Source organism: Periplaneta americana, chromosome 5 (assembly GCF_040183065.1).
Source record: "Periplaneta americana isolate PAMFEO1 chromosome 5, P.americana_PAMFEO1_priV1, whole genome shotgun sequence".
In the NCBI taxonomy this organism is placed as follows: Eukaryota; Metazoa; Arthropoda; class Insecta; order Blattodea; family Blattidae; genus Periplaneta; species Periplaneta americana.
Window position 1 is genome coordinate 17,350,065 of NC_091121.1, and position 288,358 is coordinate 17,638,422.

Sequence of the window (288,358 nt, forward strand, 5' to 3'; positions counted from 1 at the left end):
TTATTGGTATTGTTGTCCTCTATGGTATTTGTTTGATCATAAGCATTTCTTAATACATTCTGAGTGCAATAGTGCACCTGAAATATTGGTTTTTGGTGTCAGGATTGTAATTTGTGACATTGATAGCTGGCTTACATATGCGATGTCCAATTTTGACAATGGTTTTCTGTTGTTGTTGAATTATTATTTGTAGAATGGTTTTGAATGAATGAAAGAATTTAGTGTCCATTTCTCTAATTTGAAGAATCTATTGCTTTAAGTGATACATTTAGTGTATTACTTGTCACTGTTTTTCTAGTTGCGGTTTGTGTTTGAATTTTGGTGTTTTATTGATGTTATCAGTAATGATTATGTGATGGATGGATTTCAGTTGCATTATTGCTGTGATATTTATCATTTACTTGTTTTAAATGGTATAAATTTGGAATTGTCTTCTGGATAGTCCTCTGTTTTATGCAGTTTATACGTCTATTTTCACTTAGTATTGTGAATTTGATATTTTTCAGTGTTGTATTTTATTTGTTTGGTGTTGCTGGTTTTGACCATATTTCTGCGTTTATTGTTGTTGTCGTCGTCGTCGTCGTCGTCTTCTTGTGATGTATTGTTGCATATTGATTGTTGTATCATGAAATAGGACGCCATTTCATGTGATATGGCAGTTGTAGGATGCATACTGGTGGCATGATGCTAGGACATTGCTTTCTATTGTTGCAGTTTGCCAATCCATTCAGCAGCTTCGTTATAGGGTTTTTGTGGGTTTGAATAGTGTTAGGATTGTGCTTCGTTGAAGTGTAGTGACTTTGCATTAGTAATGTATGATGTATGTAGATTTTGAAGAAAATAATAGTATGATTGTAGTTGCATGTGTTTGTAGATTAGTGTTGGCCTGCTCTTTCCCACCTTACCTGCTTTGTCCAGAGTCTAAGTCCTGCCGGTATAGGCGGCAGCGGAGAGCTTTGGTGGATTCTAGATGGACTAAGCAGAAGTCCGTGTGGAATTGATCAGAGTTCTCCGCTGTTTTCTATATCTGTTGGACTTTGATTCTATTCCTTGTGTTCTGCGGATGTAGGCTGCAGTAGAGAGCTGTGGTGGATTCTGCATGGACTATCCGGAAGTCCATGTGGGATCCATCAGAGTTCTCTAGTGTGGTGTACATCTGTGGAACTTAAGGGGTTAGGTACAGCTTACAGGATAAAAATTTTTGAAATGTTGAACATGTGTTTCCTTGATTACTGTATCTTGTACAATAATGAAAATGAGTATGTGTAAACACTGTTGTTCTGCTATGTGAAAGAAATATTTAGAGAATTGAAAAAAAACGTATTTATCACAAATGAAATAACCAGCATAAAAAAAATTAATGTTTAAATAATTGCAGAAATATTTAAATAATGTAAGAAATACTTAAGTAATTGAAGAAGTATTTAAATGATTGAAGAAATACTTAAATAATTTCAGAAATACTTAAATAATTTTAGAAATACTTAAATAATTTGGAGAAATACTTGAATAATTGAAGAAATACTTGAATAATTGAAGAAATACATAAATAATTTAAGAAATATTTAAATAACTGCAGAAATTGTAGAAATATAAAAATAATGGAAGAAATATTTAAATGCTGTAAGAAATAATGAAATAATTTAAGAAATATTTAAGTAATTGAAGAAATAGTTAAATAATTTGAGAAATAGTTAAATAATTGCAGAAATATTGAAATAATTTCAGAAATACTTAACTAATTGAAGAAATACTAAAATAAAAATTGCAGAAATATTGAAATAATTTCACAAATATTGAAATAATTTCAGAAACATTTAAATAATTGCAGAAATATTGTAATAATTTGATAAATATTGAAATAATTGCAGAAATATGAAAATAATTGGAGAAATATGTAAATAATTGAAGAAATATTAAAGTGTAATTGAAGAAATATTGAAATAATTATATAATTAGACAAATGTTTGAAGAATTGAAGAAATAATGAAAGAAATATTTAAATACTTGGAGAAATATTGAAATAATTGAAGAAATATTGAAATAACTGCAGAAATGTTTGAATAACTGCAAACGTTCGTAAGTAATGAAAAAGCTTTGAAATAATTTCTTGAATTCTTAAATAATTTCTTGAATTTGTAAATAATTTATTGAATTTTAAAATAATTTCTTAAACTTTTAAATAATTTCTCAAGTTGTTAAATAATTTGTCAAGTTTTTCATTAATTAATTTCTCAATGTTTTAAATAATTTCTTAAGCTTTTAAATAATTTCTTAGTGTTTTAAATAATTTCTCAAGCTTTGAAATGACTTCTCAAGGCTTTTAATGATTTCTCAAAGTTTTAAATAATTTGTCAGGCTTTTAAATAATTGGTCAAGCTTTTAAATAACTTCTCAACGTTTTAAATAATTTCCCAGGCTTTTAAGTAATTTGTGAAGCTTTAAATAACTTCTCAAGGTTTAAAATAATTTCTGAAAGTTTTAAATAATTTGTCAGGGTTTTAAATAATTTGGCAAGCTTTTGAAAACTTGACAGTGTTTTACAAAATTTCTCAAGCTTTGAAATAATTTCTGAGGCTTTTAAATAATTTCTCAAGCTTTGAAATGATTTCTCAAGGGTTTTAATAATGTCTGAAGCTTTTCAATAATTTCTCAGCCTTTAAAATAATTGGTCAAGCTTTTAAATAACTTCTGAAGGTTTTAAATAGTTTCTCAAAGTTTTAATTAATTTCTCAAGGTTTTAAATGATTTCTGAAGATTTGAAATAAGTTGTCAAGCTTTTAAATAATTTCTAAGGCTTTGAAATAATTTCTCAGGGCTTTAAATATTTTCCCAAAGTTTTAATTAATTTCTCAGGGTTTGAAATAATTTCTGAAGCTTTTAAATACTTTGTCAAAGTTTTAATAAATTTTTCAAGGTTTTAAACGATTTCTGAAAATTTGAAATAGGTTGTCAAGCTTTTAAATAATTTCTAAAGGTTTTAAGTAATTTCTGAAGCTTTTAAATACTATCTTAAGGTTTTAAATTAATTTCTGAAGGTTTTAAATGATTTCTGAAGATTTTTAAATAAGTTGTCAAGGTTTGAAATAATTTGTCAAGGTTTTAAATAATTTCTTAGGGTTTTAAGTAACTTCTGAAGCTTTGAAATAATTTCTCAAGGTTTGAAATAGTTTCTCAAAGCTTTTAAATAATTTCTCCGGGTTTTGAAATAATTTCTGAAGCTTTTAAATAATTTGTCAGTGTTTGAATTAATTTCTGAGGCTTTAAAATAATTTCTCAGGCTTTTAAATAATTTCTCAAGTTTTGAAATGATTTCTGAAGGTTTTAAATAATTTCTCAGGCTTTTAAATAATTAGTCAAGCTTTGAAATAACTTCTCAAGGTTTAAAATATTTCTGAAGGTTTTAAATAATTTGTCAGGGTCTTAAATAATTTCTCAAGCTTTTAAATAATTTCTCAGTGTTTTAAATAATTTCTCAAGCTTTTAAATAATTTCTCAAGCTTTAGAATAATTTCTTAAGCTATAAAATAATTTCTCAAGGTTTGAAGTAATTTCTGAAACTTTGAAATGATTTCTCAAGGCCTTTGCTAATTTCTCAAGGTTTGAAATAATTTCTCAGGCTTTGAAATAATTGGCCAAGCTTTTAAATAAGTTCTCAAGGTTTAAAACCATTTGTCAGGATTTTAAATAATTTCTAAAGGTTTTTAAATGATTTGTCAATGTTTTACATAATTTCTCGAGGTTTTAAACAATTTTTCAGGATTTTAAATAATTTCTCAAGGTTTGAAATAATTTCTGAAGCTTTCAAATAATTTGTCAGGCTTTGAAATAATTTCTGAAGCTTTGAAATGATTTCTCGAGGCTTTTAATAATTTGTCAAGGTTTTCATTAATTTCTCAGCCTTTTAAATAATTGGTGAAGCTTTTAAATAACTTCTCAGGCGTTTAAATACTTTCTCAAAGTTTTAATTAATTTCTCAAGTTTTGAAATGATTTCTGAAGATTTGAAATAAGTCATGAAACTTGAAAATAATTTCTTAGGCTTTTAAATAATTTCTGGAGCTTTTAAATAATTTGTCAAGGTTTTAAATAATTTCTAAAGCTTTTAAATTATTTCTCAGGGTTTTAAATAATTTCTGAAGCTTTGAAATGATTTCTAAAGGCTTTTAATAGTTTGTCAAAGTTGTGAAATAATTTCTGAGGCTTTTAAATAATTGGTCAAGCTTTTAAATAACTTTTGAAGGTTTTAAATAATTTCTAAGGCTTTTAAATAATTGGGCAAGCTTTGAAATAACTTCTTAAGGTTTTGAAATAATTTTTCAAGGTTAAAAATAATTTCTCAAGTTTTAAATAATTTATCAAGGTTTTAAATAATTTCTCAAGCTTTTACATAATTTGTCAAGGTTTTAATAAATTTCTCAAGGTTTTAAATAATTTCTGAAGATTTAGAATAAGTTGTCAAGTTTTTAAATAATTTCTCAAGGTTTGAAATAATTTGTCTGGGTTTTAAATAATTTCTGAAGCTTTTAAATAATTTCTCAGGGCTTTAAAGAATTTGTCAAAGTATTAATTAATTTCTCAAGGTTTAAAATAATTTGTCAGGGTTTGAAATAATTTCTGAAGCTTTTAAATAGTTTTTCAAAGTTTTGATTAATTTCACAAGGTTTTAATTAATTTGTGAAGGTTTAAAATAAGTTGTGAAGCTTTTAAATAATTTCTCATTCTTTTAAATAGTTTCCAAAGCTTTTAAATAGTTTCTCAAGCTTTTAAATAATTTCTCATGGTTTTAAATAATTTGTTAAGGTTTTAAATAATTTCAGAGCCTTTTAAATAAATGGTGAAGCTTTAAAATAACTTGTCAATGTTTGAAATAATTTCTCAAGGCTTAAAATGATTAGTCAAGGTTTTAAATGATTTGTGAAGGTTTTGAAATAAGTTCTGAAGTTTTTAAATGGTTTCTCAAGATTTTAATTAATTTCTGAAAGTTCTAAATAATTGCTGAAGATTTGAAATAAGTTGTCAAGCTTTTAAATATTTTCTCAAGTTTTTAAATATTTTCTCAAGGTTAAAAAATAATTTCTGAAGCTTTTAAATAATTTCTCAGGGCTTAAAATAATTTCTGAAGGTTTTAAATAATTTGTCAATGTTTTAAAATAATTTCCCAAGGTTTTAAATAATTTGTCAGGGTTTTAAATAATTTGTGAGGGTTTGAAACAATTTCTGAAGCTTTTAAATAGTTTCTCAAAGTTTAAATTAATTTCTCAAGGTTTTAAATGATTTCTGAAGATATTTAATAAGTTGTAAAGCTTAAAATAATTTCTCAAGGTTTGAAATAATTTGTTATTGTTTTAAATAGTTTCTGAAACTTTAAAATAATTTGTCAAGGTTTTAAATAATTTCTGAGGCTTTTAAATATTTTCTGAATTTTTAAATAATTTCTCAAGCTTTTAAATAATGTCTCATGGTTTTAAATAATTTGTCAAGGTTTTAAATAACTTCTGAGGCTTTTAAATAACTGGTGAAGGTTTTAAATAACTTCTCAAGTTTTAAATAATTTGTCAAGGTTGAAAATAATTTCTCAAGGTTTTTAAATGATTTGTCAAGTTTGAAAATGATTTCTCAAATTTTTAAATATTTTCTCAAGGTTTTAATTAATTAATTTCTGAAGGTTTTAAATAATTTCTGAAGATATTAAATAAGTTGTGAAGCTTTTAAATAATTTGTTAAGGTTTTAATTAATTTCTGAGGCTTTTAAATAATTGGTCAAGCTTTTAAATAACTTCTCAAGATTTTAAATAATTTCTCAATTCTCAAGTTAGAAAATAATTTCTCAAGGTTTTAAATAATTTTTCAAGCTTTTATATAATTTGTCAAGGTTTTAAATAATTTCTCAGGCTTTTAAATAATTTCTCAGGTTGTTAAATAATTTCTCAGGCTTTTAAATAATTTCTCAGGTTGTTAAATAATTTCTCAGGCTTTTAAATAATTTCTTAGGTTATTAAATAATTTCTCAAGCTTTTAAATAATTTGTCAAGGTTTTAATTAGTCTGTGAAGGTTTTAAATAATTTCTGAAGATTTTAAATAAGTTTTCAATCCTTTAAATGATTTCTCAAAGTTTGAAATAATTTCTGAAGCTTTTAAATGATTTCTCAAAGTTTTAAATAATTTCTCAAGCTTTTAAATAATTTCTCAAGGTTTAAAATAATTTGTGAAGCTTCTAAATAACTTCTCAAGGTTTTAAATAATTTCTGAAGCTCTTGCATAATTTCTGGTGCTTTAAAATAATTTTTGCAAGTTCTAAAGTAATTCCTCAAGGTTTTAAATAATATTGAAATTAGTAAATAATTTTTCAATTTTTTAAATACTATGTGAAGGTTTTGAATAATTTGTCAAGTTTTTAAAAAATTTGTCAAGTTTTTAAATAATTTGTCAAGCTTGTAAATAATTTCTAAAGGTTTTAAATAATATGTCAAGCTTTGAAATAATTTCTAAAGGTTTTAAATAATTTGTCAAGTTTTTTAAATAATTTGTCAAGTTTTTAAATAATAATGTCAAGCTTATAAATAATTTCTAAAGGTTTTAAATAATTTGTCAAGCTTTTAAATAATTTCTAAAGGTTTTAAATAATTTGTCAAGGTTTTTAAATAATTTCTAAAGGGTTTAAATAATTTGTAAAGTTTTAAAATAATTTCTAAAGGTTCTAAATAATGAGCAAAGTTTTTAAATAATTTCTCAAGCTTTTAAATAATTTCTAAAGGTTTTAAATAACTTGTCAAGGTTTAAAATAATTTGTCAAGGTTTAAAATAATTTGTCAAGGTTTTAAATAATTTCTAAAGGTTTTAAATAATTTGTGAAGCTTTAAATAATTTCTAAAGGTTTTAAATAATTTGTTAAGGTTTTAAATAATTTGTCAAGGTTTTAAATAATTTCTCAAGCTTTTAAATAATTTCTAAAGGTTTTAAATAATTTGTCAAGTTTTGAAATAATTTTTCAAGCTTTCAAATAACTTCTCAAGTTTTTAAAGAATTTCTGAGGTTGTTAAATAATTTCTCGGGCTTTTAAATAATTTCTCAGGTTATTAAATAATTTCTCAAGCTTTTAAATAATTTATCAAGGTTTTAATTAGTCTGTCAAGGTTTTAAATAATTTCTGAAGATTTTAAATAAGTTTTCAATCTTTTAAATGATTTCTCAAAGTTTTAAATAATTTCTCAAGCTTTTAAATAATTTCTCAGGGTTAAAAATATTTTCTCAAACTTTTAAATAATTTCTCAAGGTTTAAAATAATTTCTCAAGCTTCTAAATAACTTCTCAAGCTTTTGAATAATTTCTGATGCTTTAAAATAATTTTTCCAAGTTCTAAAGTAATTCCTCAAGTTTTTAAATAATTTTGAAATTAGTAAATAATTTGTAAATTTTTTAAAAACTATGTGAAGGTTTTAAATAATTTCTCAAGTTTTGAAATAATTTCTCAGGCTTTAAAATAATTTCTGAGGTTGTTAAATAATTTGTCAGGTTTTTAAATAATTTGTGAGGTTTTTAAATAATTTCTCAAGCTTTTCAATAATTTGTCAGGCTTTTAAATAATTTCTGAGGGTTTGAAATAATTTCTGCAGCTTTTAAATAATTTCGAAAGCTTTTAAAGAATTTCCCAAGCTTTTATATAATTTCTCAGAGTTATAATAAATCCTCAAGCTTTTAAATAATTTCTCAGGGTTTGAAATAATTAGTGAAGCTTTTAAATAATTTGTCAAGCTTTTAAATAAAATCTCAGTGTTTAAAATAATTTCTGAATCTTTGAAATAATTTCTCCAAGTTGTTAAAATAATTTCTCAAGCTTTTAAATAATTTCTGAAGCTTTTAAATAGTTTTCTAAACTTTTAAAATAATTTCTCAAAGTTTTAAATGATTATTGAAGTTTGTAAATAATTTCTGAAGCTTTTAAATAATTTCTCAAGGGTTTAAATAATTTGTCATTGTTTTAAATAATTTCTCACACTTTTAAATAATTTCTGAAATTTTTAAATAAGTTTTTAAATAATTTCTCAAGTTTGTAAACAATTTCTCAAAGTTTTGAACAATTTCTAAAGTTTTTAAATGATTTCTAAAGGTTTGAAATAAAAATTACGATGTAAAAAAGAAAATTTTTTTCATGAAGCAGAATTACAGTGTTTTACACTTAATAATTTTCATTATTGTGCTGGATGCAGGAATGGAGGAAATAAGTGTTGATTGTTTCGAAAATTTTACTGCTGTAAGCTGTACCTGAGCCCTTAAAAAAAATTTTTAAAGTCCTGCAGGTATAGGCGGCAGCTGAGAGCTCTGGTGGATTGTACTTGGACTATGCGACAGTCCCTGTGCAATCCATCGGGGTTCTCAGCTGTCGTCTATACCTGTTGGACTTGAAAAAATTTTTTTTTTCCGTTTTCCTGGTGTAGGCAACAGTGGAGAACTCTGGTGGGCTGTATGTGGGCTATCCGGAAGTCCACGTACAGTCCACCAGGGTTTTCTGCTGTTGTCTACATCTTCCTTCCCATGTTTGCAGGATGTAGGCAACAGTGGAGAGCTATGGTGGATTGTATGCGGACTATCCGGAAGTTCGTATACAGTCCATCAGTGTTGTCTGCTGTTGTCTACGTCTGTGCATGTATATACAGAGTATTTGGGGAGGAATAGTAAATATTTTAGGGGGTGATAGTATGGACTGCTCTGAGTAGAAACGTTGATATAAACATGTGTTCTATTTTGATTGGGTACAGAGGTACAGCTGTTAGAATGTAATCCAAGAAGGTGTTAAGCAAAGGAAAATGCACTTTCGTTTCGTGTGTTGCTACTCCAGCTGCTATGGACTTATTTATCAATTATCATTTTTGTTTGGAAGCCCAAGTTATGAAATAATGCTTTAATTTACATAATTGAAAATTTTCAACTGTGATTGTGATTTGTTGGTCAATTCTACTATATCGTTTAGGCATACTGCACGTATTTACAAATGATGTTTATGCCGATATGGTATATTTTGTGTATGGGTTTCCATTACACAATATATTCCATATTGGCATACTCATCATTTGTAAATACGTGCGGCATGCTTAAACGATATTTTAGAATTGTCGAACAAATCACAATCACAGTTGAAAATTTTCAATTATGTAAATTAAAGCATTATTTCATAACTTGGGCTTCGAAAAAAAATGATAATTGATAAATAAGTCCATAGCAGCTGGAGTAGCAACACACGAAACGAAAGTGCATTTTCCTTTGCTTAACACCTTCTTGGGTTACATTCTAACAGCTGTATGTCTGTATCGAATCAAAATTGGACACATGTTTATATCAACTTTTTTACTCAGAACAGTCCATACTGTCACCTTCTAAAATATTTACTATTTCTGCTCAAATATTCTGTATATACAAAAAAAAATTTCCCTCGCCAAATTATTAGACGCACGTTTACTTTGCAACACAACCCATATATTATTTAAATAACACAAGTTAAAACACTTTGAAAGCAAGATAAATATTTTAAAAATAATATTTTTTAAAAATATTTAAAAAATAATTATTTTCATTTGAAATGTTTAAAATAACATAAATATTTTTGGAATAATATTTTTAAAAAGATATTTTAAAAATAATAGTTATGAAAAAATATTTTTAAAGCTTGAAAATATTTTAAAAATAATATTTTTTAAAGAATATTTTAAAAATAATTGTTTAGAAATAATAGTTTTTGAAATAACATAAATATTTTTGAAATGATACGTAAAAAAATATTTTTAAAATAATTTTTATCAAATAATGTTTTTAAAGTTTAGAGAAATGTGAAAAAAAAATATATATATTTTTAAAATAATTTGTATAGAATAATATTTTTAAACTTTGGTAAATATTTTTGAAATAATATTTTTTTACAAAATGTTTTTATAATAATTTTTTTCAAATAATATATAAAAAAATATTATTTGAAATAAATTATTTACAAACATTTTGTAAAAATATTATTTTAAAAATATTTATCAAAGTTTAAAAATATTTTTTCATACAAATTATTTTAAAATTAAAAAAAAAATATATATTTTTTTAAATAATTTGTATGAAAAAAATATTTTTAAACTTTGATAAATATTAATAAAATAATATTTTTTTGAAAATGTTTGAAATAATTTTTTCAAATAAAAATATTTGAAATGAATTATTTAAAAATATTTTCTAAAAATTATTATTTTATAAATATTTTTATTTAAAGTTTAAAAATCCTTTTTCAATACAAAGTATTTTAAAATTAAAAAAAAATATATATATTTTAAAATAATTTGTATGAAAAAATAGTTATAAACTTTGATAAATATTTTTTGAAAATAATTTTGAAATAATTTATTTCAAATACTTTTATTTGAAAAAAATTATTTGAAAACATTTTAAAAAAATATTTATCAAAGTTTATAACTATTTTTTCATACAAATTATTTAAAAATATATATATTTTTTTAAATTTTAAAATACTTTGTATTGAAAAAGATTTTTAAACTTTGATAAATATTTTTAAAGTTTAAAAATATTTTTCTATACAAATTATTTTAAAATTAGTTTCACATTTCTATAGACTTAAAAAATATTATTAGATAAAAATTATTAAAAAAATATTTTTTATAAGTATCATTTGAAAAATATTTATGTTATTTCAACAACTATTATTTCTAAACAATTATTTTAAAAGTATTCTTTAAAAAATATTATTTTAAAAATGTTTTTCAAGCTTTAAGAATATTTATTTCATAACTATTATTTTTCAAATATCTTTTTAAAAATATTATTACAAAAATATTTAAGTTATTTTATAAACATTTCATTTGGAAATAATTATTTGTAAAATATTTTTAAAAAATATTATTTTTAAAATGTTTATCTTGCTTTCAAAGTGTTTTAACTTGTGTTATTTAAATAATATATGTGTTGTTGTGTTGCAAAGTAAACGTGCGTCTAGTAATTTGGCGAGGGAAATTTTGTTTTCATAAGTTTCTAGCGCTTGTGCTGTGCTGATGACGTCAGATGTCTAGGTCTCGTTTGTATGGGCAGAGGTGGCGGCCTCAGGTGGAGGGAGAAGGAACTCTTCTAGTTCCTTCTCTCTCCATTGAGGTCGCCACCTCTGCCTATATAAGCGGGGCCTAGACATCTGACGTCATCAGTACAGCACGAGCGCTAGGACTTATATATAAATAGAAAAGGGAGGGTATAAAAGCGTGGACAACTCGCTTATATATTAAGTTTTTTGGCGGGAAAAAAACTTTTTTGAAACCAGGTAACAGGAAATGAGCAAATTCAAATTTTTTAGTACAAAAAACAAGACATAGAGGGTGCAACATATACATGATTTATTCAAGAAAAACAAAGAACTTAATATACAAAGATATACACAAGAAAAACATATACAAACTATATATATAAATTAACAGAAAAAAAAAAAAAAAAAAAAAATATATATATATATAAAAACATAGGGAAAAATACATAGGAAAACAAACATAAGGGAGAAAAGAGAGGAAAACAAAGGGAAGGAAAAAACATGGGGAAAAAAACAAAGGAAAACACAGGGGGGGAAAAAGACAAACAAAAATATATTTACAACAAATAATACATCAAACAACTTAGAAAAAAAATCTATACATGACAAAACACGCAAAATAAAAAGATATAACATATACACCAAGGAAATAACACAGAAAACACAATTGCACAACATTTTTATTATCAAACCAACAATTTATACAACAAAATACACTTAAAATAAAGCTGAAATGAAAAGACAACATATATCTTTATTTTGCGTGTCATTTTCGTGTATATTATTACTCTGCCGTGTAATACACATTACCATATTCACTCGTGTAATAGACGCAATTTACGCAATCATCTCTCGATTAAACGTCTACAATGCTAATTACACAATTATCTAACATAATCACAACGCTACTACTATTGAAAATGACTAAAGTGCCTGTTTCTACTACAAATTCAAGACCTGCCACCCGATTTCCGTCAATTTCTGCAAATTTAACAATTTCGAACCTCAAATTTGCATAGTAATACACTTATTACGGTTCATTATGAAGCAAAACAATAATTACAGACAGCAAACAACACGACACTCGACATTAATCAATAGATTAACCTGTACTGCTAACATTACACACCGACAGCGTCTATTTCATGAGTAAATATGGTATCACAAAACAATACATACAATTACAGCTGTCATTTCATAAAATATAGTTACACACACAACAATAAATCATTATATACTTTCACGCTTTCCTCCTAAACAATGAAATGTTTCTACAATCTCAAACAAAACGAATGTAAGGAAAGCTACAGAAATGAACCCTGTCTCTAGCAAACCAAGACGAAATATCATACAATGCTTTAAAAATATAAACCAATCGACAAAACTCAAGAAAACGAATTAAATACACCTCAATCACAAGACAAAACACGTTCATTCCGAAATATATGCACAAAAGCAAAAAAGAAAACTTGAGTACAACGAATTAAATACATCCTCACATCAACAGAAAAGATGCTAAATCAAAAATATCAATAAAACCAATTAATCCCTAAAAGTAGGGCCACAAATACACGAGATATACACACCCTGACCACAAAAGGAACGACGTTCATTTCAAAATATAACCTCAAATTATTCTCTGAAAGCAGAACACGAGACATAACACAAGTATCAACAAAAATGAACGGTAAACTGAATAAAACCAATTAATCTCAAAAAGTAGGACCACAAATACACAAGATACACAACCTCACAACAAAAAAGACCAATCACAAGTATAAACTCATCGACAAAAGCTGAATAAAACGAATTAACCTCACAACACAAACGACGCCAATTGGAAAACAAACCCATCGAGAATAGTAAAGAGAAAACTGACTAAAACGATTATGTCTAACAAAGTTGTGACACAAATACACAAGATACCCACAACAGAAAACACATTCATTCGGAAATATAAACCCATGGGGACAATCGTAGAACAAATTAATCTTAAAAACATTATTAAAAACAAGTGCCCGAAACACCCTTACCGCAACAGGAAAGACAATGAGTGAAAAATATATAACCTCACCGACTAAAACAAATTAATCTCACAAAGTAGGGGCATAAACACAACAGACAAGACTATGACTAAAAAATATCAACCCATCAGCAAAAACAAACAGTAAACTTAGTAAAACGAATTATGCCAAGAAATATACCCCCATCACAAAAGAAAAGACGTTGATTCAGAAATACAAGCCCATGGACAAAAGCAAAACCAACTCATCTCAAGAAGTAGCACCATAAACACACAACTCAAACGACATTCAATGAAGATACACAAATATCCATCCCAATCACAACAGAAAAGACACTGATTAAACAATATAAACCCACAGAAAACTGCGCAAAACTAATTAATCTAACAAAGTAGAAACACTAATACACACTGATCGAAAAATACCTCCTCATCTACAAAAACCTCTCAAAAAGTAGACAAGACACATACACCCCAATCATAACTCAAATGACATTCAATGAAAAATTTATACGTAACAACAAAAACAAACTGTAAACTCAGTAAAACCAAAATCTTACAAAGTAGGAGCAGAAGTACAATAGATATACTCCCTCAACACAAAAGAAACGTCATCGATTGAAAAACATAAACCCAGCCAGAAAAACAAAGACAAGACCAACTAAAAGGAATTTATCTGACAAAGTAACAACATAAATACAAACCAATCGGAAAAAAAAAACATAAGTAAAACGAATTAATGTTAAAAACCACAAACAGATATATAACCCGACCACAACACAAAAGGCACTCATTCAGAAATACAAACCCCTGGACAAAAGCAAAAAGAAAACTGAGTGAAACAAATTAATCACGATTGAAAAACATAAACCCATCAAGAAAAACAAAGACTAGACCAACTAACAAAGTAAGGACAGAAATACAAACCAATCGAAAAAAAAACAGAACTAAGTCAAACGAATTAATGTTCAAAACTACAAACAGATATGTAACCCAATAGAGTGCGCGTGTATGAAATAGTGTGTGTCGGTTAATAGTAGTTTTAAAGTGAAGTTGCCAGTCAATATTACTGTAATAAGGGCAGGAAGGTCCATTGAATGTGCACGGGTGTTAGAGAATTGATACTTATTATACATAAAGAGATAGAAAATATATAAATATATCACGAGGAGTAGGTTGGGGATCGCCATCTTCTATTTTTTTGGAAATCGTCAACGTCAACAACACCAGAGATAATACAATATGCTCAAAGGCAATACCAACTGCAGTATGAGTACCACAGGAACTCAGAACGCAGACAGTGCTAACTGCAGAACATGCGAACAACTAATCTCCAAGGATGACCTGTCCGTGGGATGTGAGGGCCAGTTCCACAAAGACTGTAAGGGACTGAGTGCAGGAGACTACAGTACACTCAAGAAACCAAGGTGTTCTCTCATGTGGCATGCAGAGATGACCTAGCCATGATGAAGAACGGGAGAGAGGAATTGAAGGCACTACGTGAAGAAATAAGCCTAATACATTCAAGCATCCAGGAAACGATGGCTACGGAAATAAGAAAGGCCTTAAAAGAGGTTATAAATACACGGCCAACAGTTATTGCAAATACAGGGATAAAGCAGAGAGAGAATAAGAAGCAAGCCCCAGAACCAGCAGAGAGAGACAATGAAACTAATCACCAAGCATTGGATCTATTGGGAGAACAGGAAATACGTACAGCGAGTTACAACAAGCACCTTCCCCAGAAACCGAGTATAGTAGGGCTGCAGAATAAGGGACTTCATCAATAGATGACACAGAAGAAAATCCAGAGCAGGAAGACCCAACCCGAAGAGGATGGAACGTTGTTGCAAGAAGGAAACCAAAGGAAACACCACTGAGCACAAATACAAATCTGCCTCAGGATGTAGGCAGTAACCGCGATAGTAATGAGTACATCATTGGAGCAGCCAAGCATGGGGCTAGCAGAATACAAGCCGCACAGCAAGAAGATGACAACAACCGCAGGGCTAATGGACACATAATTAGAGGATTAAACAAGGTACACACAGACTACAAGCAGCAGAGAGAATGGGATGGTTGTACATAGGAAAATTAAGTAAAGAAACGACTAGAATACATGGCTGAAAACAGGTTCACCAGCAGGATCATCTGCGACATGGTGAGCGACAGAGAAGTAAGCAGAGCCTTCAAGATAGGTATTCCCCTACAAGATATAGAGCACATGCATAATGAATCATTCTGGCCGACTAACAATGTGTCGGCCCTTTCGTCAGCCATGGAAGTACCGAGGTCAGAGAATACAATATTAAACTCATGAACCAGAATGTAGAAGGACTAAGAGGAGTACTAAATACGATGCCAGAAAATATATTTACCGACTACGACGTGTGTATACTAACAGAGACATTTGTAACAGAAACAACCATAGTAAACGTAGAAGGTCTATGTGCATACATTTGCGACTCAGGAACTCAGAGGAAGACCAGCAGGAGGAGTAACTTGCCTGCTAAAGGCAACCATGTCACCGTTCAAAGTGATAACTTAATAATGGTCAAGGCAGCATTAGCAACAATAATAGGTGCATATTTCCGACCAGAGTGCAGTGCAGTAGACATAATAGAAAACTTAGGTCAAGCACTGAACAACGCACCCCAAACAGACCGCATAATTTTGGCGGGGGATCTTAACTGCAATATAGAGAAACAAAACAGGAAATCAGAGCGAGTGCTGGAATACCTACAAAGTGAGGGGCTACAGTTAGTGAACAATAGGGAGTGGACATATATATGTCATAACAGAGGAAGCTGCATAGACCTAATATTCACACGCGGCTATGATGTATTAAATACAAGCACACTGGCTAATACACAGATCAGGAAGCACCTGCCTGTAAGAGCGACACTGGGAAACGCAGTTAGTAAAACTACGAGCATCAGAAACACGGAGAAATCCGAGAGTAAACTGGATCTGGAACAATGGCATACAGGAAGACATCTGCAAAGGAAGCATAGATAGAGCACTAAAAGAGATTCAAGATTGGATTAAAGCATGCTACAAAAGCAGGTCAGAGACCATATCATCCCTACATCGAGTTCGGAAAGAAAGGACCACTCATCAAAGAAACAATATAAGGAGCTATTGAGACAGAAAAGAATAGAGTATAAGGAGAAACAACACCAAAAAATGATAGAGGATATAGAGGTTGATCCATACAAACCTATACATACACGGCAACCTAGATTCCCAGCAGATATTCCGAGAACCACATAAAAGATATAATATGCCAGAGAGAAACAAGACCCTTGAAATGCAATGATGAGACGATAAACAAGGAACCCCCATTCCAAGTAGACGAAATAGATAGAGTTATTGCTACAGGAAGGAACAACAGAGCCCCAGGTCCAGATGGAATATGTAATCAACACCTCAAAATGGCAGCACCTATTCTGACGGAAACATGGACAGCCCTGCTCAACAAATGCCTGGAAGAAGGAAAAATCCCCGAAGAATGGAGAAAATCCAAGCTGAAACTTCTATATAAGGGGAAAGGGGATACCAACAATCCAGATTCATACAGAGGGATTGCACTGGAGTCCGCAGGACTTAAAGTTCTTACCAGAGCCATTGCCAACAGAGTAATCAGACAGATAGAACCACTTCTCCCAGAAGAACAATTCGGCTTTAGACCAAAGAGATCGATCCTGATGGCTGTGAGCAATCTTCTGCAGGAAATACAGAATGCAATTACAGAAAAGCAGATGAAGTTATATGTTCTGTTTATCGATCAGAAGGCGTTCGACTCAATAAATCGGCAACTACTTGTGACAAAACTAGAGGATATGCTTGGACGATCAACCCTAACAAGACTCATTGGAAATATAATGGCAGAAAATTACACCCAGATAAACGATAGTGTGGGCGAATCAAACTGCATCAGTCGAAAAAAACAGTGTATTACAGGGCAATCCTATGAGTCCAATACTGTTCAATATACTAACGCACGACGTGGGAATGGCAATAAAAGCAAACACCAAATCGAGTATATACATATACGCTGATGACATGGCACTAGCATCGGAGAATGTTGAGGACCTCCAGAAAGCCACGGACATACTAGGGAAGTGCGCAGCAGAAAATGAAATGAAGATAAGACCGATCTTGTAGTATTTAGAAGGAGAGGAAGAGTTACAGAGAGAGAATAATGTGTAATGGGAAAATAGTCAACCGAAAGAGTACCTTCAGATATTTAGGAGTAACAATACAAACAACAGGGACGACATTCGCTGTGCACTTAAAAGAGAAACAAATAGCCGCAATAAGGAGCATCAACAGTATTGCAAATCTCTCAGATATGTCCATGAGCTCAGCGATGAAACTTTTTGAAGCTAAAATCTGGCCTACCTGCACATACGGTCTGGAAATGATATGGGAATATCTAAGCGAAAAACAAATGAGACATCTGGAAAGTATAAAATCAAGATACTTCAAGAGGGCACTCGGACTCTCCAAATACTCATTGTCAAGGTACGCATACAAGTTAGCACAGGAAACTTTCTTTCTGGACGACTTAAGACTGAGGATGCTACTACCAGCCACGGAGAGCTACAAGAAAGTAGTGGAAGAAAGAAGACAGAAACGGAAGGAGATCACAGAGGATTTCTACACAACAAATGCAATGATACAGCGAGACTGGGCAAATGCCGGCTACGACACAAGATGGCTGACCACAGGGCTAGCGACGCACGGATATCATCACAGAGTGTGTGCAACCAAGAGATACCACCCCGCAAGCGAAATGTGTATCTGTGAACTGTGCGGGGTCCAATGCGGGAGATATCACATTCTCGAGTGTAGAAAGCGTGTGAAATCTATCAGGGAAACAATACAGGAGATAGTATAACCGTATTTATGCACAGTGTGCGCAATCCCAAACTATTATATATAACCCAACCACAATACAAAAGACACTCATTCAGAAATACAAAAGCAAAGAAAACTCAGTAAAACAAATTAATCACGATTGAAAAACATAAACCCATCGAGAAAAACAAACACAGGACCAACTAACAAAGGACAGAAATACAAACCAGGGGGGGGGGGGGGGGAAGGAACTAAGTAAAACGAATTAATGTTAAAAACTACAAACAGTTATATAACCCAATCACAACACAAAAGACGCTCATTCGGAAATACAAACCCCAGGACAAAAGCAAACAGAAAAGTGAGTAAAACAAATTAATCTCAAAAAGTAGTGCCAAAAATATACACAAGATAATACACCCTGTCATCAACAGAAAAGACACTGAATTAAAAATATAAACTCACCATGGAAAGCCAACGCAAATTTCAATAAACCAAATTAATCCCAAAAAGTAGGACTACAAATAAACAATATATACACCCTGACCACATCTGAAGAAACACTGATTCTAAAATATCAACCCATCCAAAGAAAGCCGACACAAGATGTGCACCCCAATCACAACAGAAACCTACCGACAACAACGAATTAATCACAAAAATTAGCAGCAGCAGCAGCAGAGAACAATACCTAACAACCCACATTATGGCACTTTCATCTAATTCATTTCTAGAATGAACACGACAACCCAAGAAGATGTACATCCAACAAGAACAACCAACTATACCTAAAACTCCTATCTTCATCAATGTCAATCATGAGAAATGACCAAAAAAAAAAAAAATATATATATATATATATATATATATATATATACATACATATGCCAATACAGACAGTAAGCGCACACTACATATAATTGTATGTACCTAATTGTTACAATTTATTGTTGTGTGTGTATCTAGCTTAACACAATAACAAATTATCACATTTACTCACATTATAGACACACTTTTTCCCCCATAATCTTTGCATCAAAAAAGATATACCAGTCAATAATCACACCTCATTTCCACATCAGACATTCCATTAATATCCTCCAACTTCTCCAACAGTAACTCACTTCACTTTGCAATCTGCCATTCAACTTGTATATTTACACTGACCAGGTTTCATTATAAAGTTACTTTTTTTTTTTTTTTTTTTCGGATGTGATCCAGTTATAATTTATTTATACAACAATTTGTAATTTGTATTTCAATGTGAAATTGGTAAGCTATTTCCAATTTTGAAGAATATTCATATACAAGTATTACAATACTATTATTCAATCTTTGTCAATTTATGTAATCTTTCCTTGCAACAGTAAAAAAAAATAATAATAATAATAATAATAATAATAATAAACTAATAAATAAAAATAAACTTTCCAAACTCACCTATCCTAAATGATCAAACTTTTCTTTCACAATTTTCACATGACAAGTGCATCCAATAATACATGTAGCAAATGAAAATTTTATCCTTACATTATGAACAGACTCCCCTATATTACTGCCACAAACTGGGCTGCATACATTTATCCACTGGTGTCTATAATGTGAGTATATACAGTAAAGTATCAACTCAGATACAATGTATATAATAATATGAAAAATAATCATTAGCAGTGTCATTTCATTATAATCACTTTACAATCACCTCACTCATGAAAATACTTTCATTTCAGTTAATATTTCCTACAACAGAAACAAGTAATTTCGCACCCTCACCCAAAGTAACAAATAATTATTCTCCCCATCATTAAGTAAATAAACTCATAATTCAATCTCATTTAACTGAAACGAGGACACTCCATTGCCTTCTACATCAGCAGCAAAGACAAATTATCATTCTCCGCTTGCACTGCTCCCCCAAATTATGCATACATCATTCATTGTCACACACACCACACATACAATGTGATCTTTTAGTCCCTTCACAGTACTGCAGATGTAGAATTGCAGTCAAGCACCCAAAAAGCAGTTGGTAACACTGTTAAGATTTGGCCGAGGTCAACGAACTTTATACTGTTTCAACATCCCCATTGTGACAAGCGTTGCAGATAACGGTCGTGCCGACTGTCTTCCAGAATGTAACACGTGTGTTCTGACAGACTTGAAATGTTCACGATAGAACAACATGTTTTTCTAGTGGAGAATGTGTTTACAAAAGGCAGGCAATACACGGCAAAAGTTCAACAATTTCTAGAGCAGTTTCTAAACTCCAAATTACCATATCACGCTCCTATTTACAATTTCATTAGTAAATTTCGTCACACCAATTCTGTACAAGATTCTGTGACCAGTGGCAGGCCCCCCCCCCCCCCCTGTGTTAACAGAAAATAAGCTTTTAGATACCTCTGATAGGAAGCTTAAAAATCGTTGAAGAAATTCACTCCACTGACAAACATTTCCTATATTACGACACATAAAGCACTGAAACAAGAACTGCACGAATTAAAACCTGCCGACGAGAAACGTATTCATTACTGCAAACAGTTTCTGACAATGATTCCACACCATGGTGTTTTACAGATGAAGCCTCACACATTACATTAATTCCCAAAATACCAGAATTTGGTCATCGTGTTATATCACATGTCAATTCTGAAGTTTACTGTTCCAATATTCTTTCCTTTTATTCCAAGTTAAAGAACAGTTGCCAAATGGTTTTTTCAACAGGTTAATGTTACAGCTCACATGTTGATTAATTTCTTACGAGACATTTTCAGACAGAGGATAGTTTCGCAACAACTATGGCCTCTGGGATCCCCTGATCTGACTCCACCCGATTATTTCTTTTCGGGTGCTGCTAAGTCGACACTACATCAAGACAACCCTAAAATAATTCATGACCTAGAATTGGCAATAAGAAATTCTACAAATTCTGTCACAAAACAATCTTTAATTTACATGTTTCATAATCAAATAACACGTGTCAATCTATGCCTTCAGCACAATCGAGGACTCTGAATCTTATTTGAATGGGTAAGTTAATTTATTATTATTATTCCCTTGCTTCTCATTATTTATTTATATCATATTTGCTTTTCTCTCTCTTTACAGTTTCCTCTATATTCATTCATTCACACCAGTCTGCCACTGTCCCAATACCAAACGAGTTTCATACTCATTCCTGAAGGATTCATTCCGCTCAATGCTAACACTACATTCCTCGTATCTACTGGGTTCTCACTTATTCCACTACTGTGGAGCAACTTAAAGATCACACTGTATTACATTATGCTCAACAATGAAATATGTACAATTCTCTATGAAAACCTTGCTTCATTCAAGATATCATAATTATCAAGTAATATTCTCTATTTACAACCACGTTCCAAAAGATTTCACTCATATCAATAATCCCAACAAATCACACTGCTAATGGTCATTTACAATCACAAAGACACAACAAGATCATACACTAAACAAAATTCACTGCCCCTGGAAAAGAACACAATTGCATTCTCTCATGCACCATTTCATTTTCCACTACACTATGCCAGCTGATATTTTCAACTACATACAGTTATGTTCACGAAAAAAATCTCTAGAAAACCAGCTCTGATACAACTTTCCTGCTCCTATTGCATTATCACTAAAGAGCAGAAAAATGTTACAAATTTCCCAAATATGAACATCAACAATAAACTATATTCACAAAGCTGCTATATGAAATCCGGCAGCTATTCTAATTTCAAATATTTTTTACAAACAAGGAAAAACTATGACGTACCATTATGTTCCAACAAATCTATTACTAGGTATATCATACAGGATGTCACCAAAATATTTCAGAACAGCAGCAGTTCAGTTATCATTAATACATAATCATACCAACGGCCAGAGTGGGAGAAACAACACAGCTACAAATCAGCTAGGGCAAACCAAGGTTACAATGAAAGAGTAATGGAACGGAGAAAAATTCTCTCCGGCACCGGGATTTGAACCCAGGTTTTCAGCTCTACGTGCTGACGCTTTATCCACTAAGCCACACCGGATTCCACCCCGGCGTCGGGCACAATCATCTCAGCTTTAAGTTCCAACTCCTGGATTCCCTCTAGTGGCCACCCTCTGCACTACGTCATAGATGTCTATGAACATAGGACCAAAGTCCACACATGTGCTGAGGTGCACTCGTTATGAGTGACTAGTTGGCCGGGATCCGACGGAATAAGCGCTGTCTTAAATCACAAAGTGATTTACACATATCATATATATTATTTTAATGTACCGAAGTACACATGATATTTCCATGCAGATATTCTGCGCCATCATACGATGAAAGAGTAATGGAACGGAGAAAAATTTTCTCCGACGCTGGGATTTGAACCCAGGTTTTCAGCTCTATGTGCTGATGCTTTATTCACTAAGCCACACTGGATACCCACCCCGGCATCAGAAGAATCGTCTCAGTTTTAAGTTCCAACTCTTGGGTTCCCTCTAGTGGCCACCCTCTGCACTACGTCATAGAAGTCTATGAACATAGGACTGAAGTCCACATATGTGCTGAGGTGCACTCGTAATGAGTGACTAGTTGGCTGGGATCCGACAGAATAAGCGCCATCTTAAATCACGAAGTGATTTACGCATATCATATATATTATTTTAATGTACCGAAGTACATATAATATTTCCATGCACATATTCTACGTCATCATACAATGAAAGAGTAATGGAACGGAGAAAAAGTTTCTCCGGCACTGGGATAATCCGAGGTTAGTCAACAGACAAGACAGGGGCACAAGAGCAAGGAGATATTCAAAAATGCATCAACAAAGCACAAAACATCAAATAAGTAACACAGATACAAGGAACACCACTGCCAGAAGAGAGTCAAGAGTTAGTTGATCAAAAATGTGTACGTGATACAAAAGAACAAGGCCAGCCAATGTACTTACACAAAGTCAACAATGAGAATGCAAGGGATAATAGCAATAGAAAATTAAATGCAACTATAAATATATAGTAACAAACACAAAGATCAAAATATGGTAGAAATAAACAGCAATCAGGACTAGTACTATATATTAACAGTGTACCAATGAATAGTGAAAAGTAAAAGTCAAAGTGGAAGAAAGATCAGAAACAAAATGTCAAAATTGTACATCAAATACAGAGACATCATTTTATTTTTACTTCAATTTTTATTGTACCTGAGTTTTTGAATGTACTTCACTCCCACCCCTTCTACTAGTAAACTTCCAACCATTCACGACACAGAGCCGAGGGCGCATAAGCAGTACTCAGTTAGTGAGTATAGTACATTCCAGAAATATGTTGGCGTTTTCCAGTGACAAAAGAGTTTTCAATATTGAATCATATTTTCGCACAAGTACTGTCGTCCTTTTGCCTACATCACATCCCAGTTTCCCCCCACCTGCTTCTATTCGCCCCTCTGTAAAGTCTAGTAGCTGGGCTGTCTTAGCTCTTTTCTGAAAACATTAATTTAGGAATTGGACGTCTACGTAACATTATACAAGTGTTTAAAATAACTTAAATAAAAGGGCCTCGTTAAGTAATTAACTGTCACGTGATTCCCCCCCCCCCCCTTTCTACGACCCTGCGACAAAACCACTTGAACGGACAGGACATAGCATTTCTCAGTAATTTTATCTTTTCGGATCAGACAGAAGTGAAGACTGAATTTACAGTACGTAAGGTACTCTTTTATAGAGTAGGTACAGAATTATTTCAACATGAGTTACCCATACAAAGGACAAAACTGGTAATTGCAATTAGGTACAATAGTCTAAGTGCGATAATATGCAAAAAAGAACTGAAGCTTGTATCAAAATGAATGGCCACCATTTTCAAAAATGTGTTTAAATATCCATATTATGATTATTTTTCAATTTAACTTCATTCTCTATATTGTACACTAATGTGCTGTAACAGTACAATATACACTGCATAATTAATACGTCCAAATAGCTCAATGTGTGAGTAAAAACACCAAGTGTTAATACAGTACTGTATTTTGATTAAACAAAAACCTAATGAAAATTATCAAACTCAAAATTGCCATATTCACTTACTTACTGGCTTTTAAGGAACCCGGAGGTTCATTGCCGCCCTCACATAAGCCCGCCATTGGTCCCTATCCTGAGCAAGATTAATCCAGTCTCTACCATCATATCCCACCTCCCTCAAATCCATTTTAATATTATCTTCCCACCTACGTCTCGGCCTCCCCAAAGGTCTATATGCATTTCTGGATTCGCCCATACGTGGCAATATTTACTAGTTTACATAAATGGATCAACTACTTTTCTTCCATCCTATACCTAGTAAAGTGATTTCTATTTTACACCAGTATCATCCAACTCCAGTCATGGAAGAGGTAGCAAACGGTGATTCCTGTTTCAATCGTTAATAGAAACCTATAGCCAGATTAATATTAAAAATGTTAGTAAAAATAAAATGATGTCCCTCTACTAAATCATAAATATTACATAATCAATGATTTCACTAGTGCAAATACTTCCGATAGATAAAGCAGCATATAGTCAAGTGTGACAGAGAAACTAAAAGGCACCTACAAATTCATGAATAGTGATAACTACAAATTTTACATCTACTTGTAAATGGTGCATAAAAAAAACTGCATGCTTATGGACAAAACAGGACCATGGAAAAAAAACTAGGATACAATTAATATATAACAATACAAAGAGTAGACACTGCTATAGATGGCATTTACAAAGATCAAATATTAACATCATTGCATAAATAGCAAATAATTAAAGGAGTGTACGAAGGGTATTAGAAATAAATACCAGAACAGCAATTAAACGTAAATAAAGTTATGGTGTCACCTAAATACACAAACGTTAAGGCACACCATTATGGATACTCATGGTGTTAAATCTCACCGCAATCAGCTGGCATATGGTAAGTCAATATCTAACTACTTTGTCTTTCCTACTCAATCTACAAGGTAAGAGCACCAGTAGTCGACATGTTAAGGAAACATGTACTGTTTTCTTTTTTTTATCCTCCAACTGTACTTTACTCTAAGAAACAATTTTAAAAATTGACATCTCCAAATCCCTACTTTAATCTACATATGTGTCAATATTTTTATATTGAAAAATACATTTAACAATAATCTCTTAACATGCACCTATAATTGACACATTTTTTTTATAGTCTCAAAAAATTATGAGTGGAATACACAATAAAACACCTTATATAACTTATTAAGCTTTTATTGTAACAACTTTAATTCATTTAATACAAATACTTTAAAACACCAATATAAAACAAAGAAAGATCTAATTATTTCTCCTTCACTTTCACTGGCTTTTTCTAAAGATATCTTATAGTCCACTCTTGAGTCTCCACATACCCAATTATGTCATTCAAATATATCCAAGAAATTTTATTTTAATCTCCTTCAAATTCTGTTCTACTTGCATTAACACTTTTCAACCCTTATTTTTACTTCAACAATACAGAGGTAAGTAAATCTCGATGTATTCCTCTTTCCCCTAACATATTTCACCAGGACAATTTTCATTCAATGTTTCATCAATGTCAGACTCCTATCATTAATTTAATAATATGCCTCATCAGCACGTTTTTCTTAACATGCATCACAAGCATTTTCTCCTATATTCCCCATTCACTATCTTTTTCCCTACCGTGGATCATGAGTGTGTACACCTAACATGCTGATTCTGACATTTCTCTATCTCTTTCTTTCTTCCCTTCCTACCTTTTTTTTTTTTTTTTAATACATATTCTAATGCTTATGGTGAGGTATTTTGATGCTTTTCTTTCAACAGGGCAACGTCAAAATGAAGTCCTTTTCAACAGTAAACAGTGAAGACACAAAACCGTTTCTTGTGAAAGCCATACTTGGTTCTGATTCAACTGACTGTGCTTCTATTTGAGGTTGTAGCTTATCTTTCATTCTATTTAATAACTTGTATTCGTTTCAAACTTACTAGCAATAAAATAAACAAAAATAAAAAATACATTCATATCTACTGTTATGTTTTCTTGTAGCTGTAGGGTCTTCACTATCTTTCAGAGAATCCTCTATGGAGCAGGCTATATTATTTTCCTGCAAAGTTTTCAATTTGTCCATCAAACCACACTGCATGTTTCTCCAACAGACATGCTTCACCTCTTAATTGCTGGGAATATTCTTCAATAGTTTCACCTAAAAAAATGCTTCGTCTTCTTCAATATACATCGGGTACTTAAGGTTGACAGCACCTCTCAACTATAGTTTCTAAGAGTTCCAGACGAAAAAAAAAAAAGTATATTTATGCACTCCGTGAGAAGCATATTTAAACTAGCTGTAAAATGTAATATTACGTTGATATAGCTGCGAAAAGAAAACACAAACTCATTCTAAAAATTCGTGTCAACTATAAGTGTCCTGCCCACTATAGGTGCTCTTACATCTACAGGGTGAACCGTAAGTAATGTCATTAATTTCAAGATATTCAGTTCTTTAAAACAAACAATTTTATAATACAATTTTGTTCCATTCTGCTTCCTTTTCGAGAAAAAAATTTATTTTGGGAAAGCTATTCAATTAATATGCTCAGTCACTTTAAGAGAGGAGTTTATTATAATGATAAATGAAATGTACACAAATTTGATCCAAACCAATCAAAGCACAACACTGTAAAGCTGTCTGCATAGATGCAGCTCATGTATGCAACGAAAAAAGAAACATACGACAATTGCTTTCAAATATGACTCTGAAAATTTCATTTCTTCCATGTAAGTTTACCGAATACTACTTTACAATACTTAGAGTTCACCCTATATATAATCTGTTCTAATGTACTGTGCATTATAATTCTTTCAGACCTTAAGCTCAGGACATTCCTCTTCAAATCCTCCACTTCTCAAGTCCTCTTCAAATCCTTCACTCCTTCTGATGTCCTCTTGAAATTCTTCACTCCTGATGTCCTCTTCAAATTCTTCACTCCTGATGTCCTCTTGAAATCTTCCACTCCTTCTGATGTCCTCTTGAAATGCTTCACTCCTTAACAATCTTGCCCACTGGTCTCAGCAAAACCTGTGGTCATCCCCTGGCCGCCAGACAAAACATCTGCAGGAGAAATTCACAACAATGTCAGCTCAGTGTTATTCAAAATGTCACATCTTACTTTACAATTCCTTTTTTTCTATTTCCTCATTACTTGTACTATTAACTTTCTCTAAACAGACATCCCTCCTTTCACACAATTGTCCCAGTGTCCCAACAAAAATTTCACGACACTTGCATTTCTCACATTTCAGTAGAGATGCGAAATACAATATTTCCTCTATTATTTCATTTTATCACTACCAGCAGCACAAGAATTGCAATAAGGTATCGAGAAAAAGTATTTCACTAAACAGAACTGCACGCAGGTAGAAATAATTTCCACAATACCAGGAGACTTAATTTGATAACCCACCCCCTCACTAACATTAAAATGCTCTACCAATACCCACAGTGCAAGCGGCACGTTGAGTGGCAGCATGGATGAATCACAAACGCCTGTTAGCAAATGCAGCTGGCCATAGTGTGAGCAGAGCGGCATTTTGGAGGGGAAGTTGGTTCAAGGACAATGCTACATGTCGCTGGCCACTCACTCTTGTTTGAGATTTTAGCAGCGCCGCTCACAATTGAAAGTCATGAATTGCCAAGAAATGAGAAACAAGTTATCATTTAAGAAGTGAAAACCCGAATATTCCTGTGGAATGACAGAGAGAGAAGAACTTCGAAAACCTCTCCATGACAAGGAATATGTAGAAAGAAATTTTACTAAACACGAAGAATATTTTTGTAATATGCCAAGTGATAACAATAATAATAATAATAATAATTATTATTATTATTATTGTTGTTATTGTTATCATTGTCACCATCATACTTCGTACAATATTGTCGGTTAAATACTCAGTATTTTGTACAATATAAACATATTCTAACTCCGAAATAAAGATACAATTATATGATTTAAATGTTTCTATTGTTACGATTACCCATCGTTAATGCAAATAAATACGATTAAAACTATTAGGTAAAAAGTAATTATTTACAATCTCGTACAAGAATATTGACACTTTTGTTATGAAAAAGCACAATCTATTAAGTACAAATTATAATGTTATATTAACATCTGCAACTGATGCAAATAATCAGTCAAGTTATTCTTATTTATCTAGCAAATTCACTGCAACTATTATTCCTACAATCTGAGTTCTAAAGAGTTTGCACATGATCAGTTTCTGTCAATTTGTAAAGTTGTTTCATGATGATGCAAATCATTGTTTGTTACAATCTTTTTCTCAAATGGAAGATTATATGTGCTGGCTCATTTCTCGTTTCATATTTGTGTCAATATTTCTATTCATGAATCGCCACTTGGCACGCAATATTCCGAAAGCATATTCCATATATTATTTTTAGAACATTAGATAAACGTTACTTAAAATTTTCCCTTCTACACGTTAGTTCTCTCATAAGATAAAGTTTTAGATGGTAGGCTTCATCTCCAAAAAGTACAAGTGATACCTTTACATGTGACTTCAATAGTTCAGGCCGTTGCTTACGTGATTACACAAGCTGGCGCATAGCACGATCGAGAGTAGGTCTCTGTGAGTCATGACAATTTCTGCCGCTAGGTTCGCCTCTCTGCCCTATGAAATGATGAATAGTACCATTACAAAGCATTGTGCATCGTGAAAATAGTTCGATTAATTGTGCATTACTCATTGAGTACGAATATTACAAACATGCCAAGCATATTACAGTGTTATTTGAAGTTTGTTCAGCTAAGTTATATTCGAAAATTGTCTGTGTTTTGCTATATGAAGAACTCTGTACCAACAGGTCGTATATTTATAGGTTAAGGTAAATGTCAAAGTTCTCTCATATAACAAGCAATGCTATGTTAAAAGTGGCGAATTGCATTTTCCGACTCTCGAATGATGTGACCCGAAATATAAAATAATTTTATGCATTGTTTCACTTACCAAGCATTACTGATATAGGCCTAATGAAAATGTGGACGACGTGATGTAAACATTGAAGATAATGTTGTTACTGTTTTCCCTTTCTCTTTTAGAAAATACCGACAAAAGTAATGAATTATTTTCATGCTGTACTTATTAGGTAATTAATGTGTATTTGTCTGTATTTTAGACCTGTGTATTGTTACGTAAATATCAGTGAATTAGGTAAGAGAACTTAACAAGGTTAGTATGAGATTAGGTAATGCACCTCAAACTGGTAACTAATGGCTGCTGCGAAATAGGCTGAGGTGGTTATCGTGTGAATCAAATTATATCTAGAATATCTAGTTTCATTAAATACGGATACGTAAAGTTTTTTTTTTTTTTTTTTTTTAGCATTTGTTTGTAATTTTGTGAGGTTATGTCTAGCCTAATTTCTTTTTATTCTTGTATCATTACCAATACATTAATTTATTTTATATTCATTTCAGGTGTTACGGAGGTGTTACATCTATGGTGGCAACTCTACTTATGTTAGGATATGAAGTAACAGTATATATTCAACTTCATCATTTGCTAAAAATTAAAGAAAACTGTATGTCTTCGACTCATTCCATCGTCATTTTTTCTTACGTATGTGATCCACGTTCATTCTAAAAGTGCTACATTAAATGAACACTATAGACAACGTGATGGAACAATTTACAAGTTACTGTTAAAGTGCTCAACATTTTCAAGTGGTGCTATACCCATTGTTTCAAAATGTACATACATATTTTTACATTTCTATAAGAGGTGTCATAAATTAATTCAGCATATTTGTAAATTCTTCAAAATTAATTCTTCTAATTAAGACCATAAAGTAATGAAATAATATAGCCTAGGCCTATATGTGATTTTATACTACCGGTATTGATGTTGATCTTGCTAAATTAATCCAATTTCACAGTGTTGTCTTTTGTATTGTGGTTCATAACAATTATAACAGTACGTACGTGGAAATGTTTTTAAAATAATAAATCCTAGCTCATGATTTTAAGTGGTCGTTTCAATGGGAGGTTATATTGGAAAGATGATCACAAATGGATAATTTACTGCAAGATACAAGAACTGAATATAAGTGAGTGTTCCGTTGAAAGTGAAAGTGAAAATTTCGTTTTACAAGAGCTAAGTAGGCGTAATATTTATTTTAGAAATTATTTGAAAGCTACAGAATATGAAGAATAGACCTGTAACCATAGAAATCAACTGCGAATGGTGAGTGGCCAGGTTTCATTAATAATTGAAAGCAAGTAAAAATTATTTTCTTCTTATCATCCTGTTTTCAATATTTAAATTTAAGCACCTTTCTCTTCCTTGTTATTTCGTGAGAGATTACTTCATACTATCACGTAAGTTAAATTTTTTCTGTACAGATAATAAAAATTACATACATAAGTAGGCTACTTGAATACTGACGATACAAACTTCATATACATACCTCATCAGGTATATTCAAGAAGACATCTAATGTACTGTAACCAGCACATGATTAAAATACTGATCAGATGTCCAAAAGTTTGGCACATAGTTAATGAAAATCTTGATCAGGAAATCATTCATAAAAAAGTTAAATGTACACGTTTAAAACTTTCCTATAACATAGTGCATCCTCATTGTTACTTTTAAATTTTAGGAATGTACGCTTATAACTGTATCACAATCTGAAATAATCATAATATTTATAACACGAGGGTCCTTGTAGATAGTCAGTTCCAGTGTTCTATATGTAATTAAGAAATGGCCCAGTTTATTGCACTTTCAGCACTTTTCTATTTAGGGGCTTCTGATTAAGTTTCCTAATCACTTCGTATTTACTGGAAATATCTTTGGCAATATTGTCCAGTAGTGGCTTCACAAGTTTTCCCAAAAGAAAGAGGGACATTTCCTCATCTTTACATGTGTCGCACTTCAGTTCTTGCGAAAATCTTGGCTTCAGAAAAGAATACTACAGCATTTACTATTACTATGCTCAATAGATTAATCAATAGGCCTATAGAAATGTTTTCACCACTGCAAGAAAAAATCGCGTAATAATTATACTTCTCAATTATTGTGACGTTCGTATTTTTTTAAAGAGAGGGAAAAGTTAGGCCTTCTTGCAAATGCTTAATTATGAATTCAAGGAAATTAAAGATAATGCAGTACCTTAATTAGTTGCAATGTCTTATTTAATAACAATATTAATAATATTAGGTGAAAAGGGTAGGCTATAGTGCGTATATGTAAGATGTTAAGTTAATTTATTTCCGGAAATGTTTGGTGTATGAACTCAAGTACAGAGCAGACAGTCCCTCAGTTTATATGTAATATGTTTTAACATCAAGAATGACAGCCTTTTATTGTAATATAATTGAGGAGTAGAAGTTTGCAAATTACGTCTATTGTCCATAAAATATTGTACGAAGCATTTAATAAGCAATGGTGAGTCCTTTAAATGTCCCAAATGTCAATGTCTTTTAAGTGTTCTGCTATGAATATATAGGGCAGAACAGCGCTCCGAGCGGCGGAATTGGCATTACGAGGGAACCACTTCAGACTCGTTTTTCAAGCTCTATGCGCCAGCTTGTGTAATCTCGTAAGCAACGGTTCAGGCACATTGAACCTGTTGGTCTCCAACAAATTGACAAGTGTAAAGTTGTGAAAATGCTTCCATCACTCTGTTTTCCTCTTCCCACCAAATCAATGGTTAAAAAAATTTTTGTCTGCGCCAGCAACATTCTGTACTAATATTATGTAAATTAAAATAGCTGGAATCGAATTTATCAGGACCCCTTATCTGACCATGCTTTTCATCGTTTGTTACGAAGCAATTACAGAACCACACATTCCTAGTAATCACTGACCACTTTTTTTAATTTCTCTTTATTTGGTTGTGGTATAAATTCTTTAATCGGTTCATTCTACTTATTTTAACATAGTAGAAGACTAATAAAGGTAAAGGTATCCCCATAACATGCCATGAAGGCACTTGGGGGGGGCATGGAGGTAGAGCCCCATGCTTTCCATGATCTCGGCGCTAGAATGAGATGGTGTGGGTACAACACTAATATTAGAATATATTTATATTTTAATCACTAATTCATTAAATATTCACTACTGCATTCTATTTCACAAGACGTAGCAAAAATAAGTTGTACAATTTAAAAGAGAAATTTGAGAAGGTACTCCAAAGATACAAAGCGGTTCCAAAGCTCTCGAATCACTATGTTATGCCCCAGGGCTAAAGAACGCCCTGTAACATGATTTCCGTTTCTCTGTGGAATATTAAATTTGAAACGTGGAACCGTGTCAGCAGAATACACAGTCAAGCTGCTTAGCCAGCGATATAGACAGTCTTGTCGGGCGTGTGGTCAAATCACTGCCTACAACAAAAGTATTCTTATGCTTCAGCTCGTTGCTGGCCCAATCCCATTGGTCCAGTAGGATTACACATGCATTTTAATTGGTCAAATTATATCACGCATTGTTCGGACTCATTTCTTGCGCGTAATCTCATTATAGTGACAAGTCATTAAATTAAAATTAAATATAAGAAATGATTGATTAAGACGATATTTGTAAGTACGTCAAGTCAAAAGTGTTTTAAGACCATCTCACTTGGTGGATGGCGTGGTCGGTACCCCGGGCGGGAAACGGGTACCAAAACATAAAAAAGTGTTGGAAAGGAAACACAGCAGTTAGTTAGTTAGTTGGTGAAGACTGGCGAGAGCGTGAATCTGAGCAGCATGGCGTCATCTGATGAATTACCTTGTAAGTAACTTTGTATATTTTTCTAAATATAGAATAAATCAAGTAGTGTACAATAACGCAATCATTTTCAGACTTAGTTTAGTAGTCATGTAGTTTCCTATAGTATCCTGAGAGCTTCAGTTATTCCCGAAAAGTAGTTTTCCATTCTTGTGTACAATGGTGGTGTCAGAAATCCTGACCAGAATGAGCAGAAGACGAACACAGTAGCCATCCGGCTAGCAATCAGTGCGACCTAAGTGACGGTCGCACAACAGCTACATCGTTATGGGCGTTTTTCGACCTGACAATGTTTATGAAGGACATCGTCCTTTCCGGTAGGAACATAGGAAATCTTTCTTTCAGAAAATCCCATCGACTCCAAACAGCCCTGATTTGGGGGAAAGTAAAAGACAATTGTCAGCGATGATAACGTATCACTTCAGACAAATATGTTTTCGAATGCCTCAGCACCAAAGCCAAGGGCTCAAAAATGCAAATCAGACAAATTGATGAAGAGAAGATGCTGAAGCTTGAGTAATAATAACCTAACGGCAAGAGAGCATTTCAGTGGTCCAAAGCACAATTTTTCATGTATCTTCTGCTGCAAAAATTATAATTGCACAGCACAGTATTGTAACAAGTTTTAAAAGCAATAAACCAATATGAATAAAATGAAAAATATTCAAAACTGTGTTTATTTCTAATGTTAAATTTTCGTAAGTACAGGGTCCAGCAGAGAAACCTCACGGTTTTTAAATTGAAATAACAACTACACAGAAAGGTTTATATTCAATATTTCATTTTTCAAATACAGTTTAACTCAAAGTATTTGCATAAACTGCTTTACTTTTTGAAAATTGTATTCTGAAGGTGTCCATCATTGTCAGCACATTGTTGGATCCTCAATGGGAGACTCCGCATTACTCGCTGCAAAACGTTTGGACAAATTGCTGCCACTTCAGTCCTATGTTCCGCTTCAAATCTTCAATTGTCCTTGGTCGGTCCTGGTACACTCTACTCTTGAGATAACCACAAAGGAAGTAATCGCAAGCTTTGAGGTCGGGCAATCTTGGAGGCCATTGAATGTCCCCTCGGTGTGAGATCACTCTAGCTCCAAACATCTCTCTCAATTCGCCCATCGATGCTCTTGAGGTGTGAGCAGTTGCTCCATCCTGCTGGAACCACGTGACATCTGCAATACCCCGTTGCCTTAACTCGGGTGCAAAAAATGTCTGCAGCATGTTGATGTAACGCTGTGAATTTACAGTTACTGCTCTCCCTTCTCCATATTCAAAAAAATTGGGACCAATTATCCCAAACGACGCTATCCCACACCACACAACAACCTTTTCGCTGTGTATAGGTCATTCATGCATCTCTTGAGGATTGTCCGATGCCCAGAACCGACAGTTGTGAGTATTCACATAGCCACAAACGTGGAAATTTGCCTCATCTGTCATGAGAAGCTGGTTTAGAACCTGGTCATTCACAGTAGTCAGCAGTTCATTACAGCAAACACTTATCCCGCTCACTGAGTTCTTCCACCGTAACAATTTTGTATGGATGAAAGTAGAAGTCCATATGCAAAATTCAGAGCGATCAGAAATCCCTAGAGCACTTGCCTGTTTCACTGCCGAACGTCTAGGACTACAAAGAACAGTGTGACACACTCGTTCAACATTCTCCAGGGTTCGAACAGTATGCTGTTTCCCTGGTGGTTTCTTCTTTGTGGCACAAGCCGTTTCCCGAAAGTTCCTCACCCACAACAAGATGGTATTGCGGCTTGGAACACTGTCATTTTGATGAATGTCAAAATGCTGGCGAAATGCGCACTGAGTCACAATAACTGAACTGTTGTTTTTAAAAAATGTCTCCACTACAAAAGCTCGATGTTGTACCGACCAGCGCTCCATTCTGACTGAAATGGTGAAAACATGTGATCAAGGTCAGTCACTGCTGCCACTGTCCCGTCCCGCCTTCTCTCTCTCGCAGTCACCCCACTCCATGCACTTATGCGCAATCCTTTCAAACTGTTGTTATTTCTATTGTTGAGGCTCAAACAATGTATTGACAGTAAATACTTTGAGTTAAACTGTAATTCTAAAATAAAATATTCAATATAAACCATTCCGTGTACTTCTTATTACAATTTAAAAACAGTTAGGTTTCTCTGCCAGACCCTGTACAAACATGTGTTTTCTTTTTTTTGCCATGTAAGATGCAGCCCATGCAATTATTTATAATGAATGCAACTTAATTCCATCAACACAAAAATTTAAGGATTTATAGGATTATTCTTATTTCATTTAATTTAATTTACAAGGGGGATCCAGGAAATAACGACCATTTTGTTGTAATAATTAAAAACAAAAAAAAAAACAAAGTCTGTTACATAACTGAGGCTTCCTTTACTTCTCTACATAATCACCACCTACATTTAAACATTTGTCGTATCTGTTCACTAGCTTTACAATTCCCGTGTTATACTCCTCTGCCGCCAGTTCATTAAGCCAGGTGTTCACTGTCTTCTTCAACTCTTCATCACTTCCGAAATGCCTACCACCCAGAAAGTCTTTCAGCTTAGTGAAAAGGTGAAAATCGCTAGGAGCAAGGTCTGGACTATAGGGCAGATGATCAAAGATTTCCCAACCGAATTGATCCAGCAATTCTCGAGTTGAAGCAGCAGTGTGCGGGCGGGCATTGTCGTCAAGAAGCACAACTCCTCACCTCTTGTTTTGGATGGCTCGCCATAGTTTTCGTAAAGTCTCACAATAACGATTTGCATTGATCGTAGTGCCTTTTGGCATGAAATCCAGCAAAAGAACACCTTTGCGATCCCAAAAGACACTAGCCATGACTTTTTGTGTTGAGAGAGTCTGTTTGAATTTTCTCGGTTTCTTGGGTGATGAGGGATGATGCCACTGACATGACTGGCGCTTGGTCTCTGGGGTGTTGTGAGACACCCAGGTCTCATCACCAGTCACAATTTGATCAAGAAAGGCGTCTCCATCTGTGTGATATCGCATCAAGAATGTCAATGCTGAGGCCATTCTCTGAGTTTTGTGTTGGTCACTCAGTTACCGTGGAACCCATCGTGCACAAATTTTGTGGTAGCCAAGATGTTGTGACACAATTTCACCAAGCAAAGAACGAGAAATGTCAGGAAAGGCAATATGCAATTCGTCGACTGATGTGCGCCTGTCTTGCAAGATTCTGTCGTTCACTTTAGTCTTCAGGTCTTCTGTGATGAGTGATGGGCGTCCGGGTCGAGTTTCATCGTGGACATTTGTTCGCCCATTGTTGAACATTTCCCACCATTTTCTCACATTTCTTTCATTCATTACAGTATCACCATACACTTCTTTCAATTGCCGGTAAATATCTGCAGGTTTCAAATGTCGGGCATTCAAAAATCGAATCACACTCCTCACCTCACAGTCGGCGGGATTATCAATCACGTCGCTCATTTTGAAGTAACACAAAATGCACAATGGCGACTTGTTGCAACCAGTACTCACAACATTATGACAACACATGTTAAGGAAGCCAGTTGACCTTCAAACAAGGAAGGGGAGTCAGCTGCGCGCCAGGTATGCGTGAAAGGTCATTATTTCCTGGATCCCCCTCGTATATGCAGTATAGCCTATCTGCATCATTGCTCAAAGAATGCATGATCCTGTGTCTTTAACTTAAAATAATTTTACCTTAATGTAATGATTAGCCATTGTGCAATAGTGATAGATCTCCGAAATTTGATGGCTTGCTTGTTTTTATTTGGAAAATAGTTGACAGTTGTAAAAGCCATGCGAGTATACTTCAAAAATCTATCTGGAAATGTTCCTAATTCTCCATACAAACAATAAAATTCTCAGAGTTTCACATCTCTCATTACATGGATGAACACAAAATTCCCTACCTTTTCAATTTTAAGCTCTTCTTTCTAGATAAGAATTGCCTAAAAGCAAACACTGCCATGAACTCATCTCCACGCCGCACTGCTCACCGACTCTAAGCTATATGGCCACACCAATGCTCTTTCCTACTCACTCCTCAATTTTTCGAAAGCGGTACTGTCCCACTTGCCGCTTGCACTGTGGCCAAAGCCTAAGTAAACTTCAAAATAGTCTTTTCCTTTACAATTGTATGCAGGCACATGGATTTCAACTGTACCATAACACTGTTCCACATTAACTAAACATATTCAAGTCAGCAGCCAAATTCTAAAATCTCGGCAGCATTGAAAACAATATCCATGACTAGGCAGCTGTCAACTTTTCTTTTACAATTTTAAATCAATTGTACTGTTTCCAAAAGGTCTTAAATCCACAGCTGTGACCTGTGTAAGTGACACAGTAATCTCACTAGAGGTTTTGATTTATCTAGAGACAATCAAAACTAGAGTGGGATTTAATTGACTATCACACAATTAGAAGAAAGTATATAAAATATTAATTGACTTACGAAAATACAAAACTGTCTTCAAATTTGTACCATCTCAACATTACAAATATTACGCAAGTAGATGGCAGTAGTGTGTTATGGTTATTGTTATCAGTTGTGCCAGCTATGGAATCTTCACTGAACTCTGTGGACGGTTACTGGTCAAGACGGCTTTGTTGATTCAGTTTCATTTTTATTAAAACAGTTGCATTCCACTTCAATTATATCGATCCCAGTAATCAACATCACTTGACAGATGATTTTCAATAAATCTTACTATTAAACAATCTCTGATACGTGACTATTCATAATATCATATAGCAGAAGCTACAACATAACCTAAATAATATAAACAAGTGTTGAGACGGTGTCAGGTGGAGTTCCCAGGTAGCTCTGTTGGGAGAGCACTGGTACGTTCAACCAGAGGTCCCGGGATCGATACCCGGCCCCGGAACAATTTTTTCCCTTGAAATTATTCAAGTGTTAGAAAAGTTTTCATTACAGATGATGAAATAAACAAGATATGTTTTAATTAACAAAGATGACATGAATAATTTTAAAAGAAACAATTATAGATAGTACAATTTTCTAATTTGAATGTTTTAGTGATTGGTGGTTCAGTTGGACACGTGCGTAAAGGAAGTGAACTCATTGATGTCTTCAATTATTTCAAAAGTGTTTCAGGGAAGACGCATAGCTATGACCAATGATTTTTATTAATTCTTCTTGAATGCCAATGGAAGTCATATTTCAAAGTGCTGTGCATTGACTGGAGTGGTTTGCTAATTTTCTATTTTTTGACGTCCAGACCAGTGCAGTTTGAAATGTTGGCAAACAAAGAAACAAATGCTACGATAGTGATAAAAATAAACGAATGCTAGGGACGCGATAAAATTAAACAAATGCTAGGGATGTGATAAAATTGTGCCCTAAGCAGCCATGATTGGTTGAAAGACGTCCTTTTGTACCGTTTTATTGGTCAAAATTAATATGACGTAGTAAAAGTGTAATAGTCAACATAAACCATACTTTCAGCATACACTTGCCAAACAACCCTAAAGTGCAGCGATGCAAAATATCCCTCAAAGTTTCATCACATTGTAAATGCATTTTTAATAAGTTAATTTTGTACGTTTTTAAAACAAGAATTTTTCCCACAAATGACAAAGCAATCATTTTTCGACTCATCTGCATTCATATCTTGCCTCAATACTCGATAGTTTTACCGTACGTGGCATTCAAACTTTACACACTCATTAGGCATTACATTTGACTTTTTGGTTACTTGCAACCTAAAGATTCTATTCTCCAAATTAATGTAGTCATACCCCTATCACCCTATACAAAGAATCTATAATCCAAATCCAAGTTCTACACAAAGCTTTCAAAGCACGACATTTTAATACTAGTTAGTAATTTATATTTACCAGTTTATGCAAGTTTCCTGACTGGTATTTCATCCATAGCTGTTTCCCATCTCCTGTCTCAGAGCCAGTTCCAGTCCGCAACTGCCCCAAAATACCCTGCAACAGGACACATGACAATCACATTTCTTTGCAAGTGACTTACATTTTCCGCAACCTATAAAAAAGCGGAACAACTGGATAATACCCATGGCAGAGCAATGTCGATAGTCGATGTTACTTGCTGGCCACTAGTCACCGAGCCCTGCCAAACAAAACACAATCGAAATGGTGGTAGTAAAATTCGCGACTATATTCTTAAATAATTCACAGCATTAGTCATGTGCAAGACTTCTGGCTTCTGTTGCATTCAAACAATTATAAAATACGATAATTTGGTCCAGGGAGCATCCGTTTTTGATGCAAAGATAATTTGTTTGCCTTGTTTCTTAAATAAAATTACGAAATGGCGTTCCTGTGCTTAACATTTAATAAAAAAAAGAAATATAGCAAAACTGTTTTGTCTCGAGACTCTCATCCAAGTCACGTAATCTACTTCAATATATTTGCGCAAATATAGGCCTATCTTGTAGCTAACAGTGCTCCTATCTCTCAGTAATGTTCACAACAAAGGAGGTAGAGAGAGAGAAAAGAAACAAATTTCTCCCTCCAACGACGCCACACACCAACATCATGTTCTTATGTTGGCGAGATTGTCTATTTACTTAAATTTGGTGCTAAACGTAACGGCACTGTTCTAAGATACCGTGGGAATTCTCCAGTTTAGCGAAAAAGCAAGATATGCAAACTGCACTGTTAATACAACATGCAAATCTTCACAAAGCTAAATACACAAAATTTAATTCTTAACCATATTCTGTCTTTGTATTATTACTGCTGCTAATTTATTGTATTTCAATATAGACACTACTTAGTAATTCATATTTACCAGTTCATGCACATCTTCTGACTGGTATCTGAACCACAGCTGTCTCCCATCTCCAGTCCGCAACTGCCCCAAAATACCCTGCAAAAGGACACATCACCATCACATTTCTTTCCAAGTCCCTTACATTTTCCGCAACCTATAAAACAGCAAGATATGCAATCTGCACTCTTAATACAACAAGCAAATCATCAGAAACTTAAATCCACTCAATTTAATTCTGTGCCTAATTTACTATGTTTCAATATCGACACTAGTTAGTAATCCATGTTTACCAGTTTATGCATATTTCCTGACTGGTATTTCATCCACAGCTGTCTCCCAACTCCTGTCTCAGAGCCACTTCCAGTCCGCAACTGCCCCAAAATACCCTGCAAAAGGACACATCACCATCACATTTCTTTCCAAGTCCCTTACATTTTCCGCAACCTATAAAACAGCAAGATATGCAAACTGCACTGTTACTACAACAAGCAAATCTTCAGAAACTTAAATTCACTCAATTTAATTCTGTGCCTGTATTATTGTTGTTATTATTATTATTATTGGAACAACTGGATAATACCCACGGCAGACCAATATCGATAGTCGACCCTACTCGCTGGCCACTAGTCACCGCGCCGTACCGAGCCGTATCAAACAAAATATAATCGAAATGGTGGTAGTCAAATTCGCGACTATATTCTTAAATAATTCACTCCATTAGTCAAGTTCAAGGTTTTATGTAGTACAACGGCGGTTTTTTGAATGCATTAAAAGAAAATGAAGATGTAATAAGATAATAAACTAGGTTATCACAAGGAAATTAACAGGAAAAAAGGTGTGTTTCACGGAATACAATTAAAATGACGGAAACTAAATTTCCGGTTAATGTTCGCCAAAGCGTAAAGTACGTAATTATGACAGCGTTGCTGTTTTATTTCTGGCCTATAGAAAAATACCTAGCCTTTTACGAAAAAAAAAATTTAAGGACCATGAAATTATTCACCGCTTTCATTATAGGCCTATTATTTTTCAACAATATTACGAATCAAAAACTGTCATATTATATAATTTTAACTACTACATGGACGAATCAAATCAAGCTAACCTAACCAAAGCTAACCTAACTTAACCAAAGCTAAGCTAACCTAACCAAAACTAATCTAACCTAACCAAAGCTAATCTAACCTAACCAAAGCTAATCTAACCTAACCTAAGCTAACCTAACCTAACCTAACCTAACCAAAGCTAAGCTAACCTAACCAAAACTAATCTAACCTTACCAAAGCTAATCTAACCTAACCAAAGCTAATCTAACCTAACCTAAGCTAAGCTAAGGTAATCTAAGCTAACCTAACATAACATAACTTCGTAAATGCAAGGCCTGTAACCGGAGCAAGAAGGGATCTCAATCATTTAATCTGCAAGTACACGCAAAAATAAATTCAAGTAAGGATCACGCTCCCACTGCATGAGAGGTCCGCGCATGCGCTACAGCAAAACTGTTTCTGTCCCGAGCCTCTCATCTAAGGCACTCGTCATAATTTACTCGCAATATTTACGCAAATACACATTGTCGCTAACAGTGGTGCTATCTCTCAATAATGTTCAGAACGAAGGCGGTAGACAGAGAGAGAAAAAATTTCTCCCGCCAACTACGCCACACACCAACGTCATGTTCTTATGTTGGTGACATTGTGTATTTACTTAAATTTGGTGGTAAACGTAATGGCACGGTTCAAAGTGACCGTGCTAATTCTCCAGTATAGCGTTATTATTATTATTATTATTATTATTACTACTGCTGCTAATTTACTATGTTTCAATTTCGACACTAGTTAGTAATCCATGTTTACCAGTTTATGCATGTTTCCTGACTGGTATTTCATCCACAGCTGTCTCCCAACTCCTGTGCCAGAGCCGCCTCCAGTCCACATCTGCCTCAAAATACCCTGCAACAAGACACACGATAATCACATCTCTTTACAAGTGGCTTACATTTTCCGCAACCTCTGAAACACCAAGATATGCACTGCTAATAGAACATGCACATCTTCAGAAACCTAAATCCACACAATTTAAATTTTCAACTATTTTCTGTAACTGTATTATTATTACTGCTAATTTACTGTATCTAAATATCGACACTAGTTACAAATTCATGTTTACCGGTTTATGCACGTTTCCTGACTATATTCGATCCACAGTTGTCTCTTATCTCCTGTCCCAGAGCTGCCTCCAGTCCGCAACTGCCCCAAAATACCCTGCGATAGAACATATGACAATCACATTTCTTTACAAGTGCCTTACATTTTTCGCAACCTATGAAACAGCAAGATATGCACTGATAATAGAACATGCATTTTTTTTGTGCTAATTTACTGTCTATAAATATCGACATTAGTTTGTAATCCATGATTACCAGTTTATGTATGTATCGTCCACAGTTGCCTCCCATCTCCTCTCACAGTGCAGCTTCGCTACCATGCTCATCTTTTGTGTCACTCCACAGAATCAAACACCTACTCTCAAACTGCCCCAAAATGTCCTGAAACATGACAAAAGTCGTTTAAATCTTCGGTAACCTATGAAACCTCAAGATACAGGAACTGCATTTACTACTATATGCATTATATCTTCAAGAATATTAATCCGCAATATTTTTTTAGTACGTTATTTTACGACGCTTTATCAACATCTTAGGTTATTTAGCGTCTGAATGAGATGAAGGTGATAATGCCGGTGAAACGAGTCCGGGGTCCAGCACTTGCTCGTATTGGGTTGAGGGAAAACCCCGGGAAACACCTCAACCAGATAATTTGCCCCAACCGGGAATCGAACCCGGGCCACCTGGTTTCGCGGCCAGATGCGCTAGCCGTTACTCCACATGTGTTAATCCGCAATAATTTATTCTCTATTTTATATCACAAGTCACTCAAAACGGACAAGATGGCGAACTATAGACCAGTAGACCTACACGTCATATAATTAAGTTATACGTCATCTACACATCATATAATTAAATTACACGTTATCGTCGCGAAATTACGATACATTCATCAATATTACATTACAACCCATTGCTCCAGAAACCTCGATACGAATTACCTATTGTATGCCTCAACTTTACTCAACGGTTTCTCAAGTACCTCTAACTGATTTATAACTCTCACAGGTCAAAATTTTCCCAAATATTCTTACCTGGCATACTTATATCCATTTTGTGTTTCAAAAAAACACAGCACAATAAATTTACGCACCTCACGAAAGTCAGCCATATTCATTTTCCACTCATTGCACTGCATTTCATTATTGCCAACACACCTATCACAAAAAATTCCTAAACAGTACTACAAAATTCGTCTCATTCCTTATTTTCAATACAGAAACCATTATTTTCTAGCGTCAAAAGTTTCTAAATCTCTATTTCAGCAAATAAAAGACAAAACAAGTTGTTGGCAAAAAAAAAAAAAAAAAAAAAAAAATTATCAATAATATTAAACAAAATAGCTCAATTGGCAACATTGGCTAACCGTCATCTCGGACTCTTCGAGACGCCGTCTCGCGAACAAACGAACCATCGGAGTCCATATTTCATTCCATGGCGCACAATATAAAACTAATAAAATTTAAACTAAAAAAAACACATTGTCGGTATTAATTATTATTCCCTCTATTTTCTACTCTATTATCGCCTCTACTTTCCATGTATTTTCACCTTTACTTTCAACTCTATTATCATCTCCATTTTCTCCTCTATTTTCCCTAAATTTTCAACTCTATTACACTCTCTATTTTCTACTCTATTATATCTCTATATTCTCCTCCGTAGTCTCTTCTGTATATCCCTCCTATTTTCTCCTCCAATACAATTCCCTCTACTTTATACTCCATTATCCCCCTATTTTCTCCTCTACTGCCCCCTCTATTATCCTCTCTATTATCCCTCTACTTTTTCCTCTATATCTCCTCTCTTAACTCTTCTATTTAGCCCATATATATTTTCTCCTCAGTTTTCTCCCAATTTTATCGTCTACCTCTACTTTCCCTCTATTATCTACTTCACTTTCGCCTCCATTTCCTTCTCTCTTTTCCATCTATTATCCTCTCTATTTTCTCACTCATACATTTTCTTTCTATATCGATCTATTTGTCCTCTATTTTCCCGGGGTATTTCCCCATCTATTCTCTCCTCTTTGTCCTCTCTATTCTCTCAATTTGTCCACCTACATTCTCCTTTATTATCCCATTTATTTTCTACTTTATTTCCTCATCTATTATTCCTCCATTTTCTGCTCTATTTTTCTCTACTGTCCCTCCCTTTCCACTTCTATTATCCCATATATTTTCCACTCTATTTTCTCTTACCTTTTCCCCCTGTCCTTTCTCGTCTATTGTTCCTCTCTTTTCTCTCTATTTCGATCTATTTTCTTCTATCTATTCTCCTCCATTTTCCCCTGTATATTATCCTCAATTTTCTTCTTTTTCCTCCTCTATTATCCCTCTAATTTCCTTTCCATTTCCTCCTCTATATTAACTTCTATTTTCTCCTGCATTTTCTCTCTATTATATCCTCCATTTTCTCATGTACACTTTTATATTCCTATTATCCCTTCTATTTTCCATTTCTTTTCTCTTAATATCCACCTATTTTCTCCGCTATTTTCCATCTCTCTATTCTCCTTTATTTCATTTTATATTTTCTTCTCTACTACCCCCTCTAATTTGCCTTGTACTTCCTCCTCTGTTTTGTTCACTCTATTATCCCCTGTATTTTCTCCCCTATTATCCCCTTTATGTTCCCCTCTACACTCTCTATTTTCTGCTCTACGTTTTTCCCTATTTGTCACTTCATTATCTTATCAACTTTTATTATATTATCCCCTCCACTTTACCCTTTACTATCCCCCTATATTTCGTCTATTATACCTCTTCACCTCTCTCCTCTATTTTTCTATTCTTTCCTCTAATCTCCTCTCTATTTTCTCTTCATTTGCTCCTCTACGTTCTCTCTGTATTTTCCCTCTACATCCTCTATGTGCCAGTGTATTTTGCCTTCATTTTCTTTCTATTTCCGCCTCTAATTTCCTCTCCATTTTCTCCTCTATTACCCCTCTGTTTTCCTCTGTACCTTGTCATCTATTTTCCTTCTATTTCCTCTAGAGAGATAAGAGAGATAACAGACAAGATAAAAGTTGAGAAAATAGAGGGAAAATACTGGAGAAAATAGACGGAAAATGGAAGAAGAATACAAAGTAGATAGAAATTTGAGCACAAAATAGACGGAATAATAAAGCAGAAAACATAGCAATAATGGATAGAAAAGATGCAGTAATAGAGGAGAATATACAGGGTAAAATAGAGGACAAAACGGAGAAGAAAATAAACGAGGAAATAGAAAGTAAACAGTTGATAGGCAGAAAATAGAGGTCAAAAAGAAAGGAAAATACAGGCAAAAGAGATAAGAAAGTAAAGCAAAGAATACACAAGATATTGTAAAACAAAATAGCTAAGAAAATAGAGTGGAAAATAGATGCAAAAATAGGGAACGAAATGCAGAGAAAATAGAGATGAAAACATTAGGGAAATAAAGGAGAAAATAGAGCAGAAAATACGTGCCAAAATACAGGAGTAAATAGAGAGGAAAAATTACAAATTATAGACAAAACAATTGAAAATTACAGGGAAAACAGAGGACACAATATACTGGCGAAAGAGCAACAATAGAGGAGGAAATACATCGGGAAAATAGAATGGAAACTAGAGGGGATAATAAAGGAGACACTGGAAAATACAGCACATAATACAAGAGAAAATAGAGGGGACATTTCAGGGAAAATTACGAACAAAATAAAGCAGAAATTGAACGAAAAATAGACGGTACATAAACGAGGTATTACAGGACAAATAAATGGAAAATAGAGGAGATAACAAAGGAAAATAGAGTTCAATATAAAGCGGAAATAGAGAGAAAATGCAGAAAAAATACACTGCAAAATAGAGGACAAAATAGACGGGAAACCAGAACACAAAAGAGGCACAATACTCAACCGCACAAAATTGATGACAAAATACAAGAGAGATAGAGAGAAAATGGAAGACAAACTAGACAATAAAATAACGGGAAAATAGTCGGCAAAATATATGACAAAATATAGTAGTGACAAATAAAAAATTACTTCTAAGCTAATAAAATGTCCTTGCGTAAATTGCTACATCTCACTTACATTAACTTGTGTACGAAATAGCATGACTGTAATCACAATATGATTTCAGAAAATTTAACATTTCAGTAAAATAACTTTCAAGTCTACCGGAAAGCCTCATTTGTGTCTTTTGGCATTTAAATACTAAACACACGCTATTTTTTTATAATATTGCCCACATCCTCCCCTTTAAGGAAGAAATGGGTGAAATTATGTCCATTATAAAAACTATTTCCCTTTTTTGCAAACAAATATAAATAGACATCTTTCATTTATACGTTCACCACATTTTATCAACATAATCACTCTCAGAACTCATGTTTCACTTATTTTTCACAATCACAAATAAGTTTTCGTCACAGAAAATCGACATTTTAAAGTCATATTTCCAACTTTTATTTTCCTGCATTTACTCACATTCAAATTCTATATGCTCCCACAAATTTCATGCTAAGAAGCTGCAATTTTTACTGTGTGTCCTGCAGAACATTCACTCCTCGTGAAATACGGATATCAGAGACATGTGGTGGCTATTATGTCTTCAATGTTTGAGACCCGGGCATATTGCACCTCTTCGTTCTTCTAACCTGTACGTAATGAAAGGACAGGAGGAGCAATGAAGCACCAGCAGTCCGGAGTGTACATAAAGTGGAAGGAATAACACGAAGCAGCCCCTTTTGCGCTTTTCAAATTTCAGAATAATTAATGCTTTACAATTCAAATATATCTACATATGGTTGCAAAACGGTATTTGTCAAATACAGGGGGGAGAGCCATTAATCCTTCCCATTGAAGGCTTTAAGGAACCAACCTGGACAAATACCCAATGTCCCATCCCTACCTTCCCGTGGTGCAGCTGTTAGTAAGCATAATTTCACGAGCTCAACTAAAGGGACGGGCTACTCATCAATTAGCACTGGTCAGCTCGATGAGTTAATGACCGAATTTGGTATAATTTTCCTCTATTCAATACCTAATTCTCTCTTTACCCTTTCCTATCCAGTCCTCTGACTGAACTCTTACTTTCTTCGACCCCGACAGTATTAGAGCATTCGAGGCCTAGGGGTTCATTTCACTTTCCTTCCTACCCTTCCTACTTTTCTGTTCCTAGTGCTGACCTGCTATGGCACTAAAATCGTCCTCCAGTGGCTTAAGGAGGGAAAGTTGGTGATCAACAACATCTCCCAGGGTTGTGTGTGAATGAAGTAGCCACCAAAACATTAAAATATGGTGTTCACTTAAATCGGCTACAACTTGCCATTTAACCACTCCAATATGAAATGAGTATACCATTAAGGTAAAATTATCCGGAGGTAAAATAGTCCCCCAATCGGATATCCAGGCGGGGACTACTTTAATGGTACAGAATCAACTAAACATCTTACAATGGAATGCTGGTGGTATAACATCAGCTAAGAAGACCTAACTAGCCAAAATACTTCATAAGTGAAAGTCTCAGGAATCTTCTCTCCAACATCAATAAATTTAAAAATGCAGTTATATTGTCAGACTCCAATGCAGCTATTCTATCAATAGTCTCCAGACACACACCTTAATCTCAAATAGCAGAAATAAATAAAATGATCTCTCAACTAATAACACTCAATAAAAGAATTGTATTCCAATGGATACCATCCCACTGTGGAATCCTGGGAAACGAGAATGCGGATGCTTTAGCAAAGAAGGGCAGCACTGCTACTTACAGACCTGTTACTAAATCTACGTATTCCTTTGTGACAAGATTGATTAAATCTACATACTTACACTTCAACAAACAAAATTTGATAACACAATCTCAAGGGAAAAAATGGAACTCTCTGCATCATAATCCACAGTTGATTCCTGATTTACCACGCAAATCGTCTGTAGCTGCATTTACATTGGCAACGGGCCATGACTGTTTGGCCAAGCATCTGCATAGAATTGGAATATATCAGTCTCCTAATTGTCCATTGTGCAACTCAAATCAAGAAATGGATTCAGAACATCTCAAAATCTGTGCGTCAGTGGCTAACCATGACAATATCTTTCAAAAATATTGGAGTGCAAGAGGTCAAATGACTTTATTGTCAAATGCCTGGCATTAGAAAACAACAACAACAACAACAACATATTCATAATTGTTTGGTTACATGGATATATATATTTTAATATATATCGGTATTTACATTATTTCCTCCATCCTAATTGAACTTAAGCTTCACTTCAGTCTACTGACATAGAGATATTCTTCTTATGACTTACATTACATTGCAAATTCTTCTTGGTTCTGATAACTATGGTCACATCCTCTGCCGATTTAAGTTCACCTACGTCCACAACTACTGTGTCTGTCTGCTCTGTTAAGTTTCAACCATCATACAAAGTGGATTTTTTTTTTTTTTTTTAAGTCTAAGAGTACCGTCAAAAATACCAAATTACAAGAAAATGTAAGAAAACAAAACCTATTGACTCAAATTTGATTATATGATAAAGCCATTTTAAAATGTTCGTTTCGAAGAGAAAAATATAAATTGTGTCATTTTATAAAACAAAATACTGTATACATTAAATTGTAACATTTCTGCAACATTTACCATTCCAACATAGTACACAGAGCGTAACATTTACAATCTGTCAATAATGTGAGTTAGAATTTTAGCTATTTCGACGCCCGATGGATGCCTGTAGTTTACTCTTGAAAGGTTAGCTTTCAACCACTAACATGCACGGCAACAAACTACGCTCCAGAAGAGATGATACCTTACAACATTGAAAGCTTTCATTTACAACAGGGTTCGTCTCTATAATCACCAGGAGCATTTTACATTTTTTTTCCAATTCGTTTTCTCCATATTTCAACATAAATTAATTTTTAATAATTCCGAAAACTTCTGACCGCCACTGTATATTGAACTACAGTTTATTTGTTTTAAACCACATACTCATGCAGTCAGTTTCAAAGTCATTTGTACTTTTGTACATTATAATAACACAAATATCATCTTACTTACTTACTTACTTACTGGCTTTTAAAGAATCCGCAGGTTCATTGCCGCCCTCACATAAGCTTGCCATTGGTCCCTATCCTGAGCAAAATTAAGCCATTCTCTATCATCATATCCCACCTCCCTCAAATCCATTTTAATATTATCTTCCCATCTACGTCTCGGCCTCCCTAAAGGTCTTTTTCCCCTCCGGCCTCCCAACTAACACTCTATATGCATTTCTGGATTCGCCCATACGTGCTACATGCCCTGCCCATCTCAAACGTCTCGATTTTATGTTCCTAATTATGTCAGGTGAAGAATACAATGCATGCAGTTCTATGTTGTGTAACTTTCTCCATTCTCCTGTAACTTCATCCCTCTTAGCCCCAAATATTTTCCTAAGCACCTTATTCTCAAACACCCTTAATCTCTGTTCCTCTCTCAAAGTGAGAGTCCAAGTTTCACAACCATACAGAACAACCGGTAATATAACTGTTTTATAAATTCTAACTTTCAGATTTTTCGACAGCATACTGGATGATAAAAGTTTCTCAACCGAATAATAACAGGCATTTGCCATATTTATTCTGTGTTTAATTTCCTCCCGAGTATCATTTATATTTGTTACTGTTGCTCCCAGACATTTGAACTTCTCCACCTCTTCGAAAGATAAATTTCCAATTTTTATATTTCCATTTCGTACAATATTCTGGTCACAAGACATAATTATATACTTTGTCTTTTCGGGATTTACTTCCAAACCTATCTCTTTACTTGCTTCCAGTAAAATTCCCGTGTTTTCCCTAATCGTTTGTGGATTTTCTCCTAACATATTCACGTCATCCGCATAGACCAGCAGCTGATGTAACCCGTTCAATTCCAAACCCTCTCTGTTATCCTGGATTTTCCTAATAGCATACTCTAGAGCAAAGTTAAAAAATAAAGGTGATAGTGCATCTCCTTGCTTTAGCCCACAGTGAATTGGAAACACATCTGACAGAAACTGACCTATACGAACTCTGCTGTACATTTCACTGAGACAAATATCATCTATAAAGATAATTATTATTTTAGACACTGATATCTTTCTGTTGCAGGAAATACGCCATAACAATCTAGAGGGTTTCAATTGTTATTTATTTATTACATTTACTTAACAATTATTAAACTTTAAAACTCAAACAATGCAGCTGTTAGTGGAACTACTTCCTTCCACTCATCTCATAAAAACGATAGAGCAACATCAAGGACAGCAGTTATTTTCGACAATGGTAAATCATGCATGAAACTCACCCTTCGCTGTGAGGTAGACGATCATCTCGTCCTGCCTGAAGTCATTGGATGCTGAACAGCGTGTTAAGGACTCAAGGTGCAATTCTGCTCTGACTCCGTGCAGTGTCTATCTCTCCATGGTCTCCGTGTGGCTGTGACTGAGGAATCCATGAGAAGCCGATCATGCCACATACAGTGGTAAGTCACCCTGTGCCTCGCAGACCAACACCAGTCTTTCTCCCGCCATGCCGCTTTGGTTCACAGCTCTGGATTTCAACTGTGCTGGCACTGTAGTGCAAACAAAACGTTTCGAATGTATAGAAGGTGATGTTTCTTTTCAATACAAGCACTTTCCTCGAAACTTCACAATTACCTTCTCACAGAGGTGAGCCTGCCTGGGAAGAAATAAAAAATAGGTTGCAACCGCCAAATTACTCTTCAAGGAACGACCACTCACATAAATTGAGGGAAAGAAGACAAAGGACGGACACTGGAAAGTTTTCTTTTCTCAATCGTACTATCAGGGACTGGAATTCTTTACCTGCAGACTTACTAAAGGCTTTACCAACAACCAAAAACGTATTTAAAAATAGGCTTAAGGACTTTACTGATAGACAGTAATTATACACAGTATGTAAAGGATGTAAATGATATTTTGTTATTGAAGTGTTGTATCAGTGAAGAATTATGTTGTGTCAGTAAAGTGTGCTGTGTCAGTGAAGTCTGTTCCTGTCAGGGAAGCTTTATAGTTTATAGTGGCAGTGCAAAGTATTTGAACAGTGAAATGTTTTTGAAGTGTTAGTGAAATCAGGATAGAATCAGTGAAATATGTCGTAGTTCCAGTGCAGTGAGTTGACAGCGAAATGAGTGTAATGTGGAAAGGTACTTGTGCAGATATGAACATATCATACTCGTGGGTTTTAGTTCGAACTTAGGTTTAAGATACAAATTAGATTTATTTTAAATGTTATTTTAAGTAATCATGCTTCATTTAATTTAGGATATTCCCTATTATCATTATTATTATTATTATTATTATTATTATTATTATTATTATTATTATTATAAATTATTGTTAATATTAATTATTTCTATTAATTATTGGTATTATTATTAAGTGTATTCTTAAATAACAAGTTTATTATTGTCATTATTGAGTGTAATTAGTTACCACTGCCATCAGGTATATACCCATTCCAGTGTGAATAAATGCATGCATGCATACATACATACATACATACATACATAACATAACATAACATAACATACATACATACATACATACATCAGCGAGAGTGATGTCACATATCAGCATAAAACAGGATTAACATCATCAACAGCTGAGGTTTATGTCTCAAGATGCTCTTCATTTCACATCGTTGTTTAGTCAGATGCTTCGAACAGAATGCTCTATACCAGTGGTATTCAACCGGAAGTATAGAATATCCTTCAGGTACACCAACACAAACCAAGTGGTACATTAAATTTTAGTAAAGATATACTGTACATACTATTTCATGATAAACACTGAATGATCACAGTCAGGGTTACCCACAGCAGACCTGGACGTAAGATCATGCAATTTTTAACGCCATATTCTCTGCCAAAACAAATGTTTATTATTTCCTAATTCCACCGTTATTTACGCAATATCTTGCAGCTCTGCTCATTACAATTATATTATTGTCATTCTATAAAAAAAAAAAGGTGCTATTTCAACTGCCTATTAGTAAATAATTAAATGACACTTGTAAAATCTCAAGGTACAGTTTTCGAAATACTTTCCAGAAATTGTGAGAGAATTTAACTCCCAATTACAATCCTTTTACACTTAAAGCTTGCAAGGACCCCAGTGGATCATTGCCGCCCTCACATAAACCCACCATTGGTCCCTATACCGAGCAAGATTAACCTCGTCTCTACCATCATATCCCGCCTCCCTCAAATCCATTTTAATAGAATCCTCCCATCTACGCCTCTACGTCTTATTCTCTCTGACCTTCCTAATAACACTCTATATGCATTTCTGGATTCGCCCATACTTGCTACATCCCCTGCTCATGTCAAATGTTTCGATTTAATGTTCCTAATTATATCAGGTGAAGGATAAAATGTATCCAGTTCTGCATTGTGTAACTTTCTCCATTCTCCTGTAATTTCATCCCTCTAAGCCCCAAATATTTTCCTAAGCACCTTAATGTCAAATACTCTCCCTGTTTCATCTCTTCTCCTTCTGTTCCCCCTGGGATATTCTTGTCCTCTCTGTTATCTCCATGTCCCCTCAGTTTCTCCCTGTTACCTCTGTGCTCTCCCTGTTTCCTCTGCATGCTCTCTCTGTCCCCTCTGTGCTCCTCCTGTCCTCACTGTACTCTCCCTGTCTCCTATGTGCTCTCTCTGTTCCCTTTCTGCTTTCTCTGTCCCCTCTGTTCTCTCCCTGTTCACTCTGTGCTCTCCCTGTTCCTTCTGTGCTATTCCTGTTCCCTCTCTGTCCCCTTTGTTGTCTCTCTGTTGCCTCTATTCTCTCCCAGTCCTCTCCCACCCTCCTCCGTCTTTCTCTGACCCCTCTGTTCTCACCCTGTCCCCTCCGTTCTCTCCCTGTTCACTCTGTGCTCTCCCTGTTCCTTCTGTGCTATTCCTGTTCCCTCTCTGTCCCCTTTGTTGTCTCTCTGTTGCCTCTATTCTCTCCCAGCCTCCTCCGTGCTCTATCTGACCCCTCTGTTCTCTCCCTGTCCCCGCTGTTCTCTCCCTGTTCACTCTGTGCTCTCCCTGTTCATTCTGTGCTCTTCCTGTTCCCTCTCTGTCCCCTTTGTTGTCTCTCTGATGCCTCTATTCTCTCCCAGCCTCCTCCGTGCTCTCTCTGACCCCTCTGTTCTCTCCCTGTTCACTCTGTGCTCTTCCTGTTCCCTCTCTGCCCCATTTGTTGTCTCTCTGTTCCATCTATTCTCTACCAGTCTCCACCGTGCTCTCTCTGACCCTTCTGTTCTCTCCCTGTCCCCTCTGTTCACTCCTTGTTCACTCTGTGCTCTCCCTGTTCTTTCTGTGCTCTTCCTGTTCCCTCTCTGTTCCCTCTATTCTCTCCCTGACCTCTCCCAGCCTCCTCCATGCTCTTTCTGACCCCTCTGTTCTCTCCCAGACCCCTCTGATTCTCCCTGTTCACTCTGTGCTCTTCCTCTTCCCTCTCTGTCCACTTTGTTGTCTCTCTGTTGCCTCTATTCTCTCCCAGCCACCTCCGTGCTTTCTCTGACCCCTCTGTTTCTCCCTGTTCACTCTGTGCTCTTCCTGTTCCTTCTGAGCCCTTCCTCTTCCCTCTCTGTCCCCTTTCTTGTGTCTCTGTTGCCTCTATTCTCTCTCAGCCTCCTCCGTGCTTTCTCTGACCCCTCTGTTCTCTCCCTGTTCCTTCTGTGATCTTCCTGTTCACTCTCTGTCCCCTTTGTTGTCTCTCTGTTGCCTTCATTATCTCCCAGCCTCCTCCGTGCTTTCTCTGACCCCTCTGTTCTCTCCTTGTCCCCTCTGTTCTCTCCCTGTTCACTCTGTGTTCTCCCTGTTCCTTCTCTGCTCTTCCTGCTACCTCTCTGTCTCCTTTGTTATCTCTCTGTTGCCTCTATTCTCTCCCAGTCCTCTCCCAGACTCCTCCGTGCATTCTCTGACCCCTCTGTTCTCTCCCTGTTCACTCTGTGCTTTCCCTGTTCCTTCTGTGCTCTTCCTGTTCCCTCTCTGTCCCCTTGGTTGTCTCTCTGTTCCCTCTCTTCTCTCCCTGACCTCTCCCAGCCTCCTCCGTGCCCTCTCTGACCCCTCTGTTCTCTCCCTGACACCTCTGTTTCTCCCTGTTCACTCTGTGCTCTTCCTGTTCCTTCTGTGCTCTTCCTCTTCCCTCTCTGTCCCCTTTGTTGTCTCTCTGTTGCCTCTATTCTCTCCCAGCCTCCTCCGTGCTTTCTCTGACCCCTCTGTTCTCTCCTTGTCCCCTCTGTTCACTCCCTGTTCACTCTGTGCTCTCCCTGTTCCTTCTGTGCTCTTCCTGCTCCCTCTCTGTCTCCTTTGTTATCTCTCTGTTGCCTCTATTCTCTCCCAGTCCTCTCCCAACCTCCTCCGTGCATTCTCTGACCCCTCTGTTCACTCACTGTTCACTCTATGCTCTCCCTGTTCCTTCTTAGCTCTTCCTGATCCCTCTCTGTACCCTTTGTTGTCTCTCTGTTGCCTCTATTCTCTCCCAGTCCTCTCCCACCCTCCTCCGTGTTTCTCTCACCCCTCTGTTCTCTCCCTGTCCCCTCTGTTCTCTCCCTGTTCACTCTGTGATCTCCCTGTTCCTTTTGTGATCTTCCTGTTTACTCTCTGTCCCCTTTGTTGTCTCTCTGTTGCCTCCATTATCTCCCAGCCTCCTCCGTGCTTTCTCTGACCCCTCTGTTCTCTAATTGTCCCCTCTGTTCACTTCCTGTTCACTCTGTGTTCTCCCTGTTCCTTCTCTGCTCTTCCTGCTACCTCTCTGTCTCCTTTGTTATCTCTCTGTTGACTCTATTCTCTCCCAGTCCTCTCCCAGACTCCTCCGTGCATTCTCTGACCCCTCTGTTCTCTCCCTGTTCACCCTGTGCTCTCCCTGTTCCTTCTGTGCTCTTCCTGTTCCCTCTCTGTCCCCTTGGTTGTCTCTCTGTTCCCTCTCTTCTCTCCCTGACCTCTCCCAGCCTCCTCCGTGCCCTCTCTGACCCCTCTGTTCTCTCCCTGACCCCTCTGTTCCTCCCTGTTCACTCTGTGCTCTTCCTGTTCCTTCTGTGCTCTTCCTCTTCCCTCTCTGTCCCCTTTGTTGTCTCTCTGTTGCCTCTATTCTCTCCCACCCTCCTCCGTGTTTCTCTCACCCCTCTGTTCTCTCCCTGTCCCCTCTGTTCTCTCCCTGTTCACTCTGTGATCTCCCTGTTCCTTTTGTGATCTTCCTGTTTACTCTCTGTCCCCTTTGTTGTCTCTCTGTTGCCTCCATTATCTCCCAGCCTCCTCCGTGCTTTCTCTGACCCCTCTGTTCTCTAATTGTCCCCTCTGTTCACTTCCTGTTCACTCTGTGTTCTCCCTGTTCCTTCTCTGCTCTTCCTGCTACCTCTCTGTCTCCTTTGTTATCTCTCTGTTGACTCTATTCTCTCCCAGTCCTCTCCCAGACTCCTCCGTGCATTCTCTGACCCCTCTGTTCTCTCCCTGTTCACCCTGTGCTCTCCCTGTTCCTTCTGTGCTCTTCCTGTTCCCTCTCTGTCCCCTTGGTTGTCTCTCTGTTCCCTCTCTTCTCTCCCTGACCTCTCCCAGCCTCCTCCGTGCCCTCTCTGACCCCTCTGTTCTCTCCCTGACCCCTCTGTTCCTCCCTGTTCACTCTGTGCTCTTCCTGTTCCTTCTTAGCTCTTCCTGATCCCTCTCTGTACCCTTTGTTGTCTCTCTGTTGCCTCTATTCTCTCCCAGTCCTCTCCCACCCTCCTCCGTGTTTCTCTGACCCCTCTGTTCTCTCCCTGTCCCCTCTGTTCTCTCCCTGTTCACTCTGTGATCTCCCTGTTCCTTTTGTGATCTTCCTGTTCACTCTCTGTCCCCTTTGTTGCCTCTCTGTTGCCTCCATTATCTCCCAGCCTCCTCCGTGCTTTCTCTGACCCCTCTGTTCTCTAATTGTCCCCTCTGTTCACTTCCTGTTCACTCTGTGTTCTCCCTGCTCCTTCTCTGCTCTTCCTGCTCCCTCTCTGTCTCCTTTGTTATCTCTCTGTTGCCTCTATTCTCTCCCAGTCCTCTCCGAGCCTCCTCCGTGCATTCTCTGACCCCTCTGTTCTCTCCCTGTTCACTCTGTGCTCTCCCTGTTCCTTCTGTGCTCTTCCTGTTCCCTCTCTATCCCCTTTGTTGTCTCTCTGTTCCTTCTATTCTCTCCCAGCCTCCTCCGTGCTCTCTCTGACCCCTCTGTTCTCTCCCTGTTCACTCTGTGCTCTCCCTGTTCCTTCTGTGCTCTTCCTGTTCCCTCTCTGTCCCCTTGGTTGTCTCTCTGTTCCCTCTCTTCTCACCCTGACCTCTCCCAGCCTCCCCCGTGCTCTCTCTGACCCCTCTGTTCTCTCCCTGACCCCTCTGTTTCTCCCTGTTCACTCTGTGCTCTTCCTCTTCCCTCTCTGTCCCCTTTGCTGTCTCTCTGTTGCCTCTATTCTCTCCCAGCCTCCTCCGTGCTTTCTCTGACCCCTCTGTTCTCTCCTTGTCCCCTCTTTTCACTCCCTGTTCACTCTGTGCTCTCCCTCTTCCTTCTGTGCTCTTCCTGCTCCCTCTCTGTCTCCTTTGTTATCTCTCTGTTGCCTGTATTCTCTCCCAGTCCTCTCCCAGACTCCTCCGTGCATTCTCTGACCCCTCTGTTCACTCCCTGTTCACTCTATGCTCTCCCTGTTACTTCTGAGCTCTTCCTGATCCCTCTCTGTACCCTTTGTTGTCTCTCTTTTGCCTCTATTCTCTCCCAGTCCTCTCCCACCCTCCTCCGTGTTTCTCTGACCCCTCTGTTCTATCCCTGTTCACTCTGTGCTCACTCTGTTCCTTCTGTGATCTTCCTGTTCCCTCTCTGTCCCCTTTGTTGTCTCTCTGATGCATTTATTCTCTCCCAGCCTCCTCCGTGCTCTCTCTGACCCCTCTGTTCTCTCCCTGATCAATCTGTGCTCTTCCTGTTCCCTCTCTGCCCCATTTGTTGTCTCTCTGTTGCTTCTATTCTCTCCCAGTCCTCTCCCAGGCTCCACCGTGCTCTCTCTGACCCCCATGTTCTCTCCCTGTCCCTCTGTTCACTCCTTGTTCACTCTGTGCTCTCCCTGTTCCTTCTGTGCTCTTCCTGTTCCCTCTCTGTCACCTTTGTTGTCTCTCTGTTCCCTCTATTCTCTCCCTGACCTCTCCCAGCCTCCTCCGTGCTCTCTCTGACCCCTCTGTCCTCTCCCTGACCCCTCTGTTTCTCCCTGTTCACTCTGTGCTCTTCCTGTTCCTTCTGTGCTCTTCCTCTTCCCTCTCTGTCCCCTTTGTTGTATCTCTGTTGCCTCTATTCTCTCCCAGCTTCCTCCGTGCTTTCTCTGACCACTCTGTTCTCTCATTGTCCCCTCTGTTCACTCCCTGTTCACTCTGTGCTCTTCCTGCTCCCTCTCTGTCTCCTTTGTTATCTCTCTGTTGCCTCTATTCTCTCCCAGTCCTCTCCCAGCCTCCTCCATGCATTCTCTGACCCCTCTGTTCACTCCCTGTTCACTCTATGCTCTCCCTGTTACTTCTGAGCTCTTCCTGATCCCTCTCTGTACCCTTTGTTGTCCCTCTGTTGCCTCTATTCTCTCCCAGTCCTCTCCCACCCTCCTCCGTGTTTCTCTGACCCCTCTGTTCTCTCCCTGTCCCCTCTGTTCTCTCCCAGTTCAATCTGTGCTCTCCCTGTTCCTACTGTGATCTTCCTGTTCACTCTCTGTTCCCCTTTGTTGTCTCTCTGTTGCCTCCATCATCTCCCAGCCTCCTCCGTGCTTTCTCTGACCCCTCTGTTCTCTCCTTGTCCACTCTGTTCACTTACTGTTCACTCTGTGTTCTCTCTGTTCCTTCTCTCCTCTTCCTGCTCCCTCTCTGTCTCCTTTGTTATCTCTCTGTTGCCTCTATTCTCTCCCAGTTCTCTCCCAGCCTCCTCCGTGCATTCTCTGAACCCTCTGTTCTCTCCCTGTTCACTCTATGCTCTCCCTGTTCCTTCTGAGCTCTTCCTGATCCCTCTCTGTCCCCTTTGTTGTCTCTCTGTTGCCTCTATTCTCTCCCAGTCCTCTCCCACCCTCCTCCGTGTTTCTCTGACCCCTGTGTTCTCTCCCTGTCCCCTCTGTTCTCTCCCTGTGTACTTCGTGCTCTCTCTGTTCCTTCTGTGATCTTCCTGTTCCCTCTCTGTCCCCTTTGTTGTCTCTCTGATGCCTCTATTCTCTCCCAGCCTCCTCCGTGCTCTCTCTGACCCCTCTGTTCTCTCCCTGTTCACTCTGTGCTCTTCCTGTTCCCTCTCTGCCCCATTTGTTGTCTCTCTGTTGCATCTATTCTCTACCAGCCTCCACCGTGCTCTCTCTGACCCCTCTGTTCTCTCCCTGTCCCCTCTGTTCACTCCTTGTTCACTCTGTGCTCTTCCTGTTCCCTCTATTCTCTCCCTGACCTCTCCCTGCCTCCTCCGTGCTCTTTCTGACCCCTCTGTATCTCCCTGTTCACTCTGTGCTCTTCCTGTTCCTTCTGTGGTCTCCCTCTTTCCTCTCTGACTCCTTTGTTGTCTCTCTGTTGCCTCTATTCTCTCCCAGCCTCCTCTGACCCCTCTGTTTCTCCCTGTTCACTCTGTGCTCTCCCTGTTCCTTCTGTGCCCTTCCTCTTCCCCCTCTGTCCCCTTTCTTGTGTCTCTGTTGCCTCTATTCTCTCCCAGCCTCCTCCGTGCTTTCTCTGACCCCTCTGTTCTCTCCCTGTTCCTTCTGTGATCTTCCTGTTCACTCTCTGTCCCCTTTGTTGTCTCTCTGTTGCCTCCATTATCTCCCAGCCTCCTCCGTGCTTTCTCTGACCCCTCTGTTCTCTCCTTGTCCCCTCTGCTCTCTTCCTGTTCACTCTGTGTTCTCCCTGTTCCTTCTCTCCTCTTCCTGCTCCCTCTCTGTCTCCTATGTTATCTCTCTGTTGCCTCTATTCTCTCCCAGTCCTCTCCCAGACTCCTCCGTGCATTCTCTGACCCCTCTGTTCTCTCCCTGTTCACTCTGTGCTCTCCCTGTTCCTTCTGTGCTCTTCCTGTTCCCTCTCTGTCCCCTTTGTTGTCTCTCTGTTCCCTCTATTCTCTCCCTGACCTCTCCCAGCCTCCTCCGTGCATTCTCTGACCCCTCTGTTCACTCACTGTTCACTCTATGCTCTCCCTGTTCCTTCTTAGCTCTCTGTACCCTTTGTTGTCTCTCTGTTGCCTCTATTCTCTCCCAGTCCTCTCCCACCCTCCTCCGTGTTTCTCTGACCCCTCTGTTCTCTCCCTGTCCCCTCTGTTCTCTCCCTGTTCACTCTGTGATCTCCCTGTTCCTTTTGTGATCTTCCTGTTCACTCTCTGTCCCCTTTGTTGCCTCTCTGTTGCCTCCATTATCTCCCAGCCTCCTCCGTGCTTTCTCTGACCCCTCTGTTCTCTAATTGTCCCCTCTGTTCACTTCCTGTTCACTCTGTGTTCTCCCTGCTCCTTCTCTGCTCTTCCTGCTCCCTCTCTGTCTCCTTTGTTATCTCTCTGTTGCCTCTATTCTCTCCCAGTCCTCTCCGAGCCTCCTCCGTGCATTCTCTGACCCCTCTGTTCTCTCCCTGTTCACTCTGTGCTCTCCCTGTTCCTTCTGTGCTCTTCCTGTTCCCTCTCTATCCCCTTTGTTGTCTCTCTGTTCCTTCTATTCTCTCCCAGCCTCCTCCGTGCTCTCTCTGACCCCTCTGTTCTCTCCCTGTTCACTCTGTGCTCTCCCTGTTCCTTCTGTGCTCTTCCTGTTCCCTCTCTGTCCCCTTGGTTGTCTCTCTGTTCCCTCTCTTCTCACCCTGACCTCTCCCAGCCTCCCCCGTGCTCTCTCTGACCCCTCTGTTCTCTCCCTGACCCCTCTGTTTCTCCCTGTTCACTCTGTGCTCTTCCTCTTCCCTCTCTGTCCCCTTTGCTGTCTCTCTGTTGCCTCTATTCTCTCCCAGCCTCCTCCGTGCTTTCTCTGACCCCTCTGTTCTCTCCTTGTCCCCTCTTTTCACTCCCTGTTCACTCTGTGCTCTCCCTCTTCCTTCTGTGCTCTTCCTGCTCCCTCTCTGTCTCCTTTGTTATCTCTCTGTTGCCTGTATTCTCTCCCAGTCCTCTCCCAGACTCCTCCGTGCATTCTCTGACCCCTCTGTTCACTCCCTGTTCACTCTATGCTCTCCCTGTTACTTCTGAGCTCTTCCTGATCCCTCTCTGTACCCTTTGTTGTCTCTCTTTTGCCTCTATTCTCTCCCAGTCCTCTCCCACCCTCCTCCGTGTTTCTCTGACCCCTCTGTTCTATCCCTGTTCACTCTGTGCTCACTCTGTTCCTTCTGTGATCTTCCTGTTCCCTCTCTGTCCCCTTTGTTGTCTCTCTGATGCATTTATTCTCTCCCAGCCTCCTCCGTGCTCTCTCTGACCCCTCTGTTCTCTCCCTGATCAATCTGTGCTCTTCCTGTTCCCTCTCTGCCCCATTTGTTGTCTCTCTGTTGCTTCTATTCTCTCCCAGTCCTCTCCCAGGCTCCACCGTGCTCTCTCTGACCCCCATGTTCTCTCCCTGTCCCTCTGTTCACTCCTTGTTCACTCTGTGCTCTCCCTGTTCCTTCTGTGCTCTTCCTGTTCCCTCTCTGTCACCTTTGTTGTCTCTCTGTTCCCTCTATTCTCTCCCTGACCTCTCCCAGCCTCCTCCGTGCTCTCTCTGACCCCTCTGTCCTCTCCCTGACCCCTCTGTTTCTCCCTGTTCACTCTGTGCTCTTCCTGTTCCTTCTGTGCTCTTCCTCTTCCCTCTCTGTCCCCTTTGTTGTATCTCTGTTGCCTCTATTCTCTCCCAGCTTCCTCCGTGCTTTCTCTGACCACTCTGTTCTCTCATTGTCCCCTCTGTTCACTCCCTGTTCACTCTGTGCTCTTCCTGCTCCCTCTCTGTCTCCTTTGTTATCTCTCTGTTGCCTCTATTCTCTCCCAGTCCTCTCCCAGCCTCCTCCATGCATTCTCTGACCCCTCTGTTCACTCCCTGTTCACTCTATGCTCTCCCTGTTACTTCTGAGCTCTTCCTGATCCCTCTCTGTACCCTTTGTTGTCCCTCTGTTGCCTCTATTCTCTCCCAGTCCTCTCCCACCCTCCTCCGTGTTTCTCTGACCCCTCTGTTCTCTCCCTGTCCCCTCTGTTCTCTCCCAGTTCAATCTGTGCTCTCCCTGTTCCTACTGTGATCTTCCTGTTCACTCTCTGTTCCCCTTTGTTGTCTCTCTGTTGCCTCCATCATCTCCCAGCCTCCTCCGTGCTTTCTCTGACCCCTCTGTTCTCTCCTTGTCCACTCTGTTCACTTACTGTTCACTCTGTGTTCTCTCTGTTCCTTCTCTCCTCTTCCTGCTCCCTCTCTGTCTCCTTTGTTATCTCTCTGTTGCCTCTATTCTCTCCCAGTTCTCTCCCAGCCTCCTCCGTGCATTCTCTGAACCCTCTGTTCTCTCCCTGTTCACTCTATGCTCTCCCTGTTCCTTCTGAGCTCTTCCTGATCCCTCTCTGTCCCCTTTGTTGTCTCTCTGTTGCCTCTATTCTCTCCCAGTCCTCTCCCACCCTCCTCCGTGTTTCTCTGACCCCTGTGTTCTCTCCCTGTCCCCTCTGTTCTCTCCCTGTGTACTTCGTGCTCTCTCTGTTCCTTCTGTGATCTTCCTGTTCCCTCTCTGTCCCCTTTGTTGTCTCTCTGATGCCTCTATTCTCTCCCAGCCTCCTCCGTGCTCTCTCTGACCCCTCTGTTCTCTCCCTGTTCACTCTGTGCTCTTCCTGTTCCCTCTCTGCCCCATTTGTTGTCTCTCTGTTGCATCTATTCTCTACCAGCCTCCACCGTGCTCTCTCTGACCCCTCTGTTCTCTCCCTGTCCCCTCTGTTCACTCCTTGTTCACTCTGTGCTCTTCCTGTTCCCTCTATTCTCTCCCTGACCTCTCCCTGCCTCCTCCGTGCTCTTTCTGACCCCTCTGTATCTCCCTGTTCACTCTGTGCTCTTCCTGTTCCTTCTGTGGTCTCCCTCTTTCCTCTCTGACTCCTTTGTTGTCTCTCTGTTGCCTCTATTCTCTCCCAGCCTCCTCTGACCCCTCTGTTTCTCCCTGTTCACTCTGTGCTCTCCCTGTTCCTTCTGTGCCCTTCCTCTTCCCCCTCTGTCCCCTTTCTTGTGTCTCTGTTGCCTCTATTCTCTCCCAGCCTCCTCCGTGCTTTCTCTGACCCCTCTGTTCTCTCCCTGTTCCTTCTGTGATCTTCCTGTTCACTCTCTGTCCCCTTTGTTGTCTCTCTGTTGCCTCCATTATCTCCCAGCCTCCTCCGTGCTTTCTCTGACCCCTCTGTTCTCTCCTTGTCCCCTCTGCTCTCTTCCTGTTCACTCTGTGTTCTCCCTGTTCCTTCTCTCCTCTTCCTGCTCCCTCTCTGTCTCCTATGTTATCTCTCTGTTGCCTCTATTCTCTCCCAGTCCTCTCCCAGACTCCTCCGTGCATTCTCTGACCCCTCTGTTCTCTCCCTGTTCACTCTGTGCTCTCCCTGTTCCTTCTGTGCTCTTCCTGTTCCCTCTCTGTCCCCTTTGTTGTCTCTCTGTTCCCTCTATTCTCTCCCTGACCTCTCCCAGCCTCCTCCGTGCTCTCTCTGACCCCTCTGTTCTCTCCCTGACCCCTCTGTTTCTCCCTGTTCACTCTGTGCTCTTCCTGTTCCTTCTGTGCTCTTCCTCTTCCCTCTCTGTCCCCTTTGTTGTCTCTCTGTTGCCTCTATTCTCTCCCAGCCTCCTCCGTGCTTTCTCTGACCCCTCTGTTCTCTCCTTGTCCCCTCTGTTCACTCCCTGTTCACTCTGTGCTCTCCCTGTTCCTTCTGTGCTCTTCCTGCTCCCTCTCTGTCTCCTTTGTTATCTCTCTGTTGCCTCTATTCTCTACCAGTCCTCTCCCAGACTCCTCCGTGCATTCTCTGACCCCTCTGTTCACTCCCTGTTCACTCTATGCTCTCCCTGTTACTTCTGAGCACTTCCTGATCCCTCTCTGTACCCTTTGTTGTCTCTCTGTTGCCTCTATTCTCTCCCAGTCCTCTCCCACCCTCCGTGTTTCTCTGACCCCTCTGTTCTCTCCCTGCCCCCTTCTGTTCTCTCCCTGTTCACTCTGTGCTCTCTCTGTTCCTTCTGTGATCTTCCTGTTCCCTCTCTGTCCCCTTTGTTGTCTCTCTGCTGCCTCTATTCTCTCCCAGCGTCCTCCGTGCTCTCTCTGACCCCTCTGTTCTCTCCCTGTTCAATCTGTGCTCTTCCTGTTCCCTCTCTGCCCCATTTGTTGTCTCTCTGTTGCATCTATTCTCTCCCAGTCCTCTCCCAGTCTCCACCGTGCTCTCTCTGACCCCTATGTTCTCTCCCTGTCCCTCTGTTCACTCCTTGTTCACTCTGTGCTCTCCTTGTTCCTTCTGTGCTCTTCCTGTTCCCTCTCTGTCACCTTTGTTGTCTCTCTGTTCCGTCTATTCTGTCCCTGACCTCTCCCAGCCTCCTCCGTGCTCTCTCTGACCCCTCTGTTCTCTCCCTGACCCCTCTGTTTCTCCCTGTTCACTCTGTGCTCTTCCTGTTCCTTCTGTGCTCTTCCTCTTCCCTCTCTGTCCCCTTTGTTGTCTGTCTGTTGCCTCTATTCTCTCCCAGCTTCCACCGTGCTTTCTCTGACCCCTCTGTTCTCTCCTTGTCCCCTCTGTTCACTCCCTGTTCACTCTATGCTCTTCCTGCTCCCTCTCTGTCTCCTTTGTTATCTCTCTGTTGCTTCTATTCTCTCCCAGTCCTCTCCCAGCATCCTCCATGCATTCTCTGACCCCTCTGTTCACTCCCTGTTCACTCTATGCTCTCCCTGTTACTTCTGAGCTCTTCCTGATCCCTCTCTGTACCCTTTGTTGTCTCTCTGTTGCCTCTATTCTCTCCCTGTCCCCTCTGTTCTCTCCCTGTTCAATCTGTGCTCTCCCTGTTCCTACTGTGATTTTCCTGTTCACTCTCTGTCCCCTTTGTTGTCTCTCTGTTGCCTCCATTATCTCCCAGCCTCCTCCGTGCTTTCTCTGACCCCTCTCTTCTCTCCTTGACCCCTCTGTTCACTTCCTGTTCACACTGTGTTCTCCCTGTTCCTTCTCTCCTCTTCCTGCTCCCTCTCTGTCTCCTTTGTTATCTCTCTGTTGCCTCTATTCTCTCCCAGTTCTCTCCCAGCCTCCTCCGTGCATTCTCTGACCCCTCTGTTCTCTCCCTGTTCACTCTATGCTCTCCCTGTTACTTCTGAGCTCTTCCTGATCCCTCTCTGTACCCTTTGTTGTCTCTCTGTTGCCTCTATTCTCTCCCAGTCCTCTCCCACCCTCCTCCGTGTTTCTCTGACTCCTCTGTTCTCTCCCTGTCCCCTCTGTTCTCTCCCTGTGTACTCCGTGCTCTCTCTGTTCCTTCTGTGATCTTCCTGTTCCCTCTCTGTCCCCTTTGTTGTCTCTCTGTTGCCTCTATTCTCTCCCAGCCTCCTCCGTGCTTTCTCTGACCCATCTGATCTCTCCCTCTTCACTCTGTGTTCTCCCTGTTCCTTCTGTGCTCAACCTGTTCCCTCTCTGTCTCCTTTGTTGTCTCTATTCTCTCCCAGTCCTCTCCCAGCCTCATCCGTGCTTTCTCTGACCCCTCTGTTCTCTCCCTGTTCAGTCTGTGCTCTCCATGTTCCTTCTGTGCTCCTCCTGTTCCCTCTCTGTCCCCTTTGTTGTCTCTCTGTTCCCTCTATTCTCTCCCTGTCCTCTCCCAGCCTCCTCTGTTCTCTCCCTGACCCCTCTGTTTCTCCCTGATCACTCTGTGCTCTTCCTGTTCCTTCTGTGCTCTTCCTGTTCCTTCTGTGCTCTTCCTCTTCCCTCTCTGTCCCCTTTGTTGTCTCTCTGTTGCCTCTATTCTCTCCCAGTCCTCCGTGCTTTCTCTGACCCCTCTATTCACTCCCTGTTCACTCTGTGCTCTCCCTGTTCCTTCTGTGCTCTTCCTGCTCCCTCTCTGTCTCTGTTATCTCTCAGTTGCCTCTATTCTCTCCCAGTCCTCACGCAGCCCCCTCCGTGCATTCTCTCACCCCTCTGTTCACTCCCTGTCCACTCTATGCTCTCCCTGTTCCTTCTGAGCTCTTCCTGATCCCTCTCTGTACCCTTTGTTGTCTCTCTGTTGCCTCTATTCTCTCCCAGTCCTCTCCCACCCTCCTCCGTGTTTCTCTGACCCCTCTGTTCTCTCCCTGTTCACTCTGTGCTCTCCCTGTTCCTTCTGTGATCTTCCTGTTCACTCTCTGTCCCCTTTGTTGTCTCTCTGTTGCCTCCATTATCTCCCAGCCTCCTCCGTGATTTCTCTGACCCCTCTGTTGTCTCCTTGTCCCCTCTGTTCACTCTGTGTTCTCCCTGTTCCTTCTCTGCTCTTCCTGCTCCCTCTCTGTCTCCTTTGTTATCTCTCTATGGCCTCTATTCTCTCCCAGTCCTCTCCCAGCCTCCTCCGTGCATTCTCTGACCGCTCTGTTCTCTCCCTGTTCACTCTGTGCTCTATCTGTTCCTTCTGTGCTCTTCCTGTTCCCTCTCTGTCCCCTTTGTTGTCTCTCTGTTCCCTCTATTCCCTCCCTGACGTCTCCCAGCCTCCTTCGTGGTCTCTCTAACCCCTCTGTTCTCTCCCTGACCCCTCTGTTTCTCCCTGTTCACTCTGTGCTCTTCCTGTTCCTTCTGTGCTCTTCCTCTTCCCTCTCTGTCCCCTTTGCTGTCTCTCTGTTGCCTGTATTCTCTCCAAGCCTCCTCCGTGCTTTCTCTGACCCCTCTGTTCTCTCCTGGTCCCCCCTGTTCACTCCCTGTTCCTCCTGTGCTCTTCCTCCTCCCTCTCTGTCTTCTTTGTTATCTCTCTGTTGCTTCTATTCTCTCCCAGTCCTCTCCCAACCTCCTCCGTGCATTCTCTGACCCCTCTGTTCACTCCCTGTTCACTCTATGCTCTCCCTGTTCCTTCTGAGCTCTTCCTGATCCCTCTCTGTATCCTTTGTTGTCTCTCTGTTGCCTCTATTCTCTCCCAGTCGTCTCCCAACCTCCTCCGTGTTTCTCTGACCCCTCTGTTCTCTCCCTGTCCCCTCTGTTCTCTCCCTGTTCACTCTGTGCTCTCCCTGTTCCTTCTGTGATCTTCCTGTTCACTCTCTGTCCCCTTTGTTGTCTCTCTGTTGCCTCCATTATCTCCCAGCCTCCTCCGTGCTTTCTCTGACCCCTATGTTCTCTCCTTGTCCCCTCTGTTCACTTCCTGTTCACTCTGTGTTCTCCCTGTTCCTTCTCTGCTCTTCCTGCTCCCTCTCTGTCTCGTTTGTTATCTCTCTGTTGCCTCTATTCTCTCCCAGTCCTCTCCCAGCCTCCTTCGTGCATTCTCTGACCACTCTGTTCTCTCCCTGTTCACTCTATGCTCTTCCTGATCCCTCTCTGTCCCCTTTCTTGTCTCTCTGTTGCCTCTATTCTCTCCCAGTCCTCTCCCAGCCTCCACCGTGCTCTCTCTGACCCCTCTGTTCTCTCCCTGTCCACTCTGTTCACTCCTTGTTCACTCTGTGCTCTCCCTGTTCCTTCTGTGCTCTTCCTGTTCCCTCTCTGTCCCCTTTGTTGTCTCTCTGTTCCCTCTATTCTCTCCCTGACCTCTCCCAGCCTCCTCCGTGCTCTCTCTGACCCCTATGTTCTCTCCCTGACCCCTCTGTTTCTCCCTGTTCACTCTGTGCTCTTCCTCTTCCCTCTCTGTCCACTTTGTTGTCTCTCTGTTGCCTCTATTCTCTCCCAGTCCTCTCCCACCCTCCTCCGTGTTTCTCTGACCCCTCTGTTCTCTCCCTGTCCCCTCTGTTCTCTCCCTGTTCACTCTGTGCTCTCCCTGTTCCTTCTGTGATCTTCCTGTTCCCCCTCTGTCCCCTTTGTTGTCTCTCTGTTGCCTCTATTCTCTCCCAGCCTCATCCGTGCTTTCTCTGACCCCTCTGTTCTCTCCCTGTCCCCTCTCTTCTCTCCCTCTTCACTCTGTGCTCTCCCTGTTCCTTCTGTGCTCGTCCTGTTCCCTCTCTGTCTCCTTTGTTGTCTCTCTGTTGCCTCTATTCTCTCCCAGTCCTCTCCCAGCCTCCTCCGTGCTTTCTCTGACCCCTCTGTTCTCTCCCTGTTCAGTTTGTGCCATCCCTGTTCCTCCTGTTCCCTCTCTGTCCCCTTTGTTGTCTCTCTGTTGCCTCTATACTCTCCCTATCCTCTCCCAGCCTCCTCCGTGCTCTCTCTGACACCTGTGTTCTCTCCCTGTTGACTCTGTGTTCTCCCTGTTCCTTCTCTGCTCTTCCTGTTCCCTCTCCGTCCCCATTGTTGTGTCTCTGTTGCCTCTATTCTCTCCCTGTCCTCTCCCAGCCTCCTCTGTGCTCTCTCTGTCCCCTCTGTTCTCTCCCGGTTCCCTCTATTCTCTCCCAGCCTCCTCCGTGCTCTCTCTGACCCCTCTGTTCTCTCCCTGTCCCCTCTCTTCTCTCCCTGTTCACTCTGTGCTCTCCCTGTTCCTTCTGTGCTCTTCCTGTTCGCTCTCTGTCCCCTTTGTTGTCTCTCTGTTGCCTCTATTATCTCCCAGCCTCCTCCGTGCTTCCTCTGACCCCTCTGTTCTCTCCCTGTCCCCTCTGTTCACTCTCTGCTCTCCCTGTACATTCTGTGCTCTTCCGGCTCCCTCTCTGTCTCATTTGTTGTCTCTCTGTTGCCTCTATTATCTCCCAGTCCTCTCACAGCCTCCTCCGTGCTTTCTCTGACCCTTCTGTTCTCTCTCTGTCCCCTCTGCTCTCCCTGTTCCTTCTGTGCTCCTCCTGTTCCCTCTCTGTCCCCTTTGTTGTCTCTGTGTTGCCTCTATTCTCTCCCTGTCCTGTCCCAGCCTCCTCCGTGCTCTCTCTGACACCTCTGATCTCTCCCTGTCCCCTCTGCTCTCTCACTGTTCACTCTGTGCTCTCCCTATTCCTTCTCTGCTCTACCTGTTCCCTCTCTGTCCCCATTGTTGTCTCTCTTCTGCCTCTATTCTATCCCTGTCCTCTCCCAGCCTCCTCCGTGTCCTCTCTGTCCCCTCTGTTCTCTCCCGGTTTCCTCTATTCTCTCCCTGTCCTCTCCCAGCCTCCTCCGTGCTCTCTCTGTTCCTTCCCTGTCCCCTCTGTTCTCTTCCTGTTCACTCTGTGCTCTTTCTGTTCCCTCTCTGTCCCCTTGGTTGTCTCTCTATTGCCTCTATTCTCTCCCAGTCCTATCCCAGCCTCCTCCGTGCTCTCTCTGACCCCTCTCTTCTCTCCCTGTCCCCTCTGTCCTCTCCCTGTTCACTCTGTGTTCTCTCTGTTCCTTCTGTGCTCTTCCTGTTCACTCTGTCCCCTTTGTTGTCTCTCTGTTGCTTCTATTCTCTCCCAGCCTCCTCCGTGATTTCTCTGACCCCTCTGTTCTCTCCTTGTCCCCTCTGTTCACTCCCTCTTCACTCTGTGCTCTCCCTGTTCCTTCTGTGCTCTTCCTGCTCCCTCTGTCTCCTTTTGTTGTCTCTCTGTTACCTCTATTCTCTCCCAGTCCTCTCCCAGCCTCCTCCGTGCTTTCTCTGACCCCTCTGTTCTCTCCCTGTTCCTTCTGAGCTTTTCCTGTTCCCTCTCTGTCCCCTTTGTTGTCTCTCTGTTGCATATATTTTCTCCCAGTCCTCTCCCAGCCTCCTCCGTGTTTCTCTGACCCCTGTTCTCTCCCTGTTCACTCTGTGCTCTCCCTGTTCCTTCTCTGATCTTCCTGTTCCCTCTCTGTCCCCTTTGTTGTCTCTATTATCTCCCAGCCTCCTCCGTGCTTTCTCTGACCTCTCTGTTCTCTCCCTGTCCCCTCTGTTGTCTCTCTGTTCACTCTGTGCTCTCCCTGTTCCTTCTGTGCTAGACCTCTTCCCTCTCTATCCCCTTTGCTGTCTCCCTGTTGCCTCTATACTTTCCCTGTCCTCTCCCAGCCTTCTCCGTGCTCTCTCTGACACCTGTGTTCTCTCCCTGTCCCCTCTGCTCTCTCCCTGTTCCCTCTCTGTCCCCTTTGTTGTCTCTCTGTTACCTCTATTCTCTCCCAACCTCCTCCGTGCTTTCTCTGACCCCTCTGTTCTCTCCCTGTTCACTCTGTGCTCTCCCTGTTCCTTCTGTGCTCTTCCTGCTGCCTCTCTGTCTCCTTTATTGATTCTCTGTTGTCTCTGTTCTCTCACAGTCCTCTCCCAGCCACCTCCGTGCTTTCTCTGACCCCTCTGTTCTCTCCCTGTTCACTCTGTGCTCTCCCTGTTCCTTCTGATCTCTTCCTGTTCCCTCTCTGTCCCCTTTGTTGTCTCTCTGTTGCCTCTATTCTCTCCCAGTCCTCTCCCAGCCTCCTCCGTGTTTCTCTGACATCTCTGTTCTCTCCCTGTTCATTCTGTGCTCTCCCTGTTCCTTCTGTGCTCTTCCTGTTCCCTCTCAGTCCCCTTTGTTGTCTCTCTGTTGCCTCTATTCTCTCCCAGTCCTCTCCCAGCCTCCTCCGTGTTTCTCTGACACCTCTGTTCTCTCCCTGTCCCCTCTGTTCTCTCCTTGTTCACTCTGTGCTCTCCCTGTTCCTTCTGTGATCTTCCTGTTCCCTCTCTGTCCCCTTTGTTGTCTCTCTGTTGCCTCTATTCTCTCCCAGCCTCCTCCGTGCTCTCTCTGTCCCCTCTCTTCTCTCACAGTCCCCTGTGTTCTCTCCCGGTTCCCTCTATTCTCTCCCTGTCCCCTCTGTGCTCCTCCTCTCCTCTCCTGTCTCTGTTGTCTCCCTGACCCTTTGCTTACTCCCTGTCTCTTCTGTGCTCTATCTATCCCCTCTCTTCCCTCCCTAAATCTTGTGTCCTCTCTCTGTTCCCACTCTTCTTTCCCTGTACACTCTGTGCTCTTCCTGTCCTCTCTGTCCCCTCCCTTCTCTCCTAGTCTACTCTGTGCTCTTTCAGTTCCCTCTGTGCCCTTTCTGACCCCTCTCTGTTCCCTTTGATCTCTTCCTGTTCCCTCCATTCTCTACCAGTCCCCTCTGTCCCCTCCCAGTCTCCTCTGTTCTCTTCCTGTCCTCTCTGTTGTCTCCCTGTCCCCTCTGTTTCTCCCTGTGTCCTCTGTGCTCTCCCTGTCCCCTCTGTTCTCTCCCTGCCTCCTATGTGGTCTCTCTGTCCCCTCTGTTCACTCCCTGTCCCCTCTTTTCTCTCACTGTTCCCTCTGTGCTCTTCCAGTTCGCTCTGTTCTCTCCCTGCCCTCTGTTTCTCCCAGGCCTCTCTGTGCTCTCTCTGTTCCCTTGTGCTCCTCCTGTTCTCTCTCTGTTGTCTCTTTGTCTCCTCTGTGGTCTCCCTGTACCATCTGGTCTCTCCCTGTCTCCTCTGTACTCTCTCTCTGTCCCCTTTGTTCTCTCCCTGTGTCCTGTGTGCTCTCTCTGTCCCCTCTGTTCTCTCCCGGTCTCCTCTCTGCACTCCATGTCCCCTCAGTTCTCTTTCTGTCCCCACTGTGCACTTCCTGTTCTCTTTGTCCTCTCTCTGTACCCCCTGTTCTCCCGCTGTCCCTTCTGTGCTTTCTCTATCCCCTCTCTTCTTTCCCTAACCCTTCTGTCCTTTCCCTGTCCCCTCTCTGTTCCCTCTGTTCTCTCCCTCTCCCCACTGTGCTCTTCCTGTTCTCTCTGTCCTCTCTCTGTAGCCTCTGTTCTCTTCCTCTCTCTTCTGTGCTCTCTCTGTCCCCTCTGTGCTCCCTATTTCCCCTCTGTTCTCTCCCTGTTCCCTCTGTGCTTTTCCTGTCCTCTCTCTGTCCCCTTTCTTCTCTTCCTCTTCCCTCTATTCGGTCCCTCTCCCACCCCGTCCTCTATCTGTCTCCTCTGTTCTCTCCCTGACCCCACTGTGCTCTGCCCGTTCTCTCTGTTCTCTCTATGTAACCTTTGTACTCTCTATTTCCCCTCTGTTCTCTCCCCGATCCCTCTGTGCTCTTCCTGTCCTCTCTGTTGTCCCCCTGTCCCCTTTGTTCTCTCCCTGTCCCATGTCTTCTCTCCCTGTACTCATTGTGGTCTTCCTGTCCTCTATGTTCTCTGTCTGCCCCCTCTGTGCTTTCTCTGACATCTCTGTAGTCCTCCTGTTTCTCTCTGACCCCTCTGTTTTCTCCTGGTCTTCTCTGTGTTCTATCTCTCTCCCCTCTGTTCTCTCCCTGTCCCAACTGTGCTCTTCCTTTTCTCTCTGTCCTCTCCCTGTGCCTTCTGTGCTCTCTCTGTTCCCTCTGTTCTCTCCCTGTGTCCTCTGTGCTTTCTATATCCCCTCCATTCTCTCCCTAACCCCTCTGTCTTCTCCCTGTCCCCTCTGTCCTCTCTCTGTTCCCTTTGTTCTCTCCCTGTCACCTCTGTGCTCTTCCTGCTTTCTCTCTCTCTGTCCCCTCTCTTCTCTCCCAGTCACCTCCGTGCTCTCTCTGTCCCCTCTGTGCTCTCCCTGTACTATCTGGTCTCTCCCTGTCTCCTATGTGCTCTTCCTGTCCCCTCTGTTTCTCCCTGTCCCCTGTGTTCTCTCCCTGTACTCATTGTGCTCTTCCTGTCCTCTCCCTGTCCCCTCTGTGCCCTCTCTCTCCCTCCCTCCCTCCCTGTCCCCTCTGTGCACTTCCTGTCCTCTCTGTCTTCTCCCTGTCTCCTCTGTGGTCTCTCTGTCCCCTTGTGCTCTCTCTATCCCTTCTGTGCTTTCTCTGTCCCCTCTGTGCACTCCCTGTCTCCTCTGTTCTCTCCCTGTCTTCTCTGAGCTCTCTCTTTTCCCTCTCTGCTCTCCCTGTCCCCTCTGTGCTCTTCCTGTCTTCTCTCTGTCCCCTCTGTGCTCACCGTGTCCCCCTCTCAGCTTTCCTTCTCCTTTCTCTGTTCCCTCTCTGCTATCCCTCTCCTCTCTGTGCCCTTCCTGTCTCCTCTGTGCTCTCCCTGTCCTCTCTGTTGTCTCTCATTACTCACTACTTTCTCTCTCTGCTCTTTCTTTCTTTCTCTCTGCCCTCTCTGTTCTCTCTCTACCCTCTCAGTGATCTCATTATCCTCTACTTTATCTCTCTTTGCTCTATCTGCCCTCTCTTTTGTCTCTTTGTCCTCTCTACTTTCTCTGCCCTCTCTTTTGTCTCTTTGTCCTCTCTACTTTCTCTCTGTGCTCTGTGTCTCATCTCTGTACTCTGGTTGCCCTCTCTGAACTCTACCTACATTCCCTGTATTCTATTTACGTCCTTTGTACTCTCTCTGTTCTCTCTATTTCCACCCTGTCCTCTATCTTCCCTTTCTGTCGTCCCTCTTCTCCAACTGTCCTCTCTATTCTCTCCCTGCCCTCACTGTGCTCTCTCCGTCCTCTCTGTGTTCTCTTTATCTGTGCTCTTTCTGTACTCACTGTGCTCTCTCCTTTCTCCTCATTCTGCTTTCTCCGTGCTCTCTTTCCACTCTCTGTGACCACCACTGCAGCTTGCCAAGTGTCAATATTCAACACTACAACACCAAACAACCAATGGAATGTAATAAATCTTGGTATGCATTTGCAAAGGATTAACATACACATTAGTATTTATAACTGTTCTATAACTATTAGCGTAAAATTAGTTATTATATCAAAGCACTAAAGAAAAGTACTGCCACATTGATTGTAATTGGCTCATTAGCAAGCCTTTTTATGATAAACAAAATTTTTAACTCAAAGGTATATTACACTATTTCAGGGGCTAAAGACTGTCATGTAAAATAATAATAATAATAATAATAATAATAATAATAATAATAATAATAATAATAATAATAAATATATACAACGGAGAGTAAAAAAGTAACCTTAATAATTGTTTTATTAATTGAATATGTACATAAGACTACAAACACTTCATCACTTTTCAACATAGTGCTCACTATATTCAATGCAAGTCTTCCTGTTATAGCCTACTATGTTGAAAATTGATCAAGTGTTTGTAGTCTTGTTGTACATATTCAATAATGAAACAGTTATTAAAGTTACTTTTTGACTCTCCCTACAACAGCTAATGCATTTAGTGTACCAGCTACACATTTTGTAAAGCACAGATGTTTATTAAGGATGAATACTCGAACCAATAATCCATAACTTTCATACGAATCTAATCAATGTCTCTTTAACGAAAATAATTATGGTGCTGCCACAAGTTCATTATATTGACATTAAACTAAATAAAGTAATAAATACTGTGTCTCAATTCACATGTCAATTCAAAATCTCACTTGTTTACTACCCTTCCACACTACAAGTATGAGGTTTCTAAATTGAAAATTTCATACCAATTAAATCGAAATCAGTCGACAAGTACCAGTGACTTAGTGCTCGAAATTAACCATCTGTGCAATAGCAAAATACATAATTCAAAAGTATAAATTCCGCAAGTACTGTATCTACACAGAAAACTAACCTTTTACCATCAGATACATACATGAACTAATGTGTGTTTCTGTATCCCCAGGTTTCCACCATGAGACGACTCTCCTCACTGCTTCTTTCTTCTTCTAATGTATCTTCTGTTTTTCTTTGGAATAATCAGCTTTATACAGCCAACCAATCTGGAAGGAATATTTAAGCTCATTAAACATAATGCAAAAAACATTCTAGCCTCCACTGTAATTATGATGTTTATGATAATGATGATGATGATGATAGTTACTTATGTCAATCTTCGTCTTAACAGTATTTATTTATTCAATCTAATCTTATTCATTTATGTAATTCAATGTAATTAAATCACTTTATTTAATTTAATCCAATTAAATCAATTTACTTCATTTCAGTTATTCATTTTTTTATTCATTCATTCATTCATTTATTTAAATAATTTTAGCTACTAATGTTATGTTATTTAATTAATTATTAAATTAATTTCATTTAATTCATTTATTGCATTTTATTCATTTATTCCATTTAATAATTGAATTTAGTATAATTCACTTATTTATTTAATAAAACTTAATTAATAAATTTAATTATCTCATTCTATTGATTTATTTTATTATAATTAATTCATTTAAGTCATTCCATTTTATTTATTTATTTATTTCATATATTTAATTCATTTATTTTAATTTAATTAATCGATTAATTAAATTTAATTAATTTATTCAATTCAATTACATTTATTATTATTATCATCATCATCATCAAAGACTTTCCCTAAACAGGGATTACCTAGAAGACAAAATATACCATTTACAAAAACAATAATTTGTTATGAATATAAAACAAAAGCAAGAAAAAGGAAAAGAAATTACAGTGCAAAGTCTTATCTGAAGTGATTTTTTTAACAATGTAATCCAGCCTTTAGTTTAATTTCTTGTTCAAATTTATTTTTTCTTTAATTTTTTTACTACACACGAATCTACACGGCATGCTGACATAATACTAATTCACCGAAATAAATAAACTGGCTTCATTCTTGACCCAACAGTAAGGTTTGAAATTTATGAAGATCAACCAAAGCAAGTAGGGCCTACATGAAGAGAAGCACGCTATTTACCTTCCATGCTCTGATGATCTCAGTCACAAGTATAATATTCAAGATTGGAATATCATTGGGCTTATGTTTGGCGCGCGAGGAACAATTCCCAAATTTACATTGGAGATCCTCAGAAAATTAAAGGTTCCTGAAAAGACTCTTCAGACAATTGCATCAACCATTTTAAAATCTTCATTGAACATCATCAATCACCATCTCTATTCATCTTTATAATATTCAATGTATATTATTTATTTTCAACATCTTTTTATCGTTTTCATAGCTATTACATCTTGTCGCAGAATATTATTACTTTTAATTGTTTTATGTATTTTTTTAACATTAATTTACATTTTCGTTCTTCTTCATTTCAATTGATTAGGATGTTGATGTTTTAAATCCAAGATTTGGATGGCTATCATGTCGATATACTACTTCAAATTAATTACTTTTATTTTATTATATTACTTTATTTTATTTTATTTATTTAATTTTTAATTTATTTCTTCAAATTAATTTTATTTATTTAGTTATTTATTTCATTTCATTTATATATTATTTAATTTTATTTCTTAATTGTATTTTTAATTTTTAATTTCCATTTTAAATTTAATTTCATTTTATTATTTTAATTTTAATTTATATTTTTAGTTTTAATTTAATTCTTATCCTTCATTTTGTTTGTTAATTTTAACTTCATTTTTTTTTTTTTTCAATTTCACTTAATTTTTTTAAATATAATTTCATTTTTTAATTTTAAATTCACATTTATTTCCTTAATTTTAATTTATCTTTATAATATTAATTTTAACTCCATCATTTATTTTTAATTTAAATTCTTAAATTTTAATTTCTATTCTAATTACAATTTTTATTCTAATTGTAATCCTTAATTTCATTTTTTTATTTTAATTTATAATTCCAGTTCCATTATGCAACCTCAATTTTTATTTTAATTTTCAATTCAAATTTCGTTTGTCAATCTTAATTTCAATTTTATGTTTTAATTTAATTTTTGTACTATTTTTTATTTTCATTTCATTTTTCTACTATTATTTTAATTTTTTATCATTTTATAATATCTTAAAATTTCTTTCATTTTTTTATTTTAATTCACATTCAGTTTTTCAATTTTAATTTCAATTTCAATTCTACTTTTTATTTCAATTTTAACTACCTTTTTTCAAATTTAATTCCATTTTTTTTATTTCAATTGTGATTTTAAATCTGTTCTTAAAATGTGGCTTTGGGTAACCTGTTTCACAATATTAATCAGTTTATAAATTCTAATGTAAATTTTGTCTATTAAACCTTCTTTCAAAGCTTCAGGGGTCTGAAGTTCTTGAGAATAAACTAATTCATAAATTTCAATTATATTTCGTAATTTCGATTCTGATTCCAATTTTTTAATTTAATTTCAACTTTATGTTCTAATTTTAATTTTATTTCTTGTTTCAATTTAATTTTAGTATCATTTTTTAAGTTTCATTTCATTTGTAATTTCAGTTATTAATTTCAATTTTAATTTCATCTTTTAAATTTAATTTTCATTTTAATTTTAATTGTAACTTAAATTCCAAGTTTTAATTTCATTTCATTTCATTTTAAATTTAATTCGATTTTAAAATTTCAATTCTATTCTTTGATTTTAATTTCAATTTTAATCATATTGTTAAATTCAATTTCATTTTTTAATTTCATATTTTTATTATTCTTAATTTTATGTCTTGATTTCAATTTTAATCATATGTTTACAATTACTGTTTTTTTTTTTCAATTTCATTTCAATTCTAATTCAATTCTTTTATCTTAATTTCAATTTCATTTTTTAATTTTAATTTTAAATTGAAATCTGTTCTTAAAATATGGCTTCTTGATGATTCGTATAATATTGATGAGTTTCTAAATTCGAATGTAAACTTAATAGTCTACTAAATCTTGTGTTACAGCTTCAGGCGTTTCATTTCATATTTAATTTTAATTTTACATTTATTTCTAATTTTTCAAAATACAAAGTGTAATTTTTTTTTTCATTTCAATTTAATGTTTCAATTTTATCTTTACTTTTAATTTTGATGATATTTTTGTTTCAATTTAATTTCTACTTTTTAATTACAAATTTAGTTAAATTTATTAATTTTAAATGTAATTTTCATTTCATTTCTGGTATTAATATTTATTTCATTCCTTTATTGTAATTTTATTTTATAATTTCTAAGTAAATTTTCATTTCTTAATTTCAATTTTAATTGTAGTTTAATTTTTTTTTTTCAATTTGATTTTTCATATATACATCATGATTACACAACTTTCAACACTTTATATGTCTTTCTCGTGTTAAAATCTATCGTACTTGGTTACCATGTTTCGACCTGTTATTGGCCTTCAGAAAGCAGTTCTGAATTTAACATGAAAAAGACATATAAATACATATTTCGCTTTGATTTTTCATTCAATTTTTTCAATTTTAATTATGATTTTATTCTTCAAGTCTAACTTCAATATTGATTATATTTTTATGTCGTACGCCAGTCTCCGTAATCGTTCCTCTCTCCGACGTGTAGTCGAGGTGGGGAGAGAAAACAGGAGTGGCGTGACAAGATGGCTGTCGCTTGTAGGTGGGATGATGGTATGAAACTATTGTGAAGTTTAAGCAAATACTATTTTAAAGTAACATTAGTTTATTACAGAAATAGGCTAACAAAGAAAGTATAACTGTGGTTCCCTCATAGTCCTGTGGTAGAGGTAACAGTGGATTCGTGATAGAAATTGATAATTTAGAAATTCGTCCTGAGGCTTCGATGCGGGAAGAGTTATGAAAGGTGATAGTAAAGTATGATTTGAGTGAGCGGGAGGTAGGGGTAAGGGAGTGCCTGGGGAAGATCGGCTTGCTTTCATGTGTGTTGTGGGGGACAGGATAACGAGAGAGATGGAATCGGGTAGAAGGTTAATTTTCTAGTTCGAAGGATCAACACAGAGCGTATTCTGAATCTCACTGGTGAGCAATCCGATGGCATCACGGTGGTCCGAATTCCACCGATGACGTCATTGATGCTCCACCAGTGCCATCAGCTAGCAGAGGTGGTAGCAGTCTCCATCAGTGAATCTGATTGGTTCTTGTATATGGCGGGAATTAGCAGACGAATGACATCGTGCACTGTTGTGTCATGGCGGTGTGTTCTGCTGTATTGTTTGTAATGAGCACAACGTAAAAACAATATGTTAATGGCTTATGAGCGAACATGTCAACAGACCAGTTATTACTACCGGTTCAAGAAATAAATTGTTTATGCTATATTTTCTTTGAACGAGATGGCAGTATGAAAATTTCGCAAAATTTTGCTATACTTCTTTTTTTGAAAGATGGGACATGACAGTTAAGCGGCCAAGCTTGGAACTACAGTGCTATGTTGCCAATATGGACTACCATGCTGCCAGCTGATGGAAGCTAGCAATTGTCGTTAAGATGGCTGACTTAAAACATTCATTGACAATTGACGCGAAGGTAAGAAAACAATACAAAAATCGACAGAGAATCAAACACAAAACGCACCAATGCTAACATTGTGTGCACAATAAATGTCGCCAATAGAGCTATTAAGCACTCGCCAAGGGGAACAGTAAGTTTGGCAACTCAACCGTTGTTACCATAGCAACAGGCCTACTACGCTATGCGACATTCAATTGTTTTTTCCGATCGCAACGCTCCTGTCATGTCCCATCTTTGAAAAAAAAAAAAAAAAAAAAAAAAAAACAAGTATTGCGTAGCACAGACAACTTATACAGTCGCCATGACAGCCATCGATCCTTCCAGCAGTTTTGTTCCTTATTTCGCTGCAACGTGACGTCATTGATGCCACGGGACCGGTGAGATTTGGAATACGCTGACGGCGAACTCTGCGACTTACGGACTTCGAGAACAAGCTCCTGGCATCGGAGGATCAACACAGCATACTGGGCGACTTACCGACTTCAGGAGCGGGGAAAATGGTGACCTCTATCATCGACAGATCAAACAGAGCGAATTCGCGAGTTACCGACTGTAGGGCGAGGGGGGGGGGGGTTGAGGGGATGGTTGTGTTTTATCGAACAAGCCGAGACAAGTGCGGAGAGCCAAAGTCAGGAAGGTGTGAGATAAGGGTGATCAGGGGAGAGACGTGGGTGGGTTGGAGGTGGTGATGAGACTTGTAGTGACACGAGAATAAAATAAGTTCAGGGTACGTAAGAAGTGAGCAAAGATTCCGCTGGTCTAGGACAGAATACAGGAGACAGGGACGCAGCTTGGCTCCCTGTTCCCGGGGTGGTGGGCGTGTGCAGACACGTCCGAACAAAAGACAACCTTGAAGCCTTAGTTTTTCTGAACCGACGCATGCGACGTGCGAGGGGGCCTCGCACAAACTGGGACTACACGAGAGATAGAGAGCGGTTTCTATAACTGCTAGATGCGAGGTCTGCACACCTCGCAGTTACAGAAACCACTCACTATCTCTGGTGTAGTCCAGATTTGTGCGAGGCGGGCCTCGCACGTCGCATGCGACTGTTCGAAAAAAACCAAGTTAACCAACGCTATAGCGTAGGCCTGGTTGGAAGACTGCTGCTAGTGACGGAGGACGCGTTAGAGCTACCCCTTTGCCATCTAACAAACGAGTGACTCTAGACGCGTGTCCCAGCTGTATTTATACCCCTCTCGGTGGTGGGGGAAGCCGTTGACGTCACAGTGCCTGAGAGCATTTCTACTGCCAACGTAACTCGTCTCTGCGCGATCTTTGCTTTCTCCCTCACAAGAGGGGGAAAAAAAAGCGAGCCAACCTGCTTTCTGAGAGAGAGAGAAAACAGCGACTGTCGTTTGCGCGGGTACATAGGTTTGAACCGTTTAAAATAGGACGCACAGGCATCGAAAATTGATATACAGTACACAACATTTAAATTTTAATTCTGATTTCAAATAGTAATTTCAATTGTATACTTATCCAATATATATAGTTTTTCACTTTTATTCCATTTTTATATTATAATTTTAACTTTACCTTTAATTTCAATTTCTATTTCAATTTCATTTTATAATTACAATTTTAATTCAGTATTTTAATTTTAATTCTAATTTCAATTTCATTTTATACTTCAATTTCCAATCTAACACAATTCTTTTTTAATTTCGACTCGATTTAAAATTTTAATTTCATTTCTTAACATTATTCTCAATTCTATTTTTTCATTTTAATTTCATTTTACGATTATACTAAAATTCATAACTCTGCTGTCTGTCCAGTGTGGCAAACAGAACTCTATCTGTAGTGTAAAGGGGAATCCTCTGCCCCCAGGCATATGGACGGTAGAGGCCAGCAAAGTTTCGAAAAATGGTCAAGGAGAACGAAGGGGCTCAGACACCTGCCCTTTTAACTGTAGCATCCCCACATACTTACTATTAACCGCCAATAAAATCGAGCAAATCCGTTGCACTTTTTCTACTTATTATTTGCCTACCTAAAATGTTTCGGTCTCTAATCTCCGGAAATAATGGCTACATCAAGGAACAGGATGCTGTGTTGTATTCCCCCTTGACATACTTCGCACGTGGTAGCATCAAAATGGGAATCCCGAACACAAGCTGATTTTCGACAAAAAATTACCAAGGCTATTCCACCAACGTCCTGCACCGTGGAATCGCAGTCTAAGGCATGCCGCCTAGGACTTGCATTACGGAATGCGCGCTGGTTCGAGTCCTCATGGGGGAAGAAATTTTCTCATGAAATTTTGGCCAATGTATGGGACCGGTGCCCACCCAGCATCGTGATGCACTTGGGGAGCTATGATAGGTAGCAAAATCCGGTTGCGAATACCAGCTATAACGGCTGGGGGGATCATTGTGCTAACCACACGATACCTCCATTCTGCTTCGGCATGTGGGCGTTAGGCCAGCAGCCGGCTGGTCAGTCTAGGCCCTTCACGGGCTGTAGTGCCACGAATTATTATTATTCCACCAACATTCCCATATGTGCAGTGAGAACAAAGCTGATAACTGCGGTGAATAGAAAGCCTCAAACTCTATCTGTAGTGTAAAAAGGAATCCTCTGCCCCCAGGCATATGGACAGTGGAGGCTGGCAAAGTTTCAAAAAATGGTAATTTTGACTTTCCAAAACAGACTTTTCTCTACACAAGGAGAACGAAGGGGCTCAGAGACCCGCCCTTTTCACTGTAGTATCCCCACATGTTTACTAATAATCACTAATAAAATCGAGCAAATCTCTTGCACTTTTTTTGTAGACTTATTTTTTCCCTACCTAAAATATTTCAGTCTCTAATCTGCAGAAATAATGGCCATATTGAGGAACGGGATGTGATATGATATTCCCCCTTGAGTTACTTCGGACATGATAGTATCAAAATGGGAATCCCGAACGCAAGCTGATTTTCGAGAAAAAATACCAACCTCTATTCCGCCAACATTCTCGCCACCATAACTCCGCTGTATGTTCAGTAACAACAAAGCTGTTAAGTGCAGCGAATAGAGCTCGTCGAACTCTATCTGTAGTGTAAAGGACAACCCTCTGCCCCCAAGCATATGGACGGTAGAGGCCGGCAAAATTTCAAAAGTGGTCATTTTCACTTTCCAAAACAGACTTTTCTCTACACGAGGAGAACGAAGGAGCTCAGAGACTCACACTTTTGCACTGTTTACTACTGTTGTGCATGACAACTTAGGTTGGATGACTTGCTGAACAGATGACTACTGCATTCGACTCCTGCTCACACTTACCAGGATATCTGACACCACCATTACACTTATAATGGAAAAGGATTTTACTGGAAGAGCTAAGGCTCTCAGGATATTATAGGAAAACTACATGGTTACTGAACTCAGGTTCTAGACTCAATTATTTGTGAATGGAACTATACTTTATTTATTAAATATATACAAAATATATACATAGTGAGTTACTTGCATGGTATATCTCTTATTGGAGCTGACGCCATTACGATCCTTCCTTAGATTCTGACTATCACTGACTGTATCACTGTCTGCCACCAATCCTCACACCATCACTTTTTATATTCTCTTATCCGTTTCCTGGCCGGGATACCACCCATGTTATCCACCAGGTGAGATGGGCTTTAACCTCCTTCTCCTTTTGATTATACGTCCTTAAAGATGTCGTCTTAATCAAACAGCTGTTACAATTAATTCGATTCAGTGCAATACAGCGATAAGTCATTTTACTGAGATTACCCATAAGAAAGGATTTCAAACGATGCATGATTTAATTTAATCAATTAAAATGCAGGCTTTATTCCACTGGACCATTGCGATTATTCCAGCAGTGATTCGTGGCGTAAGAATACTTTTATCGTAGGCAGTGATTTACCGCATGCACCACATAACTCTATAATTCTGGCTAAGCTTCTATCTACTTCACAAGCTGGAAGGTCATGTATTCCGCTGACACTGTTCCTGGACTGTTTCAAATTTAACACCCCACAGGAAATCATGCTATAAGGCGTTCTTAAGCCCTGGGGCATAACAAGGCCCCCTTCTTTTCAAAAAGACGATGCCTCAATAGCACGTGCTTTTTCATGGAACTTGTTATCTGGCATTGTGATGGTGGATTAGATTATGGAATACAATCATACACACAAGTAACAGTGAGAGTTTACAGAGTTAATCTCGTGTCAGGGACTCTTTCTGCTCAGGCAGGCTTATGGAGCATTTATTCCCTCGCCATTGGCTTTCAAATGCACACCACGTATACTATGAATTTGGTGGTCGCTGAATTACAAATCAGAGTGGAATCACTAATAATGATTTTAAAACTTGGTTTATGCATTGTAATTGGTTTTGGATTTCCTGTATTAAATTTTGAGATTTTCTATAATTTTGTGTTAATTCGGTTTGGTTCATTGCATGGTGTCAGCTATAACACTTATCAACTCTAGGTACAATAATAGATTTTGGATAGTCTTTTCTCTTCATTACAATAAAATTTCACAATATAGGATATTATTAACATAACCCAATATTTCTCTCTCTCACTCATTCTCTTTTGTTTTTGTCAGGGCTCCAATATACATTCTTTTCTCTTCACACATAACTCACACACACATTTTCCAATGTTTATCCTAAAAGCATTCAAGTCTTAACTCTGTGTCCTGTGTTCGACGCCTTTTCGTACATACAGCACTCTCCTTCTGCTGACACATGCGGTTGAGTTCCATACTGAACGCTGATAGCGTTCCATCTGGTGAATGATGTCACTTGTCCTTCGTGGCTCCTGTTGCTTACGCTGTGTTTCAATGTTACACCACTGGCAGTACATTTTGCATTCTCGAAGCCTAGAACACATACATACAGTAAGTTCCAGTATTACAAGATTAAATTAAGATAATCGTTTACACACTTACGAAAGAGTTTTTAGATATGACATGTCTAACTTCAATTTTCACATCAACTATGCTTTCTTTAAATCATCACTTCAGATGCGTTTGAATTTGAATATTTACACGTAAGGATATTAGGCAGAGTAACCTTCAAGACTATATTAGGTAAAGGTATTCCCGTAACATGCCATTAAGGCACTTGGGGGGCATGGAGGTAGAGCCCCATGCTTTCCATGACCTCGGCACTAGAATGAGGTGGTGTGGTCGGCACCACGCTCTGACCGCCTTTTACCTCCGGGAAAAACCCGGTACTCAATTTTATAGGAGGCTGAGTGAACCTCAGGGCCGTTCTGAAAGTTTGGCAACGAGAAAAAATCCTGTTACCACCTGGGATCGAACCCCGGACCTTCCAGTCCGTAGCTAGCTGCTCTACCAACTGAGCTACCCGGCCGCCTCAAGACTATATTAAATGCTATTATATCCTTGTGTTAAATTTATCCTAAGCTTAGAAACATACCTTATTTCATTGTTCCAAATTTTTCGAAATCTATATACATATTACATACCAGTTATTTATGATACAGTTATTTTCAGTTACAAAAGTAAAAGTAAATTTTACAAGTGCCATTTTGAGCTTTGGCATTCCCAGGCGAGCTTCATGCTCTACTTAATATTATACAATATACTTAGAGTTTTTCCTGGAATGGACGATATCACATCGAAGGTCGTTCCAATCTGATGACACAGGCTTCCTCAGTTTCCTCTGGCTAGACAGTGTGGTTCAGTAGTTGAAAATATTGTTACATGTGGAGAAGAGAATGTAAATTTCGTCCCCATATTTTGTTAGATCACTTTCTTGCAACAACAATTAGACAATCTGTAATCAAATCGGTTAGTAAATAATTCTAGTTCTCACTCCTTAGCGAGGTGAAGTTGGTTGGCTTCTCTGTTCAGCTGTTTCATTACTCACACTGGCAGCATTAACTGAATTATGAAGAAGGTCGAACTCATGGTCTGGTTCAGCACAACTGTGTGCCAGGGGAGGTTCATGTGATCTCGCTTTCCACAACCCAAGAGAGATTTCATCCTCGGACTCAAAATCTTCATCTCTTTCTACTCTATCTCTTAATTCCCTTAGTGGTATCTCATCTTCCGATGCTCACACATTTTCTGTTGCCGTTCCTGACATTTCACTGATTATCCCTTCACTTTGGGGTTCTCTGTTCGATTCCATTCCCAGGGGCCCTTCATCATTCTTCCAACAGTGTGTGTACATACTCTCCGTATTATTTTCAGTAGGGTGAATGTCGTCATCCTGACCATCCACTCTACCGGGGCACAACTTTAACCTATTTACGTAGACTACTTTTGTTCTACTGTCTCCGTATCGAATGCGGTAATTTACTTCATTTAGTCTTTCTACTATCTCAACTGCACCTGTCATGGTTTAGCTAGTTTCTTTGTTACTCCCTTTTTCAACATTTTGCTGTGTATGAATACTTTGTCTCCTACCTCAAATGTTTCAAGTTTCACATTTCGCCTCTTGTTGTACTGTCTCGCTTGTGTTGTCTTACTCTGCTTTAATCGATCTATAACCACTTTGTAGGCCGTCTCTAGCTTCCTGGCTACGCCAACTACAGGATCGGATTCTATATTTTCTCTTGGAAATTTCGGACTGACATTGACTGGAAATGACAGAGGCATTTCCTTGCCATACAAGACAAAGAATGGGGAGTAGCCAGTCACTGAGTGGGGCGTACTTCTGTACGCCATTTGCACTATAGCTATCCACTTATTCCAATCTCTTTGGTCTTTACGCACAAAGTGAGACATCATTGCCATGAACATTTGACGATTACGGACTTGTCTGTATTTTCTTTGTGTGTAGCAATTTGCAAACTTAGCTAGCAGTGCATAATAACTGCGGATTCCCGGCCAACAAGTCACTCAGCTGAGTGCGCTCCTAGTATAATCGCTGTTGACATTGGATACACGTCAACATATATATGTCTAACTTGGAGTCAGGCCACAAAGGGAAACATCGGAGGAGGAGGAGGAGAGTTCGGTCCGGTGCTGTGGACTGAATTCGGTGTAGCTCAGTGGTCAGAGTGCTTGGTACATAGAACCAAGGACCTGGGTTCGATCCCCGGTGCCGGAGCGAATTTTTCTCCTAAAATATTAAGTGTCAATATTACAGATAAATTCTGTAGGACAAATTAATATATCCATAATATTACTTCATCTGTTTCACTCAGATGGCCTAAGCTGATAGATTCTACAATACTCTCTGAACCTTCGCTTATTGCACTTAGAGTATTACAATGGGGACTTTTCGTCTGTTTTCGTGGTGAGGCATCACTACATGGGTACTCAATTTCTCCTAATATTCATCTCTTTTGTACCCATATTTCTTCTCCAGCACAATTTATGATTTTCACAGGGACTAACTGATCCTTACTTGGCTCGATTTCATTAAGGGTTCTAGCAACATATACACCATTTATTCCGAAGCTCGCCAGCTCCAGAATAAACGGAATTTTGTCTTGAAATGTATTCTCATTTCTCTTAGAGCCTGCTCCTTCCCTGGTGGTACTTCCATTGACTTGTCTTAAGAGCACTACTTCACATCTTGGCGATATAATAGCTTCCTTGTTATTTCGAACAACCACGCCTCGGGATTTAGATTTGGGATGTGGGTCTGTCCTAAGACATTTTGACTTTTCCCTCTCACTGAGTCCTACTTGATGCAACAGACTCAAATTCTGCATCTGCTGCGCTCCAGTCATTGACTATTTTGGGCAGCCATCCCAACGTCAATTACACCTACCTTTTCGTAACATGTGGATTCGTTTGTCAACCTTTCTTCATCTTCAACCTTCGGCTTCGTGCATTGAGGATACAATTATGTTTCTGTAGAAAATCTAGACCTAGCAATCCACCAATTTCCCGGCCTGTATCTATTAGACATACTACGGGATCCTTACGGCATTTATAATTCTAATTCAAATAAAATAACTTAACTACTAGACAAATTATTATCAGTCTGAAATCAATAGATATTATTTAGTAGTTTCCCTTCTATCCTGATAGACAGCTACATATTGAATGAAGAATGCATCTATGAGAAGTTCGCGTCGTATCCCACTTCTGAATGCCATTTTTATTGTGCGTGACAACTTAGGTTGGATGATTTGCTGAACGGATGACTACTGAGTTCGACTCTGCTCACACTTATCAGGATTTCTGACACCACCATTACACTTATACTGGAACAGAAACGATTTTACTGAAAGAGCTGGGGCTCTCAGGACATAGTAGGAAAACTATATGGTTACTGAACTTAGGTTCTAGACTGAATTAGTTGTGAATGAAACAACACTTGATTTATTAAATATATACAAAATATATACATAGCGAGTTACTTACATGGTATATCTCTTGTCGGAGATGACGTCATTACGATCCTTCCTTCGATTTATTTCTTCCTTAGATTCTATCACCGACTGTATCACTGTCTACCGCCAATCTTCCCCCCATCATTTTTAAATTCTCTTATCAGTTTCCCGACCGGGGTACCACCCACGCTATCCACCAGATGAGATGGGCTTTAAACACCTTTTTGATTATACGTGCTTAAAGATGTCGTCTTAATCAAACATGTTACAATTAATTCAATTCAGTGCAATACAGTAATAAGTCGCTTTAATAAGACTACGCGTAAGAAAAGAATTCGAACAATGCGTGATTTAATTTAATCAATTAAAATGCATGCTTTATTCCACTGGACCAATGCGATTAGTCCAGCAGTGATTCGTGGGAAGTGATTTACCGCACGCGCCACATAACTCTATAACACTGGCAAAGCATCTATCTACTTCATAAGCTTAGATTGCATTGGGTATCTGCTTAAGGTCATGTCTTCTGCTGACACTGTTCCTGGACTGTTTCAAATTTAACACCCCACAGGAAATCATGCTATAGATCGTTCTTAAGCCCTGGGGCATAACACTAATAATCACCAATAAATCGAGCAAATCCATTGAACTTTTTTTGTAACTTATTTTTTTCTCTACCTAAAATATTTCGGTCTGTAATCTCCGGAAATAATGGCCATATCGAGGAACGGAATGCAGTGTTGTATTCCCCCTTGACTTACTTCGGACACGAGAGCATCAAAATAGGAATCCCGAACACAAGCTGATTTTCGAGATAAAAATACTTTTAAATCTCTATTCCGCCAACATTCTCGCTGCCATAACTCCGCCGTATGTGCAGTGAGAACAAAGCTGATAAGTGCGGCGAATAGAGCTCCTCGAACTCTATCTGTAGTGTAAAGGACAATCCCTTGCCCCCAGGCATATGGACGGTAGAAACCGGCAAAGTTTAAAAAAAAAATGGTCATTTTGACTTTCCAAAACAGACATTTCTTTACACAAGGAGAATGAAGCAGCTCAGAGACTCGCCCTTTTGCACTGTAACATCCCCGTATGTTTACAAATAATCACCAATAAAATGGAGCAAATCTGTTGCAATTTTTGTAGACTTATTTCTGTCCCTGCCTAAAACATTTCTAATCTCCGGACATAATGGCCATATCGAGGAACAGGATGCGGTGTTGTATTCCCCCTTGACTTACTTCGGCCACGATAGCATCAAAATAAAATTCCCAAACAGAAGCTGATTTTCGAGAAAAAAATACCAAGGCTTTAAACCTTTATTCCGCCAACATTCTAAAAACTAAACACATATTACACGTACTGGAAGACGTACTGTAAAATCATTGCAAATGAAACTCGCTTGCATCACGCTACAAATTATCCACTCGGACTGTACTGTGGTCCATTTGTATGTTCCATAACAATGATACCAGCGCAGGAAAACGTTATCGCCAACTCATTCATTAAGGACAACAAATAGTTCGTCAACTGGCACTGTCAGGAAGATCATTTGCCAGAATCGGTGGTTCCAACTGTACAACTGTTTCACAATGTGACCTGTTCTGGTTCTTGTTAAAATGTTTGAACATGTCTGGACAAGTTTTTGTACATTTTCAGGTCATTTGGTTTCTTTTGTACAGATTGTAAAATTTTTCCTTTGTCAGAAGAGAGCTAATTGTTGATCCATAGGTTTACAAAATGAGACTTTACTGAAGCAAACACACTGGATAGGGATATCACTTGAAGAGGTCATGGTTGCAAATATGCTGCCTGTTTTGCAATATTATCGACTTGGAGAAGTAACTAGTCCGAATTTTGTAATCATTTCAACAACAGATACCATAGAGTCAGGACAAGTGTTACAGAAGTACTAAAACAGCTTGTTTGGGAGTTTCATGAAGAGGTTCATTGCATTTCAGCCACAGATTCCAACAGCCGCATGGACATCATAGCCATCAACAGGGTTAAGGACAAGACCATGGTATTATGATCAAACATTCACTTCAAGAGAAACCTCCCACAAGAGGATGAGGCCGACAAAGAAAAATGAGAAATATATGAATCATGCCTACCTTTCCTCTCTTCTAAATATAACATACCTGTTAATCAGTGGGTTGTCAAAGGTATGTTATTTGGAACAAAAAGATTCCCTTCCACACTCTACCTACAGACTAATAGTAGAATTAAAATTCAAAGTCTTTCAAATACAATACATCCTATTACGAATTCTTAGGGATTCTGTACACATTATCCAATATCATTTTCAAGAAATACAATTTTGTTGATATGACAATGTGACATCAAACAAATCCCAAATTCAAGATTTAGTAGTTTTTTTTAACTTCATTAACGACTTAAAAAAATAACTGCTCTGTATTAAGAATCTTTGTTGTCACACTCACTGGAGAGCTGATGATTTAATCAAATCCTTCTCTCTAAACAAAATTAGGTAACTTTATGTTAGTTAGGTTACAAGGGGTTTTTAAGGAGTTTTAAAGACCTCTTGTACTTCAGCACTTATTGCGCACTCCCATTGCAATGGACATTAACATTGTCTTCCGAAATCTGTTCCTCAAGTAACTGTTTGGAAAAATACCTTTCTTCATTCAGAGCTGACAGTATGTATTTAGATTACTTTGAGAGGGCTCAATCCAAGATGTAAATTTAATTTGGTGCAAATGATAGGAACATAATTAAAATTAATTGTTAATTTTTGAAGAGAAAGTGCCGCACTATATCGTTTTTACTTTCATATTACATAATTAATTTCGATTGAAGGTGCTGTAATTGAACTGACGTCAATCGTGTAGTTTTTTTTTTATCTCTGGATTAGACTATCAGTAGAGGTTATGGCAAGAAGTTTTTCGGATGTTTTTGGAACTTGGAGAGGATGTTCGACTTTGGTCGTAGAATTTTGTAGACTGTGTTTATTTAGCAGAGTTTATATTGAACCACTGCTATCCAGACTGTCTGCACAATTTCTTCTTCTTCTTGAAGCATGTTGTATCCACCGCTGTATAATTAAAACATAATTTCAGATAGTGTTTGAAACTTCGATCTTGCTACGCAGCACCAAGGGACTGACATTGATTTGTGCGTTATTTCATGATTAAATGAAACAGCGATGATATAACTTTACCATGTCTAGAAAATTAAATAAACGAGTTTTCGTAAGGTCGAGACAAGAGTTATATAGTAGAGAGAGTTCAATGCAATCTTTTTCCTATTAATTACTTTTAACTCTAAGCAGCCTCCACTGAGAGTGCTAACATCATTTCTTATCTACATTCCGCCACTAAATTTAGACTCCTGGAAATGTGAAATCAACATCCGTGTTCTTGGTTTAAGTTGTTAGTCCTGATAATACATTTTACGGAAGACATTTTGAATTTTAGTAATACAATTCTTGTTTATGTCTGTTACATTGCAATGGTTGCACATATTATATGCAAGTATCTCCATTGCGGAAATGGAGGAATAGTCACCCCTCCCCCCCCAAAATGTTTCTTCAAACTATCGAGAGATAGTGAGAGGCGAGTTCATTTATAATACATAGCAATGTTATCACATAAAAACTAATTTGATATAATTCTAGCCACGTGCATCATTACAAATCAGCAAACAATTAATTGCAATAAAGATCTTTGTAGGTTTATTCACAAAATAAAATATTGTTACTAAATAAATATGATGCATTTAGCACAACAGAATTGGTTGGTCATGCCTAAATCATTTCAAATTTTACAGCCCATTTCCTACCTCTACTTTCTGGGATATCACGTTCTGAAACGCTGATGGTATTGGCTCAAGGGTTTTTTTATAAGAAAGGGAGAAAAAAGTAAAAATTTGTAATAGAGATGGTTACATTTCAAACATTGGTGTAAATATGAATATAACCAAGATGCAGAGAAATCGTTTGAAATTCCCGCCATTTTTTGTGCATGTGGCACTCCACTCATAGCTGCAAGAAGCTTCTTGCCAGATTACACTTAATCCAGCTTATGAGCCCCTCCCTCCTATTATTATAGAGCCCTCTTGGTCGAGGATCAGTAACATGTTAGGTTGGGTTTCTTTAGGCTTTTGGTATGCCTTATATCACTGCTATTTTTATAAAATCCAACGTATTTTCATGGAAATGTTTATTTTTGGCACATATTTAAAATAGAACTAATGCCACTCTTAATCTTCTCATCTTCACAGAAAGTCTAAAAACATAGAAATAAAGTTCTAAAAACACATTTTTAGCATGCAGCAGTGGATACCACACAATTTTTACTACAGTACATTATTTTTACATTTTTCAATTTTTTTTGAGAAGGTGGTTAGAGCTAGAGTGGCATAAATGCTTAATCTTTTCTACGGTCGTTTGAGCCAGAAATTAATGTATCTATCACTTTTAACAGAATACGTCGAAATTGATAAGTTTAAAAAAAGGCCTAGAAAAGATGTTTTCAGAAATATTTACCGAAAATTATTAAAAGTTGGAAAAATCAATGTGTGACCTCCTCATACCCTTGCCTTAACTTTGCCTCTAGCTGAACCACATGGTTGCTGATGCAACTCAGCACATTGGTACGGTCTTATATCTAACATCCTGAAATCCTGAGCCCTAACAATCATAGGCGCAGTTATGGGGGGGACATGAGGGGGGCAGTCCCAAACTTGGTCGAACTCATTAATTTTTTTATTAACGTTAGAAAATATTGAATTCAAAAGATTTTTCTTACTTTTGTTTATGATTAAGTTTCTGTGCTTAAATTTTATTGACGAATTGATGTCTTCAGAACATGTGTCTGGATTATAATTTTAAATTTCTAAATGTATAAGAATTTCTATACTTCATTTGAGGAATGGAAGCACTGTAATGTTTTTCGTAACAGCCTGTACTGATGTGTTAGAACTCTGCAGATGTTCAAGCAGCCACTTGGAGAAATATGAATTACATACTGCACAACAATACAGAAAAAAGAAAAGTGATCCCAGTATAATGTGTAAACTTAAACACGAGGTTAAATAAAATAATTTGAATTTACATTTCATATGGTATCTTGCTTTTTTAAATAAACACATAAAATAAATGTAAAATTCGTCCACTGCTGTGGAGTAATGGTTAGCACGTCTGGCATGCAACAAGCGGCCCCAGGTTCAAATCCTGGTTGGGACAAGTTACTTGGTTGGGGTTTTTCCTCAACCAATTGAAGTATAATTGCTGGGTAATTTTCGGTGTTGGACCTCGGACTCATTTCATCATTATTAATTCACATATCATCATCCATACAATAGCCTGGGTCAAGTTCACGGTGCGGCGTGCTGTACTTGTACAAGAGCACAGCTATTTGGCTACCCAATCATTCACAAAATAGGAGTGCAGTGCAAGCCTTCAGGTCCCTCCTCTGTACAAGAGGAAAAAAGGTGAAATTGTCTTTATACTCGTATTTTGTTACAATTTTACTTTATTTTACAATACCTTTATATGATATTTCGATATATTGTACCAAGGTCAAGCTAAAACGGGGGGAGGATATAAATGATGTCCCCCATAATTTCGTTATATCGGGATTCTATACTTTTAGCTTTGCCCCCCCATGAAACAGTTCTCTCTCTGCCTATGCTAACAATCCTGACCAATGACGAGAATGGGAAGAAAAGCATAACAAAACACAACAATGCACTATGTCCTGACATCTCTAATCAGGCCACACAGCTTGACGCTTACATACTAAAGCACTACAACAAAACTACCTTGCCTGTAGTGGTTTATGAAAATAAAGGAAATAAAATGTGCAATCTTACTGTTGTTGAAATCCTCTGCATCCCAACCATGTCAGAATGGACGTTGGAGCTTGTCGGCGTAGAGTTAGCCGATGTTCAGGAGAGAGAGAAGTATCAGCAGAAGACATCTGATCTTTCGGGGAATGTTGTCCTTATAGTGGAATCTGAAATAGTATCGAACCATGTTTATAATAATTTTAAAAATATTCTGATGGGATTTCATTTGGGAGTATAACAAGCATGAAACTTCGTATGCACTCATTCAGTAAATATGTCATTTACATTAGTAGAGTGCATGGTAGAATTTACAAGCCATATTAATTTTCATTATCATTGGCATTCATACAGTCCTCTCTGTAGATTGAAAACTCAAAAAAGTTTCATATCCATTGTTCAAGAATTAAAACAGAAAATCAATATCCCGAATTTAAAAGAAAACTTACAAATTAAACTAAACCCTTTAATTCTATTAAATATAGAATATAATCTAAATTTAACAGAAGAAATACTGAAATCAGAAGTAAACACTGAAATACTAAAACAATTTTGTCTTTAGAGACAATTAATATTACTGTAGGTACCCTCCACAAAACTGGCTTCATTTATACACTGACGGATCCTTGACCTCAAGAGAACAAGGTGCCGGTGCAGGTGTTACGTGCTGTCTCTTCTCACTTTATAGATCTCTTGGATATGGAACAAGTTTTGATGGAGAAATCATTGCAATAAGTGAAAGTCTTAGGAATCTTCTATGCCACATCAATAAATTTAAGAATGCAGTTATATTGTCAGACTCCAAAGCAGCTATTCTATCAATAGTCTCTAAACACACACCTTCATCTCAAACAGCAGAAATAACTAAAATGCTCTCTCAATTAATACCACTCAATAAAAGAATTGTATCCAATGGATACCATCCCATTGTGGAATCCTGGGAAACGAGAATGCGGATGCTTTAGCAAAGAAGGGCAGCACTGCTACTTACAGACCTGTTACTAAATCTACGTTTTATTCTGTGAAAACATTTATTAAATCTACATACTTAGACTTTAACAAACAAAATTTGATAACACAATCTCAAGGGAAAAATGGAACTCTCTGCATCAAAATCCACAGTTAATTCCCGATTTACCACGAAAATCGTCTGTAGCTGCATTTAGATTGGCAACAGGCCATGATTGTTTGGCCAAACACCTCCATAGAATTGGAATATATCAGTCCCCTAACTGCCCATTGTGCAACTCAAACCAAGAAATGGATTCGGAACACCTCAAAATCTGTGCTTCAGTGGCTAGCCATGATAATAGCCTTGAAAAATTTTGGAGTTCAAGAGGTCAAATGACTTTATTGTCAAATGCCTGGCATTAGAAAACAACAACAACACATTCATTATCAGAAGAAAAATATGGAATGTAAACGTATGAATTCGAAATGAAGCAGTAGAACAAGTGGACAGCTTTAAATGCTTGAAATGTACTGTAAGTAATAACATGAGCTGCTGCCAACAAGTCAAAGGATGCTTATAACAAAAAAAAAAATAAATAAATAAATAAATAAATAAATAAATAAAAAAAATAAGCAGCATCTCCCACGTAAGTGTGTACCTCTGGAAATATAACTAAGAGACTATTGAAGCACTTTGTGTGGAGTGTCGCATTCTATGGGAGCAGAAACATTGACATTACGGAGAATTAAAAAAAAAAAAAAAAATGACTAGAAGCATTTGAAATGTGGATATGGAGAAAAATGAAGCATGTCAAATGGACAGGCAGAATAAGAAATGAAGCTGAGCTAGAAAGAGTGGGTTAAGAAAGAATAATGCTGAAACTGATATGGAAGAGGAAAAGAAATTGGCTAGGTCACTAAGAAGGGTATTGTCGGACCATCGGATCTGTGCCCCTTCAGCACTGTCGTCGTTCTTGGAAAAGTTAACGCCTGTACTCACTCCATTCCACCCACTTTCCTCCCACCACGTTAAACAGCAGGCCACGAACCTTGCCGAATAGGGATGTTGCCAAACTTTCGTCAAACGGTGGTGTCCTAAATAACTGGTCCTCCATGCTACAATATCATTTCTTTCAATCAAAATAATCTTGTATTTCTACATTTTTTAAACCTAAATCCCATGTCTCAAATCACTTTCCGTAGCGTTTCTCTCCAACCATGGAAATTATTGCTTCTCTCAGAACCTTCAGTAATTTCTTCAATGTTGGAACTTCTTTCTGCACGGTATAAAATTCTTGTATCTTTCTTCTTAAAATATGTTGGTTCATATCATCTACAGAATAATTAAAGGTTAACTTGGTCTGTTCTTCCCTGGTGATTCTAGCTTTTCATCTCCTGCACAGACTCCCTCTCTCCTAATTTTCTTATTAGGAGCTCCGACCTGTCTACATAAATTACATAAAATGCTGTATTATTAGTATTAGTTAAGTAAGTAATTTTAATACGTAATCAATTGAAATAAAATAAGCCTCACCTGTGATCACAGCTGCTGTTTTGATTGCCTGATTTATAGGAAACAGATACTGACCTGTTTGTTTCTCGTTATCACAAAATGCTATTATGTACTTGCTTAATAATATTTTTTCCACCATTCAGTGCTACAGTATTCATGTTAAGTTGACAACACTGGACTGCAAGTGCGTGAGTAGTGGGGGAGAGAAAGGGAGAGAGGTACAAAAGAGAGAGATAGGAATGCAGGGAGAGAAATGAATTACCGAGGCTGAGAAGGAATTAGGGTTCAGTTCGCATATCTTATGGGGGCACAGATCTGATGGTCCAACCGTCATTGCACATAGACCACGTTTACACTAAACTTAAATTTAGTGTGTGCAAAGTATACTAAAACCCTAAAATAATGTAAGGTCACAGATTCAGGAAAGTTAAGGTTAGGTTAGGGTTTTAGTATATCTTGCAAAAACAAATTTTAGGTTTGGTGTAAAAGTGGTCTATATGTAATGACGTCTCCTAGCAAATTACCAAAATATCAAATGATAGACAATAACTTAGCTATTAATATATTTATATCGATCGCTATGTAGCTACTCGGCAATGTATACAAAGGATGAGGAAAGGAACTGGCCATCCTACCCCACTATCTCCTGGCCTAGTTGCTTCATAAGTGCTGCCTAATTGGTATCACTTGTGAGGTTCAGACCTGTCTTCAGACAGTTGACCAGTGGCGGCTCGTGAACTTGTGGATTGGGAGAGCTGCAGTAGATTTCGGTACATACAAATTTCACTTCTTGATACCATTACTAATAAGTATAGGACAAAAATAAATGCACTACATATCGAAAAACCAAAAATTCCTGACTTAGTTGGGAGATGTCTGTAGGACCATTTGCTAATCCCTAAGAAAAACTAACACCATCGATTTCAGTCTGAATTTCAGATCGGCAGACACTCAACTTACAATCTACCAGTTCATTTTGAATTGTCTTACAATAACCTTAAACAGTGGCATGTTCCAAATGATTTTTGAGAGGCTCGTTTAGATTACTCACGAACTGTAGCAACCCACGAAACACATCAGAGTTCTTCAAATCGTTTTTTCATCATGTCCCCTAAGGGGAAGTTCATATTGGCCACAAAATTTGATACAATCAATTTTTTTTTAAATAATTTCACTATTTTTTTTTTATCACTTCTTGATTATGTTTGACAATGTTTGTTCTGTTCGTTTCATGTAATTGCACAGCAGTATGAGTTGCGTAACATAGCCAATGAAACAACATTTTTCAGGTGAGACTGCGAAGATTCGTGCATTTTGCTTTTTAGGGGCAAATGTCCTAAATCTGTCACACCACTCCTAGTCCATGCAGTATCACCACCGAAGAGGACGCAAGGGAAACAAAATACAGATTTTTTTTTTTTTTGTTCACATCCACGTAACCACAAATGCTTAGCGTAAATTTCATTGTTATACTTCCTTACATATATGCACTATTTCGGCTGGATGAAGCTTGAGTAAGATTTAAGTCGGGTAACAGACGATCCTTTAATTTCACTTCATTACATCAATATTCTCCGCAAGGGAAAAATAAAATTAATATTCTGTAATTCACACACACACTCATGCTTGCACATTTGCACTGGTTAAGTTACGGAATTAAGACGTCACACCAAAGCAACACTCAGATATACTGATGGTCAACAATTTTCTAAAACTGGAAAAGAAGTCTCTTTCGTATTTTACGTGCTATATCAAAAGGATTCTACTCGCGCAATCATTTTGAGTTAAGGCAAATATTAGGTTCTGCTGGAGGCTGGATATATACGTAATAATAAGGCAAAAGAGAATATTAATTTCGTTATATTAACTCGATAAGATTCTACAACAATAAGTATGTGAAAAGAAAATAAAAATTTTGTCATTAAGTTTGAAGGGAATAGAGAATCCATTTGACGCAGCATTACAATAGCGGTGTGGGAGGAGAGGAAAGATCCCTTGTTGCCTGGCTCTGCAACCACTGCAGTGAGATATGGGTTTTAAACAGCAGCAGTTTTCCTCTGCTCTCCTTCACCTCTCTACCCCCTGACCAAGCAAGAGACACTTTCTATGAGCTGACCACCCTGCAGATCCCAGGACGACTTTGAATGCAGTGTCAATTCCAATGCAGTCGACGCGCAAAAAGATTATGCATAAGATAATAGTACATATTCCCAGCCAGATGAAATATAAAGCAATTTACCAATAAAAGCTGTAACAATTCTTCTACAAATTAAAATAAATATTATTTTTATTTTCCTGTCAAAGCAGGGAGTGCTGCAGCTCCGCAGCTCTTATGAACGAGCCGCCCCTGCAGTTGACTAAACAACAACATTATATTGCTCGTATGCAAAGACTAAGAGGAAGACAGAATATAGGGAAGATTGGAGAATGCTGGGATTGCAGTGGAAGACCTATCCTGGGGGAGAAAACTATGAATAAATGAATTATTCATTTTAATGGCATACAAGTATTTCTGTAACCAATGAAGCACTGGTAAAGAATTAAGACAACTTACACTAGATGATTCTTAAGTGTTCTTCTTCGTAAAGAAGTCACCTGTAACTTCCAATGATCGGAGGACTTTTTCTAACAAGCTCAGGAACTTGACTTGCTTCCTTCTGTCCCATGTCCAAGGTTGATGCTCTAGAAGAGATCAGGTTACAGCAATGTTAGTGTAATCCACATTTATCTGGCGTTCTCAACATTACAAATATTACGCTAGTAGATGGCAGTAGTGTGTTATGGTTATTGTTATCAGTTGTGCCAACTATGGAATCTTCATTGAACTTTGTGGACGGTTACTGGTCAAGATTTAGTTTCATTTTTATTAAAACAGTTGCAGTCCACTTCAATTATATCGATCCCAGTAATCAACGTCACTTGACAGATGATTTTCAATAAATCTTAGTATTAAACAATCTCTCATTCCTGACTATTCATAATATCATATAGCAGAAGCTATAACATAACCTAAATAATATAAACAAGTGTTAGAAAAGTTTTAATTAGGGATGATGAAATAAACATGAACAATTTTAAAAGAAACAATTATAGAAAGTACAATTTTCAAATTTCAATGTTTTAGTGATTAGTGGTTCAGTTGATGTTATATTGGACGTGTGTGTAAAAGAAGTGAACTCATTGATGTCTTCATTTATTTCTAAATAGGGTTTCAGGGAAGATGCATAGCTATTCTTCTTTTTGAATGCCAATGCAAGTCATATTTCAAAGTGCTGTGCATCGACTGGAGTGGTTTGTAATTTTCTGTTTTTTTTCTTTCTTTTTTTTTTTTTTTACGTCCAGACCAGTGCAGTTTGAAATGTTGACAAACAAAGAAACAAATGCTAGGGTAGTGATAAAAATAAACAAATGCTAGGGACGCGATAAAATTAAACAAATGCTAGGGACGCGATAAAATTGTGCGATAAGCAGCCATGATTGGTTGAAAGACGTCCTTTCGTAACGTTTTATTGGTCAAAAGTAGTGTGACGTAGTAAAAGTGTAATAGCCAACATAAACCATACTTTCAGCATACACTTGCCAAACAACCCTAAAGTGCAGCGATGCAAAATATCCCTCAAAGTTTCATCACACTATAAATGCGTTCTTAATAAGTTAATTTTGTACGTTTTTAAATTAAGTATTTTTCCAACTAATGACAAAGCAATAATTTTTCGACTCCTTTGCATTCATATCTTGCCTCAATACTCAATAAGTTTACTGTACATGGCATTCAAACTTTACACACTCATTAGGCATATTCAAATACCAAAATGACATTTGACTTTTTGGTTACTTGCAACCTAAAGATTCTATTCTCCAAATTAATGTAGTTGTACCCCTTTCACCCTGTACACAGAGTCTATAATCCAAAATCCAAGTTCTACACAAAACTTTCAAAGCACGACATTTTAATACTAGTTAGTAATTTATATTTACCAGTTTATGCATGTTTCCTGACTGGTATTTCATCCATAGCTGTCTCCCATCTCCTGTCTCAGAGCCACTTCCAGTCCGCAACTGCCCCAAAATATCCTGCAACAGGACACATGACAATCACATTTCTTTACAAGTGGCTTACATTTTCCACTACATATCAACAGCAAGATATGCAAACTGCACTGTTAATACAACATGCAAATCTTCACAAAGCTAAATACACTAAATTTAATTCTTAACCATATTCTGTCTTTGTATTATTACTACTGCTAATTTATTGTATTTCAATATAGACACTACTTAGTAATTCACGTTTACCAGTTTATGCAAATTTTCTGACTGGTATCTGAACCACAGCTGTCTCCCATCTCCAGTCCGCAACTGCCCCAAAATACCCTGCAACAGGACACATCACCATCACATTTCTTTACAAGTCCCTTACATTTTCCGCAACCTATAAAACGGGAAAATTTTAGAACACGGATTGCACCTACCAAATTATGTCTTAAAATACTAAAAAGAGCACATCTGTCTGCGTTTGTCGAATGCGCATCAATATATTCACGAAAAGGCACTTTTCAGTGCCAATAATTTATTTCGTGTGCACAAGGTTGCAATTTTGAAATAATAGGGAAAGGGTGCAATCCATGTTCTGGAGTATGCGCATCACTATATTTACGAAAAGGCACTTTTCAGTGCCAATAATTTATTTTTTGTGCACAAGATTGGAATTTTGAAGTAAGAGGGAAAGGGTGCAATCCATGTTCTGGAGTTTATCCCAAATTAGCGATGTACGCCTGCATCTACTATGCATCTACATTCATACGCTCAACTTTATTCAACGATTTCTCAAGTACCTCTAATTGATTTATAACTCTCACAATCCTAAAAATATTCTTACCTGGCATACTTATAACCATTTAAAAAAAAAAACACACAGCACAATAAAAATTACGCACCTCGTCAGCCATATTCATTTTCCACTCAATGTTGCCAACACACTTTTCAGCAATAATTCCAAAACAGTAGGTACTTCAAAAGTCGTCAGATTTCTTATTATCAATATAGAAACCATTATTTTTTCGCTTCAGACTATGTCAAAAGTTTCTAAATCCCTATTTCACCAATATAAAAGAGAAAACAAGTTGTTGGCAAAAAATAACTAGGTTTTAAATTCTAACATTTAACAAAACAGCTCAATTGGCAACATTGCTAACCGTCATCTCGAACTCTTTGAGACGACATCTCGCGAACAAACGAACCATCACAGTCCATATTTCATTCCATGGCGCACAATATAAAACTAATAAAATGTAAACTAAAAAAAAAAAAAAAAAAAAAAAAACACATTGTCGGTACTATTTCTTCACTATTATTGTCATACGACACGGGGAGACATGGAAAACTAATGCCTTCCACATCAAAGTAATATAGCCTACAATCTCTCTATAAAAATCATAACTCTGAGAAGTTATAATACATTCATTTCCAAATTAATATTACAAATCAACGTTTACATAACCTTTACGCTTCTAAACATATGCAATCATTATGTGATTTATCTATTCATAGTGCTACTATGCCTATCAAAGAATTCGAACAAGACTCCAACATTTTCGACAGAGAAAACATTCAATACATTTCATGTTTCATTCAATTAGCCACATCCCCATTCCCCCCCCCCTTTTTTACTATAAAACAAAGTCGAAATAAACATAATAAATAAGGGAAAACCCTCTAAAACTCCATCCTGTCCTCCCACGTCTCCTCACTGTTCTCTCTCTCTCTTTTTCCTCTGTCACCTCTCTGTCCACTCCTTATTACACTCTCTATCATCTGTCTTCTCCATTTTCTCTCAGTCATCTCTCTTCTCTGTTTACGATAAACAGCACATCAGGTGCCTTAACAAAGCACTTCTATTTTCATAAAGTTCAGGACCGTCTCAAGTGCACAAGCTTATCAACAAATGATGTTCTCACACATTTCTTTCTCAGGACATGGTAAATTCGGCAACTACTTTGAGACATTTAATATCAGCGTCATTGATGGAAATCATCTACGTGTGAACAAAGTGGTCCATCAATAAAACATATTTCCTTTCACTGCCCAGTTTTTACTGGTAAAAGGATCACAGAACATTTTAATTCACAAGTGCTGTGCAAGACAGTTTTTTTACGATATTTCTAACTTTAACCCTATTTCCACCTCTATCTTCTCTCTATTCTCTCTGCTTTCCTATGTCTTCTATCTATTTTTTCCACACCAATTCCCTCCATTTTCTCCTCTACTATCCCCTCTCTTTTCTTCTCTTTTTCATCTATTATCCCTCTACTTTCCCCTCCATTGTCCCTATATTTTCCCTCTATTTCTCCTCTATTATCTTCTCAATTTTCAATCTAACTTTCCCCCTACTTTCTCTTCTATTTTCCCTCCATATACTCTTCCATTATCCCCTCTATTTTCTCCTCCACTTCTTTCCTCTATTATCGCGTATATTTTCTCATCTTTTTTCCTTCAAATTTTTCAATCCTCCATTTTCCCCTGTATTATTCCCTCGAATTTTTCCTCAATTCCCTCCACTCTCTACTCTATTATCACCTCTACTTTCCATGTATTTTCGCCTTAATTTTCAACTCTATTAAACTCTGCATTTTCTCCTCTATTATACCTCTATTTTCCCTATATTTTCAACTCTATTACACTCTCTATTTTCTACCATATTATACCTCTACTTTCCTCTCTATATTCTCCTCCGTTGTCTCTACTGTATATCCCTCCTATTTTCTCCTCCATTACAATTTCCTCTATTTTATACTACATTATCCCCCTATTTTATCTTCTCTATTTTCTTCCCTGTCTTCCTCTCCGTTATCCCCTCTTAATTCTCTTTTATTTTCTCCTCTACTTTGTCCTCCATATCTCCCCTCTCAACTCTTTTCCCTCCTATGTACCTGGTAGTTTCTCCTCAGTTTTCTCCCGATTTTATCCTCTACCTCTATTTTCCCTCTATTATCTACTTCACTTTCTCCTCCATTTTCTCTCCATTTCTTTCTCTATTTTCCATCTATTATCCTCTCTATTTTCTCACTCATACATTTTTTCTCTATCGATCTATTTGTCCTCCATTTTCCCCTGTATTTCCCCATCTATTCTCTCTATATTTTCTCAATTTTCCCATCTGCATTCTCCTCTATTATCCAATCTATTTTCTACTCTATTTCCTCATTTGTTATCCCTCCATTTTCTGCTCTATTTTTCTCTACTTTCCCTCTCTTTCCACTTCTATTATGCCACATATTTTCCACTTTCTTTTCTCCTGTCTTTTCTCGTCTATTGTCTCTCTCTTTTATCTCTATTTCCATCTATTTTCTTCTACCTGTTCCCTATTTTTTCTTGTGCTTATCCATGGTAAAAAGAAAACAACAACTGCATTCTTTTTGTGGAGGCTTCATGGGCTCTACTATGAAGGTCAACAGTCACAGAAACGTACACACTTGTCCTGCAGCTGTAGTACAATTCATGTAATTCACAAGAAGACTCATCTCAATAATTTGTCTTGTGTAATTATTTAATTTTCTTACAGACTTACTAGTCAGTGTCATAAATTTATTAGAACAGCATTAAGATATATCATTTTCAATAATGTATCATATCACATTGTTCTAAAACATAGAAATGCGTGAGTAGCATCTCCATTTAAAACTTCGTCCATCATTATATCCCCAGCAGTTAGATTTTGGACAGGCTAAATCGATGTAGGTTAACCAAACTACATTTTCCTGCAGTATTTTGTGAATCTAGTAAATGGATTATAAAAGGATAATTAACTACAATCACCACAACAATTTAATAGTGAAATATCAAAATTCAGGATAGAGAAATTCATTGAAAGATTTTTAAAATGAATTCCCGATTTTTTACTGAAATAAAATAATAGAATCAATATAAAAAAGGAGATACAGTAGTATTAACAAAATTTGAGACCGAATAAGCAGCGCTCGTGTTCGGTCGCAGTTCAGATATAATATTAATAGGCCTACAAGAGAATATAGAAAATAAAATAGGAAATAAAATTAAAATTATAGTTACAGAAATTATATAATACAATATTAATATAAGAGAAATATAGAAAAAGAAAATAATAATAAATATAAAGAAGTAAAATAAAATAGGAACTAAAATTTAAATTACAGCGGCAATGGAATTGTATAATATAATATTAACACTAGAGAAGAATAATATCGTACGTGAAAAGTAGGACAATATATATATTTCAAAATTATAGAATACAAATATAATATACGTTGATTAATTCATACACAAAGGCTATAAACTTATTTAATCAAATTGAAGATATTAACACGTTTCTAATTTTCTTATTATATGTTAGTGGGTTACATGTTAGAAGTTCTCGGTGTAATTTAGTTAAAGCATTGTACAACCGAGGGCCAAAATTAATGCTATGCTTTAGACCAGCAGATGTGAGACATTTAAAAAAAACTATATTTCACCAATATTTTATTATGCTTTTTTGTTACATACAACATGAGTTATTTGCTCTGAAAATCTGCTGTAGTGCAACTTACACATACTGTGCGTCATTTGCTACAGCTGCTCTAAAAGCTACAGAAGTTGCATATTCGTTATATTAATATTGTTATTTCTGATATATAATTCCGTAACAATAATCAGCGACAGGATGGGATGAGACGATGGAGATTTGTTGAAATGCGACAGGGGAAACCGGAGCTCCCAGAGAAAACCCCTGTTTTACCTGCCCAACACAAGTTAAAAATTGGGGATACGCTGCGGTTCGAACCCAGGTCCACAGGATTATAAATCCAGTGTTGTAGTAACTAGATCACTATGGCATCATTAGCAAATATCTTAGAAGGTTGTCATCATATACTCATGAAATGGTAACAGTGAAATGCTCTATTGTGTGGAACAAGCTGCTGGCAAATCTGACAACAGGCCTTTCATACTTGAGCAAGTGAGAGGAGTTCTTTGATCAAGTGTTGTCAAGCTTACATTCAAGCATTTTGAATTAATTTGAAGACTACTTGTAAAGTCAGATAGTTAGGTGGTGGAAGGGCAATGTCAAATTTATACCACGTATTTACATGGCTTGATTCCGAATTCAATTCCGAAGTACTTCTCACCCAGTCCAATCACATGAATAAGTATCTTACAATGATCTTGATGTATGCAACAATTAAAGTGAAACTTAAGGTCATGAGTAGACTTCGGATTTTTAGGGTCTAAAAATTCAACTTTAGATGCCTAAATAGGCTCAATAAAACTATGAAAGAGGCTCTAAAAATTAAAAATAGGTTCTAGAAATATCTAAAATGACCTTTCATTACATCTTATTCAATATTAATAAATATCTCTTACACCCACCATTATTAGTAGAGTATTACATCTCTCACAAAAATCCTGTCCTTTACAAATTGTCTTCAACAATAGTGTATTTCCCCAGCTGTCTACACATGGTGGAAGAGCAGATTTTCAGAGCAAATAGCTCATGTTGTATGTAACAAAAAAGCATAATACCATATTGGTCAAAAGTTCATAGTTTTTTTTTAAATGTTTTCCCCAAATGTTTAACACCCTCATATTGGGTAACCATAGCGAGTATTTTTGTCCATATCGACAGAAAATCTAATAAAGAATCATTTCTTTCTCTGGCGTATTTCAATAGCCTCGGCAGTTTTCGTGTAAATTTAATTTAAAAACCACTAATTTCAAGCTGCTAAACAATGCAACCAGACTGCAACATCACAGCCAGAGAGGGAGGTGGAGGTAGTTCACTTAGGGAAACAGACAAGAGTTTTTTGACCTCTTACATCTGTATAATGAGAAGAAAGAGCAGTGTGTTAGCGGTGATGTTGCCAGATTGCTGAAACGTCCAACTTTATTTCATAACTAATCATGCATTTAATCACAAAACATAATATAGGTTTTCTATTCATTTAAGTGTACCCTATCATCCCTTTCAAACTCCAGGATTATTTCACTTCCACCCTGTATAAGAGTATACTAAAATTTAGTAAAAGTACGCAATGATAATGAAAATTGAAGCATTATTTTATTCCCTAAATTTACATTAAGGTTCATTCATTTTAACCACATGTACTTTTCATCTAAAACAGCAGAAATAACTAAAATGCTCTCTCAATTAATATCACTCAATAAAAGAATTGTATTCCAATGGATACCATCCCATTGTGGAATCCTGGGAAACGAGAATGCGGATGCTTTAGCAAAGAAGGGCAGCACCGCTACTTACAGACCTGTTACTAAATCTACGTATTACTCTGTGAATAGATTTATTAAATCTACATACTTAGACTTCAACAAACAAAATTTGATAACACAATCTCAAGGGAAAAAATGGAATTCTCTGCATCAAAATCCACAGTTAATTCCCGATTTACCACGAAAATCGTCTGTAGCTGCGTTTAGATTGGCAACAGGCCATGACTGTTTGGTCAAGCACCTGCATAGAATAGGAATATATCAGTCCCCTAACTGCCCATTGTGCAACTCAAACCAAGAAATGGATTCGGAACACCTCAAAATCTGTGCTTCAGTGGCTGACCATTATAATATCTTTGAAAAATATTGGAGTTCAAGAGGTCAAATGACTTTATTGTCAAACGCCTGACATTAGAAAACAACAGCAACAACAACTTTTCATAATTGTACTTGCATTGAACACTCAGTCATTTTTTTTTTTAATCTTCGAGAGAGAATTTACACTTTTTGCTGTTAGCACAAGCATGTAGGCAGAAAGCGAGTCCTTAACATCTACTGGAATTGCAGGAGCATCTTACTTCAATTTAAGAATTCTCTGTATCGGAAAATTACATCTCCTTTTCTTACACTCCCCAACAAAACATTTGCTGTTATATTGAGATCAGTAAGTCCAGGATTCTTCTGGAGAACGTTTTACACTTTTTCGCGTATTTTTTCTCCAACTGGTTTGGATACTGAGCTCAGTTTCTTTCCTAACATGAGCTGCAAGGTGAAGTTGCTATAAATTGGTTTCCCTGCAGTTTCAAAAGAAAAAAAACCACAAGAACCGAGAATGTAAAATGTGACCTGATGTAAGCCACCTGATATCAAACAAGTCATCCATAAGAAGATTCTTAGCACAGGAGATAAAATCTGATGAAGTTTCATGGACAAAAATAATATTTATAATAATTTAAATTTATTTTCAATAAAATTAATTACATAATTAACTCACACAAATACAATATAGACAAAATAACATTAACAACTTTATTATTTGCTGGTATGACAAATGTTAAAGAACAAACGACAGCTCTCCATTAACTGTGGATACCTACACACAAGCAGTGACAATTGTAGCTCTGTGATCAGTTTGTCTTTTATGCAACTTTTAATAAATTTGCTTTTAATTTTAGTCACATTTACTACCTTGCATACCTTGGCAGCTCTTCTGTAGCTTTCAATTGTGACTAGACACGCAGGCTGCACACCAACTTTTGACAGCTCTCACCTGGTGAAAAGAAATTATGATTTGTAACAACACTTTCACTCAATCCACTCAGGTTATTGATACTTTTCCCAGAAGTTACAGAAAGGTAGATACAAAATAAATACGCCAGATATCATCACTGTGGTGTGTAAAGCACTATATGTCCTGAGCAGATCAATCCGCCATGTTAAATCTCAAGAGAATGACGTGACGTGATGTGATATGACATCTGTGTGGTGGAAACAACAATACAGAAAGTAAAAGATCTGACATGTGGATGCATTTTAGTTTTAAACCGTCTTATTAATTTTACGCAATGGTTGGTTCTGCAGCTCCAAATTCTACAAATAGAACTAATAGTAAGCATGGAGTCTACAAATTCTACCGTTTTTTCCTGCTGACAAAGAAACAAGTGGCTCATAAATTCGAGACTCAAGGACTGGACGCCAACAACAAATAATTACCTTTGCAATGTATGTATGACTCAACATATCTGATGGTGAAATATTCCAAGAAATGAAATGTGATTTCAATATTTGCATTGAGTAGTCATCAGGGGATTCTAAGTGCATTCGTTAACATTTAAGAAGGATGCACTACTTCTTATAGTGAGTTTAATTCACTGTCGCCACTGGTAGTCTACTAAGCACTATGTACCAAAGCCAAAGATAAAAAATGGAGCATTTTAATAAAAAAAAACAGAAATTATTCCAGAAATCCCACGTAAATCTGCAGTAGCAAAATTCAGACTGCTAACAGAACACGATTATTTGGCCAAACACTTGAATAAAATAGGAATTTACACAAATCCAAATTGCCCTCTATGCAACAAAGAAGAAGAAATGAAGTTCTACCTGATGGATCCACCACAGAAAAATATTGGAGAGCAACAATGCTAATGGCTTCGTTGCCAAAGCTCGGCATTAGATAACAACAACAACAAGTCGAAAGTTCGAGGGATTGAGTCTCATGTGCACCTCTATTTTTTAAATAATTGATTAAGTGGCGACCTTACTCGTGTTTATTATGTACGCATGTGCGGCTTACAGCTGTTTCAGTGCTACTTGACACCATCCTCAGAGCCTTCTGTGTCTCAGCGCCATCTCAACTTTACTGCCTGTTGTGTGGGTGCGTTCGTGTGATGAAGGGTTGTGTCAAATAGTGTGTGTGTTCTGAAATTGAGCTGTGTGTCGAGAATTTGATTAGAGTGTGTTTTAGTGTGTCTGTATATTTCATATTATTCTAGTGTGTTGATTTTTTGGTTTTTGGGTTGTATGTGTAGGATTTCCATGTCTGTATTTATGTTATTGTATGTGTGGTTAGCATTGGTAATGTGTTCGGCATATGTAGATGTATTGTGTCCTCTGGTTATTGCTTTAATGTGTTCTTTGTATCGAGTTTGGAATGATCTGCCTGTCTGTCCAATGTAGAAACTGTCGAAACTATTGCATGTGAGTTTGTATACGCTTGTCTGGTTGTATTTATTTGTTTGTGTTGTTTGTGTGTTGAGATGTCTTTGTAGTGTGTTTTCTGTTCTGCATGCTATGTTGTATTTCTGTTTTCTGAATGAGGGTGCGATCTTGTGTGTGTTTTTATTTTCGTATGTTAGTGTGATGTATTTCTTGTGTTCTTGTGTTTGTGTTGTGTTTTGTGTGTTTTTGTGTTTGTTGAGTTTTTGTTTTGTCTTCCTTATGATGTTGTCTATTATGTCTGGGTTGTAACCATTTTCTTGTGCTATGTATTTGATTGTGTTCACTTCTTCATTGTAGTGTTGTTGGTTCATGGGTATGTTGAGTAATCTGTGTACCATTGTCCTGAATGGAGCATGTTTGTGTTGTGTGGTGATTAGATATATTGTGTATCATCACACGAACGCACCCACACAACAGGCAGCGAAGTTGAGATGGCGCCAAGACACAGAAGGCTCTGAGGATGGTGTCAAGTAGCACCGAAACAGCTGTAAGCCGCACATGTTTACATAATTAACACGAGTAAGATCACCATTTAATCAATTATTTATATTCAAGTGTTAAAAGTAGTGTACGAAAGATTCAACATGGATTATCAAGACAACTCTTTTTTTTAGTTGTAATTTCTTTCTAACTTCAAATTAATTGATTAATTTTCACTGAAACATTGACATATGATTTACTTTACTTTATAATTTGTAGTAAATTAATTTTCAACGAAACATTAATCCACATAGGGGCTACTTTACTTTATACTTTTATTAGTTACCGATTTAATTAATTTTCATGTAAATATTAACGCACATAGAGTCTACTTTACTTTATGTTTTATATTTTTAAATTAATTACTTCAATTATTTTCACTTAAATTGACACACATTGGATTTACTTTACTGTACCATTTCATTCATGGACAGAAGCTTTAGTCAGGATCCCCTAATCAAAAGTAAATGTATCAAAACGTAAATTAATATCTGCTAATATGTAACTACAGCTTGTCCAAGTCAAGTCTGCGAGTGGGGATATCGGGATGGAATGTAGAGGCAAAACACAGTTGCCACATAGGTCACTTGGTGCTCAGATTTCAACGTGTGCACATAGTTTAAAATACACTATGGAGCGCACGCATTTTTTGTCCTTGTCTTCAGATAAAGGCAACAGCCTCCCCCCTCATGCAACTTTCTCTCCTACGCCCACGCTTGCCAATCAGAACGCCAAACCTCACTGTCAAGCAGAAGTAGAAGTACAGTCTATTTCAAAGCGTCTTAAATTGTTACCGCTCTATGAACTGAAGCACAGTAGGAAAACTTTGCTGTCATATGAGACTGTACTGGTCTCCTCTCGTTACCGCCTCTTTTCACTACAGAACTGCCTCTAACTTCCCCTCTCGGCTCGCAGACTTAACTTGGTCGAGCTGTATAGTGAAAGCTTACAGTCCCCCAACCTCAAATATGCATACATATTCTTGCCTTTGTACACGATCTCATGTTAAAATTGTTAGTCTCCTTCACTATGGGATTAAAATGGCGGATTGTTCTGCTTGTATAATCAAGTGCTCTGGTGATGTGAGTAATGCAATAGTCACAAGTCTTTCACTAGATGTAGCCTAGTATTTGAAGCAGACGTTGGTCTTTTGTAAATATGTTACAATATACTCATAATATGTGTTTTCTTTTCATTGAATAATTTATAGAGAAACGGGAATTGTGCATAATACATTTATAATGCTAATCATTTACTAGAGCTGCTGATTTGCAACGAAAAACACAACTATGTTTTCACAACAGGACCGTATTTAAGCTACAAACGTTTTCACAACAGGACCGTATTTAAGCTACAAACGTTTTCACAACAGGACCGTATTTAAGCTACAAACGTTTTCACAACAGGATCGTATTTAAGCTACAAACGTTTTCACAACAGGACCGTATTTAAGCTACAAACATTTTCACAACAGGACCGTATTTAAGCTACAAACGTTTTCACAACAGGACCGTATTTAAGCTACAAACATTTTCACAACAGGACCGTATTTAAGCTACAAACGTTTTTACAACAGGACCGTATTTAAGCTACAACAGAATGCATGACCCCATATTGGCATGTGACCACATCCTCATCACCGATTGACTCTTTGGTTGACAGAGGATTTTGAATCTAACAAAAATGTAGAACAACACGGTAAAAGGGAAAGAAAAAATAAAAAAACAGAAAGAAATATGACATGGGTTTTGATCCTTGAACTTCTGCACTATCAGTCAAGAATTTTAACTCTGAGCTGTCAGTAGTTGAAAGCAGTTGGAAGGAGACTGATGAAGCAGCAGTTTGGCAATAACTCAGCAGTCTTGGAGCATTATGCAACTTGGCTTTGCTATAGGCCTACTTGGTATTACTCCAGAATTGGTGATCCCAAAAGTGTGTGAGCTGCCTACCTCAGTGACTCTCACAGGAAACTGGACTTGGCAAGCAGGCTCTCTCGTACATCCATTGCAGAATTCACTGCTGCTTGCTCTTGCCTGTAAAACTCAGCACTGCGAACCGACATATCTGTCCCTACAACACACAAAATCGAGAATGAAACATTACTAACATTTCCTCACAATTGCTGATGACACAGTTATATATAGTGTTAAATTCAGTCCTCAATATGCTGTCTCTGCAGTTCAAAACCATGTACTTCTATTAGAAGAATGGCTTAAAGAATGGCGTATTTCTTTAAATCCTGAAAAATGTCAGTCAATAATTTTCTCAAAGTGTTTAAAAAGACCTCGTGACAAAATAAAAATATGCACTCAAGAAAATCAACACAGTGACCATGTAAAATATCTTGGTATTACTCTTGATAACAAATTGTTATGGCACAAGCACATAAAATCTGTAAAAACTAAGAGCTCTCTTAGAATATCTCATCTTTACCCCCTGTTCAAATCTCCTGTTCTCAGTCTAAGAAGAAAAGTTATGCTCTACAAAATGCTGATTTTACCGATCCTAACTTACGTTGCCCCAGCTTGGTGTTATATTCCAAAAACAGTCTTTCAACCTCTTCAAATTGTTCAAAATAAAGCGCTCCGAATAATACATAATTCAGACTGGTACACAACAAATGCACAAATACACTCTGATTTGGACATGACATTTCTGAAAGACTCATTACGTGAGCAAGTTAAGAAGTTTTATAACAGTGCAAATTCAAGTGAAAATCCATTCATCAAGCGTCTTGGCCAATACAATGCAAATTTCTACAAGAAACACAGAACACCAAAATCTTTTTTAAGTGAATAACATGCACTTTTCCACAATCTCTGACTTCCTAAAATCTACACTAATGTCTCTGTGCCCAACTGTTTTGACAGCTTGACATGAACAATATTTGTGCATTATTATTTGAATTTACACTAAAATACGAAAAGGCAGAAAACACACTGTATTTGTTTTGGAACTTTGTCAATAAATTGCTGAATGTGAAAAAAAAAAAAAAATCACAATTACCGAATTATATAAGCCTTTCTGTACAGTAGCACTTACGCAACAAAAATTAAACAAGCCTAAACGGTGGTAAGTTAACACTCAAATACCACTATCACTGCCACTATCACTTCTTTTGGATATAAAGATTGATTTTATTTGTACATATTTACTTTCTGGTCACCGTAACATTCTACACACCTGCTACCTCATATTTTATCTTCTATCATTTTCATCTCAATCCATCAGGTGGGTGGAAAGCCAGTTGCAACATCTCATTGGATTGAATGGAAACGAATGTTCTGGAGCTGTTAAATATATCATTGCTTAGAAATAATGAATTGAAATGCTATTGGGAAAAGTAACAGTTCAATCTTGATTCAGTTGAAACAATATAATAATTAGAGCTGGGATTTTGATGACCTATAAATCATGAAAAAATGCCCTAAAAACAATGCATTTATGACCTAAAAATCTTTCAAAAATGCCCTTATAAATGCCCTAAAAATTGATCTTACATAATTGGCTTAGTAGGAAAAGAGATTTTGTACTACTTAATATTTAGACTAGTAATGAAATTAAATTCTAGTACCAACATTTAAGCTTATTTAATTTTATATAGTTTTTTCTAAGTGATGCACTTTAATTAACTATTTTACATGATGTAGTTTCCATGTAGTCCACCATAAGGCCACTCTTATCCAAAATTAGCAGGTATAGAGGAGTCTATATTGAAGGGATGGTTGGAATGTATTACGTTATATTATACTACGTTATATATGGCAATATTTGTGTAGAAAAACGATTAAAATATTATACAAAATAACAGGTATTAGCCACTGGCGTAGCTTGGCTGGTTAAGGTGCTTGCCTGCTGATCCGGGGTTGCCTTGGGTACAGGTTCGATTCCCACTTGGGTTGATTATCTGGTTGGGTTTTTTCCCCAACTGTAAGACAAATGTCAGGTAATCTATGGCAAATCCTCGACCTCATCTCGCCAAATATATCGCTATCACCAGTTCCATCGACGCTAAATAACCTCGTAGTTGATACAGTGTCGTTAAATAACCAAGTAAAAAAATAATGGATATTTATGGCCAAAATTAAATGAAAATGCCTCAAAAATGTCCGAAAAAAAAATAAAAGATGCTCTTATGAGCTGAAACAGGCAAAAAATGCAAAAAAATGTCGTAACAAATATATCTTAAAACACTCAGTTTATCACATAACATATAAATACTAAAGCAGCAATGTTTCTGGGTTACTAGAAAAAAGATGCAATTTCATCAAAATCCTAGCCCTAATAATAATGGTGGTGGTGGTAAAGTGCGCACACGCACGCACGCACAGAGAGAGAGAGAGAGAGAGTCGTCCTTTTGATTTTGAGTAACAGAGAATAATTCAAATGGTGTGGACACAAGGAATATGTATGCGCAAACGAAAACTGATACTAAATCTAACAGGTTATGTATGATTGGGGGCTGTCTTCAACAAGTGGGTTTTCCACTCAGCCTATTTTCACCTTGTATTTACTGTACTTGCGAAGCACTGTTTACGAAAATATTGCTTATTCTCTACTTTAGACATGTCACCAGCTCAGAGCAATGTGTGTATAATGTGTACACGTGTATGGATTAAAACAGTTATGAGTACAAGTACAAGAGATCAACTGGAGTCTGTTCCCTGTTAAGACAACAGTGAAAGTAGCGAAAGCTACTGAAAGTGGACAAACGTCAAGTTCCATGATACCCAATAAGGACCAAAATCGCTTCTATACAAAGAGTTTAGTCTATAGATTTGACGACAATATTGTAAGACGTCTTACAAATAATTCACATTTTACGAACAGAAGATGACCAACATTCAAAACCAGAAGGGAAGGCAGTGGAGGAATTACACATAAAGGTTGAATTCTTTCTGCAGAATGATCCTGAAACTGAGGTTCATGTGGGCAAAAACTGAAGACAATAGAATGATAAGCACAGATTAATTGATCAATCAATCACTTAGGCATAAATAAACATATAAAGACTAATTTTTTGGTCCTACAGAATTATTTGTAATGGTTACCATTTGTTATTAACGGAGAAAAATTCGCTCCAGTGCTGAGGATCGAACTCGAGTCTCCCAGTTCTGCACACTGGGAACTCTAACCACATCACATCGAAGGCCACTAAAGGAAAAGAACCAAAGGATTCGACCTGGTGCTGTGGGTTCAGTAAATAGAGCACCCAGTGCGTAGAACTGGGAGATCTGGGTTCGATCCTCGGCACCAGAGCGAATTTTTCTCCATTAATAACATAAGTAAACATGCATGTTTCAGTGTCAATCTCAAATGTCTTCCTTTTTTCTGAAACCCTTCAATTTGTACTGTATTGCTTTTGTTTCTCTTTATTGTCAAAGCACAGTGTATCAGATTATTTTTTGTTTTTCTCGATTTTATCAGTGACTGGCTCAACTTTCAAATTTTCTAAAATTTTATTATTTCTCATCTAGATGGAATAATCATAATTACATCAATACTTTTCTTTCATTATTTATTCTACGTAATTTCTATAAGCTCTCTCGATATAAGCTTCTAAATATGCTAGTCCACACCTGTGGAGTAATGGTTAGCGTGTCTGACCGCGAAACCAGGTGGCCCGGGTTCGAATCCCAGTCAGAGCAAGTTGCCTGGTTGAGGTTTCTTCCAGGGTTTTCCCTTAATCCAATACGAGCAAATGCTGGATAACTATCAGTGCTAGACTCCAGATTCTTTTCACTGGCATTACCACCTTCATCTCATTCGATGCTAAATAATCTAAGATGTTGATACAGCGTCGTTAAATAATCTACTAAAAAAAAAATAAATACGCCAGTATACGTGCATTGCTGTTACCAGCCTTAAGACTAATGCAACTGTAAAAGACACTGCTACAAATGTTTGTAAGCAAACTCATGTTTTCGAAACTAACACAAACCCAACAAGCAACCTTCTCTTCTTACTGCCTCTCTCAGAAGTATATACGTCTCTCTCATACCCTTATCATTCATGTGCATAGACATGGTTCTTCGTCAATTGAAAACTTGCCATCATAAATCAACTAACTAACTCAAGACTTGAACAGGCTCAATATTATAGTTTGACTTTAGACTGTTTATATAGCATCAAGGAGAGAAATATCTACTCAACAAAGTGGATTTAAGAAGTGATTTATACTCACCACTCAAGACTGGAGAAGGCACAGGCTCCCTGAAGCCTGAGTAAGTCCATCTAAAAGGGCGAGCATCCATAGCCCCACCTGCACAACAAATGGTTCAGTGATATTATACGATACATTTAACAATAACAATAGCAATAATAATAATAATAATAATAATAATAATAATAATAATAATAATAATAATAATAACAACAACAACAACAACAATAATAATAATAATAATAATAATAATAATAATAATAATAATAATAATAATAATAATAATAATAATATAGCAGAGTTAAGGTCAGCAGGCATAGAGGTAGACAAACAATATAGTTTATTCAAAGCTTCAGACAACATGTTGATAGAAAATGACAGATATTTTTATACATTATCCATTATTAAATTCGAATGTGAAATTTCTAATTAGAAAACAATCAACAGTATAAATTCAGGTAATTGTAAACACTGTCGTCATCATCATTAGCACCACCTCCACAAGCAACAACTTCAACTGTTCTTTCTATTCACAATTAAAATGTAAAGAAGGCGACATATATTCCAAATATTTGCATTACTACAGATGGTGACTTCAAAATACTGTGACAGCCCCGTCGAGAATCGATCACGCGTCCCACAGGGGGCAGGGGAGCACGTGGAAGGATCGGGCGACGTGGCAAATGAAGTTGCGCGCGCATCTGCTTCCTGGGGCATGTGCTGTGGCGTAGAGAGGAGAGGAGAGGAGAGGAGAGGAGAGGAGAGACAGCAACAGCGGCAGAAAGGGAAGAAATTCAGAGAATTCGAGAGGTGCTATCTTCTAGGCATCTGTCGATTGATCGCGAAATCGTACTCTTCAGAAACTATGGTTTAGTTATAAACGGAGAGACGCAAGTGAGCTGAGAGTAGTTGTTGTAGTCGTTGGACAGCGAGCCAGCCAGTCTTGTGTAGCAGTGAAGCCAGCTTTGAGACCGTAGTTCGACTTGAGTGTGTCTGCAGCTGTGTGAGCGTCCGAAGTCCTGAGTTCGAGTGCAGTGGACCGCAGTTGGGGGACCTGAGTTCGAGGTTCAGTGGACTGTCTCTGAAGGTCTGGGGTTCGAGATACTGTGAACTCGAGTGACTGAGCTAGAAGAACTAGCCAAGGCAAGCGAACTGTGAACTGAGAACTGACAGTTCAGATTTGTAAATAGTGCTTTGTGAACATTAGTTAAGATTAGCAGTACATTGTTGTTCTCAATAATCCAAGTAAATTGTCATTGTCGTCTGTGGAGCGCAATAACGAATACTGTCTTACTGTGTGGAGTGGAAATCCCATTGTTGACGGGAGTGTTTACATTCAATTATAAAAAGTGATTATTGTTGTTTTAAATAAAAGTTACATTCTTGTTTTGTAATAAAATTACAATACGTTTACCGTCTTCAAATGATTTAGTCGACATTGTATACAACATTAATAAACAAAGAATGTGTAGAAATCGGACTGATATCTTTACAAAATATAATTAAATAACAGTTTGTTCCAGGATCATATATTCGAAATATTTACATTACTAGAGATGATGACTTCAAAATACATTTATCATCTCCAGATGAAGTAGTCGACATTGCATACAAGATTAATAAACAAAGAATGTGTAGAAATCGGATTCAAAATATAATGAAACAGAGTTTGTTCCAGGAACATTTTCGCCTGAATAAAGTTGCAGTCACAAATTTGGTACCGGTAACAAAGTTACAAGATAGTTTATCGCATATCACGCAAAAGAATTATCCTTTGAGGCAAATGACCAGGTACTAATAGTTTTTAGATATTCAACTTTTATTGTGTAAGTAAGATTGTATTAAAGTCTAGAATTCCGAATTAGTGTCATGCAACACCAGTTTCATCTACCTGAATCTAGTAGAACTACTCCTCATTTGTCAAATCCTTCATCAGTTAAAAATTCATTAGTAAACTAACAAAACTTTCGAGAAATCGATCTACACTTCTTGGCACTATACTAGAATTAACGAATGTTTGTACTTCTGACAGTTCACATTATGAGTGAGGTGGGAGCATGTTGCCATAGCAACACCCAATCACAGTCTGTTCCCCTCTCACCCTGCAGCCACCAGAGGCAATTTCACAGGGTATGCTATGCTTGCTGCGCAAGCCCAATATTTTCGTAGAATGTGTATTTCTCAAAATGGCGTTACATACATTAAAATTTATTTTGATTTTTGGAATACTGTATAGGCGTAATACCATCCGCAGGTTGCACACCGCAAGTATCGCAACGCTTGCTCGTTTCTCGGAGCTACAGGAAAGACGTAGAAACAGCGAGAATATGATGCGCGCGCAAGTGCCTTCCTCCTTAGTCCGTCCTAGGCGCACATGCTTCTGTTATGTGTTGTTTGAAGCTCTGGTCCGAGAGCTACAGCAACGACTATTTAACGTTACACAGATCCGTATTGGCAGTGGGAATGTGCTGTGATTTGCGAGTGCAATGTAATTGTATGAGCGGAATGCATGTGTTAGCTGCTGCATGTATTATTAATTCTTAAACACTAATTTGAAGTATTGCAATGAGTTCGGAATTGTGTGTCATTGAAACCTTATTATTAAATCCATTTTCCTGAAGGACTATTCAAGAGAAAACAGACATTATAGAGCAAATGTGCGTTCGTTTAGTGCAGTTCAATATAACAATATGCAGGGTCGGAAAAAACTAAATAAACTGTTTGTTGGCCATGTTTGTTATATTATATTGAACTTCTACATCTGATAAGCGAATATGATCCATGACTCATAATGATTTCATAATTATAAAATAAATTATTTATGTGGATCTGATTATTTTTATTAATTATGAATTATTATATCCTCCCATCTTCCCCTATGAATAAAAGAGCAAGCCTAACTTTCATGACTAGCATTCGTCCCTGGCAGCCACCAACCTTCAACAAGCATGCGAAGCATTGCCAGTTCAACGTGTAGTTCCGTGAACTTTTACTACTTTCAATTTTGCTACTAAAGTCTTTTAGTCAGACAGCTCTAAAAACAATTTTGGATTCAAGATACCTGCATTAGAAATTATAATTTCAGTCTAATTTAATGCAACGTGGGATGAGATGTAGTTCTGAATTTGAAATCCGCTGTGACTCCACACACAACTATCACAAGTACAAACATTCGTTAATTATAGTACAGAGACATCTATGAGCTGCTCATATAGTAGGGACAAATAACATCAAGTTAAGGACCCTACCATTGGGGGGGGGGGGGGGAGGAGAAGGTGACTCATCTGCAATGGAGTCTCATTTCAAACGAACACAATACTGATACAGAGAACTTTCTACTCACCACGTGATGTCCCACAGTTCAATGATGCAGCTCTGAGACTTCGCCCCTGCTGCCACAACTCCTCTGGACTGTCTGTATATGTCCTGACTGCCTCATCCCAGCTGAAGTGTGGACGACGGGTGGGTGAGTTGTCACGCTTCAGCTGCAAAACCTCCTCCTGCTCTTTGTTAAGCAACTGGCGGTCAGCCTGGCTGTGTGCCACCTCCTGCATCCGTGATGTGCCCTCCTGGAGACGTGCTTCTGTCAGCTGGTTCAACAGAGCATCCACCTCCTGCTCCAGCTTCCTGGTCTCTGACTCTAGCTGAATCACCTGCAAATGTAGAGTTATACATTAGACCCTATACTCGCAATGGATAACGTTCTCTTTATTCTTTAAATAGATCCATTAGTGGTAATCAAAACTAGTAACTATCACCTTTACTTTTTAACTCTGCTCTAGGATAATCCATTAGGAAAGTTCAGAAAAACAGAGAAGGTTAGAAATTGAATATTGTAACTTTAATTCAAAACAAGAATATAACTTTTATTGTTACGACAATAATCACTTTCTATAAGAATGTAAACACTCGCGTCAACAATGGGATTTCCACTCCACACAGTAACACAGTATTCGTCATTGCACTCCACAGACGACAGTGACAATTCACTTGGATTATTGAGAACAACAATGTACTGCTAATCCTAACTAATGTTCACAAAGCACTATTTACAAATCAGAACTGTCAGTTCTCAGTTCACAGTTCGTTTGCCTTGGCTAGTTCTTCTAGCTCAGTCACTTGAGTTCACAGTATCTCGAACCCAAGATCTTCAGAGACAGTCCACTGAACTTCGAACTCAGGTCCCCAACTGCAGTCCACTGCACTCGAACTCAGGACTTCGGACGCTCACACAGCTGCGGACACACTCAAGTCGAACTCTGGTCTCGAAGCTGGTTTCCCTGCTACACAAGACTGGCTGGCTTGCTGTCCAACGGCTACAACAACAACTGCTGTCAGCTGACTTGCGTCTCTTCTTTTATAACCAAGCCATAGTTTCCGGAAAGTACGATTTCGCGATCAATCGACAGATGCCTAGAAGATGGCACCTCTCGAATTCTTTGGATTTCTCCCCTCAGTCGCAGGCGCATTACTTCCCCTCTCTGCCGCGGTCACCGTCTCTCCTCTCCTCTCTATGCCACAGCACATCCCCCAGGAAGCAGATGCATGCGCAACTTCATTTGCCACCGACCTTGCCCTCCTTCTGCCGGTCGTGAGATCGTATCTCGGCTGTCACAATATGTTACATCAGCTGCTTGTTTATGCAGATGACGTGAATATGTTAGGAGAAAATTCACAAACTATTAGGAAAAACACGGAAATGGACATTTTACTTGAAGCAAGTAAAGAGATAGGTTTGGAAGTACATCACAAAAAACCAAAATATGTTGTTCTTGTGGTTGTTGTTTTCTAATGCCAGGCGTTTGACAATAAAGTCATTTGACCTCTTGCACTCCAATATTATTCGAAGATATTATCATGGTCAGCCACTGAAGCACAGATTTTGAGGTGTTCCGAATCCATTTCTTGGTTTGAGTTGCCCATTAGGCAGTTAGGGGACTGATATATTCCAATTCTATGCAGGTGTTTGGCCAAACAATCATGGCCTGTTGCCAATCTAAATGCAGCTACAGACGATTTGCGTGATAAATCGGGAATTAACTGTGGATTATGATGAAGAGAGTTCCATTTTTTTCCCTTGAGATTGTGTTATCAAATTTTGTTTGTTGAAGTCTAAGTATGTAGATTTAATAAATCTTTTCACAGAGTAATACATAAATTTAGTAACAGGTCTGTAAGTAGCAGTGCTGCCCTTCTTTGCTAAAGCATCCGCATTCTCATTTCCCAGGATTCCACAATGGGATGGTATCCATTGGAATACAATTCTTTTATTGAGTGATATTAATTGAGAGAGCATTTTAGTTATTTCTGCAGTTTGAGATGAAGGTGTGTGTTTAGAGACTATTGATAGAATAGCTGATTGATTATGTCTCGTCACCAGAACATAGTACGAAATGGAAATATTAAAATTAGAAATTTATCTTTGTGGAGGTGGAAAAATGAATGAATGAATGAATGAATAGTAAAAAGTGTTGGTAGAGAAATTATGAGGATAATTCTGTTAGACACATGTCAAAATCAAGAGCGAAACTGGCTAGTGCAGTGTGAAGTGTAAAGAATATTCTAAGCACAGAGTGACGAGAGCGAATTATTCCTGACACAATATAGACCTACATAAGATTTCTTGATATGCAAGTATTCAGCAAGAGTAGGTGTAACAGTAAATGTCCACAACAGATAACAAACAAGCAACTTGTGCAAAACAAGCAAGTCCTGGAAATGAAGGAAAACTAAATGCTGTATCGTATTATGACATCACGCCACTGGCATAGGGCTATATAGAGTCTAATGGTATTTTTCAAATTCTTATCCCATTTTATTTGCATTTTTATCAGGAAAGACAACATTTCTTAAGTTTTCGAATACATATTATGAGACTATAATATCGATAGCCTAGCGGCAATACACATTTAAACAAAATGTCATTTTTTCAGGGGAGAGAAAAAAAAATGTATATTTTGTGTTTAACATTTCGAATGCAGTTAACATTTTTTTTATACCTTTAGACAAATATTTATGTGCCTATGTGAAAAAAAACTCAAAATTAATAAAAACCTACTTATGAGGTTTGTTACAGGTTGTTACAATTTATTACAGTTTAATGTTACTAACGAAAGACCTCTATTAGAAATTAGGTTTATTGAAAAAATACAAACACAAAATAGCCAAGAAATTCTTAGAGAAATTCCATGTAAAAATAATGACGGAATTCTAAAATAGACATAAGCAAAATTAGTTGTGCAAACTCCTTAACGAACTCAATTATTTTCATTATCTAATCATATTGCAAGTTATCATAAAATGCATTGCATTCAGGTGCCAGTGTTATCTTTATTTCCTGGAAATTGTCAAATTTTTGCTTTCTTATTTTGATTTGTGATTGGAATAGTTTCGAGAGCCCTCTATAGGTACAACTGCTTTAGTTCTTTGGGGAAGATCTTTTATTTCCTCACCAAAGTGAAGTTTGTATCTTATTTTTCCATTGGGAAAATAGTAAATCTCTCTCAAATCGGTAACTGTTGGGTTATTTTTGCAGTGTCCCGGTCTGATGCTTCTGTAGCACATTACATCTTTATCATCATAATTCCTAAATTTGTCATGGTAGAGGTGAAGGTTTCTGCCTAGCTTCTCTTGTTATCCTGACATCATCATAAGGCATTACAACTTCTTTCTTTTTCAGTTTCCGTTCAATTAAACTATCAACAGCATCATACTGCATCTGTGTATGGCCAGGTTCTAATTATTTCTGTGTGACAGTCTTCTTTTGTCGTGTCGACCTGGTTGGCGAGTTGGAATAGCGCTGGCCTTCTATGCCCAAGGTTGCGGGTTCGATCCCGGGTCAGGTCAATGGCATTTAAGTGTGCTTAAATGCGACAGGCTCATGTCAGTATATTTACTGGCATGTAAAAGAACTCCTGTGGGACAAAATTCCGGCACATCTGGCGACGCTGATATAACCTCTGCAGTTGCGAGCATCATTAAATAAAACATAACATCGTACATATTTTGTCGTACTGAATATTGTGGGAGGGCATTTGATAAGACTACATTCCTATTTTGGTAGGAGCATCTGGAAACCTTACTTGATCATCACATGAAAATAGTCACAAAATGATAAAACACGCAGAGGCCACACTGTAAACAAACAGTTCACTGATGATATGTGGTATTTACATTATGAAAAGTTGGCACGACGACACGTAATTTCAAATATCTTAAAATGCTAGTTCCTATTGATTCTGACATTAATTGTTATTACATTAAGACACACAGCAGTGTGCTGTTAATAGAATGGTATAATTCAAATTTCGCAAGAAATGATGATATGCGGTATAGGGATATCCTGAACTAGCACCAACAGATAGCGCACGTGTACTATGAGGGATGTGCTTTGCGTCTGCATTTGTTTTCCGGTATATAAACACTGAGGATATACGTAGTGTATTAGTATATTAAATACTCTTAAAAACAACTAAAAATGGCAAATTTTTGTTATGTTCCTATATGTAAACACCAGGGAAAGCTTTTTGTCTTCAATCAGGTCCCGAAATATTCTGAATACATGCTTTAAACCTTAAAAAATATAAGTAATAAAGTTGGGCATCGAAAGTGCTAGCTGTTAAATAAAAGTAACTACTTCAAGTAAGGAATTGTTGAATATAGTTTCATTTTGGAAGAGGAAAAAGAAAAATTAATAAAAACCTATGCAACCTCGACAGCGAGCTATGTTAGCTTAGATTATATGCAGTAGTTGGAGGAGTCTCTGAATTTTACGCCTGCAATAAACTCTCGATAAACTGGAATGTTTATTATCCAGGACGATCCCTAGTGAAACCCATTTCGTGAATAATGTTTTTAATGTACTGTACCCTAATTATTAAAGCCATGTTTCAAGTTCAAATTTTCAAAATCATCCCACACAGTATTCAAAACTGCATGTCCTTAACCTACAAAACACACTACTAATCGTGATACTATTGCGATCATATTATATCATCCTATTAAAAATTGCATTTGATCTTTCTGCAACTACAGAAAAAATACAAGGAATTCAATCTCGATAGTCTCTTCCCTATAAAAAAAACACATTGGTGGCTGCATATCCTGTTTTTAGCGTACGGTTCTTAAATACTAATTATTAAATAGGGCAATAACACTTTCGACATATTTCCTATTTTTTTATTCGTGCATATTGTTCTCAAAGTTCTCGTTTAGGTTCATGAACATTCAATTTACTCGTATTTATATTCTGCATACTGCAGATCTCCCCACCCATCTCGGGGAATCGCTCAATATTATACAGGTTTACATTATTATTTATTGTAAATTAAATTAAATTATGAGGTAAGAAAATATTGAATTATATTAAATTATACTAGGTTACACAAAATAACTGTAAATATAATTTTGACACGCACAGAAAACCAAGCGGGAAAACGTAATCAACTGTAGCATATGACATAACACGTTGTGCCGCATGGAACGCTCCTGCCATCTGACAGTAAAACTTCGCATAAGATATCCCTATTGCCACTAGGACATCGATATTTCCCACCAAAAGATGGAAAATGAAGTCTATGCATGTTTCCCCATTATCCATCTACCATTTAACTAATCAGTGGATTATTCTATTCTTTACCAACATATGTACTGTTTTTGCGTTGGTGGCAATACAACTACTGGTATATTTGAGAAGTAAAGTTCCATACTGCATTACCTTCATGTTGCTGTGGCCAGACTCCAAGTTCTTTTGTCGCTCAGCCATCTCTCTGGCTAATGCCAACTCTGCTCTCTGTACCAGTTCATCCACCATGGCCATGCGAGTTGCAATGTCCACCTGCTTTGTGTGGTACTGGGAAGTGGCTTCACTGCGTAACTGAGGACCAAAACCATGGTAATTCTAAACAATTTACTTATATACACTTCTCTTTCTTGAAAATTTGACATGCTGGATTAATAAAGAACAAAACAGATTTACAGTAGAACCCCGGTTATCCGACACCCTATTAACTGATTGACGGATTATCCGACTGTCTTTCGCTCACTCTATTGTTGTTTTGCTACAGAAACATATGAAGTACTACTGTACGTCATATTAGTACGTATTTTTTTCTAGAGTGTGTTATTACAAGCCTTTATACTTCCAGTTTGGTCTTCTATTCGAGTTGCCGTACTGTACTGTGAAGTTGATTTGAATCATTTCGAGGGAAAATTGTTCCGGGACTGGGCATCGAACCCGGGACCTTTGGTTAAACGTACCAACGCTCGCCCAACTGAGCTACCGGGGAACTCTACCAGACACTGATCCAATTTTTCCCTCTCTATCCACAGACCTCAAAATGGGCTGACAACCATCAAGCAACCAACATTGAGTGCACACTAACTCTGTGTGACTTAAATAGTGGTTTTCTGTATCTATATAAAATGTATTCCAAGAGTATAAAAAAACTTGTGATAGGCCTAAATATCGAAAAATATATATAATTGAGTGATGTATATAATTGATTTGAATACGAGACTGATGTTACAACTATGTGCAATTTGATAAAAATTAAGGATAAAGTGTATAGAGTATGTAAATCTACAACATGAGACCTCTACTATTCCTATCTTTCCGCTTACAGCCATTACAAGGTGTTTCCTTGCCCCTTAAAAACATGTCCTTCATAACCAAACTTAACTTAGTGAACATCTGATCTACTATCTAGCGTGTTAATCACAAGACTACGGAGGAAATTACGAAACTTCAAGAATTATTCAGCTCGTTTATGAAAATATTTTATGGTACGGATTATCCGACTTTTTCGATTAATCGTTTAGTTCACCCCCTTCATTACCACGGATACTAGAGGTTCTACTGTACCTGTATCCTAAAATATTCAGCAAACATACAGAAAAATATTCTGGAATGGTCTATACCTTGAACCACAATGGCTACATGTTTATACAGATAGATCCAGACTGAAAGTACAGGATGGAACTGGAGCTGGAATTTACTCAAAATTATTTAGCTTCTATGTCGCAGTTGGGAAAAACTCCACCAACTTCGATGGTGAAATTCAGACAATAGAGATGCCACTAACACAAATCTTCTCTACAGAATAAATTCATTTCAGTTTGCAGTTATTTTAAGTGATTCAACTTGGACTATAAAAGCAATAGCAACTAATAATTCTCCACTCTCCAGTCAAGTGTTAGAAATAAAAAAGATTATCCATCTTCAACTGATACCCTCTCATTGTGGGGTCCACGACAATCAATCAATCAATCAATCAATCAATCAATCAATCAATCAATCAATCAATCTTCTTAATGTATCCAGCTGTTTGCTGACAACATAAAGTCCACTATAGTCCACTGTAGTCTATTCAGTTGTTGTTTTCCACGAGAAATGAGGGGTATTTTGATCGGTGTTCATTATAGATGCCTGTTGCTAGTAGCCAGAGGTGGGGTGTAGTCAATATATACTGCAGGGCTGTGTCTTCTGCAACTAGTACTGATGATTTTAATTTACTTCTTTTGTGGTTTATGGATGGACAGTATAGGAGAATGTGTTCCAGATCTTCATCATGATTATTACACCACAGACAAGTAGGATTATCAGAAATGTGAAATCGGTGTAGGTACAACTGAGTGACAATGTGAACTGTTCTGGCTCTTGTTAAAAATGTTTGAACATGTCTGTTCAATATTATTTTAATGTACCGAAGTACATATGATATTTCCATGCAGATATTCTGCGTCATCATACGATGAAAGAGTAATGGAACGGAGAAAAATTCTCTCCGGCACCGGGATTTGAACCCGTGTTTTCAGCTCTACGTGCTGATGCTTTATCCACTAAGCCACACCGGATACAACTCCGACGCCGGTTAGAATCGTCTCAGATTAAGCTCCAACTCTTGGGTTCCCTCTAGATGGTGCTTATTCCGTCGGATCCCGGCCAACTAGTCACTCATATCGAGTGCACCTCAGCACATGTGTGGACTTTGGTCCTGCGTTCATAGACATCTATGACGTAGTGCAGAGGGCGGCCACTAGAGGGAACCCAAGAGTTGGAGCTTAATCTGAGACGATTCTAACTGGCGTCGGAGTTGTATCCGGTGTGGCTTAGTGGATAAAGCATCAGCACGTAGAGCTGAAAACCCGGATTCAAATCCTGGCACCGGAGAGAATTTTTCTCCGTTCCATTACTCTTTCATCGTATGTCTGTTTAAGCTAACAAGTAACAAAGAGGTACCCACATAAGCTGCATTACCACCAATGAAGTCCCACTATATTTTTCAAATTTTACAATGGAACACTAGGTCTTTAAGAAACAAAATGGATTTATTAAAGCAAGAAGTTCAGGACAAAAAGCCTTCTATAATATGCATACAAGAATCTTTTCAGATTGCTGATATTTTAAAATTTTACAAATTTGCTGACTACAAAATTTTTAATGTGTTTCGTGAAGATAGATGGGATGGAGGTGTTGTTCACGATAATGATATTGCTGATTTTTTTAGCAAAAAAGGGCATCAAAATTTTACAGAAACCAAATCAAACTTTACACTATAATTCTGCAAAAATTATAATTAAAATAAACTTCCAGAAAGAACTGTTGGAGCACTTCAAAATTCAAAGTAATGACAAATCATGGGCAGCTATATTGCAAAATAAATACTTAATTCCTGAACACCCAAGACATGATGCTGTAACAACATTTAAATTCTTAACAGGTCACAATTATAAGGCTGTGCACCTTTATAAAATTGAAATCTTCAACTCTCAAAATTGTATCCTGTGTCATGAAGATAATTCTGCAATGAAAGGATCACTTTTCGAGTTTTTTAGCTCTCAAGACATCACCTATAAGAATGCTCACTGGACTTTATTGCAAAGCAGGAAAGCAAATGGAATAGGCTATATCCAAGCATTTCAGAATTAGATTACTACTATATTCTGGGGCTGTATATATCACCAACAAGAACTGGACATAAACATTTCGCAACAACGTAGGAAATTTCTGAAGGATATACCTCCTGAACCCAGAAGACTGGCAGTTGCAAGCTTTCGTCTTAACACTGAACATGACATCCTGGGTAAACACCTCAATCGTCTTGACATCCTTCCATCAGCATCCTGCATTTTGTGCCATCAACAGGAAGACATGGATAGACAACATCTTGCAAAATGCCCTGCTCTGAAATCCTCCAAGGAAGTCGACCGCTACTGGGAAGCCAGAAGCCGAATGTTTTTAATTACTTAATCCGTAGTTTTGTTCACCATTTTCTTGTTTTTCCCTCAGTCAATGATAGTAAATATCATGTACTACCCATTAGACAAATAAATAAATATTCTGGGGCTAGTCACAAGTGGTGGGGAAACTGAGATGAACAGTTTTCCCTCTACATCTATGCACTGTTTTTTTTTTTTTTTCCAATAATCAATTAAAGACATTTTTCTCACTAGAATCTGTTGTAATAATCAAGGCTCTGGAATCAGAATCAGCAAAATATGCCGACTGTGACTCTGCCCACCAGACAACCAAACATATTATAATAAAATCATATTTTAACATTTGCTGCTACTGCAGCAGCTGCTGGCAGCTTCATATTTAGGGAAATGCAGTGACATTTTGAGCCACAGCTATGAGAAAATTGTTCTTTCTCTGACATATATCGTCAAATAAGATGTACTGCCTGATAAATAGATGTACATGTCAGCCAGAACCTCAATCAGAGGACATGAAGGAATAAAATTTCAATTGTTTAAAAATTGGGAACAGGAAGGATGTATTTATATTCAAAACCTGTATCCTATGGTAAAGATAAAGGTATCCCTGTAACATGCCATGAAGGCACTTGGGGGGCATGGAGGTAGAGCCCCATGCTTTCCATGACCTCGGCACTAGAATGAGGTGGTGTGGCCGGCACCACGCTCTGACCTCCTTTTACCCCCGGGAAAGACCCGGTACTCAATTTTATAGGAGGCTGAGTGAACCTCGGGGCCGTTCTGAAAGTTTGGCAACGAGGCAAACAATAAAAAAAATTATTCACCATATAACAACTGAAAGCTATGAACACAGACCACCTTCTCCCTGCAGAAAACTTGATTCAGACAAGCAAAGGCAACAAGAGCAATATGTCTTGTATCAGGAAGCAAGAAGAATAATAGCTTAAACTAACATTCACCCATTGGAAAATAACAACATTCATAATTTCAAGGGAAAAATTGTGGGGTTGGGTGCAAGAAAGGCACTTCTCTCAAATGCAAGTTTTGAGAAAATTGATGTTGAAAATTCAAACCGTAATAATGTGATCTATGCACGCCTTTACATTTTGGGTACTCCTGACTTCTATGGTCACAGTATTGAACTACAACTTGATGATCACGTACAACAGATCAGGGAACACAATAAAGCGTGTTACTCAAAAAGGGCACATCCTCTAAAATGCCCTTCTTGCACCCAGGCCCTCAATTGTTCCTGGGCCGGGTATCAATTCTGGGACCCTTCGCTTAGCGCAAAAATGCTCTACCAACTCTAACACTGTCCCACCATCAGCCAGTAGAGTATTCGTGCGCTAAGCAAAGGCTCCCAGGATCGATACCCAGCCCCAGAACAATTTTTCCCTTGCATAGTCCAAATGACTTCAATGAAAGCAGCTATTGTCATGTACACACCTTCCTGACGTCATCTGCCAACTGTTCCTGCTGATGATGTAGTGCATGATGCTCAGCATTGGGTGGAGGCACGGCATCGTAAGCATTGCCCAGCTGGTGCTCCAGGTTCTGTTTGTGCGTCAGCAGCTCCGTGTAGTGATGCTGAATCTCATCCTCAGCATCAGCAATCTCTGCCTCTTCCTGTGCTCTCTGTAACCAGCACACCACTTTCAGAACTAATAGTCAGTGTTGTCAACTCTCCTGTATAGAAAAGTAACACTGTCAATTACATAAGACGAACAAAGCATTTCTCTCAGATACAGGCTGCTAAAACTCAATATTTATCCATAAAGTAAAAGAAATAATTACGACAACAGTAATGGAGATGAGGACAACTCTTTTTTATTTGTACATCTCGTGGTATGGTAAAGAAGGCCTGATAACCTGAACTCCACCAGATTAAATAAATAAATAAAAGTTGGAGTGCAGCTAATGTAGTTTGTAATTCTGTTTTGAATATTGTTCATTATTGGTTAATTGTAAGAAAAGTGTAAAGAGCTCATAATATTCGCCTGTCCTTGTTCTAACTTATAAGGGCATAAAAGAACCACTTGTGTACAAATGTTATGTTTTATTTAACGACGCTCGCAACTGCAGAGGTTATATCAGCATCGCCGGATGTGCCAGAATTTTGTCCCACAGGAGTTCTTTTACATGCCAGTAAATTTACTGACATGAGGCCGTCGCATTTAACCACACTTAAATGCCATCGACCTGGCCCGTGATCGAACCCGCAACCTTGGGCATAGAAGGCCAGCACTATACCAACTCGCCAACCAGGTCGACATCTGTGTACATCCTGAGACGTTCATAATACGTTTATGTTATTTGTTTTTGTATTTATCCAATATGTCTTTTGACTTTCAGATTTTCTCCTCTAGTGACATTCCTGTGTCTACTTCAGTGTATATCTGTGGAATCTGAAAGTGGAGTTTGGGATTTATTTCATGTTCTTTGGATGCTTAGAAAGTAAAGTACACTTCACACTTAACATCAAGTGAATATTGCTTAGAGAAACATCATACCAATGTCAAATATAATTATAGTCCCATCGCTCTAATTTCCGGCAGCCAATCACGTTGCACGTCGGCTACATTTAAATGTGTGCGTCTTGTGATTCGCTGATTCATTTCTTAAGGCTCAATAAATACTTAATATAATCGCCCGCCATTTTAGCTCTTTCGTTCGCGTTCGCAGAAAGCACATGAAGACGTTATTTGCTGCTCAATTATTTGCTGAATTACATTGCATTTGATTTATAATCATAGGAGCTACAACATGATAATGTTTAACGGTGTGGCAAATAGATTCCTCGTATGGTAGCTCAGCAACGTAAGAACAAAAATGGCGAACGATACTACCTACCTAGACTTTATAGAGCCTTCATTTTCTAAGACGTAAGCAAAGAGGCAGAGTCACGCCGGAAATAACAGCGTCAGGACTATAAATATCAATATCTTGAACCATGGATACAAAACTTTTTTGAGTTTTTAATCATACAGTCCTCTCTGTAGATTAAAAACTCAAAAAAGTTTCATATCCATGGTTCAAGAATTAAAACAGAAAATCCCCAATTTAAAAGAAAAGTAACAAATTAAACCAAACCCTTTAACTCTATTAAACATAGAGTATAATCTAAATTTAACGGAAGAAATACTGAAATCAGAAGTAAACACTGAAATAATGAAACAATTGTCTTTAGAGACAATTAATATTAGGTACCCTCCACAAAACTGGCTTCATTTATACACAAATGGATCCTTGATCTCCAGGAAACAAGGTGCAGGTGCAGGTGTTACGTGCTGTCTCTTCTCACTTTATACATCTCTTGGATATGGAACAAGTTTGGATGGAGAAATCATTGCAAATAAGTGAAAGTCTCAGGAATCTTCTATGCTACATCAATAAGTTAAAAAATGCAGTTATATTGTCAGACTCCAAAGCAGCTATTCTATCAATCGTCTCTAGACACACACCTTCATCTCAAACAGCAGACAGAAACAACTAAAATGCTCTCTCAATTAATAACACTCAATAAAAGAATTGTATTCCAGTGGATACCATCCCATTGTGGAATCCTGGGAAATGAGAATGCGGATGCTTTAGCAAAGAAGGGCAGCACTGCTACTTACAGACCTGTTACTAAATCTACGTATTACTCTGTGAAAAGATTTATTAAATCTACATACTTAGACTTCAACAAACAAAATTTAATAACACAATCCCAAGGGAAAAAATGGAACTCTATGCATCACAATCCACAGTTGATTCCCGATTTAACACGAAAATCGTCTGTAGCTGCATTTAGATTGGCAACAGGCCATGACTGTTTGGCGAAGCACCTGCATAGAATTGGAATATATCAGTCCCCTAACTGCCCATTGTGCAATTGAAATCAAGAAATGGATTCGGGACACTTCAAAATCTGTGCTTCTGTGGCTGACCATGACTATATCTTTGAAAAATATTGGAGTGCAAGAGGTCAAATGACTTTATTGTAAAACGCCTGGGATTAGAAAACATATCATTAAATTCACATTGTACGTACAGCAACCATCCAGTGTGATTCACTATTGTTCCAAGGTCGCAATTTGACAAGATGTATGAGAAATACAAAACGTTTTTCAATTCTCTCGTGGAGATTCATGATTCATTTGTAAAGTTCTCTTTCACTTAAGTTTTGCAACAACTAAATTAAAATAACACTTCCAATGTTTCAATTTAGCTTATAATTGTAGTGTTACACGTTGAATTGTTAGGTCGATGTAAATTAAGCAATATCAAAATAAATATGTATAGGTGTGAGCTTGAGTGATTTTGAAGCAATGAATACAACCCATTATGGGATCAAGAAGCACATGATTAACAAGTGTCACCTCTGTGCATTCAGAAAGCATTTTGTCGCAATATTATCATTAATATTAACTTATTTACTAGCATTAATTTATACATTAGTCAGAATTCCTTTCTTTTTCTTCTACTTCGTCTCCACTTTCAAGATGGATAATCTGTCATCGTTAATCCTTTTCACATGACCAAACCATTTCAATCGTTACTCTTCCAAAGATGTCAGAAATTTTCAATGTCTACTTCTTCTCTAATTTTCTCATTTCTATTTTATCCATTCTTGCCTTACCCACGATCTTTCTAGCCTCCAACAGCAACCATCTTATTTAGTTCTTTCTCAATCTCTTCTCATATTCCTTATCTGTATGAATTTACAGCTATGTCTTTTTTTTATCATTTCATACAATTTGCTATTGTAGGGAAAGTTAAAATTTATAAAACAGTTATATTACCGGTTGTTCTGTATGGTTGTGAAACTTGGACTCTCACTTTTTTAAACATCTGGGGGGAAAAAGCCAAGTCTGTACTTTTATCCATTTTCAATTTATCATGGAACACCTCAATTTCTGCAGCTTGGAAAAAAAGCAATCATTGTACCAATTCACAAAAAAGGGAAACCTGCTCATGATGTTAATAGTTATCGACCAATAGCACTGTTAAGCATGAGAGCAAAAACCATGGAGTCCATGATCTCCAACAGATTAACTTGGTATTTAGAATCCCAAAATCTTTTATCACCAAGACAAGCCGGCTTTCGACAACTACACTCTACCAATGAACAAGTCATACGTCTCGGCCAAGAAATAAAAGATAGTTTTAACAAGAAAGAAGATACCTTGGCAATATTTATTGACTTTCAGTTAGCATATGACTCTGTTTGGAGAAATAAATTATTACTAAAACTCCAGAAATTAGGTATCTCCAGCAATATGTTCAGATGGATATCAGAATTCCTTAGTCAACGATTCATTGCCACTAAATTCAATAATTCACTTTCTAGTTACAGACAAACATATCGAGGTCTACCTCAGGGCGCTGTCCTCAGCACAACTTTATTCAATATTTATATAAATGACTTACCCTCCCTATTAGAGGAATCAAACATGAAAACAGCACTATTTGCAGATGATATAGTTTTGTGGACTTCCGGATCTTACAGACATAGAGACAAAATTCAAAATTCTGCTCTTAAAGCTCTAAATAAACTACATGAATGGAATACATCAAATTTTATGACACTCAATTTAAGCAAAAGTAACTACCAAATATTTTCACTTGGTAAAAAAGAAACAGAATTCAATATCCAATACAATGGCCAACACCTTCCTAGGACTTAAGAATCCAAATATCTTGGAGTTATTTTCGATAGTAAGTTAACATGGAGCAACCATTTGAAATACATTTCTGAAAAAGCTCGTAAAAGATTCTCCCTTCTAAAAAGACTAGCAGGAAAGAAATGAGGATGCTCTAGGAATACTTTGAATACTACATACAAAATGTTTATACAGCCAGTGCTGACATACTGTGGAGAAATTTTAATTACTTCACCTTTCATAAACGAAATAGAATATGTTCAAAACCAAGCTCTCAGACTCATTACTGGTGGAATCAAAACAACGCCAATAGATTCTATGAGATTCCTCACTAATATTAACAGCATCAAAATGACAATAGAAGAAAAAGCACTGATTCAATATGAAAAACTTATTAGATTACCAGGAAACAATTGGCATTCATACAGTCCTCTCTGTAGATTGAAAACCCAAAAAAGTTTCATATCCATTGTTCAAGAATTAAAACAGAAAATCAATATCCCGAATTTAAAAGAAAACCTACAAATTAAACCAAACCCTTTAACTCTATTAAATATAGAATATAATCTAAATTTAACAGAAGAAATACTAAAATCAGAAGTAAACACTGAAATACTAAAACAATTGTCTTTAGAGACAATTAATATTAGGTACCCTCCACAAAACTGGCTTCATTTATACACTGACGGATCCTTGATCTCCAGAGAACAAGGTGCCGGTGCAGGTGTTACGTGCTGTCTCTTCTCACTTTATAGATCTCTTGGGTATGGAACAACAAGTTTTGATGGAGAAATCATTGAAATAAGTGAAAGTCTCAGGAATCTTCTATGCCACATCAATAAATTTAGGAATGCAGTTATATTGTCAGACTCCAAAGCAGCTATTCTATCAATCGTCTCTAAACACACCTTCATCTCAAACAGCAGAAATAACTAAAATGCTCTCTCAATTAATATCACTCAATAAAAGAATTGTATTCCAATGGATACCATCCCATTGCGGAATCCTGGGAAACGAGAATGTGGATGCTTTAGCAAAGAAGGGCAGCACTGCTACTTACAGACTTGTTACTAAATCTACGTATTACTCTGTGAAAAGATTTATTAAATCTACATACTTAGACTTCACCAAACAAAATTTGATAACACAATCCCAAGGGAAAAAATGGAACTCTCTGCATCAAAATCCACAGTTAATTCCCGATTTACCACGAAAATCGTCTGTAGCTGCATTTAGATTGGCAACTGGCCATGATTGTTTGGCCAAACACCTGCATAGAATTGGAATATATCAGTCTCCTAACTGCCCATTGTGCAACTCAAACCAAGAAATAGATTCGGAACACCTGAAAATCTGTGCTTCAGTGGCTGGCCATGATAATATCTTTGAAAAATATTGGAGTGCAAGAGGTCAAATGACTTTATTGTCAAACGCCTGGCATTAGAAAACAACAACAACTTCAAGAGAGGAACAGAGGTTAACAGTGTTCGAGAATAAGGTGCTTAGGAAAATATTTGGGGCTAAGAGGGATGAAGTTACAGGAGAACAAAGAAAGTTATGTAACGCAGAACTGCATGCATTGTATTCTTCACTGAACATAATTAGGAAAATTAAATCCAGACGTTTGAGATGGGCAGGGCATGTAGCACATATGGGTGAATCTAGAAATGCATATAGATTGTTAGTTGGAAGACCTGAGGGGAAAAGACCTTTGGAGAGGCAAAGGCATAGATGGGAGTATAATATTAAAATAGATTTGAGGGAGGTGGGATATGATGATAGAGACTGGATTAATCTTGCTCAGGATAGGAACCGATGGCGGGCTTATGTGAGCGCGGCAATGAACCTGTGGGTTCCTTGAAATTCTGTTGTTCATATCTCATCTTCAGAATATTAAACAAATAGTTGACTATCGCAGATTTTCATACACCTAGATCAGAAGGATTACATGTAAAGTGAGTAGAAATTATTGTATAACATGAACATTTACAATGATTTTTCTTCTCAAAAATGACAAACCATATTTGATTTCGACATTCTGTGGTGTTACCATGCAGTGTGAATTCAACAATATAAAGATCATTAACACTGAGGTGATGTCACGTGAAGTGTAAGCCAATTAAATATAAATTTCAAATTACTGGCAGCAACAAGATATAAGATCCTTGCAATGATCACAATACCTTTCGTTCAATGTCATCCAACAGTTGACTTAGTGCTCTATGACGCTTCTGCACGTTCTGTCTCATGAACCTGGTCCTCGCAGCCTCCAGCAGTTCCAGGTCTCGCTGCCGCAAGTCACGTCGCAAGGCCAGGATCTTCTGTCGCTTCTCAGACACTCTTAACTCCTCCTGTCGAAGAGTCTCCTCATATGCGTTCTCAAGATCTAAAACAATATTGACATATTATGCTGAATTACCTCAACACAGTCGACAAGTTTTCTGCATTAAACTATCTGATACCTAAAATATGACTCATACTTTTCTCATTTCTACTGAAACAACTGTCTTTAGAGACAATTAATATTAGGTACCCTCCACAAAACTGGCTTCATTTATACACCGACGGATCCTTGATCTCCAGAGAACAAGGTGCCGGTGCAGGTGTTACGTGCTGTCTCTTCTCACTTTATAGATCTCTTGGATATGGAACAACAAGTTTTGATGGTGAAATCATTGCAATAAGTGAAAGTCTCAGGAATCTTCTATGCCACATCAGTAAATTTAAAAATGCAGTTATATTGTCAGACTCCAAAGCAGCTATTCTATCAATAGTCTCTAAACACACACCTTCATCTCAAACACCAGAAATAACTAAAATGCTCTCTCAATTAATATCACTCAATAAAACAATTGTATTCCAATGGATACCATCCCATTGTGGAATCCTGGGAAACGAGAATGCGGATGCTTTAGCAAAGAAGGGCAGCACTGCTACTTACAGACCTGTTACTAAATCTACGTATTACTCTGTGAAAAGATTTATTAAATCTACATACTTAGACTTCAACAAACAAAATTTGATAACACAATCCCAAGGAGAAAAATGGAACTCTCTGCATCAAAATCCACAGTTAATTCCCGATTTACCACGAAAATCGTCTGTAGCTGCATTTAGATTGGCAACAGGCCATGAGTGTTTGGCCAAACACCTGCATAGAATTGGAATATATCAGTCCCCTAACTGTCCATTGTGCAACTCAAACCAAGAAATGGATTCGGAACACCTCAAAATCTGTGCTTCGGTGGCTGGTCATGATAATATCTTTGAAAAATATTGGAGTGCAAGAGGTCAAATGACTTTATTGTCAAATGCCTGGCATTAGAAAACAACAACAACAACTTTTCTCATTTCATAATATAGTTCCTTTATCATAAAGTAAATTACATTACTATTTATAGTTCATTTTCTTTAGCAATTCAAACTCAAAAGACACACAAGCAGACTGACATCATCCTTCTGACAGGAAGTGGTACCACCTGCCAAGTAGCACAGACTTTTAATGAGATGCAGGAAATGCAAATTATCCATGATACCATAGTAAAACTGATCCAGAAATTCAAGAGGACAGGTTTCGTCGAGGAAGAAGCCAGATCTGGGAGGCCAAATATTGCAACAGATGAAGGTACATCAACCATGGTGCCAGCAGCAACAGTCAAGAGTCTGAAGAAGAGAATACAGTGCCTCTCTGTGCAACTCGGGATCAGCCAGACAAGTGTCCTTCGCATTTTGCATACTAACAAGTGGTATTGCAGATGGTGCAACATCTGACAGAGGAATCCTAATCACAGGATGCAGTTCTGCAAGTGGACCTTGAACATGCAAACAAACGACCCAAATTTTGCTGATACAAAAAAATGTGTTGTCAAGTGTTTGCCATGAGGACAGGAGTGCACGTCACTTAATTATGACATCCATATCGAATATATATTGCATATATTATAATGTATCTGCTGCTGAGTGAATGTATCACCATTTGTGTGGCGACTTTTGTCTCATCCTGTACAAAGTTCTATGATGTACTATATACAGAGGTGTGAAAATTATTAGAATAATCTTAATTTTAAAGGTTTTTTAATAGTTCCTTCACAAATATTCATTGAATTGATGAATATTGGTATATAATATTACTATACTGATGTAGGATATATTTACTACTAACAATGCCGGAAAACATTGTTGTACATTGGTATTTTTCTTATTTTACAATTGTTATGGGAATTCAGATATTATTATATTATGTTGGCGGAATTGGAAACATAAAAAAATTAATTAAGAAATGCTTTAAACAAATTGTTATTTGCGTTTACATTGTTGTGAAGGTTCAAATGAACGTATACATCTGTTTTGTGCATATAATTTTTTATGTTTCCAATTCCGCCAACATAATATTGTGAACTTTATTAGTAACAACAATGTAATTTATTCGTCACAACAATAATTCCTTTCTACAATTCAACCTTAAACGCTCTCGTCAACAATTGGATCTTCACTCAACAAAGTATTCGTTATAGCACTCCACCGACGACAATGACAATTTACTTGGACTATTACGCACAACAATGAACTGTTAATCTTAACTAATATTTACAAAGCACTATTTACAAATCAGAACTACCCGTTCTCAGTTCACAGTTCTTCTATCTCAGTCACTCGAGTTCACAGTATCTCGAACCACAGACCTTCAGAGACAGTTCACTGTACTCGAACTCGGGTCCCTCCAACTGCGGTCCACTGCACTCGAACTCAGGTCCCTCCAACTGCGGTCCACTGCACTCGACCTCAAGCCTTCGGATGCTGACGCAGATGCGGACGCACACTCGAGTCGAACTCCGGCACACAAGTCTGGCTTGCTTGCTCTGGCTTACTCACTGACTGAATAACTGAAAACTGCAAACTGCAACTGCAAACTGCTGTCGTTCCTTCGCGTCCTTAATTTATAACCACAGTGACGTAGCCTCGAAAGTTCCATGCGTCTCTAGGGATGGCTCTCCAGAGAAATCCAGAGCCCTCTCCTCTCTACCAGCACCAGATGCGCGCGCAAACTCGTCGCGTTGACGTAATACACCCTCTCTCTTCTCTCCACCGCGCGACGTCACTCAATGTTCCGTGGAGCCTGTGCGATCTGCTTTCTTGCGGGACGCTGGTCGTGAGTTCGATTCTCACGTCGCTGTCACATTGCCCCCTCCTTAGGGCTGCTCGTCCCGGGCAGTCCCTTGGTAGGCTGCTAATCGGTCCAGATGCACCACCATCATCTTCCCTCGAGGTTGTCGCTGGATCCGGTACACCACGTCGTTGATCCCGGTCACCACGCGGTATGGTCCATCCCAGGCACGCTGCAGCTTTGGTGATTTCCCTTTGGTCCTGGTAGGTCGATACAGCCACACCAGGTCGCCCTCCTGGAATCCTGCAGAGTTGGCTAATCTGTCGTAGCGCACCTTCATCCTGTCGCTGGCAATTTTGAGGTGCTCTCTGGCCAGTTGGTGAACTCCATTCAACTTCTCGGTGAGTTCTGCCACATAGTCAGTTGCTGGCTGGTCGGCGCTGGGTGGCGTGCCAAACAGCAGATCACAGGGCAGGCGCAGCTCTCTCCCGAAGACCATGTTTGCCGGTGTCATCCCTGTTGTATCGTGGACCGAAGCTCTGTAGGCCAAGAGGAACAGTGGGACTCTGGCATCCCAGTCTCGTTGATGGTTGGACACCACCTTCCGCAGATGCTCTTCCAAGGTTTTGATGTAACGTTCCACCATACCATCGGACTGTGGGTGGAGGGGAGTGGTCCTGGTTTTATGCACCCCCAGACGCTCGACCAATTCTCCCATCAGGTTGGATTCGAAGTTGCGCCCCTGATCGCTATGCAATTCCCGTGGCACCCCGAATCGGCAGATGAAGTTGTCAAGCAGCGCGTCGGCCACCGTCGAAGCCTCTTGGTTGGGAATCGCGTACACCTCTGGCCATTTTGTGAAGTAATCCATGGCGACTAGCAGGTAGCGGTTCCCGCGATCCGTGACCGGGAACGGTCCAGCAACGTCGATGGCGATCCTCTCAAAAGGAGCTCCCACGTTGTACTGCTGCTTGGCTCCCCTGCTGCGGGTCCTTGGTCCGCGACTGGCTGCACAGGTGTCGCATCTTCGGCACCATTGTTCCGTGTCGGTTCTCTGATGCAACCAATAGAACCTCTGCCTTAACTTGTCCAGCGTCCTGTTGGCTCCCAGGTGGCCTCCAGTCACTCCAGCATGAGTCTCCTCCAGCACTTCCTTCACCTTGCTCCTGGGCAGGACAAGTTGTTCTATGCGGGTCCTTCCATCGGCCGACTCCCAAATCCTCTTCAGGATACCGTCCTTGACAGTGAAGGATTCCCACTGGGCCCAGTAGCTCTTGTAAGTGGTGCTACGGTTGGCGATATCGGCCCATACTGGTCTCTGGCCGGACTCCACATCACGCAGTAGCTGTCCAATGTTTGGGTCCTCCAGCTGCTCCCTCCTTATGGCGGCGTTATCCCATCCTGGGCTCGGCTGGGCGGCAATTGCTCGGACTGCGTTGGCGCCATCCCGGTCTTCTACTTTCAGGCAGTGTTTACAGCCATCCGGGCACGGGCGTCGTGATAAGGCATCAGCGTTGGAATGTTTCTTCCCTTGTCGGTGTTCGGAGGTGAAGTTGTACTCCTGCAGTCGTTGAACCCAACGGGCGGTCTGCCCCTCCAGATTCTTGAAGCCCAATAGCCAGGTGAGTGCAGAATGGTCTGTCCTCAGATGGAACTCCTGGCCATACAAATATTTGTGGAAATGCTTCAGGGCTTCCACAATAGCAAGAAGTTCTCTACGGGTCACGCAGTAGTTTCTCTCAGCTTTGGACAATGTTCGGCTGAAGTAGGCAATCACCCTCTCTTGCCCGTCCTGTTCCTGAGAGAGTACTCCGCCGATGCCTACGTTGCTAGCGTCCGTGTCGAGCGTGAACTTCCTTCCAGGGATGGGATATCCCAGTACAGGAGCAGTGCAGAGCGCCTCTTTCAGTGACTGGAAGGATGACTCCGCCTCGTCTGTCCACTGGAATTGTCGTTTCTCCTCGGTCAGCTGGGTTAGAGGCTTAGCGATGTTGGCATACCCAGCTACGAACCTTCTGTAATAAGTGCAGAGGCCGAGAAAGCGGCGCAACTCCTGTTTGTCCCTCGGTCTCGGCCATCCTCTGACGGCTTGTAGCTTCTCCGGGTCCGTGGCCACTCCGTTCGTCCCTACTACGTGCCCCAAGTAGCTGACCTTCTTCTGGAACAGACGACATTTCTTCGGGTTCAACTTCAGCCTGGCTTGTCGCAGTCTCTCGAACACTTTCTTCAGGTTCAACAGCTGTTCGCTGAAAGTCTTGCCCACCACGATGACGTCATCAAGGTACAGCAAACATGTGTCGTATGTCAGGCCTCTCATTACGGACTCCATTAGTCTCTGGAATGTAGCCGGTGCGTTGCAGAGGCCGAACGGCATAACGGTGAACTGCCATAGTCCCTGGCCTGTAGAGAATGCCGTTTTCTCCTTGTCCTCAGGATGTAGCGCCACCTGCCAGTATCCTGACTTGAGATCCAACGTCGAGAACCACTCTGCTCCGGCCAGAGTGTCCAAGGTGTCGTCAATTCGTGGAAGGGGAAAGCAGTCTTTCCTGGTGACGTCATTCAGTCTTCTATAGTCCACGCAGAAACGCAGGTCCCCATTCTTCTTCTTCACCAGCACCACAGGTGATGACCAAGGGCTGTCGGATTCCTCGATGACCCCTCTTGCTTTCATGCCCTCCAATTGGCTGTCAATCTCCCTCTGTTTAGCTAGAGGGACGCGTCGAGGAGGTTGTCTGATTGGGCGAGCATTTCCGGTGTCGATGCGGTGCTGAACTTTCTCCGTTCTCCCGTAGTCATTTTCAGACAGACTGAACACGTCCTGAAATTCTGTCAGTAGATCGTGGACTTGTCTTCTTTCTCTTTTGCTTAAATTCGCCGGCAATTCTCGAGCCAGCTCTTTCAGTGATGGGTCTAGATCTGGACGTGGTCGGTGACACTCCTCGTTTTCTGCCAGCGACGTCACAGACACCACCGGCTCGACGTTACCTAGTACAGTTCCACTAGGCACCTCCTTGTCCCGATTGGTGACATTCAGGACCCTCACCGGTACCACCTTCTGATTCGGGAGTAGGGATCTGGCCACATAAACCCCATCTATCGGAGTTGTTTGCGAATCGAGGAGCAGGTTTCTCTTAGGTTGTCCGTCCAGTCTTGCCGTCACCACCATCTCGCAGCCTGCTGGGATTGTCACTTGATTCTCCAAGGTGAGTCTGCTGGTCATGGGTTGGTCTTCGACGTCTCTCAGGAACACTTCATCCTGACCAAAACGCAGGATACGGCGCTGGACGTCCACCATTGCATCGAAAATCCGCATGGCGTCGAGTCCCAGGATGACGTCTTCAGTGATGTTGGCGACGAACACCCACATCTCCAGTCTCCTCTTTCCCAATGTCAGATCCAGGAAAACCTCCTTTTGGATGGGCAGGTTCTCGCCTGAGGCAGTACGTAGCTCATACCGGCGCAGCGGCGTCCTCCCAGGTAGTCCACGCACGACTTCCGGTCTGGCGATAGTGAGCGACGCCCCGGTGTCTACCAGTACTCTGCATGGGCGGCCTCTTATCCATCCGTCAGCAATCAGCCCATCGTCGCATCTTCTGTTAACCGTCTTCAAGATCAGCCGAGGGGATGGTGATGACGGCGCCGACGTGCCCCTCATCGCATCGGCCCCTTTTAGTTTTCCTGTTTGTGACCAGATCGGTCACAATCCCTCCTCAGGTGTCCAGGCTCGCCGCAGGACCAGCAGGTAGGCACTCCTCGTCTTCGTCGCTCGGGTGATTTCGGTTGACGCTCCTCGACGTCGGCCGCCGCGACGCTCCTAATCCGGTGCGATGCCGAGATGTTCGCAGTCAACTTGGCTGCCTCCATCCTGAGGGCCGCCGCCAGAGCTGCGTTGATGGTGCGATGCTCTGCTAAGAGTAGCTGTTGTCTTATTTCCGGGTCTCGAACCCCGCTGCCGAAGGTGTAGGCCGCCTCTCCAGCGATGAAATCATTAGGTAGGCCCCTGAGGGCCTTATGGGCCAGTTGTTCCACCGCCATCGCGAATTCTTGTAGGGACTCGCCTGACTGTTGGACCCTCGTTTTTAGTTGGGTCCTAAATGCTGCAGCAAGTTGATGGTCACCATAACGTCCCTCCAAGGCCGCCATTATCTCAGCGGCTGTCCCATCTTCTGGAACGCTGTGAAGAATCTCCGACGCCTGTCCCTGAAGCGCGGCCAGCAGCTGAGTGGTTTTCTCTGCTGGCGTCCACCCATTGTGCTCTGCGATGGCCTCGAACTGGCGACGGAATATCGCCCAAGACGTCGTACCGTCGAACTTCGGCGTCTTGACGTTGTAATGTCTGGCTGAAGGCGATGATTCCGCAGGGCCACTATATGGAGTCCTCAACTCTGTGGCCGTTTCTTGCATGACACGTCGAACCTCCTCGGCAACTATCTGTTTCTGTTCTCTAGCCTGGCGATCCACCAATGCGAGGATGTGCTTGTTTTCTTCAGCATGTCGGTCCATCAACGTGAGTATGTGCTTGTTTTCCTCGGCGTGTTTTTCCATCACCTCACTCGTCTTGTCCAGCAACTCGCTCGTCTGCTCTTGACGACGCTCGAGATCGCGGATTTTGCCGTCGAAATGGTCTACCTCCTGTCTCAATTCGGTTACTGTCTCGTTTATAGTTGTAAAATTCTTGTTTAGGTTGTCAAGGTCGGCTTTGAGTTCGTCTTTCACGATGGCGACAATTCCATCTACGTGGGCTGAAACGCTTTCAATTTGCGTAGTGACGTCATCTTTCACTCCGCTTATGTCACTTTTCATCTCCGTTTTCACTTCACTTATGTCGCCTTTCACTTCACTTATGTCACTTTTCACTTCAGCTTTCATTTCCGCGATGGCTTGCAGGATCTGCTGTAGGTTCTCCATTGTCGATAATATCCCGGTTCTGACACCAATGTGAACTTTATTAGTAACAACAATGTAATTTATTCGTCACAACAATAATTCCTTTCTACAATTCACCTTAAACGCTCTCGTCAATAATTGGATCTTCACTCAACAAAGTATTCGTTATAGCACTCCACCGACGACAATGACAATTTACTTGGACTATTACGCACAACAATGAACTGTTAATCTTAACTAATATTTACAAAGCACTATTTACAAATCAGAACTACCCGTTCTCAGTTCACAGTTCTTCTATCTCAGTCACTCGAGTTCACAGTATCTCGAACCACAGACCTTCAGAGACAGTTCACTGTACTCGAACTCGGGTCCCTCCAACTGCGGTCCACTGCACTCGAACTCAGGTCCCTCCAACTGCGGTCCACTGCACTCGAACTCAAGCCTTCGGATGCTGACGCAGATGCGGACGCACACTCGAGTCGAACTCCGGCACACAAGTCTGGCTTGCTTGCTCTGGCTTACTCACTGACTGAATAACTGAAAACTGCAAACTGCAACTGCAAACTGCTGTCGTTCCTTCGCGTCCTTAATTTATAACCACAGTGACGTAGCCTCGAAAGTTCCACGCGTCTCTAGGGATGGCTCTCCAGAGAAATCCAGAGCCCTCTCCTCTCTACCAGCACCAGATGCGCGCGCAAACTCGTCGCGTTGACGTAATACACCCTCTCTCTTCTCTCCACCGCGCGACGTCACTCAATGTTCCGTGGAGCCTGTGCGATCTGCTTTCTTGCGGGACGCTGGTCGTGAGTTCGATTCTCACGTCGCTGTCACAATATAATAATTTCTGAATTCCCATAACAATTGTAAAATAAGAAAAATACCAATGTACAACAATGCTTTCCGGCATTGTTAGTAGTAAATATATCCTACATCAGTATAGTAATATATACCAATATTCATCAATTCAATTAATATTTGTGAAGGAACTATTAAAAAACTTTTAAAATTAAGATTATTCTAATAATTTTCACACCTCTGTATATGAGCTAGATTGTCTAAGAAAGTTATTTCATGTCATTTATTTTCGGATCTAATTAATTTTTTTATTTCGGTCCATTTTTAATTACTTGTGTACAGTTTACACGTGATTGAGTAATGCAATAAAAATTGGCTAGGGATTTGTGTAATTCCTATAATTGAGTGAAACATTTAAGTTGTTGCTGGTTGTGTGTATGAGTTTACATGTTTGTGGTTATGATGTGTATGAAATAAATTAAAGATTATTATACGCATGTTGCCTTATAAAGAGTTATTTTATTTGTATCCTTTATGCTATGTTGGCTAAGCAACAAATCATACGTTACAGGCTGCACTAGTCCACTGTTGCTAAGGAGCAAATAATATGTTGTGGGTTCCATCAGCATGCTCTCATTAAGCATTAAGATGCATGGAGAATATTACAGAAATTGTAATGGATATTTTTTTCCAAATAAGTGCCCACTTAAACATTCCACATTAAAATATGTATTGTGTAAATGGTGGCTTTTCAGCAACAATTACTTTTACTACTGAGAAGGATAAGTGATGAGTGATAATTACATCAGTACAATTATACAAACTAGCAGTCAGTAAATTAAATTAAAAAAAGGTCAAATATGGGAAAATTTTAAGGAAAACTGTCCTGAAATGTTTAGAAAATTTTTCCATTTAAATTTTTTGGGGAAATTTTCACCAGTATATGTAGTCCCAACTCAGTCTGATCTAGATCAGACATTGGCAAAAATGTAATCGTGATCACTAACAGTAGTGACATCGCAGGGATAATGCAGTAAAGTGTTTTTGCTTCACCCCCTCCTTTCCATCCAACTGCCCACTACCCCACATAGCTGCTATGTTTGGCTCTACATTCAATATATATATATATATCCGTCTCATCACTGGTGCAATCAAAACTACTCCAATTGAAGCCATGCTAATAATCACATCTAATAAACCAGTTGTAACAGATCTTGAAACAAAAGCCCTTTTAACCTATCAAAAATTAAGAAGGCTTCCAAATTGGGATAAATGGAGTAAATACAAAGATTCTAAATTTACATTGAGGACTCAAAATGGATACATACAAGAGGTAGAAAAGCTTAAGCAAATTCTAGAAATACCAAGTGAAAAGGAAAACTTGATGTCTCGATATAATCCACTTAATAACTTCAAAGTAGATTGCTGCCTTGATCTTGATGAAGTCTTCAACAAAAAAGATATAAATCCAGAAATAGCAAAAGCCATTGCCCTACAAACAATTAATAGAAAATATCCACAAAAGGACTGGTTGTACATTTACACTGATGGATCTCTCATGGATCAAAATGAAGGAGCTGGAGCAGGAGCTACTTGCCAATACTTTTCTCTTTATAAAAATGTTGGCAAGTACACAACAAATTTTGATGGCGAAGTTGAAGCCATTTATACATCACTTCAAAATGTATTTGTTTGGCTAAACCAGTGCAAAAACATAGTCATCCTGTCTGACTCCAAAGCTGCAATCCAGTCCATCAGCTCAACTACATCCCCTAAAATGGAAAAAGTAAAAGAAATTCATTGCGTGGTAAAACAAATTCAAATGCTAAATAAAAAAGTGGTCTTCCAATGGATCCCGGCCCACTGCGGACAGAACGGTAATGAGAAAGCAGATATGTTAGCAAAGAAAGGAACTTATATAAACTTAAAAACAAATTTCAAGTTCCCATATGAATCAATAAAGCGAGTCATAAAAAGAATAAGTTACAGCGAACGGGCAAAACATCAAAATTCAAAATGGAAAGAATCATTCAAAGATCCAAAACTAATTCCTGATCTACCTCGAAAATCTGCCGTGGCCATGTTTAGATTGATTACTGGTCATGATTGCCTCCATCGTATTGGAGTACTGAATTCACCTAAATGCTTACTGTGCACCAGAGAAGAGGACATGGAGATGGAGCACCTGGCTAATTGTGAAACTCTTAGGACATTTGTGGACCTTCCATCAAAATATTGGGAAGCAAGAAGGATGATGGCTTCATTGTTAAATCCAGAGAGCGCGCGCGCGCACGCACGCACGCACGCACGCACACACACACACACACACACAATATATATAATATCCAAACAATTGTTTTTCTGAACGAAAACTTGTAAAACAAAGATGGTGACTAACAGACAACAATTTACGATTTGTGTTAAGAATGGCAAATTGTGACGTATTTTCCTAGGTTATTGTGGCACAGTAGAAATCAAGGTGAAATAAAATATAATTCGTTCATCCATAAATCATTAATGTGTAGTCTACATCTCATACTTGTATTAAGAGTCAGCTACTGGGAAACGAACAGTGTTTTCTATACTCCTCGACTGATATTATGACATATGTACTCGTATTGCGGCTTGCATCCAGTGATGTCATCATGAGTACAAATTTGCCGATGGCTGATCTAGATAGTAACTGACCCTTGAGCCGCTTCTCTTGAATTGCCAGATGTCTCTCCTCATGGGCCCTTTTCTCTTGCTCTGCTTTCTGCTTCAATGATGCTTGATATTCCTGAAGAAGAGTTTCCTCTTCTTTCTGAAGCTGCTTCATTTTTCGAGACTATAACATAAGTTGTGCACATTAGGATCAGAATAACAAAAGAACTGTCTAATGGTTACAATGTTTACCACTTGATCCGAGATTAGTAGGTTCAAACTCAGTTGAGAGTCATGATAAACATTCACAACTTGCCTTCCTTTGGGAGTAAAAGTAGACCCATATCATAAATTTATAGCAAGCAAAAAAAGCTTATCCCTGAATGACAGGCTCTGGGAAAAATTTATGAACATTTCTTGCCCAAGTCAAAGTTAAATCCCACGTAAGTAGCCTGAAGACCCACTACTTAGTGGAATTGAACCAAATTAAATCGAAAGGAAATGTCTGCCTGTGCTCACATTTAGTGGAATCGAACTAAACCAAAATGTGAACAGATTAAAATGAATCACATAATGGTTTTAGCACACTTATGTGAAGAGGCGGAAAAAGAAGAAATAAATATCCAAAACAAGAAAAGGAAATACTGCATACGTGGAGAATTTTCATTTTATTTATCTAAATTCTGAGAGGTGAAGCGAAATTTCGTTCTTTAACACTGCTTTGGACCTGATGTTTCCGCTAATTTATTTATTTTGCTGCAAAAGGGTATCTGTCGGATACAGGGGGGAGAGGATTAATGGCTTTAATCCTCCCACTGAAGGCTTTAAGGAACCAACCTGGACAAATCCCAATGTCCCATCCCTACCTTCCCGTGGTGCAGCTGTTAGTAAGCATAATATTACTTTTTGGTATAACATAAATTTTAATGTATTTCTCACTGTTAAGTATTGACTGAATTAAATTCTTATATTAATTGATAATTTTATGAGCTGAACTAAAGAGAGGGGCTACTCATCAATTAGCACTGGTCAGCTTGATGAGTTAATGACTGAATTTGGTATAATTTTCCTCTATTCAATACCTAATTCCCTTTTTACCCTTTCCTATCCAGTCCTCTGACATAACTCTTACTTTCTTCGACCCCAACAGCATTAGAGCATTCGAGGCCTAGGGTTCATTTCACTTTCCTTTCCTCCTCTTTCTACTTTTCTGTTCCTAGTGCTGACCTGCTATGGCACTAAAATCGTCCTTCAGTGGCTTAAGGAGGGAAAGCTAGTGATCAACAAGATCTCCCAACTAGGTCCAATGGACCTGTCGACCAACAGCAGGTGTGGTCCTCCAGACATTCTGGGGGTTGTGTGTGAATGAAGTAGCCACCAAAACGTTAAAATATGGTGTTCACTTAAATCGGCTACAACTTGCCATTTCCAGGTCAGACGACTTTATTGTCAAACGCCTGGCATTAGAAAACTACAACTTATTTTGCTTCAAGCATTATCACGAGAATAATTATTACAGTAATTTTATTTTGTGTTTTGTCATATAACTGTGGATATTATGAACAAAATTTATTAACTTGTCTTCGTTTATATTACTGAATTGTAATTTTCTGTATATGTACCATTTCAACAGTAACTTTCAATAAAGAAATCACGCTACAATAATAGATATGGCTCATTTGTTTTTTAACAAAGGCTTCAGGAAAACATGCGATCATACTGGAAACAACAAATTCTGTTCTGGCAGTGGAATAAATATTTTACCTCATGAATTCTATTACACTTGATTTGATGTACCATTTTCTGCTATCTTCCATTTAAATACACTGTGAAGAAAAATTCTGTTTGATTTGATTCCACGCAGTGAGAGAGTCCATTCTCCATCTTTATCCATCCAATTCACATCCTGAGGACTCATTAGCTGGATCTACTGTTACAGCAGACCAATTGAGTGCCAGAGCTTCAGAATTTCCAAAATAACTCCAAGAGCAGTTTTCTCCAGAATTGTAAATGTAACGAATCACACTGGTGCAAGTACTTCTGTACTACTTACCTTGTAATCAACTATGAACTTGGGATATTCGTTGAACACTGGATATGAACCTTTATCCAGGGGTCTGAAGGAGTTCAGATACTGTCTTGGATGCACTTCCTTTCTGGTCTTGCTGCACAGCATGTATGTCTTTGACAAAAACTTCTTCATATCAACTGGATTTTGGTTATGGAAGAAGAACTGTAATCAAAGGAGTGCGATGTTTAGTAGTATTTTACAAACATCTTGAAATAATAATAATAATAATAATAATAATAATAATAATAATAATATAATAATAATAATTAGGTATTGTGACGGCCACGTGAGGTTTGATCTCATGACCGACGGAGGAAGGGCTAAGTCGGCCGTGTTTTCGGTGGATTGCACGCGCATCTGCTCCCTGGGGCATGTGCTATGGCGGAGTGGAGAGAGGAAAGATATCCAGATTATTCAAGAGTAGAATCTTTCGGGAACTCTCCAGAAACTATGGTTAGTTATAAATACAAGACGTAAGTGAAGATCAGCCAGCCCGTCAGTAAGCCAGTGTTGTTACAGGCAGATTTGGGCAGTAAGCGAGATAGTCTTGTGTAGCAGTGAAGCCAGCTTCGAGACCAGATCGCGATTTGAGTTGTGTCCGTAACTGTGGAGCCTGAAGCCCGGAGTTCGAGTGCAGTGGACCGCAGTTGGGGGACCTGAGTTCGAAGTTCAGCGGATCGTCTCTGAAGGTCTGGGGTTCGAGATTCTGTGAACGCGAGTGACTGAGCTAGAAGAACTAGCCAAGACAAACGAGCTGTGAACTGAGAACTGACAATTCTGTGTTGTAAATAGTGCTTTGTGAATATTAGTTAATATTAACAGTTCATTGTTGTTCGTAATAGTCCAAGTAAATTGTCATTGTTCTTTGTGGAGTGCAATAACGAACGCTGTGTTGCTGTGCAGAGAGCAAATCCCATTGTTGACAGGAGTGAAATTAAATTGTAGAGAGTGATAATTATTGTTGAGATAATAAAATTTACATTGTTGTTCAGTATAAAATTTACAGTATGAATTCTTTACGATTGTTTGAACCAAAACGCAACACTGTTACAGTATTTAATCATAGTAGTAATTTTGGCCCAAGAATATATAACAAATTTATATTTAAATATCCTAATCTTGTCAATTCTAATAGTTCTAGTATTCAATTTAAAAAGTTATGTATGGATTTTATAAAAATTGAAAAATTGTAAATTTAAATTTATATATTCTAATTGCATAGTAGACATAAGACAAATTGTATTGTATACTTGTTAATTTCAATTCAGGAATCCGCCCCTGAGCACGAGTTCTACTCTTTCAGGGGCGAGCTAAAGTTTTTCTGTATATATTATATTTTATGTTACAATTATTAGCAAAATAAATAAATAAATAACTAATAATAATAATAATAATAATAATAATAATAATAATAATAATAATAATAATAATAATAATAATGATGATGATGATAATAATAATCATGATAATGATAATAATAATAATAATAATAATAATAATAATTATTATTATTATTATTATTATTATTATTATAATTATAATAACCCAAAAAAATCTAGAAATCATCCATACTAAATACAAAACACATTACAAGAAAAAAATTTTAATGTAAAATACTAACTTCAAATTCGTATTCAACCAGACAATCTATTGTATTTCTATTGATATAAAGTGTGAGTCGTATTTCTGTACTATAAAGTATTGTAGAGTATTCCATATTCCAATATAAACAGATTTTGTCTTATAAAGATATAGCCATGATGGTTTTGTTATCGAGATATGACAACACTGTGGGATGCTCGAGTTGGCATTATGTCGAAGCTATTCATGCATCAGTCATTTAGACGACACTCTGCAGTACACAGTAAATACAAGTGAAGAGAGAGAAATGCTACAATCAGTCAATAGGTGCTGCATTTGCACTCTCTGCACACTGAATTACCAAAACGAACGGTATCACTGTCAACACGGTTCAACATGTGGCTATTTAAAATGAAGCGCCTGCACATTACTGTTGTGCGGTGAAACGTCATTTGAATGAACGGTATCCAGGTAGATGGAGTGTTGCATGGCCGACATGATCATCTAAACTCATTCCCTGTGACGTCTGGTTAAAGGGACTAGTTTACTCTCAATGACACGCCATGAGAGAACATCTGTTGATTGCAATTGCAACTGCAGGAAATATAATTCGGGACATTGTTCAAAGAGCAAGACATTCATGTCTGAGGAGGGTGGATTTTTGTGTTGTGAAGTGAGTGGTGCACATTTCGAGCATCTTCTGTCAACTTGTAATGTAAATAACCACGTCATTAAACAACACTCAGAAAAGTACCTGACAGACATGACCATAAGTTTATATGAAAAAATAAGTTTCATTTTTAGTATAGAATACTCTACACTATTTTATAGCACAAAATTACGACTCATTCTGTATAACAAACCTGAAATGTTACTTTCTTTCTTTCACTGTATAAAAATATATTATAAATTCTAAGCTAAATATGATTTAAACCAGTAGTTACATATGGGAGTGAAATATGGACCATGTCACAAGCTGACATGCTACGGTTAAATACATGGGAAAGGAAAATATTAAGAAAAATCTATGGACCACTGAAAATAAACGACACATGGAGAATTAGAACAAAGCTATTGATAATTAGTTGGCGATATACGAAAGAAAAGACTGCAATGGATAGGGCATGTTATAAGAATGAAGGAGGATAGATTGGTAAAGAAGGCCCTAAATGGGAAAATTGAGGGCATAAGAAGAAGAGGCAGGCCTAGAACAAGATGGTTAGATGATCTGAGGGAAATGAAGGTTAAAAGATGGAGAAAAACAGCAGAAGATAGAGAGGCATGGGCAACTATTATGAAGGAAGCTAAAGGTATGGTCACACGTCGCTACTTTTGCAGCGCTGCAGTACAAAAAACAGCGCAACTCTTATACTGCGACGTGTGAACAATGGTGCAACCCGAAAAGTAGTGGCTGCCGAACCTGCTGCCCGCTACTTTTCCATGCTGCGCGCAGCTTAAAAGTAGCGACGTGTGAACAGGGTTCTCAGGGTTGCAGCCACAGCATTTTTGATATCGGTTTTGTTGAAACTTTTGCTGCGGTTGCGACCAGTGTTACCACCCAAATGTGCCAATGATACTTTTATTGTTTGGATATATTTTAATGTTAAATGTGATGAAAATAAATTATTTGTAACAGTTATTAAGTACACAACACAGTCTGAGCATAATTGCTGACGATATAATTCATTTTTTTTTATTTTCCGTACCGTAGTTCCAAACAGGAGGGTTGCCAACATTGATTATGTGAATATGCTGTTGGTTATCATTTAAGTATATAGGCGTTTTTAAAAGCTTTATAGTAAAAATAATGTCAATTTCTGAATACTAGATATGACAGAAAAGCAAATAATAGATAAGAAAGCTTTCACATGAGTTTATTAATAATGCGAACATAACCACAAAATGTATATTGAGAAGTCAACATGGAGATGGAAACCTGCAGCATGACTGCAGCTCCAAAAGTAGCGCCTTGTGTGTGAACAGACTTGCAACCTCCAGTTGCAACTTTTGCAGCACTCGGGTTGCGCAGCACGAAAAGTAGTGTGCAGCGCGCTACTTTTGGCTTACGTGTGAACACGACACACAACTTTTGCAGCTGCAGTACAAAAGTTGCGCTGCAAAAGTAGCGATGTGTGACTGTACCTTAAGGTTCTCAGAGGACCGTGAAGCTCAGGAGTAAGTAAGTAAGTAAATACGATTTAAGCTCAAGTAATTGTTATACAGCGAGAAAATCGATGACAATAATGATGATAATGGTGGAAGTGGTGGTGGTGGTGGTGGTGGTGGTGGTAGTGGTGGTGGTGGTGGTGGTGGAAGTGGTGGTGGTGGTGGTGGTAGTGATGGTGGTGGTGGTGGTGGTAGTGGTGGTAGTGGTGGTGGTGGTGGTGGTGGTAGTGGTGGTGGTGGTAATGGCAGCAGCATCAGAAGGAACAGTAGCAGGACCAGGAGCAATAGCAGTAGTAGTCGTAGTAGCAGTACAATATTTCATTATACAGTATCTCTGCCAGTGAATGACAGTTGAAAAGACATCTGATTGCTTTCTTCCCAATGCTCTGGTCACTACTTGCTTCAGTGAAAGATGAAATTTTAGACATATTCTCACAAAGTAACACAATCTTTTGCTGTCTTTCCCCTCCCCCCCCCCCATCACCAACTAAGACATTGCACAGAGGCAGAGATATAATAAAAAGATTTGTACAGTAGCAGTAGCAGCAGCACCAGTAGTAGTAGTAGTAGTAGTAGTAGTAGTAGTAGTAGTAGTAGTAGTAGTGATGGTGGTAGTAATGGTGGTGATATGGTGATAGTAGTAGTAGTAGTAGTGATGGTGGTATTAATGGTGGTGATATAGTGATAGTAGTAGTAGTAGTGGTGGTGGTGGTGGTGGTGGTAGTAATGGTGGTGATATGGTGATAGTAGTAGTAGTGGTGGTGGTGGTAGTAATGGTGGTGATATGGTGATAGTAGTAGTAGTAGTGGTGATGGTAGTAATGGTGGTGATATGGTGATAGTAGTAGTAGTGGTGGTGGTAGTAATGGTGGTGATATGGTGATAGTAGTAGTAGTGGTGGTGATGGTAGTAATGGTGGTGATATAGTGATAGTAGTAGTAGTAGTGGTGGTGGTGGTAGTAATGGTGGTGATATGGTGATAGTAGTAGTAGTAGTGGTGGTGGTGGTAGTAATGGTGGTGATATGGTGATAGTAGTAGTAGTAGTGGTGATGGTAGTAATGGTGGTGATATGGTGATAGTAGTAGTAGTGGTGGTGGTAGTAATGGTGGTGATATGGTGATAGTAGTAGTAGTGGTGGTGATGGTAGTAATGGTGGTGATATGGTGATAGTAGTAGTAGTGGTGGTGGTAGTAATGGTGGTGATATGGTGATAGTAGTAGTAGTAGTGGTGATGGTAGTAATGGTGGTGATATGGTGATAGTAGTAGTAGTAGTGGTGATGGTAGTAATGGTGGTGATATGGTGATAGTAGTAGTAGTGGTGGTGGTGGTGATATGGTGATAGTAGTAGTAGTGGTGGTGGTAGTAATGGTGGTTTTATTTTTATTTTATTGGGTTATTTTACGACGCTGTATCAACATCTAGGTTATTTAGCGTCTGAATGAAATGAAGGTGATAATGCCGGTGAAATGAGTCCGGGGTCCAGCACCGAAAGTTACCCAACATTTGCTCGTATTGGGTTGAGTGAAAACCCCGGAAAAAACCTCAACCAAGTAACTTGCCCCGATCGGGATTCGAACCTGGGCCACCTGGTTTCGTGGCCAGACATGCTGACCATTACTCCACAGGTGTGGAAGTAATGGTGGTGATATGGTGATAGTAGTAGTAGTAGTAGTGGTGGTGGTAGTAATGGTGGTGATATGATGATAGTAGTAGTGGTGGTGGTGGTAGTAGCAGTAGTAGTATACTTTTTTTTTGAAAGATGGGACATGACAGTTAAGCGGCCGAACTTGGAACTACAGTGCTATGTTGCCAATATGGACTACCACACTGCCAGCTGATGGAAGGTATCAATTGACGTTACGATGGCTGACGTTAAAACATTCATTGACAATTGACGCAAAGGTAAGAAAACAACACAAAAATTGACACAGAATCAAAGACGAAACGTACCAATGCTAACACTGTTTGCACAATAAATGTCGCCAAGAGAGCTATTAAGCACTCGCCATGTGGGAACGATAAGTTTGGCAATTCAACCATTGTTACCATAGCAACAGGTCTACCACGCTATGAGACATTCAGTTGTTTTTCCGATCGCAATGCTCCTTTCATGTCCCATCTTTAAAAAAAACAAGTATAGTAGTAATGGTAAAGGTACGGGCATCCTCATAGGCCATAGGGTAGTAGAAGGTTACAATCAGCATTAATAGCAGTAGGAATGTCAATTCTACGTCCTTGCCACATTAACTTCCAAGGAAACATTCCTGGTATTCAGTTTTGTTAGAGGCTGAAGAATTAATTAATTAAATACATACCTCAAAATCATCGTGGTGCTTACAAGACATGATTGCTCTACGACATATAATATTGTATGCCACTACTGCCATCAGAAAGAATGCTGGTTCATTTGATAAGATGTGGTCCCAGAGTCGCAGCCAGTCTGATCTGCAGAGTACCTAAGTAAAAGAACAACAACTAGGTTTATATTCTTAAAACTAGAAAATCGTGACATCAAAAAGGCCGACTTTCATTTCCTGTGGTGTAGTTGATTCAAAGAATGGATTTGCAGGAGGTGGGATATTATGATGATAGACACTGGATTAATTTTGCTCACGATAGGGACCGATGGCGGGCTTATGTGAGGGCGGCAATGAACCTCCAGGTTCCTTAAAAGCCAGTAAGTAAGTAAGTGGATTCAAAGGCAGAAATTCAATCCGTAGTCTCAAACAACACCTAATGGCAAAAGTAATCAAAACATTAGAAGGTCTACAAAAGAACACATACATCCAGAGAGTAGTGTCACATATTGGTTTAAATGAAAATGACAATACAGGTGCATTAGTAAAAAGCAGTATTATAATGTCACAAATGTTCTCATAATACACAGTACACATCCCGCAATAATTCAGCTCTTTATCTAGTTACCAATGACATTACTGTTTGTAGTTTATTTTCTGAAACTATCATCCAAAGGATACACATTGAATATAAATGACATTACTTATTGCACATCTAAACAAAAGCACAAGTTTTGTTTCTTCACTGCACTAAGTTCGCATTTCTATGGCCTTATAAGCCTTATATGACTCTTTATTGGTTTCCTTCACCCAAATAATAATAATACTCATAGCAGTCCCGTATGTAAAAACTTATAGGAACCATAATACTGCATATTCCTCGTTTATATGCAGATACTTTAAATGCAAATTAAGAATATGGAAGCTCCGTTTGCATGAGGTACTAACAGTAATAACCATAATTTACATCTCAACTAACGTGTGCTGCTCTTAAGAATATTATTTACTTCATTCATAACTAGATCACGGAACTTCATGCAAATGCATGTTTTTATTGATTTGCCATAGTGAAAAAGTTGTTGTTTTCTAATGCCAGGCGTTTGACAATAAAGTCATTTGACCTCTTGCACTCCAATATTTTTCAAAGAAAGAGAATTAAATATCCAATACAATGGCCAACAACTTCCTAGGACTTATGAATCCAAATATCTTGGAGTTATTTTCGATAGTAAGTTAACATGGAGCAACCATTTGAAATACTTTTCTGAAAAAGCTCGTAAAAGATTCTCCCTTCTAAAAAGACTAGCAGGAAAGAAATGGGGATGCTCTAGGAATACTTTGAACACTACATACAAAATGTTTATACAGCCAGTGCTGACATACTGCGGAGAAATTTTAATTACTTCACCTTTCATAAACGACATAGAATATGTTCAAAACCAAGCTCTCAGACTCATTACTGGTGGAATCAAAACAACGCCAATAGATTCTATGAGATTCCTCACTAATATTAACAGCATCAAAATGACAATACAAGAAAAAGCATTGATTCAATATGAAAAACTTATCAGATTACCAGGAAACAATTGGCATTCATACAGTCCTCTTTGTAGATTGAAAACTCAAAAAAGTTTCATATCCATTGTTCAAGAATTAAAACAGAAAATCAATATCCCGAATTTAAAAGAAAACTTACAAATTAAACCAAACCCTTGAACTCTATTAAATATAGAATATAATCTAAATCTAACAGAAGAAATACTGAAATCAGAAGTAAACACTGAAATGCTGAAACAATTGTCTTTAGAGACAAATAATATTAGGTACCCTACACAAAACTGGCTTCATTTATACACCGACGGATCCTTGATCTCCAGAGAACAAGGTGTCAGTGCAGGTGTTACGTGCTGTCTCTTCTCACTTTTGTGGGTGGATGTCGTTATTGAGGTCCCACGTTGGACGCCATTTGAGGGTGAGTGGTTATTGGGACCACACGTTGGGCGCCATTTGAGGGTGGGTGCGTCTCGATGTTGCGTGAGATTCACTCAGGGTAGCCGAGGTACGGTTGTGGTGTAGATTGATGTCGGGAATAATCCCAAGCCGGCTACTTATATAAAAGGCAGTGTAAATTCCAAAACTATAAGTTTATTGTCGTATTCACTTGGTAAACCCTAGAGTATGTATTTCCGGCTGATTTATACTTCAATCGTTGGTCGCAATTCTGTATCGACTCAGTTGCAGCTCTGAATAAGCTCTATCCGATACCATAAATTCAATACTCTGTCCCGTACACTACGATCAAAGCTCCTAAACGTTGGCGAGTAGTATCGCCGATGACAAAGTTCAATCTATCGAGTCTTCGCCTGAAGAAAGACTATTAAGTTGGGCCGCCGACACAAAAAAAAAAAAGATGTCGCGCCGTCTACTCGAAGAAAAGTAGTTATCCTATCGACACGAAACGAAGTAGTTATTCTGCCCTGTATGTAGGGCCGCCGACACGATGAGATCTTGTGCTTGTGCCCTGTATGTAGGGCCGCCGACACAATGAGATCTTGTGCTTGTGCCCTGTATGTAGGGCCGCCGACACGATGTGAAGTTGTTTTTCTGATCTCCGCTCCCCGTCACCCTTATTTATAAAAACCTATCCTATGCTAAAACTAACTATCCTATTGGTTAAAAACTACGTCACTAACTGGCCTAAAATCTATTCCCTATTGGTCCAAAGTGACCTCATAAGCTGGACCAAGATCTCTTCTTATTGGGCGCGAAATATGTCATCTCTAAATTTAGACTTTGGATTTCCCATAACCTCAAATTAGTTTGTATATCTCACAAGAATACCCGTTCTTTGGAAAACCCAAGCTTGGCAGTATCTTTCCCACGGGTCTAGTCCGACTTCGGCTTTTATGCTTCATCGAGTCTCTATACGAAACCCCGCTCAAGGTGGCCCTAAATCTGTCCGATGCTGACAAGTGACGAAACACCTGTGTGGGGAAGCTAATTCTAACGAAGTCGCCAGAACATCCCCGCGAATACATGTAATAGAAATATGGAGATATCACTTCGCTAATAAATCGGTCTCTCCCTCTCCTAATTACTGCTTCAAATGCCCATCTACGTAACCATTGGAAATTCCCGAAAGAGTTTCCAATGTTATGAGATGTCCCCGCTTTCTGCCTATAACTAGCCTCATAGTTACCCTACGCTATCAGCCGGTAACACATTATTTACAATACAGTGAGATTACAATGTCACTACAAACAATTACAATAAATATTACATATATCTTCACAAGCCTTTCTATGTACACAACTCTCACACAATAAGCACAACAATGTACAATTTATATCCACATTTACATATGTACAGTCCCATTCATTCACATATTTACATTTGTTAATTCATTGATCAGTTACACACTCTGCGTGCTTGGTTGTACCAGCCGCCCTGTACATGTTCACCTAGCTGTACGCGTGAGACTAACCATCCTACTCTTTCTCATTCCTGCCTCCTAGCCTCTCCTGTTTGAAAGGCCGCAAGAGTTGCTTGTGGTACCTACCAACAGGTTTACTTTTTCCCCTTTCTACCAATTCGAAAGTATGGTCTCCGTATTTACTCTTAATTTCGTAGGGCCCCTTGTACAGTAACTCCATGCGTGAGTAACGTCCTCTAAGGGCGGAAGATAACTTCACGTCCCTTAGCAATACCAAATCGCCGGGTGTGGGCTCCCATTTGTGGCGATATCTTTTAACTTTACCGAGTCTATACTCAGCCTTTTTCCTGATTCGGTCGAAAGCTAGTTTACACAGTAGTTCCGCACTAGGAGGCTCACCCTCCTGTATTGCCTGCGGCAAACTCTTTATCATAGGATCGGGATCGATCCCTAACATCAGTTTGATCGGAGCTATTCCGGTCGTTGGATTAATAGAGTGGTTCATGACTCTCTCAATCACCTCACATTGCCTAAACCAGTCCTTATGGTTTCGGTGACACAGAATATGGAGGTACAATGATATATCCCTAAGCGCTCTTTCGCAGGGATTACCGCTGGGAAAGTATGCGGAACAATTGTATAGTTTCACGCCCGCATCTTCCAGCCTTTTGCAAAACACTTTCGATTTATGTACCGACACATTGTCACTGAGCACCGCTGTTACCGGGCCGTAAGTCGGTATGTAGTCTCTAACCAGCTTATCAGCACACAACTTGCTAGAGATATTTCTTAAAGGGTAAATCTTTACAAATTTTGTGAAGACATCGTACGTAACAAATATGTACCTGTGTCCGAAGGACGATGTGGGCATTGGACCGTGTTCGTCCACTGCTACAAGTTCATTCTTTTTACCCCTGATAATGACCTGTGGTACATTGTCATACCTTACATTTAGAGGTTTCGCCCTCTGGCAGACCTCGCAACGAGATATTACCCTTCTAACCTTCTTTGACAGTTGCTTAATATAAAATGATTCTGACATAGTTAAAATGATCCTATCACTCCCAGAGTGACACATAGATAGGTGAAAGTTATTTATAAGTTCATTCTCCATACTCGCAGGTATGTATATCTTCCACTTCTGGATATCCCTACCATGCAATTTATACAAGATACCAGAGCGCAATCCATACACTTCATCTTTCACCTGTGAGATTTCCCTAGCTTTGTCCATTAAGGCCCTTATCGTGGAATCCTCCTGCTGCAAATCTGCAATTCTCCGAAATTTTCCCGTCAGAGCTCCATTCCTCGTGGAATCAATTTTCATCACGGCAATTTCGTACGCGGGGGCGGTGATAGTTTCCGGTAGCCCCGATTTGGAATTCAAACGAGAGAGACAATCACCAAAAATATTGTCTGCCCCCGGAATATGTCTAATCGTCACATCATGAGCCTAAATCTCGTGCACATATCTAGATATTCTAGAGTTCGTCAATTTGCATCTACTCAGAAAAGCTAGGCTTACATGGTCAGTAAATATGATGATCTGCCTATTAAAGATATACTGACGGAACTTCTGTAGTGCGAAGTACACAGCAGAAATCTCAAGTTCCGTGATTGATGCGTTGCTTTCGGTACGCGACAGTCCCCTAGAAGCTGTGGCAATCACATGTCGCTTATTATCTTCATCTGTCTGACATAGAATTGCTCCATATCCATATGAAGACGCATCAGTATAAATCTGAAAAGGTAGGCTGTCGTTAGGCCTTTCCAACAGAATTGAGTCGGCGAAAAGCAGTTTCGTTCGATCGAATGCTTCCTGCTCTGCCGACCCCCACCTGAAGGGTGTATCCTTCTTCAACAATGCTCTGAGTGGGGCTACATGCTTAGCATAATTGACGAGAAACCGATTCTGGTATTGTAGGATACCTAGATACCTACGAACCTGTTTCCGGTTCCGCGGCGGCGGGATCCTCGAAATGCTCTGAATTCTCTCTTGGTCCGGTCTAATTCCGTCAGACGAAATTACGTAACCCAGGAAAACTGTCTCAGCTTTAAAAAATGCTGTTTTCCCCAGCTTGACTGTCATACCAGCCTCTCTCAACTTAGTGAGTACAAAATCAATATCTCTAATGTGCCTATCAACATTATTGCCATATATAAGAAAATCGTCAATGTACTGTGCCAGAAAACCTTTCGTCGAATCACCAAAAATTATGTCAAGTGCTCTTAGTAGCGCAGATCCAGAACTCGCGATGCCGAATGGGCATCGGGTATACTGATAGACTTTCCCGTTATGTAGGAACGCTGTGAATTTTCTCGAGTCCTCGTCCAGCGGAATCTGCCAATACGAACTGGTCAAGTCTAAACTAGTGAATATAGAACAGTCACTGATACGGCCTAACAAAGTGTCCACTGACTCCGTCCTGAAATTATCTTTAACTGAAAACGAGTTAACGTGTCGGGCATCGATCGTTACTCTTAAGCTTCCATTGGGCTTCCTAACCCAGCACAATGCATTTACGTAAGGCGAGTCCGATACTTCTATAACTCCGTCTTTTAACATATCATTTATGACTTCGTCTGCCTGATCCCTTAAAGATAGGGGGATGGGTCTACATTTATGCCGAAATTCCTCCATTCCTACCACCTTAATTTTGTGTGTATACACCCTACACAGACCCGGCGCGTCTGAAAAGACATTTAAATGGCTACCTACAACATCCATTAAGAGTTTTCTTTCACTCTCACTCAGGCCGTGTGCCTGGTTAACTTTATCTCTCACTATTTCAAAAGTATCTGTCCCCCTATTGTTAGACGCGACTACCTGCCTAAGATCGCCAAGCGAAGTCTCATTACAATAGCTGGCCCTACCGCTAATGAGATTGCGTCCTATTTGTCTCGCCTGGACTAATTCGCCGATACACAACTCGCATTCTCCGCAGCCTACTTGACACACTCCCCTAGTTACCTCATTACCTTCCCACGGATTAACCTCTATAATTACATTCTTACAAATTTTTAGATGCTCTACGAAAAATAACTCTTCCTGTAATCCTATCTCTTCCGCGGTTCTTTCGTCTACCTCAGCTCGAGCGTTATTGCTACTGAATGGGACATGGCCTACACTGCCGTTACCTGCCGTAACCCCTAGTCTGTTTTCCCTGAAATCTAATAGCGCGTGCCATTCATAAAAGCTTTCTACTCCAATAATGATGTCGGTAGTCAACCTTTGTATCACAAGAAAAATAGCATTTAATTTCACGTCTCCGCACTCTAACTCGAACCATACTTGATATTTTACCTTTTCCTTCTTCTTGCTTAGGGCGCCTGCACAGTACAGTGAACATATGGGTAACGTTTGCAGTTTTATTCCTGAATCCCTAACCTTTTGAAAAAATTCCAAGCTGCATACGTTATTTGTGGAGCCCGAGTCCAACAACACACAACACTTTATCCCAAATATTTTAGCATCTATATAAGGCAATACATAAGTCCCATTATTTTCTAACTCTGGGTTAGTAATCTCGCTCTGTCTCTTCACGCTTACCGCGTTGGTGGATTCTTTTGACAGTGGCTTACTGCACTTAGCTACAGAAATCTCCGAACCCTTGAGACTTCTGTCTAGCAGTTTCCCGAGTATGATGCATTCGGTTCCACTGCTACCTCGTCTCTATTTCTACAATTTATAGGCTCCCGGCCCATATTCATTCTGACCGGACTTTGCTGACGTCCGTTCATGTCTCTATTCCTACTTTGTCCCACGTTACACGGTGTAGGGGGCCTATTGCACCCTTGTGAGGCCATTTCCTGTAGGACGTCTCGTCTGCCTCTCTCTTGCTCTTGTCTCCTCCAATCACCTCGATTTTGCGGTCCCCTGCTAAAATTAGGCTGCCAGAATCCCTGTCTGTAATTTCTGTTCCTAAGCCAGTGTGGTTGGGTTCTAAGCCTATTATTTCCATTTTCTTGTCTTCCCGTGTACCATCGTATGTGGTTAACCCTACGCACGGGACCAACACCTCCTCGATCGTTCCTCATCCTGTTATGACTACTCTGGTTATTCCTACTATTATTGTAAGGACCCCCAAAGGGCGGGTCAATCCTTCTCTCCCTGTTGGGACTTTTCCCTCCGTTATGGCCATTATGGTACCGACTATGTGCATTGTTGGGGCTCCTGTCACCACCCCAGTTACTCTGATTTTGGGCTCCTGTCCTTGGGGATGAAAAGGCCGTACTTGCCCCCTTCCCCGCTTTCTGGTCGGTGGGGCTTGAACCCTTTCCTTTACCATGTTCGTAATCTGCCTATCCACTACATTCATAGTGCGTGGCGTCCGAACCGTCCAGCGCAGTCAATAGATCTATTGTTTCCCCGAAGTCTCGGGGCCCTGCTACGATCAGATTATATCTTATGTTCTCGGGATACTGCGAAATCACAGTTTGGATCAGCTCTGAATCCGGTATTGGCGGATTGAGGCTTTTCCCTTTCTTAACCAGTTCAAGAAAATAATCTATCATAGAGACGCCTCTTCCCGCGTCAAACCTGCTCTGATTAATTTCCTTCCTAATTCTTTGTTGTTGTCTTTGTCCCCAGTATCTCTCCGAAAATTTTTCTCTGAATTCCTCATAAGTGACATTATCCCCTAGGGCCACTAGCGCCCAGTTGAGCGGTCGGCTCTTTAGGCTCTTTCGTACGACAGTCATTTTTAAGTCATCCGGCACCCCTCTTACTCTAAAGTACGTTTCTAGCTCACTTATGTAGTTATGTGGGTTTGAAAATTCAACCTCATCAAAAATAGGGTAACCAATCTCATTCAAAATGTGAGTGGGGTACTGGGGATGGCCTAAATATGCCTTGTCGTTTACATTCATCAACTCACTACGCACATCATCACGTGAGGTCTGACATTCCTCACTGACACTATTGTTGACATGTCTTACATTTATGTTACTACCTGATGCCGGGCTCTCACTTGTGCCCTCTTGTCTAGAAACTGCACGGTCCGAGCTGCTATGTCCGCTTAAATTTGCGGGACTACCCCCATTTAGTACGTCGTTTATTGAGTTTAATTTACTTCTTAATTCTTCCAAACATTCGTTATCCGCCCTTTCTTTATTCTTTATGGCTCGCTTGAGACCGTCCACTTCCTGATCCATCTCACCTATTTTCTCTTCCACCGAATTCTGAATTTCTCGAACCTTCTCCACTATCGCTTCCTCAACAGCTGATTTTAGATCGCTATTCTCTCTCGTAGCGCTATCTCTAACTCTAACTTCTAAATCCTTCATACTTTCTGACATCCTATCCATAGCTATCTTCAATTGGTTCTCCATTCCGATCCCATTCTCGGCTAGTTTCCCCTCTAGCTTCTCTATTTTGTCCTCCATCTTGTTTCCTCTTTCCGCTAATTTCGCAATATGATCTCTAATCTCCCTCGAACTTTCCCCCAATCTATTTTCCATTTGTTTTATTTGTTCTCTACTTTCCCTCAGAATCTGCTCTCTACTTTCCCTTGAGTTATTCTCTAATTTGGTTTCCATTTGTTTTATTTGTTCTTTACTTTCCCTCAGAATCTGCTCTCTACTTTCCCTCGAGTTATTCTCTAATTTAGTTTCCATTTGTTTTATTTGTTCTTTACTTTCCCTCAGAATCTGCTCTCTACTTTCCCTTGAGTTATTCTCTAATTTAGTTTCCATTTGTTTCATTTGTTCTCTACTTTCCCTTGAATTGTTGTCTAATTTATTTTCCATGAATTGTCTCATCTGCTCCCATAACTGTTCTAGCGTCATTTCCCCTTTGCCACTGTCTCTACTCTGTTGCTTTTCCACCATTCGCTCTCCCTCTATTTCTTGTCCTGCGTTATTCTCGACCTCCTCCCTAATTTCCATAATTTCCTCGTCCTTCCTTTGCTCCATGGTTCCCTTGTTTCTATTTCCTCGTCTTTCTCGTATTTTCCTAACTACCTTACTCCTATGGCTACGTAGTATCATCTATATGCTACTCTGTCATCTATCCGACGCTTGCTTTCCCAATAATAATCTAACTAGGCCTGTATTTGCACTCGACTCACTTCCAACAAATTACGCAATACACTCATTTCACTCTTTCCCCCAAAATATCACACACAAAAAAAAATACATATATATATACACCCGAAATATCACACCAGAAATTGAAACATACACTTTATAATTATTCCCCCAAAATATCATATACATATATACACATTTATACGTCTTCTATTCATACTTGCCACCGCCTCTCCGAGTCGCCTTCTCTGGTGGTCCCCGTGTTGTCTTCTCTAGTGTTGTCGTGATGTCGCGATGGCTTGGTTTTGTTCCCGCCTTCCAGCGTCGTTCCTCGGCTATGCAGGGCTGAACTGCTCCGTCCGGTCCTCCTCGTTGTTTGGTGCTGTGTTCGCACCCGGGGCCGGTCACTGGAACAGCTGTCTTCCTTCGAGCCCCACGTTGGAAAGCGCCATTTGAGGGTGGGTGCGTCTCGATGTTGCGTGAGATTCACTCAGGGTAGCCGAGGTACGGTTGTGGTGTAGGTTGATGTCGGGAATAATCCCAAGCCGGCTACTTATATAAAAGGCAGTGCAAATTCCAAAACTATAAGTTTATTGTCGTATTCACTTGGTAAACCCTAGAGTATGTATTTCCGGCTGATTTATACTTCAATCGTTGGTCGCAATTCTGTATCGACTCAGTTGCAGCTCTGAATAAGCTCTATCCGATACCATAAATTCAATACTCTGTCCCGTACACTACGATCGAAGCTCCTAAACGTTGGCGAGTAGTATCGCCGATGACAAAGTTCAATCTATCGAGTCTTCGCCTGAAGAAAGACTATTAAGTTGGGCCGCCGACACAAAAAAAAAAAGATGTCGCGCCGTCTACTCGAAGAAAAGTAGTTATCCTATCGACACGAAACGAAGTAGTTATTCTGCCCTGTATGTAGGGCCGCCGACACGATGAGATCTTGTGCTTGTGCCCTGTATGTAGGGCCGCCGACACGATGAGATCTTGTGCTTGTGCCCTGTATGTAGGGCCGCCGACACGATGTGAAGTTGTTTTTCTGATCTCCGCTCCCCGTCACCCTTATTTATAAAAACCTATCCTATGCTAAAACTAACTATCCTATTGGTTAAAAACTACGTCACTAACTGGCCTAAAATCTATTCCCTATTGGTCCAAAGTGACCTCATAAGCTGGACCAAGATCTCTTCTTATTGGGCGCGAAATATGTCATCTCTAAATTTAGACTTTGGATTTCCCATAACCTCAAATTAGTTTGTATATCTCACAAGAATACCCGTTCTTTGGAAAACCCAAGCTTGGCAGTATCTTTCCCACGGGTCAAGTCCGACTTCGGCTTTTATGCTTCATCGAGTCTCTATACGAAACCCCGCTCAAGGTGGCCCTAAATCTGTCCGATGCTGACAAGTGACGAAACACCTGTGTGGGGAAGCTAATTCTAATGAAGTCGCCAGAACATCCCCGCGAATACATGTAATAGAAATATGGAGATATCACTTCGCTAATAAATCGGTCTCTCCCTCTCCTAATTACTGCTTCACTTTATAGATCTCTTGGATATGGAACAACAAGTTTTGATGGTGAAATCATTGCAATAAATGAGTGTCTCAGGAATCTTCTATGCCACATCAATAAATTTAAGAATGCAGACTCCAAAGCAGCTATTCTATCAATCGTCTCTAAACACACACCTTCATCTCAAACAGCAGAAATAATTAAAATGCTCTCTCTATTATTATCACTCAATAAAAGAATTGTATTCCAATGGATACCATCCCATTGTGGAATCCTGGGAAACGAGAATGCGGATGCTTTAGCAAAGAAGGGCAGCGCTGCTACTTACAGACCTGTTACTAAATCTACATATTACTCTGTAAAAAGATTTATTAAATCTACATACTTAGACTTCAACAAACAAAATTTGATAACTCAATCCCAAGGGAAAAAATGGAACTCCCTGCATCAAAATCCACAGTTAATTCCCGATTTACCACGAAAATCGTCTGTAGCTGCATTTAGATTGGCAACAGGCCATGATTGTTTGGCCAAACACCTGCATAGAATTGGAATATATCAGTCCTTTAACTGCCCATTGTGCAACTCAAACCAAGAAATGGATTCGGAACACCTCAAAATCTGTGCTTCAGTGGCTAGTCATGATAGTGAAAAAGTAAAAGTGAATCTTTGCCAATCATGGTTTTTACATTTGAATGAAGTCAACTTCATTTTGCATAAATGCATATTTCGAGGATTTTTCCCTTTTAAGTGCATATATATTTTTATTTTGCATATCTAAATGCATATATTAACATCTTTTCTTGTTTTGCCCGATTTATTATTTAATCCCAAAATTTCTCTGATAAAAATAACAATAATTTCCAAAATATAAAAATTATGTCATAAATAAAATTATTTAATTACTTTTGAGGATAGGAAATTCCTGCAACCGCAATGAATGCTTGTCACCAGTGTATAAGTCAAGTCATTTTCCACTTTAACATAGGCTAGCTACTGCCCTGTGTACATACTAGCCGTATAAGTGTAGTTTTTCAAGAGCCAGGGCGAAAACACACATCGCCTAGATGTCATTCACACTTTTACCACTTTTTACTCCGATTTCATACAACTAAAATGTTCCAGTAAATCTCGTACCATACCATTAACCAAATACGTGGTTCAAAAGAACCATACCAGTACTTATTTTGTAGCTTTTGTATCTCGAATTTCAGTGACCACAAACCAGTTACTCTCTTTTTATGAAAGTACTTATCATAAATAAAACTACATATGGTAGATTATCAGAAGACCCATTCTTGAATTCTTAAATCAATCATACTTTAGTTTTCGAGAAAAATAAACAATCATCATGCAATTCAACAGTGCAAACAGAAAGTGAAATTCTGAACCACAGTCAACTGGATGCCTGTGTGTGAAGAAGAAGAAGAAGAAGAAGAAGAAGAAGAAGAAGAAGAAGAAGAAGAAGAAGAAGAAGAACAGCAGCAGCAGCAGCAGCAGTAGACTAATGTATGCTGCAACATCTCAACCATTTTCAGAAGCCTCATAGAAAGAATAATTAAGCACATTATCATCTGCAATAAAGAGATATATTTCCTTTTAAATCGTGTATCTTTCCCTACTAATTAACGAACAAAGAATCTATTTAAAGAATAAAATATATAGCGCAGGTCCCGACTATTGTTCAATTTCTTTTAAACTTAGTCACACGCAGCCAAATAGTGTGGGAAAAAAAAATCAGATCAGCATAAAAGAAGGCGAATTTACAAAAAATTAATATGGAATTCTACTTTTCTTAATAAACATCCTTAATTTATAATGAATTATAATTAAATTGATGTGCTGTCTTACATTTTTGGGATTCTGTGCTTCAGTGGCTGGCCATGATAATATCTTTGAAAAATATTGGAGTGCAAGAGGTCAAATGACTTTATTGTCAAACGCCTGGCATTAGAAAATAACAAACAACAACATTTTTGGGATAATAATAATTCCTTTTGTGAGCAATGCAGAAAACGAAAGTGAGCAGTAAATGATTTCATTGTGTAGTTTTTATGTCCAAAATAAACTACAAACAGGAATATCATTGGTAACATGAAGATTTACACTGTTATAAAATGCGTACAACATAATAATGAGAAAGTACATGTCAATTCCACGACATTAGTTTTTTTAAATAAGAAAATACAAACAAGGGAAATGAAGTTTTGGTATTATTATGAAGAAAAATAAGCTTTCGACTACGAAAATAAAAACTGTGTGTTCTATGCAAAATATTACTTATAAATTATACTAATTCATGGAAAAAGAAACACAGTATCTTAAAACCTATCATCTTGATCAAAATTATAATTTCGAAGGTCTATAAACACTTCAAACAACTTAAAATGCATCACTGTAAAGCAAGTGCTTTTAAAATCTGAAAAGTGAAGTTGTGATCAAAGCAGATGGGTCATTATGGATTCTAACTGCTTATCCTATACACAGATAAACTAATTAATTTCTTATGTCTTTACATTTTACACTGAAGTGCCAGAAATCACTGACAGAACAAATAATGGACTGAAAACGAAAATATAATATACACCAGGGATCGTCAGCACAGAGCACGCTGGGGCTAGTCTCTCTAACCCGCGGAAAACACAGTGCACTATAGTGCACTCCGTAGCTGCTAGCGGGTATGCTCTCTATCTCTCCCTGGTGCACGACAGTGCACACGGGATGGCACCGCGTACACTTTGCGCATTTCAGCGAATGCTGACGACAACTGATATACACTATTTTTAAAAGTAAATATAAGGAAAATATAACTAAGAAAAAATAATATTGCTTTCTAATATCACAGGCAAAGAAGAGACCAATAATTTTGTCCAAAATAAGTGATTAACTGCCCCTACTGCTCCAGAGCTCTTTACTGGTTTTCCTATAGATGTTAGATTTAGAAATCATAATAAATTCCAGGCAGCTTGGACTGAAACATCAGTTATGAGAGAGACTAAATTTCTTATTAAGAGCCAGAGCATGACTTCAGTTGAATTAAATTATGGTTTATTTAACGACGCTCGCAACTGCAGAGGTCATATCAGCGTCGTCAGATGTGCCAGAATTTTGCCCCACAGGAGTTCTTTTACATGCCAGTAAATATACTGATGTGAGCCTGTCGCATTTAAACACACTTAAATGCCATCGATCTTGGCTGGGTTCGAACCAGCAACCTCGAGCATAGAAGGCCACCACTATACCAACTACGCTACTGAGGGCGACATTTCAGTTGATCTTTTCTATCATTAATCAGTATCATTTTTAAACTATTCAAGCAGGACACATACAAAATTACCATCACTCCACTAGCAAACATGGGACATAATTCTTGGTAGAAAAGCAGGTGAAGTTATATTTTTATTAACACATTAATAAATAACACTCTGTATTTCATAGAGGTTAGTGGAAATGATCCACACGCAGACATAACTGGCACCTTCTTAAAAAGCATACCCACCTCAGAAAATGCTACTTCCAGCAAAGACCATGCATACAAATTGGACTTCACCCCCTTCTCGTAGTAAAAATCCAAAAGCTCTGAGTCATGTTCACCAAGGACATTCTCCACCATGGACAGAACATTGATTGGGGGGAATGGGAAGTACTCGAACCAGTGCTGACACCAATTCCCTGAAATAAGAAGCCAACCCAACTAAAGTGATGACTCAGTCAAGAGTAATCTGCTCAGAATGGAGAGCATTTCTGAAATCTAGTTTCCAGTATGTTTCAAGAATAATAGTGCTTTAGATTGATTGTAAAGATTTATACTAAAACAAACAAGCATGAGACACAGGAATTCAATATCATCTGAACAACTCGGCATACATTCTCGACCCCACCATCAGATTTGGGACACATGCAGATCAACCGCACGAGGTGGACAGTGAAAAGAAACGGATCTATGAACCAACAATCCCGTTATATAAAGATAAATATAGCCTGTCCCACATTGATGTAATAGGTCTGATGGTGGGAGCACGAGGTACCATACCCTCCTTCTTTGCCAACAAATGTAAAAACCTGGGGCTAACACACAGCATTGTGAAGGAAATAGCCATTAGTGCCTTCAAAGGATCGGTGCAGATATTGAGAAATCATTTGTATGGGAGCGATAATGGAAATTTCAAGTTATCTTAACCAATGGCTGTTCATTGGTTTCGATATCAATGCCAATAAATCCGTACTATTATTTTTCTCGTATATGGCATTCAAATCATTCTAACCTATCTGATGATATTTTTTTTCCCCCCTTTCTTAACTGTAAATGAGCACAAACGCTACTTAGGTGTAAATTTTTCTGACATTTTGTATATTCAATTCCCTAACCGTTTCAAATGTATATCATTTTACCTTTTAGGTGTGTTTCCAAATTATATGTAATACGCTTTGTCAAATCTGGCAACCTTTTCATAAGGGAAGCTAAATTTATTTATTTATGCTATTTTCTACCCAGAGCACATAAGTACATGGACAAAGGGGAAATCACCACGTGATGCTATTTTAGATTTATTGCCATCCCAATTTCTTCTATATTTGAAGAACTTTCATGACATAAATGGTACATAAAAGGGGTAAGTTATATATTTTAATTGCTTAGTGCTTTGAAAAAGCGGGAACACCCACACAAAATAGACTGGGTCTAAGACCAGTGTCTAGGTTTGTTCGTAAAAGAAAACAGCTTGATAAAATCAAGTCAAAATAATCTACAACAAAAATACCGTACATACACGAATGTTCCGCGCATATTTTTTTCCGGAATTTAGGTAAGAAAAACTGGGGTGCGTGCATTATTTCAAATAAGGTTGGTACCAATCAATGGGAAGATGACGACGACAACAATGATCCTTCTGCTAGTGATGACGATGAAAGTGATAATGGATAGAGGTAAGGGAGTATGCAATTATTGAATTAAAAATTTTATTGCACATATTAACATTAAATTGATAAAAAATTGTAATTCGCTTTTTTTTTTTGTTATTGTAGGTAGAGTCCCAGATACTTCTACAATAGTATGTGAAGAATATGATGCGTTTCTTAAAACAAATTGATGTATTATTTTGTTTTGGAGGTATATCGTTATGTAAGATTAATTTCTTGTAAATAAAATACAAATTATTTATTTTTATTTATTTATTTATTTAATAATAACATATACATAAAAACGTTACATTAAAATACCCCGAAAGAGCAAAGCTCGTGTTCGGGGACAGTTCCGTTACATAGATACACATACTTTGTAGACAAAATACTTAAGAAAAAAGCTCACATAAAGATTGTAATAAAATTAGTAAATAATAATACTAATAATAACTGAGTGAAAAAAGAGACGATGTTTAGATTGATGGATTAATATTAAATTATTATTAGTAGTATAATTAGTGCAGGTCATGTTGATATAGTAACCAAGATAAAATAGAAAAATACACTTAGGATAGAAATAAACTTGTTTTACAATACATGGTACATAATATATATACAGGGAAGTCTGTCATATAAATTTTTTAATTCTGGATCTGAAAATTTCATTGCTTAAAGTAGTCAATTCTGGATGAAATTTTATTATCGAATTATATAGCCGTGGACCATAATTTGTACTGTGTAGTAAAGCAGCAGATGTGAAATATTTAGGTTCAACTAATTTAAGAATTTCATTTCGTCTCGTATTATGAGCATGTGGCTGAGCTACAAATTTCGTTCTATTTTTATGATAGAATTTCATTAAAGAGTATTCATAAATTTGGTCAATTCTAAAAACATTCAATTCAGAATGGATCAAATTTGTAGCCAAATATAATCAATACAGTTAAAACTAGCAGATTGAGGTGGGCAGCACATGTAATACACATGGACCCAAGTGAACCTTGCAAAAACATTGTAATAACAAATCCGGGAGGTCAGAGAAGACGAGGTCGACCGCACTTGCAGTGGATTGATGGAGTGGAAGAGGATGCCAGAAAGTTGGGGTGCAAGAATTAGAAGGCTGCTACACAAGATAGAGACGGATGGTGACAGTTACTAAGGGAGGCCCAGGCCCACCAAGGGCTGTAGCGCCAATGATGATGATGATGAAAATTAGGATGCACAGATTATTTGATGGTGTGGAGCATTTACATATATACGGTAATTTAATCTACAATATATACAAACAAAAATAAACTTATTTTCAATAGGATAAATAAATCATACACAAAAAAGATATTTTATATAATTCACACAATGAGGTGAGTAAAAGTAGAGAACACTGCTTGTATCTTTCCTATTTTGTGAAGAAATTATAGACAAAAGTTATAGAGGGGATGCTCAGGTCCCAAAACCTAATTTTTTGTCATTTATAAACTATTATTTTGTAAAAATTACTTCAAATTTATGATCCCAACATAGGCCTTCTTTATCATTCCTAACATGTGCTGAACTTTTACAAGTTATCCTTGTAGATTTTAAATAGTACTTGTGTTCTCTCCCCACAATAAGAAACAAACAGATATTCTGAACATTTAAAAGTCCCAGAATTATAATACAATGCAAGTACTTACAAATGATAGTGGTAACAGCTTCAAAACATACGAATGGATCATTCTGGAAAACTTTCACAAATGGGAACACAAATAGTGGCAAGAACTTCACCTCGGTAAAAAGTGATGACCAATGTGCCAGGCAGGACAGCAACCTGAAATAACAAAACAAAAATATGGTAAAAAGCATAAAAACTTAAAATTAATTCGACTAAGAAGCACATCAGTTTCAACTTCACTGAGAATCTGACGACAAAGATTAACACAAGACTAAACTCAAAGCATGAACAATTTTATTGTGCAACAAATAACAGAGAATGTGGTGGCTGATGAGGGTGTGGGAGAGCAATCAAATCTTGTAATGTCAATGCCAGATCATCAAAGACTGCAGAAGTACCAAAGGAGGTCACATCCTATATCAGCATGAGAGTAAAATTCAATAGATGTAAAAAATAATAAATCAATCTTCTTCATTTATCCAGCTGTTTGCCGACAACATAAAGTCCACTATAGTATATTCAGATGTTGTTTTTCACGAGAAATGAGGGGTATTTTGATCGGTGTTCATTATAGATGCCTGTTGCTAGTAGCCAGAGTTGGGGTGTAGTCAATATATATATACTGCAATATATATATACTTCTGCAACTGGTACTGATGATTTTAATTTACTTCTTTTGTGGTTTATGGATAGAAGAATGTGTTCCAGATCTTCATCATGATTATTACACCACAGACAAGTAGGATTATCAGAGATGTGAAATCGGTGTAGGTACAATTGAGTGACAATGTGACCTGTTCTGGCTCTTGTTAAAAATGTTTGAACATGTCTGGGCAAGTTTTTGCACCTTTCTAGGTCATTTGGTTTCTTTTGTACAGACTGTAAAATTTTTCCTTTGTCAGAAGAGAGCCAATTGTTGATCCATAGATTTGTAAAATGAGACTTTACTGAAGCAAAAGCACTGGATAGAGATATCACTTGAAGAGGTCTTGGTTGCAAATATGTTGCCAATTTTGCAATATTATCGACTTTCTCGTTTCCAGGTATACCACAATGACTTGTTCCACATCTTAAAGCTTCATTGCTCATGTAAGATTTATGGAATAAAATGAATGAATGAATGAATGAATGAATGAATGAATTAATTAATTAATTAATTAATTAATTAATTAATATCCATTGAAATGTTATTTCCCTTTGGAATTCTATTAGTTGTTTCTGAATTGGAATAATTCTATGTGCATATAGGTTTGGTACATACTTAATTATATTAAATATAGCCCCCTTGGAGTCGGTAACTATGCAAATAGATTTTTCAGAAATTTCAGTAACACACTGAAGAAATAATAAAGAGTTCAATAAATTTGGAAGCTACTATGCTTTCTAGCATATGTAAGGCACTTCAGATGAATATAGTAGGTTAAGAGGAAAAAATATGCTGTCACAATTACTATTGTTCTTATAGATAGAGACATTCGATTTTCACAAGTGATTTTTTCACGAATTTCAGAGAATTAAAATTGTTATAAGTATGGATAAGATTCGTTCTGTACACATGTTTTACGATCGCGATTTGTAGCAAATTTTGCTTGTATTTCTCGTTTTTGCAAATTGGAAATTTTTTGCATTAAATGCATTTCTTTTTTTACACATGTTACTGAATCGTGCATTCATTGGTCACAAAATTGCATTATTCTATCTTCGACAATGAAACATTCAAAATAAGTATGAAAATGGGTTTGTCTTTCATGTTTATGTGGAAAATATAACAGCTCAGCTGTGAAAAATGAAAATCTGTGTGTCGTGCACGAGCATTGCTTAAGTTTGTTATACACTAACACAATAAGAACAAATGTGTGAAAGATATTTACCACATTTTCAGCAAGAGTACACAACGAAGACTAGGGAACAACGTATTTTGACTTGAGTGTTTTATTATCATTTTTAGGTGATTTCCATGTTTAAATTAATTTTTCTTTTTCACAATTTGCATGTTTAAATAACTAATTTTTTCGTGATATACATTACTTTTTTACGAATTACAGTAGTTTTATTTACTAACTTTGATGTATTTTATTCACCGTTTCAAGTATTCCTACTTATTGGTCACATTCTACTTTTTTTTGGTATTCGATAATTTTATTGCTTATTACATTGGTATTTACGAAACTACAGTTCAAAAGTATTGGAAAGCACGACTGCTAATGGCTTCATTGCCAAATGCAAGGCACTAGACGACAACAACAACAACATTGATATTTACAGCATATCAAATATAGGACAATGCAAGATAATATATTAAATGATAAGCATCTGCTGACTTTTAGAGGACTCAAAAAAGGCAAGCAGAACCACTGCTGTAAACAGATGGCATATCCAAAACCACTTTTTCCATACCAGGAATGTTGAAAACATCTTGCCAACATTCAGAAATCAACTGTTCTTCGCAGTTTTAAAATACTTCGTTATGACATACAGTATAATGGCATAACATGAGAAACATGCAAGAACACCTCACGTGATTATGTTGACAAATACAAAAACGAACGAAATGGGAACCATTTCAAGTATGTCTGATTTCAATTAATAAATCACTCTCTATTAGATTTCGTACTAAATATCTCTAAAACCTGCCATCACCTACTGACAGCTGAAGGCATTTTCTTTACCTCTTGAGGTGCTTCAAAGCACTCCTGTTCTCCAATGGGTACTGCTCCTCCAGGCGTGCAAAGGCTGGGTGAATCTCCCGTTTGATCAGACTCATGTAAGCTGGCTGATTGCAAGGTAGTTCCAGTATAGTTCTCCAAATGAGACATCGGTAAGATTCTGGATATTCTCCAAACTCCTTCAAAATGGGCCGCAATCGATTCAAATCCAATGTTTCCTTTATCTGTATGAACATAACACAATTCAATATCATAACACACATTGCATGCAGCACTTTGAATCTACACTGCGATCTTTTAGTCAAGTAGAGCAGTCAGTACACCTGCAGAGCAGTTGATAGCACCTTATTTAGACTCTGTCAAGGACAAAGCTTATACCCTCCACCATTTTAATAAGGGTCGCAGATAATGGTCAGTAAAAAAATTATACAGTTCTTTTCGATATTAAACTTGGCTCTGATTCACTGGACGGTGTGACTTTTGGTGTTCCAAATAAGTACTTTAGTACAATTCTTGGCATCTTCAGTGCAGTCCCTACCCGGAAATCTGATTGAGGGACTATTTTACCTCTGGAGAATTTTACATTGAGGGACTCAATGACATTTCAATGAATACCTAGTCATTGTGGTATACCTGGAAACGAGAAAGTCGATAATATTGCAAAACAGGCAACATATTTGCAACCAACACCTCTTCAAGTGATATGTCTATCCAGTGCTTTTGCTTGAGTAAGGTCTCATTTTACAAACCTATGGATCAACAATTGGCTCTCTTCTGACAAAGGAAAAATTTTACAGTCTGTACAAAAGAAACCAAATGACCTGGAAATGTACAAAAACTTGCCCAGACATGTTCAAACATTTTTAACAAGAGTCAGAACAGGTCACATTGTCATTCAATTGTACCTACACCGATTTCACATCTCTGATAATCCTACTTGTCTGTGGTGTAATAATCATGATGAAGATCTGGAACACATTCTTCTATACTGTCCATCCATAAACCACAAAAGAAGTAAATTAAAATCATCAGTACCAGTTGCAGAAGACACAGCCCTGCAGTATATATTGATTACATCCCACCTCTGGCTACTAGCAACAGGCATCTATAATGAACACCGATCAAAATACTCCTCATTTCTCGTGAAAAATAACAACTGAATAGACTACAGTGGGCTATAGTGGACTCTCTGTTGTCAGCAAACAGCTGGATACATTAAGAAGATTGATTGATTGATTTGATTGATTATGGTCAGTGTTGGACTGTCTCTTCCAGTGTGCATATGTGTCGTGACAAAGTTGAAAATGTTTATGATAGAACAACAATGTTGCCAACCACAACAAATGTATTCATTATTGTAAATGGTTTCAGAGAATGATTCAACATCATGCCACTACCATCACTACTACTTATTACCACTACTATCACTAAAGTTTGCAATTAAATGCAGGTACTGTCATGTCAGCATCTGCAATAAATATTCTTAATACGCAACATATAGCTAATGAGGTCAAAACCCCATCAATTCTTAACAATGGTGAGAGTTTTAAACTTGTCGCTATAAAGCATAAAATCCGTAAACATACTGTGGGTGTTTTGATTTATAGTGTGCTTCAGACAGTATCTGAGAGATTAAAAATGAAATCTTTATTTGTCTCAAGATTTAGTTCCAAAGTCAATGGTAAAAACATAGAGCATTCAATAAGGAATCAACTTACTCTAAACTCTCCGGTAGTAACGAAATTAAAAACGAAATATCAAACTTATTCCTCTTTCCATATTTCGGTTGAGGAGAAAGATTCCCTTTCAATAAACAACACAGGAGTATTGCCAGTTGGGTGTCTTATCGCACCTTTCAATAGCAAACTAAAACTGGAGCAGCATTATGCTTCTACTACTAGAGAACCTGAGAAATCTAATGAAAAAGCCTCATAGTGTTACCATTGTTATACGATGTGTAATTCAAGCAATCATTTTAAAATATATTATCAAAACATCAGAGGTTTAAATGGTAAAATTGATTAATTTTTCGAAAATGTTGTTAATAATAATGATGTATTATCAGTTTGATGGAAACAGGGCTACAAGAGCTCGTTCATTATAATAATTTACTCCCAAACTATTATACTAATTTTCGTGGTGAAAAAAATTTGAGGATAAAACTCGAGGTGGTTGTGTCTTAATAGCTGTCAACATTCAGATATATGGAGTATATCAGAGACATGATTTAAAATCTATTAGTGAATGTGTAGTAGTAGTAGTAGTAGGTTTATTTTGCCTGGCAGAGTTAAGGCCATGAGGCCTTCTCTTCCACTCAACCAGGTTTCAATAATATACATGAAATACAAAATTTGATTACAAAATAACACAAAAGAAAATACCTTAGAAATTACATAAAATATAGTAGAAAATTACAATAGTCAAGATCAGTTACATAATATAAAATTACAAATAGTCAAGATCGGTTATGTAGTATATAAAATAAAGTAGAAAATTACACATAATCAAAGTCAGTTACATAACATAAGGGGAATATACACACTCACACACATACACACAAACACACAATTTATGACCTAAAATGCCCGAGATAAATACGACGATTAATTCACTTGAGATATATTATACAGTTAATATACTAATAGGATAATACATGTGGGTTACAAGACATAAAATGTTGATTAGCAAAGTCGTTCTAAATGGCATACAAACACAAATGATTAAGAAATATATCAAGATAATAAAAAAAAAAAGAAAAGAGAAAAAAAAAGAAGAAGACAGAGGAGAAAAAAATAACAACTTGGTCATTTAAGACTATTTAGAAACTTCCGCAAGAGTCTGTGTATGAATTCAGATCTCTATGGTAGATGAATTCAAGTTGTTAATTGGTAATCACTACTTCCCACCTGATACTGATGTTAATTATATTGGTGGGAAGTGGGTCTATAGAACTGTCAAATCATGAAAGGTTCAAATGTAGAAATATCCGTATAAGGAGTGTTAAACATTTGGTCTGCTGGTATTAAAACTTCATTTTTTCAGTAATGCTGTTCTATAACATTCCCTGCCTTTTCCCTCTTACTCTTCAAATTATCTTATATTCAAACCTTATTTATACGTAGTTCTAAGTTGTGCGTAATTTAAATCGTTTCCCTTCAACTATGTGCCACCTGGGTTCGTAAACTCACACTCACCTGCTTGTGCACTCTGAGGAGTTTCTCTTTTGTTGAATCTTTGTTTCTTTGCTGCACAGCTGGTTTCTTCTCGACCTCCACTTCTTGTACTTCCGGAGAGACTGCTTTTTCTGTAACTACTGGTTCTTCTGGTGACTTAGTGTCCAACAACTGACAGCTCCGGTAGATGTCCACCTCACCAGACTGCAGAATGCAGGCAATGTACTTCCCATTAGAGCTACATGTGAACCTACCTGAAAGCAAGAAATAATGTCGTTCTAAACAAGGAAGAAAGGGAGAGAGGCTTATTCAGAAGAGGACTCTTGCCACTTATAGTGAAGTACGAGACAGTTCGAAAAATAACTTTTATTTACTTTTAGCAGTGGTACGAGAAGAAGCAAGGAACTAGCGCCAACATAGTAGTGTAAAGTAATTCAATAGATATCCAGCTCTTACATTGCTAACAGTGTATTGCTGATTCGCGCCATGTAACAAGTACTGTAATGTATTTCAAAATGCTTTCCATCTTCAAGTACTCTGCCAACTGGGAAGTGCACGTAACAATTTTTCTTAATGTGTAAAGTACGAGTGCTGCTAAGGTCCATTGTCAAGTTCGTGACCAAACATCTGACTGAAAGAGGTGTAAGACAGAGATGAATATATGGTCGAAAGAATTATGAATTGTGCAGAAAATAGATGTAATGATTCGGGAAAATCGTATCTTTATACTAACAGAACTTCGCTTTGTTTTCCACAAATTTCACGCACTGTTCTGTATGAAACTGTGATGCACAATAAACTAGGGTATCAAAAGTTTTGTACCTGTGGATCTTTGAGATGCTTACAGACGACCTCTTTCTTTTATTTCTGAATTGATTTATTCTCTTTTTATCCATTGTTTTGTTGATTATAAGACTAAATTACCTTAGGAATAACACTGACTACAAGATAAAGATTACTTTTGAGAAAAAGTGATTGAAAATGTTTAAGCTTTCGTAAATTCCGTGAAGTTTTAATTTTAATTAAAAAAAACGTATTATTTTTCACCGATATTAAATCGAGTTGAAAATTGAGAACCAAATCACTTTCCAAATTTTTTAAATAGACTCGGTCTGAAAGACTTAAACATCTGACATTACTATGGCTGGACTGTTTAATTATTGTAAAATCATGTAAATATTCCAAACATTTTTCCAGCTACTTTCACCATATAAGTTTCAATTAATTCCCCATTAATGAACTGTTTTAGACATGGCCATGCATGCCTTACGAGAACCTGAGCGATGTCAAAAGATAAACCGTAACAGTAATTTATAAGGACTATGTTATCAGTATTTTGCTTTTTTGTCAGATACTGTAGATGTTGTTTCTTCCAACTGATTTTTTTTTTTTTTTTCAAATCCATTAATTGTTTTCAGCATTAACAACGTCAAATAACACTAAAATAATTCAGAATTCTCTTTTTCCAAGGCAAAATATGATATATCTTTCTTGCAGGTTTTCGTAAGCAAACATTTAAAGTTTGAACGACCGTATAAAACCATAATAATCACATTTCATAGCGACAAAGGAGTATATCTTTTAATCAGATCACACATTAAAATTAAAATTTAAACTTCATGAAATTTACGAAAGCTTAAATATTTTCAATCATATTTTGTCAGAACTAACTGAAATGCCCTTATACCCATTTGTTTCTGACTCCTTCAATTGTTTTGATTTGTACGGTACAGAACAACTGACACAAAGAGACCAGCACTGTAAATCACAGCCCCATATCTCGGCATTGGAGGGAAGTTTCAAAACACTTTTGGTTTGCAAACCACTAAATGCCCATCCATGCCATAAAATATAAACTATAAAGACACTAAACAAAATACATAAGATGCTCTCATTAGTACAACACAAAAACAGAATCAGGCTGATGCTAATTCACTAAGACAATTTGCATAATTTCCTCTCAGCTATGATGCATCCAGATTAGAGTAACATCCACAGAAACTATATTATCTTTCATGCTCTACAATTAAAAACTTCAAGTTATGCCTTCTCTAAAGAGATAATGAATGGTCTACCAGAGTCGCAATGCTGTTATTCCCAGCGTAACTCCTCCTCTTTGCTTACATCTTAGGAAGTCGAGGCTCTATAAAGTCTAGGTAGGTAGTATCGTTCGCCATTTTTGTTCTTTCGTTGCCGAGCTACCAGACGAGGGATCTATTTGCCACACCGTTTAACATTATCATGTCAGAGCTCCTATGATAATAAATCAAATGCACTGTAATTCAGCAAATAATTGAGCGGCAAATAACGTCCACATGTGCTTTCTGTGAACGCCAACGAAAGAGCCAAAATGGCAGGCGATTATATATAAGTATTTATCCAGCCTTAGGAAATGCTTAACATCATCAGCGAATCACAAGATGCACACGTTTAAATGTAGCCGACCTGCAACGTGATTGGCTGCCGGAAATTAGAGTGATGGGACTATAGTACAGACAGGCTACATAAACTCACGATATTTACCAGGTTAGAATATGTATAATTATTCAAATTTAGCACACTGCATTAGTTGTAATTTACTTACTAATGCTGGTCAGAGCTGTAGCAGTTCTCAGAAACGAAGAAGATTCGATGTCCAAGAAATGGAGATTGCAGTGCGAGGAAAGAAGACCCAGAACCTGCAATGGTGAAGCTCTAGTTATCACGAGTTTTACACAGAGTCCATATCTACTCCATTCTAAACTATGTCAGTGCGTTTAACAAGGGTGTTTAAAGTAAGCAGATTGGGTAAGGCTTGGCTAGATTGAATTTGTTTGTGTCACATACAAAACAAACATCATTCAGATGTCTATGAAGGACAGCCTTCTATGTAGAATAAAGCTAAGACTGACAACTCGATTTACTCACTTTGTTTGCGCCCCCATCAAACAACTGGGGCAGGAACTCGATATGCCTTACACCAGACACGTTTTCAGGCAATTTTATCACTTTCTCCACGGTCCAGCCATCCAGTGAGAACACAACCAACACCGGAGAATGTCCTCCTATCACCATGGCTCTACCATTCCTGTCCAACAAAACAATCTCAATTCAAATCTAAATTCATGAAATGATCAAATTTAACAAAATCGGCATTAGTAATGCCTAAAAATGTAAATAAAACTGAAATTATACCAATCTTTGACAACGAAACTATGCACACTGAATCATTTTGTAAAACATCTTTATTTTTTTTTTTAATTGGTATAACTGGAAATTTGTTCCAGCATCTTATGGATGAAAAGCAGTAAATAAATAACGTAAGTATGTTTTTTTCTTGCAGTGGTTATGGGACCAATTTAACTGGGATTAGTTTCTGCTTCAGCTGCCTCAGTGCACATTCGTTAGTCACTAAGCAACCTAGTATAGGAAATCCAGGAAAGAACATGTTCTTCGAAAGGAGAATACGAAAAAAGATGCTCAAATATATTCCTCCTGGCCAAAGAAATGCAGGCTGACCAACATGACAATGAACTGAGACCACAATAGACCAATGTGATCTAACATTGAACTGGGGTAAACGGACTTCTGACCAGGCACTGCCATATGAATAACCACCTATATATATATATATATATATATATATATATATATATATATATATATATAATATTATATTGGACCTTAATGTTGACCCAACTTGCAGGAAGTGTGGGATGGAGGTGGAGTCATCACCTCACAATTTGGTGGATCATCCAGTTCTAAGTCAAATCTGGCATCGTTACCTCAAGAAACACATAATGTTCAGGAAATTAAACCCAATTGCATCACAAAGATGACAACACACTGTGGTCTCCCGAGTTAATTTCCAGTTTATGAGGTGCACAGTTGGCCACTTGTACCTAAGTAGTCTACATCCTTAATTCAAAACAAGAGGAAGAATATTCGACTGGGTGAAAAAGCTGAACAGGTTTTCTTTACCAAAAAAAAAATATATATATATATAGGCATTTATATATCGTCCATTTCATTCCAAATAGGAAATAGTAGTTCAAGACATACGAAAATAACCTGTTCAAACGAAAAGAGAAGTGAAACAAGAGTTACTTGCCTTGTGAAGGCTATAGTTTTCAGGTGATGTGTCTTCCATGTTTCAGGCAATATCTGCTTAATACAGTCAAAAGAGTCGAATTCCCAGATGTGAATGGCGTCATCTTGAAAGCAGGCTAGTATATTATCTGTGACTGGCATGAAGATAACCTGCAAAGAGAAAAAACGCCAGTCACTGCCAACACAGCTTAGGTGAACCATTACTGTTCCAATCTGATAATGTGTGCACTATCATTATTCAGTCGCAGCATTATCTTGAAACCTGGGATAAAAGTAATGCACAAGGGTTTTGAGATGACATGCAGCGTAATTTTAAACTAATTAAATCATTGGTAGAGAATGTAAATGAACATTTTATTATGTTGTTGTTGTTTTATAATGCCAGGCGTTTGACAATAAAGTCATTTAATCTCTTGCACTCCAATATTTTTCAAAGATATTATCATGGTCAGCCACTGAAGCACAGATTTTGAGGTGTTCCGAATCCATTTCTTGATTTGAGTTGCACAATGGGCAGTTAGGGGACTGATATATTCCAATTCTATGCAGGTATTTGCCAAACAATCATGGCCTGTTGCCAATCTAAATGCAGCTACAGACGATTTTCGTGGTAAATCGGGAATTAACTGTGATTTTGATGCAGAGAGTTCCATTTTTTCCCTTGAGAGTGTGTTATCGAATTTTGTTTGTTGAAGTCTAAGTATGTAGATTTAATAAATCTCTTCACAGAGTAATACGTAGATTTAGTAACAGGTCTGTAAGTAGCAGTGCTGCCCTTTTTTGCTAAAACATCCGCATTCTCGTTTCCCAGGATTCCACAATGGGATGGTATCTACTGGAATACAATTCTTTTATTGAGTGATATTAATTGAGAGAGCATTTTAGTTATTTCTGCTGTTTGAGATGAAGGTGTGACATTTTATTATGTAGGTTGTAGAATTACACAGTTGTTTCTCATTTTTATACATTTGGCAGTGTTGAATTCATCTGTAACAGGTAAACAATCTAATTCTAAAGTTGCATTATGTTCAATAAGCAGAATCGTCAATGATAGTAATTTTTCTTAACACACAGTGGACCATAGACATATTTTCATCAACTCCAATTTTACAAAAGATCTTCCTGTTGTAAAGCTAATGCAAGGTATTCTTAATAGTGTCTACACAATAATTTCAATGTCCTGTGACTTCATAGAGACAGTTTTTTCAGAATATCAACGAATATAAGTGCACCCAGATTTCAGCAGATACGTGTCAATATGTAAAATAAACAAATAAACAAAATTGCAGACAGTCAAGAGTCCTAATTTCGCATAAATAATCAATTGTTTATATTTTAATTATTTTTTGCATTTTTGTTAGTGAAATCCTGAAATAAAAGTTTTTCTGCTAATTTTCAAATTACCGTAACTCCTGACAGTATTAGAGCATTCGAGGCCTAGGGGTTCACTGCACTTTCCTTCCTACCCTTTCTACTTTTCTGTTCCTAGTGCTGACCTGCTATGGCACTAAAATCGTCCTTCAGTGGCTTAAGGAGGGAAAGCTGGTGATCAACAAGATCTTCCAACTAGGTTTAGTAGATCCATCGACCAACAGCAGGTGTGGTCCTCCAGACATTCTGGGGGTTGTGTGTGAATGAAGTAGCCACCAAAATGTTAAATTATGGTGTTCACTTAAATCAGCTACAACTTGCCATTTAACAGCATCTGCATAGAATTGGAATATATCAGTCCCCTAACTGCCCATTGTGCAACTCAAATCAAGAAATGGATTCAGAACACCTCAAAATCTGTGCTTCAATGACTGACCATGACAATATCTTTGAAAAATATTAGAATGCAAGAGGTCAAATGACTTTATTGTCAAACGCCTGGCATTAGAAAACAACAAGAAGGAAGTTAATTCATATATTAAAATTTATGTTGTTGTTTTCTAATGCCAGGCATTTGACAATAAAGTCATTTGATCTCTTGCACTCCAATATTTTTCAAAGATATTATCATGGTCAGACACTGAAGCATAGATTTTGAGGTGTTCTGAATCCATTAAAATTTATTTAAACAGGTTTAACACTTCTTTGTTAATATTCAAAACACTGATATACTTTCATAATGAATAATCCCTGTAACATTTTGCAACTAATACAGTAATTAAATATAACACGTAGAAGATCTGCTTTGAGGAATGTCTAAGTGTCTCATTTTATTAAATGACATTGTTTCAAACTCTAAAAATACTCTGAACAATTTATACGAATGTACATATTGCCTTTTTCTTTTACACTCTTAAAATACCAAGTCACAATTACATTGTGAGGCAATCATCATTGGAGTTTCCATGGCATTGTTACCTGCTTGACTACAACATCCTTGCGCAGAGAAAGACGGTAGGCCTGTGTGTTGGAGTGCAGGTCCCAAACTACTGCCTCTTCTGTGGCAGCAGTGAGGCAGTAACGACCAGTGGAGGAGAAGGTGACCAGTTTAGGTGGAGAAGTGTGCCCCTCCAACTTTCCTGTCACTGCTCCCAGTTCTACAAATCAAAGAAATTAAAGCAAACATTCGATGTCAGTCTATGCATTCGTATATCACATTGATGACATGTGCAGAACACTTAGGTCACAGTGAATAATAAGTCCAACGCTTTGGAACAAACCTTTTTTCATGATAAAAGATAACATTTTCTAAGACAGAAACAATGTTAAGAGGCAAATCTAATCTTTCAGGTAAAGCTTCCTGTAAAGCAGATTTGAATAATTTCAAGGGAAAAATTGTTCCGGGACTGGGTATCGATCCCGGGACCTCTGGTTGAAAGTACCAGCCCACGCAAGTTGTGTGGATATAAAGGGAAAAGTTGGGACGGTGTCGGGTGGAGTTCCCGGGTAGCTCAGTTGGCAGAGCGCTGGTACATTCAACCAGAGGTCCCGGGATCGATACCCGATCCCGGAACAATTTTTCCCTTGAAATTATTCAAATCTGCTTTACAGGAAGCTTTACCTGAAAGATTAGATTTGCATAATATATACGTCACTGTGTACGTTAACAGAAAACCACAATTTCAAGTCACACAGAGTTTGTGTGCACTCGATGTGGGTCTCTGGCGTTTCGTCAGCCCACGCGAGTTGTGTGGATATAAAGGGAAAAGTTGGGACGGTGTCGGGTGGAGTTCCCGGGTAGCTCAGTTGGCAGAGCGCTGGTACGTTCAACCAGAGGTCCCGGGATCGATACCTGGTCCCAGAACAATTTTTCCCTTGAAATTATTCAATGTTAAGAGGGCTATTCCAAAAATGATGCACCACATTAATGTTTTTACTTTCTCTTTGTTGTTACATGAGAAAGTATGTGATACTGCAAAAACTCGATTTCAAGATTTTTATGGAAATAAACGTTTTCAGCACCTTTTATGAAAAGAAAATTATTTCCGAGCATACTGTCAGCCTTCTTACAGTGGTTTGTTCTAAATTATTGAACAGATTGTATACTTATTAAATATCTACAATTAATTTATCGAGAGACGCATTCCATTCCTTATATTTCTATCATTTTACCTATTTTTACCTTGTGAAAAGCCTTATAAAGAACAGTTATTTCAGTACTGTTAACATAGAGTAATATGTGGAAGCTGAACGTGTTTTTGAACTGAAACCAATTGCCTGATTTAACTTATTGTTAGTTTCCTATCAACAATAGTATAATATGACTCACTTAAATCTCTGGTCGTTTCTAAGTAACACATGCAGAATTTGGCATTACAAAAGCAGTTAACTAATGCTTCGTGCTTCAACAGCTTTACTGATATCCTTGGAGGAAGGTATGATTTCTATTTCACTTTGTAATAAAAATGTTGACATGAGATATTAATAAGTCTTTGGTTTAGAAAGCATTACAATTCCAAAAGAAAAGTTATGCAGAAAGAATTTACTATCGAAATTTAAACCGGAAAATGAGGAGAAAATGTTTCTCTAGTAATAGTGAAATGGTATATTGTTAAGTGTGTGAAAAACAAAGGAATTTTAAACTGAAAAGACATAGTTCCTTATAATTACTCTTAGTCTACTGTCTTTGCTCAGTTTGTGATGAAAATTTACCATTTGAATTGCCAACAAACCTAGCTTATAACTCGAGGTTACCAATTAATGTTACAAAAATGGAGACCTTAAGAAGATTTTATAGTACATATCGAATGAAGTGAAAGATTTCTACACAGAACTATACACATGGCCTACAACCAACAAAGATAGTAATGACAGTGGAAGCGAAGATTGAAAAAATAAGTTTATTAATGTTGTGACATACAAAAAGTCTATTCAGTCATGCTTCCCAACTCTTTGATGAGTAGTCATTTACCACATAAAATTTGGAAAATGAGTTATTATGTTTAAGGGGACACTCAACTATATTTTGGAACTTTTTTCCTATTTGACCAATCTTTTTCAAATTTGGAGAAAAGGTTTAATATACACATGGAAAGTAACATGCAAAATCTCAGCTCATTATATCCAATACTTTTCAAAATAAAAAATATTTCAATTTTTAATCAATCATTAATTTAAATATCACTTTTAATTATCATTTTTTTATTTTTTGGCTTTGTGCATTTGACTGTGACTTCTCAATGAATAGGGGAAGAATTCTGCGTATTGATTTAGTTCTGTCACGTAAATTAGTGTAGAAATTTAATTTTTCATTTCTATGACACTTTTTCTCCAATTTTTAAGTTGAGTGTCCCCTTAAATCATTAGGTTAATTTCAAAATGCTGTCATTCTCTCTGATTCTAAAGCAGCATTATATGCAATAAATTCATATAAAATGATGTCAATCCAAATTAAAGAATGTCACAAAATGATCCAACAACTTCAAAAACTACAGAAAAGAATTCAATTGCAATGGATACCTGCACATTGCGGAATTGCTGGAAATGAAACTGCTGACTTTCTTGCCAAAAAAGGATCCAATTTAATTCAGAATACAAATACAAGCCTACCTTTTACATCCATCAAAAGACTAATTAAAAATAAATATAAAATCAAGCAAAATCAAACACTATGTACCAAAGCCAAAGATAAAAAATGGAGCATTTTAATAAAAAAAAAAAAAAAAAAAAAAAACAGAAATTATTCCAGAAATCCCACGTAAATCTGCAGTAGCAAAATTCAGACTGCTTACAGAACACGATTATTTGGCCAAACACTTGAATAAAATAGGAATTTACACAAATCCAAATTGCCCTCTATGCAACAAAGAAGAATAAATGACTGGAGATCATCTACAAACCTGTGAAGTTCTACCTGATGGATCCACCACAGAGAAATACTGGAGAGCAAGAACACTAATGGCTTCGTTGCCAAAGCCCAGCATTAGATAACAACAACATGTTTAAATCATAATAATTGCCTTAAACTGTTATACTACAAAAAGGCCTCTATCACTAAAATCGTTTATTTTTAAAACCCCACAAGTGACAAAAACAAAACTTTCGGGAAATGAATAAATACTGTTTGATTTATTTAATTTCATTTTAATTGCCAAAATGCATTTAACAAGTAATAGTAGTTGCTAAATGTTACGTTTATTCACTATTAGTTGCGTTTTATAATATATATGAAGTCTCCCAAAAAAATAAATTAGGCCTACTTAGGATGTTATGGGTTTTTCATCAAACAAACTGAAAGTAAGCAAAGCATTGCTATTTTTCTAAGTATTAGAGTGAATGAAAGTATGAACAATGTTATAATTTGTGAAAACTACAATATAAAATCACACAAAAAAAAAATTTCTGCTGCAACAGACATTTTCCTTATCAGGACTTAAAAGGAATGAAGTAATTGATGTCTATATTGTCAAAATGAATAAATGTTAGTTTATTACTCCGTGTATAAAACAGTTTCCTACGTTATGTATTTTACATGTAAATTACATGTAAAATACGTACAGGTAATTTACTCGCCCAACCCTGGGGACTGCATAACTCTGTATAAATAAAGTGCAGATGACTTAACAGTATGTAAGGTGAATGCTGTTAGAAATCGTGAGTGAACCCACCTATATTGACGAGGTGCAGGGAACCGTCCACAGTACCAATAAGCAACTCACTCTTCTTTCCAGGTGGAAAGGCAACCAGAGTGCATGAACCCAAATTTGGCAACAACCAAAACCTGATGGAAAACAAAAAATGTTTAGAGTGAGTTCAGACCAGATAATTAATATGCAGTAGGCACAGGACTCGACAAATCAGTTCAGTGCAGTTTCTTTCATACAAGCTACATTCTTTGGCTCCTTCAAGCCAACGGGCTTCCAGCTAACAGCTTCCCATAAAAGTGGAGTTCAATCCCATTAAGAGTTATCATGAGAAAAGTGACTGGAAGCAGTTTTCTCCTAGTACTTCAGTTTCTGCTGCCAATTTCATTCCATCACTTAGTCATTCTCATTTTTTTGTCACCCCACAAATATACTAAATGACGTCATAAAGTAGAAAATAAATATCTAACCTGACATAGAAATTAGATTTGTCGAGACCTGGTCATACAATTATTTTTCTGTATTTTTGAACTTCAATAAATTATGACTGTAACATCTATTTATTTACTGGTAACAATGTACATATCTTTCCTTTCAGCTAGATTTCCGGTTCACAAAAAGTGGACTTTCTTAAAAAAAAAAAAAAGGTTGGCAATAATGCAATAATTTCCAATTGGCATTCCACGAACCCTAGGAGCACAAGACTTCCATCCAAGGGGTATGACACTATTTACACGAAAGAACTAAATTTTCTTATATTTATTTTAAATCTTACTTACTTTCTTACAAATGGCTTTTAAGGAACCCGAAGGTTCATTGCCACCCTCACATAAGCCCGCCATTGGTCCCTATCCCGTGCAAGATTAATCCAGTCTCTATCATCACACCCCACCTCCCTCAAATCCATTTTAATATTATCCTCCCATCTACGTCTCGGCCTCCCTAAAGGTCTTTTTCCCTCCGGTCTCCCAACTAACACTCTATATGCATTTCTGGATTCGCTCATACGTGCTACATGCCCTGCCCATCTCAAACGTCTGGATTTTAAGTTCCTAATTATGTTAGGTGAAGAATACAATCTAAAATGTTTAATATTAATAATCAGTGTATATAAGTAAAGGGTCTTTTTTGGAGTCTTCATAATCAAAAATTATTCGGTTAATCATAACTCTTTTCTTTATTTGGTTATTTAACAATGCTGTATCAATTACTAGGTTATTTAGAATTGATGGCATTGGTGATAGCGAGTTGGTATTTTGGCGAGTTGAGGGGAATACAAAGGATATACAAGGAGAACAAGGGGAATGACAAGAAAAACAAGGGAACGACAAGGAGAACAAGGGAACGACAAGAAGAACAAGGGAAAGATTAAGAGACAAGGGGAGCACATGGAAAACAAGGGGAATACAAGGCGACAAGGAGAACAAGGGGACCTGAACAAGAACAATGGGGCCACAAGGAAAGGGGTTGTAATTTTGTGATGATCCTCAAGTTACCACCCACACCTAGAGAGGAGAAAGACGTATTCTATGCTAAGTAAAACATAAATAAAACATAAATATTCGCCCCACACACACAAATTAAACAGTGCAAGGTATGTTGTGCTGTTCAGCATATTGGTAAAACTTCAGTTGCGCAGATACTGTAACCTGCTTTGCAGCTCTGCGCTACTGCAGTCCTCAGTAACTTGTCTGGTGTATAGACATAATGACAGGAGACATTACATGACCTTCAGCTAGCATCACCAAACTTCCATTTGACTCTAGTGCAGTTGGCAAGCCAGTGAATTTCCAACTTTGTGGATTTAATGACTGCTCCTAGATGGCACTGCCATTCACAAGTACATTATCGCAAAATACTTATCTGAGAATCCTCTACTATCTACATCATTTTAACTCCTTTGAGCTAAAATGACTGTAAATGTTCAATTCATTACAATGGGAACCATCGAATTGCAAAAATGATTGCAGTGTAAGTGTGTTATATAGCCTACAGTTAGCATGCCACACAATAACAACAAAACAGATCAATATCATATAAATTAGTTTTTTTTATTTTTCAGTCAATCATTTATCATGTTAAGATGGCAGAAATGGATTCTGTTACATCAAGATACAATGTTAATATACGTCACGAATATTTTCGACTTACTTTCAAGTCATCTTTAGATGATAGTTTTCTAACAAACAAACATTTGAACTAGGTGAAAATATTATTTAAACACATTTTAAACACTAGTAAATAGTCTGACCATGCATACTTTACATGTATGTCTACCATGTAACGCCAAGATGAGAAGGCCAATCATCTGAAAACCTCCACTGTACATCTTTCACATAATGCCTTTCACCATGGCGAATAGACCGAGATTTTCTTTTACATCCACTTCATACAGTCTTCCAATACATTGAACGTCACAAAGAACAAGCCTAGTCTTCACTTTTTATATATAATAATTTTAAACGATTTTAATTTCATAATTCAGGCACACTGCATGCCTCTCAATATATTGTATTATAATTATGTTCATTGGAAGGCTTTCTATCTGTATGTCAATTTTAATTTTAAGACTATGTACGCCATTCAACCATTTTATGTAAAGTATGCATGGTCAGACTATTTACTAGTGTTTTATAAATGTTTTTAAATAATATTTTCACCTAGTTCAAATGTTTGTTTGTTAGAAAACTATCACCTAAAGATGACTTGAAAGTAAGTCGAAAATATTCGTGACGTACATTAACATTGTATCTTGATGTAACAGAGTCCATTTCTACCATCTTAACATGATAAGTGATTGACTGAAAAATAAAAAACTAATTTATATGATATTATTTCACAAAGTCACATGACTTTTAAAAACAGATTAAATTCAATTGCAGAAATTTGTTTCATTGAATGCTCTGCATGATTTAAGAAAAGGACCATCTTGTACAGATTGTATTTTTGTTATAACACATTTGATTAAAAAATAAAAGAGTTTAACGTGTTACCTTTTTTATTTGTATTTTTATATTAAGAATAAAATGTGCAATAAAATGAATCTAAGTGTTCAATGGCACATTTTTTTAAGTTATGTTATAGTAAATTGAAGACCTCCCTCGAATAAAGGTGTAACCAATAAATCTATAATACACGTTTCAGGAGAAAAGAAAATAATTTCAGGGGCATATTTTATTATGCCTATATTTACTGATACAAGTTTATTCAGCTATTGGATGCAATCATTTATTGTTATAAAGGAATGCTTACAAATTATTTTTTCCACCAAATTCACATAGTTCAATAATTTGATGTTAGACTCTTTTCTAAGGGAGGTCTTCAATTCAAGACATCAGTGCTTGGAAATATGATGACAGAAACTAATCAGGGAGGGAGGGGGGGAGAGAGAAAGAGCTCCCCCCCTCTCTCTCTCTCTCTCCCTCCCCCTCTCTCTCTTCCCCCTCCCTTTCTCCCTATCTCTCTCCCCCTCTCCCCCCCTCTCTCTCCCTCTCTCATATTATATAATATTGGAGTGAAAAATGGCAAGTTGTAGCCGATTTAAGTGAACACCATATTTTAACGTTTTGGTGGCTACTTCATTCACACACAACCCCCAGAATGTCTGGAGGACCACACCTGTTGTTGGTCGACGGGTCCATTGGACCTAGCTGGGAGATCTTGTTGATCACCAGCTTTCCCTCCTTAAGCCACTGGAGGACGATTTTAGTGCCATAGCAGGTCAGCACTAGGAACAGAAAAGTAGAAAGAGGAGGAAGGAAAGGGAAATGAACCCCTAGGCCTCGAATGCTCTAATGCCGTCAGGGTCGAATAAAGTAAGAGTTATATTGTCAGACTCCAAAGCAGCTATTCTATCAATAGTCTCTAAACACACACCTTCATCTCAAACAGCAGAAATAACTAAAATGCTCTCTCAATTAATATCACTCAATAAAAGAATTGTATTCCAATGGATACCATCCCATTGTGGAATCCTGGGAAACGAGAATGCGGATGCTTTAGCAAAGAAGGGCAGCACTGCTACTTACAGACCTGTTACTAAATCTACGTATTACTCTGTAAAAAGATTTATTAAATCTACATACTTAGACTTCAACAAACAAAATTTGATAACACAATCCCAAGGGAAAAAATGGAACTCTCTGCATCAAAATCCACAGTTAATTCCCGATTTACCACGAAAATCGTCTGTAGCTGCATTTAGATTGGCAACAGGCCATGATTGTTTGGCCAAACACCTGCATAGAATTGGAATATATCAGCCCCCTAACTGTCCATTGTGCAACTTAAACCAAGAAATGGATTCGGAACACCTCAAAATCTGTGCTTCAGTGGCTGGTCATGATAATATCTTTGAAAAATATTGGAGTGCAAGAGGTAAAATGACTTTATTGTCAAACGCCTGGCATTAGAAAACAACAACAACATATTATATAATATATCTTTAAGTGTGTCAACTCCCATTATATGGTTTATAAAGAAAATGTGTTGTGGTGCTGCAAAATATTAACTTAAAAAATACTAAAAACTTTCGATTTACTTAAAATGGGCTCTAACAATTTACTCCAAGAGTTTTCTTTATATAAAATGGTACAGTTGTAATAAATATAAAATTCTCAGCATAAAAGAACATATCATTTAATAAAATTATAAGAATACTATCAACAAATTACTCACTTTTTACTGGACAGGTCAATGATGAAAACATTACCCCTATGATCAGAGGCTGCCAGTACCTCTCCAGGTTCATCAAATGTTACATGGAGGAAACGTACGCGATGAACTTCTCCTTCAGCAGTAGGAATAGAATGATGTACTTGAAGAATCAGTCTTGAAACAAAGAAACATTGAATATAAAAATATGAAAATGATATGCCAGTCTTTAGATTAATTCCAGAAATATTTCCACCTGAGACTTATTAAATTTAATTATAACACATAAAATAATATATAGATTAAAGAGCATTGTGTGTATTTCATAAATGTTTCTTTCTCTTCAATTAAAATTGCTAAATAAAATGCGTGTTTTCACGTGAAAATTTGTTAAAAATTTTATTGATGTCTGTTTATGGAAATTCATTATAACGTCATCCGAAATGTACCAATTTTTTAAATAAAACACAAAATAAAATAGGCAGACCCAATAGAATCTAATTAGTGATAAAATTCATTATTTTCTGTTATTGTACATAAATTGACATCAGCACTGTTCCATCTATGTTAGTAGTGACCAACTAGTGCTCTTTGTGCAAGAGCACTCTTTGCTGCACATGTGTAGTATGCAAGAGCAGGTCGTCCCATTCAAATGGTTGTCTTTTTGCTTGTGAGTGTACACACTGCTTCGTAAGAGCAGCTGAGTTGGCTACCACTGATCTATGTCTTGTTACCATAATTTCAGAAGAAAAAAATTATCTAGCCACACCTTAGTGGTGAACGGGAGAAGAGTTCGGGGCAGAAGAAGATATCAGATGATAGGCGACATTAAGATAATTATATGGATCATATGAGGAAACAAAAAGGAAGACAGAAAATAGGAAAGACTGAAGAAAGCTGGGTTTGCAGTGAAAGATCTGTTCTTGGGCAGAACACTAAATGAATGAATGAATGAATGAATGACTTTAATGGTGGGAAGTATATTACCTTAATTACCATTACTATCAGGAACTGGCATGCTATACTTGCAAATTTCTTGCCACATGCTTTTATTAAAATGTCTTCTAATGTAGCCAATTAACGTGTTATATTTTTTTTAATTTTCTTTCAAATCTTCATTCATATCTTGGCATGAAATAATACACTTACATTTAACTCACACATGTAAGGTCAATTAAACAGTGTTCATGGGTTAGATAATAAACATACAAAATATATATATATATATATATATATATATATATATTGTTGTTTTCTAATGCCAGGCGTTTGACAATAAAGTCATTTGACCTCTTGCACTCCAATATTTTTCAAAGATATTATCATGACCAGCCACTGAAGCACAGATTTTGAGGTGTTCCGAATCCATTTCTTGGTTTGAGTTGCACAATGGGCAGTTAGGGGACTGATATATTCCAATTCTATGCAGGTGTTTGGCCAAACAATCATGACCTGTTGCCAATCTAAATGCAGCTACAGACGATTTTCGTGGTAAATCGGGAATTAACTGTGGATTTTGATGCAGAGAGTTCCATTTTTTCCCTTGGGATTGAGTTATCAAATTTTTTTTGTTGAAGTCTAAGTATGTAGATTTAATAAATCTCTTCACAGAGTGATACGTAGATTTAATAACAGGTCTGTAAGTAGCAGTGCTGCCCTTCTTTGCTAAAGCATCCGCATTCTCGTTTCCCAGGATTCCACAATGGGATGGTATCCATTGGAATACAATTCTTTTATTGAGTGATAATAATTGAGAGAACATTTTAGTTATTTCTGCTGTTTGAGATGAAGGTGTGTGTTTAGAGACGATTGATAGAATAGCTGCTTTGGAGTCTGACAATATAACTGCATTCCTAAATTTATTGATCTGGCATAGAAGATTCCTGAGACATTCACTTATTGCAATGATTCCACCATCAAAACTTGTTGTTCCATATCCAAGAGATATATAAAGTGAGAAGAGACAGCACGTAACACCTGCACCGGCATCTTGTTCTCTGGAGATCAAGGATCCGTCGGTGTATAAATGAAGCCAGTTTTGTGGAGGGTACCTAATATTAATTGTCTCTAAAGACAATTGTTTCAGTATTTCAGTGTTTACTTCTGATTTCAGTATTTCTTCTGTTAAATTTAGATTATATTCTATATTTAATAGAGTTAAAGGGTTTGGTTTAATTTGTAAGTTTTCTTTTAAATTCGGGATATTGATTTTCTGTTTTAATTCTTGAACAATGGATATGAAACTTTTTTGAGTTTTCATTCTACAGAGAGGACTGTATGAATGCCAATTGTTTCTTGTTATATATAAATATATATATAACACAGTTGTATGAACACTTTACAAATGATGATAATTAAGATTGGTACAATTCAGACATGTTTCGGAGGGTGCCCCTCCATCTTCAGTGACATTACCACGACGCTGGTTCAGGTGTTCAACTGCGATGTATTGTGGCTTAAAGGAGACTCACATATTTAAATTTTGAGGTCTGTTCAATCATCTCATCATCTGACATAACTTTTGTTCTAATTAAATTATGTCCTAACACTGTCATGGGCCCTACTACATCTGACAGGAAAATGAAGTTATAAAAGATTTGGGGTGCTACACTAGAAGAGGCACAACTTTTTTTTTTTTTTTGCTTCACGGGCTTATGTGAGCTGTATATACAGTAGAACCTCTATTATTCGTGGTAATGTAGGGGATGGACTGAACGGTTGATCGAAAAAATCGGATAATCCGTACCATGAAAGATTTTGTAATTTCCTCCATGGTCTTATATTTAACTCGCTATGTAGTGGATCAAAAGTTCACTAATTTAAGTCTGGTTGTCAACGAAGGGTTTTTAAGGAGCAAGGAAGCCCTTTGTAATGATTGTCTCAGGAAAGATAGGAATAAAGGAGGTCTCATGTTGTAGATTTACATAATTTTTTACACTTTTTCCTTGTTTTTTTTTATTAAATCGCGCAGTTGTAACTCCAATCTCATATTCTGACGCGAGATGAGCCGCAGTTTTTCTTTCTCAAACCATTCAATTATTTCCATTTTTTTCGATACTTATCACAACACGTTTTCTGTTAACATCCGTGGAAGATATTTCATATACAGTACAAGTTACATTATAGAACGGCAATTTGAACAGTAGACAAGCTGTGTAACGATAAAGGCTTGTAATAACACTCTCTAGCAAAAACATATATAGAACCTACTTGCACGAAACAGTACTTCATATAAATTATTTATTTCTGAAGAACAAAAAGAGCGAGGAATAGACAGTCGGATAAACCGCCAATCGGTTAATAGAGTGACGGATAATTGGGGTTCTACTGTAGTGGTAAACACATCATCTTACTTAGCATCCACAAATACTTTCAACATAAAAATCCTTTAATATTACCGGTAATTTTACCTGTATATTCTTAATGCACTGTTGTAGCACCACCCCACCTCTCTTGTTACCAATATAACACTCGAGAGGTTCACGACGCAATAGGCCTACTAGAGGAACAGACTATTTCCTTAGTAATTCGTCTTGGGCCTCTCGCATGTTATAATGGTAATTACAATTAGGCTAGCAGAGGAAGAAAAGAGACGTGCCTCCTTTAGTGCAGTTCTGGAGAAACGATTAGTCATAACCAGACGACGGATTCTCGGTCCTTTGACATAAGGAGAGAGCATAGCAATAATCTAAATCACTTTCCTGCAACTGACGTAGACCTAACATTCAGTACCAGGGCCGAAAATCCGCTGTCTGGTCATAACCACTTGTGATTATTCTGATTCATTTTAAGGTTGTATTTCTTACCCATCTCGTCTAGAATTCTTGAGTTGAAAGACTTGCTTATTAATCCCTTTTTGTTTAACATCACTTTTCACATCCAGATTCATGTTTCCTGCAACCTTAAAAAAAGACAGTGAATCAACACCAAAATGTCTATCAAATTTTGCTCTCAATGTAAAAAAATATTGCATTTCTATGCTATTGCGTTACTATGCCAAGTTACGAATGTATTTACGTACCTACTTTGCTTTTAGTTGCGTCAATGCTATGTACTAACGCAGACAAAAGAAAAATTGGTAGCTAATTCGGAAGGCTATTCATCAATATGGCTCACATATTAACGATATCACCGAGGATCAGTGACAAGTTAGATTTGGTTTGTGAAGGTTTTTGATATGCCTTGCATAAGTTTATGCGTTTTTTGGTACGCATATCAACAAACCAAACCTTACCTGTCACTGATCCTCAATGATGCCCGCCATATTGGCCAACGTTTTCTACCGAATTACTGAAAAATTGAGTGCCAACACCAATTTCGCACAAAAATAAAGGTGGAAAGTTACTGTTTAAGTTCTGGCCGGCGGTGAAGAGGAATCACATGCCTTCCATGTAAACGTTTTGGTGGGTACATAGATATAGAGTTTTCGTACAGTCGAGAGGTTAGGTTTGGTTAGTTCAGGCTTTGGTATGTTTTGCATATATGTATTTTGGTCTATAGATGGGTATGGGTAGATATTTGCTTTCCTTTGGTAACGCAATTGTAAAAAAAAAAAAAAATACCAATCTTGAATCAATTTTAGGCCCACTTACACTTCATTGGGGATTAGTAATGGTATAGGTTATCTTCATGTAGAAATCCTATATACAATAATTTCATTAAGGCTACTGTTCTAACCTGTTCACATAATTGGACGTCTCTTAATATCACAAGTTATGTCGCGTTCCGTAATTATACATTATTTGTCACACCCCATTATTATTTCCCCTACACATTTTTATTGAATTTGGCGGCTGAAAAGTGAAAACACGGTCACAAGAAGCAACTTCCAAACTCTACAGAGTACAGAGAAAAATGATTGTATCTTCAAATGGATCAAAATTTCCCTCATTTCCCTGCATTTGCTGCAGTATCTGAGCTATTCCATTTGATATACTAGTGTTCAGTGTATCTCTAGTGAGTCGGATGGATCGAGTTGTCTGACGCATTGATACCTGACCTGACGTAAGTGGCAAGCTAGAGAATGGAACGATGAGAAAGGGCACATAAAAGTGATATCCCGATATTTTGTCTGTAAATATCGTCGAACATTTATATAAAATCAATAAGAAATATTCTATATATTTGTGAAGTGCATCGCGTTGTATCTTAAGTTCTGTAGTTCCAAGAGACTGCAAAAATGAGTTTTCTGTCGAAGGTGTTCGGTGGAAAGAAAGGAGACAAGCCACCAACAACTGGTGAAGCGATACAGAAATTAAGGGAAACGGAAGAAATGCTAATGAAAAAACAAGATTTTCTAGAGAAAAAAATTGAACAAGAAATTGCTGTAGCTAGAAAAAATGGAACGAAAAATAAGAGAGGTTAGTTACACCAATTATTTCCTGTTGATCTTTTAACCTCAACATTCTGCAAACTAATTTTAAATTACACATCCTACATTAACTGCAACCAAGCTTATTCAGCAGCACTGTAACTGCATAATACGAAATAATTTATAACTCTCCTACTGTTGACCTACTTACATGCATTAAATTGTTTACTTTTTTAACCTTGAACTGCAGAATACAGATATTAAACTAAAAAAGTGAAATTTTCTGTATTCCCTATTTTTTATTTATTAGCATTATAAGACCGTTTATCTTCGGTATCTCCCCACACTACACAATTTCTCTGCCTCATATCACTTAAATAATCCCTTCAACCAACCCCCTAACCTCGTCACATACCTCGGCTTAATGTCTCTTAGCCATCCCCTCATTTAACCCACAAATAAACTTAAATCATACGTCTGTGGTCAGTCCCGTATGTGATGTGAGGCGATATCGAAGATTGGCCCAAAGTAATTTTTAATATAATATTTAGGGCACACTTCCGAACAGGCGCAGTGGCATTTCCCCTAAGGTTAGAGCCCAGTTTAGATGTGTGTGTATTAATAGAAAAAAAAATGTCATATAAACATGCGTCATATTCTCAATATTTTCTAGCCCCTTATTTTCGATTAATACACACACACCTAAACTGGCCCTGTTCGGAAGCGCGCCCGGCATTTGTGCCTGTACTGGCTGCAAGGGATTGCTGCAACCATCTTGACTTTGGATGTATGAATAGTCGAGGAATTAGGCCTACGATCAGAGATTTGGACAAATGGATATAATAACAACTGTTTCTTTTTATAAGTCTTATATTGTACTATATAAGCCTTCTGCAACTTAACATAAAATTTTTTTGAAGTTAGATTATTTACCTCTGTTTTAATCAAGAAAGCCACGTGGCACTTAATGAATCTGCAGAAAAAAATATTTTTATATTTGCTTAATATTTACTTCCCTTTAGCTGCAATCCAAGCTTTGAAAAGGAAGAAGCGATATGAGAAGCAACTGCAACAAATTGACGGCACATTGTCTACCATTGAAATGCAGAGAGAGGCACTGGAAAGCGCGAATACGAACACTTCGGTGCTACAGACCATGAAAAGTGCGGCCGACGCCCTCAAGGCAGCTCATCAGCACATGTGAGTATAACGCCGACCATAAAGTGTACTTTACACTACACGGTGGGTATACCATTCGACTAAGCATTGTAAACACGACACTAAATCCCGTATTATCTTACTCTCCTAAGTCTCTTGTCATAAAACATTTGGATCATATATTTTACATTTAAAACTATATTATATACATAAATACATATTATTTTAATGGCCATTATTATATATGTTATGCATTGGTTCTCCCGTAAATTATAAATTAAAATAGTTCAGCCTAGTGTTTCCTTGTCTACCTATAGTTCTTTCATCTGTCAGTTTATATCTAGGTACTTTTTCTTTTCATATCTGGTGGTCTAGTATTGTATAATGTGGTTCCTTAAAAGTACTAGGTACTAGTAGTGTAGATTCGACATTTGTTGTAGCAGGTGCCTTTATCTTTTTTTGAATATTATGTTTCCATCTCATGAACCAAAAAACCAGCACTGCAGTTTACTATTGAAAGTTATACAACCACACTATGTCTTATTACTGTTTACATTCAGATTTACCTACTCTCCTATGATTTCATCTCTTGAATGATAATAAGACAGAAATATACCTTTTTTTTATAAGAATTCATAAAGAAAAATCTCTAAGAAAAATAAAAAGAAGAAATCAGAACAAAAATCTATGTTATTTTAAATCATTTCCATTTTTCTGTCAGAATCAAATCATGTTTGCTTGACATACGTTCAGCATATATGTTGTTTGTTGTAACCCACATTAATTTCAAGTTGTGTTTCTGGCCAAGTTCAAAATATTCATGCTTCTATTTTTATAAATGTTATATGAGCAATGTGAACGCACATATCAGATTCTTCAAGAAAATGGATTTAAAAATTTATCTTATATTTTCATGTCTCCACCTGCCCCCCATTTATAACGCATTAGTGTAAGAAATTCGCATATTTAGTTGCTTTTGCATTTCGTAGCAGATTTAAAAATCATTATGAAATCCATTAATTTATTATAAAAAATATTAACTTAAGTGCATTTATATTTTGGAGGAATTTTTCGTTCAGGGCTATTATAAAAAATCATAAGATTCTGTAAACTTTTCTAACTAAATTTATTCTTCTGATTATTAGCGATTCTTGTATAGATTGACTGACTTGTCATGCCCATTTCCAGGGATGTAGATCAAGTGCACGATATGATGGACGACATTGCAGAACAACAAGATGTAGCAAAGGAAATTTCAGAAGCCATTTCGAATCCTGTCGCTTTTGGTCAAGATGTCGATGAGGTGAGTGTAAATGAGGTCGCAAAGCATGTGTGAAATGTCTCACGCACCTGATGTTCTTAATCCACAAACTTGTGTTACAGGACGAGCTGGAGCGTGAACTGGAAGAGCTAGAACAAGAGGAACTTGATAAGGAACTCTTGGGTGTAGGTCCTTCAGTCGACGAGCTGCCCAGTGTACCAACAGCCGAAGTTGCCAAGCCAACTCCCACCAAGACCAAAGCCAGTGAGTAGCCACCCTCCAGTTTTAATTCCTGCCCTTTACAATTGTGATATGTCAAAGTTTTACCAATTGCAGATACAAAATCTTTAATTTACATACTGTAGTTCATATCATAGAAAATTCATTGTCTTAAAATCATAATGCACACTTATCACGAGCTGTATTTAGAGAGAAATGGTGTAACTTCATAGATAAGAAGCAGTTTGACTTGTTCAGGTCCTCCAAGGTGTGTAATTATTCAAAGTATGTTGATTGTACATTACTTAGCATATTTATGTTACAGCAGAACTTCATTGTAATTGATTCATTTCTAAAAATTGAACAATCATCAAAACGAAGATAATCACTAATTTAAATCAGCATTCAACTTCAAATTGATATATAACACAATTCACTTTATGTCAGATGCGGGAAAAATTATGCACAGTAAATCACAGACTTCAAATATATTATTTTAATGTACCGAAGTACATATGATATTTCCATGCAGATATTCTGCGTCATCATACAATGAAAGAGTAATGGAACAGAGAAAAATTCTCTCCGGCGCCGGGATTTGAACCCGGGTTTTCAGCTCTACGTGCTGACGCTTTATCCACTAAGCCACACCGGATTCCACCCCGGTGTCGGTAGAATCGTCTCAGTTTTAAGTTCCAACTCTTGGGTTCCCTCTAGTGGCCGCCCTCTGCACTACGTCATAGGTATCTATGAACCTAGGACCGAAGTCCACACATGTGCTGAGGTGCACTCGTAATGAGTGACTAGTTGGCCGGGATCCGACGGAATAAGCGCCGTCTTAAATCACGGAGTGATTTACGCATATTTTATATATTATTGTAATGTACCGAAGTACATATGATATTTCCATGCAGATATTCTGCGTCATCATATGATGAAAGAGTAATGGAACGGAGAAAAATTCTCTCCGGCGCCGGGATTTCAGCTCTACGTGCTGATGCTTTATCCACTAAGCCACACCGGATACAACCCCGGCGTCGGATAGAATCGTCTCAGATTAAGCTCCAACTCTTGGGTTCCCTCTAGTGGCCGCCCTCTGCACTACGTCATAGGTGTCTATGAACATAGGACCGAAGTCCACACATGTGCTGAGGTGCACTCGTTATGAGTGACTAGTTGGCCGGGATCCGACTGAATAAGCGCCGTCTTAAATCACGAAGTGATTTACGCATATCATATATATTATTTTATCATTATATTATACGACGTAGTGCAGAGGGCGGCCACTAGAGGGAACCCAAGAATTGGAGCTTAATCTGAGACGATTCTATCCGACGCCGGGGTTGTATCCGGTGTGGCTTAGTGGATAAAGCATCAGCATGTAGAGCTGAAAACCCGGGTTCAAATCCCGGCGCCGGAGAGAATTTTTCTCCGTTCCATTACTCTTTCATCACAGACTTCAAGTTTTTATTAATAGATGTTTAAGAAACATATTAAAAATATTCTGGCCAGTCCAGATATCCAATAAAAACCTATGATTAAAAACTAAACAAAAACCAGTTGAACTTGAAATTCGGCATAGGAAGTGGGGATGGCTGGGACATACACTTCACCGACCTCTCGATGACCCCGCCAGGAAGGCATTGGATTGGAATCCGCAGGGCAGCAGAGGAATTGGTAGACCCAAGATAACATGGAAACGAACTGTTCTCACAGAAGCAAAAACGATGGGGAAGACATGGAGTGAGATTAAGGCGTTGGCCAGGAATAGAGTCAGATGGAGAAGCTTTCTGAGAGCCCTATGTTCCACCTAGGAATGATGGGAATATTGATCGATTGATTGAAATCACAGACTTAATCAGTACTCGCCTTACGTTACTGTCACTTATTTACTAAAGGCTGGTCCACAATAAACCGGGAATGAAAACCAGAACGAGAAAGGGAAGTGAAGAACGTGAACGTGAAGATTTTTTATTCATAATAAACATAGAATGGAAACGGCTATGCATATCGGTATGTATGTCAATAACAATATGTAAAGTCGATGTTATGCATTCTGATGTTATTTGTGTATAATTGACAAATGGTGTTCTGTCATGAGTACAAACAAGCCAGCCAACATAAACACAGGTCAACCAACTTCGAAATTTAAGACACGGGATATTTAACAATTCAATTAAAAGTGCTAATCTGGTCACTGCAACACGAAAATTAAAGAAATGTACTTAACAAATAGAAATAAGCAATTTTAGACTGTAAAACCTTAAAAATAAGTTTCAATGAGCAAAATAGGCATTTTCAGGCATCATAAAACTGTCTTGAAACGTTCATATTTTATATAAAATGTGAGGATATTTAATAGTTTGAGTTTATTCCTACAGAAAAAAAAAATAGGCACTTAACCTAAAATCCGAAGTCTATTCATTAAAAAAATAAATAAATAATAATAATATATATGGTACACGTAACATATAGGGAAAGTGATTATACTGAATTTCTGCGTTAGTGACAAGCAATGAATGGACAAGATATGTCATGGCCTTCTTGCTACAAAATGTACGATGACCAAAAATAGCTTTTTAATAACAAGACGAATTTAGTAGGCTGTGATCGGAAACAAGAATGACAAAGTTGTTGTTGTTGTTATCTAATGCCGGGCTTTGGCAACGAAGCCATTAGCGTTCTTGCTCTCTAATATTTCTCTGTGGTGGATCCATGAGGTAGAACTTCACAGGTTGTTAATTAGCATAAGTGTAACTGTTTTTTAAGTGGGTACTAATGACACCTTTCTTCCCACCACAATCTGAACACACGCTCTTGCCATGAAACAATACTAACAATACCATCCCATCGCACCTCTTCATACTCATCCTCTTTCACAATAGCCCTGTCAAGACTCTGGAATTCGTTACCTGCTAGCATCAGGGACTGTCGAAATAAAATTCAATTCAAACGCAAACTTACTAGGCACTTGGCCAGTAATTGAGACTCGTTCAGACATGGTTTCTTGTAATTAGTTCTCTTAATCTATCACAAAATATTTCAATATCCGGTAATTTCATCACTATAGAATTTTGTTATTGTAGGTTTAATTTGTAATTTAGTAAATACAAAAATATTCTTTGTTCTTAACTTCTATGATAAAATGTCTAGCTTTCATTAATCAGGTAATGTTGTCGTACTTTAATTTTTATTGTAATTGTAAATTTAATATTAATTGTAATTTTATTCTTCATATTATAGTTGTAATCCCCTGGTAGAGGGGCAGAGAAGGCCTGATAGCCTTATCTCTACCAGGTTAAATAAATAAATACTAAATACAAAGTTTAAACTTGGCTAACTCTCTGTTTCCATTTCCAGGCTCTGGCAAGCTTCTCATTAATTGTGAATGCTCACATTTAAAGACATTCATTTGTTTTTTTATTTCCATTCTCATTCTCGTTGTCGTATCCATTCCCGGTTTGTTGTGAACCAACCTTAACAATACCAACAGTACCTGTATTTAGTACACTCCCCACAGGCAATTAAAAATGAAACTTGTAATATACATAATATTGTCCTGTCACTAACATTAATTGGGCACTACAAACTGTTCACAGAATCACGAGCTGAAGAGGAAGATGACGAATACATGAGGGAATTGGCACAGTGGGCTTCGTAAGCACGCTTCAAACAAGCTGAGACATCAAACAGGGAGCGGGCATACTCAGAACTTGCTTATTTTGGCCATTCATTCTACTGCAAGAAAAAAAAAACACAATTCTGAAACCTGAAAATGATTTTCATTGTAAATATTTATTCTGGTTGAATACAGCTTGTAGTAGACTGTAATGAGTTACATTTCTTCTGATGGTATTTTGCTTACAGTAATTTTTAATTGGTAAAAGCTGTTACAAGTGGCAAATGGAGAATTAATCATTTTTTCTTTGTGCTGTGTATTATATTATATAAGTTTTGAAAAAAAAAATATGCCTTATTTACGAGAGAAGTAATTTGTGATTATTACGACATTTGCAGTTAAATGTCGATCTTTTTACTTACTGTAAATTATAGGAACTGTTATCTTAGATGTGATAATATCAAACTGCTATTTCATGCCTTGGGCAGCCCGAATGAAAGATTAACACACTGAATGGAAATTGTAGAACATGCTATGTCTGTCCCAGTCTTCATCAGAGAAGTGTAAATATGTGATAGAAGCATCTTACCTTCCATATATTTTAATCTTAAAATAAAAGTTTATATGAAGTTTAATTTGTTCTGGTCCTTAGCCATAGGGAATTTGATGCTTCTATATGAGTTTGCACTTATTACAAATATTTATTTTATTATTTATGTGCATAACAGAAAACTGACTGCTCTGACGTGATTTGTGAACTATAATCTCATTGGCACATTCTGTCCATAATATGAAATTTTGTCGGAAAGATCCATACAGCTTATGTGTTTTAGGTTTTCTACTTGAAGGACTGTCATGAACAAATGTTCACGTCAATTTTCTTTGTCCAGAAGAAAAATATCAGTATGTCACAACTCAATGCCAATACAGCCAGGTGATGATGAGAGGTTGGTGTAAGAGCCATTCTGTGTGCACATTAGAACAATTAATGTAAAGTGTAAAACTGGTAACCTTTCCTAACAAATTTGGAGCTCTTTATGAATGTTATTTTTTTTTTACAAGGTTAGTTAGTGTGCTGTATATTCTGTTAACCTGTCTGTGACAGGGACCAGGAAGGGAAAAGGGTGTTATAAAGGAAAATATGAATAAAGAAGGGCAGGATATATATATATATATTTTGTAGCTATATATATCAATGTAAATAAAAAAATTTCCGTACCAGTGTTGAAAGTTGCACTAATATTCATTTGATATCTCAGGTTTTTGCGTGTGTTTAAAAGTGAATATGACTTCACCATAACCTAACGCTTCTGTGACCGTGGATTGTTTTTCTCGAAATTTTCCTTCAAAGCAGCGATTCTCAACCTTTGTGAAGGGATCAGTTATCCTTCCAGACATACATCAAGTTAATAAGTTCCTTTTAATTATAAGTAATGTAGTTTAAATTTTCCTGGTGCAAGGTGATTGCCTGAGTTTTATCAAATGCTTCATAGTTCTGAAATTATATTGTCTGTAAAATATAATTTAATTAGAAAAAACAATATAGACGTATATTTAATTTAGCATTTTGTGGATAAAAGAACTAGAAAATTATTTAAAATTAGTCAGTTTTTTTTCTGTTCTCTCTCCTTCCATTGTATGTTATTCACATATTTATTATTTAATACTTTTTAAAGTTTAACTACTGTACCATGATTAATACCACTTACTGTTAAGGAACCATATCTGTCGTCATAGATATTGCTGTACTTTGGCCAGTGTAACAACATGAATTTCACCTTCAGGGAATAAATGCTAGAATCGTAGATGATGATGTCCTGGAGATACATACTTCTCTTTAACTAGAGCCCATGACTTGTTTTATGATGCCTCTTCAGCATGTTGCTCTCTACTGCATACGAATGTATTCACTAGAACTATTCAAGTTCTATAGCAATGTCTAGTGTAAACAATCAAAGTTTGAAGCATACAGCAAACATTATGTAGATACCCTCTTCGCAGAGCTTCTGAAGTTTTTTTCTTTTTACTAATGGTGGGTGGTGGCCGGGTAGCTCAGTTGGTAGAGCAGCTGGCTATGGACTGGAAGGTCCGGGGTTCGATCCCAGGTGGTGACAGGATCTTTTCTCGTTGCCAAACTTTAAGAACGGCCCCGAGGTTCACTCAGCCTCCTATAAAATTGAGTACCGGGTCAGAGCGTGGTGCCGACCACACCACCTCATTCTAGTGCCGAGGTTATGGAAAGCATGGGACTCTACCTCCATGCCTCCCAAGTGCCTTCATGGCATGTTACAGGGATACCTTTACCTTTACCTTTTTACTAATGGTGGGTACTTGAGTTTTCGTCATTCATCCATGTGAAGCCAGTTGTGTAGACCAATTTATCGACATGTTCATTGCCCAGGGTGCGACATAGGAGGCTGGTCTACATTACACCCGAAATGAGATGATGGAAATTTGTTGGGATGCCACAGGGGAACCGGAGAAAACCTTTGTGTTACCTTGCCCAATATAAGTTATAAATGGAGGGTACACCAAGCATCAAACACAGGTCCACAGGATTATAAGTCCAGTGCTCTAGCCACTAAACCACGTGGCTGCTTGCTTCTTAAGTATAACCTTGTTTATTCTTAAAAAAAAAAAAAAAAAATGTTCCTGACCCCTTTGTTTAAGAGATAGGACAGGACCATACTTGTAAATATTATTATTGTTCTTAATTTTTAACCAAAGATACAAAGGCAGATTTATATTAATTTTTTTTTAAGTTATACATGAGAAATTTAGTTCAGCATTATTTCATTTCAAATTTTAGTTTTCTACAGTGGTTTGGTTGTGAAGAAGAATTTAGGTTTTGCAACTTTGAGACATCTGATGTTTCAGAACTACTTCCATATTAGACTTAAGTGTTGCCAGCTTGTATTTTTTCTTCATGCTTGACTAGCCCAAACAAGAACTTTGCATTAGTTAACAACATAAATCCTGTGGTTTATTTATAATTTTATGTCTGTCGAATTCGAAATAAAATAAAAAATAACGAACTGATTTTACATCTTTTTATCACAAAATTCCACAATGAAAAGTGTATGTTCCTTGCTAACGATATCCTCAAAGTTTTAGTTACTCTACACATCTCATACTTCTGAAAACTTGAAAGAAATCTTCTCATGTGCAAAACAAACACGAGTTAATCAAACAAAGTGAGAATTGTAACTGTACAAATTAACATTTTATTTATTTATTGTTCAAGATACACTATTTTACTGTTGCATCCTTCGTTAGTTTTGTAAACAATTTCTTGTTTTTCAAAACTGCAGAACTCCGATACGAGTACCATTGATATGTCTATGGTCCATTCTGTTACCGGTACTTGAAATTTCACCATGTGCTAGATAACATAACATGAAGTATTGGTGTTTTCCAGTCTTAATTCTCTGTATACAAAACAGTAAGAGGACAAGCATATTTTGAAAGGTATGTGAATAGTTCCGTGTACGAACTTCAAAAGAGCTAAAAAGTAAATGACTGTATTTTTCATGTTTTGGTTAAATTTTAAGCACTGTTTCACATTGGACAGTAATTTTGTCTATTTTCACACATCAGCAGAGAAGGTTAAATTTAATATGTATGTGCAAGACATTGCAATTCAAGATGAAGTTTCAACCAATCATAGGACATTATGGAGCATGTTGATTTCACAAAACGCTTCCACTCTGTTCTGTCTTTTGCTAGTTCCTCCCAGTTAGTAATTCCCATTTCCATGCATTCCTTCTGAATTTCATCTTTCCAGCTACTTCGAGGTCTTTCCAGTGGCCTTCTGTTGTTAAAGGTATTCATATATATATATTTGTTTTGTGCTGCTGCAGTCATCCATACATATAACATGTCCTGCCCAATTTAATCTTCTGGTCCATATTACATCTAAAATCAACAGTTGTGATTGGCAAAATATTCATCATGCTTTTTGTTTTGAGTAGAAAATGATTATTGCCATGTATGTACTTATATTACTATATACTACTTTTGCATTTGTTTTAATTAGCCAGTCAAAACAGATTGAGTGACAATATCAAGTCTTAAGCAATATAACTCGGAAGCAGTTTTGAAGCATCAGATATGTTAAATCTTAGTACAAGGTTTGAAAAAGAAAAACCTACGTTCTTTATATTGTATGAGCTTCATTTGTAAAGTTTCAGCGACGTAGGAAGGAAAATGCTCTCTTATATAGGTTGAAATCACTGCTCTACAGTATCCATCCAGTGTCTAAGGCTTCGTAGCTAGGATCAGAGTGCACTATAGCATTAAATGCCTGCCCTTTAACATATTTCCAGTAAAAGAATAAACCTCAATTCTAAACGACATAGTAATCATGTTCAGTTAAATAATTTAGTCTTCACAAAGGAGCTATTAAGATTTAAATGTGTAATGTACATGATTAAGAAATATAATTTTATTGATAAATATAATTGGTCGTTGTTTTAACACTTACATATTGCCATATTGATTGCCTCCATTCCTGTCTTTTCATATATCCTTAAAAGAAATAAATAAATTATGTTTTATTTAACAATGCTCACAACTGCCGAGGTTATATCAGCGTCGCTGGTGTGCTGGAATTTTGTTCCGCAGGAGTTCTTTTACACGCCAGGAAATTTACTGACATAAGCCTGTCGCATTTAAACACACTAAAATGCTATCGACCTGTGCCAGGATCGAACCCGCAACCTCGAGCACAAAAGGCCAGCGCTATACCGACAACGCTACCCAGGCAGACTATATCCTTCAATAACAATAGAGTTTGTTTCTTGTAGATTGGTCAGAAATAATGATTATATTCTCAAAACCAAAATAATTTTATGGAAAGCTCAAATATTCAGCAGAGGGTACCAGCACCAATTGTCACATACTTTGAATCATAATTATGTACATCAGCAAATAGGCTTACATTGAAGTAGTTCAACACTGTCTCCTGTAGAGGTGTAAAATTATATATATACTGTATAGAAGAATCCCTCTTAAACAGCACCAAAAGGACCAAGCTAGTTCTGGATACGAAATTTTACTGGATAATTGAATAAATATTTAAAAAAAATTACCTATTCATATTTTATGATGCCAACTGTTGAAACTGCAGCCATGTAAAGCTTATTTCTCAATCACTTGATCATAACGAAATAACAGAAAAACTGTGTGGATTTTTTTTATTAAAACACATCGTACAATATAAATAATACAGCAATTTAAGGTTTGTATATTCACTGAACATGAAAGTTCGTGCGAACTTTGGCAGGCAGGCAACATTGATGGCCCACGCTGTGACAACGTGACAGATTTAAACTTTTTTTTTTTGGCCAAGTAAAAGTGTCGTCATTTTAATTTTGACGGTTAATTGGGTCCCTGTTACAAGGGATTTTACGTGTATATAGACATACAATTTTCAGCCAACATCAGTTGGTACAGCCTTGTGAACTGAATATTTTACTAAGCAATGAGATATATTTCCATCACTTTGCTTCTATCAATTAGGAGAACAAATATGGAATGGAATAACATCAGTTCCTCAAGAAATATAAATTTAAAGTAACCACTCTGCTCAAAGTGATAGTCTTCGTTTTTTCAGACTCTTCAGATGTATTAGTGACATTCTCAACAATGTATGAAGAAGAAGAAATATGAATTTAAAAAATTACAAAATTTCTAAAGATACTGGGCCCTAAAAAATAAAAAATTATTTATCATACTCAGGATTTGTACCGGATTAATAAATTCCATATTGACACATAGAAATCTGGACAAGAAGTAAAAAATATGAGACTAACCTCAGCAAAAGATGGAATTATTTTCGAAATCTGTGGGTTAAACATTGGTGAACCATAAAATAATTACAGAATCATATAGAAGCTTGTGGTTACTTCAATTTTAGGGAAACTGGCTACAATAATTTTCAGGAGTGGATTAGTAAAGATTAACTCGCAGATTTTAGGAAGAGAAAAGGGGTGACAGATCTCTGAATAACTGTGGCAGTGCTAGAGCTAGTGTTTACCAAAAGTTAACCGATGCCCACTTGTTTGCTTTGATCCTGCCTACATTCAATGGAAATATTAAGATTTCAGCTAGAAATTGCTTCAGAAAACTTTAAAAAAATTACTCATTATTACAAATATTCTTATATTTATCTCAAAGATTTTCTTATCACTGACTCTGAACTGACAATGTGTTTTAATTTGTTGAATATTAATTACATTTTATCTTCATCATAATCATTGCTTTCATTTCTAGGTGGTACACAGATGGAAACTACAAAATACATTGAATACTATGCCATTCAGTACTGATATTTAATATTAAGAATACCTCTTCTTTAACTTCCCGTACAATTTCAATGTTGTGAAACATAACACTGAGGAGTTTCCCCATCTCGATTAAGTTTTACCACCCAAAATCCCTCCCCAGCCTAAAAATTGCTACTGTGACCGATGATACTGACAGACAGAATTGTTTGGAGCAGTGCTTCCCAATTGATGGTTTACAAACTCCCTAGGAGTCCATGTAACCAATCTAAAGAGTCTGTGACACTATTTTTCAGAGAAACTATTTTCTAATTTTTTTAACCTTAAATGTCTAGAGACTTGATAAATTTATTATATAAACAACTTTCCTGTGTTAATTGAAATTATGATGGTAATTTACCATAGTTAATGACTAGTTTCGGTTTGATATCGACCATCTTCAGAAAATTCTAGTCATTAACTACGGTAAATTATCATCATAGTTTCAATTAACACAAGAAAGTTGTATAATCAAGATGTATATTTAATTGTTTAATAATGCCTCAATAGGTGAAGTAACATGTTCTTATCTTTTTGATATGCAAGACTTTCATGCAATCTTCATAGTGAAAAAGTCTTCGGTAATCATAATAAGAGTATTCTTACGTAACATACAGTATGTCGGAAAAACCATACAAGTGTGTTGGTGTTTAGGGAGAAAAGCATTGAAATGATATTTCTGAGCTACGTGGTGAAAAACTTTTTCTTTAGATAGATACAAAATTTCTATATGATTGGGTGAACAAATGTTACTGATACCTGTTTGTGTATGGTAGCCTTCTTAGCAGTTGTTTTCATATTTTAACTATCTCAACACTAGTTTAAAATATTCATGATAATATGTATATTTACATCGAAGATTAGATTGAAGCAGTAATAAAAATAAGTTACAATTATGGGCAAGCCAAGTTAAAGATGGTAGCCTCATTAATATCCCAACACTAGATACATTTCTGGACTCCATTCACTAAGATTTGTGACTAGGTTCAGATTACTTTCCTGAGCAAAATTCTTAAAATTTATGGTTTATTCCCTTATTACAAGAAGATTAGTGAACAATTTTGTAACATTTATTTCTCTTTTTTTCCACATATTTTTGTGAACATATATTTTTAACCTTTTGTTATATGACGAATAAGCACAGACATTGGCTAGATATTGATCCAGATTTAGGATAAAAAGTAGGAAACATTGATTTTGTTATGGAAAGAATTGAAAGGGAAAAATTAGGCATGATTTCTCATATCACATTTAGGATGAGTAACCTACAGGTAAGTGTTTAGCTGCATTTTGTTCATTTGTAATAGAAACCAGTAAAATTAAATTTATCTCTTTTTCCTACAGTTATTATCTTTGCCATTTTTGGATCTGTTCTTACTAATTGAAGTCTTTCTTACATTTTTTTCCAACATAATTGTTTTGCAAAGATAACTACCATGCAGATATGAAAATTCAACAGTTAGGAACAAGAAGTCAAATATCTTGGAGCAACAGTAACAAATATAAATGATACTCGGGAGGAAATTAAACACAGAATAAATATAGGAAATGCCTGTTATTATTCGGTTGAGAAGCTTTTATCATCCAGTCTGCTGTCAAAAAATCTGAAAGTTAGAATTTATAAAACAGTTATATTACCGGTTGTTCTTTATGGTTGTGAAACTTGGACTCTCACTTTGAGAGAGGAACATAGGTTAAGGCTCTTTGAGAATAAGGTGCTTAGGAAAATATTTGCGGCTAAGCGGGATGAAGTTACAGGAGAATGGAGAAAGTTACACAACACAGAACTGCACGCATTGTATTCTTCACCTGACATAATTAGGAACATTAAATCCAGACGTTTGAGATGGGCAGGGCATGTAGCATGTATGGGCGAATCCAGAAATGCATATAGAGTGTTAGGTGGGAGGCCGGAAGGAAAAAGACCTTTAGGGAGGCCGAGACGTAGATGGGAAGATAATATTAAAATGGATTTGAGGGAGGTGGGATATGATGACAGAGACTGGATTAATCTTGCTCAGGATAGGGACCTATGCCGGGCTTATGTGAGGGCGGCAATGAACCTCCGGGTTCCTTAAAAGCCAGTAAGTAAGTAGGAACACGAAGGCTATTATAACCTTCATGGTTAGGAGTACATGACTTATTTTAAAACAGAAGGCCTGCAATTCTCTGCTAATTGGGATCCACTGGTTTGGAGAATGAAACATATCAGATAAGTCTAAACTCGTGGACAGAATAATGATAATAGGAGTATAATAAGACTACATTGAGGAACCATTCCACGAACTGGGTCAATTCTTTAATATATAGGAATTAAAAAAATTCGACAAAAAAAACTAGTCACGCAATACTTTGATTATACCATGAATTACACAGGAATAAAGTTCCGGTAACACTAATATTTTTTTCACAGATATCTTCCTTAGTTCTGCCATTTGCCGTAATAGACAGAAGCTCCTACAGGAGGGGCAGAGGAAGGAACATGCTGCACTACATAACTTGCAGGGGCAGAGTAGTATACAGCCGGTGCCGGGAGAACGTAGTGCGTGGCTGGTGAAGGAGCTGGCACTACTTTCTCAGCTGGGGAAGCCACGTAGGTAACAGGGACTGGAGCGTAGGCTACATATTGGTACCTGTTTGTTGCATACGGGTACCTGCAAACACGACAAATATCATGTAGTGTCAAGAAATATTGGCACTCACCATGCGAAAATCGAGATCTTGATCTTATTCAGAAGTATGAATGGCATTTGAGGTACAGAAACACTGTTCATATTTTTTATTAATGCTTCTCCCAGGAGTATAACACACTAGTGATGTTTGGATCAGCAGTTATGAATTCTGACTTGCAAGAACACAATCTCGGTTTAGGGTAAAGGTAAAGGTATCCCCTTAACATGCCATGAAGGCACTTGGGGGCATGGAGGTAGAGCCCCATGCTTTCCATGACCTCGGCACTAGAATGAGGTGGTGTGGTCGGCACCACGCTCTGACCGCCTTTTACCTCCGGGAAAGACCCGGTACTCAATTTTATAGGAGACTGAGTGAACCTCGGGGCCATTCTGAAAGTTTGGTAACGAGAAAAAATCCTGTCACCACCTGGGATCGAACCCCGGACCTTCCAGTCCGTAGCCAGCTGCTCTACCAACTGAGCTACCCGGCTGCCCAATCTCGGCTTAAGCCCGCCCAAATTACTGTTGTTTTTCACGTGAATACACTTCGGTCCAATAGGCCTAGTAGGATGCCATCACAGAGTCGACAGACACATTTTCCAGTGAGTTTTGTCTACATATAATCCTAGATCATATATACCCAGATAGCTCGGCCTTATAGGCTTTGATGGTAACAACGTTTGTCAGGTTTACTATGCTGCCATCTAGTTGTTACATAAGGAGTCACGTCATAATTCCCATTTGAATTGCATCAGCGACTGTACTGCCATCTCGTGTTCGTTTATGGCAGACGGGTGGCGATCCTGGTGGTTATTCTTTTCAAAGTGCTGCCAATTTAAACATAGGGATGAGCTATCTGTTACATATACGATCTAGGCTATAATTTATAAACTATAGACATATTCCAGTGAAGTAAACAGTGATCAACAGATGAAGAATCAATGCTAACCAGTAGGCCCCCCCCAAACTTCTGAACTCTTTTTTTTCTATTATCGTTAGAAAATATTGAATTCAAAAGATCTTTTTTGCTTTTGTTTACGATTAAGTTTCTGTGCTTAAATTGATGAATTAATGTCTTCAGATCATGTGTTTATATTTATTTTAAATTTATGATTGTATAAGAATTTCTATACCTCATTTGAGGAATGGATGTTTCTTTTGTAACAGTCTCATGTGTTAGAAGTCTGCAGATTTTCAGGCTGCCACTTGGAGATGTATGAATAACATACTGTACAACAATGCAGAAAAAATAAAAGTGATCCTGGTATAATGTGTAAACTTAAAGACCGAGATTATAATAAAATAATTACAGTTTACATTTCATATAGGGTGACCAGATTCACATCGATAAAAAAAGAGGACACAACGCTTAAGAAACGAGGACTTTGTTCAAAAAAAGAGGATAGAAAATATGTACTTAGATTTAGGCTTAGGCTTATATTATACTTTAAATTACGTCAATATCTATTTCATTACAAAATATTTACAGCACAGATTTAGGCTTATATCATACTTAAAAGTATGTCAATCTCTCTTTTATTACAAAATAATTATGAAAAAACTTAATAATAATAATAATGATTTTACGGTTAGCTGCATATGAAAGTCAAGGGAACTATAATAAAATTATTAAAGAGAACAGAAAATATCTATTTAGATTTACATTAGCACCTCGATTTACTAGCTACTATGAGCAGCGCCCATAACAAGGAGGAGCAAAGGGAGTTACGAATGTTGACAAAGAGTATATTCCGTTGATGCTTTTCATGGACACTTTTGGACAGATCCAAAGAAGAATTTCCTTCAAGTCTCTATCTTATTTTGTATTCAAAACATTTTTCACAATAATTATGATCTCATCAAATAAGTGAGTTCATCAGCGGTTCAGCAGTTTGTTTTATAATATAAACTGTTTTAAAAATATTACATTGTTCAGTCAGTGTCATTTAGATGAAGTCTGGGTGGATCTGTGTAGTAGTAGTGTCTTGGCTTTTCGAGGATCGAAATTGGAATGGATCCATGCACTTGAATAATCATCCAGGGGCGGCTTTTATTAAGGGGCACATGGGCACGTGCCCTCCCAGTGATTTTTATTATCGTATTATGACTATATTATAATACAATTTAATTGCATTATGAAATAATAACTTAAAGAGTTTCACATTTTCATTGTTACTAATGTTTTCAGAATCTATAGTAGTCTACGAAACCCAAGTTTTCTGAACAGGTAATAAAATGACCTCTCTCTTCTCGTGCCCAGCGATGGACGAGGAAGGGATGGGGGTGTGAGTTGTAGGAAGGCGGAGCTCTTTGCCTCAGACCGTGTGCTTTGGGCACTGCATTTGCCGTGCCCACCAAGTCTCTTTAGTTTAGGAACAGTGCAATTAGCTGCGTGCCATTTTTAGGGGTGTTGATACTTGCTGTGTAGCAGACGACATTTTACAGCTAAACTTGACATGAAAAACGTTAAATGTAAGTTTACTAATTTAGAAGCTCGACTCATTGTATAAATCACTCACAGTTATGTTGTTAATGCTCCCTGTAAACTTTTATGCTTCCATCGTATCCAAAAAAGAAAGTTTACATTACAATACATGAAGTTGGCAGTTCTCAAAAAGCTTTGTCACTGACAATAGAGAATCTTGGCGGGCGTTTTGCCGCCTTCAGTGCACACTACAGTTTTCAACTGAGTTTCCCCAAGTCTAGTGTTGCGGTAGTAAGAAGGCGGGCAGTTGCGTGATCTGTGAGTACGAACGAGTGAGAATCAGCACATTTCTGTGAATTACACTTAGAATTCCATTTAAGTTTCCTCTGGGCGTGGCAGTACTCTCAATTGAGAGAAAGATGGTACATTCTATTCCGAACTTCAACAATAGTTATAGAGGTTTTTGCTCGCAGAAAGAACCGAAAAATGGAGCTCATCTACAAAACTTAGAAAGGTTAGTGCACGTAAATTGGTTTTTAATTTTCAGGGTTCATCATTAAGGTTGTGCGCCACTTGACAGAATGGCCTTCGGCCGCCACTGTAATCATCGCAAATATAGGGCCCATGTAAGCCTAAGTCTGATAGGTGACCTGGATGACATTCCTGATTTGGATGCTGAATGGTGGACCATCCTGCCTCGGTTCTGACAAACGAATACTTGATAAGCACTAGGACCCAGAGCCCCAAATTCTTCATATATGAGAACCGGAAACCCTTACTACTACAACCAATGTTTCACACCCGGCTATTTATTTATTTATTATTTTTTTTTGGATGATTGATGAAATGAAGGTGAGTAAGAGAGTGTTGGTGGAATGAAAGAGGGTAAAGGAAATACCCCGAGCAAAACCTTCCGCAATGTCTACTTTATCCACCACAAATTTAATTACAACCTGACTGGGACTGGAAGATCAACGTGCTACCACTGAGCCACAGACACGGCAAAATAGTAGTAGTGGTAGTAGTAACGAAAGTAATCATTTTCAGATATGATGATAAGAACTAAAGACATTCCTACTGAATTTGACTACAATATTCACCAGATAAACTAAGGGCTAAACCACAAAGAATACAGTTATACTCACGGATAACTTGGTGATTCAGGTGCTTTCTGCTGTTCTTCGGCAGCCAGGCATACACCGATCAGGAGTAACACCTTAAAAGAAAAAATATATGCCTACAGCAAGTTCGTGTATATAGTACTGGTATTCAATACTATCATGCTGAATTGCATTCATATTTCATTCTTATTTATTGATATAGGACATATAAATAGTGAAGCACAATATTGCAATATGTATTAAATATAAATTACTTAAAATCCTTTACATCATATAAATACAAGACAAGTTGAAATGCAGTTAATAGAAAACAATTTCCTCATATTGATGTGCTTTCTTATGATTTCCATGATAGTGAAATCCAATTTAATCTATGTGCCAGAACTCTTAATGAGGAATTAAATGTATGTAGTATAATTTCAAAGGCATTATAATGGCATATTTACTTCCTTCGTCTAAAGGCAAGGATAAAATAGTTCGTAACAATTATAATATCAGTTCCACTCATACAGCAAAAATGGAGACGGATCATATTCGCGGTGCGAAAATCGTGATGGATATGAATATGAAATATGAAAAGCCTGAAATCCCATAAGGGCAACGGCCTCCTACAGTGTATAAAATTCCCGTTGTGTCACAAATAGGAATATAGGCCTACATGTTCGTATTCATGTATTTAAGGAAAGCAAGCACACACATGTTGGGAAAGAGCTGAATTTCGTGCGAAAAACGTTGTAGCAGGAATCAAAAGAAAGACTGAACAACACACAAATGAACCTCTCGCAGCCGTAATAAGGAAAGAAATTCAGGCCACTGAAGGTCAGGAAATACTAATGAATTTACCAGAAAGAAATTCATTATTAAAGTAGCCACGTTCAATTAGTAGGCTAGCGGTGTCAAAGAGGACGGAAGCTTTGTAGTTTCAATAATTTTAATTATGTCGCGCTGTCCACTGTCGTCAAGTCTTTTGAAGGCCGTTCCAATACTCTACGCGGAGTGTATGGACGGAAGCTTTGTAGTTTCAATAATTTTAATTATGTCGCGCTGTCCATTGTCGTCAAGTCTTTTGAAGGCCGCTCCAATACTCCACGCGGAGTGTATATATAAACCAGAGTTGCAAATTTTAGCAGTGTGTCTTGTTCCATGTTATAGTAATATATAGCAGCAACAAACAAGACGTGACAACGTCGCATTTTCATTTTATTATCGGTGCATGCAATAAAGACCTACAAATCCTAAAAGAAATGCCGCTGCCTAATAATTAAACGCGGCTACTACTGTCAACAGAACACAAAATGTTCTCCATTTATATGTGTGTGCCATCAGTTACAAATTAAAGTTGTGTAATACCGAAGAGAGGGATGAAGAGAGAAGTAGAAAATAATTAGGCCAATATAATTTCCTTCTAAAATTTAATTTGTAGTTAAGTTCATTGTATATGACTGAAATAAAGTCGCCTAATATAATTCTGTAAACAATATATTAATCCTACAATGGACCATAAATGGACGGAGTTACGCAATAATAGACGAACCGACAATTTGAAAAAAAAAAAAGAGATATTTGCACAAATCTGTTGATGGCAGGCTAATTTAACTCGGAAAAATCAAGAATGCGATATCTGAATTTTGCTGTTATTTATAAGCATATTGCATAAAATTCATTCATTTATTTTGCTTTGAAACGTTAATTCAACTGCTGGTCTCTTATTAAAAATCGGTTAGCCTTTTTTAGTATTATTTGTGCTATTTTTAGTAATAGTATGAATGTTACAATACATCTTGCATAAAATGTAAAATAAAAAAAGCAGATTTATTTCAATGGCCAATATCTCGAAACAAGTTTTTGACGCGTGGTCTCTTATTACGTAACTCCGTCCAAATATTATGGACTAAGAAATATGGACTAAAAATAATATATAAAATGGACAAATTAATGTTTGAGGACATTTCAGTATGGTGGACGAAATCATACAGTGGACGATTGTCGTAAGTTGACAAAATACGTGGACAAAAATTGTTATGGACATAAAATTAGTGTAGACTAAAATCTCAACTGGACGAAAATTTATGGTGGACGTAAATACTGTACTTTGAAAGAAATGTCACTGGACTGGGAATCGTTCCTTTATACCACTTGCAAAGCTAGTTATGCGTAACATTCAAACATCTGTCTCTATCTCCACACTCCACACCCTTTGAAAACTAGACACATGTTTATATGAACCTTTTTACTCACAATAGTCCATACTAGCACCTCCTAAAATATTTACTACTGCTTCTTAATCACCTTGTACATTTGTGTAATATGGCGATGTTTTAGTATTTAATTTCATAATAATATTATGAACATATTATGTTATGCCTATTTATTTACTTTCTCCGCTAAATTAATTATTACTAGCGAAAGAAAAATACCTGTGGATCATCTCATTAATGGCGGATATCCTGAAAAAAGCAATTAGCCTAAGTGAGAAGATAAAAGTCTGGAAAGGGATTGAAAGTAGTGGATTTCGTAGCTATTGTGTCCCTCAGTCTTAACAGCAAACAACGAACGAAGTTGTGCTTCCGCTAGACGCTAGAGATAACATGGTCACTGAATTGTGTAAGGCAGGGGTATCCAAATATATTTCCTGGAACTAATAAGGAGTACATCGTCAGTATCACTGTAACATTTTCGGTAATTGTTATGCATGGCTACAAGCATATGCTCCGTTTTGGTAGGGGCAAGGCACTATCTGCCCTCTCAACTTATAGAGCCGGGGTCCTCCCCCATCAAATAATTCCAAGGAAGATTCCTCGTGTTAAAGAAATAATTAATTTGTTTGAAAGATGAATTAGGACAGAAGCCAAAAATAATGATTTCATATCCATAGAGACAGTCAGCTGTGGCAATGCAAATGTTAGTGACACAACTCACAATGTCCCCTCCCTTTCTTTCCGCCTACATTTGAGATCGATGAAATACACGATGCATCGGTGACTCCACTTCTTTGTCTATGTTCACATTTTTTCAGTCAGTTCAATTTTTTTAACTATTGCGTTCGAACAGAAATGGTCAGAAGTAGGGACAGGAAGTTCAAGCATTAGCATATATTTTTCCATTAGCTGTAATTAATTGCCGATTAATTACTGTATATTCACGAATCAACAACATTTAGGCTTATCAAACCAAATCTTATATTGTATATATTAGTATTTTTTTTCTATAAATGCATACTATTTCATGATATTTATATTATTGTGGCATATTTTCGCTTTTTAGCTCATTAAAGCTAATTTTATGTCGCATAAAAATACATAGTTTGGATTTTTTTTTAAATAAAAGCATCACATTCTATTTTTGAAAAGTGGTATTGAGGGAAATTACTACAATTATTTTTACCAGAAAACTACTGAAGTTTCGCGTCACACCTAGCGAATCTCACGGCACAGTAGTGTGTCGCTCTCAACAATAAATTTAATGTGGGCAAGTTTAATCTTATCTAGTTTGACCTATAATAATAATAATAATAATAATAATAATAATAATAATAATAATAATAATAATTATTATTATTATTATTATTATTATTATTATTACTTATTTATTAGTGATATCAAGAAACACACAATTTTATTAGTGCATATTATTGGCACATTTTAAGGTATTTGTACCCAACAAAATTTTTATTGTAAATGATTTCCTATGTTTTCTTATCTTAATGTTATTTTTCTTTCCAAGTGTCACAAAATTGTTTTGTTTACCTATTATTCTTTATGACTTGATTAGTAGGCCGATCTATCGAACCCTTATTTAGGGCGGCTTTTGTTTATACAAATTATCTAAAGTCATATTTAGTAGGTTTTAAGGGCATGAACTTCCTGGCCCTAGTCATAAGTATTACCAAGGAGAAATAAAAATAGGGAATTAACAGTTCAATTAACAGTGTATTCGACTGTATTTTTACCTAACATCAGTTAAATTATAATTAGTGTTAAACATTTTTCATAAATAATTAAATTTGTTTGTAAATTTAAAAGTAGGCTAATTGTTACCAACATGCGGTTTCAGTTACCTTTTTTGAGATGATCGCCATCGCGGGTGTGAGCTTTTAAATGATCAGCGATTGCGAGGTAACTTAATGATAATGGATAAATTCTTAAAAAAATAAATGTGTACAAAATAAAACGGCAATGAAAGGAAAGAAATGATAAATTGGATTGTACTAGTGGCGATAAAACTAATAGCTCCTATTCATCATTGCTGTGGGTTAAGGATCAACGAACGGTGAGCAAAGCAATGAAAGCGGAAAGGTAGTGCTTAAGGGCCGCAGTTTTCACATCTTGGGTTAAACAATTTCCATGGGTACTATATGAAAAATCAGACGATGTTATTTTCTAAAAAATATGTCACGATATTTTGGAGAAATAGCAATTAAAAGTTTTCTCAGACTTTTTGTAATTGGTTTATTTTACGACGCTTTATCAACTGCAATGTTTATCTAGCGTCCGACAAGTAAATATTCTCATGCGGCCAGATAAAAAAGTTATTTTTTTTTCCATCATGATAATAATGTCAAAACAACAAGCGCTTATACTAATTTTTGGCCACTCAAGCGGAATTACGAGCGCCCCTCCCCCAGAGAAGGTAACAGAGTTAAGCTTCATTAAAATACCGTTTGAAAACACACCTTAGTTCCGCGGAACACTTTTGGTACGCGGACCACAGATGGGGAACTGCTGAGGTATGGGGTAAAATGCAGCTGCCATTCAACAACCCCTAATCTACGTACACATGTACTTCACATAATATCACTTCCGGACTACACCGAGTATATGCAAGAGTGGGCTAACATTACAGCGTTGTCAATCTGCCTGATGAAATTAAGCTAAAATTCCGTTAAAATAAAATTGCGTGTACATATGATGTTATTAAGTAAGTACTGCCGACTTTGTCTTTCTTCCCCCAGATTTCCGAGTTCAAAGATGCTTTGCCTATTAGCCTACATAAATAATAATAATAATAATAATAATAATAATAATAATATTATTATTATTATTATTATTATTATTATTATTATTATATTCAAGTACTTGACATATTGTCATTCGCTGTCTTGCTTCCCATTTTAATGTCGTTAAGTTCTGGCCACAATCACTTAATTTTGCACATTTAGTTGAATGTTCTTTGTTCATGATGGAGCCTATATAAATATTTTAATCATCTATTTAACGATCTCCTGTATTTGGCAATAATTTTCAATAGTCTCCCGGCTCCCGAATGTTTCTTCTCTTCGAGCGTTTTCCTCCATTATTTTTTCGTAATGTAGCTTGTCATGAATGAAGATGATTCACATGATGAATTTTGATGTTCCAGAGATGCATTAAAATGTGCAGTCTCTATAGAAAGTAAATGCTTGGCAGAAGTGGGTTTCAATGCTGACCAGATTAAAATAAAAAATGTTAATATTGGAAATTTGGAAAAAAAAAAAAAAAAAACTGATGAGTTTTGTCCTAAGCTTATCAGGTAGTAATGCTGACAGAGAGAGAGAGAGAGAGAGAGAGAGAGAGAGAGAGAGAGAGAGATGCTTTCTCTCATGAACAATAAGTGGACAGATTATTACTATTTCATACCAGAAAGATTCGTACCGGCACCGGGAATCGACCCAGGACCTCTCAGCTCTGCGCGCTGGGTTCGATTCCCGGTGCCGGTACGAATTTTTCTCGTATTAAATAGTAATAATACATATTGGCTACTTCAGAAATAGTAGTCGTGTAATATTCAATGAGGTGGGCGAGACCTCATACAAATGAATATGTGATGTAAGTGGACAGATGTTTGAAACAGGAGTGTGACACAGGTAATCAACTGAGAAATGCAAATCGCAATCAACTTAAATTACAGAGAATTTTTTCAATTTGAAAAAAAGGGGGGATTAAAAACCATTACGTGAGACAAAACCTGTCTCGAAATACTCTTAATTTAAGCTTAACTATCAAAGTGTAGAATGTCAAAGCGCCTGTATTACGTGCTCATACTACAAGCAATACAAATCCAACAAGGTTCACTTTTCAGTAAGATAAAGTACAATAATCGCTTTTGAGGAAATGTGCTGTCACGCAGTGCAGGCGCTTTGACATTCCTGGTATAGAATAACGTTTTATTTTAATGATTGAACTGAATAATTTGTCAATTTTGTATGTGAAATTCTGCCGATTCCTTAGTATCCCGTATTTTCTTCAAAAAATGTTGGCAATCCTATTTAAGACCCAAATTAACTCAATTGAAACCAGACATAAATAAGTTGTGTTCTGCTAAACAAGCGCAATCTTCACACTGAAACTATGTTTATTTATTTATTTACTCACTCACTCATTTATTTATTTATTTATTTACTCATTTATTTATTTATTTATTTATTTATTTATTTCAGTTACAAATTCTAGTATCAGCAGGGATACTATATGTTTATGATGTAATTTTTCAGTATTTAATCATTTGCCATTATGTAACAAATAGGGTTAGGCCTATATGCGTTTTTCTGTATACCCTATTTTATGGAACACTCCATTGAATAAATTCAAAGAGGAACTGTTTCTTAATCAAACTTGCCTAAATAAAGAAATTATTGGTTCTGCAACGTATAAATGGAAATTATGGTCCTGGGAGCCACACATGACTTTTGTCATAATAAATTTGGTTGGTAGTACAGCTAATATCCTAAATTAAAAATGGTGGTACGTCATTGAAAAAAAGTTGAGAACAGCTGCTCTAATGGGAATGAACGCAAAAGTTTCTACAGAAACGCAATCAGACAGGGGGAGAGAATATAATTAAATGCATTTACGAAACGTAGAAAACTGCCGTACTAGCTTTCCCTCTTATACAGTGCGTGTCATACTTACAATAACACATTCGACAGCGGATATTTCTAGTTGCATTCAATGAAAGAAACCGCCTGAAGTGAAATCTAGTATAATGCCATTTCTTTCCTCCGTAAATTGCAGAGAAAGTGCTGATACTCACAAGAACTATCTTCATGCTGGTGATGAATACGCAGACCAGATTCGAAGAATTTCTGATTGAATTCCCCAACAACTGAAGGTCTTATTTTTATACCACCTGAATTCACAGATAAACTAACGACCAGTTCTGTTTCTGTGATAGAGGGCTGTAACGACCGTTGTGTTTGATAGCTGGTGTCATTAGGGAATTCTGAGTTCAGCGTCATTCCACTTTGACAAATCTCGGAGCTTCTCTGCCCGCTTGTGGACTTGCGCTTCGAACCCAAGAGAAAAGAATCTGCAAAGTCCTAAACCAAAGCCGGTAATTATAAACATAGGCAAGCAAATTTCTTTTGATGTTCAGGAAAAACAGACGGATAGAATACTCTTATAGGTATCATTTTTCGGTGAAATTTAATTGTAGTTGTAGTAGCGTAATACACGGCGACCGCAAGTAATGTCATTAATTTCAGAGGATTATTCTTTGAGATATTTCAAACAAAAACGTTTTTAATAGAATTTTGCTCATTTTTGCTTCATTTTCGAGATAAAACTGTTTCATATGAAACATTTCATACCTAGCGTGTTTTGGGAATGTCATTGATTTAATTCCCAATATGCTCAGTCAATTTAAGAGAGCAGTGTATTATGGTTACATCAGCTACTTGTCTATGCGGATGACGTGAATATGTTAGGAGAAAATCCATAAACGATTAGGGAAAACGCGGAAATTCTACTTGAAGCAAGTAAAGCGATAGGGTTGGAAGTAAATCCCGAAAAGACAAAGTATATCATTATGTCTCGTGACAAGAATATTGTACGAAATGGAAATATAAAAATTGGAAATTTATCCTTTGAAGAGGTAGAAAAATTCAAATACCTGGGAGCAACAGTAACAAATATAAATGACACTCGGGAGGAAATTAAACACAGAATAAATATGGGAAATATTATTCGGTTGAGAAGCTTTTATCATCCAGTCTGCTGTCGAAAAATCTGAAGTTAGAATTGATAAAACAGTTATATTACCGGTTGTTCTTCATGGTTGTGAAACTTGGACTCTCACTTTGTGAGAGGAACATAGGTTAAGGGTATTTGAGAATAAGGTGCTTAGGAAAATATTTGGGGCTAAGAGGGATGAAGTTACAGGAGAATGGAGAAAGTTACACAACACAAAACTGCACGCATTGTATTCTTCACGTGACATGATTAGGAACATTAAATCCAGACGTTTGAGATGGGCAGGGCATGTAACACGTATGGGCGAATCCAGAAATGCGTATAGAGTGTTAGTTGGGAGGTCGGAGGGAAAAAGACCTTTGGGGAGGCTGAAACGTAGATGGGAGGATAATATTAAAATGGATTTGAGGGAGGTAGGATATGATGATAGAGACTGGATTAATCTTGCTCAGGATAGGGACCAATGGCGGGCTTATGTGAGGGCGGCAATGAACCTCCGGGTTCCTTAAAAGCCAGGAAGTAAATAAATAAGTAAGTAAGTGTATCATAGTAATAAATTATTGAAACAATTTCAGTTTTGTCCTTTAAATATGCAAAAATTTGACCCGAAAAAATGTAGGCTAACATTTTTAAATTTATTTTCAGAAGGAAAAGTTACAGTTGTTCAGATCAAATTTATGCACATTTAATAGATAAAACTAAAATTCTTTCAATAATGTATTATCATAATACAGTGTTTTCTTAAATTCACCGAGCAAATTGGAAATTAAATCAATGGCTTTCCCAAAACACGCAATGAAATGTTTCATATAAAATAATTTTTATCTCTAAAAGAAAGCAAAAACGAACAGAATTGTATTAAACTTTTTTATTTGAAACTAGTCATAACCGTGCGCTTCGCTGCACTCGTTAGAAATAAATATAAAGTAATTCCTACTTTCACATTAGCTTTCACAGGTTCGATTTCCGGCGGAGTCAGAGATTTTCGTGTAAAATTTCTACCTCGGGATTAGGAGAGGTGGCGATACATAACTTCTAATCACTAGATTGTGCACCAATATGCTGGGTTACATCCAAAATCTCTTCGCAGTGCATATGAAGACATAACATATATCAATTTTAATAGTGATTCGTCCATCGGATGGGGACGTTAAACCTGGCGGCCCCCTTGGTGATATTCGACTGGAGTAGGCTAAGTGCCGACACCGGGTTTCCCCTTCTCACTTCCTCATCTTCATCATCATTCCCTACAGTCCCTACAGTCCCTACACTATAATTGCGCGAACATTTACACATAAACTCACCCTAGTATACAACTAGAATACTCTCCTCACACACTTATCATGCATAGCATGGCCCGTCGAAGTAGTGTGCAACTTGAAAATGGGTTACAGTCCTGCCATCTATCCGCAATATACGAAACCCCAATCACGCAAGTGAAGTGGGTAGGTATTGGATACACACATAAATATTTACTCTTTCAACTTCGTACGACGAAAAAGTAAACAGGCATTTTGGAGGCGGACCTCGATATTTCTAAAGTACTTAGCTTCACCAGACAACGATGAAAGAGTAATGGAACGGAGAAAAATTCTCACCAGACAAGTTTAAAGTTATCTCCTTAGTAGTTTCGAAGCCTTCTAATGTTTGAGGTACTCGAGGATACCCTGCACGTAATCAATTGTTGACTTTTTTCTTTAGGGCAAGTTACTGTCGCAATTCCTCACGAGCTCTCGACGTTCTGAAGAAATGTGACTGATTTAGACACCGCAGACATTCATAATGTAGGGCAAAGTTGTTGACAGCGTTCAAGGTTTCGATCTGCAAATGTTTACATAAACACCACAACATATAAAAACAACGCAATTGCTACTAAGCTCTTGGACGATATAATTATTTCGCTCGTAGAAATGTGCTACAATGCCGGTACGATACCGCCAGCAAAATGACTGTCGTCTCGCTAACTCTATTGACACTAAATAACCTAGCAGTTGATACAGTGCCGTTTAATAATAGGTTAAATGAAAAATGAGAAGTTGTCTACAAATAGGGTCCGATGGAGGCACTCTGTGAATGCCCTATGCTCCTCATGAGGAGATACAGGAGTTTGAAATGAAAAATGACTCCGTGTCAACAGATTTTTATTGTATGTTTTAGGAAGAAGAAATGCAAATATGAATTACTGTAACTCAATCTCGTGTATGAACAAATGGTTTTATATTTTCAGCACAGAATTTATTTTCTCTGAATAGCTTTTCTAGTAAAATCCACGAACGATTAGGCAAAAGACGGAAATTTTACTTGAGGCAAGTAAAGCGATAAGTTTGCAAATAAATCCCGAAAAGACAAAGTATATGTTTATGTCTCGTGACCAGAATATAGTCCGAAATGGAAACATAAAAGTTGGAGATTTATCTTTCGAAGAGATGGACAAATTAAAATATCTTGGAGTAACAGTAACAAATATAAATGATACTCGGGATGAAATTAAACGCAGAATAAATATGGGAAATGCCTGTTATTATTCGGTTGAGAAGCTTTTGTCATCTAGTCTGCTGTCGAAAAATCTGAAAGTTAGAATTTATAAAACAGTTATATTACCGGTTGTTCTGTATGGTTGTGAAACTTGGACTCACTTTGAGAGAGGAACAGAGATTAAGGGTGTTTGAGAATAAAGTTCTTAGGAAAATATGTCGGGCTAAGAGGGATGAAGTTACAGGAGAACGGAGAAAGTTACACAATGCAGAACTGCACGCACTGTATTCTTCACCTGACATAAGTAGGAACATTAACTCAAAACGTTTGAGATGGACAGGGCATGTAGCACGAATGGGCGAACCCAGAAATGCATATAGAGTGTTAGTTGGGAGACTGGAGGGAAAAAGACCTTTGGGGAGGCCGAGACGTAGATGGGAGGATAATATTAAAATGGATTTGAGGGAGGTGGGATATGATGATAGAGACTGGATTAATCTTGCACAGGATAGGGACCGATGGCGGGCTTATGTGAGGGTGGCAATGAACCTGCGGGTTCCTTAAATACCATGTGTAAGTAAGTAAGTAAGTAAGCTTTTATAGTAAGTATTTTGGGGTAAGTCTCTGATTCGACTAGGAAACGAGGACATAGTTGCCAATTCAGAAAGTTCAGATGAAATTATGATTATTATTACTTATTATTATTATTATTATTATTATTATCATCATCATCATTATTATTAGTATTATTATTACTTTAGGCTTAATTACTTTTAAAATAAAATTTTCATGAGAATATTGCCACACATCTTAAATTAGTCCCGTTTCTTTAAGGGAAGGAAGGACTGTTCAGCCATCCCTTCGCAAACTTATGACATACCGGTACATAAAAACAATTGGAATTTATGTACCGATATACACTTATACTTTAGAATGAACTTTACATGGCTGAATTGACAGATGACACCACATGCCTCAGTCACGATTTATACAAAAAATAAAAAGGAAAAAGCGGCCGTTCCAATTTATTTTAATTAAAAGTGGAGCCGTAATGTGTGAATTTAACAACAAAGTATTTAATCTCATGCCACCATGTTAATTTGTAATAGCAGGTATCCAGCTGTGATGCCGTTAGCCCTGCTTAACTTTCAGTTTAATAGTTCCCCTATATATTTTATTTAACTTCCGATATAGACTACACAAAGAAATGTTATAATTTAGGCAAGGCTCGAATTGAAAGCATCTGCACTTTAATGCAATAGTGTAAATACAGTATTGAAGGAATTATTGTAATGTTTACAATATATACTAATAATAAATCTGTAACCGAAATTTTTCTGGTAATTTTCGATTTTCCAAATGTAATTGGTGTCAACATGTATAATTAATCCTGCTGAAGCAAAAAATCACTTTTTTGACATTTTTGTTTGTATGTCTGTCTGTCTGTCTGTCTGGATGTTTGTTACCTTTTCACGCGATAATGGCTGAACCGATTTATATGAAAATTGGAATATAAATTAAGTTCGTTGTAACTTAGATTTTAGGCTATATGGCGTTCAAAATACTTTATTTAACAGGGGGGTTTTAAGGGGGCCTGAATTAAATAAATCGAAAATCTCCCTTATTATTAATTTTAATGAAACGTGTTACATAACAAAAGTTTCTTTAAAAATGATTTCCGATAAGTTTTATTCTATGCAAAATTTTGATAGGACTGATATTTAAGGATATACAAGACTTTTAAAATAACAATACAATACATTTTCACCGCCGCCTCAGATTATAGCGTTGTTGTTCTTGCAGTAATTCCTATGTGCAAAATATAAATTTTTTGATTAGGAATAAAAACACACATTTATTCATTCCATGGCAACGGTACATAGGAGATCGTGAATTCTTATTTTCGAAAGAAAGAAATATAATTACATATCACTGTTTATGCTGTATCACTATTTAAGTTATTTGAAGGGTTCAGAACCATAGTGGGCCAAGCGCCATTTACTGAAGACGTAGAAAACAAGGGTTAAAATCAAGTTATTACCATAATTCAATGGAAACATATAGCAAGTAATATAAAGTATACACATTAAAACTAAATGATATATCAATCTTCATTAAACTATGGTAGCATGTAATAACAATTAAGAAACATGTTAAAAGAATTGTCATTGTAAAAAATGATTGCTCTCTGGATCAAAATGACCGCATTGTAATTATTTAAATATAATTTAAATTAAGTAACATATTAAACGATTTATCCTTCTATCAAACACGAATATTCCCTGGATCAAACGTCCTATTTTAATTATGTAGGCTTTATTTCTAACAGGTGCAGCGGAGCGCACGGGTACGGCTAGTTTTGAATAGAATCATTATGTTCATATTATGAGCAAATGAAAGAGCTCGGAGAGAGTTTGCCGCTCAGCAGACAACAAAACTGAGGTACATTTAAGTCGGTGCGCCAAAGCTCGAAGAAGTAAGATCCCAACGAAGAATGCGAGCGACGATAAATTTAGAAAAGGTTGCTGAGAAATGTAGTTTCTCGGGTATCATGTTCCTTTTATTTATTGGATGATATGTTGACAAGGCTGAACGCATCCTGATATTGAGGTGATGGTGAAGAATTATTAGTTAGATGACTGCAGGGGAAATCTTGCCGCAATATCGTTTTCTGTTTTGAAACTATTGTTTTTCTGTATCAGGGAGAAATAAGGGAACAATTTTCCGATGAACCGACATCAAGCATGGGAGTTTATAATAGATTCAAGGCAGCATATCGATACCTGCACTCTAAGAATACAAATCAATTTACTTTCTCCCCTCGTATGCAGAATCATTGGCAACGTCATACCTAGCAGTAAAGCACCAGTGACGGATTTAACTTCTGCAGTGTGTTACGTTATTTGTGAACACCAGAATCCTATGTTTGAGTCTATTCTATTCCTACATTACTAATAAATATCTATAAATTTCCACTAGGCCTACACAGAGGAGGCCAATACACATTATTATAGAAGTTATAAAGAATTCTTTGAAAGTTGAACTGAATTATGACGGAAATGTGTACATGTAATGCGATATTCTATCAAAAGATGGAGTCTGATCGTGAAACGAGTGGGTCCGGGTTCAAATCCTGGTTGGAACAAAGGGTTTGTCCGTGAATTTCGCTCAACTAATTGAAGCACAATTGCTGGGTAACTTTCGGTGTTGGATTATTTTACTGAAATTTTTTATTAAATTATTATTTATTTGTCATTATCAGGGAACGGATTTATATGGACTAAAAATATATGAAATATGTAAATATATATGTAGTTATTTTTACCAAAATATGGAATTAAATATGGATTTTTACCAAAATATGGAATTAAATATGGACTTAAAATTATAAAAAAATGGCTATGTACGTTAAATATTGGTACATTTTAATCAAACTAAACAAAAAATATAATGGACGTACCTTATCTTCCAATGTAGTTTCAACAAAACACAATTTTTATTGTCTGTTACCATAACAATAGGTTACAAACATTTCTTTCAAGTGCTGAAAAGTGAATCTTCTTCTATTGTCTCTGAGGATAGATTTATACTGACTAAAAGAGCGTTCGACGTCACAAGAAGTAACTGGTACATAATTCAATTTCACAATGTCTGCTGGGGATAAGTCCAAGTTAATCTTCACTGTTGATTCACCACTCATCACAGCAACAACCTTTTGTAGTTCTTCATATCCAGGGTTTTTTGAACGTACAGTGTCCACCTTAGCTCTTACTGCATCTGCAACTTTACCTCTACCACGATTCAGTTGTTCCACAGTACTATTTATAATTTCAAAACTTTCAGATAGTGAAAGGTGCCTATTTTGGAGACTTTTGAGCGTTTTTATGCATGAAAATGTATGCTGAATGTGAGCTAAGTCATTCTTCACACTTATGTCACAGGTAACTGTTTTCGCAGTATCAATTGAGACTGCATCTTCAGAGTCCAATGCAAGGAGAACATTGTTAATAGAGTCTATATGTTCGGCATAATATTCAACTGCTTCTAGCCATGTACCCCATCTAGTTAAAATTGGCTTTGGTGGCAATGGAATTTCAGGGTACATTTCTTTCAACACGTTAACTCTACTGGGAGCTTTGAGAAATACTTTTTTCACTGATGAAATCAACAAATCTACTTTAGGGAAATTGTCTCTGACCACTTCTGCCACACGATGAAATGCATGCGCCACACAAGTAAAATGAGTCAATTTAGGATATACAACAGATAATGCTTGTCCAGCTTTGACCATATAAGGGGCAGCATCGCTAATAAAGAATAACACATTATCGTACATAATACCCTTTGGCCACAGGATACCCATAGCTTCGTTGAACAGTTTAACTATAGTTTTGTTATTGCACTTTTCTAGAACATCACAATGTAAAAGAAATCGTTCAGAATATTGTTCACTTAACAAACCGATAACTACATTACCAACAAGTCTACCTTCTTTGTCGGGAGTCTCATCAATGGAAACCCAAATTGAACTATCTTTAATTTCATCTCTTATCTTCTGTATTGTCTCATCGTAGATGGATGGAGCATACGTCTTCCTAAGTGTTGACTCATCCGGGATTGTATGTTGAGTATATTTTTCAAGGAATTCCCTGAAGACCTTATTCTTTAGTTTGTAGAGAGGAATATCAGCAGAGATGAGAGAACGGCACAGGTCGATGTTAAACTCAGATCTTACATTCGATGTTGTTGGTTGTGTTAAAAACAATTGTCTCTGCTTGGAATTTAGTTGTTTGTTGGCCTGATGTTTACTAGTTGTAATGTGTTGTTGCACCAGGAACTTTTGTGTAGATGATACTGCACACTGACACAAATTACAAAATAATATTTTATTGTCAGTTGATAAACCATCTTCTTTAAATTCTGAAATGTAACTTGTTAGTTTTGATTTTAAATTGACTGAATGACGTACTTTTGGCATATTTACCGTCTTTATAGTATGATTTACAAAACTGAACCTATGTGTACTCTGACTGGCATTTAACTGTTGAGCTGCACAACTGAAGTCTGTTAAAAATTTTAAATTAAATTAATACAGTTTTGTAACTTACTTTCCCATTGTTGATAGGACTGCTAATTTTCAAATAACTCTGATGTTAAAGGGATTACTGAACATGTGTTTAAATCTCTATTGTTGAAATGTATTTTTAAAAGTTAATGGAATTTTGTTTTGTTTTATTGTTAAACCTAATATAATATGGACTGTTTTATATGAAATATGGAAAATATATGGAAATTAACGAAAATATGTACTAAACTCTAAAATATGGAAAAATATGGAAAATAAAAGTAGGATTTTTCAACCCTACACATTGTGAAACATAAAGATAATGCAAAATATAAATTATATTAGCTTTATAAGTAAATATGTATTTACATATAAATCCTTTCCCTGGTCATTATGATGAAATTAGTAATTTTCTATTTATATTATTAAATCTTTGTTAAGATTTTAAAAGGAACTAGGCAAATAAGAATGTTCTCGCATGTTTATCAAAAACATCTTTTCTTGAATTTTAATATGAAATATAACCTGCCCACTGATTAATTTTGAAGGGCCTCTCGGACTCATTTCGCCATCATTAATTTATATATCATCATACCTATAGCCCGGGTTAAGTTCACGGCGCGGCGTGCTGTACTTGTACAAGAGCGCGGCCGTTCGGCTACATGTATAATTCACATAACGGGAGTGGTAAGCACAATAGACCTCAGACTGCAGGGCAAGCCTTCGGGTCTCTTCTCCGCAAAACAGAAAAAAAATAGTCATACCAATATGAATTCCAGAGCCAACAATGAAACTTGCAGGATAATCAAAATGACATTTCGGCACGGTTGTCATTCAAGTAATGTTTACCTCAGTTTGAAAATGTGTGCTAAGTACTGCAACGGCGTCGTGAAATTTTAACAGAACCTCCAGAAAAATTCTAAGCTGTTGTAGGTGTGATGTGCACAAGGAAAAAATCGGAAAAGCTTCGAACAGCAAGTCTGCCTTCTCGGCCTTTGTGTTGGGACATTTCACACGTTCACCATAAAAGTCCGCAAAACAATGTGCACGTGAGATAGAAGCTAGTAGATATACAACGCATAGGTGGAGATGCGGGGGACATGGGGGAACTTGGGGGCATTGCTACCAAGGTCGAAGTGACATAGAGTAGGTATAGGCTACTGTCTCTCTCTAGCATTAAGAATGAAGAAAGCATAATTCTGAAGAATTACAATAGGTTTATTTGCTAAAGTAAATAAAATCAATGTTTATGTAAACATTATGTTTCTATTATAGGCATTCATTATCATCCAGTCTGCTGTAAAAAACCTGAAAGTTAGAATTTATAAAACAGTTATATTACCGGTTGTTCTTTATGGTTGTGAAACTTGGACTCTTACTTTAAGAGAGGAGCAGAGGTTAAGGGTGTTTGAGAATAAGGTGCTTAGGAAAATATTTGGGGCTAAGAGGGATGAAGTTACAGGAGAATGGAGAAAGTTACACAACATATAACTGCACACATTGTATTCTTCACCTGACATAATTAGGAACATTAAATCCAGACGTTTGAGATGGGCAGGGCATGTAGCACGTATGGGCAAATCTAGAAATGCATATAGAGTGTTAGTTTGGAGGCTGGAGGGAAAAAAACCTTTATGGAGGCCGAGACGTAGTTGGGAAGATAATATTAAAATGGATTTGAGGGAGGTGGGATATGATAATAGAGAATGGATTAATCTTTCTCAGGATAGGGACCAATGGCGGGCTTATGCGAGGGCTGCAATGAACCTTCGGGTTCCTTAAAAGCCAGTAAGTAAGTTATAGGTATTCATTATGTGATTTATCTTTTTACGTTCGTAGTATGCGCAAGAAATAATTGGGACAAGCCTGGAACATTTTCTAGTGAGAGTTCATTCAATTCACTTCATATGAAAATGAGTTCATAAGATATTCATTTCTTTTTTTAAAAACATATAACAAAGTGGAAGTAAACATATTAGTAATAATGAAGAACCTGCTAATATTACGGATAATAATGTGTTGGTAACACTGCTGTTGTTGCGGGTGATAACATTCAACCTACAACTAGTGACCATACAAGTGATAAATGGCAGAGTGGACAAATATGAAGTATCCTATAGAATGAGCTCACACAAGAATCTTAGGATACTAGGATATTGTTAACAAAAATCAACAATATTTATTTCATGTAACCTTAGATCATATATGTAACAGATAATTCATCACTATGTTAAAATCGGCAGCACTTTGAAGAGAACAACCGCCAGGATCGCCACCCGTCTGCCGTAAACGAACACGAGATGGCAGTACAGTCGCTAATGCAATTCAAATGGGAATTATGACGTGACTCCTTATGTAACAACTAGATGGCAGCGTAGTAAACCTGACAAAAGTTGTTAACCTCAAAGCCTATAAGGGCGACCTATCTGGGTATATATGATCTAGGATGTAACTGACATTTTGCTGTGCTAAGCAAGGTATGGATTTCAGAGCGAATAATGAATATATTTTGTTTTATTATGTGTGTATTTGTCTTTTTCATGAGTGTCGGCAGATTCGTATCCTCATGATAAGAGCAGTATTTGTGAATTAGCTTATTTTATCTTCCTATTGTGTCCTTCCAAGGAAATCGTTTTATCACCGCCTATGGGCCTACAACGCATTCTTAAGAATGCAACATGAAAAATTCTATATCTCAAGATTGTTATAATACATGCCATGAATAAAGATGACCTTCATCGAAGAATGCGGTATTGTGAGTGGTTGCAACAGAAGGTACAATAAGAGGTTACTCCAGGCAAATGAGCTACACATACCTCACGAATCCAACAGAGTAGATGATCTCTCTGGTCTTACCCCGATGATGGAACCTGTATGTAGTTCCGAAAATTGGAAATGTCGAGTCTATTTTTTACTTAGCCCCTATTTCCCTTAAATTTCATCTCTAATTTCGATTCCTTTTAAACAGCTTTTCGTGTAGTCTCTTATGTATTTTTTTCTTCAGAAGAGAAGACGTTCTAGTGCTCTCAGTTTCTCCAAAAATGTGACTCCTGCTTGTTCCGCAGATCCTTATTATTGTAGCTATTCGAGCCACCTAACCATACCTGGTGGCATCTCTCAACCACCATCCAGCCTAGCTTACAGAATCCCCAATAGGGAGAAAACTCTCCCCGACTTCTAGGTTATGAAAGCTCCTTGATGCACTGTAGCAGTACAAGATGAATTCCGCCACTGGCCACTTCTCCGATTTAGTAACCGCAATCACCTATTAATAGTGCTGGTGGTGTGTAAAACGCCTAGGTTTCATTGGCTGCCATGACTTTCTTCAGTTTGTTGTGACAGGGGATCAGGATGAGACCTGCTTTGACGGTGAGTCCTCAACACTCATTGTTAAGTGATCAGTTCTGGGAGATTTTGGAGTGGCTTCCAAATGAATTTCATCTGCCGTTCTTTTTAAGAGTCTACAAATCCCTTTTTACTTTCTCATTATATGAGATTTAAAGAGAAACTTTTGTGATGAAAAAATAGAGTACGGGATTTTCACGAAAATACATGGTTTCAGCATCCCTGATAAAGAAAAGACGATATACAGCACTTCGTGTACGGGAAAAAACGTCAAAATACAATAAAATATATTACAATAGGCGTTTCATATGGAGAAAAGTGAACATTCATTGCAAAATCTATTAATTTTACTCGTATTTGCTTATTACGTAAGAAGTTGTCTTTATCGATAATCGAGGATTTATAATGAAAAAAGGATGAACTCATTCAAAAACAATGTCTCTCTCCGGTGGTCTAGTGGCTACCATGCTTGTTATCTGTCGTGAGATTCGCGGTTCGGATATGGTTTAGGGCAATAAAATTTTAGAAGCTATAACATGATCCTTAGCCTCGCTGCTTTCGTAAAAGAAAAATCGCGATACAGCCGCAAGTTATGTGCGTCAATATGTTGCTCATAAAATGAATTTGGGGACCTGGAATGTGAAGATATTATTAATGCCTGAGAGTGAAGTTAAGCCCTTGTTACAGCACGGATAAAAATTCCATCCCTGACGATAGAGGGCTCTAGAAAAAAACTGTTCGGCCATTTCTCAACCACGTTGAATTTTCGCAGGTGAAAGCGCCATTAAATATAATAATATTATTAGCCAACACCAAGTAAGGAATGTCACCGGAGGTGCTATGGACTCAACTTTCTGTTACATGGCCTATCTCTAAATCTTGTATTTATTAGCAAGGCTTCACGCTGGATGTTACTAGAAGTGTCACTGATATCACAGAGGATAGTCTGGACTACGAGATAAGTGTCAGATAACTGTGATTACCCTTATCTCTTCTTCTGCTTGTTTAGGGCTCTCTCTCGCTGTGTCCTCCACTTCACAATGCAAATAAACGACTTGCCACGGACAGATAAAATCTCTTTCCTAGAAAAAGTCATTATTTGCTTAGGTGCATTCAGTTATGCATTTTCACGATGATAAAATGTGCTCATAATGTCACGAAATAAATATAAACAAATTATCATCATCATAAATGCAATACAGTTTATACCACATGCATATTAAGCATACATCCTGACTTTAGTAATTCCATTAAGCAGATCCCTATTTACAAAGTACCATGAAATCTCTGCAATTTATTTGTGGTCATGATATCAGAACAGTTCCATACTAACAACCATGGAATATAGCATTGGTGACAGCTCGTTGATTGGTGAGCATTAACAATCAAGACATAATAAACTGCTATTCTTCCCAGAGAGCATCAGAAGTGAAATTGTCTTGGAAATGCGTTTATTTATCTATCTTCTTTCACTTTTCGTTTCCAACTGATCTATTTTAGTTTCCCACATTCGTTATATTTTCAGACATGTAGATCACGTAGGCTTACAGTATATCGCTGATACTAGCCTAAAATAGCAGGATTTAAAATACATAGTTCATATTTTCGAATTTTGTTTGCTGCTACCACCACTACAGTAATATTACAGTATCGGTAAGAATAATTTTCGTTACATTTCCTCGACATTTAGTCCATATTTGAATAATTCTAACCTAAAAATCACAGTATAATAATAATAATAATAATAATAATATTATTATTATTATTATTATTATTATTATTACTACTACTACTATTACAACCTTCGTTATTTGAATGGGTCTAATATAAAATCGTACGATATAAAACACAAATGAGAACTTAGTTTTGAATTATTATTATTATTATTATTATTATTATTATTATTATTATTATTATTATTATTATTACTATTATTATTAGTCTATATTATATTTTCCGACACGTTTTTTTATTTATTTATCAGAGCTTCCTCAAATTAGAGGCTGCCATTAGACAAAGCATACAAAACAATACAAGAACAAAATAGAAGATGAGAGCTAAAAGAGTAAGAAAAAAGGCAAACAAATACACAAACAAACAATGGCAGTTTACAGAAGAAAAAAAAAATTCAAGTAAAGAATCAATGAAAGCTAAGAAGGAAAAAGAAAAATGATAATGGTGCGTCAATTTTTTTCCATACACTGAATTAGAGTCCATATACGTGGTTCCGTAAAAGTTTGACTGACTCTTTAATTATGAAGAGGGCCAGTTCGTTCAGAAAAGATTTGTGCAGTCCTAGGGCCTTACAGAATTGAGAAGAGAAGTTGGGTATCGTTCCTCTTGCTCCAAACATCAATCCCATAACACTGATATCGTGAAGTTGGTATTTACTTGAATAGCTTCGACTTAAGAGTTACAAGATAAAAATAAGTGCACATTTGAGAATTCAGTTCACCATTAATTATTCACAATAATATTCTCTCTGCAATTTCATCGCTTATATAAAATCTAATTGAACAATTCTAGTTTAGATTATCGAGATATTAGATACATAGGCCTATTTCATCGTCATTAATTCTAAATCTTTCTCTTTGGAATTTCATCGCTAAGCCCTATATAAAATTTAATTTAAGAATTCTTGTCTAAAAATATCGAGATATTAAATACGAGTACATATTTGTGAATTTAGTTCATCATCACTAATTCAAAATCATTCTCCCTACAATTTACTGCACGGAGAAGTCCATGGCATCTCTCAAGAGGGATCCTGTCGGCGAATTGACATGCTTGCCATTCCACCAGGCTCTACATCCGCCTACATTATCGACCCGACAGTCAGGTTCGAGGCACAGGAACAACAGCCCGCTGACGTCCACGCAGAAAAATGCAGAATTTATGAGCCCACAGTGCCATTCTATTTGGAGAAATATCACCTCACCTCCATTGAAGTAGTTGGGCTAATGGTTGGCGCTAGGAGCACAATACCTCGCCTCTTTGTCAGTTTCTGCAAGAAGTTCCGGCTGAACAAAGACTTCATTCGTGATGTTTCCCTTGCCGCTATCAGAGGATCACTTGCCATTTTAAAATACCATCTCTACTTTGTTTCTTAAAAAGGGAGAAATTTGCTCGAATATCTAATCTGTTTGTTTACTATGTTTAGGCCTGTTATGCATGCTATTATCTTTCCTGTACTTACTTCTCCCTTTTGTTCGTTCCCCTCCTTTCTCTTTTATGGTCTTTTTTTTTCACTCAATATGTTTACTATGCTTTGTCCAATGAGGCAGTCCCGTCATTGGGAAAGCTGTTTATAAAAAAAAAAAAAAAAAAACGGACAGTATAAAATTTGATTGAACAATATTCGAGTCTAAGAATACAACTGCATCAAGAATTGGGAATTCTTCCACTAGAACAGTACATCCATTCAATGTCAAAATCTTTCTTCAACAAACTTCCTGGTGTTCCTGGAGCTGGGACATATAACATTGGAGCAAGATCTTGTCAGCCATCTCGACTTAAAAGGAAACTCCCTCAAGACATCCTTCTTAGTGATACTGACGACTCTTCATAATTTAACACAGAAAATCATCGTATCTTTGTTCACATAATTCACAAAAATGTTTAATTAATTAATTTAAATTAATTAGAGGAGCCTTTAGAGCCAACTTCAGCATGATATTCTGCATGTGATATTCCATAATTTAACAGTGGTCTGTATAGCAAGTTTGCTGGTCGACCAATATTAAAAAAAAAAAAAAAAAAGAAAGAGTCTAAGAATATCGAGACATGAAATATATATTTGAGAATTTAGATCGACATCATTAATTCAAAGCCAATCTCTCTGGAATTTCATCACTTCTATAAAATTTAATTCAACATTTAATTCATTATTTTGTCGTCGTCATCATTATTTTCGCTACATTTCGAAAGTTATATAATACATATTTAATTGAACATTCTCGCCTAAGGGTCGCACAATGCAAATTACAAGCTTAAAAGTTTCACTGTTATTCAGTTGTTATATCGAAATGGTGGTTTATGTTGACAGGTGGCAGCACTGGTATTGGCGCTGCAGACCGCGCTTTGCGCTCGCGCCGAGGTGCTTAATGTGCTAGGCGGCGTCCACGACGCGCTGTTCGCCCCTGAAATGACGAGAGCTGTTCAGAGCGTTCCCTTTGACCCCGACGCCGCCCTCAGGGACAGACAAGGATACCAGGCGAGGTTCGGCCCCCGGGGCACCGCCCTCGTTGACAAACTGGGACGCGGTTACTCCCGCGAGCAGCTCGTCAGGCTTGGAGCTGTTACGCCCTGACGACCCAAATACTTCACTTCAACATGGTTTCACCGACCAAGATCAACACAGCTTTACAAATAATATAAATTCGCTTATTCTTATAGTCTCAATGTTTGTGACCTTCTACATTCTTCAAAATCTTTGACCAGATTCAAGATGAAACTTTGATTCGTCAAATGAGTTAATTGGTGTCAAATGGTTGAAGCAGTATTGCGCATTTAGCCATGTTGAATATACTGTATGAAAAATAAAAAAATGTTTTTTCTAATTATTTTATTTATTCACTAGCCGTACCCGTGCGTTCCGCTGCACCCGTTAGAAATAAATATAAAGTAATTACATAATTAAAATAGGACGTTTGATCCAGGGAACATTCGTGTTTGATAGAAGGATAAATCGTTTAATATGTTACTTAATTTAAATTGCATCCAAATAATTAAAATGCGATCATTTTGGTCCAGAGACACTCATTTGGTGCAATGACAATTCCTTTAACCTGTTTCTTAATTTTTATTACATGTAACCATAGTTTAATGAACACTGACATCATTTAGATTTAATGTGTATATTTTATTTTACTTGTCATAGGTTTCCATTGAATTATGGTAATAACTTAATTTTAACCCTTGTTTTCTACGTATTCAGTAAATGGCGCTTGGCCCACTATGGTTCTGAACCCTTCAAATAACTTAAATTATATTATATAATATTACATATTATATTATATTATATTATATTATATTATATTATATTATATTATATTATATTATATTATATTATATTATATTATATTATATTATATTATATTATATTATATCAGAAGTTACTGTAATTACATTATAGCATTATGTCCATCTAGAGAAACTACACTTTCCAATGGTGAAATAATAATTAATTATACAAATCGGTTAATTTAGCTTCCGATATTACTTCATACAAACACAGAAATATTCTCTGTAGGCTATCTTTCATAGCTTTCGATTGTTGCTGTCCAAGGCCCCTTATAGACGAAGTCATTTGTTTTTTAATTCATTATACGGCCTTAGATGGCAGTTATTTTAATTTTAAAACTCATTTATCTCATTAAATATCAGTCCCATCAAAATTTTTCAAGGAATACAACTTATCGAAAATTATTTTTAAAGAAACTTTCGTTATGTAACATTTTTCACAAAAATCAATAATAAGCGAGATATTTCGATATATTTAATTCAGGCCCCCTTATAACCCCCGTTTTAAATAATGTATTTTGAATGCCATATAGCCTAAAATCTAAGTTACAACGAACATAATTTATATTCCAATTTTTATCGAAATCCGTTCATCCATTATCGCGTGAAAAGGTAACAAACATATAGACAGACAGATATACAAACAAAAATTAAAAAAAAAAGCGATTTTCGGTTTCAGGGTGGTTAATTATATATGTTAGGACCAGTTATTTTTGGAAAATCGAAAATTACCAGAAAAATGTCGGCTACAGATTTATTATTAGTATAGATTAAAAACATCAGCTCAAAGAATTTGAGTGCCCACAAGGGTCCTGAATACAATAAACATGTACAATATAATGTGATGTGAAACATTAAAGAAAAAAGAAAGTTAATTGTTGAAGGCAAATAATTGGTCGGCGGGAAAAGGCACATCAGTAAAAAAAGTCGATTTTTCTAATGTACCTAATCACATAAGTCTAGTACTTTTTCTAATTTTTGAAATAATAAAATTTCTTGTATTTTAAATTGAAAAGGGCCTTAGTTTAACCAACATATATTAATTTCATTATTTCATTATTGTACTTATATTCACTTAAGAGTAAATTAAAAAGAAAGTCTCTCCTGAAAAATTATTCTTTTTCACTTATATGCCTTTTCCCGCTGACCAAAGAATATATAAGTGGATTAATTGAAATAGAGATGATGATGTAATATTTGAAGAGAATCCTTGTGAATATTTATAAGAATAGACATTACATAATCAAAAGGAATGTGAAGTTCCTTAAGATAATTCTATGTAAATTTTGTAATTGAACCTCTACTGCCAAACAGCAAACCAATGACAGACCATTGTTTAAGAGGGACGTTGTACTTTTGAGAAAGATAAGGCAGACAAGGTTCATATGTAGACTTCTTCTCAATATCAACTTCGGTGGTCTGATTTAGGTTCCTTTCGAAACGGATAGAAGGGTCAAGAACAAGAGCCTGTTTTAAGCGTCCGTTAAGGGGAGGCAGAGGTGAAATTTTCGAACAAAACTGAAGAAAAAATGAAAATTTGGTTTTTTCCATTTTTATTATCTTTATTTTGATATTCCGATGTTAGTTTTTTTATTTTGTGCCCTTAAAAGTATGAAATTAAAACCAAGATAACTGTATTACTATATTATTCCCATAATAAACTAATACTTATTATTATTTATATACCTTCTCTGAACATATAAATAAGAAGAAAAATTGAAAATTTCTTACAATATGGTGCATGGAGCATTTTATATCAAACCATATAAACTTTTATAAAATTATTAATATTTACAGAACTATTGTACTTAGACAGCTGAAACTTGGTATGTCCATTACTAATAACATACTTAGTATCCATGATCAATTTCAAACAAATCGGATAAATGTAGTGGATTTTGAAATATTCACCTCTGCCTCCCCTTAACAGCAATAATGTCTATTATTGAAATTTCATACTCTTGCAAATGCAGTTTTGATGTCGAAGTGTTGTCTGTAGAGCATTTAATAAATAAACAAACTGAATGCCCTACAGCAGGGAGTAACAGTGGTTATTATTTTTAAGGATGATAACTAGAGGCCAAAGACTTTGGCACTAACAATAAACGCGATAAATCATGAAGGAAAGAGGAAAACGATTTTATTAAGATACAGAATATCATAAAAGTCCGTACATTAAATTTAATGGATGGTAGAAGAGGCCAAAACATTTTTTCAGACAATTTAGAATGGCGTCGCAACTTATGCCCGCTAGACTGCGCTGGAATAATTGGAGCGCTGCATCACATGAAACACGTCATCCTGTTGGATAGAGTTCTTGCCTATCAACTCTGTCCTCCTGTGCGCAGGTGCTCGAAGTGATACCATTGAATTCTGAATAGAGCTCACAGTGGCGAAAAATTGTATGTAGGACTCTGTCAAAGATCCCAGAGTTAACTTGCATTGAGCATTCTAGTCAGTTCCCGTGCTATATTCTCGGAAACTCACTATAATTTAGAAAATGATGGATGTAATATCGAAACTCGTCAATAAAGTAAAATAACACCATAATTCAAATATCAACAGTTAATAGTTAATCAGTGAATACTTCTTATTGTTAGCAAAGTAGGCAAGATATATACGTGCAATAATATTGTAGTAAATGTAACTAGCCCCAATATGTGATAAATAGAAAAGCATGACGAAAATAACAACTCTGACTAAAAGAAGATAATTTTTACCAGTCGGAAAAGAATTGGTGTTAAATAATAAATCAGATGATTCAAAAATACACTCAGGGACAAAAAAAAAAACCAGACACTTTAATATTTGCTGGTATTTTGCAAAACATTACTTCTCATACAATATTATGGTAGCCATCTGTTGTTATGGAGACGTGTATACATTGTTGATTGTTTTTTGTTTTATAAACAAGCCATTACAACCAAATATTCCAATTTTGCTTTCGGAGTCTCAGCTATAACAATTTTGTCTCAACCACTTTGTGCTTCATTATCGTTATCATTCGTTATTTCTTTATTTTTACATTTTCTGAGTTTAAGTGGGATTGTAACATTTGTCTTAAAACAAGATGCGACCTGAAGATGTGGCTCGAGCTGTAGCCCTTTACGATGATGGACGCAGTGTACGTTACATTGCAAATGTTATGATGCCATAAAACGGTATAGAGAGACCCTAGAATATACCAGAAGACCAGGTTCGGGTCGTCCAAGAGCTACAAATCCAAATGAAGACAGGTATATGGTGTTGAGAGTTCTTAGGGAGCGCAACCTGCCAGCTACTAGTGTAGCCCAGCAATTTGTTAACATGCATGGACGCCCAATTTCGGCCAAAACAGTTAGAAGGAGGTTGAAAGCAAGTGGACTGATATCAAGTAGACCTGCAACTGGTCCCAGACTTCTCAGGATGCATCGAGTTGAACGACTGCGTTTTGCAAATGATCATAGGGATTGGAGAAATGGACAGTGGAGCTGTGTTCTGTTCACCGATGAGTCCCGTTTCAATCTGTGCTCACCTGATGGACGTGAAAGAGTTTGGAGAAGGAGGGGAGAACGATTTTCACAGTGTTGTATTTCCGAAAATGTGCCGTATGGAGGTGGTGGAATGATGGTTTGGGCAGGAGTATGTACGGATGCTCGTACAGAGTTGGTTTTTTGTTGAAAATGGAAGACTAACAGCTGATAGGTATATAAATGAATGTTTGGCTGATCATGTTGTGCCATTTGGCCAATTTGTAGGCGATAATTTTGTTTTAATGCATGATAATGCACGGCCGCATATTGCCCATGCGGTCGGAGATTATCTCCAAGAAGTGGGAATCCATGTTCTTCCATGGCCAGTAAGGAGTCCAGACATGAACCCAATTGAACACGTGTGGGGCATGCTGGGACGGCGTGTTAAGAATAGACGACCGAGACCAGAATCGTTACAAGAGTTGAGGCGAGCACTTGGCGAAGAATGGGAACTTATTCCTCAAGAAGACATTGCTAACCAAATTGAGAGCATGCCAAGATGTATGGATGCAGTTATTCAAGCCAGAGGGGGTAATACCCGTTACTAAAAAGAGTTTTTAATGTTTAAGGCACCATAAAATGAAAAAACAGTTAGACCAAACGATGCCATAGTTATACGCCATTTGTAATTTTTTGTAAATTTTCTCATCAGAGATTTTTTTTTCAAATGTTGTCGTATAAGGTGCTAAATGAAACATTATTTTGTTTAAATGGGTTTTGTTTCATTTTGAAATAATTGGCAACAAAATACAAGCAAATATAGAAGTGTCCGGTTTTTTTGTCCCTGAGTGTATTATGTCACACATCGATGCATCCCCGATGACGAGCGAGGAAAATAGATCTGCGAGGTGGACCTCACTTGATAAGCAACTAGGACATTAAAGTAGCGGTTTCAGTGGTAACGAAGTAAATTCAGTCGCACTCAATTGCTTGGGCAACAGGAAATAATGGGTATCAAAGGAAATATACCTATATGACCGGAAAGGAAACGGAAACAGTATTATAGATCGATCTGAATACTAATCGACAGCAGACGCAACGCACGGTAAATACAAAATAATGTGAAGCCATATTAGTAGGGAACATATTTTTGTATAAAATTCCTGAACAGAGTTTCGTAGCATCAATATTATATAATAAGTAATGAGAAATAACTACTTTATATATACTGACTGCACCACAGTAGGTTCGAGAAAAAAAAATTGCTTAATCGGTATTCGACAGTGTGTTGTATATCCTCGAAATCTTACAATCGATTTTGCATTATCATAACACTTTCTCTTAATATGAGACAGCAAAAACGAATAAAAATGCTTCACTATGGAGTCTGATTAATGTATTGTAAGGAAGTGTTTCGTAAGGAGAATTTTATAACTTGAAACTCTTCGCTTTCTTTCGATGACACTCGACCCCAGCCTTTTTTAAAATTCGAAACTGTAAAGGGCACCAGGTCATAGAGAGCACTTCCGTCCGTCAGCAACCTGTTTGAGAGACGATTTTTTTACATAACGACTCGTCGACCGAGAATATTAAGATGAAAATAAGCTTATGAGTACCTTGCCACAGTATCTGCGAGTATCAATGTGCCTGTATTTCTGCTATTTTATTGCTGTTGTTCCAATACTGCTTGAGTGGAAAAGAAGGCTTTATGGCCTTAACTCTGCCTGTAAAAATAATTCATTTGCTACTGCTGCTGCTGCTGCTGTTACTACTACTTCGACCATAAAATGTCTAAGAATCTATACAGCTGATTGTATTCACGACCCATATTTACTAGACAATGCACATTGTAAGACTCCGTAAATTTATTTTTATCTAACTTCCCTTCCAAAAGAACAGAAGTGAAGGATTCTAATGTCCAGTGCTTTGTGAATTATCGTACAGAAAGTATTTTGTAAATTATTTTTTTCTGCTGTTGAAGATGTCTCAGAATTATATATTTTATATTCCATAATTCACGTTTTAATTGTTGTCTGTGGTGTAATAATCATGATGAAGATCTGGAACACAATCTTCTATACTGTCCTTCCATAAACCACAAAAGAAGTAAATTAAAATCATCAGTACCAGTTGCAGAAGACACAGCCCTGCAGTATATATTGACTACACCCCAAATCTGGCTACTAGCAACAGGCATCTATAATGAACACCGATCAAAATACCCCTCATTTCTCGTGAAAAACAACAACTGAATAGACTACAGTGGACTATAGTGGACTTTATGTTGTCAGCAAACAGCTGGATACATTAAGAAGATTGATCGATTATTGTTAAGCGGAGTCTGTGCACTGACATTTGGCAAAAAAAAAAAAATGAAATTTTGGTTTTATCGTTTTTCGGTAGTTTAATGTGTAAATAGTACATTATGCAACGAGCCTATAATGAAGGTAATTAAGAAGTGAGTATGGATATTTATGAAACGAGCGCAAGCGAGTTTCATAATTTTGATACGAGCTTCTTAATTACCATTATAGGCGAGTTTCATACGACTTTTTATGCTCGACCATATTTCTAACTTGATATTAATTTTTGAGCAATGTCCCGTATGTTGTGAGATGTGCGCAGACGCGAAAGTATTGATTTTTTCCGAGGAACAGATGTCCACATTGACCTTGCTAGGCCATAAGAACCTACAGAGATAACATTGAAATTAAATTAGACATTGAAAAACGAGATGACGAATTGAATTTATTTGAATATTATTTACAATTAACGCTAATTATTATAGTAACAGAACATAACCTTCTGCGACAGTATTGGATTTCCAGCCTCCGTGACTTTTCGCTAATTCTCTTTCGATTGCATATCCGAGAATAATCGATACTTGCGGTTTTATAACGGTAGAAAGCTGACCTGTCATTGGCTGAACAGTTGTAACCTGAGTCGTCATTGGCTGAAAGACCTGACCTTTAATGAGTAGGTGTACTTTAATGACATGCATTAAAGGTCTGCTACCAGGTGTATAATTACTACATTTCGGCATGGTCGAGCATAAATAATAATATGATTTTATTTCCTCTTTTAGCCCTATCTTCATGAAAAATAAAAATATAATTTGTAGCAATTCTTAATGCAAAAAATGTTATCAATGAATTTATTTTTGCTAATCGCTCAGTGGAATTTTTAATTTATTTAGCCAGTTGTATACATAAAAGTATGTTATATAGTTATGCCCTATTTTTTCTACATTTGTATCTTTTATAACTTCTGAGAGAAGTGCGCCCAAAATTGAGGAATTTAATTATGCATATAGTAAGTTACAGTCGTTGATGCAAGAAGTCTTCCCAGAATCGTTGAGGTTCAAAAAGTCACGTATGCCATTACATAATAATCTTGACTGTTACATTGTTGCTTTTTCACCGCACGTAACAGCGACAACAGCTTTCTGTGGGCTGCGTTGTGGGTTACGTACGTGATTAGAGGTTACGTCCAGGCAGGAAGAACATGCATACCAAGAAGTAAATTCTATCGGCACTGACTAGATTTAACTTGTGACAAAATGAGAATTTTCGCGAGGTTCTCCACATCCTTATTCAGTACTATCCATTTCACCTTGTCTTTTCCGTCATTTCACTTCATCAAAATAAATGTCACGAAGGTGACATATTTTAACATTTTTATTTCTTACGAGTTTCGTAATAATCTAGGTCCTTTATCATCTTACGAATGATACACTGTACATAATAAATTTATTTTCTTGAAGAAATACTTAAATCCCTTACTATGTATAAATCTAAGCTTTCATCGCTGCATTTCACATAATAGTAATATACGTTACAAGAGCGGTATGTTGAAGTTTTCATGGTCGAGGAAAAGATTGAAAAAGCGAAACATAGTTGAGCTTTTTTAATTTCAGAGAACATGAAAACAAACATACCGCTCGTGTATCGTACATTATTTTGTGCGAAGATCGTTTATTACATACCTGAAAGACGAATTTCTAATTAGTTGCAATGAAATCTCTGTTTAATGACGGCAACTTCGGAAAACCAAAATATCTTTCTTCAACATTGTTGCTATAAAATGTTTTCTGTGTTTACTATACTCCAGCAGGCCGTGATATACGTCTGTCTTTTTTTCCCCCAGTCTATAAATGCGAACTTAAAACAAACGGTAAGGTTATGTAATGATTTATTTTTCATTTTAATATTTTAACAATATTATTTATATAACATATTGCAGTAATAACATCCGCATCTGGAATCTTGTTGATTTTTTCACGGCTTCCTTAATGTTACTTGTATCAGGAATGCAATAAGTTTCGTGGAGTAGTAGACTTTACTTAATTTTTGCAAATATTTAAAAACAATAATTAACATTGCAATTTAGGTGAAATTGCAGTGGTAAGTTTCCAATTTATAATTATTACTATGTTAAACTTCTCTAAAAATAATATGTTAAAAGCCTAAAGCAGTAAAATGAATGTCGCGCTTAAGCGGTAAGAAGAGGGAAATTGTTATGTGTGTTACGTTGGGAATACTGAATGTGGTATTTCACACTTACCGCGTATTGGTTCTGTGCGGAAAACAAGCAAATACGCACGATCTCGCACAAAAGATATTCTCTATACTATAAAATTATGTAATTTGACTTCTTATAGCTATATTACACATTTTACAGTTGGAGTAAATATAATATGTACAGTAATTAATTTTCTACAAATTGACACTAAATCGAGAGTATACAGGGTGAACCGGAAGTAATATCATTAAATTCAGAGGGTTATTATTTGATATATTTCAAACAAAACAGTCCAGAAATATTGCACAAAACTTGTTTTTTTTAGACAAAACAAGCAAAATTAGAGATTATTGGCTAGAGATAATATCTAACCAAGTATCCGTATCACTTTAATCTACGCTCTCTTTTTCCACATGTATTTAAACTATTCTTTCTAACATACGAATAGGCAACTGATAAGTTCTTGTTATTACCACTGCCTGCTGGATCGCATCTTATGGTTGTGTAAACTTCATATCACTGCACAAATATTGTCTATGAAGTTAATAGTTGATTATGTTTACTGCTTTTCAGGTTCAGGCAAATAGTGCATCCTACAGAGGTGGAGAAATGAGTGGAACGTTTGTTTCGACGTGTCAAAGGTCGGCGGCAATAAATTCCGCAATGTCAGCAATGAGAAAGTTGTAACATTTCAAGTCAGTCATTAAATTTAATTAGCCAAGTATCACTAAACACGCTGATCAATAAACTTAAATTAATATGCCTATACGCTAATTAACACATCGTAACATGAAGGAAAATGGATTATTAATATAATATTATCGACAATAGGAATAGTATAAATCATGTATTTAGACGACAGGATTATATTTTATATAACCCAATCTGACAAACTAAAAGTCTTTCAATCATTTATTATCATAATACACTGCTCCCTTAAATTCACTGAGCATATTGAAAATTATATCAATAGCTTTCCCAAAACACGCTATGAATTGTTTCACATACTGTAAAACAATTTTTTTCCTCGAAAATAAAGCAAAAACAAGATACATATGTATATGTGTTAAAATTAGTTACTAATATATTTTTATTAATTTCACACTTAGGAAAATCGACACTTAATTGAATGTTAAAAGTTACAATACATCAGATTTTGATTTACTCACGCGCAACAAATGGATTCATGACAATGCATGCTAGTACATACTACTCAATTAAGCTTCCATTAATATTTCGGTAAGAGTAGTGACTACATTCCTGGACTTGGAGGCTATTTTTAACTCAGAATATTTGCAATGAAAACCAGAAATAGTTCGGCATTTAAAATAATTTTTTGAAACATGTTCACATATAGTACGAATATATTACAGAGCTCCTACAAAAGACCTTTCCGGTTTCGAACACATGTAATAATTTACGTTATATGAGTGCATGAAAATAGCACCAATGGAAAGAGAAACTCAAAAAGTTTAGTTGTGGCAACATTGTTTTCCTAGTTGATAATACTGCCTTATAGTAGCGCACATAAATTTGTTCATTGTTGAGGCGAAATGGCTGCACTGCAGTGAGTATGGAACTTTACCACATGTGCTTGGGAGTTGCCCACAGGGAGAAGTACTCAGAATAAAACGTCACAACATCATACGTTCTATGATCGCAGATGCACTTCGATCCAAAAATCTAGACGTTCACGTGGAAGTGCATTGTATTGCTGATGGTGGGAGATATCGTAGCTATAAATAGGAATAAACAGACAGCCGAAATAATTGATCCTACAATCAGATTTGAAATCTCAGCCACTCAACCATCTGAAGTGAACGAAGAGAAAAAGAAAATCTACGAGCCCACGATTCAGTAAGTACCTATCTGCGAAATACAACATAGAAAAAATCACAGTTACCGGTCTCTTCTTCGGAGCGAGAGGCACCATCCCGAAAGCCTTTGTAAAGTGGAGGAAAAAATACAAGCTGACGAGAGATCTTCAAGATGCCATCGTCACCACCATAATAAAATTTTCTGTAGCGATATTTCGGCAGCATCTTTATGGTGTACATTAAATTTAAATTATACTTGGTTCTATTTTTTTTTTCATATGTCTTAATCACTTTTGTCTGAAACCTGTTTATATAATTTTTCATTTTCAATTTTATTGTGAGCTATTCTGTGTCGCAAGGCAAACCCAAAATATTGGGTCAGACCAGTAAATTAAATTAGGACAGAAGAGCTTAATTTTCATGTGAACCAGTCGGTTATTAATGGGCAACGGCATTACCGAACAAATTTTGGTGCAGATCCATCCAGTGGGCTTAAAATCCGTAAATGGTACACTGATTTTATGGCAAGATTCTTCGCAAGCGGTTTGCAATTTCATCGGTACCGACTACAGTTGCTGCAAGCCCTAAAACCAGAGGACAACATGCTACAAAGAAATTTTTGCATAAGTATACAAACTTTAATTGAAAACAATTATGAATTTATTCGTTCCGTGTTGTTTTCTGAAAGCCACTTTTCATCTTTCTGGTAAGGTAAACAGATATAACCTCAGAATCTGGGTATCGGAAAATCCGCGTACCTACGTGGAACTTGACTATAGGCTTAATGTGTGCCTTGTTACCAAGAGGAAGACAATGAACATCTTTAAGGTAATGAACTAAACGTTTTGAGTTTCTCTTTCCACTGGTACTATTTTCATGTACCTCAGATTCATAGAACTTAAATTACATGTCTCCAAAGCCGGAAAGGTCTTTTGTAGAAGCTCGTTATTAATTAATGCAAAAATTACAAATATATATTTTTAAATTTATAAGTTATTATAGATTATAAATACAATAATAGGCATTCAGTAAATACACAATACGCGATAGAAGTCGCCACCGATAGACTGGTACGCTTTCCGTAAAATTACTGAGTGGTATACGATTCGAAACGTAGCTTATTTTAATTTCTTAAGACTATGGCGAACACTTTCACCAGCACGAATAGTCATATGCATGTAAGTTGCATTATTATAATATTCACGTAAGTTATGTTATATCTGTACTTATTTTCGGAGTAGTGACTTATGTCACATTCTGTACAATAAACGAATATCAAATGGACAAAGATAAATCTAATGAGTGCAAAAAGTGTAAAGGAACAGCGTTGAAACATCAAAGTCAAAATATTATAACGTTATGTATTTCAGTTATGGGATAAAGCATCTATTCTTGTAATTAAGTTATAGGCCTATAATTCAACTCAGTTAAGAACTATTTCTGAACCTACACCACAGCAGTGAATCATTTATCACCTGTTAACATCTACCCTACGGAGACAAAAACTTCGACTCGGCTCCGTCACGTTCATAAAGGCTCAATTCAATTCAATGGTAAACCTATTGTGATGCTAAATGATACCCAAGACATTTCATAACCATTGCTTCAAACGGCATTTTACTTTCTAAACTTACAGTCTATATTAATACACGTCTAACGGTTTATGGCAATGCGCTACAGAAATCTATTCTTAAAATAGGTATCCGAGACAAACTTTCGAAGGTATATTTCCACACTTCCTGCCTCAAAGCAACATTGAATATGAAGTGCAAAACTGTCAGCGCGGCGGCTAGTATGGAAGGAAAACGATTACGAAAATTTTATTATACAACTTTCAGTCGAAATATACTTTTTATTCACTGTGACTCCAACCCTTGAACCAGCGACCCAACTCATACTGCGACTCCGGGATCCTACGACCACATGACTCATATTGCGACTCCGCGATCCTACAACTCATACTGCGACTCCATGAACCTACGACCCCACGACTCATATTGCAACTCTGCGACCTCATGACCACGACTCATACTGCAACTTCGCGAACCCACGACCCCACGACTCATACTGCGACTTCGCAACCCTACGACCCGGACGTTTACTACGACTAAACGATGCCAAGATTACGACTTCACGACTCACACTGCGACTCCATGATCCCGCAGCTCATATTGCGACTCCGCGACCCCACGAGAATCAGCCGCCCCACGACCGCGACTCGTACTGTGACTCCAAGGCTCGTATTCCGACTACGATTGACTCCAAGTTCGTTCGACTTGCAGTAACTCACTTTTTTTAAGAGATTTTAGTCACGCTTTATCAGCTTCGAGTCTATAATAATGTCAGTGGAATTGGTGATAGTGAGGTAAAATTTTGGTGATATTAATCTTTGTATTCGAGGATTCGGCATTGATTATCTGAGATTTGTCTTTCAGCTGGAGAAAACTTCTAATAAAAATTTCCACCAGAGAATCAACCCAAAATGGATTTCAATCCATGTCCACTCGTAGTCTCGGAGAACAGTTCATGCTCGATGTGGTAACGAGCAATTCAGCAGATATCCCGCCCCACTCCGTGATCGTTGGGTAATATCGAGCTGGAAAGCCTTTCATAACCCAGAATTGCGCAACCCACGTCTCTAGGCTTCGGTCGGACTTTCTCTGCAGTTCCGTCGCGGAGCTACGATGGTCAGGACATCGAGGACCTTGCTTGCGGTGAGTAAACAGCGGCCGACCACGTGCGGACGGTATCCAGTGTCAACTTCGCGAAAATAAGTTAAAAATCCGTTTTCGAGGACATCGCCCTGTTTGCACTTCTATTATTTAAGACTTGTACGGTGTTGGAAGAGATCTAAAATTATGGTTTTTGAACCGCGCCTTAGTTGTAGAAACGTCAGACGTTTTGAAGCCAGTATATGTTCCACTATCGGGAAGTGCAATAAAATAGGAATTTGCCTATTGGACCCGTTACCAACTCCTACAGAAAAGCTCTTGGTTAAGATTATGCCATGATAGGAATATCAAAATATTTTACAGCCTTTAATTTTTAGTCATTATTACCAAAACTAGTTTGCATTCTGAGTCTCAGTTCCTATTGGTACTTATTTATTCTCAATGGCTTCATCTGCCAGCACCTGTTTCACGATGGAAATCCCAAAATTTATTCTGTCACAGACTGCTAAAGAATTAGTCACAGATCGTTGACAAATAGATTGTAATAATGTAGCTTAACACTTTCAGGATGATGACGATGATGATGATGATGATGATTATAGGGGTAGTGAGTATAGTGATGTAAGTGGTATTAGTGATGATTAAGTATTAATAGTATGATGGTGGCGATGGTTATAGTAATAGTGGTGGCGATGGTTATGGTGATAGTGGTGGCGATGGTTATAGTGATGTTTGTGGCGTGGTTATGGTGATAGTTGTAGCGTTGGTTACGGTGATAGTGATGGAGATGGTTATGGTGATAGTGATGGCGTTGGTTATGGTGATATTTGTGGCGTTGTTTATGGTGATGGTTGTGGCGATTGTTATAATGATAATGGTAACGATGATTATGGTGATAGTGGTAGCGATGGTTATGGTGGCGTTGGTTATAGTGATAGTGGTGGCGTTAGTTATGGTGATGTTTATGGTGATAATGATATAGACGATTATGGTGATAGTGGTAACGATGGTTATGGTAATAGTGGCGTTGTTTATGGTGATATTTGTGACGTTGTTTATGGTGATGGTTGTGGCGATGATTATGGTGATAATGGTAGCGATGATTATGGTGATAGTGGTAGCGATGGTTATAGTGATAGTGGTTGCGATGGTTATGTTGATATTTGTGGTGTGGTTATGGTGATAGTTGTGGCGTGGTTATGTGATAGTTGTGGTTGTGGTTACGATGATAGTGATTGGGATGGTTATGGTGATATTTCTATTGGACGAATCCATCTCATATGCGGATCATATTAAAAATTTCTGCAAACTGATATGTATAGCTATAAACTAAATTGACTGTTGTTCGATAATAAATTAATGCAATTCAATTTCAAAGATAACTGTTGTTTACAAATCCAAAAAAATATATCCAAGTTTATTTGCTAGATATTGTTGAAGTTGATATGTACAGCTGTAAGCTAGATTCACTGTTGTTCGATAGTAATCAATGCAATTCAGTTTCCAAGACAACTGTTCTTTACAAATCCAAAAAATATATCCCAGTTTAGCTGTTAGATATTGTTGAAATTGACATGTATAGCTAGAAGCTAGATTCACTATTGTTCGATAATAAAAGCAATTCAGTTTCCAAGACAACTGTTGTTTACAAATCCAATATATATATATATATATATATATCCAAGTTTAGTTGCTAGATATTGAAGTTGATATGTACAGCTATAAACTAGATTCACTGTTCTTCGATATAATAAATGCAATTCAATTTCCAAAACAACTGCTGTTTACAAATCCAAAAAATATCTCCAAGTTTAACGGCTAGATATTGTTGAAGTTAACAGTTTATCAAATTGATGGATTTAAGTTACAAGACATTCAGGGTATGATTTTTCATTATTTTAAACCGTCATTGACTCCAAAAGAATGTATCCAACGATTTTCAGAATGCTTTTAAAGATTAAGTACCAATAGCAAGGACTGTTTATGATCGGTTTGCAGAATTCAAACGTGGATGTCTACATTTGCGACAATCTGTCGATCTGCTACAAGGACCGGCGACAGAAATAGCGACGTATGTGCATAAAATGATTAGAGAAGATAATCGAATCACCTACGCCAAGATTTTTGGTAAAAGATATTAGTGCAATAAAAATGTCCTCCACAATCACCTTTCTGTAAGGAAGATGTGTGCTCGGTGAATTCCTCATAATTTGACAGATGCTATCAAACACGTACTGATTGGTGCACGGAAATGCTTAAGTATTTAATCGACGCCGGTGAAATTCTGTTTTTGACACTGTAACAGGTGACGAAACATAGACTTGCTCTTACGAGCCAGAATGTAAACGGCATTCGGCACAATGGATCTTCCCAGACGAAGAAAGTCCGAAGCTCTGACAGGAAGATAGTTGCCTCGTTCTTTCGTCACTCTGATCCTGTAATCGTACGGTTAATGTCGAGTGATATATCACCGACAGTCTTAGAAAAAAGTGCATGCAGACTGACCTCGAAACCTTAACATCCTCTACCATGATAATGCATCGTCTCACACTGAGAAACAGACAGTTCACTTTTTGGTCACTTGAGATGTCAAATTAATTACTCATTCGCCCTATAGTCCTGATCTGAATCATGCGACTTCTTGTTCCAAACCATCAAGAAGAAAATGTGCGAACTGGTGTCTGAAGTGCGTCTAGAAAAGTGGGTGTAGTGCTTAGACGACTGATTCCATAAAACTAACAAGTGCATAAGATTTAAGAGAAAACATTTGAGAAGCAATAAAGCCGAAAACGAAAATGATGTGTTGGTGTATATAATTTTTTTTACAGAAGTACACACTTTCTCAGTCTCTGCACCGAAAGTGATTCTAGGAAGGACGTGTCTGTGCACATAGATTTCTTCTAAACTGTTTTACTGATTTTGTTACCATTCAGTACCTACGAGTCAATTGTTTTAGTAAAACCTATACAGATATCTGTTTGCAGAAAATTTCAGTATGAGGAGAATATTGTAAAAATAGAAGGAATATGAATCAATATCGCTTCATCATGGATGCAAACAGATCGCGAGCAAAATACATTTAATCCTCATACTGTTCTCGTTGAAATTAAATGTAATATAAGATTAAGAAAATATTGATATTTAAAAATAAGGGCGTAATCACGCAATCAATAGGATTTTAAAATCTCTTGTTATGCGTTTAGGAATTGAGAAAGTCCAATACAAACTATTTCGAGTAATTCAGCATTAAAAATTTAAAATAGCGTCAAAGATTATTATTTTACAAAAATTGTATAAGACCGCTAGCATTTCAAAAATCAAAACTGGTAGTACTAGTTATAGTCCCGTCGCTCTAATTTCCGGCAGCCAATCACGTTGCAGGTCGGCTACATTTAAACGTGTGCGTCTTGTGATTTGGTTATGAAGACGTTATTCATTTCTTAAGGCTCGATAAATGCTTAATATAATCGCCCGCCATTTTGGCTCTTTCGTTGACGTTCACAGAAAGCACACGAAGACGTCAATTGCCGCTCAATTATTTGCTGAAATACAGTGCGTTTGATTTATTATCATAGGAGCTACGACATGATAATGTTTAACGGTGTGGCAAATAGATTCCTCGTATGGTAGCTCGGCAACGAAAGAACAAAAATGGCGAACGATACTACCTACCTACCTAGACTTTATAGAACCTTCACTTCCTAAGACGTAAGCAAAGAGGAGGAGTCACGCCGAGAATAACAGCGTCGCGACTATAATTCTGTAGGTTTATCGAAGTCGAAAAAAAAAAAGTCAATAATATTGAGTTTCGGGTGTCTGACTGCAGGTGGTACTCGTGCTGCTGGTATCTCCGCTTCCTACTTGGAGCATGATTCTGAGATATCTGATAAAGAACAACTTGGCAGGGGCGCCAGAGAACTTCCAAGTGGTGTCCTGGAGGTTCGACCCCGATGTAGCGGACCGAAGGCGCGTGGAGTTTGAGCAGAAGTATGGGTTGCACGGGGAGAAGCTCATCGCGCGACTAGGACAAGGGGACGACGGATATCCCGAGGAGAGAAAGCGCGAGCAGATCGAGAGAGACCGGCGGGAAGGCTACCCGCACGTCAACGACGGCATTAAATGAGCTGGAACATATCTGTCCATCTAATTGGTTACGTGACCTTGACATATGCGCAGTCGGGTGTGGAGTTCAGCAAGTGCTATTCCTAATATTAGTTTAAATCATTGTAATGTACATTTCTTGTCATTTCTATTAATTCAATCATCATCATCATCATCATCATCATCATCATCATCATCATCATCATTTTCATTTACAATTTCAAGCTTCAAACATTAGATTCTGTAGACTATTGTGACTGTATAGAGCAGGCATGTCAATTGATGCCCACAGGAGCAAGCGCGCGCTTTAGAGCCCAGGAGAGCCTGAGCGCTTTACAGCGGAAAGGAAAGAGACAGACGAAAGAGATGGTATATGCCGCTTGGTCGAGCTATATTCAGGGATGGCCAGCACTGATTCAATAGATAAAGGGAAGAGAACTTATTAAAACTGTATCCATGTTAATTTTTAGATTTGCCTGAGAAGTATAAGTGCATTATAAGAATGTAAGTTTTAATTTTAATGCTCATTTTTCACAAGTTTGATTTTTTTATTCAAAAGAAATATTTTCTCAACTTTTCGTATGGAAAAGTGAAATTTTCAGGTATAGGCCTATTTATTTAGTAGCCTTACAGAATGTTTTCGTAAATCTAATATACCGTATATACGTATTACTGAAGATAGTGTATTGAAAATTTTGAAAATATTCGCATGAAAATTATTTGTAAGGAAATTAATTAACAAAGAAACTACTGTTACATCATAAGCAAAAGATACGTGCCCATGTGTTGTAAAAATGTCAGCTCTATAGCTTCGAGAAAATAATTTCATATTCTGATGATAGGAAGTTGCTCACAAATATCACTTTAAAAGCATAATGCGATAAGAGTTTTGTTATGTAATAGGCCTATTAGTTACACTTAAAACAGATACAGTACCTAGGTAACTTTGCTTTGTATTGTAATATTATTTTCATTAGTTTATTGATTACCTTTGTAAGGCTAAAGATACCATCAATATAAATTCCAACTTATCATGTCATATTCAATCTCTTTCTTTGGAATATCGCTTTCTTTATGAATGATGTGTTTCATCCACTATAATATTATACTACTATTGAATTCCTTCTTATCTCTCTATTAGACCTATGTTATTAAGATTTAAAACACAAGTGCAATATTAAGAAATCAGTGTTAGTACTTTTGTTTTACAGACAATATAGATAATATTAAACAGAAAGAAGCCATATAAAAATAACGACATAAAATGTCACGTTCCGTTTGAAGTTTGCGCACCACTGTTTTCTTAATCCAACAGGTTGCTTATTCATTCATATACACAACCCTTCCTCTTTCTGTACTTAGCGGTTGCTGCCCGCGCACGACGTCAAGGTCAGAAAAATGCGCTTGCTTTGACATCACTGGTATAGAGGATTCCACGTTAAGAAAAAAGCATTGGTTTTATGGACCTTGCCTAACACATTATACAAGCTATGTGGTAGGTAGCCGTTTCTATGGCAACTGGTCATTTGATGGAATAGCTTCGTATGCTCAATGCTTTTTTCTTAACGTGAAATCGTCTATAATAGTTCAAGAGTTATCTTCTTCAGTCGGCCCACAAATCGTTTTCCGTTTAGTCTATAATAATTAAATGTTTCATATGCTGGATTACATTCTTTCTTTATATCCGGTATAACCAACCTCGTCTGTAGTCGTCTGTTTCCTTATTTTAACTCAATTATTCGCCTGGGAAATAATAAAAATACAAATGCAATAGTATTTACAGACAATCGGGAACTCTGCAGAAAATGAAAGTGATCGATAGTAAATATTACAAAATAAAATAAAATATTAAAACTCTACAACTCTTCATTCTGATCTTTGGGTTCCGGATATAAAAACAATCATCCGCAAGAGTTATTTACTGCTCCATAATTCTCTCAACCATCACACCAAACCTCTAAAATTCAATAAATTCCACTCTGCTATCCATCAAACTCTGATCTGACATCATAAACTTATTCAATTTAATCGGAAACAAATTCCATGTTGTTTGTTTTCTTTTTCTAGCACAAGTGTTGTGTATAATATATAAAGTGAAGTTCTCCATGTGAAAAAAATGCAATTCTTAATATATTGTATAAATATTAAAACAGTGAAAATAAATTATACATTTGTAAGAAATGAAAAGATGTATAGCCTATTATATTTAATTGACTTAACTGACAGTTCATATTAAGTATTAAAAGCATAACAAATGCCCTGGAAAAGAACATACTGTAATATATATAAATGCATGAACTTCCGGTTACTAGTCTTTAGCCAGTGATATTGTAGCCGAATTACTAAAAGATGTTTAAAAATAGTTAGAGATATTTCATACCAAATATATAACATCACGGGTTATCCTAAGGGCAATAACCATGACGAATGTTTTTACGCAAAAACTCTCTTGCCATTATACTAATATGTTTGTAACTATTATTGTAAATAAATTATACAAAGATGATATCTGTATTTGTGAATATCTTCCAACAGTACCCTAAGAGTCATACTATAGTTTCAGTATTTACTGTTAGCAACGATATTTGCTTAGAATTCTTATCAACATCACATGATTGGTAATCAAATCGTTGATAATGATGTTGGCCACATTGACGGCGAGAAAATTAGCCTAAATTAAAAAAAAAAAGTGATAGGGGATTTTTAAGATCTCTGTAATTTTTTGACACGTTTATGTTCTCGACTGGATGTTATTGTAATATTTATATTTTTAACGAATTGTTTATTTATAAGGATTGTGAATATGATTGAAAGTGGAGTAAAATGGAATTACTATGTTTCATAATATGAATTATGCTTTGCTAAACAACTGACGTTAGATGTTGAAATTTTCATCACAATTATTCATTTAACACTCGAACATAAACGTTCCACATTAAAACTACTTTAACGACGAACTATATCCTTCCCCGAGTGTGGGTGAATGGGTAAGTATGACGTTTCGGATGTCCCAACAAGTACAAAATTTAGAACGATTTTTTTTCTTAAATTTGCATTTCTGGTGGTGCGCAAGAGAAAGGCTGATGGCGATGGCTATAACTTTACTGGAATGAATGAATGAAGAAAAGAAATACATAATAAAGAAATAAAACATAAATAAATAAATAAATAAAATAATAAGTAATAAGGCAATAAAAATAAAGGAGTAAGGAAATAAAAAATAAAGAAGTAAAGAAATAAACAATAAAGAAATGAAAATAAAAAACAAAGAAATAAAAAATAAAGAAATAAAAGATAAATAAATAAAAATAAAAAATACATAAAAAATAAAGAAATAAATAACCAAAAATAAAAAATAAGAAGTAAATAAGTAATGAATAAACAAATAATGAAATTAAAACATAAATAAATAAGGAAATAAAAAATAAACAAACAAATAATGTGTATATCCAATGCCTACCCACTTCACTTCCGTGATTCGGGTTCTCCACATTGCGGGTAGATGGTAGGACTGTGAGCCATTTTTCAAGTTGCACACCAGTTCGGCGGGCCACGCTGTGCATGATGTATGTCTGTGGAGAGTTATATCGTGTACTAGGGTGAGTGAATATGTAAGTATAGTGTATGGAATAAGTGAGGATGATGATGATGATGATGATGATGATGATGATGAAAATCAACAAACAAATAAAAATGTACAAAAAACAAAAATGATAAAACATAAAAAAACAATAAACGGAAAACAAAAACATAAAGAAATGAGAATGAACAATAAGTAAACTAAAACAAAACAACAAAAAAATACAAAGAAAAATCAAACAAACAAAAGAAGAAATAAAAACCAACAAAAAGAAAACAAAAAACAAATAAACAAAAAACAAATAAAACAATAGAAATTATAACAAAAAACAAGAAGAAACAGAAAAAAACAAGAAAGAAACAAAGCAAACCAAAAAAGAAGAAACAAACAAAAAATGAACAGACGAACATTTGAACTAGAGAATGAATAAATGAATGAATGATTGAATGAGTGAATGAATGACTGAGTGACTGTATGTCTGAGTGAGTGAGTGAGTGAGTGAGTGAGTGAGTGAGTGAGTGAGTAAATAAATAAATAAAAGCAAATAAATGAATAGTACTCAAAAATGTCTATAAACGAATAAATAAATAAATAAGGTTTATTTTCGTTTTTATGTAATTTACATTTCCACAGTTTCCTGATTCTTTTACTTTTAATTTTAAGTTTTGGATTTGCTATATAATTTTCTTGGAGCTTCTTATTCATTGCCATAATCCATTCAGGTGGTTCTCAAATTGAGGGTAATTTTCTTTGTATTAAAACTACTTACAATATATAAATGTAATTTATTTGACTTTGTTCGCATCATCGAAACAACGAACTAATCTTTAATCCATCCTCACGAACCGCTTCGGCTGAGAACTGGTGCATGAAATATGTTGTTTCAGTCGTAGGAATATGTTCATCTTAATTTGTAGAGTCAATCATAAAGACGATAGTCCAATTGTACAGGACCCATGTTGAGTTAGATTGCAGCATAAGTTTCGTTGAATTTTACAGGCTTCTGTCTGTTACAAATGATTGCAGAGTGGTCTCTCCACGTTATAACAACTTTTCAAGAACACTGTAAGTAAAAAGTTTGCGAAATGTCAAGTGAAACTTCGTGTCACATCGGTTGGATATCCCTGGCTAATCCATGAGGTGAAGAAGAAAGCTGTACAGTGCACAAACAACGTCACAGAAAGCAAAGCACAAATATTGTAATATTTCATTGGGAAATTCTGTAGCTGACGCATCGATAGCTCTTTCTTGGAAGAATGATCTGTTCGTGATTTCTAAATTCCTGGGCGGTTTTGAAATATGAGCTTTCACATCTTCACGTGGGCTGAAAATCCTAAGTGGGCCATCTACCATGTACAGTAACTGTACAGGAAAATCATTCTCATAGATTAGCAATATCCTAGCAACTGACCACAATCTCCATAAAGTTAAGTATGGACTAATGGAAAACTTGCTTTTCACCATCTGTTCAAATTCCCGTTAACGCAATTAAAATTTATGATATACACAGAAGGCTTTACGCAGGTTTTCATGTGGCATTTGAGTTTATTCTATCTGGTCAAAATTCACAGTCATGAATGGGAAATACAGCAAATTCATCAACGTGAAAATCGAGCTGACTATAAAACACCACACGACGACCATTCTAGCCTCCACATCACCATAGCAACCTTTTCTGGTAAGCTGAGGATCATGCAGGTTCAGTTACTTGAAACAACAGAACACATGTTTAGCTGTTGTCACAAAGCCAATGCATGGACTCCAGCAGCAACTATACAGTTTTGAAACACAATGTACTTACAATTTATTAGGCCTACCATACATAGCTTACCCCTAAACGCCCTATTTCTACAAAATCGATGCTTAATTTCTGGACACCCTGTATAAAAGTAATACAAGTATTAAAATGTGTAAGTGACCTAAACGTTGTACGAAATGAAAATATAAAAATTGGAAATTTATCCTTTAAAAATGTGGAAAAATTCAAATATCTTGGAACGACACTAACAAATATAAATGACACTCGAGAGGAAATTAAACGCAGAATAAATATGGGAAATGCCTACTATTATTCGGTTGAGGAGCTTCTGTTATCCAGCCCCCTTCCAAAAGAACTAAAAATTAGAATTTATAAAACAGTTATATTATGGGTTGTTCTGTATGGTTATGAAACTTGGACTCTCACTTTGAGAGAGGAACAGAGGTTAAGGGTATTCGAGAATAAAGTGCTTAGGAAAATATTTGGAGCTAAGAGGGATGAAGTTACAGGAGAATGGAGAAAGTTACACAACGCAGAACTGCACGCATTATATTCTTCACTGAAAATAATGAGGAACAATAATCCAGACGTTTGAGATGGGCAGGGCATGTAGCACTTATGGGTGAATCCAGAAATGCATATAGAATGTTAGTTGGGAGATCTGAGGGAAAAGACCTTTGGGGAGGTCTACACGTAAATGGGAGGATAAAATTAAAATGGATTTGAGAGAGCTGGGATATGATCGTAGGGACTGGATTAATCTTGCTCAGGATAGGGACTGATGGCGGGCTTATGTGAGGGCGGCAATGAACCTCCGAGTTCCCTAAAAGCTATTTGTAAGTAAGTAAGTGGTTGATAATGAGATTCTAAATACTGTATATTGTGTGCTTACCAAACAACCACAATCACCGTGAATTCTGATCGTAGAAATCGAAACTGTAAAACTAATAGTTTTCTTGAACATCCGCCTATGCATAACAAAAGAGGGGATAAGACTATTGAACCATTATTAAAGAAAGAGCAACGCTTTCGTTTTCTGCACATTGTTTGGTCTCTTGTAATGTAATATTTCATCTGTAAAGAAGTAGTTAAACTTAAAGGAAATCACAGCTAAGAATATATTTTGCAGAGAATTAATTTCTCAAACAATAGTTTAGGAGGAATCGCGGTACACAGAAACATCAAGACACTTTTTCGGTATCGGGGACGATGAAAACTTATAGTTGCCTTGAAATTTCGGAAATAATTTTTGGAGAATGACAACACTTTAATCACTTTGTATAATGAGAAAGTATAAGATGGACTCGAGATTATGAAATAATCCAGACTAGCATTGAACAAATCTCCGAATATCTCACGTATGTGGAAACGCCCTCTTTTAACTTAACAAATAACGTGAAACTTTATGGGAAATTTGGTCACATTCTCTGTTAATACGGTGACGTCTTTAATTACAGTAGAACTTGAATGATTTCGCACACAATGCGAGTGATTATTGATAAATAATACAATTCTAAGTTCTTAACTGTGATATTAATTCTGAAATGCTTGGGAAAAGAGGCATAAGTCAGTTTCCACAATTTTTATTAATTTATTGACAACTTACGGAACATCTGCTCGCTTGGGAAACGAGACATAAGTATTTCTCCCATTTTCCAGAAGAAAATCAAATCTACATAAACCAGTGTGAAGACAGTTTTTTCCTTCTCTTGTAAAAATTAACATTTTTGACTTGTGCCACTTTTCCCGAGCACTACAGAATTTCAAAATGAATCCAATTCTCTGTAATGACTAGAATCCTGCGTTTGGTTACTTTGAATTCAAGTTAAGTGTACTTCGTACTTAAAGTATTCAGCAGGTACAGCTATACAACGCCCGCTACACCTAACAAACTTCACCATAGCCGTGGGGGTAACCTGAATAAAGACGAAAAATGAAAATAGAGAGACCAGAAATGTACAGAAGTGTAGAAAATTCTTCTTCTTCGTCTTCTTCTTCATTTCATGGTATGGGCAATTGCCCGTTCCGGCTTCAAAGATAGCTCCATCTTTTCATCGGTCGTCCCTGATCTCTTCGTCCTTTTGATTTATAATTTATTGCTTTCTTAGGAAGTCTGTAGTCGTCCATTCTCTCTACATGTAATTTCCAATCTTGTCTGTAATTGTCTATTTTATCAATAAGTGGGTATACTCCTAGTTCCTGTCTAATATATTCATTTTAAACTCTATCTAATCTCGTGCATCCTTTTACTTTCCGCAAGAATTTCATCTCTGCCGCTTGTATTTTACTAACTTCAGGTTTTGTTGTAGCCCAACTTTCACTTCCATATAAAAGAGTAGGGACTGCCATTACATTGTAGAATTTAATTTTTGTGTCCTTAAGTGTAGGAAATAAAAAATAAATAACAAAAAAATGGTACAATAAATTTTGATTATCTTCACTGTAGACCTACGTGTAAACATGATTCACATACGAGTCACACCATAATTTTGAAGTTTTTGTACCACAACTCTGCCTTGTTAAATTTAAATGTGGATAGTATGAAGATAGAAATGAAGAAAAATGTCAATATTTTACTTCATATCCCAAATCTATATATATAATTTGAACTGGTAATGGAAATTACGGGAAAATGGCTGAACGGATTTTAATAAATGACCCCTCATTTTGAAGCTTGGAACTCAAAGTTTTTCAGAAAAATAGTAGTTTTCAGTAAAATGTCAATTTTTCAACATAATTTTCCTATTTTCCAAAATCCATCTGTCGTCAGTTTTGAGAACTAGCTAATTGCATTTCAGAATAAAACAAAACACACACTACAGTAAACAATATTACACGAAGGCCATGATCTGCAAGAATGCTGACATATTTAGAGCTCAAATTAAATTGGTTATTAAAAACTTTAATTCTTGCTAAAATAATTTATAGGTTTTATTCTGTTGTGTGTAATTTTTTGAGTACAGCTGTGTATTGGATATTAAAAACTACAAACCTTGAGGTGGTTTGGTGACATTATTACCATTATAAATGAAATATTATTGTAGTAATGCCATGCTGTGACTATTTTTCATTAATTATACATATTAATTAATACTATATTGATGATATGAAAGTGAAACGTTTTGGGGTTATGTAAGTAGATGTAGAGAATATCTAAAATTAGATCTTGATGTCTATATTTTACTGAGTGGCGGTTATATAGTATATGTTACTGAAAGCTATAAAACTTACATAAGATAATATTGTTATTAAAAATCAAATATTTTTATAATTATTAATAAAGTGGGGTTGGGTCTTTTTCATACATTTAATGGCGGTGTGGTGTAGATATTTATATGCGTGATTCTTTTCAGTATTGGCTCGAGAGAATGCAAAAATTAGAGTTCCTAAGGAAAGACCAAAAGGTATTAAGTTACTGATAAAATAAGAGGCCTACAAGATTTTGTAGTCTCCCGATCATTACATTTCAAGATAGTTCACGAAACACGCAGCACTATACAAAGATGCTAGCAAACCTGACATTTTTTTAAACTTTCACCTACAATCCACAATGACCTGAAATAACTATTGCTTTACTCCCAAATGAAAAAACCCACTGATCGTCCTGACATTGTTACTTGCGTTTTCGCGTTCAAACTCAAGAACTGAAGGTGTATAGGTTCAAGAAAAAGTATTTGGCATAAAAAAAAAAACTTTCAGAGGGAGTATGTTTCACTGTTATGGAAGCAAATAACTTTCAAAATGTCTGGTATTCTTCATTGAAAATAAATCTGAACAATTTTAATTTGAACTTCTTATGGACTTAGTTTGCAGCATTTGCTGCACAAGCCACTAGTATCCTTATAATTCCAACCATGCTCACAACAACAATCATGAACAGCATAAACGTTTCACACAATTACAGGAAATCGACGACTCCTTTGTCACGTTTATTTATGCCTACTTAATTAATCAATAAATTTCCTCCAGAATAAAAATTTTTATTGAATCCTATAGCAACGCGTGTCTGAGGCATGCAAAGCCGTGCTTAGAGTCTCCTATCACAATTCATCGAAGGTAACAAGAGACGGGAAGCTCTAGTTTGCAGCTGCATTTCCGTAATTCGGTGACGTCACGAGGGGTCACGCTCTGCCCCCGCTTTCTCGCATCGCTGCCCCCTAATTTCGCTGACTGGCCTACTTCCTGTAGACGTCTCGTGTAACTACGTCCTCAGCTGAAGTTGGAGGATGTTATTGAACTCGAGGCTTCAAACAATGAGTCCGCGTTCAATACCCCAATCCAGTCAGTGTCTGACGTGACTGAACGAATGAATGACAGAGAGTGACAGTGAGTAAGTAACTGAGTGACTACAGTGACTGACTGACTTAAGCTCTATCTTGAAAAACATTGAATTGAATTTAATTGAATTGAAAGAGGAGAATTGGGAGCACAAATTTAAAAGTTACGCAAAGTGCGTCCTTGCAAAGGGTTCGGGGCTGTAAGAAATTAAATGTGTGAGCTCCAAGCCTGTTGGCCACTAGTCTCACTCTTGGTTACGCTGCTCCACTGAAGGAGTTCTAGAAAATTTTGAAGGGGAAAAACCGAAAATGGACGTAACCTCTTAGGTACCACATACGCGAGGGGACGGAAATGTGATCAAAGTGATCATAGGACGGGACGAGGAAGAAATGGCTGGTGTAAATCTGCACATTGAAATGATCTGTTTGAAAAACATGAACTACAGATCAGTCGACTTCAAGTCAACTTTATGAGAGGTTCCTTGTATTCAGGGGGGGGGGGGTATGCAAGAGGGGAGGGATTACGGGGTTTGAAACCCGTCCCCCTGAACTCAACTTTATGAAAAATGTGGAATATAGATTTCAATATTTTTTTATTCATAAACTCTAATTTTTCACTGTCAGAGTAACAAAATCCACATCGACATAAGGCGTAGTCCTCATACCCCTACTTCAATATAATCACTGTGCTTTGTATTGCGGCACGTTCGAATTATAACAATACTATCTTTATTATAGACAATTATTATTGTAATAAAATCAAGCTGACAAAAATATTAAATTTAACTTGTGAAACTTACATATTGAAAAATGTTGACAGTTCTGCAGTGCTGATGTTAAATATTGTGCATTTGTCGATTTTAGACTCATTTTAAGAGAGGTATTCACCCGTTCGTTAGTTTGAGTTCTGACTTTTTTTTTTTTTTTTTTTGTGAAAAGTTCATTTAACGTTTTTGCATTTGACAGTTCATATTTTTAATATAAACTTCACATTAACCTTCCGGGTTCTTTGATTATGTCTAAGCGACCGCAAAGCTCAGTTTTACAATTTTTTAGCAAAAAGTCGTGTACTAAAAGCCAGGTTATGAACCGACTAAACCGGAAGCAACGTTCTGTTGCTCTCTTTCTGAGCTCTGTTGCCACATAGTGGGGCGAGATTCAAACCGTGTTCAGCGTTTGTCACCGATATGTTTAAAATAACTACTGACTGTAGTTCTTGATAACACTATCAACAATATTAGTAATTAAAATAACTGTTTTTAAGAAATCACGAGCTAATGACGCTGGTACGAAATGCGACTCGTAATGCACGTGGTACTGCAAATGAACTGGGAAGTTTGGCTACACTGTCTCAGTGATTCCGTTGCCAGATTTTCGTTAGCAGACGACATTTTCACGTGAGGTCCAATGAAAAGCTCCGTTCTCCTTCCCCCCCTCCGTTCCGCCATATTCAACGTGTCATCGCTGCACAGGCTACCCAGCGAATAGGGATTATAAAGAATGGACACTTCGCGTCGGTACCTTTGATGTAGCTGGACTGATTTCAATGACCTTCAAGCCAGCTAGAGCGTCAGATTCTGCCTTCTCCCTAGAGTTGGCGCTGACATCACACCAGCTAGCAGTCGACACATACAATTAATACATCTAGGTACATTATATACTCAAATAAAATAAATTGGATCCATAAAATAATAAATCCTTCATTAACTGTAATGTCTAGACTCTAGAGTTCCTTTATAATGAGAGTTGAGACGTTGACCCCAACAACAATTAAAATATGTAATGATTTGATAGCGCTGAAAATGGAAAAACAAAACTCTTACGAGAAGTAAAACCATATACCTATATTATATTATATACAAATATTAAACGAATTCGATCTTAATTTTATAATGTATTATATTATTTTATAATATAATTTATGATATCTGAAATATAAAATATTATTATTACAACTAGTTTGTCACTGAGAAATAAGGAAAAGCTGTTAACTTGAATTTATTTGAAGCAAAGCGTTACTGGATTATGCAATAAGGTAGGCGATGTTTGGATCCTGTGCCTTAATTCTATTCTCAATTATTAACTTAGCGTATGCTCGATTACACTACCTCTAGCGCTTGAAAGTGGAACTAGCCGCTGGCGCACAGAGAAACAAAACACAGGCAAATTAGCTCAGTGTCCATTCTTTATAATCCCTATTCGCTGGGCTACCCCTCTAACCCGCACTTTCCTCTCGCCCTGTCAACTATTTCTTGTTTAGTCGGTTCATAACCTGGTTTTTACTTATAGTGATTCTCGCGAGGTTAGTGAAAATTTCACATTGGCAAACGTTTCTTCGCCGCCGTAGTGTGACGATGTTGTAGCGAACGTTCTTCTTGGAACTAGTTTCTCATCTATCTATGAAAACTCCGCTACCTATCGTAGCTCCCCAAGTGCATCACGATGCTGGGTGGGCACCGGTCCCATACACTGGCCGAAATTTCGTGAGAAAATTCCTTCCCCATGAGAACTCGAACCAGCGCGCATTCCGTAACTTGAGTCCTAGACAGAATGCTTTAGACAACGACACCACGGCGCGGGATATTGTATTATAATATAATTTATTTTATTAATGAAACTGCCTATTTTGCTATTTATATTAATCCGAACTCTTTTTATTTTGGACAACTCAACTCCAATTGGTGCCGGCTAACGAGGTTTTAATGTATTTTCAATTTCAACTTCATATACCAGACCTCACTGTCAATTGCGAAGTAATTTTAAGGATCTGTGAAACTTGTCGTGGATTGTTCGTCCTACTACGATTTTAAGCAAGTTACTTGATAACATAGACCAGCGTTTCTCAAACTATGGTCCGCGGACCACCTGTGGTCCTCGAGTTCTGTCCTTGTGGTCCTTCAAAAAAGACAAGAAATAATAAAATTCAAACGAATTGCGTATCACACTAAAGCTGAAAATCTCAGAGTTTGGAAATGACACATGACAATCGCCTTTCACTTTTTCTCCCAGTACTAATATTTTATGAAATCATTTCTTACCCTACCCGTCTACCCACTCTACTCACAGCAACAAACGAGGGATTTAAAGCACTATGAACTATGAACGTGGCATATCTCGCCATCTATTCCCTGTACATCTGGTGCCGAGCCTCTAACCCAGCTAGGGACCACTCGAATTCATAACAGAGGACCAAAGTACCGAACCTTTTCATGTATTGATGACTTTCTTGATAGTTTTGCCGACACCCAGTCTGCACATTGAAATGGGCACATACAATACGTCGTACACCAATAAAATAGAACGTGCCAAATTGCATCTTTACTTGTTGAAAATCGGGCATGTTTCTGCATTAATTTTTTTATTTCTTTTCCCAGATGACGATATAAGAAAATTTAGACTCCGCCTATTTTAAAATCCGACAGGTTTACTTTTTACACTTGCGTGTTTCGTCTCTAAGTGCCGTTTGAATTTGCGGGTTTCATACAGTCGTTTGAAAGCACTTCGTAACAAACGTACCGAGGTTTTGGTTCATACTCATTGCCACACCAAGTAAATACAAGTTCCAAATAAGTCTTGTCATATTTGCGAAAGTATTTTTTCTTTGAATAGCTATCACTAGGACTAGATATTTCTTTAATGACACTCTAATCACTGATATTAATATATTTCTTCACACACAGCTTCTGAATTATTAGCACTACCTAAATGAAGCGTATCATCATGTTCTTTTCTTTTCAAAGATCCGGATCGAAGCCAGATTTCCATTATTTATAATAGGCACAATTTAACAGAGACATGGACAACTACTAGCGTGTACCACAAAAGAAGGCTGGCTACGGACTGGAAGGTCCGGGGTTCGATTCCAGGTGGTGACAGGATTTTTTCTCGTTGCCAAACTTTCAGAAAGGCCCCAAGGTTCACTCAGCCTCCTGTAAAATTGAGTACCGGGTCTTTCCCGGGGGTAAAAGGCGGTCAGAGCGTGGTGCCGACCACACCACCTCATTCTAGTGCCGAGGTCATGGAAAGCATGGGGCTCTACCTCCGTGCCCCTAAATGCCTTCATGGCATGTTACGGGGATACCTTTACCTTTTTATAGTCGCATCGCTGTTATTCCCGGCGTGACTCCTCCTCTTTGCTTACATCTTAGGAAATGAAGGCTCTATAAAGTCTAGGTAGGTAGTATAGTTCGCCATTTTTGTTCTTTCGTTGCCGAGCTATCAGACGAGGGATCTATTTGCCACACCGTTAAACATTACCATGTCGTAGCTCCTATGATAATAAATCAAAGTCACTGTAATTCAGCAAATAATTGAGCGGCAAATAACGTCCTCGTGTGCTTTCTGCGAACGCCAACGAAATAACCAAAATGGCGGGCGATTATATTAATTATTTATCCAGCCTTAGGAAATGCTTTACATCTTCATCAGCGAATCACAAGACGCAACGTTTAAATGTAGCCGACCTGCAACGTGATTGGCTGCCGGAAATTAGAGTGACGGGACTATAACTGCTAACAGGCAAGCGATGAATCAACAATGCACAGAATTTATTATAAGTCACTTGTGATTGGCTACAAAAATATAATTAGAAAAGTAGCCTATTATAATTAATTAATTCTATTTTAAAATATAAGTATACTGGTATTAAAATATGCTACAAAAATTATAAATATGCTTTCGAAGGGAACAAGAGTAAGGTGGTCTGCGGAACTGTTCTGACTTTAAAAAGTGGTCCTCACTTCACAAAAGTTTGAGAAACGCTGACAGACAACTTGATAACCACAAGCTGGGTACCTCTGCCTGCCGCTGCTACTACCGACATCTACCTACAGGATTTCGCTCTTGAAGACCGAGTCGGTCAGTTAACACACAGCACGAGCGATCGAGCCATCACAGTGGCAACCGCGTAGTCTCAAACAGGTTTTAATTTAATTATATGAGCCAACCATCATTAATTGACCTGCTTAGAAATCATAAAACAGCCAAGAAAAAAACTGGATGTAAACAAAAAAAAAAAAAAAATCGGAACACAAGTTTGTTGTAAACGTTGAACTACTTACTTAGGTGAATGCAACAGATCGTGTTCCCCAATCACAGTAATTACTCTGTTGCTAACAATAAAAACAAAACATTAACAGCTGGCCTTCTATGCTCAAGGTTGCGGGTTCGATCCCGGGCCAGGTCGATGGCATTTAAATGTGATTAAATGCGATAGGCTCATGTCAGTTACTGGCATGTAAAAGAACTCCTGCGGGACAAAATTCCGGCACATCCGGCGACGCTGATATAACCTCTGCAGTGGCGTATGCTGAACCTGGAATTTGGGTGTTCTGTTAAAAATATATAGTTGGTCTATCTCGCACAATTATTATAGGCCTAAGTGAAATATCGAGTCAACATTAACTGCCATTTTTAATACATAATTTAGTATTATTATAAATAATAACTATGGTGCGGATGTTGATGACCTAAAAATCTACTTAAAATGATCATTAAGATGCCCTTAAACTAATGGAAAAATGACATAGAATTAAAAGAAAATGACATTTAAATATTATTCAAAGTACTCGCACCACAACTTCTTAAAAATTAATCACCTTGTTTCAATGACTGCCCTGCAAATGCCGGAGAAAGGAGGAAACTACAAATAACGTTATTCAAAATTGCATTATTTATGATCAAACAATAACCATGACCAGCAAAATAACCTGTTTGAAGTTCCACAACTCGCTAACTATTCTAAAATTTCATATTGTGAAATAGAAAAATTTCTCTCCTAGTGGGTGAGAAGAGAATGGCTTTTGCAAAAGATCTTTTACAGTGTACATTTGCAAGTGCTATTATCATTAAATAAGTAATTTAAATTGTTCACCTGCGCTGGCTCAGAACTATGAACCCTAGTAAAACCTAAACAGTAAATTCACGTAAACACACACGTCAAACACAATATTTTGTAACGCTATTGACAAGTTGAGCTGCCTGTATACAGGACGACCTGCGAGCTGTGATAAATTAAAATTATTGAAAATAAGAAATGAGATTACCGAATTTACAGGGTGTCCAGCGCACACCTTGAACACCCGCAATATACGCCCCTGAACCTCTGCAGTTGCAAGCGTCGTTAAATGAAACATAACATATCATAAAAACATTAACTTCATCTCAAAGCAACCTATATTGACAGAACCCAGCTGGAAGTGTCAGGTCAGGAGCATAGACAAGACAAACGAAAGAAATGAAGTATAACATATGGTACGAACGAACATAGGAACGAAACAACTACTAGATATTAGGGATTGTGAGGACAGAATAGATAGGGCTTTTGAGAGGTTATTAAAAGAAGTGGCAAGATGAAGGACAGAATAGAAATGGCAGTGGAATTACCGAGGAGGAAAAGTACTAAAAAGTGAGTGCAAGAAAGTCAGGTGTGGAAAAATGATAGAATAAGAATAGAGAAGAAAGTGTCAAGTGTCAATAAAAAGTGTAAAGAGTGTAGCATGAGAGACATTGAATCAATGAATTAAAGTGAACGAATATCTTAACAAATGAGAAGTGAAAGAGAGGGAAATTAGTACTGAAATTAAGTGAACTGGATAATTAATGTGAATCAGTGTTCTGGAGCTGAGAGTAGCATCAGGGATGTACAGGGACATCATTTTATTTTTACTTCAATTTTTATTGTAGGGCCTACCTGAGTTTTTGAATGTACTTCACTCCCACCCCCTCTACTACTAAACTTCCAACCGTTCTCCACACATAACCGAGGCCGCGTATGCAGTACTGAGTTAGTGAGTATAGTACGTTCCAGAAATATGTTCGCGTTTTCCAGTGACGAAAGAGCTTTCAATATTGAATCATATTTTCGCACAGGTACTGTCGTCCGTTTGCCTACGTCGCATCCCGGTTTTCCCCACCTGCTTCTGTTCGCCCCTCTGTAAAATCTAGTAGCTGGGCTGTCTTAGCTCTTTTCTGAGAACATTAATTTCTGTTAGGAATTGGACATCTACGTAATATTATAAAAGGGTCTCATTAAGTAATTAACTGTCACGTGACCCCCCCCCTTTCTACGACCCTGCGACAAAACCACTTGAACGGACAGTAGGTAGCATTTCTGAGTAATTTGATCTTTCCGGATCGGGCAGAAGTGAAGATTAAATTTACAGTACGTAAGGTAGTCTACTCTTTTATAGAGTAGATATAGAATTATTTCAACATGAATTTACTCGTACGAAGGACGAAACTGGTAATTGGAATTAAGTACACTAGTCTATACTGCGACAATATGCACAAAAGAACTGAAGCCTGTATCGAAATGAACGGCCAGTATTTTCAAAAATGTGTTTAAATATCCATATTATGATTATTTTTCAATTTAACTTCATTCCCTATATTGTACGCTACAATACGCTACAATATACACTGCATAATTAATAAGTCCGAATGGATAGCTCAATTCATGAGTAAAAACACTAACTGTTAATACAGTACTGTATTTTGATTAAATAAAAAACCTAATGAAAATTATCAAACTCAAAATTGCGATATTTCCTAGATTACATAAATGGATGAACTACTTTTCTTCCCTCCTGTACCTAGTAAAGTGATTTGTATTTTACGCTAGTATCATCGAACTCCAGTCTTGGAAGGGGGAGCAAGCGGTGTTTCCGGTTCTAGACCTTTAATCCAAAGATATAGACAGGTTAATATTAAAAATGTTAGTAAAAATAAAATGATATCCCTGTATAACTGTAGGAGTATTCTAGATATAAGTACACGGTAAAAGGGAGAATTAGGAAGTAGGAGCGAAGAGAAATAAAAAGGAGAGAATAGTATGGAAATAATAAATGATGTGTTGTAAAATAGAGAAAATGAAAATGTATACAAATAATTTAGGAGAAAATAGCTGAGAAAGGATGAATAAAGAGTAGCTGGATTTGAAATCGAGAATAAAATTAATGCAAATAATTAATGAAATGAATATACAATATTTAATAGGAAATGGAAGGGAGAGAGTCCAGGTATGAGGGAGAATACTGGGTGTTCAGTTCAAAATGTGTCATTGCTCGCTGTATGCCGTCATGTGGCTAGCCGATGAGCCTAGAGAATTCAATCTTCCTACACTTCCGCAGAGGTGCATAACCTAAGAAGCAGAAAAGTTGCCTAGCAAGTACGGCGTTCATTCTGAAGAGTACATACCGATACGTACGGTAACGCCGGTAGTGGCAGGAATGTGAACTGTTTGGAAATACGTACTGTCGGGATATGGGGAGAGGGTTAAGACGATTACTTACGTATTTGTTGACATTACTAACTTCGACGGTCAACATGGACACGGAGCATTTGATTTGTGTTGTGGAATATTACCGTACGCAACCGATGATAACAAATACCCTGCGTACGACTTGCCGGCGTAAAACACAGTTCGAAAGAGGTTATGGTAGCACACAGACCGCCATCTGTTGCTACGACGTTCAAGTTATACCGTACACGTTCTCAAGTTCAGATTGAAGAACACCTTAAATAATAGGCAACTTCTCTAACATATAAGCTGAAAATCGCTTCAAATCGGTGACCCAACAACAGTGACGTCATGACACACTTTGAAATGAACACCCAGTAGAAGAGGATAGATAGCAATGGAGTTAGAAAAAAAAGATAGGAATTACCTAAATGAGAAATACTTGGTGAATGAATATATTAATACGAAAAGGTGGTATGTGGGTATATATTAAAGTGATGGTGGATCGAAAAGCAGTCCACACTTTTGGAGTAACGGTTAGCGCGTCTGGCCCGGGTTCGAATCCCGGTCGGGGCAGTTTAACTGGTTGAAAGTTTTTCCGAGGTTTTCCCTCAACCCAATTTGAGCAAATGCTGAGTAACTTTCGGTGCTGGAACCCGGACTCATTTCACCGGCATTATCACTTTCATCTCATTCAGACGCTAAATAACCTAAGATGTTGATACAGCGTCGTAAAATAACCTACTTTAAAAAATCGAAAAGCAGAAATGTAAAGATCCACCTTTCAAAATTCCAACGAAAAACAGCCGTGGAATTTTTCTGAAAATAACATAGATAATTTCGACAGCAATGCATTGAGAAGGAATATTTTAAGTTTGTGTGGAAAAAGTTACATTCCAAGCTTGAGTGATATATTAAGAAGAGCCAAAGAGAAGTTGTGTTTCCTTGTGTCTCGACACCTCTCTGTCGAATAATGAGAAACATTGGGTTCCGCTATAAGAAGAATAATATGGCGCAATAGTAATATGCGTTACAAGAGCGGTATGTTGACGTTTTCATGGTCGAGGAAAAGATTGAAAAAGCGAAACATTGTGGAGCTTTTTTAATTTCCTAGAACATGAAAACAAACATACCGCTCGTGTCTCGTACATTATTTTGTGCGAAGATCGTTTATTACATACCTGAAAGACGAATTTCTAATTAGTTGCAATGAAATCTCCATCTTGGTTTCTGTTCAATGACGGCAACTTTTAAAAACTAAAATATCTATCTTCAAATTGTTGCTATAAAATGTTTGCTGTGTTTCCTATATTCCAGCAGGCCGTGATATACGTCTGTCTTTTTTTTTTCCCCAGTCTATAAATGCGAACTTAAAACAAACGATAAGGTTATGTAATGATTTATTTTTCATTTTAATATTTTAACAATATTATTTATATAACATACTGTAGTAATAACATCGGCATCTGGAATCTCGTTGATTTTTTCACAGCTTCCTTAATGTTACTTGTATCAGGAATGCAATAAGTTTCGTGGAGTAGTAGACTTTACTTAATTTTTGCAAATATTTAAAAACAATAATTAACATTGCAATTTAGGTGAAATTACAGTGGTAAGTTTCCAATTTATAATTATTACTTTGTTAAACTTCTCTAAAAATAATATGTTAAAAGCCTAAAGCAGTAAAATGAATGTAGCGCTTAAGCGGTAAGAAGAGGGAAATTGTTATGTGTGTTACGTTGGGAATACTGAATGTGGTATTTCACACTTACCGCGTATTGGTTCTGTGCGGAAAACAAGCAAATACGCACGATCTCGCACAATAGTAATATACGTTACAAGAGCGGTATGTTGACGTTTTCATGGTCGAGGAAAAGATTGAAAAAGCGAAACGTAGTTGAGCTTTTTTAATTTTCGAGAACATGAAAACAAACATACCGCTCGTGTATCGTACATTATTTTGTGCGAAGATCGTTTATTAAATACCTGAAAGACGAATTTCTAATTAGTTGCAATGAAATCTCCATGTTGGTTTCTGTTTAATGACGGCAACTTCGGAACACCAAAATATCTTTCTTCAACATTGTTGCAGTAAAATGTTTTCTGTATTTACTATATTCCAGCAGACCGTGATATACGTCTGTCTTTTTTTCCCCCCAGTCTATAAATGCGAACTTAAAAGAAACGGTAAGGTTATGTAATGATTTATTTTTCATTTTAATATTTTAACAATGTTATTTATATAACATATTGTAGTAATAACATCGGCATCTGGAATCTCGTTGATTTTTTCACGGCTTCCTTAATGTTACTTGTATCAGGAATGCAATAAGTTTCGTGGAGTAGTAGACTTTACTTAATTTTTGCAAATATTTAAAAACAATAATTAACATTGCAATTTAGGTGAAATTGCAATGGTAAGTTCCCAATTTATAATTATTACTATGTTAAACGTCTCTAAAAATAATATGTCAAAAGCCTAAAGCAGTAAAATGAATGTCGCGCTTAAACGGTAAGAAGAGGGAAATTGTTATGTGTGTTCGGTTGGGAAAACTGAATGTGGTATTTCACACTTACCGCGTATTGGTTCTGTGCGGAAAACAAGCAAATACGCACGATCTCGCACAAAAGTATTTGATGGAACGTCAGGAGATAGTTGCGTTGCGTAATCAGTTTCTTAGTGCAAATAAAGAAATAAAACCAACCAAACGTGTCATATTCTTTCTCGACGAAACATGAATAAATGTGAACATGACAAAATATAAACTATGGACAATCAGTGATGACGACACAGTTCCGCGTGCGCCGATTGCTAAAGGATCCAGGATTACAATACTCCATGCCGGTAGTGAACTGGAGTTTGTAAAAAATGAGTTACTCGTGTTCACATCGCGTTAAACTAAGGATTTTTGCGAAGAAATGAAGAGCGACCGTTTAAAAAAATGGTTTCAGGAGCAGCTTTGGGACTGTTCCTCGTATAGGATAAGGAGGTTTTGATTAGATTAGTATTTCGTGTTAATATTCTCATATGGATAGTAAGTATGGGGCGTGTAAATAAGTTTCAGAATGTGAGACGGAAGTAACAGGTGGACAGGGAGGCCGAAGGAAAGCTAGGCGGACAGGAAACATGTGTCCAGGCGTGGAGTTGACTGATGAGGGAATGTATGGACTTTGCCTGCGGGTGGTCAGTAAGATGACGCCAAGCCAGGTTCCAAAAGAGATGATCTGGTATATGTCAGAGAATTGTCAGGACGCCGGAAGTAAGGTGATGTTCTAGTTAACGAACAATTTTTGAAGAACGCGTCTTAAGTGACGTAAGTGTAATCATGACCAATCAGGATTCTTAATAGAGACACGTGATATATAGATAGGAGGGCGAAATTGTATGTTTGGTGGTTGAAAGTAGAGGATAGATTTGGCAGATGGACAGAAGGCAGATATACAGCGTTCGGAGAGGACGCACTCCACATATTCTCGGCAAACCTAACTCGGAAGTATAACAATTTACGGACTTAGAATTTTTTAGTGGGTGTAGTAAGAAGTCGTGTGTTGCATTATTATCATAAATCTGAATTCTTTCCTCTCATCACGTTATCAACTGTCCGTTATATTACTGGTGTTTTATAGTACAAAATATATAATTACGTGAACTCAGAAATTAGTATACCAACTTGTAGGAAGTGAGAGCGAGATATTATACACTTGGACGCGCATTTCTGCTAATCTGAAACGAACACTTAATAATAATAATAATAATAAACGTTTTCATAGTTCTTACCAACAACTTCTGGTGTGCGCCTACATCATTTCAACCTACGAGCACGTCTCCCAAACCCCATGTCCCGACCGTTTTTGCAGCTGACCTGGGACCTCATCCTCTACCGGAGTAATCTCGAGGAGGCTGGCGCCCAAATTAATCAGTGTACATAGTTAATTATTGACATCGACGTGCCTCCTCGAGATACTTTCCATATACGACTGAGCTGGCAGCCGAGGGCAAGGAAAGGCGTCGTGGGCAACGACGACGACGACGATCGACCACCGGCGACCGCTACATATTTTGGCGCCCCAACGAAGGTCAACCGCTTCAGCTTATATCTAATATATCACTGAATTCTGTGGTTTTTATGGATAACGTAACATATGACACACGAGTGTTCTATCAGGACTATGAAGTTTCTTTTGAAACGTTTGGTAGTCCCCTCGACCTCCTGCAAAACTGACCTGCTGCTGGTTTAAAAACCTGGGGAGACAACTCTCTCTATTCGTGAAACGCATTATAGTCTTCGTTCTGACTTGATCCTACATTAATTAAATGCACGGTTGCCACGTCTTCCTGCAACACACATTGTTAAAGATCTTCAATGGAATTACAGACATACCGTCCAGTGGCGTAGCGTCAATGTAAGCTGAAAAGCTTAGCTTCCCCAGTTAATAATAATTTCATAATAAACCTGCAGTTTATGGAGAAAATTATTTATTAATTTTAATAGAATTTATATTTACGCGTTAAATATTGTGATGCGGCAGCTCAGGATTATTTGTGATGCAGCAGTAAACAAGAAGCCTGCACACACCGGCTTCCAAGCAGATCGGTTTCTTCTGTGTAATCCACCCCGCAGATTTTCCATCCCTTTTAAACTACCCTAGTCGCAAGGCTCGCAAGAAGCTAGCTTTAACATTTAAAATAAGTAGTTTCCGAGTTATCCCATTTCGTCAGTTGTGTTCAGTTGAAGTGTTAGTGTGCATTGTGGCTGATATAATAAATAATGAGCGAAATAACAGTTCCTGACACTAATTTACTTGAATTTTTTAGGACAATTGTATTATCAAGACTGATTTACGAACAAAAGTGTGATTTAAAAAACAAATGACCGACTTCCTTGCTCTCAATGAAGGACACAACCAAAAGACAGACGCATACTTACGTAATGATACTAATATTGTGATTTCTCTAAGTATGACAGGGAGTGAGCTAATGTTATACTTATACGTGTCTATTTGTTAGAGATATGTGTAAACCGTGAAATCGTATTTTATTACGTATCATTTGAGGTCATGCCTTATTGGTGTTACTTACGATGTTCCAACCAATCTTCGACTGCTGACTTGACATTGACTACTATTTATTTTAAGACTGTATTTTTGTAATACGTTTTCTCATATTGCATGAAAGACAACTTGAGTTAGCTTCCCCTGCTCAAAATTTCATGCTACGCCACTGATACCGTCAATGTTACTCAACAAACAAGAACATGTTTATTGGTATTTGCTCTACAAAATTCCCAATATCACCTCTCCAAATTCTCCAAAAATGCAACTAAAGAAGTTACTTTACTCAAAACTCGTTCACAAAAGACAATAATTATATTAGATTTTTGTCGTTTAATTCACTGCCCTGATTCATATCTCAAAAGGACTCTCCCTTCCAGTCTGCATATAGTCATTGCCATAATAATCAGCTGAATCCTCCATTTGCCTAGCTAAATACCATTTCGCTATCACCGATGTTAGATAATCTCGTAATTGATACAGCATCGTTAAAGTAACGGATTAAAATCATGACATGTTTCTTGTAGTTAAGAAGACGCAAGACTAGAACGGTGTTCAACATGAAACTCTATCGTGATTAAGACCACAAATCGAACAAAAAACGACATAGATCAAAGTCCAGTCCAATCCCAGAGGTGAAAAATCGTTACCTCACTGATTAGAGATTTCGTCACCAGCATCATTGGCACTGAACAGCTCGTATCGTTTAACAGCGTGATACAATGTACGAGTAAATGCAGTGGGCATACGGATTGAACTATCCCCTCCCCTAATGAAATGTATTTCAAATCTTAAAAACGAAAGTGCGCAATATGCAGTGCTTTCTCGAGTCTTCACGCACTAGCGATATCGTAAATACTACTTCAGTGATTGCAAGGCTGTGTGCCATTCAACCACGTCATGCATTTTCCTCGATGCAATAGTGATTTCCGATACTTACAGGATACTCTGAAATATTATAAAACTCGTGTTTTGTATTGATCGAATTTAATTAGATACATTTCGCAGATACGTTTATAGCTATATAACTCACAACTTAGAGTTATAAAAACAAATTCTGCTTTAGTTGTCGACATAGACATCGACTCAGACGGTCAGCGGAGACAGTCCGTCCTTCTATTAACAATCTATCCGCCCATCCATCCTTCCACTTGTCTAACCGCCTATCCGCCCGTCCGTTCTTCCACCTCTCTAATAATCTATCGCTATCCGTTCGTCCATCCACCTGTCTATGCTTCTATCCGCCCGTCCGTCCACCTGACATGTGTCTATCCGTCCATCTGTCTATGCATCTATCCGTCCGTCCATCTATGTGAATGCCCATCCATTTGTCTATGTATCTATTCTCCCGTCTATGCGCCTATATGTCTATTAATTTATACGTCTATCTGTCCATCAATATGTCTATAACTTATGTCTATCCCTACATTCGACTGTGGATAATTCGAACTCCCAGTAAAATAGAGTCGTAACTCGAAAATCGTGATTTGTGAAGGTATGTTATTTTCTAGTAAAATATTGCTGTAAGAATATTTTAATAAATATATACCAAAACCTTTGATAATTTACTATCTTACTATTACAATTTCATACCTCCAAAATGTAAAACAGTGCTGGAAATTATTTACAAAATTAATATGTAATTTTCGACATACGACAGTATTTTACTGGGGATGCGAATGAGCATTTATTCGTCAGCTATCTGTCCAGTCCATATAGTGTATCTATCCTTTCATCTCTTACATCCAACTGTCTATATGTCTGTCCGTCCATTTTTCTGTCTCTATATCTACTAATTCATATGTCTGTATTACGTATCTGTCCTTCGGTCAGTTCATCTTTCTTATAAATTCATGTGCAGAGCAGTAGCGGCCGGTGATCGAAATCCTCGGTGAGGCCAGATGCAACTAGTTTAAGTGCCTCCGATAGGAAATGTTTATTTATGATATTCATTATTGTTATATTATTAATATCATGATTACTGTATTATTATTATTATTATTATTATTATTAGTCTATTATTATTAGCCTACTATTGATGAAAAATAATGTCACTCACCAAATAAGCTGTTATGCTGTGAGTTTCAGTGATGGTTTCAGTGTGATGAAGCAACCCACATTATGTGTTGAAAATCCCCTCCTTTCTGTTCTTTTTATTTTTTTCCCTTGACAGCAACGAACAAGGCCAACAGAGAAGTTTATTTTGCACCACATTACCACTTAACCATTTATGTTGCCCATACCAGGATGCAACAGAAACTCGCGTTTTAAGATTATGTGTCAGAAAAATTGTCAGCGATGTCGTAGGTATCTCGGTAGGCTCTCTCTTTATTTAAAACTTCCTTTCTTTCAATATTATTTCTTCTCGAAAAAGGACACTCTAACAATGAATTAACTGCACCAGCATTATTTCTCGCATTTGTTTCTGTTTATATTTTCACGAAATACATAACAACATTGGCCCAGATTCACTGCTGTACCAGAGCGGATTGACTGTACTACGAAGTACAATAGTACAACACCCTCGCTTAAGTCATAAACTGAGACGTAAGGGGAGGGAATAGTGTGGGTCTCTGCCTGCCAAAGATCTGGAATTTGTGTTATTTATGACCTATTTAGGAAGACAAGTCACCATTGCTATTCCTACCCCACTCTACCCTTGAGGCCGGCCCATGGATGTGAGGAGTGAAACCTGACCAGGCCAGACGAATTGTGCCTCGGCTACAACGTTTTAAGCGCAAGCTCAAACCCCGCGAAAATACATGATATTCAGAAGACAGACCCGGCACGAACGATTCTTGCCTCAGGAACAAATTTTACTGCAAAACAGGTCTATATACATCACAAGCAGACTCGGCACGAGCGATTCTGGCCTCAGGAGTAAATTTTACTGCAAAACAGGTCTATATACATCACAAAGTTTTAAAATGCTTCTACAGCGATGCTTCATTCAAATAACTAATACATTATATAAAAACACAAAATTTGATTTCTGTTAAGCCAAGTGACTGAGGCCCGGCCTCACTTGCCTCAGTCAATCAGCCGCCACTGGTGCAGAGTTAAGTCAACGTTAATGTAATGATAAAGTGCGGGTTTGAAGAGACTTTCCAGGAAGTGGCTGTAGTTGTATTTCCTCTGTTCTTCTTTCATTTCCTTAGTCACAGAAAATATCACCGTATCTTAACCGTAAACGACTTCAAAGGTCGAAATCCGCATCTGCAGAGAAAGAAACCTTGACAACGTGCTGAACCTGCGAAGATGAAATTAAACGAGAATGACTACAGAGGTTTGCGATAAACAGTTCGTAAAGTTTGTAACGTATGAGCCAAGCGTACTCGAAATAATGAGCAATCCTACGAACTGTTTCATAACGTCAGGCAATGCCCCACATAGCAAATTCAATGTTTATACTCGAGCTTGTGGTTCGCATTGTATTGCGGTCACGTAGCAAAGAAAGTGTCTGCTCCCTCCACTGCTAGCCGGTATAGTGCAGTTCCGTCAAGGATGTCCCCGCATTCATCTCTATTGTATTCGCATGCAGTTGCTGGATAAGAAATCATGTTGGTTTTGTTGTTGTTTAGTCAACTGATCGAAGACAGGTTGGAACCTCATCATAAGGCATCACTCATGAGACAACTAAGACAGGAGATGATGGAAATGAAAGTGACATACGGATATCGCTGTTGAGTTCATTTTTTATGTATATTAATAATTTATACTGTTAATTAATTTTATTTTCTTTCTTCGAGAGGAATGGCATAAATCAATTATCTTTATTGCCTTAGATAGATAGATAGATAGATAGATAGATAGATAGATAGATAGATAGATAGATAGATAGATAGATAGATAGATAGATAGATATATAGATAGATAGATAGATAGATAGATAGATAGATAGATAGATAGATAGATAGATAGATAGATAGATAGATAGATAGATAGATAGATAGATAGATAGATAGATGGATGGATGGATGGATGGATGGATGGATGGATGGATGGATGGATGGATGGACGGACGGACGGACGGACGGACAGACTAGATAGATAGATAGATAGATAGATAGATAGATAGATAGATAGATAGATAGATAGATAGATAGATAGATAGATAGATAGATAGATAGATAGATAGATAGATAGATAGATAGATAGATAGATAATGTGATTTGTTACATTTCGAATAAATGTTACCAAGCAATAAAATGAAGGAAATGAAATGTAATTTTTTTTTATTTTTAAATTCATTCTATTTTAATAATTATTTTCAAGGCAGATATTTAAAAAGCCCTAACTTTGTAAGAATTCTAATTAACTAAATAAATCAATGAAGTTCAGTATTTCTTAGAAGATCTCCTCTCTGGTTACAGCGTACAACTTGAAATGCATTCTTATAGTAAATATGTGTGCGTTATTTTTTATTCAATCTCTGAAGCCTGTAACTGAATCGCACTGTAGTCATGGAGGGTGGTGAAGATTCCTCCAGTCTAGAACTTTCTCCTGTCACCGCTCACGTGGGTTCTGGCACGGTTTCTCTCAGTCTTCACCGAACACTCAACATGGCGGCAACGCTCAGACCACTCTGTCTGGTGAGTACGCGTGCAATAGAGTGCGTGTGTGAGTGCGTGACGCAAGTTACAGGTTTATATGCCAGGTGTGCTGGTGCCTCGTAACTAAGCTCCGGATTCTTATGAATTAATTAACTGCATCCATGTTTCCTCTGGGGACAACAGGTAGTGGTTGAGATACTGCGCCATGAAACCAAAGGTCACGAGTTCGGTTCCCGATGGGATCTCATCATGGATTTCTTCAATTGACGTAATCCTTCCGGCTGCAGTAATGAGTACGAGTGAGTCTTTCTTTGCAGGGGGCGAGGGGGTAAATGCAGCACGCACATAGGACTGGCGTTTCTACTCTTGCTAACGCCTTCTGTCTGCAAAGGCCAGAGCCTTAACTTTCTTTTACCCTGTGGGCCTTGTGCTCGGTTGCATAAAACTCGAGGTATCTACATATTTTATATATTTTGATGTACCGAAGTACATATGATATTTCCATGCAGATATTCTGCGTCATCATATGATGAAAGAGTGATGGAACGGAGAAAAATTCTCTCCGGCGCCGGGATTTGAACCCGGGTTTTCAGCTCTACGTGCTGATGCTTTATCCACTAAGCCACGCCGGATACAACCCCGACGCCGGTTAGAATCGTCTCAGATTAAGCTCCATCTCTTGGGTTTCCTCTAGTGGCCGCCCTCTGCACTACGTCATAGATGTCTATGAACGCAGGACCGAAGTCCATACATGTGTTGAGGTGCACTCGAATGAGTGACTGATTGGCCGGGATCCGACGGTATAGGCGCCGTCTTAAATCACAAAGTGATTTATTACGCATATCATATATATTTTGATGTACCGAATTTTTCTCCGTTCCATCACTCTTTCATCATATGCTGACGCAGAATATCTGCATGGAAATATCGTATGTACTTCGGTACATCAAAATATATATGATATGCGTAATAAATCACTTTGTGATTTAAGACGGCGCCTATACCGTCGGATCCCGGCCAACCAGTCACTCATTCGAGTGCACCTCAACACATGTATGGACTTCGGTCCTGCGTTCATAGACATCTATGACGTAGTGCAGAGGGCGGCCACTAGAGGGAACCCAAGAGATGGAGCTTAATCTGAGACGATTCTAACCGGCGTCGGGGTTGTATCCGGCGTGGCTTAGTGGATAAAGCATCAGTACGTAGAGCTGAAAACCCGGGTTCAAATCCCGGCGCCGGAGAGAATTTTTCTCCGTTTCATCACTCTTTCATCGAGGTATCTATTCCATAGCTAACTGTTCCATAACTTTATGGAGTAGATAAGTCTGTGCCCGTTTCTGAAAGGAAATCCATCTATCCAATAGCTATGTATTTGATAACACGCTTTAAATTTGGCCGCTAGATGGTGACATGTGTTTCCAGTTTGATTTGAGCATTCTTGCAAACTTAGTAAATTTTAACTTCATTTAACTACAAAAAATTGCAAATTTGCTATTGTTGATATAGAAATTTATCGACTTTTCAACTTCTCATACGAGAAAAACATATTCATCATCGATGACGCACGTATTTAACCACTTCAGTACAGTTTCTTTAAGGCCTTCCATGAATAATAGGAGTTGCCAATACTAATTGTAGGCGTCATTACTCACTGTAAAAGTGACAACCAAACGTGGAAGAAATTTCTACAATTTTTTAAAGAATCTAGTATTGGAAATATTGTTTGCGCTATTTTCATTTTTCTGCTCTTATATTTCAAGAATTCTTATTGGGATAAGGTTGTCTTCCATTGGGGCCTCTGCGTCTGTTCATATTGCTGAAGTTTGTATGTATAGTGCGTACAGAAATCATCAGATTTGACGATAATAAAATAAATAATAAACAAACATTTTAAAAAGAGGATAGTATGTAATATTGCTTTCATATTCATATATTCTCTGTTTTATATAAAACCACGCAATGTCATTCCAGCTAAAGAAACAATGACTAAAATCGTCTACATCTGCTTTTTTCACCACAAATTCTATCACGAAAGACCAACGAGTTCTAGCTTGAGCCACAGAAGCGGCTAAAAAATCTTGTTTGACATGTGTCTGGCCTGGTTTCTGTTGTAAATGAGATAATCGGTCTGTTATTAAAACCAAAGCCATGACCGATATATATTTCAACATTCATGTTACTTTAAAGACACATTTCATTAAACTACAATTAGTAGATCTCATTACAACATGCAAAAGCTCTTTTATGCGAGATCGTGCGTATTTGCGTGGTTTCCGCACAAAACAAACCCGCGGTAAGTCTAAAATTCCACATTCAGTATTCCCAAACCGAACACATAACAATTTCCCTCTCCTTACCGCTTAAGTGACATATTCATTTTACTGCTTTAGGCTTTTAACATATTATTTTTAGAGACGTTCAATATAGTAATAATTATAAATTGGAAACTTACCACTGCAATTTCACATAAATTGCACTGTTAATTATTGTTTTTAAATATTTGCAAAAATTAAGTAAACTCTACAACTCCACTAAAGTTACTGCATTCGTGATGCATGTAACATTAAGGAAGCCGTTTGTTTTAAGTTCGCATTTATAGACTGGGGAGAAAAAAAGACAGACGTATATCACGGTCTGCTGGAGTAAAGTAAACACAGAAAACATTTTAAAGCAATAATGTTGAAGATAGATATTTTTGTTTTCCAAAATTGCCGTCATTGAACAGAAACCAAGATGGAGATATCATTGCAACTAATTAGAAATTCCTCTTTCAGGTATGTAATAAACGATGTTCGCACAAAATAATGTACGATACACGAGCGGTATGTTTTCTTTCAATTCTCGGAAATTAAAAAAGCTCAACTGCGTTTCGCTTTTTCAAACTTTTCCTCGAACATGAAAACTTCAACATACCGCTCTTGTAACGCATAGGCTATTACTATTATGTAACTTGGTGAAAAAACAAGAGAATAGTATACGAGTGATCCTCTGTCTGACTTGATGCTCACGGGTCAAAGAAAGACGCGCTGTCCAATGCTCACGTATCAGCAAGAGATATCTGCCTCCTCCAGTCTTATTGCCCTCGCACGAACGCAGAACCCCGAGACTATCCCGTCAAACAATCAGTCGTAGAATATGAACATTGGTGATTTTTTAGTCCGGTGCATATTTCAGTTCTTCTGGAGAATATCTACAGAATGTTCTTTGAACAGTAAAATAATCGACACCAAGCACCCAACCAATATAGTGCATGTCGCGTCTGTAGTTCAAATGCTAACGCGCTAATCTTTCATACTGTACTAGATCTCCGGCTAGATCGTTGTGAAATTTCAATAGTGAAAAGCAGAAACTCCACATGTCCGTTTGAGTAAATTTTTCAGGAGACACAAAAAACTGATTATCTTCAAAAGCGTTTGGCTTTTTTAAATGATTAGTTTTTTATTGTAGCATAATAAAGCATAATAATTACATTAATTTACATGATAATGATGTAACTTACTACATTTTTCTTGTAGTTGTAGTTACATTTCTGGTGGTGTGGAAGAGAAGGTCTTATGGCCTTAACTTCACAAGAATGAATGAATGAGTGAATAAATGAATGAATGAATGAATGAATGAATGAATGAATGAATGAATGAATGAATGAATGAATGAAAAGTTCTAGTGTTTGACATACTGTACATGAACATTAATTTTTCTCTTTAGTGTTTTCTGGAAAAAATCTTAATTGCCTGGACATGTAAGGTTTCTGCAATTGACGACTACTGGGTGTTCATTTCAAAGTGTGTCATGACGTCACTGTTGAGTCAGCGATTTGAAGCGAGTTTCAGCTTTTGTGTCAGAGAAGTTGCCTATTAATCAAGGCGTTCAATCTGAACTTGAGAATGTGTACGGTATAACTTGAACGTCGTAGCAACAGATGGCGGTCTGTACGGTCTGTGTGCTACCATAACCTCTTTCGAACTTTGTTTTGCGCGGACAAGTCATACGCAGGGTATTTGTTATCATCGGTTGCGTACGGAAACATTCCACATTCATGTTGACCGTCGAAATTAATGTCAACGAATACGTAAGTAATCGTCTTAACCCTCTCCCCATATCCCGACAGTAAGAAAAAAACTCACCTCAGTACATGTTTCCAAACAGTTCACATTCTTGCCACTACCGGCGTTACCGTACGTATCAGTAAGTACTCTTCTGAATGAACGCCGTACTTGCTAGGCAACTTCTCTGGCACATAAGTAATACATCTCTGCGGAAGTGTAGGAAGATTGAATTCTCTAAGCTCATCGACTAGCCACATGACGGCATACAGCGAGCCATGACACACTTTGAACTGAACACCCAGTAGTAACAATCATTTTATTTCCTTGAAATAATTTTTAGGTGAAGAACAGGGGGACAACTTTTTTACATTATAAAGAACTTTAAATATACATATTTAAACCAAGAAAGTTACAAAGTACAGTAGTGGCAAAAAAACCGGACCGACCCTTGTAGCTGATTTCAGAGCCTTGTTCACTCCAGAACACGAATGGCAACTAAGACTTTTGTGGTTCGAATCCTGCCTGGGAAGGAAACTTTTTTTGTTCCTTATTCAAATTTATTCCCAATAATTTTCCATTGCTGGTAAAATTCATGTTCTGGGAATAATAAGTTAATTAAGTAGTACAATATCGCTGCAATCGAAAAGTATTGGGAATAAATTTGAATAAGGAATAAAAAAAAGTTTCCTTCCCAGGCAGGATTCGAACCACGAAAATCTTAGTTACCAGTCTATCGTGCTCTGGAATGAACAAGGCTCTGAAATCTGCTACAAGGATCGGTCCACTACTATACACAAACATATAAAAATGCAAAATTACGTGAATAGTGTATTTAATTCTTCAAGTTCCTTTAATTCTATATTTAAAAAAAAACAAAGAAAAGCGAACTGATTTTTTTTTTATGTTTCTAAAATATGCCTATGCTTTGGATTTGTGATATTTCTACTATTTCCTGCAATTCACTGTAACTTACTGTCGCTGTGAAATGTACACTGATAGGCCTACTGGACGTGTGAGATTTCTGCACCAAATGAAAGGCCAATGTATGAATATTACG

General features: G+C 37.2%; 7 protein-coding genes and 1 non-coding gene across 13 annotated transcripts in view; 5 read left to right on the forward strand and 3 right to left on the reverse strand.

Annotated features, from left to right (window-relative positions):
* Positions 1-20,582: 20,582 nt before the first annotated feature.
* LOC138699486 (uncharacterized) lies at positions 20,583-98,565 on the reverse strand. 3 transcript variants are annotated; one of them, XM_069825407.1, is made up of 14 exons: positions 98,417-98,565; positions 98,099-98,194; positions 96,675-96,802; positions 91,684-91,826; positions 73,027-73,153; positions 71,970-72,064; positions 49,978-50,244; positions 41,932-42,057; positions 41,679-41,773; positions 41,366-41,461; positions 39,803-39,898; positions 39,531-39,608; positions 38,606-38,701; positions 20,583-27,072 (listed from the first exon to the last, which is right to left on the reverse strand). In XM_069825407.1, the coding sequence occupies exons 10-14, from the start codon at positions 41,444-41,446 to the stop codon at positions 27,046-27,048; spliced, it is 378 nt and encodes a 125-aa protein (XP_069681508.1). In that variant the 5' UTR covers positions 41,447-41,461; positions 41,679-41,773; positions 41,932-42,057; positions 49,978-50,244; positions 71,970-72,064; positions 73,027-73,153; positions 91,684-91,826; positions 96,675-96,802; positions 98,099-98,194; positions 98,417-98,565; the 3' UTR covers positions 20,583-27,045. The 3 variants fall into 3 exon arrangements, with proteins under 3 accessions (XP_069681508.1, XP_069681510.1, XP_069681509.1); XM_069825409.1 differs by lacking the exons at positions 41,932-42,057; positions 49,978-50,244; positions 71,970-72,064; ... (1 more) ...; positions 91,684-91,826; positions 96,675-96,802; XM_069825408.1 differs by lacking the exons at positions 49,978-50,244; positions 71,970-72,064; positions 73,027-73,153; ... (2 more) ...; positions 98,099-98,194; positions 98,417-98,565 and adding an exon at positions 42,711-42,799.
* A 6,738-nt stretch (positions 98,566-105,303) lies between these two features.
* Positions 105,304-196,122, reverse strand: LOC138699490 (TBC1 domain family member 31). 4 transcript variants are annotated; one of them, XM_069825417.1, is made up of 22 exons: positions 195,945-196,122; positions 195,074-195,161; positions 191,292-191,444; positions 186,639-186,751; positions 182,950-183,128; positions 180,602-180,750; positions 179,419-179,578; positions 179,096-179,189; positions 176,533-176,765; positions 173,342-173,562; positions 170,695-170,828; positions 167,619-167,791; positions 153,154-153,294; positions 147,073-147,252; positions 145,065-145,203; positions 133,771-133,973; positions 127,389-127,577; positions 122,440-122,598; positions 117,067-117,376; positions 113,745-113,822; positions 109,510-109,630; positions 105,304-105,629 (listed from the first exon to the last, which is right to left on the reverse strand). In XM_069825417.1, exons 2-21 carry the CDS (start codon positions 195,154-195,156, stop codon positions 109,521-109,523), a joined length of 3,201 nt encoding a protein of 1,066 aa, XP_069681518.1. In that variant the 5' UTR covers positions 195,157-195,161; positions 195,945-196,122; the 3' UTR covers positions 105,304-105,629; positions 109,510-109,520. The 4 variants fall into 4 exon arrangements, with proteins under 4 accessions (XP_069681518.1, XP_069681515.1, XP_069681517.1 ...); XM_069825414.1 differs by having other exon boundaries at positions 195,074-195,168; positions 195,945-196,121; XM_069825416.1 differs by lacking the exon at positions 195,945-196,122 and adding an exon at positions 195,293-195,707 and having other exon boundaries at positions 195,074-195,168.
* A 108-nt stretch (positions 196,123-196,230) lies between these two features.
* shrb (charged multivesicular body protein shrub) lies at positions 196,231-207,295 on the forward strand. Its single transcript, XM_069825418.1, has 5 exons — positions 196,231-196,627; positions 197,601-197,778; positions 198,925-199,039; positions 199,120-199,261; positions 202,816-207,295. Exons 1-5 carry the CDS (start codon positions 196,447-196,449, stop codon positions 202,875-202,877), a joined length of 678 nt encoding a protein of 225 aa, XP_069681519.1. The 5' UTR covers positions 196,231-196,446; the 3' UTR covers positions 202,878-207,295.
* TRNAY-GUA (transfer RNA tyrosine (anticodon GUA)) lies at positions 200,565-200,636 on the forward strand. The gene has a single exon. It is a non-coding gene; the product is annotated as a tRNA-Tyr (tRNA).
* A 718-nt stretch (positions 207,296-208,013) lies between the features above and the next one.
* On the reverse strand, positions 208,014-222,444 carry LOC138699493 (uncharacterized). The gene is made up of 3 exons (XM_069825419.1): positions 222,385-222,444; positions 215,401-215,471; positions 208,014-211,812 (listed from the first exon to the last, which is right to left on the reverse strand). Exons 1-3 carry the CDS (start codon positions 222,397-222,399, stop codon positions 211,581-211,583), a joined length of 318 nt encoding a protein of 105 aa, XP_069681520.1. The 5' UTR covers positions 222,400-222,444; the 3' UTR covers positions 208,014-211,580.
* Positions 222,445-234,152: 11,708 nt separating this feature from the next.
* Positions 234,153-238,766, forward strand: LOC138699489 (uncharacterized). The gene is made up of 2 exons (XM_069825412.1): positions 234,153-234,231; positions 238,253-238,766. Exons 1-2 carry the CDS (start codon positions 234,214-234,216, stop codon positions 238,514-238,516), a joined length of 282 nt encoding a protein of 93 aa, XP_069681513.1. The 5' UTR covers positions 234,153-234,213; the 3' UTR covers positions 238,517-238,766.
* A 12,708-nt stretch (positions 238,767-251,474) lies between these two features.
* LOC138699488 (uncharacterized) lies at positions 251,475-258,298 on the forward strand. Its single transcript, XM_069825411.1, has 2 exons — positions 251,475-251,733; positions 255,518-258,298. The coding sequence occupies exons 1-2, from the start codon at positions 251,704-251,706 to the stop codon at positions 255,812-255,814; spliced, it is 327 nt and encodes a 108-aa protein (XP_069681512.1). The 5' UTR covers positions 251,475-251,703; the 3' UTR covers positions 255,815-258,298.
* A 24,852-nt stretch (positions 258,299-283,150) lies between these two features.
* Positions 283,151-288,358, forward strand: part of LOC138699487 (uncharacterized) — a 15,915-nt gene continuing 10,707 nt past the window's right edge. Inside the window, exon 1 of the mRNA XM_069825410.1 lies at positions 283,151-283,291. Coding sequence (XP_069681511.1) covers positions 283,163-283,291 — 129 coding nt within the window. The 5' untranslated portion in view covers positions 283,151-283,162. The remainder of the gene's footprint in view (positions 283,292-288,358) is intronic.

What these genes read in the sequence shown, in the direction of transcription:
- LOC138699486 (XM_069825409.1), bottom strand. Translation starts at nt 41,446, where the DNA reads ATGTGGACTGGAGGCGGCTCTGGCACAGGAGTTGGGAGACAGCTGTGG. An exon ending in CAGGAAACATGCATAAACTG is followed by an intron (nt 39,899 to 41,365) that starts GTAAACATGGAT and finishes GTCCTTTTGCAG; the next exon opens with GGTATTTTGGGGCAGTTGCG. An exon ending in CAGGAAACTTGCATAAACTG is followed by an intron (nt 27,073 to 38,605) that starts GTAAATATAAAT and finishes TTTCTCCTGCAG; the next exon opens with ATGTTTTGTCTGGCGGCCAG.
- LOC138699493 (XM_069825419.1), bottom strand. An exon ending in CCTGAATCACCAAGTTATCC is followed by an intron (nt 211,813 to 215,400) that starts GTGAGTATAACT and finishes TCGTGTTTGCAG; the next exon opens with GTACCCGTATGCAACAAACA.
- LOC138699490 (XM_069825417.1), bottom strand. Translation starts at nt 195,156, where the DNA reads ATGAATCTGGATGTGAAAAGTGATGTTAAACAAAAAGGGATTAATAAG. An exon ending in ATTGACCTGTCCAGTAAAAA is followed by an intron (nt 186,752 to 191,291) that starts GTGAGTAATTTG and finishes GTTTTCCATCAG; the next exon opens with GTTTTGGTTGTTGCCAAATT. An exon ending in TGGAAGTAGCATTTTCTGAG is followed by an intron (nt 153,295 to 167,618) that starts GTGGGTATGCTT and finishes TCTTTTACTTAG; the next exon opens with GTACTCTGCAGATCAGACTG.
- LOC138699488 (XM_069825411.1), top strand. Translation starts at nt 251,704, where the DNA reads ATGGTCAGGACATCGAGGACCTTGCTTGCG. An exon ending in CATCGAGGACCTTGCTTGCG is followed by an intron (nt 251,734 to 255,517) that starts GTGAGTAAACAG and finishes GTCTGACTGCAG; the next exon opens with GTGGTACTCGTGCTGCTGGT.
- shrb (XM_069825418.1), top strand. Translation starts at nt 196,447, where the DNA reads ATGAGTTTTCTGTCGAAGGTGTTCGGTGGAAAGAAAGGAGACAAGCCA. An exon ending in AAGGCAGCTCATCAGCACAT is followed by an intron (nt 197,779 to 198,924) that starts GTGAGTATAACG and finishes GCCCATTTCCAG; the next exon opens with GGATGTAGATCAAGTGCACG. An exon ending in TTGGTCAAGATGTCGATGAG is followed by an intron (nt 199,040 to 199,119) that starts GTGAGTGTAAAT and finishes CTTGTGTTACAG; the next exon opens with GACGAGCTGGAGCGTGAACT.